We start from the raw sequence: 288,358 nt of genomic DNA, 5'->3' as shown, positions 1-288,358 counted from the left end.
AAAGGCCAAATAAAAATCCATAAGAACCGACGCAATTAAAAAAAAAAAAAAAAAAAAAAAGCACAAAAAAAAAATTATCCATCTTCACCCGCGAGGGCTCCGCGCAGACTGAGCTCTGCAGGGCGGGGGAAGGCTTATAAAGCCTTGCCCCACCCTGCAATTAGGCTCAGAGCACTCTGATTGGTGGGTTTAAGCCATCCAATCAGAGTGCTCTGACAGGTAAATGAAGAGACTGACAGGTAAGTCTTTACATTTACCTGTCACAGCACTCTGATTGGTTGGTTTGAAATCCACCAATCAGAGTGCTCTGTGTCATTTTACACAGCGTGGGAAAGTTCTTTGGAATTTTCCCACACTGTGTAATTTGACTCATAACTTTCTGATTGGTTACTTAATCTATTAGGTTGAGGGTGGTAGGTAGGGGGATATTTTTTTTTAGGGGGGGAGGGGGTGACTAGGGGTTTGGGGACCCCTAGTCACTGGGGGGGGTAATTTTTTTAGGGCCCCCACCCCTTTTAGTATTTAGGGCCCCCACCCACCGCTCAGGGGTCGGCGCTTCCCTGATGGGTAGATTGCTCCAGCTCCCGTCCGGTGTTGTGGTGGCTTGAAGTGGGGGTGAATGTTGGGTAGGGAGCGGGCACTCCGTTGCTGCTTGTGTGGCCGGTCCTGCCGTCGGCACCTCTTAGGGGAGCCGCCGATAGCAACCACTCTGCGTCCGCTCTTAGGGCTGGAGATTTCTTTGGGCATACTTGCAGGAGCAGTCTGCAGAGTTGAAGCTGCATGCAGCTTTCTCTATGTTATCTTCCTCAGCATCGTCTGTGGGTGCTTTGGACGTTGATTAGAGTTCGCCGGGTTGGGTTTGTGGTTCGCCACTGCTGTTGACAGTTGCTGTCGCTTCGGCCTGTAGGCTCCACGTGTCTGCTGGTTGTGGCTCACCTTGTGTGTCACTGGAGCTCGCGGTGGTGCCGGCTCTGTGCGGGTGAGTGTCAGCTGCCTTGCAGGTATGTTTGTGTCAGCCAGTTGCTCCCTGGATGCCAGCATCACCCTGGTGAACAGCTCATCTAGGTTAGCTTCAAACATTTGCTTTCCGCGTGTTGTGGAGTTAGGCGCATACGCCATCTTGGGTGTCGCCGCTCTTTTTCTGCACGAGGGTGCCACCGCTACCTCTGCTTTGTCCAGGGCTGCGGTTGTCCAGCTCGGCAGGGACCGGGATATCCCCCACCGGTCCAGGGAGGGGGAGGCAATGTGAGAGTGCTCCCCCTATTCAGCCAGAGAACCGAGAGAGCGGCCGCCTCTCCTTGGCTCCCACCCGTGTAGGCCGCAGGCTGCGATGTGGTCGATTCAGCCACAGAGGGTCTTATATCGGGTATCCCCCGATGCAGCATCGCCCCCTGGTTGGGACTATCGCTGTCCACAGCTGGTACGCTTAGGTGGTCGGGCGTTAACACCCAAATCTTGGCCTCAGGCTCAGGAGCTCTTAGCAGGCACGTCTGCTTTGCTCGGCAGGCAAGCTCCGCCCCCTCAGGTTCAGCTATTTTAACCTTAAATTGGAAATTCACTTTGAATTTCCAGCAATACTCAGTTTGGTGAATAAGCCTTCAGGCGAACTCATTATTCTCAAGAAACACGAGCGAAAGGTTTTTAAAGTCATGTAAGGACACAAACAAGGACAAAATAGGGTTTATACAGACCCTCAGAAGTTGTTTACAGTAATATACATGTATGAAGATATGTAGCTTTTTTTGTTGTTTTGCAAATAGCTATTGCGTTTGATTGACACGTATTGGCTGGTGTATCAAAGCAAGAGCTATAAAATGATGCGTTTAATATGTGCCCAGCGTGGCATAATCTGAGAGAATTAAATGATGTAGTTCTAGCATGTTATTATAATGATAAATTGTTCTTGTCAGCTTATACTATCAGGGTTATTTAATAAAGTGAGAATTGTGGGGGATTCAAAGTTAATTTCCATTCCAGAATGTTTCTCTAGTGTTCTGTTTCTAGGAACACAAAAGAAAAATTGCAATCTGAGCAGTCTTCAATTTATCACAACTCACTGTTTAGTAAATAAACCCCACATGATAAAATTTTCCACAGAATTAACAACGTAGTCACTGTATTCAAGGAAATGTACAGTATCCTGCGACATAGTCAGCAAGTGTTTATTTTGACTTAATTTCCCTTTACTCGAGGGCTGCAGGTGGATCATAAGAAAAAGTCATTACCTATTAGAATGCCTCGTGACTGTTAGAGTGCATCATAGGTAACAGGAACAGATTTTATTCCTTTTAGGCATCAGTATTCATCGGTTTCAGTGGGACCGATTTCAGGAGGCAGCTCCGGAGGCGGTGCAGACTGGAACCCCGTTCCTATCATATTTATGGAACCTTGTTTTAGATATCTGAAGCGCTTGATCTGGGGGTCCTTGTCAGAGTCTACGTCGAAGTCGTATAGGTTGGTCTGGGGTTGTTGGTGGTCCCTGGGTGGGTCCAAGGATTCGGGTAGGTTGGCGATTACGTCTTCTTTGCTGTAGTCCTTGTGTGAAGCAGGTAAGTCAGCTTCTGTGGCTGAAAGGCACTTCTCTGCCCTCTCCTTTTTATTTAATTTTGTAGGATGGTCTGACGTGACTAAGGCGATCTGCATTTCACGGGTCTTGACAGAATGGAAGAAGGGTCTTGGTCCCAATAGGCATCGGCATATTACAGGCCCAGAGTTGGAGCTTGATGGAGTTCCTACTGCAGGTTTGCTTCTTGGCTTATGAGGTTCTATTGTTTTACTGTTTCGCATGGGCTAGCTCTATGGCTCTATAGCTCTATGGCGGCTCTTTTGCTGTCTGACGTCTCAGTGTCCTCGCAGGGCGTTGTGTTGTTAATTCGTTGATTGAAGACAGATCAGCAAGGCAGTGGTTCTTGGGTATGTATTGGCCTTACTGGGGGTCCTTTCTGTACAGGTCTTTTTTTGCAGGAGTGTTTGTCAGCCCTCGGTGGGTTAGGTGGGTCCCTCTTAGTTCACGGGAATGGTTCGTCCTTGAGCCACTTTCAATTTTCCAGGGTTCTGCGAAAATGTATACTCAATACAGGAGAGAATTCCAGGCAATAGTCCACTCATTCGTTCTGGATAGGGGCGACTACGCAGGCCAGTTTGTTAGGTCTCCCTTCAGAAGCACGGAAGCGTTTGGGAATCAGGTGGTTTTCAGCTGTATGTTCAACTGCATTTGCTGTATTGTCCTGTTTGTATTTGTTCCTAATTTCTATCTTTTGTTCTTGTGTTTCCCAATATGCCTGGATTTTGGGTCATTCATATGTGTACTAGGCAGCAAGGAGGGTGGAATAGAGACCCTGTGGCCTTAATTTGGGCTTCCTGTACAAAGCGGTTAGGGTACGTTGGCTGGGTTTAAGTTGGGATCAGCTTTATCCAGAGTGCGCTCAGCTTATTCACCATGTTTCAGGACCGGTTTATGTTAATTTTACATGTGGTTGGGAATGATACTGGCCGACGACAGTCGATCTCATTCATGCAATGCGCATGATATGGCAAGCTGTTTTGCGCTATTTCATGACCTGGCTCTTATCTGGTCGGAAATAGTGTCCTACCCCATCTGGAGACTAGGGGAAAATGGTACGGCCCTAGAGCAATGTAGGCATAAGCAGGGCCGGTGCAAGGAATTTTGTCTACACAGGCGAAGGAGTATTTTGCCGCCCCCCCATACATACAACCACTATCATATCCTCACGCAACAAACATGTCCGCGCAAACACACAGACACCAAACGCCTACACCAGGCTCTGCACAGACACGCCGCGGCAGACTTCTTGACCACTCAATCTTATACACGCGCAGGGGCTCCTGCTACTGAAGGCTTGGGGTGACCGACTTAAGCCACTGACCCACTCTACCTGAAAGCAATAAGTTTATACAAAGATGTTTAATCGACTAACACCCATGACATAAAAATATGCATAGTATAGCGTTCAACCAAGCCTGATACACAAATATAAAAATGTGCGACTTTTCATGCCACTGACTAACTATTGCAAATCTGGAAACACGCTGTTGTGGCGGATGTCGATACCCTGTAACCACCTGCACATCAAAAATAAAGAATTCAACACACAAGTTACCAGAGAGCATTATCACTGTGCTTTACCGTTAACGTCACATGAGTTACCAGAGAGCATTATCACTATAACAAAGCAAATATAGATATAAATGCTGTGAAAGTACTCACTATACCATGTTATGTTTGTAATACCTGTCAAAGAAATGCTTGCAACAGCTGTTGGAGCTGTGCAAGCCCAATGTTATTTTATGCACAACCAAAATAAAAATAAAGCATTTAAAAAAAAAATAATAATAAAGAATTAAAAAAAATTAAATATAAAAAAAAAAATTTCAATCTTACCCCCTTCAAGTGCTGGCATACAGTTCTAAAGTGATGGGGATCTGAGGAGACTGCAGGCACTCTGGGGAGCAGTCTTGCAGAAGAGGCAGCTCTTCCAAAGTAAGTCTGCTGCCGCCTGGCTGCAGGACTTTGACAATATGGAGTCAGGGGAAGGGGGGAGGGGGCGGAAGTCAGGCCACCTACTCGGCTCACCATATTAAACTAAACACCGCCTGGGCCTATCTGCCTGTCTCTCCTCCCCTTTCCTTCCCCTACCTTCCTGTTACAGTTTTCTCTGGCTGGCTTGGCTCCAAACGCGGGCGGGCTCCACTCTGTCATGGGCGCCGCCATATTGGAGCCAGCAGAGGGAGCCGGCCCTGATGCATCCGACGGTGGACCGCAGGGGACTCTGGGGGAGGTGTAAGTCGCGCCCTCCTCCTGACATCATCAGGAGTGGGCGGCGCGGCAGAAACTTCACCTCCGGTCCGGAAGTAAGGGAAGCAGGCAGCCTCAGCAGGGCAAGGTAGGCTGCGGTATTATACAAATCCGAATCCCTAGCCGATGGCTGGGGATTCGGATTTTTGCGCCCCCCCTGCTCGGGGGGTCCTTATGGACGCGCCGGCCCTGGGCATAAGGTCAATATGACCATTTTGTGCTTTGTCAGGAGGCCAGGCAGAATCGGGGTTAGACATTTTGAGCTGGAGGGGAGAACTCGAATGTTATGCGACGGGATGGGTTTTCATTTAGCGCCTATTGGACTGGATATCTTTAATGTTGGATTGCAGTCTGGCATTGACGCTCCGCTGTCTGCAGGGGGCAGGGGTGCATGCCGGCGATGCATAGCGCATGATAGGGCAACATCGGTCATTGGTATTCCTGGATAGCGCAGCCGAAAAAAGGAGTAAGACACAGAGTCACCTCGGGGAGAATAAAGTCTGCACAGGGCTGATGACTAGTGACGGCTGTGTTGGGCTCTTGGAGAGAAGGTCGGAGAACTGTCTGTTGGGCTCTCACCCAACAGCTGACAGGGTTTACGAACATTGTGTTATGGTTTAATAAAGCTGTGGCGGTTGCCCTTATCCACTTAAAAGGTGTCCTGCGTGTTATTGGGGGGCAACGGTGGGTTGGAGGTATGGGTCAGCAGTCAAGAATTTGCTGTTTAGTAAATAAACTCCACAGAGTAAAAATTTCCACAGAAGACTTAACAGCGTAGTCAGTGCATTCAAGGAAATGTACAGTATCCTGCGACAGAGTCAGCAAGTGTTTATTTTGACTTAATTTCCTTTAACTCGAGGACTGCAGGTGGATCATAAGAAAAAGTAATTACCTTTTAGAATTCCTTGTGACTGTTAGAGTGCAACATAGGTAACAGGAACAGATTTTATACCCTTTAACCATCAGTATTAGGTGATGCATGCTTTATTACAGTTTCGGAGGAGGGGGTTACTCATTTTAAACTACAATCCAATATTTAGTTTTAAAAAAATGTGTTTTGCAGGCATTCAAAGCAAATTCACAGTGAATTTTAAATATTAGGCTACAGTAGCCAAACATGGAAAAGTGTAAACTGTAGAGATTCAGGTGAATATGATAGGCCTTGGGAAAGAAATGTGTTTATGGGGTCCTGTCCTGCTTTCCCGATTTGTTTCCCTGGTGTCCCGCATCCAGAGACATCAGGAAACTGTTCTTCGGCAGCACAATGCTGTGCAGTGGGCAACAGGACCATGTGGAGAGCACTTCAGCAGTGCACTCTGCAAGGTCCTGCTGGTTGGGGTCCAGGCACACAGGCCCCCTCAGTCTTTCAGCGGGCAGGGCGGCCTGACTCTTTTTCCAATCTCCCAATATTAGGAAATATGCTAACTCAAAGGGGGCTTTTATGGGGTGTAGTTTTCATTTATATCGCAACGTAATAAAAAATACATTTTTAATACATTAATTCTAAAAAAAAAATTAAGTGTATGTACACTCCAGTCAGAGATGGTGTGTTAGTTAATAAAGACTAGAAAAGAGCAGAAATGTTAAATAACTATTTTTCCTTAGTAAATCATGAAGGAGGCACCTATGGAAAATGATTGCTGCAAAAAAACTTGAAGAAAAAAAATTGATTGGTTAATTCTAGACAAGGTGCTACAGCAACTAAAGCAAATTAAAGGGACACTAAACAACGTTAACTTGCTAGAAAGCTTTGTGTGAAGAGTGTATGCTCTTTTTCCATTTTGTAACAAGTGCAGATTTCTACAGAAATTTACACTTTTTTTTTTTTTAAATTAACCTGGTTACACCCCCTTGGATTTCAAGCAGACAACAGGTAATGTTACTTCCTGGTTCAAGAGGCAGCAATTGCTTAGAGCACCTGACTTAAAAAGACTTCTCATTGAGCTGCATTGGGAAGGCTGTGATTGGACAGCTACAGAAAGTCTGGGTGGGGTTAGGAGAGGAGGGCTTGCAAAGGCTACAGACAAGAGGACTGCAGGTTTTGCAAGCTGTTTTTAGGTATACACCAAATGAAAAAAATACATGCATGCAAGTTTTCATTTGGGGTACATTTACTAAACAGTAATTTCAATTAATTTTGTATTATTTTGTAGTGTCCCTTTAATGTAAACAAAACTCTGGGGCCTGTTCTTCACCCACCAGTACTTAAGGGCCTATATTGGGAAATAAGTGAAGTTCTTTTATGAATCTTTCAAGATTAATTTCTTTCAGGAATTGTACTGGAGGAATGGAGGAAGGTAGATATGATTCCTATATTCAAAAGGATTCAGAAATATTGCCTGGAAATTTAAGGCCTGCAAGCTTAACTACTGTGGCTAGGAAAGTATTTGAAGGGTTATTAAAGGATGATTTTCAAGATTCCATTGGGAAGAACATTGTAATTAGTAAAAAAAAAAAAAAAAATGTAAAAAATCAGCATGGTTTTATGAAACATAGGTCGTGTCAAACTAACTTAATTGCATTCTACGAAAAGGTACGTAGAAGTATAGATCAGGGTGTTGTGGTGGATGTGATCTAGTTGGATTTTGACAAGGCATTCAATACGGTCCATACAATAGGTTTTTGTTCAGATAGCAATAACAATAAAAATAGTGATAGGCTTGGGCCTCCCAAAGATCAGCACGTATTATGAAGCAGCCATTCTCGAATCAGCAATACGTTTACACGTGACTCCATACATTTTCCAATGGGTAGATATGGAGAGAGATCGAGTCTCCGCATCTTCACTGAAAACTACCTTGTGGACACCGAAGGTATATCGGAAAAAAGGGATATCGTGGTACCCCACCACTTTACTAACAATGAAAATCTGGGATAAGTTCCTAACCATCAAAACTGACAAGGGAAAATACAGTGTACATGCCCCTTTGGAAGCAATAGAGGAACTTTCACCATGGCTCTCACTAAAACCCTGGATGGCACACGGTATCCGTTGTGTTGGAGATGTGTGCTCACGTTCCGGGATCCTAGCTTTCCCGGATCTACAGGAGAAATACAAATTGCCGAACTCCCTTATCTTTCCATATTTCCAATTAAAAAGTATTGTACATGAAAAGATAACCCTACAAAAGCAGTCGTCAAAGCCACAAGAAAATATTGCTGAGTCCCTTATCAAGAGATGTCATTCGGCCCCCACTAAACCTAAATCACTATCCCTCTGTTATAAAACCCTCTTACGCACTCCACCTCCAAGGTCCTTTACCTATGTAACTCAATGGGAAAAAGACGGCTTGTCTGGACTCTCAAACGAAGATTGGCTGCGAGCGCTCAATGCGCTCAAAGGCAACACATCATGCTTCTCCCATGTGGAAGCGCACAGAAAAATGGTCTACAGATGGTACCTTACTCCTCAAAGGCTGCAACAGATATTTCCTACTGCAAACCCCGCATGTTGGAGATGTGGATCGCATATAGGAACAATGATGCACTTGTGGTGGGACTGCAAAAAGATTAGACCTATATGGGATCGAGTCCAAGCGATTATCAAAACCAGGATACCCAAAACGCCACATCTCACCCCTCGGGAAGGCCTTTTGTTACTCTTTCCAGCAACATGGAATAAAGCAGCGAGGACAGTGATAACAATTATTATCCTAGCAACAAGGAATCTTCTAGCTAGACACTGGAAGACTACATATTGCCCATCATATAAAGACTTGTCTGACAAAACCTTCCAGTTCAATAGATATGAACTACTCTCCGCAGACTCGCATGAGTTAGCAAAACGAACAGAACAACTATGGTCACCTTGGCTTACACTTCTCAAGAAAATAGTACCCGACTGAAAGTCAAAGGAACAGCTTAGACCCCCATGTAAGAATGATACAACACAAGATGCTTATACTCAAACTCATTCAGGCACACTTAGGCCAGCCCAGAAGACAATAACTGCAAATAACATAACCTCTACTACTAGAGATAAAATATGAAATTAATTTGGGTACACCATCCAGAATACACACAGGGGTAACGCACCACTCCGCTAAGCTAGGCCCCACGAGCCCCAACACACCAATAACTATGAGAATCAGTATTGCACATCTTAGACTCAATATGCTATATCATGCCCTAACTGCTAAAACCTGTCTTAAATTGTATACTATAACTTACGGATTACACTATCTTATGTATTAAGCAATTTGTTTGCAAGGTCCTGTGAATGATGCAGAGGACTCATACCTAAGGTTACCTGTTTGACCCGGATATATCTCCTGATTCTGTACTGTACACATGTATAGTGAAATAGTCATATGATTCTAGACCAATGTAATGCATCACCTTGTTATGTTGTTAACTTGTCGTATCACAATGTGGATAAAAAGGACGGAGGGTCCTAAGACTTTGTTGTCCCCCATCCTCCCCCCCCCACCCTTCTTCCTTTCTGTATCCTCATCCCCCCTATTTTCTTTGTTTTTTCTAAAAACAATAAAAAATCTCAAATTAAAAAAAAAAATAGTGATAAAAGAAATTGGTCAGCATGAAAATTCTTCAGTAGAACATTGGCTTAACATACAGAGAGTTGTCATTAATGGTAAATTTTCAAGCTGGACAGAGGTGGTAAGTGGTGTTCCTCAGGGTTCTGTCCTGCACTTAGTCTATTCAATATATTTATACATTATCTTGAAATAAGCAGTATTAAAGGCATGTTTCAGTGTTTGCAGATGACACAAACCTCTGTAAAGTAATACAATGTGAGCAGAATATTACTTCGGTACAGAGAGATTTAGATAGACTAAGTGACTGGGCACTCAAAGGGCAGATGAATTTAAATGTAGAAAAATGCAAAGTTAAGCACTTTGGGGTAAATAAAGCACACCCGTACACCCTAAATGGTAGTGCATTATGGGAAACAATACATGAGAAGGATTTGGGAATTGTTATAGACATCAAGCTAGGCAACAATGTAGAATGTCAATCAGCAGTTGCTAAGGCCAGTAAGGTATTGACATGTATAAAAGGGAAATTAATTCTCAGGATGAAAATACAACTTTGCCTCTTTATAAATCACTGGTGAGACCACATCTTGAATATGCTGTGCAGTGTGCAATATTGGGCACCTGTTCTAAAGAAGGGTATTATGGCACTAGGAAAAGTACAGATGTGGGCTACAAAATTAATAAAAGGAAGGGAACCTGATATTTATGAAGGCAGATTAACAAATTTAAATCTGTTTAGTTTAGAAAAACTGTGTCTCAGAGAGGATGTAGTAGCATTATACAAATTTGTTCAGAGCAAACACAAACCATTGTTTGGAAATCTATTTATAAACAGGACTATACATAGGACACAAAGTCACACATTTAGACTGGAAGAAATGAGATTTAGTGTAAGGCAAAGGAAACTGTAAGAAAAGGAATTCTCTGCCTTAAGATGTGGTTTTATCAGAGTCTATACAGATGTTTAAACAGCAGCTGGATGAATAGTTGCAAGAACATAATATTCAGGGATATCATTTTTAATTTGTGGGGTAAGAGCTTCTTGATCCAAGGAGAGATCTGACTGGCATTGTCGGGTGAAGAACACATTTTTTTGTAGTTTGTTGCAAAACTGGAAAGTGCTTCAAATTGTTTTTCTGTCTTCTTGAACCAACAGCAGAAACAGATGTGAGTAAGGCTGAACTTGATGGATTCAGGTCTCTTGACTGGCAAAACATGCTTTACAACAACCAAATAACCCTCTCGCCACCTTGAAATAAAAACATCACCCCAAATATAAGGGGAAAAGGCTCGGCCACAGCTTTATTTACCATTAGAAGAACCACCATAAATGTCCACTCATGGCTGTAAGGGCATTGGCCCCCAGGCAGGTGTTATTTACCAGAGTTCATTTGCTGCTTGATTCCCACAGCAGGAACCCCCTCTCCCAATGTTCTGGCTTGATCTATCTGTTTTAGCCAGGCACTGGCAAGGGTACCTTCCGCTGCTGTTACAAACCCTGCAAAAGGATACACAAACACCACAACCAAAAAAAAGAAGGCGAGAAGAGAAAAAAGGAGAAGGAAGAGAGGGGAAAGAAAAAGAGCAGGAGAAGAAAAGGAAATAAAGGAAGGATGGGGGTGGGGAATTTGAAAAGAAGGAAGCGTGATAAGTTGCAACAAGTTACACTTTCTTTAAAACACAATTAACCAATCCGTAACTGCCTTCTAGACCTGTCCTTGGACCAGCATGCAATGCAGTCATGGCCCGTGTCAGAAAAACGGTGCCCTGCGCTGTCTTTTCAGCATATGTAGCTATGCAGGTATGGAAAGAAAAGGGTTAATTTGATCCACACCTAATATGCAGCCAGATGTCACTAATGTTATTATCTATATAGTTTAGCAATGATGACCATTCTGACTAATAAACTGTAATATGCCCCCTCTTTTCTCATTATTCACTCCCTATCATAATAGTCATATTATGTCACATTGTTTTTATTGAATACTGGTAAATGATGACACAGCCTGTGAACCTTCTAAATTAACTAACCATGAAAAACCCTTAAAAGTATTAACAATTTAATGTACCTTTTAACAATTTTATTGGACAAAGAAATACACTGTAATTTTAAGGACGTGAGTGGGGGTGTGGCCAGGACCCGGACTGTTCTGACATTTTTTTTGCTACTTACTAATAACCATTTCTGTAACTAAATAAGTCATTTAGAACCAGAACAATGCATCTTATTTACACAGCTAGCTTGCTTTCGAAACACATTTATTGTAGTTTAAAGACACATTACGGGAGTATTACTGCCGTACAGTTCTGTTATACACTCAGCCACACCAACAATATGGAGCTCCTAGAATAGAGGGACATTAGGATTAAGAGAGGAATTTTGGTCACTTTGGGGTGGTATGTTTTGACATTGCGTATAGGAAGCAGAGGGTTGGAGAATAGATCCCTTCAGATAATCTTGTGTGGGGAATGAGAGGAGTTAGATAGAACTGACTCACCAATAATTGTAATGTTGCTTTCATATCATAATGCTTTACGGTTTATTCAAGATGTGAAAGTTAAAACATATTTTAAAGGAGCCGGTTATCTCCTCCTAATTGTTTTAAAATAGTTACATTTAATCAAGAATGTTCAAAAACATCAAATGAAAAACTGAAATATATAACATACTTAATGTGAATTCCCATACTTTTCTTAATAATTCATAACTGATTTCTTCTGAGAAATTGCTTGTTTGTATACTGTTAAAGGTGAAGCCAGGTGACTAGGCCTTCCCAGTGATTTTGACTGCAAAATGTTGTATTATTTGAAGGGACAAAGTAGACACTCAGGCCACTTCATTTCGATGAACAAATGTATTTTTAGAGGTATTTATTAAATACAAAATGTGGGGACCAAGTGACAAATGCCCAATAAGGCACTATAAATGGAAAAACACCGTAATAAAAAAGGGTTGGAGTAACCCTATTATAAATGTTGAGAAATAACACATTGATTAGGGAAGCTTATTAAGCCACTCTCCTCCAGCACTAAGAAAGGCAAAGTGGAGGCTGGCTAAAATAGAACTTTTAGTGTTAAAAATTCAAATATGTATTCCTAGCATTACATATTCCTTCTGCGCTTATTCGCAGTCCCCATCTTTCGACATCATGACATCATCCGATGGGGAGACCTAATGCGCATGCGTGGCAAGCACTAGGCCTTAACCATAGAAAAGCATTGCCTCAATGCTTCCATGTGGGATTTTCTCTGACACTGGATGTCCTCATGCAAAGCGTAATGACGTACAGTGTTGTTTTACAGATTCAAACTCCGTGAAACTCCAGGAAGCGCCTCTAGAGGCAGTCTTAGTACTGTAAACCTGCAATGTCTAATATTGCAGGACTAAGGGGAACAGGAGCAGGACACCCAGACCACTTCAATGAGATGAAGTGGTCTGGGTACCCATAGTGTCCTTTTAATTTATGTGTGTGCACCCAGGGCCGGATTAACATAGGGGCTGGTGGAGCTGCAGCTCCAGGCCCAGGCCCATGGAATAGGCCCATTGATTTTTACACACTACTCTTAGGGATTCCACCTGGCTTTTATTTTATTGGCACAGCCAGTATTTGAGGCTGCCTGGCTGGTTCCAATATTACAGTGATACTGGCAATACAAATGCTGGTATTTTTCTCAGTATAAACAAGAGATTACTATGCAAAACCAGCACTGGCCAGTAGGGGTCGCTGTTTATGGAGAGAGGCAGGGATAGGAAGTTCCAGCATATCCCTCCCTGCCTATCTCTAATCACTGATCCGCAGGGGAGCAGCTACAGAGAGTCCAGACAGCAGCTCCCACCCTGCAGAGACAGCCTACAGCTCAGGGAAGTAAGGGATGGGGGGAAAGGCTGCAAGGAGACATACACTGAGACACTAAGGGACATTGGGAGACATTATGACACAGAGACACATGGGGACACAGAGTCCCCATGTCTCTCAGTGTCCCCATGTCTCCCAGCCAGTGTCCCTGGCGTCTCAGTGACCCCTAGTCTCCCAGTGCCCCCAGTCTGCCAGTGTCTCACTGTCCCCATGTCTCCTAGTGCCTCCATGTCTCCCAGTGCCTCAAGTGTCTCAATGTCCCCATGTCTCCAAGCTAGTGTCCCTAGTGTCTGTGGCCCTGGTGTCTCAGTGTCCCCATGTCTCCCAGTGCCCCCATGTCTCAATGTCCCCATGTCCCCCAGCCAGTGTCTCTAGTGTCTGTGTCCCTGGTGTCTGTGTCCCCATGTCTTCAAGTATTCCCTATTTTCCCAGTGTCCCCATGTGTCCCAGCCAGAGTCCCCTAGTCTCCCAGTGTCACTGGTGTCTCCGTGTCCCTTGGTCCCCCGTGTCCCCAGGTCTCCCCGTCTTCCTAGTGTCCTAGTGACATGGGGACCCTGGGATACATGGGGACACAGGGAGACATGGGGCATTGAGACACTGTGATACATAGGATCACTGGGAGACCTGGGGACACGACACTAGGGACACTGGGAGACATGAGACACTGATACATAGGAACACTGAGACCTGGAGTAATCGACACATGGGGGCACTGGGAGACATAGGGGCACTGGGAGGTATCCATCTAAACAGCAGAATCAAACTAAGTAGTTTTTTTGGTGATTTTACAGCATTTTCTCTTATGTCACTCCTTGTGATTTACATCATGTGATGTCACCCATACATATTTAATTATGCAAATTAGCAAGGCCGGTATGTTTTTCCAAGAAAGGTGGCAACCCTAACTACTTTTCACATACTCTTACTTAAGTATGGAAACTTAAGAGGGATGCATGGGAACAAAACTTGTGTGGACTGGCTGACAATGAATATAGTTAAAGGGACACTATAGTCACCAGAACAACTATAATTTATTGAATTTGTTCTGTTGAGTAGAATCATTACCGTCAGGCTTTTTGCTGTAAACACTGTCTTTTTAGAGAAAATGCAGTGTTTACATTACAGCCTAGTGATAACTTCACTGGCCACTCCTTAGATGGCTGTTAGAGATCCTTCCTGGGTCATGGCTGCCTAAAATGTATCCAAACATTCAGTATCTCCTCCCTCTGCATGCAGACACTGAACTTTCCTCATAGAGATTCATTGATTCAATTAATCTCTATGAGAAGATACTGATTGGCCAGGGCTGTGTTTGAATCATGCTGGCTCTGCCCCGGATCTGCCTCTTTGTCAGTCTCAGACAATCCTATGGTGAAGCACTGTGATTGGATCAGGCCACCACTTCTAATGATGTCAGCAGACTGCTTGTTTTTCTGAGTCTAACAGCATGCAGAGTTACAGCTTCAGGCTTGAATACAGTAAGATTTTGCTATATTAATGGAGGCATGAGGGGCTCAGGGGGGCTAGATGGTGGTGTTAACACTATAGGGTCATGAATTCATGTTTGTGTTCCTGACCCTATAGTGATCCTTTAAGGTAATGCAGACGTTGGTCTAACACTGTGGCATGTTCCCTTTCACTACATACAGCTTTTCTCTGTCCCAGACTATATACCAGGAGCTTCTACCTGCTAGTAAGAAGGTAAGGAGACAAGTGGACCAGCGAGTGCTAGGGGACAGTCTCTAGAAAGCGTTGAGCGAGCGCATCATTAGATGCATTTATGCCAAGCTCGGGTGCTGTCTGCAGAGTATGCCCTTAGTTGGCCAGCTGCATGATTGTCAGGCAGCCTGACATGCATTCATGCCAGGCTGGCCTAATTCTTTGGGCAGACATGTCCTCTTTTTGTGCATGTTCGCCCCTTTTGGCAGGTTACGTGATTTGTGTCAGTGGCACAACCTTTTACCGTGCCCATTGACTTCCTGCTTGACTGGACACTGCTGTTAGGGGTTATGGATTTCCTTGAAAGATGAAAACATAAATTAGTGAGAGATTAGCCTAGGGTATGTGTTTTCTTATAGCTGCTGTTTTCTTTCTCTCCAGCACCATCTCCATCAGATACATGACGCTTGGGAGTGTTTTACTGTTTTTGGTCGATATGATCCTGTAATTAGGCCCATCATAATTGTCAGCACCAGGCCCACTGGGCTCTTAATCTGGCCCTGTGTGCACCAGACATTATATGTTTATATCAGTGTGTATCAGTATGTATGTTGCATTGTGTATCTTTGTGTGTCAGTGTGCATATGCTTTTGCATTTGTCTGTATTTTTGTCTGGATGTGTGAATTTGTATATTATGTGTGTGTGGCAGTATGCAAGTGTGGCAGTGTGTATATGTTTATGCATTTGTGTGCATGTGTGTATAACTGTATGTATGTGTGCTATGTGTCTGTGTGTAGGTGTGTTATGTGTCTGTGTGTAGGTGTGTTATACATTTGTGTCTGCTAGTGTGTTTTGATGAGGACTGGCCACGGCCAATAGTTTTGCAAAGGCCCAGAGAGTGCACATGGCAGTCAGTTACTGAACATATCTGCTATTTCATAATGCTGCAGTAAAATCAATTAAATCATGCCTGTTTAATTGGTTCTGTTTGGCATGCTTAACCCCTTAAGGACGGAGGCAATTGTACAAGTTCTGATTAAAAAGAAACTTAAACAAAACCTTTAATTTGCGCTATATGTCTGTTAAACCGTAATTCACCTCTTTCATATTAAGTGCACCCACACTTATTATATATCATTTTGTTCAGGAGAAACAGGGCTTTCAAATATTTCAAATATTTGTATATGAATCATATTGTTTCAAATATTTATATTTGAAATATAATTTAATATGAATAAAATCTAAAAAAAGTTTGAAAAAAATAACTATTTTTTTTAGTTCTGCATGGCATTTTAACTGTGAATGTCATAATACTGTTAACCTTTACTGCAATAAAATACACACATTTGTGTTCAGTGATGTCTCACGAGGTACAATAGTACTACCTATGTACTGGTTTTATAGGGCTGGACCATTTTAGGTTTTACACATTAACATTTTTCAGACTGATTATGTTGCCTCTAAGACCGTATCGTAGCCCAGGAATGAAAATTACCATTTGGAATAGTAAACAACCCAGGGTATTCAAAATGGGGTATGTCCATTCTTTTTTAGTAGTCACTTAGTCACAAACACTGGCCAAATTTAGTAAAAGATTACGTAAATATGTCTATTTATATTCCCTGTGTATATTTATCTAATGCTATGTATATATGTGTTTTTCTTTTTATTATTTTTCGTTATTTATAGAGTTATATATATATATATAGAATTTCATTCATCAAGTGTATTTTGATACGAATATATATATATATATGTTAAGATCAAAATACAGTTAGAATGAAATTACTCACATATATCATTTTAAAAAAGGTATTTTTCAAAAATTTTTAAAAATAATTTGTATTTATTTATTTTTTATAAATATATAAAATTCCATTCTAAGCATATAGCGATATTAAAATATGTATTAATATCAAAAACATTACAGTGTCAGAAAACCACTAGAGGCGCCCCGTATAAAAACAGAGAACCCCAAAAAATAGACACCAGCAAATCGTGGACCATTTCTTCCTTAAAATGCAGCTGCCCTTACGTACCCTTTTGGTCCATAGCATCTATGTAGCTCTGCTGACCTTGCACAGAGCTCTGTACTTTTCCACTGTAGGCCTGTGCCTTATATTAGACATCATCACATTCTAAGTAATTGCATTCATTACTGAACATAGGTGAGTCTAATAGCCAGGCCTAGGGAAACAGCAATCGCTTATCTGCATCCAAAACCTTAATTAGATTCTCCAAATAATAAGTGACTTTTCCTAAACCAAAGGAAAAGTACAAAATCAAATGTATCGTTTACATATTCTCTAAGGCAATTGTTTCATGCATGGTAAACACATGTTGTAGTACTTGACCTGCCCCGTTAATATATTAGGTGCCCAGAAATGTGATTTCTTGTCATGGGTTTTAATTCTGCATCTGTATTACTGTATTTTATATCCTCGGTTTGTCCTTGTGTACTAAATGTGACCTTACGTTTTTTCCTATTATTTATGCGTAACATAAGAAAACTGCTTTAGATATACTAATCAGATAGACATAATTGACAGAAAAAGATATACAGACAAGAGACATATACAGAAGGATGGACAGACATACATATAGAGACAGGACAATGTCTCTTAAATTGAAGAGAATCGGAATGTTATGGCAAATCCATGGTTAAAGGAACACTATAAGGGCAGGAACGCAAACATGTTTTCCTGCCCCTATAGTGTAAATCCACTATTTAGACGCCCCCTAAATAGAGTGAAAACTCATCTTATTTCCAGCGCCAAACGGGTCAATGCATTTGTATGAGAAAAAAAGATTAGTGTCTCCATGCACACGGTGCAGCACTGACCCAGGAAGCACCTCTAGTGGTCGTCTGAGGAGGAGTGTTCACTAGAGGTGTCCATGGGCTATAATGTAAAGTGTTTACATTAAAGAGCCTGTAGTGACACTATACTCACCAGAACAACTGCATTAAGCTGTAGTTGTTCTGGTGATTATAGTGTCCCTTTAATTAAGTAAAGCTCCTCCCATTTCTCTGCCTTACAATTACAGGTGGGGTTTTTTTTCAATATCTTGATAGGCTGATATTGCTGTCATATATATGTAGCAGTCATTTTGTCTCGCTGTGAATTATTTTTTTAATATTCCTACTTATTTTGAAACTTTCAACTTACCGTATATACTCGAGTATAAGCCGACCCGAATATAAGCCGAGGCCCCTAATTTTACCCCAGAAAACTGGGAAAACTTATTGACTCGAGTATAAGACTAGGGTGGGAAATGCAGCAGCTACTGGTAAATTTCTAAATAAAATTAGATCCTAAAAAAATTATATTAATTGAATATTTATTTACAGTGTGTGTATGAGTGCAGCGTGCAGCGTGTGTATGAGTGCAGTGTGTGTATGAGTGCAGCGTGTGTGTATGAGTGCAGCGTGTGTGTATGAATGCAACGTGTGTGTGTATGCAGTGTGTGTATGAATGCAGTGTGTGTATGAATGCAGCGTGTGTGTATGAATGCAGTGTGTGTATGAATGCAGTGTGTGTATGAATGCAGCATGTGTGTATGAGTGCAGTGTGTGTATGAGTGCAGTGTGTGTGTGTATGTATGAGTGCAGTGTGTGTGTGTATGTATGAGTGCAGTGTGTGTATGTGTGCAGTGTGTGTGTGTGCGCGTGTGTGTAAGTAATAAGTAAGTAATAAGTTTGCTGAGAGCCAGATCGATTTTATCATAGATAGTATCCATTTAATCCTTACCAACAACTTTTTTTGGTTCGATGGTTCCTTTTTTTTACAGTTAGTCGGTACTGCGATGTGGACCAGATTCGCTCCCAGTTATGCTAATCTTTTTATGTCCCACTGGGGGGGTTCCTTCCTCCCAGCTCGGGACATCATGGGAGCGGGTCTGGTCCTCTATCGCAGATATATCGACGACATCTTTTTTATATGGAAGGGGTCCAGAATGTCCTTGGATCTCTTCCTGGAGGGTCTTAATGACAATCATAACAACATTGTTCTGACTAGTCAAATCAGTCAAACATCGGTCCAGTTCTTAGATTTGGATATTTATGTCTCACATAATCATATTTCCACCAGAACCTATTTCAAACCAGTGGATGTCAATGGGTACATTGACACCACGAGTTGTCATCACGATCCGTGGTTGCGCAATGTGCCCAAGAGCCAATTTAACCGGATTTTTAAAAATTGCAGTGACATTAAAGAATATGAGGAACAGGCGGGACGTTTGAAAAATTTCTTCATTGAAAAGAAATATGATCCAAGTATTTTGGATCATCAAATTCAGGAAACCAGACAACTAAATAGAGAGTCCCTATTAGAATATAAGGATAAACAAGTAACTAAACAAACAGAGGAACCTCTTTTAATTTTAGATTATAGTGGTGACGCTAAACATATAAAATCTATTGTTCAGAAGTACTGGCACATCCTGAGAACCGATGAGGGTCTTAATAACATCATTGGTGAAAAACCAAAAATTGTATATAGGGGTACTAAAAATTTACAAACGCTACTGGTCAAAAACCACATAAAAACACATACCGCTAATACCAATGTTTTTAACCAAAACATGGCTTCTATCCATGCAAAATGTGCACAGCCTGTAAAAGAACAAAATTTAAGAAAGATACACAAACTAAATTCATCTCCAATATATCTAAAAAGGAGTATAAGATTAATTCTATTCTTACTTGCCATTCTAGTAATGTGATATACCTCCTCTGGTGCCCTTGTGGACTCCAGTATGTGGGAATGACTACGAGGACTTTAAAAACCCGCATACTGGAACACTTGGGCAACATACAGAGGGGGTATGCCAAACACAGTGTCTCTGCACATTTTTCACAATGCCACAATAGTGACCCTTCATATGTCAATTTCACTGCCATTGCCCAAAAGAAAAAAGATTGGAGGGGTGAAGATAATTTTAAAGAACTTTGTAAAATTGAAAGTAGGTGGATTTTTGAATTAAATACCCTATCCCCCTACGGTTTAAATTTAGATTTTGAGTTGGCTCATTTTTTATAACTTCAATTTTTTATAGTTTTTTATAGAGACTCTTTTTTTAGTTCTTTTCCACCCACCAATCTTATTCTATATGGGCCACATTTATACCACTTAGATGGGATCATTTTGTATTATGCACCTACATGCTGTTTAATATATACATATATATTTTTTCTTTTTTTGTATATATTATTATATTGCTGCTGCTTTAATATTGTTCATTTTTATCCTATTTTATTTTATTCTATTTTATTTTATTGCATTTTAGTAATTACTGTTTATATGTATGCATTCTTTAAGATATGACAGATGTCCATCCTCAATATGGAACTCCTCTGCCCTAGTTGGACAAATGTACTAATTAATTCCATACTGATATTGTACATTATGTATTTATAATGTCCTTTCCTTTATGCATACCATTGCATTATTTCCGCTATTTTGTATATATAATTATGTCACTTTCAATAATGTAAGTCCCTTTTTATGCGAGCATGCTAAGAACTATACCAGATGCCCATCTACAAGATGGAGTTTCCAGCCTCGAATGGGCAAATGCATTAAACACAATCAAGCTGGAAAATGAGCGCCGAAATACCGGAAGTGATGTCAGACGCCGGCCACCCGAACTTCCGCCCATGTGACCGGCAATCAGAATAGCGGAGAATTTAAAACGGAACAGCAACTGGATGATTTTATGCACTGATGAAAACTCGGACTGAGTTGAAACGCGTCTGCATGACTGTGATTCTGTGAGTCACCATATGGGACCTGCACAGTTACTATTTTAATTTCCATTTACAATAAATCTATACTTTTTTATCATCACTCTGCTGCTGTTCCTTCTACCTCTGGGGGATATCATCCAGGATTCTCCAGCAAAGCCTTTTGAGGCACCCTTGGGCACTAAATACAGAGCCTGGTACGGCTCTGAAATCCGTGAGTGTATCCAATTACCTCCATATTTCTCTCTTTGTATGTACAGTCTATACTATGTACCTTTTTTATTATTGTAGGTACTGACTACATGGGACATCTCCCACATATATCTGTACATGTATAAGTATTATTTTATATTTTTATACACAGGGAGTGTTGTGTGTATTTTGGCACTTGTTGCTTCTAATACCTTTCTTACATTCATTTGTATTATTTTATTTTATTTAATTACTATTATTTTTTTTTAATATTTATTTTTTTTATTATTTTATTTGTAATATTTTTTTATTTTTTTTCGTCCCCCCTCCCTGCTTTATACATAGCAGGGAGGGGGGCTCCTTCCCTGGTGGTCTAGTGGCATTGGTAGTTCAGTGGGGGGGAGGAGGGGGCTGTCAGAGAGTTTACTTACCTCTCCTGCAGCTCCTGTCAGCTACCTCCTCCTCTGCGCCGGTCCGGTCAGCTCCTCTATCAGCTCACACTGTAAGTCTCACGAGAGCCGCGGCTCTCGCGAGACTTACAGTGGGAGCTGACCGAGGTGCTGAACGGACGGCGCGGAGGAGGAGGAAGCTGACAGGAGCTGCAGGAGAGGTAAGTAAACTCTCTGACAGCCCCCACAGCCCCAGTCTGTATTATGGCAATGCAAATTGCCATAATACAGACTATTGACTCGAGTATAAGCCGAGTTGGGGTTTTTCAGCACAAAAAATGTGCTGAAAAACTCGGCTTATACTCGAGTATATACACGGTATATCACAGATAGTTTAAGCTGAAAAGACTATGTTTGTCTGTAACATGCTAAAATAAAAGGAAGTTTTTTGAGAGCTCTGTCTTTTAGATAGGTGATTTATATTGAAAGAGGGAGTGGGTATTCTCTCTAGTCATAAGGCATATCATATAGTGGCAACTAGTGATGTCCCGAACAGTTCGCCAGGAACCGTTCGCTGGCGAACATAGCGAACATAGCGATGTTCGGTCCGCCCCCTATTCGTCACCACTGAGTAAACTTTGACCCTGTACCTCACAGTCAGCAGACACACTCCAGCCAATCAGCAGCAGACCCTCCCTCCCAGACCCTCCCACCTCCATGACGAATAGGGGGCGGACCGAACATCGCGCGTGTTCGCGACTGCGAACACGCTATGTTCGCCAGCGAACGGTTCCTGGCGAACTGTTCGGGACATCACTAGTGGCAACCTGTTTTTTTTGTTTGTTTGTTTTTTACATATTACTGCCACTGGGGCAGATTATGATCACATTACATTATACCATTAGATTGCAAGCTCTTCTGAGCAAAGCCCTTACATCTTTTTGTTCTTATATATCAAACTTGATATAATTAATCTGATATGACTAATCTTAATTTAATATGATTAATCTTGTTACTACTGTTTGTTGGTAATTGTATTGTACAGCACTGTGGCATTTGTTGGCACGTTATAAATATTTAATATTACTAAAGGGCATTCTCTAATATATACTAAGGTTAGATCTATACGATATGTAGAGTTTGACTGTACATTTATCCTGAGTAACGGCTAAAGCAGTTTAAAACCTTAATTTAATTATGGGGAAACTAAATTAAAATATGAAATCTACAAATGGGTGTGAATGTGTATGAGCATGAATGCTTGCATGGCAAATCTGTGTGGAAGTATTACCGTAAGCATAACTCATATGTGTTTATGTTTCTGTGCAGTGTGTATGAATGTGTGTGTGAATTCATATAGGTGTGTGTATATTCCCAAAGAGGAATGTCAGGGGGGGATGGGAAAAGGGGATGGGGCCAGTAATGTGATTACGTCGCTGGCTCTGCCCAAAAGTGGCAGCCCTGCCCAGAAAGGGGAAGAGTGTGCCTGAATTACTGGCAGGCCAGTCTGGCACGAAAAACACACCAGGTTGCAAGTCAACGAAGCAGGCGGTTCACTGAGAGCAGGAAGCAGTATGTTTGTATTCTCTGCAGTGTCTTAGCGCTCTAAATGTAACATCATCATGATGTGCTCGCTGTACACTTTTTTGGGGACAGTTTCCTAGTGTCCCCAAAAGCAAGACATCAGGATACAAATTTGGGATAGTGGGACAGGCCTGAGAATTTGGACTGCCCTGCTGAAATGAGGATGGTTTTGAGGCATGGTGTATGTGCAGATGTATTTGTATACATATGTATTTGTGTGTAGTTTCTGTGTACATAGTGTGTGCAAATCCACATGTATGTGTGTATATATATTTATATAAGCACAGGTACGTGGGTAAGCATGCATGGAATTAAGTTGTGTGCACACTGTATCAATCATTGTATGTATGTATCTGTATCTAGTGTGTCAATCGATGCATACGTGAACATGCTTTAGCGTGTAATGTGAAGGATTCGTGCTGGAATGCTTGTGAGCTTGTAGGTGTATGAATGGCTTTGTTTGGGTGTGTATCGAGTTCTGACAATGATGCACTGTGTCAATGATGCACTGCATAGAAAGCAGGACATTTTTTAGACTTTGAGACAACTTGAACAGTTTTGAAGTCACCATGAGTTCATGGTCCCATTACTGGTTTTATTTGTCTAACATATGGCCATTGCTTAGTTTCTGAGTGCCGCAAGGGTATGTGTAACCCTCATAGTTCTTCCTGCACCCCACATATTGAAATCGGCAATGCAAATGGGGTGATTACAAATATATAATAAGCATTGTCCAATTATGCATATCTTTAACCTAGTGGTTCCTAGTGATTTAGACAGGTACCAGTTCTCTGCCAGTTGGAATACCTTAATTCCTAATGGACTGTTTGTGCATTGAGAATTAACACTGAACCGACTGCTATAAACTTTTAACTACCATATTATTAAAGGATATATTTTTTAAAAAAAACAGTTTTCTTTCTCTCCCTTTCATATCCTAAAACTATAATGTGTGTTTTTTTATTATTATTATTATTGCCATTTATATAGCGCCAACAGATTCCGTAGTGCTTTACAATATTATAAGAGGGGGATTTAGCTATAAATAGGACAATTGCAAGAAAACTTACAGGAACGATATGTTGAAGAGGACCCTGCTTAAACGAGCTTACAGTCTATAGGAGGTGGGGTATAAACAATAGGACAGGAAATAGCAATTAAATAAGGTGGGAGTGAAGCAGAGGTGGAAAAGAGAGTAGAGTGCTGCCCTTTAGGAGAGAGCAAGAGACAGGTATGTGAGGTTTAGGTTACTTTGGGTGGCCATAAGCTTTCCTAAAGAGATGGGTTTTAAGGCACTTCTTTAATGATTGAAGACTAGGGGAGAGTCTGATGGCGGTAGGCAGGGTATTCCATGGGAAGGGAGCCACCCGGCGAGAAGTCCTGCAAGCATGAGTTGGCCGTACGGGTGCAAGCAGCGGACAGGAGGATGTCACGGGCAGAGCGTAGAGACGGAGTAGGGGCATACCTATGGATCTGTGAAGAGATATAAGAGGGGCTAGAATTGGTCAATGCTTTATAGGTATGGGTTAGCACTTTGAATTGACTCCTATAGGACACAGGAAGCCAATATAAGGACTGACAGAAGGGTGAGGTGTGTGAGAGGACCGACTAGAGAGGAAAATCAGACTGGCGGCAGCATTCATTAAAGACTGTAGCGGGGCAATATAATTTTTTGGAAGACCAATTAGGAGAGGGTTACAATAACCCATGCAGGAAATTACTAGAGCATGGACAAACTCTTTAGTAGCATCTTGCATAAGAAAGGGGCAGTTGCGGGCTATGTTTTTAAGATGGAATCTACAGGATTTGGTAACATACTGGGTGTGAGGTTCAAAGTTGAGACTAGAATCAAATATGACACCAAGACAGCGCGCTTGCAATGATGGACTAATGTGGATACCACTGACTTGAAGGGAGAGCGAAAGAAGAGGATTAGTGTTAGGAAGAGGAAAGACAAGGAGTTCAGTTTTCGAGAGATTTCGTTTTAGAAAGCGGGAGGACATCCAGTCAGAGATAGAGGAAAGGCAAGCAGTGACACGTTGCAGGACGGCAGGGGAGAAGTCCGGTGAGGAGAGATATAACTGGATGTCATCAGCGTACAGGTGGTAGTGGAATCCAAATAAGGCAATAAGTTTACCAAGAGAGGCAGTATAAAGAGAAAATAGAAGGGGACCAACGTCAGAGTCGTGGGGGACTCCAACTGAGACAGGACGAAAAGGAGACACTGAATGAGCGTTGGGAGAGATAAGAGGAAAACCACAAGAGGACAAAGTCACAGAGACTGAGTGATTGAAGATTTTGATGAAGGAGAGCATGATCAACGGTGTCAAAGGCAGAAGAGAGGTCAAGAAGAATTAGTATGAGTAGTGACCTTTAGATTTAGCTACGATTAGGTCATTAGTAACTTTAATAAGAGCAGTCTCGGTAGAGTGGAGGTGGCAGAAGCTTTGAGGAAAAAGGGAGAAAGGATATGGAACGATAGTTAGAGGGGGTGGACGGGTCGAGAGATGTTTATTTTCAGGATAGGTATTACAGTAGCATGTTTAAGGTCAGCAGGGACAATGCCAGAAGAGAGAGAGTAGTTGAAGATGTGTGTTAAGGAAGGCACAAGATAAGGAGATAGAGATCTGATAGGGTGAGACAGGGCAGGATCAAGCGCGCAAGTGGTGGGGCGAGAGGAAAGGAGAAGAGCAGCCACCTCTTGTTCAGTAGCAGGGGAGAAAGTCTGGAGGGTAGGAAAGGCATGATCTACGTGTGGTTGAGAAAGAGAAAGGAAGGATGGGGAGAATTCTTTCCTTAGCTGTTCAATCTTGTTGGTAAAGTAGCATGCAAAGCTCTCAGCTGTAAGGTTAGTTTGAGGGCTGGCCACAGCAGGGCGAAGAAGAGATTTAAAGTTGTCAAAGAGATGCCTGGGATTGCGGGAGCATGAACTAATGAGAGAGGGAAAGTATGACTGTTTGGCGAAGGCAAGGTTTGCGTTGTATGAACATAATATGAATCTATAATGGAGAAATTCTGACTGGGTGCGAGACTTCCTCCAGGAGCATTCAGCACAACGGGAGCATCTTTGCAGGTAGCATGTTAATTTAGTATGCCACGACTGGGGGCATGTCCTCCTTGAGGTGCATGTTTGGAGCGGGGCTGTAGTGTTCAAGGCTGTAACGAAAATATACCCCAACTCGCAGGATTCAACTCGACAAAAGACAACACAGAGGAGAGATACATCTACCGGACCTTAGAAAGGCCGGACTCGACGTATATGAGAGGAGACAGAGTCAGGAACGATCCAAGGTCAAGGGCACAGAGAGACAGCGTAAACTAGGACTAGCCGGGGTCTGGTACACAGTAAACAGCAAGCCGGCAAACAGAACAGATAAGGATAAAGAGATAACGTAGTCAGAAACAAAGCCAAGGTAAATACGAAGGAACACAACTGAACACAACAAGCGCTAAAGGGAACTGAAACAGAAACCACGATAGGGCAGGGAGTAAAGGGAGAGGTAAGTTTAAATACTATCAACTTATTCTTGATTGGCCCCTGTCATACCCACGCCCCCAATATGTGAGAGTATGGGGAGTGTGGGATGACAGGGGCCAATGGGAGACCGTTTTGATTTTCGTCTCCCACTTCCCCTTTAAGAGCGTGCTCGTGACGCGCGGCGCACTCTCAAAGCTAGACGGGACACGTGACCGCATTCCGCGGTCAGCGCCCGCCGTCATCGGCGCTCTGAGCGCGCCAAGAACAGGGGACCTCGGCCGGCCCCCGGACAAGGTAAGTAACGCTACAGTACCCCCCCCCCCGAGGACACACCCTCTGGGCGGGTAGGGCCAAGTCTGGCAGGAAAACGAGAATGGAAAGAACGCACAAGGTGGGGAGCATGAACAGCATCAGTTGAAATTCAACTACGCTCCTCAGGCCCATAACCCTTCCAATGTACCAAGTACTGAAGTCGACCCCTAAGGAAACGAGAGTCAAGAACAGCAGAAACTTCGAATTCCTCATGACCCTCCACAGAGACAGGAGGGGGTGGTGGAGCATGCCTGGTACAGCGGTTGCGTACGTAAGGCTTCAACCATGAGGTGTGAAAGACATTAGGTATACGCAGATTCATAGGCATACCCAAGGCATACGAAACAAGATTAACCTTATGTAGAATACGATAAGGACCAATGAAGCGGGAGCCAATTTCATAGAAGGCACCCGTAGGCGAATATTCCGCGTGGAAAGCAAAACCCTGTCCCCCACGACATAAGAAGGAGCCGCTATGCGATGCTTGTCAGCCTGTGCCTTCTGGCGAGCAGCGGAATCCACCAAAGAATGCTGAACCTGCTCCCAAGTATTACGCAAAAAATGCTCATCCAGAACTGGCATGCCCTGTGAGGAGAATGCAACCGGAAGAACAACGGGATGCTGGCCATAGACAACGTAAAAAGGGCTTTTGCCGGAAGAATCATGAGTGGCGTTATTCCGAGCAAACTCAGCCCAAGGAAGAAGGTCAGACCAATTGTTCTGATGGTGGGAAACAAAACAACAAAGGTACTGCTCCAGAGACTGGTTGGCACGTTCTGCAGCTCCATTAGACTGGGGATGGTAAGCGGATGAAAATGAGAGAGAAATACCCATTTCTGAACAAAAGGCTTTCCAGAACCTGGAAATCAATTGGCTACCCCTATCGGACACAATAGATACGGGAATACCATGCAACCGGAATACCTCTCTAGCGAAGATACTAGCTAGTTCCCTGGATGTGGGCAACTTGCGAAGAGGCACAAAGTGAGCCATTTTGGAAAACCTATCTACTATCATCAGGATAACTGTGTAACCATTCGAAGGGGGTAATTCAACAATAAAATCCATGGATAGGTTAGACCAAGGTCTCTCAGGAACGGGTAATGGATGCAAAAGCCCACAAGGAACTCTACGAGAAGATTTCATACAGGCACAAGTAGTACAAGCACCTATATAATCAGTGACATCCTTGCGTAAGGAATCCCACCAAAAATACAGAGAAACAGCTGACATTGTTTTGGAAATACCAGGATGTCCAGCAGTCTTCGTATCATGATATAACGACAGAATATTCCGTCTCTCGGGAACATCAACGAACAATTTATCAATAGGCCTCTCGCTAGGTGCCATGCTTTGTTTCGCCTGTATGGCCTGCAAGAGGGATGAAGAAATAGACAAAATAGTAGTAGCTATTATTCTGTCTGGGGGAATGACAGGAGTAACATCAATCTCCTGTTTGTCAGCAGTTTCGAACTGTCTGGACAGAGCGTCTGCTTTAATGTTACGATCACCTGGTCTATAGGTGATAATATAATTGAAGCGGGACAAAAACAATGACCACCTAGCCTGTCTGGAAGATAATCTTTTAGCTTCACCAAGGTAGGATAGGTTCTTGTGATCCGTAAAAATGAGGATAGGATCCTTAGTTCCTTCTAACAAGTGTCTCCATTCTTTAAGAGCTAAGATAATAGCAAGGAGTTCACGATTACCCACATCATAATTCTTTTCAGCTTTGGACATTTGTCTAGAAAAGAAGCCAAGAACCAAGAAAACCAAGAAAACCCTGAATGGCTTTTAAACCTTGTGGTAGAGGCCACTCTATGACAGCAGAAAGCTTCTGGGGATCCATACGAAAACCTTTGGCGGAAATCAAATACCCCAAAAACTGGACTTCGGATTGGTCAAATAAACATTTTTCTAGTTTACAATAAAGACCATTAGCAAGAAGGGTCTTCAGGACCGTTGTAACATGTCTGTGATGAGTGTGTAAATCTGTAGAATATATTAGTATGTCCAGGGGTCAAGTCCTGGGGAATAAAGTGTGGGAACTCACTCGAGTTCCATCCCCACCCCACCACCAAAAAAACCCAATACTTGTATGCATATATAAACGCGTACACACACACTCAGGTGCACACATACACTTACAGACACACACGTACACTCACAGACACACAAAGACACACACAAACACAGACACACACACACAAATTCACAGATAGACACACATACTCTCACAGACACACACACACTCACAGACACACACATACACTCACAGACACACATACACACACACTCCCAGACACATACACACACACACACACACACACACACACACACATACATACACTCACAGACACACACACACACACCCAGACACACACACTCACTCCCAGACACATACACACACACACTCACAGACACACACACAGACACCAACACACACAAACTCACAGACACAAATACACATACATACACTCACGGACACACACACTCACTCCCAGACACACACACACATACACATACACACACACACACTCCCAGACACATACACGGACACACACACTCCCAGACACACACACACACTCCCAGACACATACACACACATACATACACTCACAGACACACACACTCCCAGACACAAACACTCCCAGACACATACACACACACACACACACACACTCCCAGACACATACACATACATACACTCACAGACACATACACTCACAGACACATACACTCCCAGACACACAACACACACACATATACACAAGAATTATTTGTATATTTTTTTTCAATTTAAAAATGTCCACCCAGCCTCCCTACCTGGAGAGCTGGCGTGGACCTGTCCCTGGGGTCCAGTGGGGCTTCAGTGCGGCCGGCTCTTGTCTCGCTGTCAGACGCGGCGAGGGAGCTGTGTTCTCTCTGCTCCCTCTCGCCGCGCGGGCTGTTTACTGATGCCAGGAGCCGGAAATGACATCATATTCCGGCTCCCAGCATCAGCAAACGGTGCGCGGCGAGAGGGAGCAGAGAGAACACAGCTCCCTCGCCGCGTGTGACAGCGAGACAAGAGCCGGCCGGGGGGGATCCTTCAGGTGGCCATTAGGCCACCTCTTGGGCCCCCCATGACAGGCGGAACACAGGGGCATTTGGGGGCGGCATTTTTTGCCGCCCCCTGAGTGCATGCAGGACCACAAACGGGAACGGCGTTCCTGCTCTAAAAAAAGTGCAGGAACGCTGTTCCCACGCGTTCCTGCAGGACTCGAGCCCTGAGTATGTCGTCCAAGTATACAATTACAAATGTGTGAATAAAGTCTCTTAAGATGTCATTAATGAATTCTTGAAATATTGCTGGGGCATTGCAAAGACCAAATGGCATAACAGTATACTCGTAATGACCGGATCTAGTGTTGAATGCAGTCTTGCATTCGTGGCCTTTCTTAATACGTATCAAATTGTATGCACCTCTAAGGTCCAGTTTAGTGAATACAGTAGCATGTTTCAGCCTGTCAAACAATTCTGTGATTAAAGGTATAGGGTATGCATTTTTGATAGTGATTTTGTTTAGACCTCTATAATCGATACACGGTCTTAAATCACCTTCTTTCTTAGATACGAAGAAGAACCCCGCTCCAGCTGGAGAAGAGGATCTCCTAATGAACCCCTTTTCTAGTGATTCCTTAACATATTCCTCCATGATACGGTTTTCTTGAATAGATAAAGGGTACACCCTGCCCTTTGGAGGTATAGTGCCAGGCAATATATTGATAGGGTACAATCAATATAATACATAGGGTATATAATCAATCAATATAATACATAGGGTCTGTGAGGCGGTAATTTATCAGCCTCCCTTTTATCGAATACATTCTTGAGAAACAAGTACTGAGGAGGTAGAACCGTAGACAAAGGAGGAGTTGTATGAACAATTATAGAAAGTAGAGGGGTGACTTTAATCATACAAGATTCGTGGCAGGCTTTGCTCCATGATTTTAACTGCCAGTCGAACCCCCAGTCGAAAATAGGATTGTGAGAACATAGTAATGGGTACCCTAACGATATGAGAAGAGGGAGAGGTGATAACCTGGAACTGAACAGTCTCAAAATGTAAAACCCCTGCATACATGAATAATGGTACAGTTTCATGGGTAACAACTGAAGTACTTAAAGGTCTACCATCTATGGCCTCAATCAGTGGCGGCTCTAGACTTTGTGAGGCCTTAGGCGAAACTCAAACATGAGGCCCCCACTAACACCTAAAGTTAAAAATAGGGTTTGCATTGTGTGTATAAGGTGCTGTTGTTTTATTTAAGGACAAGCTTGCAGCGCTGGATACAGAGAGCTAGTCTCTGTATTAATTGTTCAGAGGCTTGCTGTGTTGCGGCTCCCTGTGCCGCTGCATTATGATCTCTCTTTGTGACTGTAGTTATGGCATAATATGCAAACTAACTGAATTTGCAATAAACTAATTTAATTAGCAATTATGCCAATCATTTATACATGACTGAGGGGTATGGTTACATAGCCTTGCAGTCGTGTATACATAAGTGCCGGTGTATGTATATATGACAGTATCTGACATTGTCTACCTATGGTTGACAGGGTTTGGGGTGAGTGTTGCACAGTTGGAGTACAAGATTGTAAGGGTTTATGTAATAAGGTGAGTGTGGCAGGGTGAAGGGGGTTAGTGGGACAGACTGATAGAGGATGAGTGACAGAGTTGGGAGGTAAGTGTGACTGTGCAAGAGAAGGTGAGTCTGACAGGGTTGATGGGGGGTTAATGCGATAGGGTAGGTGTGGCAAAGCAAGGATTTTGGTATGGTTGTAGTGGGTGATAGTCATAGGATTAGGAGGGGTTATGTGAGTTTGGCTGGGTTTAGGGGCGACAGTGTGTGGGGACTGAAAGTGTTTGGGAATGGTGATAGTGACAGGGTAGTGGGGTGGTAGGGTGGCTGTGACAGGGTACGGGGTGGTAGGGTGGTTGTGACAGGGGGTGGCAGGAGGGCAGTGACAGAGTACAGGGTGGTAGGGAGCAGAAGGTGGTAGGGTGGCTGTGACAGGCCAGGGGATGGTAGGGGGCATAGGATGGCAGAGGGTCGCTGAGCAGAGGGTGGTAGGGTGGCTGGGGCAGAGGTTGGTAGCGTGGCTGTGGCAGAGGGTGGCTGTGGCAGGGGTGGTATGGTGGCTGTGGCAGAGGGTGGTGGGGTGGCTGGGGCAGTAGGGTGGTAGTAGCAGAGGCTGACTGGGGCAGAGGGTGGTAGGGTGGCTGGGGCAGAGGGTGGTAGGGTGGCTGGGGCAGTAGGGTGGCTGGGGTGGCTGTGGCAGAGGGTTGTGGGGCTGGGGTGGTAGGGTGGCTGTGGCAGAGGGTGGTGGGGTGGCTGGGACACTAGGGTGGCTGGGGCATGGGTGGTAGGGTGGCTGGGGCAGAGGGTGGCTGTGGCAGAGGGTGGTGGGGTGGCTGGGGCAGTAGGGTGGCTGGGGCAGGGGTGGTAGGGTGGCTGGAGCAGAGGGTGGCGGGGGCAGAGGGTGGTAGGGTGGCTGGGGCAGAGGGTAGCTGTGTCAGAGGGTGTTGGGGTGGCTGTGGCAGTAGGGTGGTGGGGTGGCTGGGGCAGGAGGGTGGTGGGGTGGCTGGGGCAGTAGGGTGGCTGGGGCAAAGGGTGGTGGTGTGGCTGAGGCAGGGGTTGTACAGTGGCTGGGGCAGTAGGGTGGTGGGTGGCTGGGGCAGTAGGGTGGTAGTAGCAGAGGGTGACTGGGGCAGAGGGTGGTAGGGTGGCTGGGGCAGTAGGGTGGCTGGAGCAGAGGGTGGGGGGGCAGAGGGTGGTAGGGTGGCTGGGGCAGAGGGTAGCTGTGACAGAGGGTGGTGGGGTGGCTGTGGCAGTAGGGTGGTGGGGTGGCTGGGGCAGGAGGGTGGTGGGGTGGCTGGGGCAGTAGGGTGGCTGGGGCAAAGGGCGGGGGTGTGGCTGAGGCAGGAGGGTGGTGGTGTGGCTGAGGCAGGGGTTGTACAGTGGCTGGGGCAGTAGGGTGGTGGGTGGCTGGGGCAGTAGGGTGGTGGGGTTGCTGGGGCAGGAGGGTGGTGGGATGGCTGGGGAAGGAGGGTGGCTGGGGCAAAGGGTGGTAGGAAGGCAGGGTAGGGAGGTGAAGCAAAAATACCTTTTGATGAACTGTTTCCCTGGTGGTCCAGTGGGCGGTAAAGGCTTTATCCCTGGTGGTCCGGTGGGCTCCCTTTACGGTCTGCAGCTCCGCCGGGTGCAGAGCTGCAGACCACGTGGTAAATTTAGTCTTGCGATCTCAGCCAGTCAGAGCGTTGCTGTGGTAACCCGCGGCAACGCTCTGATTGGCTGAGATCGCGAGACCCACTCAGTCTGCAGCTCTGCACTCGGCAGAGCTGCAGACAGGCTGTCTCTCTCCCGGGCAGGCATAGGAGGGGCCTCGCACCCGGCGGCATTAAGAGCAAGCCGCCGGGCCCCCTCCTGTGTCGGGTCCTCGGTCTCTGACTGAGGATCCGATCTGTCACACTGCCCTAAGGCGATTTAGGCAGCCGCGAGGCCCCCATCAGCGCGAGGCCTTAGGCGGCCGCCTAAATCGCCTAATTAGAGAGCCGCCTCTGGCCTCAATGGCCAAGGGTATCTCCCTCTCTCTGATGGGAATGTTGTTTTTCGTAACAAAACCAGAGTCTATGAAGTTCTCAGCAGCCCCGGAATCAACCAAGGCTAGTATGTTTTCAGCTATACAACTCTCTCCCATATGAAGAGAAACAGGGAGAAGCAAAACGGTTAGGAGGAAATTTAGGAGACTTAGATATCACACCCAGTCAGGCCAGTCCCCTATAAGGTCTTAGGTGCGAGAGTTTTCCGGAAGCAAAGGACATTCCTTTACCATATGGTCTCTCCTACCACAGTATAGGCAGAGTCCGTCCCTTCTCCTAAGTAATTTTTCAGTATCAGAGAGTTTGGCAACCCCTAATTGCATGGGTTCCTCCTCCGATACTTTAACACTCTCAGGTTTATCAATTCTGGGGTTAATAGGTGTAACAAAACGTATATTCCTGTTCTTAGTATAGAGCCTGTCACAAATCCTATTATCTATATCAATGAGGTAATCAATAAGGTCCTCTAATGCAATAGGAAGCTCCCTTGCTGCTACCTCATCCAATATAGTGTCAGATAAACCTTCCATGAACGCAGTAGTTAACCCATTATTGGTCCAATCTACCTGTGAAGCAAGGCTACGAAACTGAATAGCATAGTCAGCCACAGACCTAAAACCCTGTTTAATTCTCGTTAATGCTCTTGCGGCATTCTTTGACTTTTTCATTGTGTCAAAAGTTCTACGAAAATCCGTAAGAAAACTATTGAAATTATGCACCATAGGTCCATTGGCCTCCCAAATAGGATTTGCCCACTCAAGTGCTTTGTCAGTAAGTTGATGCATCAAAAACCCCACTTTAGACCTATCAGTGGGAAAAGAACGTGGATACATCTCGAAGTAAAATTCTATTTGATTAATGAAACCTCTGCATGTCTTAGCTTCCCCTCCATATCTGGGAGGGGGTGTTAAATGGGGTGTTAGGAGGGTTAGGTGCGGTTGCAGGAATCGTTCTAGACAAGAGCGTCTGGAGAGCCTGAGCTATCTGATCCATACGGTGATCCTGCTCTACAAACCTTGCCTCATGAGAAGCCATTTGCTGAGCCAAATCTGCGGGGTCCATGGCCCTATCGTAATGTAACGAAAATATACCCCAATTCGCAGGATTCAACTCGACAAAAGACAACACAGAGGAGAGATACGTCTACCGGACCTTAGAATGGCCGGACTCGACGTATATGAGAGGAGACAGAGTCAGGAACGATCCAAGGTCAAGGGCACAGAGAGACAGCGTAAACTAGGACTAGCCGGGGTCTGGTACACAGTAAACAGCAAGCCGGCAAACAGAACAGATAAGGATAAAGAGATAACGTAGTCAGAAACAAAGCCAAGGTAAATACGAAGGAACACAACTGAACACAACAAGCGCTAAAGGGAACTGAAACAGAAACCAGAATAGGGCAGGGAGTAAAGGGAGAGGTAAGTTTAAATACTATCAACTTATTCTTGATTGGCCCCTGTCATACCCACGCCCCCAATATGTGAGAGTATGGGGAGTGTGGGATGACAGGGGCCAATGGGAGACCGTTTTGATTTTCGTCTCCCACTTCCCCTTTAAGAGCGTGCTCGTGACGCGCGGCGCGCTCTCAAAGCTAGGCGGGACACGTGACCGCATTCCGTGGTCAGTGCCAGCCGTCATCTGTGCTCTGAGCGCGCCGAGAACAGAGGACCTCGGCCGGCCCCCGGACAAGGTAAGTAACGCTACAAAGGCAGAGGTGAGGGTAGTGTTATATGTGGAGATGGCCAGTGAGGGACAGGAGAGGAATATCAGCTGACAACTTCTGGAGGTCAATAGAATAAGGGTTTCTCCAGAGTTGAGGGGGGTTAGGCTTAGGTTGTTGGGTGAGGGGGTACTCTAGAGCAAATGGTAAGAGGAAATAGAGTGTTGAAGATGTTGAAAAATGAGGTCAAGGGAATTGCCAGCTACAAGGGTGGGAGAATTAGCCCACTGTGATAGCCCGAGGGAGAAAGTAATTGAAAGTAGTTTAGAGGCTGCTGAGGTCAGGGGTGGGTTAATAGGAATATTGAAGTCCCTAAGAATTAGGAATGGTATGTTAGAGGAGAGGAAGTAGGGTAGCCAGGCAGCAAAGTGGTCAAGACGCCATTAAATAAGGATTTGTACTGTGTGGCCGTTGCATTCAAAATGAGTGAGCAAGTAGAGTGACGACTCTGCACCAAATTTTGCGTAAAGCTTGAACATTCCTCCGTGGAAACTACTCGGCTGATTCACAAGATGAGTGCAGCACAAATAAAAGTTTAGCACAAAAATCTTTTCCCAAAACTAAAATCACCTTTGAAAGATTTTGCAGAGTGTTTTGAACAGTGGAAGAACCTCTGCGAGAACTGTGTGAGGTCCCAAGGTGCCTACTTTGAAGGGGACTGAGGCGTCATTGTCTTATGTACAATATTTCTTGTATCTTGTTCAAAAAATGTCTCTGTTTTTCTTAGTACATGGCTGGCTACTTTCCAGCTTTATCTTGGGTCAAATGTATTTAGCTGATATGCAAATATCGCACAGCTATGAGAAATAACGCTTGTGATCTAACTTTGATGAAGGGGGTAAAACTGCACCTCACCGCTTCACACTACACAATAGGTGGAAAATCTTTTATGCCCGTACAAAACTGCTACTACAGACATACATCGAGGTCTTGCACAGAGATGTGATATTGTTCAGTCTTTATTTAGATGCTTCAACATTTCAAGTCACTAAACAGGTTTGGACAACTCAGTCACGTTCCTTTGTCTGTGGTTCTAAGTTTCCATTACACGTCGGAAAATAAAAGTCAACTTTTGAGATTGTGTATTGTTTCTTTCATATCACCGTATTTAAGAAGAACCGTGGATTTAGTGGGTACCAGGAAACCATGAGCTGGATTAATGAGGCGGTATTTTATAATTTGACACAATACATTGTTTAAAACAACAACTTGTGAATTGTGTATTTACTAAGCTGCTCCCGTGTGATATTATTCAAATAACTTTTGTTTCCAGTTTTCGCTCGGAAGAATTATACTTAAGGAAGTTGAAAGATGTCAACAATGTCTAAAATTTGTAAAAAAAAAAAAAAAAAAAATTGTTTAAAAAAAATGCATTCTATTTTTGTCAATTAATTGTGCGTATTTGTATTGGGATTTAGAACCAATTGGATTGGGTGGTTGTATATCACTTTTTTTATGTTTATATATAGCAACTACCTTGTGTTTTACCTGTATTGGGATTTAGACTTGTTGCAGTCTTATACCTGCTGCTTGCAAACACCTGCAACATACGCTGTTTAAATTCCATAACGTGGGTTCTTCCATGTGTGTGTTATGACTGGTTTTCTTGTGTCTATCCGGTACTTTATCAAACATGTCTAACAAGCAGTCAGTGATGAACTGCAGTGGAACAATTCATCTTTCCTTCTCTTGTTTCCAAGCAATCCCCTACGTGGTAAAAAGTCAGGAAAAAATGTTGTAAATTATCGGGGGGGTGGGGGGGAGTGGAAGGAGGTCAGATTATTTTGTCAAATTACAGAAATTGCTGGAAAAAGCCCCCATTGTATAAAGGATGTTTTACATTTAAGAAAATGGAGCATTCTCACAAACTTGGAACAAAAGTGAAACTTTTTATACATTATCTCCAACGGACTTTATTTTCTTTATTCCTATCAGAGTTAAAGAATCATACAGATATTTCCCACCAAATAAGTGTTTGAGAACTAGCTGTATAAATACGTTGTGGTACCTTTGATAATATCGGGGTCTGTGCGGTTTATGTTATCCTGCTCATTTGGAAGGCAGGAATTAAAGGAACACTATATGGTCATGAAGACAACATGAATTCCTGACGCTATAGTGTTGAAACCACCATTTAGTTGGCTTGCTCCCCCTCAACCCACTAAAAGGTAATAAAACTTGCCCTATTACCAGCGATGTCCCGGTCTCCCGGCGCTGGCACCGCCCCTCTATCCGTCTCCATGCTGACATCAGAATTTATGATTTTTTTTCGCCAATCCAATGCTTGCCCATAGGGAAAGCATTGGATTGGCTGAAATTGGCAAGGAGGTGAGAGGGGGAGGGCCAAACATGTATTGGCCAATCAGCACCTCCTCATAGAGATGCATTGAGTCAATGCATCTCTATGGGTAAAATTCAGCGTCTCCGTGCAGAGCACGGAGATGCTGAAAGGCAGGACTGCACACGGTGCAGAACTGCTTCAGGAAGCACCGCCCAGTGGCCATCTGAGGAGTGGCCACCGGAGGTGTTCCTAGGGGGCAATGTAAACACTGCCTTTTCTCTGAAAAGGCAATGCTTAACCCTTTAAGACTGGAGGGCGCACTATTACGCCCTATTTTAAGCGGCTCTAAATGCCGCCGGGCGTAATAGTACGCCCTCCGTTTTTTTTTTACTTACCTGGTCGCCGGCGATCCCACGCCGGTGATCGCGGTTGGGGAGACTCCCAGGGAGCCCCCCACGGCACGTCTGTCCTCCTGGGGGCCCCCCGGCCATGTGAGAGTGAGGTCCTTGCGAGGACCTCACAATCACATGGCCGGGTTAGCTGGCTGCTGCATTGCCAGCAGGGGGACTGCCTGTAATGACAGTTAGTCCCCCTGCTGGCTGGAAATAAAATAAATTAAAAGTTAATAAGTGTAAAAAAAAAAATATATACTTAGATCATATATATTATATATATTATATATATAATATATATATATGATCTAAGTATATATATACACATATACTCTTGCGACTTATTTTTGCTCTCCACAATTTTAAAGGGTAATCCAGACGTTGACCCCTTGCTCACGGTGCCTAGAGAGATATCAGCTATGCCTCACTGATGATGCCTAACAAGGTTGAAACGATCGTCTGGGGTTGCTGTATCTCTCGTGCAGAGGGAACTTGCTGGCATTTCGGATCTGGACTGCCCGTATGGGTGGGACCAGTCTGATATGCTTCAGAGATGTTCTCTCTGTAATGGCACAAGATGAGCTAAAACCAGCTTGAGTTCTGAGCGGGGATCCACCGAAGGGCAGGCTATTTCAGCTGCTGTCCGTCCTCAGTGCACTCTTGCGACTTATTTTTGCTCTCCACATATATATACACATATACATACACACACATACACTGTTTAGGTGTATTTTACTATTAATATCTATATAATTCTATATATATATATATATATATATATTAATATCAAATTACACGTAGACTGATACTGATTAACTATATACCGTATATATAATTATTGTTATATATATATTTATATATGATATAAAAAAATAGATATGTAAATACGCTAAAAAATAAAATTACAAAAATAATAAAAAATACATACCGTATATACTCGAGTATAAGCCGACCCGAATATAAGCCGAGGCCCCTAATTTTACCCCAAAAAACTGGGAAAACGTATTGACTCGAGTATAAGACTAGGGTGGGAAATGCAGCAGCTACTGGTAAATTTCTAAAGAAAATTAGATCCTAAAAAAATTATATTAATTGAATATTTATTTACAGTGTGTGTATATAATGAATGCAGTGTGTGCGTATGAATGCAGTGTGTGCGTATGAGTGCAGTGTGTGCGTATGAGTGCAGTGTGAGTGCAGTGCGTGTGTATGAGTGCAGTGCGTGTGTATGAGTGCAGTGTGAGTGCAGTGTGAGTGCAGTGTGTGTGTGTATGAGTGCAGTGTGAGTGCAGTGTGTGTATGAGTGCAGTGTGTGTGTATGAGTACAGTGTGTGTGCGTATGAGTGCAGTGTGTGTGCGTATGAGTGCAGTGTGTGTGCGTATGAGTGCAGTGTGTGTGCGTATGAGTGCAGTGTGTGTGCGTATATATTAATTGAATATTTATTTCCAGTGTGTGTATATAATGAATGCAGTGTGTGTGTGTATGAGTGCAGTGCGTGTATGAGTGCAGTGCGTGTATGTATGAGTGCAGTGTGTGTATGAGTGCAGTGTGTGTATGAGTGCAGTGTGTGTGTGCAGTGTGTGTATGAGTGCAGTGTATGAATGCAGTGTGTGTATGAATGCAGTGTGTGTATAAGTGCAGTGTGTGCATGAGTGCAGTGTGTGTGAGTGCAGTGTGTGTGTGTGAGTGCAGTGTGTGTGTGTGAGTGCAGTGTGTGTGTATATGAATGAAGTGTGAGTGTGTGTGATGCAGTGTGTGTTTGTGTATGTGTTGGTGGGGGTGGGCATTTTGATATATTATTAATTATTTTATTAATTATTATTTTTTATTTTTTAATATTATTATATTTTTTTATTATTATTATTTATTATTTAATTGAATTATTATTATTATTATTTTTTTAATTATATATTTTTTTCGTCCCCCCTCCCTGCTTGATACATAGCAGGGAGGGGGGCTACTTCCCTGGTGGTCCAGTGGGATTGGTAGTTCAGTGGGGGGGAGAGGGGGGCTGGCAGAGCTGTACTTACCTCTCCTGCAGCTCCTGTCAGCTCTCTCCTCCTCCGCGCGGTCTGTGCAGCTCCCTCTGTCAGCTCCCAGTGTAAGTCTCGCGAGAGCGGCGGCTCTCGCGAGACTTACACTGGGAGCTGACCGAGGTGCTGAACGGACGTCGCGGAGGAGGAGAGAGCCGACAGGAGCTGCAGGACAGGTAAGTACAGCTCTGCCAGCCCCCACAGCCCCCAGTCTGTATTATGGTAATGCAAATTGCCACAATACAGACTCTGACTCGAGTATAAGCCGAGTTGGGTTTTTTCAGCACAAAAAATGTGCTGAAAAACTCGGCTTATACTCGAGTATATACGGTGCTTATACTCGAGTATATACGATAATTAAAAAATATATAGATGTGTGTTATTTTGTTCTTACTGTATTGTGATATTAATATATATATATATATATATATATTTATACCAAAATACACGTAGAACGAAATAATATATATATCTATATTCATAAATATATACGTATATATCGCTATATATATACCTATATATAAATAAAAATCTTTAAAAAAAATTATATATATATATATATATATATATATATACATATATTAATTCTACACATATATTTATGTAATATTTTTACATAATTAGGTATCTTAATTAATTACAATTAGCGGGACCTGCCTGACAACCCATGCCGAAAGTAAAGGGAATTTAATTTGCTAGCACTATATTTAACCTTATAACTTTCCAATACACCATAAAACCTGTACATGGGGGGTACTGTTCTACTCGGGAGACTTCGCTGAACACAAATATTAGTGTTTCAAAACAGTAAAATGTATTACAACGATGATATCACCAGTAAAAGTGAAGTTTTTTTTACATTTTTCACGCACAAACAGCACTTACACGGACTATATTATTGCTGCAATACTTTTTACTGTTTTGAAACACAAATATTTGTGTTCAGCGAAGTCTCCCGAGTACAACAGTACCCCTCATGTACAGGTTTTATGGTGTTTTCAAAAGTTACAGTGTCAAATATAAGGCTTGTGTTTCATTTTTTTCACATTAAAATTCGCCAGATTGGTTACGTTGCCTTTGAGACCCTATGGTAGCCCAAGAATGAAAATTACCCCTATGATGGCATACCATTTGCAATAGTAGACAACCCAAGGTATTGCAAACGGGGTATGTCCAGTCTTTTTTAGTAGCCACTTAGTCACAAACACTGGCCAAAATTTGCGTTTTTTGCATTTTTCACACACAAACAAATACTAACGCTAACTTTGGCCAGTGTTTGTGACCAAATGGCTACTAAAAAAGACTGGATATACCCCATTTGCAATACCTTGGGTTGTCTACTATTGCAAATGGTATGTATTTATGGGTGTAAATTTTATTCCTGGGCTACTATACAGTCCCAAAGGTAACGTAACCAATCTGGCGAATTTCAATTTCAAATGTAACGTGCTATATTTCACCCTGTAACTTCCCAAAACACCATAAAACCTGTACATAGGGGGTACTGTTTTACACGTGAGACTTTGCTGAATACAAATATGTGTATTTTATTGCAGTAAAAGCAAACAGTATTATGACATTGACAGTTAAAATGTCATGTAGAACTAAAAAAATAACAAAATGTCTTATTTTCTACCATTTTTTTCATATGAAATTATGTTTCACAGCTAAATATAATATATATATATATATTGGTAACAAAATACACTTAGAATGACATTCTATATATATCTATCTATATATAAAATACAAATAACCGCAAATATATATATAGAGATAAATACATATAATTACATAAAATATTACATTAGTATACACGTAGAATTTAAATACCTATTAATACATATGTATTAAAATTCTACGTATATATTTAAGTAATTTTTTAACATAATTATGTGATTTGATTAATTAAAATTTGATTGACATGCCTGACAACACAGGGAGAAAGTGCAGAGAATTTAATTTGCAAGCACTATATTTGACCCTGTAAGTCTCCAAGACACCATAAAACCTGTACATAGGGGGTACTGTTTTACTCGGGAGACTTCGCTGAACTCAAATATTAGTGTTTAAAACTGGTAAATTGTATTACAATGATGATATTTTAAGTATAAGTGAAGTTTTTTGCATTTTTTACAAACAAACGGCACTTTTATGGACTATATTATTGTTGTAATATGTTTTACTGTTTTAAAACACTAATATTTGTGTTTAGTGAAGTCTCCCGAGAATAACAGTACCCCCCAGGTTTTATGGTGTTTTGGAAAGGTTACAGAGTCACATATAAGGCTTGCATTTCATTTTTTTGACATTGAAATTTGCCAGATTAGTTATGTTGCCTTTGAGACCGTATGGTAGCCCAGGAATAAGAATTACCCCCATTATGGCATACCATTTGCAAAAGTAGGTGCTTTTTTTGCAGTAAAACCTAACAGTATTATGACATTTACAGCTAAAATGTGAGGCGGAACTACAAATTTTAAATTATTTTAAAAATTTCTCACACTTTTTTTAAATTTTATTCATAATAAATTATGTTTCATATATAAATATTTGATATGAAATGAAAGCCCTGTTTCTCCTGAACAAAATGATATATAATAAGTGTCAGTGCAATTAATATGAAAGAGGTGAATTACGGTTGAACAGACATATAGAGCAAATTCCAGTTTTTGTTTACGTTTTGTTTTGATCAGAACGTGTACTATTGACTCCGTCCTGAAGGGGTTAAACAAATTAGCGAGTAAACGGTAAATTTGTGTAGCATGGCAGCTCACATGATCTCTGCACAATACATTCTAGATATATCTTAGCAACAGCACAGGACAGATAATACTACTAGATATTCCAGCAGTTCCTGTTTATCAATACCCTAACAAGCATGCTGAACTATTTTTGGCGTGGCACAGGTCCCTGCGACATGCCTGGATATGTTGCAACAGGGATTAATTTACTGTGAGTGCATTGCAAGGGCTAAATTGTGTTCAGAGTCTTTTGCGTTAGCCAAACGTCCTCTTATTGTAAGTAATGAGATTTCAGAGTATGTCCGTAAATAGTAATATCTGAATATGTAAAGAAATTTCTTACATGAGACTTTTTTTTTATCATTAAATTTGCCATAAGAGTGGACACGTGAATATTCTAGCATACTTCCCAACATAGGAAGATATGGATATAGGACAGGGACGTGGAACATGAAAAATTAAGTTTGTACTCGGGCTGAGCTTATTGGTGCCCCAATGCAGAGGGCTGGAAATCAGGATTGCTCTGGTGAATCTAGGACTATTGGAAGGTAAAAAGTGAGCATGCATGAGCTAATAAAGTATATCTCTGCAGGCGCCTGAGCTCATGTGAGTGCTCCTGGAACTTCATATGGCAATACTTCCAATGCACAACTTACCCCAGACACCACTCCACTAGTGTTTACTTAATTGAGGGAGTTAAGAATTGTCACTTCTAGCGAAGTCCTTAAAAATATAAATGTATTGGATATTTATTTAGCATTCACCAAAAGAATATGCCAACGTTTCGCCAACGTTTCTTCCATGTGATGGGTTATTATCAAGCCTAGTTGCCCATTGTGAAGAACAGTACATATGGTTACTAGCAGCGAGCGGTGGCTGAGGGTATCAGCTGACTCTGCCAGCCTATGAGCGGCACACAAGGCAAAATGTTCCTGATTAGTGCAGCAACTGGAGAAGGAGACATGAGGCAGTGAAAACAGGTGCTCGGGGGACAAATTTGGTGTTAAACCATTCAAAAATTGTTCACCCCTCGTAAGATAAGACAAGGACCAGGGAATTAATAAGTCATGACTTAATTGAGAAGTAGATGTTATCCTTTGTGGTGATTGGAACACTCATTACATTTTACATTTTAAAATTCTGTTTGGGTGCGCCAACAGACAAAATCTACCGGTGTCAAAAACTCTAGGTATGTTTCTGGCCAATCATCTCTCTATGAACCTTACCAATGCATTGATCCTTCCCAACATGAGGAGGTGCTCATCAGTAGCAATTCTTTACAATTGCAATGGATTGTTAATATCTAAGAATAGTAAACCCACAGAGATATTGTATCTGCTATTTACTGCCTCCTGCCTCCTGATCAGAATGCAGGTTTGTTCTACGAGAGTAGAACGTAGGCTACGAGATGTATTTGTTTACTTTCAACATATTCTGATTACATAATTAGTTTTGTTATAATGTTATAATTTTGTTATAATGTTTATGCCAATTGTGTACTTTAAATTATGTAATTGGTAAGAGTGAATAGTATAATTATACAATTATTTAAACACTCAAAAAGGCAAATTCACCGGCCTGGGGCGGGAGGGACGCTCGACGGAACCACCCGAATGCTCCCTAGCACCTGTAATGCAGGACTTTCGTTTTCCTACCTCGGGCATTGGTTGAATGCAGGCAAGCTTCTTGCAGCCGCACCGCGCTTGGAGTCCTGACCATAAGCGGCAGCTGACACAATGGGACTCACACACACTAATGCCAGCTTCACTGTAACTCTCCACATGACTGCGATCAATAGCAACCAAATATTGCTGTTAATGGTCTATTATAGACTTGTCTGTGTTCCTATTGTTAAGTACTAGCGCTGGGCCTCAGATCTACCTACACATTAGCCTACCACCTGACATGAGACACATAACACATATAATGTATAATTCTTTAGCTCAGCATGTTTAGCAAGGCTACTACTGAAGAGCCGAATAGGCACAAGCAGATGAGACAGCCAGGCATAGCAACTAGCCGAATCTTTGTTAAAATCAACACCTATTTCACCTGTATTTCCACAACTTTACTGAACCATCTTGTTTAAAATATATAAAAATGTGCTATATAATCTCATACCCCGCATGTTAAGCGAGGAGAAAAGCTTGAGGACTGCTCTTGGGGCACCCCGAGCCTGCATGTAACTTTTATTTGCACTGCAAAAAAAAAAAATAAAAAAAAATAAAAAGGCAAATTCACACCTTTTCTTCCTTAATTCACGTCACATATAGATTTAGAAGCCTTGAGGTAGAAACTTTTTATTTAAACTTTAATTTCAAAAGGGGACGGAGCCTGACTGTGGAGCTGATCAGACGCACTCTGTGTGAGCTCCCGAGCCCGATAATCGACTTTAATCACAGGCCACTTGCTTCATTACGGACTCAGGGGATACATCACATGTACATATCACCCACTGGATTGTCTGATCCAAGACTTGTGGCCTACATCATGCAGAGCAGGCTCTCCAAGCTCTTAAACACATGAAGCATCCAGGGTACACAGCTACAACCCTCCCCCCCCCCCCCCCCCCCCCCACTCTGAAATGGCGGGGGTATTCTGGTCCCCGCCGCCCCACTCCATCTACCTCTGCTGACTCCAAACACCGGCACCAGCTGCAACCAACCCTGCCCGCTGACCACTCCAAAATGGCGGACGCACAGTCCCATGGCTTTCATGTGCCTCTGGAGATCCACTACAGTGCAACAGAGCATATACCTACATGTCTGAACAAGTTATTTGACAGTTTCTGGGCACGGAATGAGGCTAGAAATGCTGCAGCACAGATTCAGTCGCAGGAGAGCTGGAGTACAGGGGGACGCCTGAGAGGCGGCAGCCCGAGAGGGAATGGGACACCTTCAGGCACAACCTCGACGAATCAGCACATAAATCCCTGTGCTTGCCTATCTGGGCCAAAGGACATTAGGGGCACAACCCCGGCGCATCTTCCATGCAGGAGGAGGCCCAATCGCCGCAGATGTTGCAGCACCATCAAAGTCTCCAGACCTGTCCCAGCAGGGAGTGACTCGGACTCCAGAAGCATCCGGGTCCGTGGCTATGTAATGCCAGCCTTTACTCAGGCCCAGAGCAGGAGGGATGAACCGGCTTACCCTCAGCAACCACCCAGCACCGTCACCACGATTTCCCACAAGAGTAATCGGATAACCAAGATCTGTGGATGACCCACCAGCCCTCAGGCAGACCCTCCCCATTTATAAAGGGACGCAACCCAGTCACACATAGCAGCTCCAGGCTAAGTCCTGCTGAATCACACGGATGCAGCATTCCTAAAGTAAGACGCATATGTCTTATTTTACCATGTTTTCCTTTTATATAATGTGTTCTTCTGGGGCAGGGTACAGAAAGGGTGTGCAGACTGCGATGGCTATAATAACGCTGTATCTTCCTGGTTCACACCTAAACCCATAGAGCAGTTCTAGCATGCCATATTCTACCGTGTTTAAGTAACTCTTGCAACCACATCTTGAAAGTTTAAACTTAACATTTGTTCATAGGCTTGACGCAACAGTTTAGTGTGTTTATATTTTACTTAATTAACAGAAAATGAGGCAGTCATATCAAGTATCTAGAAGATGTTAAATCTTGATGTATTAACCCTATCTTGTGTACACCTCGTTCTTCTCCCTTTCTGTATTCTGGACCACCCAACTCAAATGCCTTAATAAAAGAAAGATTGACAAAAAAATAATAATTCAAAAGTCTTTGCTACAAATTAAAGGATCACTCTAGTGCCAGGAAAGCATACTCGTTTTCCTGGCACTAGAGTGCCCTGAGGGTGCCCCCACCCTCAGGGACCCACCCCCGCCCGGCTCTGGAAAGGGGAAAGGGGTAAAAACTTACCTTTTTCCAGCGCTGGGCGGGGAGCTCTCCTCCTCCTCTCCGCCTCCGTTCCTCCCCGTCGGCTGAATGCGCACGCGCGGCAAGAGCTGCGCGCGCATTCAGCCGGTCACATAGGAAAGCATTCATAATGCTTTCCTATGGACGCTTGCGTGCTCTCACTGTGATTTTCACAGTGAGAATCATGCAAGCGCCTCTAGCGGCTGTCAGTGAGACAGCCACTAGAGAATTAGGGGGAAGGCTTAACTAATTGATAAACATAGCAGTTTCTCTGAAACTGCTATGTTTATAAAACAATTAGTTAACCCTAGCTGGACCTGGCACCCAGACCACTTCATTAAGCTGAAGTGGTCTGGGTGCCTAGAGTGGTCCTTTAACTAAACAGTAATGCCACGTGAGACAACATAAGTGTAAAAGTCAATAAAACAGTGTTTTTAAACATTTTAGAATTACTATTTTGGCAAAAAAAAAATGCAATTTTTCTGGCATACATTATATAAAGCAATTTGGCAGATAAGCCTCTGCCTTCCCTGTGGGAAAGCATTGGATTGGCTGAGATAATCAATTCTGATTATGTCAGCCAAGGAGGAGGATCCGGGACGGGGCCAGCACCTGCAGACCCATGTAGAGCTGGAAATAAGGAACGTTTTAACCATTTCTAAGGCAGCAATGGCAAACCTATGGCACGTGTAAACGAACACCATTATCACAATCCAGGTCATTTTCACCACAGATAGATAGACAGACAGACAGACAGACAAAGTATTGCAACAAAAACTAAAGGTCCATAGTTTGTCTATAGCTAATATATTGTATAATCTACACAGTGCATTATAGAATTTCCTGGTGTTTTCAACAATGCAATCTGCTTTGATTCTTCGTAAGTACATCGCCAGCAGAAATTAAAAGGTCATTTCCTTGTTATTTACTTCTAAGGGCAATCAATAAGGACATGTACACCTAATCCCGGGCTTATTATAACATGCACTTTAGCAATCATCCAATGGCACTAATTAATAATTAGGAGTTTCCTGCAGTGGCTCCTGTTGAAAAGATAAAGAATGATTTACCAGGAACATAAGGGAGGGAGAGGTGGGGAAAAGTTCACAATGAGATATGTACTATTGTAATTATGTATTTTACTATCAGCTTAAAATGATTAGCGATTGTGAAGAAAAACAGTAATAACATTAAACGCAGCGAGGGGATGCATTTTGCTATTACAAAAAATAAATGTATGTTACAAAATCTCATACACACAGAAAGTAAATAAAACAAGGACAACAAATAAATGCATGTTACAAAAACACATACACACACAAAGTAAAAAAAACCAAGGACAAACAATAAATGCATGTTACAAAAAACACATACATACACAAAGTAATAAAACCAAGGACAAAAAATAAATGCATGTTACAAAAACACATACACACACACAAAGTAAAAAAAAACATGGACAAAAAATAAATGCATGATACAAAAACACATACACACACAAAGTAAAAAAACCAAGGACAAACAATAAATGCATGTTACAAAAAACACATACATACACAAAGTAATAAAACCAAGGACAAAAAATAAATGCATGTTACAAAAACACATACACACACAAAGTAAAAAAACCAAGGACAAACAATAAATGCATGTTACAAAAACACATACACACACAAAGTAAAAAAAAACAAGGACAAACAATAAATGCATGTTACAAAAAACACATACATACACAAAGTAATAAAACCAAGGACAAAAAATAAATGCATGTTACAAAAACACACAGAAAGTAAAAAAAAAATGAACGCACAAGATGGGAGATATTAGACATAACAAGTTCTCTATAATACTTAATTTATACAAAATATGAGGATAAATATGTAAAACTTTAATGCATATTTATCACTTATATACACACACAATACAACTTAGTCATCATGCTTTGAATCAAGCCTGAATATTACAGGAAAAATACTTTCTTTAGTGCCATAATCTCCAAATGTAACACTTAAATCTGCTATTCCAAAAGTATGATAATAAACAGCCCATGACTTTAAATTTTTTTGAGAAAACACCTTCATTTTTCAAGAATAATTCCATATGATGGTGTATAGTATTGCTCTATTTTTACCCCCTTTTATTGCTATATAATCTTGGGAATATGATTTAAACTTGATGTTTGAATCCTACTATCTGCTTTATTGTCTTGTCCTGTGCTGAAATGATCGCCAGGGACATTGCTAGGAGGGGACTGACCAGTGGGGTAACTATAGCTTTTGCTGCCAAGGGCCGCCCCTGAGTTTGCTGCTCCTCACAGACTGGCCTCATCGCTAAGGTTCCGCAGCGCCAGCTGCACTGTGAGGAAATCAGCTAAACACGTCTAAAGTGCTGGGAGAACCTGTGGACATTATTTATTCCTTCTGGTACTTGGCCTGTTTTTATTTTCATATTTTAGTATTTTTATTTTGTTTTAATAAAATATATTTGGCCTTATCACCTAGTCCTTTGTACTCCTGCATATCTGCTTTCATCGGAAAAAAAATTGTTGTGTCCCCTTTTATTGGCACATTTGCTACAAAACTGAGAGCCAAGAATATCTGGCTCTCCAGAAGGTGAGCAGTTATTTGCACTTCTGTACTCATGTTTAAGGGTTTACACTAGGAGCTTTGTCTCTTTCTGCTTCATTCCATTTTTAAGTTTCCGTTACATTGAAGATAGCAGAGGTCCTGGTATCACCATAGTATACCCCTGATGTTGGGATCTGAGCCTATCCTTCTGTGGCTCCACTCTATGTGAGTGCATCCAATATTAATTAATCACACTCCTGTATGGAATGTATTACTCTCTATATACACATTATCATTTCTAGTATACACCATCAGATCTATACCTTCCCTTTTTAAAGAGTATGTGTTTACTTAGGTAGTGCTCGACTGGGTCTATGTGAGTTTATCACCATCACTTAATTAACTCTGTTTTTGCATATACAGTGGTACCTTGGTTTACAAACGCCTCGGTTAACATAATTTTCGGTTTACAAATGAAAATACATCGAAAATAATGCCTCGGTTTACAAATTTTTTTCTCAATACAAAGCAAGTTTCCCCAGGATGCATTGCACCTAGGAGATTTATAGTGCCGCCCCGTGCATGCTAGAGTCTGTAGGTAGCACGTGGCGTAGAGTGTGGCGGTGTTGGAGCTGTGGAAAGGTAGTGAGCTGAGCCCCGTCGTTTGCATGCCTTTTACTGTGTGTTCTGCATTGTGGGTTGGTTTCCATGCCAGCTAATTTTGACTTTTTTCTAACCTCCAGAACGAATTAATTGGTTTTCAATGCATTCATATCGGAAACCGTGTTTCAGTTTACAAATTTTTCGCAATACAAAACGTCCCGGAGGGACAATGCTGGACTCATGGACAACAGTTAGTAACACTATAACTACTTCTAAATCAAAGAAATTACTATTATAAATTATTTCTTTACTGCCTTAGGAGATGCTATATGTTAAAGAGAACATGTCATGAAAGGTAAACTTTACAAATGGGTGACTGTGATTTGCTGACCACTTTCAGTCTATCACAGAGCCCAATGCAGCTATGAATTGGCATGGCTAAAAGGGAGTTTTGGGAAGCCAGGAACCTTTATTCATTGTTAAACTCCTCGAAAATGGTTTAATACTGAATGGATGGACAGCGGCAGAAGACTCCAGGAACTATAATCAATTTATGAAATGAAAAAGTTATATTGCATACTGTGTCCCTTTAACGTTCTCATTTAATTAGACGTTTTCATAAGAATAAAATGTGTTAGTAGTCATCATTAATACTGCTAGCAGGTTATGGAATCATAAAATGCATAATAAACTGTAGTTTAGACTTTAGGTATATATCTGATTTAAAAGACCTCTACCTGTATATTAAACCCTCACCAAGGGATTTTCCGAACATGAGTGGTGGATTGTTGAAATCGGAGCAATTTAATGGACAAGTACTAAAACAAGTGTATCTTAATCCTAGGCTTGGTATCACTCTCAAATTACTGGCTGTCAGAAGGCACTTCAATGTGACAAATATAGATGCCAAAGACGAAATGATAGGATCACAAGAAACTTAAGCCAACATTTAATAAAAAATTGGCCTTGCTCCTGGACTGGAAAAACAGATGTTTGACTTGTCAGAAAAGAAACATATTATTCCTATAGTTTCACTTTGAAGAAAATGACAATTACACGTGACACATTCATTTAAACGTTTATAGAATGCAATACGTGAACTTCAAAACTGGATTGCATAGATCAGTAAGTATTTGACTAAAAAGTGTGTTGTGGAGGTGAGTTGAAAACAGACTAAAAAAAAAATGTTGTCAATCTCTTTTTTCATTGAGGCACATGCATGACAAGATAAGACAATATATGAATTAACATAAAGCAATTGAGAATAACATATAGTGAATACTGATAAGCCATATCTTGTGTTAATATAGGGTGAGTCGCAATTGATAAATATGGAGAACAGTACAAGAACAATGATAATTGCTGATAATGGTTTACGAGTTTGCCCCAGTCGATTGTGTAAAAGTCATTAAGATTACTTCTTTAAAGTAATGAAAATAGATAAATTAATATAAAGTACTATTAAACATCGGACCTGAGAGAACAAAGGATCTAGTAAGGCTTAGGCTGTCTGGTTTAAGTTTGACAACCACGCATGTTGTGTTACGGTAACAGGCACAGTATAAGCCATTGTGTAGGATTAGAAAATAAAATAAACTTAAGAGTAAATATTTATTTGTTAACTGCTGGGAGGCTGCCAAGGTTTGGTCATAGTGACTAACATTAACCTCACTATAGAAGTGGGAGTCCTAGTAAGACACATGTGAATATTATAACAACTGAAAATAAAACGTTGGTTGGAGTTTTAACTGGAGAATGTCCCCATAGTTTGCAATCACTCTAATCCCACACAGGAAAAGACTTGGTGTGTTTCGCATATGTTGTCGAAGGAGACAATGCGATGATGCTGGTATCCTGATGCCTCGCCACGCCAGCCCCAGTCCTGATATGGAGCCTGCACCAATGCACCACTGACCTGGTTACATATAATAGCCACGTTTATTCCACTGGAGAGTAAATTTATATGCTACATTCTGTCACTTGTACGTCGTCTTCTCCGAGAGCTCTCCATAGGTGTTGACATTGTGATGGGCATATTCCTATACTGGCTTTTAGCCAGGAGATCCTGAATTCTGAGAGGCGATGGGAGAGGTGGCGGGGTTGCCTGATGTAGACTTCCATGGACTCCCAACTCAACGCTGTCGATTTCTAGGTTGATGGTAGATAATGGAATGGCATAGCTTCTGGGAAGCTCGATTGTACAGCATTGCCAAGAACTTTTCACAGAATTTTTTGAATCTGGACAGGGTATTCCCTTGATGAAGATTAGGTGTAGCTCCACACAGCTGTGCACCCATTTAGAAGACATCTAGTATGCGTCTTATAGGCAGAACAAACAGTCCATCAATGAGGTTATTGAGGTTATTAGCAGCCTCCGTAGTGATGACCCAAATATCCTCCAGCGGTCCAGAGTGGGGGGGGGGGTGAGCAGATCGACTTCAGTCCAAGGATCAGTTGCCTCTTCCATCGGTGTGGGAGACTAGGCACATGCTGAGGCATTAAAAATTGGTTGAGTAAATGAATCTCAACAAGCTTTGAAGTATCACAGTAATTCCATAAGCCAGGTATCTCAAACAGACAGAAAATGAGCTATCTGTGAGCATAAAAATGGTGTATTTAAGTCAGGCATAGAGGAGCTCTAAAGAAACGTGTCTGCTCAGGTTGGCAGTCAGGCCCCTCCCCCAGACTGGAAAATTTAAAGGAAAGCACCATAACCAGTACAGCAAAGTGTACGGCTACAGTATCATATAGTACCAGAAGGACTCTAAGTAGTGAAATCATTGACTTGTCAAGAAGATTTGACAACTTACCTAGATCCCTCTGAGTACCTGCAGCCGAGGCCCTGAGTTCCACTACGCTAAGCATGGCTGTGAAGGACCACACTCATTGACTGAGAGTGTCATGCTGTGCTTGGCCCATAGGAGACATCTGGCTTGACCAGGAAATACAGTGCATGGGCTAGGGTGTCCCAGGTATGTTGTCAACCCCTTCTTGAGATGTGATACTTACTCTAAGACTACTTACTCTAAGACGTGCCAGTGTACTCCTGGCACCATAACTACTACAACAGCTGTTGTAGTTTTGGTGTTTTAATTTAGAGGAATGCTCTAAGCATGCATTGCAGCTACTTGGTTACAGCAGATTTGTACTTTAAGCATAATCCATGCCAAACCATCCAACGTTGGATAGCAATATTTGGTGCAAGGAATATTTAGGGTGTTATCCCCCTTTAAGGCTAATATAGCATAATAGGTATAACATCTCCAGGTGTACTGGGAAGAGTTTTTTTTTTATTCAGTTATTTAAACCTAAACTGTGTAAGTAATCCGCTCATGTCAACCCACACCTTAGTAAATTGACCGCTCAATACTTAATAGCAGTATGAGCGTGATTAATGAGACCGTTAACATTGTTTTCTGAATCATTACAAACACATAAAACCGCACACCCTGTTAATGTGGAGATGTTATAGCGATATAGATGAAACTCATGGAGTGAATCAGAGGTAAGTTGAAAGTATTTCGGCTACTGGTTAAAGGGACACTATGGTCACCAAAACAACTTTTTACTGAATAACCCTCAAAGTTTCAGTTCACACCTCACGACTGATCGCTGCATAGTGAATAAATTATTTATCGCCTTTGACTTTATCTCACTATCCAGTGCTATTTACAAAGAACTTCTGTGGCAGAGAACAATTAACTTGCAAATGATGTTGTTGCAATGGCAACAGAGGGAATTAGCATTAAAATCCTTTCCTTTAAGTCTACAAATCATTTGTACAGACTCAGAGTGATGTTTGTGCTCTGTTTTCGCACTGTAAACACTGTATGATTGGAAGAGTCTCTTTAATGATAACGCCGTGCTGGGTTCATTCTCTCCGATGTTTGCATTATATGATTAAAAAGGGGGTAGATAATGAGAATTTAAGCAGATTTTTCTTTAATAAGTAACATCGATTTATATTGTCGTTTTCTTTAGGGGAATTTATATTTTAAAAAAGGGCATATGATACTGTTTTTTCAGTCTTTAATCTTCAAACAGAGGTTCATAACTCAGTTCTCATTACACGCCAGCAGTCCAGGTTTTGTCAATATCCCCTTTTGAACAAAACGGGGATATGTCTAAATTCTGGACTGTTATATAGAGATCTGAGCACTGGGTTGGGAAACACTTTCTTAAAAGAGAAATTGGCAAAGAAATACAAAATTTTCTGTGTTATTAAAACATGTCAGCGATGTATCAATGGCTGTTCCAGAGGTTATCAACATCTTCATTTATTCTGGTACCGATTACATATGGTTGTTTTTTATAAGATGCCAAAGATAACAAAATTAATGTGATGTTATAGCAATATGCTCAAGAATTAAAGGACCACTATAGACACCCAGACCATTTCAGCTCAATTAAGTGGTCTGGGTGCCAGGTCCCTCTAGGATTAACCCTGCCTGGTGTAAATAAGTAAGAGAACATTAGGGTTAATCCAGCCTCTAGTGGCTGTCTCATTGTGATTTTCACAGTGAGAAGACTCCAGCGTCCATAGAAAAGCATTGCGAATGCTTTCCTATGGACTGGCTAATTGCGTGCGCGACTCTTGCCGCGCATGTGCATTCAGCCGATGACAACCGAAGGAGGAGGAGAGTCCCCAGCGCCGAGGGAGCCCGGCGCTGGAGAAAGGTGAGTGTTTAACCCAGTTCCTCCCCCTTCAGCACGGCGGGAGTGGGACCCTGAGGGTGGGGGCACTCGCAGGGCACTATAGTGCCAGGAAAACGAGTTTGTTTTCCTGGCACTATGGTGGTCCTTTATCTGTCGTCTAGGATTAAAGTGCTATTCAACCCCTTTTTTATGCTTATAATTTTTTAATGAATAGAAACAATGCACATCAAGACTCCTCCAATCTGAACACTTTTAAAAGCAGAAGTGGTTGGAAAAACCCTTTAAGGTAACCAAGCAGTAGAAGTTGGTTAAATTTGAGTTGTTTTGACTTTGATGGAGCCATATAATTCCCTCTGGACATAAGTAAATATAAGCAAAAATACTGGTGAAGGCAATACTCTGTTAACTCATCCTACCTCTTACCTCTATGTTAGTATAAATAATGGTCCAGTTCTGGGTCCACCTCTGCTACTGGAAGTCAAAGGTAAGGTGGATAAAAAGGAAGACACAACCGAATGGCACTGGTCAGATATACCTTTTCTTCTGCTCATTATCGTTCTTCGTTTCCTTTCTTGGAGTGTGTTGTTTGTCTTCTAGAGACTGAAAAATATGTGTGAAACAAACAAACAATAGCAGGAACACCAATAGAAAGGGTTTGAAAAGGTGATGGTCCACAGCGTCAACAATGCCCGAAGGTTAAAAAAACATTAGTCACCTTTTGGCAATATTTAGCACTTTAGTTATTAAAGTAGAATAATAGGCAGTGGTCAGATAAAGATATTTTCTTAAACTTGGAATGAAAATTATGTAAGTGAATAAAGAAGGAGAAGGCTAATGATTTTTAGTTTAGAGAAAAGAGACAAAAGTAGATATTAGACGATGGTGACAATCAGTGGGGTAAAATGACAGACGCATAGAAACCTTTCCAGCAACTGGGGAGAAACTCAGGATAGGACGAAAAAGGAGACTTTCTAGTTTTTGTGAAGATGAGGCTGGTTAGATGTTCGCAACTTGTTAAAGGGTATAGTTAAATTGCAGTTTAACAGACAGTGGTACAGGAAGAACAACGACTAAACAAGCTAAGGTGGAGGGTATGCAGAAAGCAATTTTTTTGTGATTGTGGGCAGTACATAAAATATATATATCACCACTATTTAGAACTTGAGTATAGTCTGGAAAACACAAACAAAACAGACCATAGTGTAGTATATTACATATTCATGAATAAAACCATGTAGTTATATAGTTATTCAACTCACATGTTGCTGAGCCAAATATAGTTAGCTGAGACTTTTAGAGTTCCAGTTAAATATCTTTGGTAGTTTTCTGGATCATACCCCAGCAGGTATACACATAATATCTCATTGGCACTTTTGATAAATGAATTGGCTATAAGGAAAATAATGCCAGCTTTTTTGGGGTACAAAAATAAATAAAATCCATGCCAAATAGTGCAGAATAAAAAGCAGAATAAAAGCACTAACAAGTTTCAACAGGTCTATTTCAAAGTGTGTAATATGTTAGTCCACAGTATTTCCATTTCTATAGGGACATTGACGCGCTTTTTCCTTCCTTTCACGCGCTTCTTTGCACATTTGTTTCAGTATTTGTCATTTCCGGTATCTTGTAAACGCAGAAGTTTCTACAGATATCTTTCATATGTCCGCATTTGACGTTATACATATCAGTCACACCATATTTACACAATCGTTAAAGCAAAGAATAAATTCTAGATAATAGAAAAAGAATGAAAAGTTGACTTTTTGTGCTGTATAGTATTTCATTATTTTTTTATGCAATAGATGTTTTCATAATTTTGGTGTGCTTACCATTCACAGCCCATTATCTATATATCAGTATCCAATAATACCCGCATTGTAACAATTAAAATATATATAATTGCTAATATACATTTTTAGCAGTTATGTAATCATGTCTTCTGTGTTGTCATAGTTGACATAAACGACAATCATCGTCTAATGGAAAAATATTGTTTCCCTGTTACCGTTGAAGATACAGATAGCTCTTTGCCAAAAAAAGGAAACAAATCAAACGGACTGATAACTTACATAATTTCGGGTTTGGATAGACAAATTAGTTCCTTAACTAAGTGTGAAAATTACAGTTAGCCCAATTCTTCTAAAATTAATTTAAAAAATTATATAATTGCCTTCTGATTTAATGGAAAACTATAATGTTATGGAATACTATGGACACCAAAACAACTTTTGGTTAATGAAGCAGTTTTGTTGTATAGATCAGCGGTTCCTAAACACACAGGGGCACTGCAAAATGTTTGCTATGAATATTGCGCCGGGAAACATGATTAACAGGAGCTATGATCATAGCACCGGGAAACATTTTTACTGCACAGGGACCTGGTCAAGCACCACATCCCTTTAAGACCGCAACTGGGCCCCTGTAGTGTCGACAGGCTGGAAGGAAGGAGCCGGACCAAGGCAGACTTGGACGGAAGGGAATTAGCGGAGGTAACCGGTAGGGTTACCCGTGGTCTGATACATACCGTATTAAAACACTAAAACTATATACAATCACCCCTTCAAACACCAACACAATACAGTACACTATAGCGGCAGTATATGCTGCAGCACTGCACAGATATACAACCTAAAATTTTGACTTGGGGCACCTTGAAAAAAAAAATTGAAATATTAAGGGCGCCTTCAATCTAAAACGTTTGGGAACCACTGGTATGGATCATGCCACTATTAAATTCTCTGATAATCAAGAGCTAAATTATTCTGTTTATACAACCCTAGTTACACCTCCCTGCATGTGACTTGCACAGACTTCTTAAACACTTCCTGAAATGGAACCTAGATATTCTAGCTTGCTTTATCACACAGTCTGTTTAATATAGAATTTCTTATTTCCTGCACTTTTAGTAGGCCTCTGTTTACAGGAGATAAAATAAACTTCTAAACAAGTTAACATCTGATGGAAAAATTAAACCCGGTTTCTCATGCACAATGTGTGAGTCACAGCCAGGGGAGGTGTGGCTAGGGCTGTTCAAACAGAAACAAAAGTGACACTGCTGCATTAGCTAAAGTTGTTTTGATGACTATAGTGTTCCTTTAGGGATACAAATATGTATTCCTAACGTTATAGCATTTTCCTAACTATTTAGACTTATACACCACCCCTTTAAATAATTAAATAAAGAGATTTACTTTGTTTAATCCCCCCCAGTCTTGCCATTGCCACTACTCCATCCCTGGCTGAGATCACCATCATTACAAATAATTTCAGCGAATCCAGTGCTTCCACATAGAGGAATGCCATTGGGGTCATTAGACATCAAAGAAATCATTTGGATTTTCTTCAAATTCCCTATTCTGAATCATTTTATTCAATGGTTAAGTTCGCCTAGATCTGAGTGATAGGGTAGAGCAGTAGAACCTGATGCTGATCATGACACCCTTCAAAAACTCTACGGTTTTAAAGATTGAGCACCTCTAATAGCTGTCAGCGTGGCAGACATTGGAGGCATGATTTTGGTCCAATGAAAACATTGCTGATTTTCAGAAATGGCAATGTTACAAATTGTCCAAGTAAATTGACAGCCCCAAAACCATTTAATTCTTAGAGTGTCCCTTTAAGACTAGAATAAATTGAAGACAATAATAAATTATTCAATGTCATTGGCATTCTCAGTTTCCATAAATAACCTTACCGACTTGATTACTTTACACGGATCTTTGTCAGAGGGAGATTTCATAGAAGAAAACATCCCTTCTGCATCTTCATCAGATATCTCTGTAGCTAGCCGGAGCTTTTTCAATTTCCTGGAGAGCTCTTTAAAAGCTGAAATCATATAAAGTTTCTTCCACACTAGATTGTAGATAGGAAACAACAGTTAATTGAGGGTTTTCTTAAGCAGCTGATCAACGAGAAACATACTTTGTGCAATTTGCATGCCATACATTATTTCATCTTGATTTAGCAACATTCTGGAGTCTTCTAGCTTCCTTTAACTTAAAGGACCACTATAGTGTCAGGAAAACAAACTCGTTTTCCTGACACTATATAATACTTAGGTACCCCACCCTCAGGATCCCCCTCCCACTGGGCTGAAGGGGTTAGAACCCCTTCAGCCACTTACCTTTATCCAGCGCCGGGCTCCCTCGTCGCTGGTGACCTCTCCTCCCGCTTCGACGTCGACGTGGAGTCGAATGCGCATGAGTGGCCAGAGCCGCACGCGCAATAAAAACGCACATAGGAAAGCATTTCTCAATGCTTTCCTATGGACGTTCTGCGTGCTCAATGCGATTTTTTCATTGAGGGTCGGGGAAGCGCCTCTAGTGGCTGTCAGGAAGACAGCCACTAGAGGTTAGATTAACCCTGCAATGTAAACTCTAAAACTTGCTATGTTTACAGCTGCAGGGTTAAAACCTGGGGGACCTGGCACCCAAACCACTTCATTGAGCTGAAGTGGTCTGGGTGACTATAGTGGTCCTTTAACTTTCTTATAGACAGAGGTTTAAAACCTAGACAGACAGACAGATAGATCGATAGATAGATAGATAGATAGATAGATAGATAGACAGACATACTAATGTGGCACAATCAAAGCTAAATTTGCAGTAAAGACCCCACAAGTTGATATGGCTGCTAGTGCGGAGGTGGCCAAGAGAGGAAAAGATGAGGGGAAATACTAACCTTAATTTGTCGATCCTCTCTCTCACCATATTCTTGTTGTCATTCTTCTTCTGCCAATATCATCGTCTTCTAGCTATTATCACCATTGCACTCCCGTGCGTTTGCAAGAGTATAAAAGGGGTTCTGATGGATCTTTCATAGATAATATTGTGCAATAAAGTTCCATGGACAGCTTTTGTACCTTTCACAATGTGATACCTGTTTCCACCAGCTATGGTGACAAAGAGCTGATGGGAAATGAAGGCAGAACTTTTGCCTTTTGCCAAACATTAGAATGAATCTCTAGTGTTAGGAAAACAAAGTTGTATTCCTAACACTATTGTGTGCTCTAGTACCCCTGCTACCTTGTGCACCCCCCTCCCCCCCACCCTCAACAAATAAAGGGTTAAAAAACTTGTATTTATTCAACCGATTCCAGCGCTGATAGGCGACCTATTGCGCATGCACGCAAAGTGTATTAGACCCTCCCCATGGGAAAGCATTGAATCAATGCTTTTCTATGGGGATTTCACGGACGCTGGATGTCCTCATGCAGAGCGTGAAGACTTTCAGCGTCATTTAAGGGACCCAGACTCCCGTAAACACCTGGAAGTGACTGTCTGGTAGATGTTTTGCATTGCAGGACTTAGGGAACAGGAACATCGTACCAGACCACTTCAATGAGGTGAAATGGTCTGGGTACATATAGTGTCCCTTTAACAAAGGAAACAAAGTAACTCCTTCCTTATTTCATGTATATGTTTTGATTGGGTTGGAATTCCAGCACCAGGGCAGATACTTACAATGATCCATTGGGAGCAGAACTGTAGGATGTAGGATTATTGGGCAGAATAAACGGTGCTGAATGGTTCTTATCTGCCGTCACATTTTATGTTTCTATGTTCCTTAGTTTTAACTTATTTTCAATATTTTCAATGTATAAATGTTTCTGATTTGATAAATATAACAGAGGAATAATCTTATTTTGTTTTAAAAAGTTTAATTTCATACATTGCAATAAAAGTCAGGGTAAATCAGTTATTTACTCATAGTTCACCCCTGACTGAGGTTCTGTTATATAATAGCATATTCCAATATTTATCGCAGTACCTAATTTCTGTGAATAAGTGGGATCTACAGGTACATCTAAGTTCCCTCTATGTATGACAGACCTGGAATGATGAAAGGAGGCCCTAACAGGACCGGGATTCTAGAGTAACCATTTGTCTTCAGATAAAAATATTTATACTTTAAAAAAAGAGAGTGTGACCGGGCCCCCTGTGATGATGTCAGGATGCTGGGAGGAAGTGAGAGCTCTCGGTCACTTCCTCCCAGCATTCACTGAGCGCCGCGCGGAAGAAGAAAAAGAGGGAGTCAGAGTGGGAGCTCTGACTCCCATCAGCCTGAGCCAGCCTCCTGCACTCCAAAGTTAGGAAACACATACAAAATGTACATGTATGTATGTGTATGTATGTATGTGTATGTAAGTGTCTGTATGTATGCTTGTGTGTATATGTTTGCATGTATGTGTCTGTTTATATGTGTATCTGTTGTGTGTGTGTGTGTGTGTTTCTGCATCTGCATGTGTCTCTGTGACCCTGTGTATTAGTATGTGTTTCTATGTGTCTTTGTATATATGTGTATATGTGTGTCTCTGTGTCTGTTTGTATATGTGTATGTCTATATGTGTATATGTTTGTATGTGTGTCTGCATGTCTTTGTATCTGCATGTGTGTCAGTGTGTATCTGTATGTGTGTCTGTGTTTGTATCTGTGTGAGTGTCATTCTGTGTATTTGAATGTGTATCATTCTGTGTGTATGTGTAGCTGCATGTGTGTCTGTGTATCTGTATCTGTGTCAGTGTATCTGCATGTGGGTCCGTGTATGCATCTGTATGTTATTGTGTGTTAGTGTTTCTGTTTATCTGCATGTTTGTCAGTGAGTGTATTTGTGCATCAGTGTATGTAGGTGCGTTAGTGTGTATCTGCATGTGTGTCTGTGTATGCACTTCTGTGTCTGTGTATCTCTCTATGTATGTTTGTACCTGTGTATGTGTGCATCTCTATGTATGTCAGTGTTTGCATCTGTATGTGTGTTTGTGTGTATATTTTGTCTCTGTAAGAAATGAGAGGGCTAAGTGAGTGTTTTTTTTATTTTTGTGTAGGCATTGATAGCGTGTAGTGATTGTATAGGGGATTAAATTAATAATGATTTGAAAACAAATATTCATTCCTCCTTTCCTGTTGTTACCTAGTTGGGAGAGGGGCATGCTGATCTGAATCTGGTCTGCCTCTCCACTGGGTACGGACCATGCGTAACTGTCTCGCAAGCTCAGGGACTTGCAGTGTCCTCTGGTAATCTGCGGCAGCGCTCTGATTATCCCGAGCTAGGAAGACAGCTACTTATGGTCTGCAGCCAACAAAAGTGCAGGCCAGACGTGCCATACTGCCTCCCCTACATTACAGAGGAACAGACTAAGTATGTCACATAATACTGTGAGTGGTTTTGCTTTGGAGCTCTGGATTATACTTATTTATCTTGACCTCTTTGGAAATAAATTTTGTAGTAATTCGCTACTTCTCCATTTATCACAGAGCTCCACAACAATAGAACTCCCAGTAATGTGGAGACAAGATCATACACTATACCAGAATACAACTCTAAGTAATGTGTCTATTAGTGTGTCACCGAGCTATCTAACTATAAAACAGAGTAATGTGCATTTTATATACCAGAGCTCCACTGTAATACATCTCACTATAATATGATGTAATGTTTGTGTTGTCTGTGTACGTGATAGGTATGATGACTGTGTGTGATATGTATGCTATGTGTTGGCTATGTATGATATTTGTAATGGGTGTATTAACTGTGTATGATATGCGTGTATTGGTCGTAGGTGATATTTTTGCTGGGTTTATTGGCTTTGTGTGATGGGTATTTAATTCATATAAAAATATGCATTTAGGCCAATGTGTGAATGCAGTTGTATATTTTTGCAGAGTTATGTGCACACAGTCCCACACTCAGATGCACACAGTTATACATGTACAATGTAAAATCCACATGCACACAGTCGCAGGCAGTCACATACACAGGATCAGGCACAAACACACAGGTACAGGCAGTCACACACATACATAGTTACAGGCAGATAAACACACACACACACACACAATTACAGGCAGACAGTCACACAGGTACAGACAGACAGTAACATACATACAGCCACACATTCAGTCTTACACACACATGCAGACAGCCACACACACACAGGCAGGCAGCCACACACATACACATAGGCAGACAGCCACACACATACATACAGGCAGACAGCCACACACACACAGGCAGACAGCCACACACAGGCAGGCAGTCACACACAGACAGCCACACACAGGCAGTCACACACACACAAACACACACACCGACAGACAGTCACGCACACACACACACACACAGACAGCCAGTCACACACACACAGGCAGCCAGTCACACACACAGACAGCCACACACACAGGCATAGTTATCTCTGTTCATTATGGAGGAGTGGAGGCAGTGCAGCTCCTGGGGTCTGGTTATTGGGGAAGCAGGGCCTCCTTCCTGCTTCCCCTGCAGCAGTTATCTGGCACTTTTAGCTCCGCCCTGTCGTAAGTTTAGCTCCGCCTCTGCCACAGGGAAGCTCCGCCCTGCTGCACGGTAAGCTCCGCCCCACCACAATATTGGGGGGTTTAAGAATCCCGGCCAGCCATGTGTGAGCTGTGTCGGCCCCATGGAGCCCCCTGCTCCCATGGCGCCCTGTGCGGCCGCACAGCTCGCACACCCCTAAGGCCGGCCCTGCCTGCAATATAAAACACTGCAGTTTTAGAGAAATGTTTACATTGCAGGACTAAGACTACCTCTAGTGGCTGTCTGCCAGGCAGTCATTAGAGGCACTTCCTAGGGTTTCATGGAGTTTGTCTCAGTGAAACGACACTGGATGTCTTCATGCTCTGCATGATGACGTCCAGTGTCAAAGAAAAAAGGAGGCGGACCTCGAAGGACATCGGTGTTGGCGGGTTATTAAACAAAGGGTTATTTAACCCTTTACAGCGCGGGGAGGGAGGCTGCAGAACCCGAGGAACAGCTTTGTGTTCCTAACACTAAAGTGTTCCTTTAATAAAAGGGCTGGTAATGGATTTGCTTGCCAATAAATAAGTCTACGTGCTTCATAAATCACTGTAATGTATAGAACTATGATATCGAATTAAGTCAGCAGTTTGGCATCATTCCATTTCTCTACAGAATGAGAGTTAAGAATTCCAGAACACATTGCTCATCAGAGACATGCAAAGCACAGTGTGTTTCAGACTATTTCAGACTATTCATGCAAGATAGTTTTGAAAACTAACAAATATTAGCGAAATCTACACGTGCTGTTAGTAAATATCTGTAATTTTTCTCTTCCTTATATTTTATTAATCGCTCATTTGCAAAAGTGTGGTAAACTATTATTTTTTATAAGTCTACCGCACAGGTAGAATAATGATAGAGGTATGTACTAAACTGGCAATTGTCAGGGGGATTGGGATTTTGGGCCAAAATATTCAAGCCAGAAAAAGAGCGTAGTTGGAGAAATCTTCAAATTCTGCCTTTTGGCCTACAATTTGTATTTCCTAGTCAGTTCTCCACAATTCCTTCTTTAAAGGGTACTTGTCGAGACCTCGTTGACTTATGAACTTTTAAAAGAGCATACAATTTTACCTATACATTGTGTAACTAGTTTTGCTAGCAAATATATAGGTTGGGAGAAAAACCTATTTGCCTATTGAGAAAGCCTTAACAGGCGAAACGCGTCTCGGAGAGAGGAACTTGCAGACTTAAAGGGACTCTCCAGTGCCAGGAAAACAAACTGTTTTCCTGGCACTGCAGGTCCCCTCTCCCTCCCACCCCCCATCCCAAGTTGCTGAAGGGGTTTAAAACCCCTTCAGTGACTTACCTGTATCCAGCGTCGATGTCCCTCCGCGCTGGTTCAGGGTTCGCCCACGCTCCTTCCCCACCGACGTCATCCGGCGGGAGAGACCGATTGCGCATGCGCGGCGGGGAGAGATCTAATGCGCATGCGCGGCCATGCCGTGCACGCGCATTAGACCTCCCCATAGGAAAGCATTGAAAAATGCTTTCCTATTGGGATTTCAGCTACGCTGGAGGTCCTCACATAGCGTGAGGACGTCCAGCAATGCTATAGCACACAAAATGTGTGCTATAAACCCGGAAGTGCTCTCTAGAGGAGGAGTTAACCCTGCAAGGTAAATATTGCAGTTTATGAAAACTGCAATATTTACAGTTGCAGGGTTAAGGGTAGTGGAAGTGGGCAGATGTGGTCTGGGTGCCTGGAGTGTCCCTTTAATAATATATTGAGTATAATCTCTGTTTTTTATTTGTTTTATTTATGCCAATTCATTTTATTTGTTAATAAAAAAGTTTGGTGGTTTCCATTGTTCTGCAACCTGGGCTGGAGTTACTTGCAAAGAAGGAAGGTGTCACCCTGTTCGACACCATATTAATGAAATACAGAGATTAAATATAGTTTCAAAATAAAGTAAACACGTTTTTTTGTGTGCAAGTAAGGTGTATACCAGGGTATTTAATACTGTACGAGTGTGCAAAATGACAAATACTAAGTTTAGGTCCAGTAGGGCCAACGCCTCCCAAGCCCGGAGCCATACAGCTTGCTCTCCTACAGGTGTTTCCCACACAGATTCCCCACGACATCATCCTTACGATTAAAGCTGTCGTGTTTCCTAAGATACTATGTGTTGCAATGTATAATATTAGCATATAACTACCAAAAATGTTGGTCTAAATTTGTTTGTTACATTCTGTACTTACGCTGTACTTCCACATCTTCTCCTGCTCGTATAATGAAAAATCCAAAATAAAGAATGTCTAAAAAAATAAATAACAAAATATTGTACCAATGTGGTTTTACTTTGTCTTCTACTTCGTTTGGACAAATAAAGTGAAAAGCTGCATGCCGCCTTAAAGGCACAGATGCCTATATATATATTTTTTTTTTAAAGGCTCCATCAAATGTGAATGTAAATAAGTCACAAGCACAAGTGCACAATATTATTATCTGAGTTTCTTTTAAACAGTATCGCGCTACATTCCATGTGTTTATGGTTTACATTTATCATAGGTATACCATGTGAAAAACAGAAGTAAGTGATGTATCACATTTGAGCACTTCACTCACATTATTGTTTTGTGTGGTTACTCACCGTCTTTTAAAAGAGCATAACATTCTACATATTCATTGTGCTAGCAAATGCATAGATTGGGAGAAAAAAACGGTTTCAAAATAGTTATTTATGCTAAAGGGAGATCAGAAAGGACCATTTATAGCCAGTTTTTTTTAAGGCTTCATGGGCCTGGATCTGAAAATTAAATCTACAATTTTCTCATCACAGTTAGAATTTGAAGTGAAGTCACAGTGAATTTAAATTTGAAGGCCAAAGTAGCCGTACTAGAAGTATACCTGGCTTAGAGAGTTTATCCAGTTTGGCTATTTTGGCCCTAAATTTAAAATTGAATTCCCACTTACTGAATAAACATGCCAGAGTTAAAACAATATTTTGCTAATCACTGCATTTTTTTTTAGTCTAATTTGGGCAGGGGGACCAGGACCAGAGGGCTCTAAGCAGCATAACAACACCATAACAGCAAGCATAAAATCTAGTTAGCCTTAAGAGCTGAGAACAATTATTATGACGCTTTAACCTCTGAGCACATCAAGGTCATTCATAGCATACAGATATTGCCATGGCACCTGCACGGTATGGAAGTGCTTTACCTTAACTAATCAAACTACATTTTATGGAATATGAGATGCTGCTTTTTAAAAGGTGAACTGTCACTTTAATATTATGTTTACTTGTCGGACTGCAAAATCCAGACATTGATCACACTGTTCAACAATGTCCAGATTTTGTAAATTCAGACTCCAAAAGGGCCTGATGATGTCTCGATTTGAGCGAGACCAAACAACGCTGAATGTGTGAATGCTTCAAATCTGGGCCTGGATTAACAAAAAATCCAAAATATTTACCCATTGGCAGCACTATCAGTGATCAAACAGTTAAAAACAGTTTAAAAACCTTTGGAGGCGCGAGGGTTATTTGTGTTTATGTGGAGGTTGGCCAGCGCTTGCTAGCCAGCTGCCACATTAAATAGAAAAAAATATATTACAAAAATAGCTATACTACTATACACTCATACTACTATAACAGAGGTTTAAAACCTTCCTATGTCACCATCTGCCATGCTTCAGTTTCACACTAGCGACTGGGCAGCCATATTTTTTTAATAATTTCTTTTTTTTTGCCCCATAATTAATCACAGAGGGTTTTTAACTATACTTGAAATTGTCATTCACTTGCAAAAAGGCAAGTGAATGATAATGTATGAATATGCAAATTAGGTTCCAATTTAAAAAAAAAAATTTTTTTACTAGTGCTTTGTAAATCTTGTGAATGTGAAAGTATCAATTTTAATCCGGACACGGAATGCATCTGGGGAATTTGCTGCATATTTACTAGGGCTCATATTCAGAAAATATGAGAGTTGACATTGCGGTCGGAATTTGGTAATTTTTATCTGATTTTATTAATCGGGACAAATCCGGTATTTAGTTAATAACCCCATTAATGTAGACTCCATGATTCTATATCTTGTAGCTCCGCCTTAGCTCCCTGCCAATCATTAATAGAAACTCTGTCCTTTTAGACCTGTTAGTCGACATAGATAAAACATACAGAAGCAGAAGAGAAATTAAACAATGTTTCTAGTTCTCCTCCTCATTTATAAAGTGTGCCTGGCTGGCTGTGCCTCAACTGAACTGAATTGTGATGTAATTTTTTAAAACTTTAATATAAATGTTAAGGCCATAGGCCTTAACATTTATATTAAACAGGCCTTAAAAATTGATGTGAGGGGTTAAACAGGCCTTCGGAGGGGTTAAACAGGTTTTGAAAACTGCTCAGTCTTCTGTACCTCAGGGCCTGGACAAAAACCCACCCTCCACACCCTTAAACTCTATTATCTTATTCCCTAGCTAGGCCCTCTTGATAGACAGGCCTAACCTAACCATCAGTTCCTAGCACACTTCAACCGACTTTGCATCAGGTAGTCGGGAAAAACACGGCCTTGGTTCTTGACCACAAATTAAAAAAACAAAAAACAGATCAGCACAAAAGAGAATAATATCTGGAGCTGGAAGATATAATAATAACTTTAATTAGACAAAAAAAGGTGTTTAGGGAAAATAGGTGCACTGTTTGGGACTTTCCAAACTGGTTTTATATTTTCCAGTCTGACAGAATGGATTATTCAATCTGCAAACAAGGTGTTAATTTAACTCTTGATAAACAACCCCTGCACATACTTTTCACCATGTATCATTTCCTGACGTTGTAATGTTAACAATCCAAAGGAATATCAACCTAGTGCTCACAAGGTAAAAAGATAGGTGAAAAGAATTATGGGATTTATTTAAAATAAAAAATGTTTTCCTGGAGACCATTTAGAGTCTGGATTAGAATATGTGAAATCGAGTAGGTAATGCTGGTTCAACAATGTAAATCAGTATTGATTTATCCAACTCAATTCTAGAGGAAAACACAGAAAGCAAAACAGAATAAATGCACAAAATTATGCAAGCCAACAATGTTAGTCAACTGAATAAAACAAATCTATTTAGTAGGCCAAATAGTGTGTAGTGAATCAGGGATTTTGTAATCAGGTGGCGAACCAAGGTGGAAAAATGGTCAAGGAGATTGACGAGCATTAAATAGCTAGGTGTGTATGAGAGGATGACCGATTGATATTGGAACAAACTATTTATATGCTAGGTGTATATTTCGCCAAACGTCTTAGCATTGATATGGTAACCTCTCTGTTTGTGGTTGGTTGTAGATAACACTTAGGTGATAAATGCTGGATTTTCCCAGTCGCCGTTGATTGGTTAGAGTTTGTCACACACCACCACCTTCAGACTGAGCTCCATGGCAGAGTTCCAAGGAATGTGCCTAACACATAGACGCACACTGCCTAATACATACATACACAAACACACACACACATAGCAAGCAGTTCTCCCTTACATACTCAGGCGGGGGCACATCAAGCAGTCTATAATAAACAGCATGGTGACCTCTTCCGGGCACAGGGCAACGGGCAGCACCTTTTGGATGCTGTGCCCTTACTCTATCCTGCTCGTCAGAAGCCATGCCGGGCTGTCCATATCGTGTCTGGATGCTGGAAGGGTGGTAGGTGGGCAGCAGTGTAATTACTGCTTTCGCTTCAGCCTGGCAGCTCGCCTCTTAAACCAACCTCTCTGGCATGTGCTCACATGGTGCCCTCCAGACATGCAGTGAAGCTGCAGAGAGTGCCACCTCTTCCGAACTGAAGCACTGGCTGCAGATTAATATTGGTGGGGTGCATCTGGGTGGTAAGGAATAACCCAGGGGGGCACTTGCCTGCCTTAAGTGACGCCTGTGGGAGGAGTGTGACAGATACACAGCATGGGGACAAAATGGCTCCATCAGGACCTATGCACGAGCCAGCTCTGAAAATAACCAACCTGGAAGCACAGCTCACTAGAAAAATTCTTCCAATACAGCTATTTTGCCCTTAAAGGAACTCTCCAGACACCAAAACAACTTAATCTAAATTAAGTTGTTATAGTGCCAAAAGGTCCCTGAGCATACTATTACCTCAAGGGGTTAAACTGTTCTTGAATGGACGATCTCCACTCCCCCCCCCAGGCTGCATCCGGCTACTGAAATTTCAGTATTAGGAAGCACGGAGTGCCGCAAAGCAGGGGTTCTGCTGATTGGCTGAGACTGGTCGTCTGATGCTCTAAGCCAATCAGTAACACCCCATTCACAAAACTGGCTTAGAAAAGGTACATTTCTTTCCAAGCCAGTCTTATGAATGAGGTGTCACTGATTGGCTTAGAGCATCAGGCAACCAGTCTCAGCCAATCAGCAGAACCCCTGCCTGTCAGCACTCCACGCTTCCTGAAACTGAAGTCAGAAGCAAGATGACGTCTGGAGAGAGTGGAGATCGCCACTGGAGCCATCTTTGAATTTAAACCGTTTGAGAATGGTTGAACCCCTTGAAGTAAGAGTGTGCCGTGGGCCTCAAAGTTGTTTTGGTGCCTGTAATTCCCAACAGTTTTCACTTTAATACCCTGGTAGCATACTTGTGTTTCTGGAGTCGAAAAACTAAATTTAACTACAAACTAAAATAGCCATCCTGGGTTTGTTGTTTATCTGGCAATTTTATTCCAAATCATCACTTTTTACATACATTTTGCGATTAGGTATTCAGTTTACTACAGTTTGGTATTTAGTGACAACCTCTAAAGTGATAAATGTAGGGGACTCAAAGTGAGTATTCAAACGGAACAAATAACTGGCTTAGAATCTGAAATTTATTATAATTTATATATATTTCTGAATATTCCCACTTTGAAAGGGAACTCCACTGCCCAAATACAAAATAAATAAATATCATACTGGTAGAAATACCCCAAATAAAAAACATGCACCCATTTAATTATATATTTTTTTCATTGGGATAATAAACATGCATTTAATTAAATTATGCATTTTTTTTATTAGGAGTATAACGAAAAATAGCTTGCAAAAGTCACAGTTCTCTTATTAGAAGCTGTTGCAAACCCTCCCCTTCTAACCCTGCCCAGACCTTCTATGGCTGTCCAATCACAGAGTTGAATCTTGAGTTTAGCGCCAATAAGCTCACGATACCAGGAAGTAACAGGATTGGCTGTCTGATTGACAACCTAAGGGGTGGAACCAAGTTAATTTCTAAACGTGCCAATTTCTATTGAAAAAGAGTTCACACTTTTTACACATAAAGCATTTCAGCAAGCTAAAGTGACATATGGGTCTGGAGAGCCCCTTTAATAAATAATCATGTTTGTGTTCCACCAGCAGGGTTTGATGGGGGTTTTCTTTTAAATCTAGCAGTGCTCCTGTCTGTACTCTGATAACCTGAGTCACGTCACCACTGTGAATGTAGCTGTGACATAATATTCTGTGATTAACCAGCACAAGACCTCCCAGCCCCTCTCCCCTCCCTTCCTCTCCCTGCCATGTAGTATAGAGGAGAGGGAGGGGATGGGGAGAGGCATGCAGACAGGGCGGAGCAGGCAGCCTGGCTCCCTGGATGGGCGTGCAGAGCAGCTATAAACCCTTGTGATGTCAGCAGGCTCTGCATATTTGTAATTTGTGGGGCTCCTTTGTGTGTGGTTGGCTGTGCTGCAGCGTTGCTCTCTCTCGAGGATTGTGTGCTGCTGGGTCTATCTGGAGACAAGGGCTGCTTGGAGAGGAAACAAGGAGCCATGATGGCAGATCACTCCTGTGGAAGGCTCCTGCTCCTGGGCTGCCTGCAGCTCCTGGTAAGATCCTGCTGTCTGATCCTTTTGTTCTCTGCCTGGAATGTGGCCACGTGAAGCCCCTCCAAATCCCACGTAGGCTGAGCCTGTTACAATGTTACCGATCTCCGCGTTCCAAGATTCCACGTGTTCTATCAGAACCTCGAACAGCTGTTACCTGCTGCCGGCTGTCCAATGGGGGGGAGGACATCTGCTGATAGTGATTGATCAGGAGCTTGGCTGTCACATTGCTTTGGGGTCATTATACCTTGTATAGTCAATGCAGCAAGCTGTGTGTACCTGGCTGTTTAATGTCTATGGAGTTTTAGTTTAATAGAAGCTTCTTTTTTGACAAAATCCATTTATTGGGGTTTATGGAAGTCCTTACCATAACTGGGTTGAAGAGGTTCTGCAGCATCAGATGGGTGTAGTGCATTAAGTAAATCGGTGTTTGATTGCTGTTGTGCTGCCTTACCCCAGGGTCAAAGGTCCCCAAATTCTGTTCCCCATCCTATTTTTAGTAGTCCCCATGTGGTGGAACAGGCATCCCCCCCCTATTCTTTAGGCCACAGGCAGCTTCCTATTGCAGCTCTTGCTTCTCCCACTGCAATGGAGACCCCTGCACTGGGAAGTGACTAATGAAGGTGTTTTGCAGATTTTTTCCCTCTTGTTCTATTTCAGTTGAAGATTGGGGTCATTGAGCTAATTCTACAAATGGAATGTAGGTCGCAGAGCGGCTGCTTTGTAGATCATTTGGGCCCCTGCTAGAAAAGGTTAAGAAACCATAAATTAATTGTATCCTGTTGGTTAATGCAACCCACGCCCCATACATCCTTTGAGCAGGCCATCCTCATTCTGCACATTCATGGCCTCTGTTAATTCCCCTGTTTCTTTGTTCCTCCCCTGTGTCAAGATCATGTTCGTTGTGTTGTACAAGCGTACACATCATTAGAGCTAATGGTGTATAATGACGTGTATTGGTGTTCTGTTTTAGGTCATTAAACCGTGTTGATAGCTGTTGAAACCAACGTTATTTACCTGATACTTGTAATGCTAATACAGGAGTGCTGGCTCAAACCGTAAATTCTCCAATATCGTAGATCTAAAACTCCCTTCCCTCACCCCACCCCCCCATATTATATTTTGTATTTGCTCAGTCTATCTATTTAATATCTCATGTGCAAAAATGTAATTGTCAATCATTCTAGAAATCCAGGTTTTAAATTCCTATATGGATTACCATAAAATTGCCACATGGCAACATCTTCTCAACAGTTGTAGATGCATAATTCTATATCTCCTTTACTGGCATGTTGTTCTCACAGCTAGTAAGCCATCAACGCTCCTTGTTCTTGGAAGAATAACTTTGGGATAAGCGGAACACAGGTGCCCTTAGACAAGAAGAAAACTTGGGGCATTTAAAACCACCTTAAACTTAACGTGTTGAGCCGTACCACTTCTAAGGGATTTTAAGTCACTGTTTCAGCTAAAAAGTTTTGGTTATACAATTCTTTAACCATACAGACTTTTCTATGTTTAGAAAACCTTGAAGTTGCTAAAGTAGGCATGCCAAGGCGTGTGCCCAGCCACAATCTAGCACAGGACCAAGTTGCCCTTTTAGGTAAAGGTTAGATGGTAATGTTATCTTGATGCACATCCTAATGCATGGATAGACCTTCTTTGGACCTGATGTTGTGTACTAAACCTCTCAAAATGCTCTTACAGACATAATGCTGGCAAAGAATTAGGGGTGACGTAGTCCATACCATCTGAAATGTCGGAGGTTGTCTACCCCTGCCCTAATGTAAAGTGTTGCACAAGCCACGACTGAGATGTAATACCCAAAAGCTTCCTTTTTGGAGTTAACCTAATCGGTGCCCTGTGAACTTCCCTGGTGCCCAGCAGTAATGACCCGTACAGTAGTTATTCACATGTCCGGCAGTCCAAAAATGCTGATATGGACTTCAGCAATGCTGCTCTCTAAATCTCAAACTAGACACTTTAGGGCGCCAATTTCTGCATTTGTGGACGATCAGATGACCATATTTGCTGCGGTTACCCAGAGTTCTAGACTAAAATAGAAATGGCTATACATTTGCTTGCAGTTTGGCTAGTACAATTTTATAATCTAACACTCCTTATTAAACTGAAAGGGGAGTGAACTGAGGGAGCCCTATACAGGGTTATGCACTAAAGTGAGAATTTAGAAGACTACTATAGTCACCCAGACCACTTCAGCTCAATGAAGTGGTCTGGGTGCCAGGTCCCCCAGGTTTTAACCCTGCAGCTGTAAACATAGCAGTTTCAGGGTTAATCCAGCCTCTAGTGGCGCTTCCGTGATGCTGGATGCACAATTCGCATTGAGCACGCAGAATGTCCATAGGAAAGCATTGAGTAATGCTTTCCTATGGGCGGTTTGAATGTGCGCGCAGCTCTGGCCGCGCATTCGGCTCCACTGAGCGGACGTCAGAGGGGGAGGAGAGGTCACCAGCGCCGAGGGAGCCCGGTGCTGGATTAAGGCAAGTGGCTGAAGGGGTTTTAACCCCTTCAGCCCAGCGGGAGGGGGGGGGACCTAAGGACTATATAGTGCCAGAAAAACGAGTTTGTTTTCCTGGCACTATAGTGGTCCTTTAAAATTTCAGGTCAAAATATCTGAATTGGACAAATTCTCTAAATCAGGTATGTGTCTGGATTGGCTACTTTAGCCTAAAATTTGACATATGCTTTGAATTTTTTACTTTAGTGAATAACCCTGAAATAATGATTTATTTTTGGGCTCTATAGGTTCCCTTTACATAAAGGTGATTAACAGGGGGAGGGTTCTTTGGTTTCCTTACAAAAAGGTTCTTGCATACAGTACTTGCAACATTTCAAAGCTCCGTGGTTATTGAATTGGAGGGAGCTATGTAGCCCTTCAAACTGCATCAACTTACCCAGCTGCTCAGTTTATATTTAGTGACGAGGTCAGGTTGGCTTTCAAGAGTTGAACTTATGGTTTGAAACCAAATTAATACAGATCCAGCCAAATAATTTTCCTCTGTTTCTTTATCGATAAGCCATAGACCCCACACCTACAGTGGTGTGTGTATTCATAACAATTTATAAAGGTTTTTTTTTTTTTTTTTTAGATTTCTGTAACCCTGGCTGATCACGATGACTGTAAAGACTCTCAGTACGTATTTTTGTTATAATTTTATTATTTTCTTCCACTTCACATTTCATTGTAGAGTGTAACGGAATGCTGACTTTAATGGTTTTTTATCTATTTCAGAAATTGCCCCCCATCAACTAATTGGGTCAACTTGTGGTATGTTTGGTAAGTCCCATTCTGTGCCTGTAATATTGTGCTATAGAGCATTACTATTTTATTTTAATTTTATTTATTTTGTCACAATGCCCAGCAATATTTGTAATGTAATGGGCTGTCTGAGCCAAGATCGCCTACTCTGTGTTTGAGTATTTATAAAACATATTTTATTTGAAATCTGTTCTGATATGGGCAGGTCTACCTCTGTTGTATAGCACTGTAGAATATATATTTGCACTTTCAAAGTACGGTATGTACTTTTTATATTTATAAAAAAAAATTTCACCAATTTTTTTTTTTAGTAAATAAAATCTTAAATATATTGGCTTCCTATTCAACAGTGAGGTAGCATAGGTGCCGATCTCTTCACTTGCAAACTGAAAGCATTTGAGAAGTTGAGTTTATTTTGTTAAAAGCATGAGTGTTTGCTCAGCCTCTTTGGCCTCTGTTCATTGCTTTTTGCCTTTATTTTGCCATCTGCTTGCTGGCTATCCCCCCCATGTACTATTAAAAGCTGAGCCAAAAATAAACTCCTGTCATTTATCAGAACTGACACCACCAGTGTATCACATGAACACAATCTGCCACATGTTTGGACTACTCCGGCATTCAGGCTCCCTCCATGACAGGGTGCGTTTTTAAATACTAGACCTAATCTGACTGCCTACAATTCAAATGCGTCTCTGCCTCTTTTTTTTTTTTTCTGCAAGTATTCATGTTGTAGTCTTGCGAATAATTTAATATTCCCTGCTGTACTTTAGCATAGAATTGGAGGTGTTCTCCAAAAGGAGACAAACTACTACATTCACCATCACTTTACAGGAAGGTTTCTTTCACTTGGGCTTTAAAAACTAATAGTAGGAAAAGACACCAGATGTGAACTGGTTTACTTATTAGTTAGGATAACTAATAACTAACTTTTGCATTTTTTTTTTTTTTTTTTCAAATAGTGCCAAAATGGGGGTCGGGATTAGGGGGGGGGGGGGGGGGGTTAAATTGTTATATAAGCAGCAATCCAGTAGCTAAATGGATAAACTGCTTGCCATGCACATTAAAGGAACAGTCGTGGTACCATAACCACTATAGCACGCTGTAGTGGAAGTGTTTGACATACATGTATCTCTATCCTTGTATATTATGTACTGTTTCTAAGGCTTACAGTAAGGCATTCCTCCTGAAAAGCAACATCTTAGTCCTTACATTTAACCTTCATGTGCTTTGGAGATTTGCACATCTGTTGGTAGTGATCTATATACATTAATCCATGTGTGTAAAAGTTAATGTTTCTGATATGAATGAGGAAGTAATTTATGTCGGCATATGTTCTGTACTGGTAACAAATACCTAGACTTTGTCACTTACCTATATCCTCTTTAGGAGGCCATTTCTGCTTATCGTTTACCTAATTATGAATTTCCTGTTAAATGTCAGGATTTGATTGTTGTGCATTTCCTCACCACCCACTCCCCATATAGGCTAATTGTAGGTAATCTGTAAGTTGCAATTGGTGCAAAGTTCTTATGTGTAACCGTTTACAGGAAGATTACGTTGATCTGAAGATTGGCCATAATTTCAATGTATGGTATTGCTCAAAACTGATGCCTATTGAAGAGAGGGGGGGGGGAGAGAGTTACGTAATACTATTTTTATTCCAGAAGTTTGGTCCTTAAGGGGTTAAAGCAGGCAGAATATGAAGTGATCGGTAGAACTTCTTCTTTCTCTTCTACTTTCCAACTTCTGTGATTGTTAGGAGAGAAGAAACAAAACATAGTGCAACACTGTATAACACCAAAAAGAACACTTTATTTTATGCACTCACACGATAATTAAAAAGTAAAAGCCCATCAGTTTCTTAACTCTCAGAAGAGAATTCTGGATACAACCTCCAGGACCCAGAAATCTGTTGTGAAGGCAATCAGTAAAACACAGAAAAAACTGTTCTTTCACCCTACGTGTTTCGTCTATAAGCGGGGGTATTCAGGGTGTGTCTGACAATTCTACAAAGTCCTGGGTTTAAAAACCCTGTTCTGCGCCTCCCAAATTGCCTCACAGCCAATCTGGACGGAGCTGGTCCACCTGATGTCAATCCTCATTTGCGGGTCATGCCTCATTGTGAATCCTTCTGGTTTCAAAACGTCCAAGGTGGCAGACGTCTTTCTATTCTGCAGTGGAAAGCATATGCGTTCAATCTTCATTTAAGTTTAAATCCACTCGAAAGTCAATTCTCAAAGTCCATAAATAAGAAAATGTAACATACATGAAACAGGTTTTAAAAAGGGGGTCCTAGACCTAAAACTTTCTTAAAATAAAAATAAAATCATATCAACATTAAGACCATCAGCCTGCATGGTCTTGAGTATAAATCCAGAAACACTCTCTCTGTGTTAACTTTAACACTAAATCACCTCCCCCCCGCCCCCTTTCATCTAACGTAATTTAATCTATACCTATACAAAAAAAATTCCCTGGATTAAAACCAGAGCAACGATTGGTGTACAGGCACTGAATGAGTAGTTAAAGATTTCCTTATATTATTCTATTCTAGAAATCTAATTTTTTGGTCCTTTCTGGATTTTTTTATTTTTTTATTTATTTATTTATTTTTATTTCTTTTGTAGGTTGTATATTTAGAAGATTCCCCGGATCTTCTGAATAAGCATCTACTATTTTATAGGGCCACCTTTTTTCAGAATTGCCCCCTTTTAACCACTGGTGTTTTTTTTTTATATATTGCATAAGGTGTTTTTACGCTTTTTACTTTAACACTTGTAGTTGAAATAATTTTTTTGATTTAGCATACCCATGTGGGCATTTGTACTTAAGTTGCCACCCCCCTTAGAAACCTGTAAAAAGGGGGGGGGGGAAATAAATATTTACCTGGAATCCAGCGCTGGTCAAAGCACCACAAATATTGTCTCCTGTCACCAGAGTTTAATGTGCACTTATTGTACCTATTTAGCCATGCAACATTTGATTGGTTCCTTTATTTTAAGATGCCGCTTGTTAATCCAAACTGTAGAGGTGGTAGATGGTTTTTGGTATGTCTGTGTCCCACACCCCATAATGGTATAAATTCTGGCACAGGAGGTAGGCAAAGTTCAGATTCCCCCAACTCCTATAAAACTAACTCCTATGGTTTGGTTTTGGAAGCATCATTGGAGTTGTAGGCCTACAACATCAAGTTATCGAACATTTGAGTGTGAAATTTGTTTAATGTGGAGTAGACAGAACTTAACTTGCAAGAAGAGAAATCAGACACTCCGACTTGGACGAGAAATTGCAAAGTGTTGCCAAACTCTGTACACTAGCACGAGGCCAGCGCATGCATAATGTAAGGAGATCAAATTAAAGGACAAGCTATACCAAAGCGGAAATAACAAGTGATCCTTGTTTCTCAGCACCGTTAAGAGTCATTGGCATGTCATATATAAAAATAACCGTAAATTTGTGATGGAGCTGCGGACAGCTTCAGTCTTGCATTTTACTGGTGTATTCTGTAAGGTGAGAATTCAAAGTGAATTTCACATTTAAGGCAAAATTAGTCAAATGTAAAGTAGTTGGGATGTTTCTAAAAGAATGAACAGAAACCCATTCACTTCACTCCTGGCTTCTGGATGTACAAGGGAGATCTATCGAAGTCTAAAAAGGAGCTATTTTCCCTCTAACTGGCATTTATTTAATAATGTATTTACATGTATTTGTTTGCACCCAAAATAGCACCTGTACTACCTTGATAAATCATCCCCCCTTCTAAAGTCTAATTCAAAATCCAAACTTGCAGACACATTTCTTAATTACTTCAAGTAGACCTTGTCTGTAAGGAGATAGATCTAGATCTGTACTTAAAGACCAGATGTTTTTTGCTTTTAGATTCAGTAATGTGGTGAATGTAGTATATAAAATTTTCACAGATTTGTGTTTTTAAATATCCCTTAAGTGCATGTGTCACCGCTCATTTTATTTATTTTATAATTACACAGACATGCTGTACATTAGATTTTACCTTGGAAACTTTTTTTTTTTACTGATCCGACTTCTACAGATCAGCTATTTTTATATAATTTAAGGTCAGTCTTTTATTTTTCTCCTGAAACTGACATTCAAAAGGTGTTGTGTTTTTTGTTTTGTGTTTTGTTTGTTTGTTTGTTTTTTTAACCTACACCTTGCTCTGCTCTTTTAAGTGTACAGTAAAACTCGTAATACTTGGAAATTGGTTGAAGTCATGTCTTGTCGACATGCAAAATTTTTACTCCTACATTTAACTGCACCCCAATAGCAATTCTATTAGTACATATTACACAAACCATGTTTAAAATAGATTTGACATGGATCTGCTCAATAGTTTAACGTCTGTGTTTTGTTTTTTTGTAACTGTATAACTTCCTTGTACAAATTTTGTTATAGCTGTATGTAAATTGGGCCCTCTGTAATCCGAATACCAACACGGCTAATCCTTTAGTTTGGGGGTTGTTGCTGACTTTTTTTGGACGGTAGTAACGACACTGTAACCTTCTGTCCTTCTCTGCCAGATGTTATCTAGTGTCATGCAGCCAAACAGAAGTTAGAATGGTCCAGTGCATTTGTTCTGTTATTTCAAATGACGCTTACATGAAAAGGCATTGCATACAGAGCCTGTCTGTGACCGGCTAGTCTCTCACTGGGAACCATTTTTTTCTGTCTGTTTATATAAACTCACAAACCACTGACGTCCTCCTTTCTTCCTCTCTGCAGGCTGATTCTGGTTACAATCTTTCTTGTTCTCCTGTGTGGGACCACTGCCAGTTGCATAAAGTTCTGTTGCTTGAAGAAAAAGCCTCCTGTCCAGGCAATTCCTACTCACCCTTATGAAGTAACTGTTATCGCCATGGATAATGAGAGCACAATCCACAGCACTGTTACCTGTAAGTAATCCGGTGACTTGTAATTGCTCTAAATATACCCATCAGAGCAACGCCGTAGGCACCACAACCACAAACCGTTTTGGAATGGTTTGACTTCTTAGCTAGGGTTTTTTGGGTGCTGGTCCCTGCTCCATTACCCCAGTTAGAAACTCTGCCTGAACTAAGCCCAGCAGTGCAGAGAGTGATTAGCCAATGATATACTGCTACATTGCAATCAGGAGCTTCCGCTGAGTTAGTGGGGGTGGGAAACTGCATCTCAGACATTTGGTAAGTCAGATTGTTCTAAAACCATTTCGCTACTTAAAATGGGATAAAGCAGGGTGCTCCTGGCACCATAATCACTGCAGTGAGCTCTAGGGGCAATAGTGCTTGAAAAGTTTATAATACAAATAAATATTGTATTAGTGATGGCTAACTGTCTCTTGAAATGCTTTAGGACTACCTCATCGGAAGGCATTGGATCAATGCTTTCCTATGGGGGTTTTAGCCGACACTGTATGTTCTCATGAAAAGTGTGACGTCCGGTGCCAGCCTAATGACACGGAAGCACCTCTAGTGTCTGTCTGGTAGGCAGCCACTAGAGGTGGAGTAAACCCTGCAAGGTAGTTATGCAGTTTCTCAAGAACTGCAATAATTACAATTGCAGGATTAAACTGGCGTACACTGCATCCAGACCACTTCAATGACCCACAGTGATTTGGGTGCCTATAGTGTCCCTTTAACCACATCCAGCTTCTGCAGAAGCCATATGCCAACCCTGCCACTCGGTTGGCTGAGAGTATCAGCTAATCGCTTTCAGCAAATTAATGAAACTGATAATAAATATGCACAGAATTGCCATTGGCAAGCCCATAACTCTTGTTCTTTCTAATCATGCCCCAGTGACGTGGAGTCAAAGTGAAATGCAGCACATACAGACTCCAGGCTCTTAAACTGGTAGTATTGCCAGCTTATGTACCTGTGATAAAGGTTAAACTAGAATGACTGACTGTAAGCTCGTTTGAGCAGGGTCCTCATCTACCTATTGTTCCTGTAACATTTCGTTATTGTCTCATTTGGTAAATTCCCCTTTTAATGTAAAGCGCTGCGGAATAAGCTGGCGCTATATAAATGCCAATAATTATGTTTTTAACCCCTTAAGTCCGGAGGGCGTACTATTACGTCCTTTTAAAAGCGGCTCTAAACGCCGCCGGACGTAATAGTACGCCCTCCGGTTTTTAGTAACTTACCCGGTCGCCGGCGGTCCCACGCCGGCGATCGCGGTTGGGGGGGACTCCCAGGGAGCCCCCCTGCGGCACATCTTCCTCCTCCGGTGCCTCCCGGTCATGTGAGAGTGAGGTCCTTGCGAGGACCTCACAATCACATGGCCGGGATAGCTGGCTCAGGCATTGCCAGCAGGGGGACCAACTGTAATGACAGTTGGTCCCCCTGCTGGCTGAAAATAAAATAAAAATAATGTTAAAAGTGTAAAAAAAAAAAATTTATACTTAGATTATATATATATATATATATATATATATATATATATATATATATATATATATATATATATATATATATATATATATATACATACATACACCGTCTAGGTGTATTTTAATATTAATATATATATATTAATATCAAATTACACGTAGACTGATACTGATTAAATATATATATAATTATTGTTATATATATATATATATATATATATATATATATATATATTTATAAATAATATAAAAAAAAAAAAAATGTAAATACGTAATAAAATAAAATAAATAATTACAAATAAAATATTAAAAAATATATAGATGTGTTTTATTTCGTTCTAACTGTATTGTGATATTAATATATATATATTTATATTAAAATACACGTAGAACGAAATAATATATATATCTATATACGTATATATCACTATATATATACCTATATAAAAAAAAATATATATATATACGTATATATACACATATGTGTATATATATATATATATATATATATATATATATATATATATACATATATTAATTCTACACATATATTTATGTAATAATTTTACATAATTAGGTATCCTAATTAATTACAATTAGCGGGACCTGCCTGACCACCCATGCCGAAAGTATAGGGAATTTAATTTGCTAGCACTATATTTAACCCTATAACTTTCCAAGACACCATAAAACCTGTACATGGGGGGTACTGTTTTACTCGGGAGACTTCGCTGAACACAAATATTAGTGTTTCAAAACAGTAAAATGTATTACAACCATGATATCGCCAGTAAAAGTGAAGTGTTTTGCATTTTTCACGCACAAACAGCACTTACAAGGACGATATTATTGCTGCAATACTTTTTACTGTTTTGAAACACATATTTGTGTTCAGCGAAGTCTCCTGAGTACAACAGTACCCCTCATGTACAGGTTTTATGGTGTTTTAAAAAATTACAGCGTCAAATATAAGGCTTGTGTTTAATTTTTTTCACATTAAAATTCGCCAGATTGCTTACGTTGCCTTTATGACCCTATGGTAGCCCAAGAATGAAAATTACCCCTATGATGGCATACCATTTGCAATAGTAGACAACCAAAGGTATTGCAAATGGGGTATGTCCAGTCTTTTTTAGTAGCCACTTAGTCACAAACACTGGCCAAAATTGGCGTTTTTTGCATTTTTCACACACAAATACGAACGCTAACTTTGGCCAGTGTTTGTGACCAAATGGCTACTAAAAAAGACTGGACATCGCTTATTTGCAATACCTTGGGTCGTCTACTATTGCAAATGGTATGCCATTATGGGTGTAAATTTATTTCCTGGGCTACTATACAGTCTCAAAGGCAACGTAACCAATCTGGCGAACTTCAATTTCAAATGTAACACGCTATATTTGACCCTGTAACTTCCCAAAACACCATAAAACCTGTACATAGGGGGTACTGTTTTACACGTGAGACTTTGCTGAATACAAATATGTGTATTTTATTGCAGTAAAAGCAAACAGTATTATGACATTGACAGTTAAAATGTCATGTAGAACGAAAAAAATCTAAAATAATCGTATTTTGTCCCATTTTTTTCATATTAAATTATGTTCCATAGCTAAATATTTGATATTAAATGAATGCCCTGTTTCCCCTGAATAAAATGATATATAATAAGGGGGGTGCATTTAATATGAAAGAGGTGAATTACGGTTGGACAGACATATAGCGCAAATGCCAGGTTTTGTTTTGTTTCGTTCACAACTTGTACATTTGGCTGCGGTGTTAAGGGGTTAATGTTCACTATTGATGTTTATAAAGTATAACAACTTACACAGGTGTTCAATTAAACTCCCAGTTAACCTGGCGTGTTCCATTAGCAATGGATTTGTCCAAGCTTTAGAGAAAAACTGATAACTGAAACTTTCTCGGGTTGAGCGTCACAATCACATGGGGGGGATAATACAAGTTATAGGTTTGTGTTTTTCTTTAAATGTTTTGTTCAATTATATAATTTCTAGAAAAGTGCTAGTTTCCCCCTAAGCATGCTTCCTGTGATTTCAGCACCGCAACAGTATCCTCTCTAATCTTGTATAATGTGCTGCTGTTAAACCTTCCTCTTAACTTTTTTTTTTTAATTTTTATCATTATTTATTTGTAAGACACGTTAATGCATTTTTTAATTGTATATTTCTTTTCCTCTCCCCTCAGCATACAGCTCTGTGCAGTATCCACATATGTTTGCATTTGGTGACCCCGATCGAAGCGCAATGTCCCCTCCTGCTTACAGTCTTTATGCCATGGAATTACCTCCAGCGTACGAAGAAGCTGTAAAAATGGCCAAACCCACTGGTGAAGTTGGAACATCCGTGGCTGTCCCAAAACTTGAAGACATTACTGAGCAAGAAGGTACTGAGGAAGAGCTCGATCATCGTTTGGGGGAGCAAACCATATCAAATGACACTGAATCACCACCCAACTATGAGGAGTCTGCAGTTACCCTGAGCTAGTTACAGTTCTAGCTAAGTATAGATTCAAGACCTGTTTGTACCAAGCATTGCATGCTATCAACAAGGATCATGTTCTGCTACAGTTGCTACAGGTTAAGATCCAAACAATGCCTTTGCTAAATGATACATACAAAGCGTGACCTTCCTAGTGGATATACTAGTTGGGTGGTTTTGTTGTTGGTTTTTTTTTTTTTGTTTGTTTTTTTTGTCATGCAGCAGAACCTATTAATGCTTTTGTATACTCCATGCAGACATGGTGTCTCTATGGAAATTCTGGGCTGACCAACAGCTCTGTCTCAATCAAAGAAAATGGGAGGAATTCTTCATTAGGTAAATGAAGAATCCCTCATATTTCCTTTATTTCCCCCAAAGTTACTGGAACGCCCCTATGTCTTGCTTTTGTGTCGTTTTATAGAATCCTGACAGATGGGACACTGGAATAGATCAGTTGGCTAGGTCTGTCACCTATGTAGGGGAAGCAGCCTAAACCAATGCTGACAGTGACCTCCCACAACTCCCGTATTATGTGGCTATCCTCTCTGTTGTGGTTCTTGTGGGAAGTCAGATTAATCTGTTTCTGAGACAATCTTGGATGATATCAGGCTTAAATAGACACTGTAGGCACCCAGATCACTTCAGCTCATTGAAGTGGTCTGGGTGATGTCCCTCTTGCATTTAGTGCTGCAATGTAAAACATTGCAGTTCCAGAGAACTGCAATGTTAACATTGCAGCTCTAAATCTGCCCTCAGTGGCTGTCTACCAGACAGCCACTAGAGGGCTTCCTGAATTGAAACAGACCTTTGGTCTGGTATCTGACGCTGGACGTCCTCGCGCTCTGCATGAGGACCTCCACTGTCAAATTTTTTTTTTTCCTCCAGGGAAATCCTAATGCGAGCGCCGCATATGTGCATTGGGTCTCCCCGGTGGCTAACCCAGCACCAAGGGACATCTGCGCTGGATTCAGGTAACGCAGGAAGGGGTCACTGTAGACACCTATAGTGCCAGAAAAGCGGCCTTGTGTTCCTGGCACTATAGAATTCCTTTAACATACTATCGGTCACCTGAATATTTGCTGATATTCTGCTAGAACAGTGTCTGGAAAAGCCAAGCATGTTCCAAAATGTGGCCTCTAAAATAAATGTATCTTTAATATCAATGATAAACTTGTTTTAGAAAAATATATCTTACTATTGTCCTTTAGCACTTTTGCAAAGCATTTTTAAATTTGATCATGGATTTTTTTTTTTAGTTTTACACTGATGTAAAAAAGATCTGCAATTTAAATACCACTCCTCTCCCCCCCCCCCCCCCCCCCCCCCCCTCCCTGCTAAGTACAACTCCACTGGTTGACATCTGACAACATGGGCACGTCAATTCACTTGTAATTCACAAATTGCACCAGCTCTGAAACCATGTTTTTGTCTTTATTCTGTTTAGTAATTTTGTTAATCGGATAGGCTGGTTTGTTTGGAATTTTACCATAACTGGTCTTTCAGAGGTTAAGGCATTTCATCTAACCTAATGGAAGCCTTGGTAAAACGTATTTTTACGATTTTTTTTAATAAGATCCCAGCTAGCATAATACATTGAGGGCAGGTAAGGGGAGTCCATAGATTTCACTATACATTCCATCTACTTAATGTTCCTCCCTATTTATATCCTTCTTGGAGAAGGATTCATCTTCTAGCAAATTGCTGGTGTGAGGAGCTCGTTGCTATGTAACGGAAATACTTCTATTAAAATAATTCTGTTATTGAGAACTCACTGTATATATATATTTTGGAAATGTATAGGAAGGTAGAGTAAAGGCTTAATGTATTAATGTTATAGCTCTGTAATTGCAATATGTATTGTGTAAAATATATATTTTTAATTAACACAGGTGGTCAGGAAAGCCAAATACAAATAATAAAAAAAGTTAATACTCCAAACTGTTCGGTCTCGTGTTTGTTTTGTGTTTTGTTTTGTTTTCTGGCTTTACCAAATGTAGAGGTTTAAAATGTCTAAACTGATATTTGTATTTGGGCATTGTGCTGTCACACTTGAGCCTGAATTCTGTTGAAAGATGTGATTTGACAATGAAGATGTTTTCTTAGACCTACATACAATACCCCATTCTCTTTTTAATCTGACATGTGTATAGATGTGCATCTTAAATATTTCTGGAATGTGTAAAATGATCTCAAAACAAAGACTCTAGTGTCTCAGACTGTCAGATTGTAACTGGTATTTTGAGCTTGCAATTCATTTAGCACTTTCACTTTTTCTCCCAAAATATATATCAAAGATCTCCTCCTAGCAACAGGTGCGAAGTCCATTATTCATTTGGTATTTACTAAACACATCTGGTTATTAACTAGTGTGAACTGTTAATGATGCATTTAAGGCCAAAAAGCTGAACTTGAACCTATATACTACACTTCAAACTTTTGCAAATTTTGATTAATTTTTATTTTTTTCTTCCAATTTCTGCTCAATTGTCCTTACTTCTGTTAAAATCCCTTTGTTTACTGCATTCACTATCCACTGAATGGTATCCCAACTTGGTAAAATGGATCTTTGAAAAATTAGATTTGTTTGAAGAAAATAATGCTGCTAAAGGAGCACTCGCCCACTGTAGGGATAAGGGTGGCAGGAGGAACACTGTAGTCCAGCATCTTAGTACAGTTTGACCACTTACCTGCTTCTAGGGCGGCAGCATCTGGTGTTCTTGGCCAGCGGGAGGATACAGTTAGCCCAAGAGTAAAGTATGGAAATGGAGACTCTTGGCCAATGGGGGTGAGGGTGGAGTACTTGGCATCCAGGGAGCTCGTATCATCTTGTGAGTTTGGATGGAATATGGAAAATCGAAGGATAAAACTGAAAATGAAAGTCCCCCACTTAAAGGGATACTATATTCACCAGAACAACTACAGCTTATTGGATTTGTTTTGGTAAGTAGAATCATTACCTTCAGGCTTTTTGCTGTCAACACTCTTTTCAGAGAAAATGCAGTGTTTACATTACAGCCTAGTGATATCTTCACTGGCCACTCCTTAGATAGCTGTTCGAGATCCTTCCTGGGTCATGGCATCCTAAAATGCATCCAAACATTCAGTGTCTCCTCCCTCTGCATGCAGACACTGAACTTTCCTCATAGATATTCATTGATTCAATTCATCTCTGAGGAGATGCTGATTGGCCAGGGATGTGTTTGAATCATGCCGGCTCTGCCCCTGATCTGCCTCTTTGTCAGTCTCAGCCAATCCTTTGGGGAAGCACTGTGATTGGATCAGGCTACCACTTCTGATGATGGCAGTGGGCAGGTCTAAAGGAAATGGTGACAAAGCCAGAAGCTTCAGGCTTAACTACAAGTAAGATTTTACTATTTAGGGAGGCATAAGGGGCCCAGGGGGGCTAGATGGTGGTTTTAACCCTATAGTCACGAATACATGTTTGTGTTCCTGACCCTATTGTGCTCCTTTAACCCTCTGGGACTCGGGATGTCAGGCAAGGAAGGAAGTCTTCTGAAGAGAAAAAGACCATAATAAATGCCAAAAAAAAAAAAAGTGCTCTGGAAAAAGGAAAGATTTATTCCCTTAGTATTTATATAAACAGGGGAAAATAAAAGTACATTTAAGCGCCTAACCAATGAGCATTGAACATTGTTCTACTGACATCTGGCCATCTCCTGCAGGAGACCAGAAATGACACTGGCACCTGGTGGACTGAGACAGGTTGTGAACCTGTGCTAATTCTACTTACCATGTGACGGTACCGTAATCACTACAAACATCTGTATAAGTTATGGTGCTTGGCGTGTTTTGGTTAATGTGAGGGTAATATAGGGTTAAGTAGGTTGAGGATGGATTTAGATTTATAGGTACAATTCCTCTGGACTATGTCAGTGGAATCTGCTCAATTTAATGAAGGACATTGTGGTTGGTTGTGAATGGACTTGACACCAGGATGATTAATCAGGCCTTTTATTAACCCCTTAAGGACACGTGACATGTCATGATTCCCTTTTATTCCAGAAGTTTGGTGCTTAAGGGGTTAAATAAAAAATAAAATAAAAAAATAAACTTTTATAATCAAAATGTCCCTTTAACTTGGTGCCTGGTCAAGTCCTTTACAATCTGTTAGGTGTGCTAGTGGTGTAGTTAGACCCTGGCAGAAAATTAAAGATATCTCATTCGTGGGGTTACTTGAAGACAGGTGCTGAGGAAAAAATACGCAGGTGTTCTGTGAATTCTCATTAAAGGAGTGGTATTGTACACATGAGCACACACCTTCCTTGTCAAACATGCATGGCTTTCTAGAATGTCACACGGCTGGTAGGAAATAAATGCCTAGTCAGGTTACAAATGCTTTCTGTGGAGATGGATTTCTTGGCATTTTCACATAATGTAACCAAAAAAGTACTTTTTCTGCAGATTTTCTTTTCTCTGTTCAGAGAATTACCGGTACTTACATTCTATTCACTAACCAGAGAGAGAACTGACTTGAAATATGTCGGGCAAAATTGACAGATTGGTGGCAGTCATTTTAAAATGCATAATGTCTTTCACAAACTGAGCCGCGCATTCCTTGAAAGAAATTTGTCCTCTAGGTGAAAACCGACAAAACAAAGACCCACCTATGAATCATTTAATGACTCTTGGTGAGTTGCTTGGCTCGGGGGTCCATCTGTTTCAGAGGTTGTAGGCTGAAGGACGCATTTCTCTTTGCAATCCAAACCCCTACAGTGTTTAGCTTTTCTTTTAAAATTTATTTATTTTGAACCACTAAAGAGAAAATAAAAAAAACCTTTTTCATGGTATTTTTATATAGTTCTACAATGGGTTTAATGCCACATCTGTGCCATTTATGGAAAGACATGGTGTCCTAAGGTGGAGTCTGGTATTAAGGTTATCATAAGGTGGCATTCATGAAATTAAGATAATTGCTACATTGTGAATTCTTAATTGCCTTTCAACTAATAAAAACCCTGAAATAAGTGAGATGCAAGATGTTATGGGAGCTGAGAAAAACATGTTTTTTTTTTGTTTTGTTTTGTTTGTTTTTCTTTGCTTAATGCATTTCAGTAATTAAAAACCCATCTAAAGCACCACAACCACTATAGCTTATAGTAGAGGTAATATAGGAGAAAACAAGGGTTTGGCTGCACTCACCTGAACATGCTTAAATGGGGTGCTGCTGGGGGCCATATTATACAATACACAAGATCCATCACACACTCCCTTATCTACTAAACAGCTATTTGAGTGCTGACCAATTTTGTTAGTTTTATTAAAAATGCCTAATCTAGGCAAAAAATAATGGGGGTTTAGTTACATTATATGATCATACATTGCATAAGCCTGCCACAACGCATATATATATATATATATATATATATATATATGGAACATGGGGGGGTGGCTGCACTCACCTGAACATATATATATATTCTCCTATATGTATATATTTAGGAGTCTAGCCAGCTTCTTGTTTTTGCACCCATCCCTGTCACAGGTGCCTCATCTTAGGACCCTATTTAGCCTTGTACTGCAGAGAACTCGAGATGGAAGGTTTTCCCCAAGTGAGTAGCTCATTTAGCAGACCGAGTAGGACCTGCCAAAGATGGGGTACATTGACGTTGTGGCAGGCTTATGCAATGTATGATCATATAATGTAACTAAACTCCCATTATTTTTTGCCTAGATGAGGTGTTTTTAATAAAACTAACAAAATTGGTCAGCACCAAAATAGCTGTTTAGTAGATAAGGGAGTGCGCTGGATTTTCATTTTTACTATAGTAGAGTAATGGCGCAAGGGGGCTTTGGGTGCAGTCCCTCTGTTTTGACAAACTGTTTTCAGGCAGTTAGAGAAGAACCAGACTTCTCCTGACTCCCAAAGCATGGCAGCAAACTGTCCCTATTTTAAGGTCCTGGCATCCTGATTCTGTTTCTCCCTGGTATACCGCATGTTGTAAAACCAAGACAGCGCAGGAGGCGGGTACCAGGATCATGCAGAGAATGCCTCGGCAGTGCTGTCCACATGGTCTTGTGTGAGGAGGCAAGCTCCTTCCAGTGGGTGGAATGTTTCAATATGGCCCTCACCTGTGATGCACTTTGCATTAGTTGTGACACCCCCTGGGCCCACCTCATCCAGATCCCATATTTCACTAGTATGCCAAAGCCCAGTTCCATTGCTTTTGCTGCCAAGTTTCACTTCCACATGACCTGTACAGAGCTGAACAACATTAGATGACAATATCCGGTTGTGAGCTCTTTTGACAGCTTTCACAGTCAATCATTTTTGTCCAACTTTCATTAATTTATTTTTCATTTATTTGTTTTGCAAGAAATTCTATACAGCATTCCCTATTTTGGTGTAAAGAGGATAAATATCTATTCAAGTCATTAGTTTTTATAAAAAAAAAAAAAAGAAACATTTTCCTCAATAACCTGTCAACCAAATATGCATTGTTAAAATGGAAAAACATGTAATTATATCCTTACTATGAAAGTATAGTTGTCCTCTTCTATTGCTGGCTTCTTGACTTCCAACAGTTTAGTTTAGGCGGTGCTGTCAGGGAGCCCTTTTTTATTTTTTGTAAGAATGGGTAGGCATGGCAAACGAGACGCTGGATTATGTGCAGAAAGCTGCATTTATTGAGTGTGCAAAAAAATGCGACCAAATACATTTAGTTGTGTTAGTGCTCTGGATTTTTTTATTTATATTAGGCAGAGTACCACCTAGAGATCATTCAGTTTAGTTCATGTTAAAGGAACACTATATGGTCAGGAACACATTCCTGACCCTATAGTGTTAAAAACACTCTCTTGCCCCCCTAAATATAGTAAAATCTTACCTTTATTCCAGTCTGCTGGTGCTGGCTCTGCCACGGATCTGTCTCGTTGGCAGACATCATCAGAACTGGTAAGCATTGGATTGGCTGAGCTCGCTGTGGGGGTGGAGCCAAATGCCACTCTGGCCAATCAGCATCTCCTGAAGTTCAGTGTCTCCATGCAGCGGGTGGAGACAGTGAATGTCCGTGCTGCACAGTGTACAGCACTGACCCAGGAAGCACATTTGGTGGCCGTTTGAGGAGTGGCCACTGGAGGTGTCCCTAGGCTGTAACGTAAACACAGTATTTTATCTGAAAAGGCCGTGTTTACTACAAAAAGCCTCAAGGGAATGATAATACTCACCAGAACAAATACAAGGAGTTGTAAGCGAGCAAAGGGTTAAATACATGTATAACCAGTAGTGTGTCTCTGTCACAGCATTCTTTTCATAGGCTGGTATGCTGGTCTCCCCCCCATTATTGATGCAGAAAAAACAAAAATCTGATCTATTGACAAATGGTAAAAGTATGTCATAAATAAACATACTATTATATGCCATTTCTATCCTCCCATCTTTATTAATGGTTGGAAATGCTACTGAGAGGCTTACCAACAAATCATAATGAGATTTTGGAACTTTTTTTTTTTTTTTTTGGAAGTACTATTTTCTTAGTGGAAACCTCTCAGGCTTGCTTAGTCTGATCTAAAGGGAATTCTGAGTCAGCTATTGGCTTTGCATTTGGCTGTCAGATCCTGGCCTACAAAGGTAGGGAGGCTGGGTGGATTTAAATTAAAATTTAAAAAAATAATGTGTGTGTGTCTGTCAGTGAATGAGTGTGTGTCTGTCTGTCAGTGAGTCATTGATCACCCATTCCCACACTTTTTCCCCCAGGACTTGACCCCTGTTGTCATGTCCTTTAGGGCTGTCATTGGCTAACATTTTCAAGAGGTTGAGTCAGACCTTTTTAAAGTGGTTATTTTCCAAATATGTGTGTCTGTAGTTTTTTGGCTTTGAACAGGATATAGCATCTCATTGAATCAGGGAGTTTATACATGGGGCTTAGTGGGCCAAGACCAACAAGTCAGGAGGACAGCCCCCACAATCTTTAAACTGTACCACTGAGGAGGTCTAGACTCTATTAAACAGGGCGAGATCTGCACCTCCCTACACCTCCTTCACCACACGCAGAGTTGACTTTTAGTCAAAGGGGGACACCACTGCCCAAATACAAAATACATTTTAAAATCACTGTTTAGTATAGACACCCCAAATGAAAACTTGCATGCATTTAATTATTCATTTTTTCATTGGAGTTATATCTAAAAACAGCTTGCAAAAACTGTAGTTCTCTTGTCTGCTGCCTCTGCAAGCCCTCCCCTTTTAACCCCGCCCAGACTGTCTGTAGCTGCCCAATCACAGCCTTCCCAATGCAGCTCAATGAGAAGTATTTGCAAGGCAAGTGCTCTGGGCAGTTGCTGCCTCTTGAGTTTATTTCCACTGAGCTAACCAAACCAGGAAGTAACAGGACCGACTGTCTGCTTGAAAGCTAAGGGGGGGGGGGGGGGGGGGGGGGTGTAACCAGGTTAATTTATGAGAGTGTCAATTTCTATTGAAATCTGCACTTTTTTCAAAATGAGAAAAAGAGGATACATTCTTCACACATAAAGCAAGTGCTTTAGGGGTCTGGAGTGAACCTTTAATCTTCCCATATTGCAATCCCCTCATATTCAACCTTCTCTTTCATCCTATACTATGTCAATGTAATTAGGATGGGGCTTCAGGGTCTCCTATAAACCTGATTGCTGTTATGGGGGAGCCCTGCGGCATTGTTTTTTTTTTTTTTTCACTTATTATTTTTAAGCTTTGCCTGCGGGCAACTTGTTAAGGCAGTCAATTCTATTTAAAAAGGTTTAAATAAGAATTAATGCCTAAACTATTCCAAAACGAATAGCTAATTCCAGTCATTCGCCCCCAACACATTTTTATTCTGATAGCGACAAATTCAGACTGGTTCAAAGTTTGTTTCCTTTTCCAGTCAGATGATATTCCCTTCGGGGCCCAAGTTTCGGCTAATACGATGACATCAAGGTAGTTTTGGCAAGTCATCTGTCATGAAGTACATTTTTTTATTTTAGTTCTAATTGGATGATCAGAATTGTCACTAATTGTCTAAATTGTTCTTTATTAACTTACCTGCTGTTTTTGACAGTTGAAAATATGTACAAATATGTAAAAAATGTACTTTGACACTGTGTGTTTGACGCCATCTACTGACATCAGTTCATACTGCAATCAATAAGTCAGGAATTATTTTAATCTTTCTTAACACCAGTTTCAAATAATATCAAAATCTGACATGACCGATCAGATTGTGCCTGAAGAAGAGTTCGGCTTGGTATATTGTTTATTTCGTTTTCTAAAACTAAGATTTAAAAATGTATGATTTATATCAGGGGATTTTATATTTAATGTGATTTTCTTGTTTCATACATGTACCATACGTGGATCACTAATACCGTCACCGGGTAGAGCTGTCTCACCACCTGCTGATTGCTTGCACTTGCTAAGGTGATATGCAGAATTCTAGGCAGGAGAGGTAAAAAGTGCTGTTTGCACTCATTGGCATATTTTTTATGGTATTCTTAGTATAAATACACACATTCACAGCATATATTTTATTATCCATGATATTCTGTATATTTCCAAGTGGAATACTCATCTACAAATTGTGCAGATACCAGTAGTTTGCTATTACAATTAGCAGCAATATGCAGGTAGTAATCAATCTCTCTCTTCCGTCTATCTTCTGTCCGTACTCCCACCTCTGATGCTCGCTTCAAACTTCTCGAGGGCTGCACCGTTCCTGTGGAACTCGCTTCCCTCCTCCGTTAGATGCTCACCCAGTCTCCACTCCTTCAAAAAATCTTTAAAAACCCACTTCTTCATAAAAGCTTATCAATTGAACTGTTAATAGCTTCCAACTGATTCCTTTTCTGCAACGGTCACTAGTCTAATACTATCCTTACCTTTTTGTGTCATTTTACCCCACTCCCTCTAGCATGTAAGCTCATTGAGCAGGGTCCTCAACCCCTCTGTTCCTGTGTGTCCAACTTGTCTGGCTACAACTACATGTCTGTTCGTCCACCCATTATAAAGCGCTGTGGAATTTGATGGCGCTATATAAATAACATAATAATAATAATATGCATATTGTTTGAAAAATATACTCCCCTGAAATGCAACGTTCCGCAATTCCTCAGCATGGGGATACAAACAGAGAATATCCACAGGTCCCCAGGCAGGTTTCCAGTTTGAGCTACATGTGGGGCCAGGTAAATACATGGTTCTAAGACCCCTGTCTAATCCTACGACCCTAGGCAGCCACCAAAGGTCATCCTATGGTTAAGTGGATACACAATAGAAATGCAACACTGACATTTTTAGCATAGTGATCCAACGCTAAAGCCAAGTTCTTCCAGTATCTCGGTTCTCTGTGGCAGAAATCACTCCAGCCGGAGCTGATAGGAGAACACAGGCAGCATTGAGCGTAGAGGACAAGGCTGACTTTGGTGGCTGCGCCAGACTCCCAAGTTTTCAATGGATTCACATTAGCCACCAGGATTTCATAGCAAAACCCTGCACGTACAGGTTTCAGGCACAATGACAACTTCAGATCAATGAAGTGATCATGGTACTTAGAGTAACCCTTTAAGTAAAAGCACAAAGTGATCTGAAGGACGAAATAAGCAGTACATTACCCACAGCAGAAAATGCATACCTTTTCAAAAATGTTTACTTTAAATGGCATAGAAGTAGCACCGTCATTATAGTCCCATTTATGACTGCATTACCGAATCTTGTATGGCCTAAGGATACAGCAGTTTACCCAGGGCAATGTAATATGCAGCTAAACCCACCAGCTTTTCTAGTATTTTCAGTGTTCTGTCTCCCTCCCCCTGCATGAAGTTTGGAAGCTGGACACAGCAATAAACAGAAAATGTTGCCACAAATAATGGAATATTTCCCCAGAAAACAGATGTACCAGGCACCAATAGTCATGAGAAAGACTAACAGTAAAGTCACAAGTGAGAAAAACAGAACTCTCCCCCTATATTTTTATTTTTAACAGTTCTTGTATAGCGCTCTTATCCAGGGCAATTTCAAATTGATGAAAACAGAACACTGGTTATTATACAGAATATAGACAGACAATATAGATTAATTGATGCAAAAGGGACAGACGACCATGCCTGTGAACAATTACAGTACTTTTATACAAAGTGCTTAGCGAGAGGACTCATGAGCTTACAATCTAAAGGTAATAGTGGGAAGTTAAGGCACGAGGTTGCAGAGGGTGTTTTCAGTTGATGGTCAGAGATCAGGGGACATGTAAATTCTGAATAGCTTGGTTAAATAGTGAAAGGGACACTCCACTGCCCACACACAAAATATTTGAAATCACGGTTTAGTAGATATATCCCCAATTAAAACATGCATGTATTTAAATATTTTTTTGTCACTGGGGGTATATCTAAATTCAGCTTGCAAAAGCTGCAGATCTCTTGTCTGCTGCCTTTGCAAACCCTCCCTTTCTATCCCCGCCCAGGCTTTCTGTGATTGTCCAATCACAGACTTCCAATATAGCTCAGAAAGAAATCTTTGCAAGGTCTGAGCTAAACAAACCAGGAAACAACAGGACCGGTGGTGTGATTGACAGCCTTGGGGGTGTAAAAAGGATCATTTATAAAAGTGCACATTTCTTTTGAAATCTGCACTTTTCTAAAATAAAATAAGAGGACACGCTACTCGCAAATAAAGTGATTCAGAAAGCTAAACTGCTTCAGGTGTTTATTAGAGGCAGATGACAGAACATGCTATAAAGTCAAAAAGAGCACGGAGGGTTGGAAGGTTGTTAGTGAGAGCAACATTTTGGAACTGTTTTTGTTGAGGGAAATTGGGCTGCATGTATAAATCTGCAAAGGAAGTTGAGAATCCACCAACATACTTTTTTGTGCAAATTTAGGGAGGAGCCAGATGAAAGAGAGGGGGATTGGATGATTGAAACATGTTAACACATTTTTTTTTCCTTAAAAATAAATAATGCCTGTACATACACAATATGATAGTAAGTTGTTAGTTATAGCATTGGTATTGTGATAGTGATAACTCTGCAGCGCCCTCTGCTGACTGAATGGAAATGTGTACATGTTGCAAATCAGTGCAACCAAACAAGCAGTTAAAGGGACACTAAAGTCACCAAAACAACTTTAGCTTAATGAAGCTGTTTTGGTGTATAGATCATGCCCCTGTAGTCTCACTGCCAATTTCTCTGCCATTTCGGAGTTAAATTGCTTTGTTTATCATTACAGTGTTAAGACTGCCTCTAGTGGTTGTCTACCAGACAGCCACTGGAGGTGTTTCCTCAGTTTTATGCTTTGAATGAGGACATCCAACATGTTGAAAAGGACTATAGGAAAGCACTAAGTCAATGCTTTCCTATGGGGAAAGCCTAATGCTCCTTAGGTTTCCGCATTGGAAGAATCAGATATCCCTCGACACAGGAATCAGGTAAGTGTTTAAAGCGTCATAACCTTTTATATGGCATGGGGGCGGCAGGGGTGGCAGGGGCTGAGGGACACTGTATAATACAGCTTTGGATTCTTAAAACTTTTGGATTATTAACACTATACTTTAATTCTAATTGCTTGTCCTTCAATGCCCTGTATATTTGTATTATTCAAATTTTTTCCACATGTTTAAGTCACAAAGGGCTAGTCCCTTATCTAAATAAAGTATTGCTCCATTGGGATCTGTGTGTCCTGTCTGGCTTGTTCGGGGGTTCCAGTAGCAGAGTTTTCAGACCTGCTTACCGACTCCATTAGTACCTGGTCCCAGGCAGGGTCAGCTTTAATTTTGATTGGACCCTGGGCAAGCATTTACTTGGGCCCCCTGACTACGTATAGATACACACAAATACACTACCTGACACACATGCAGATACACACTGACCGCATATAGATACACACAAAAACATACAGATACACACAGACTACATATAGATACACTGACACACACATAGACACACACACAGATACAAACACTGACATACATGCAGATACAAATGTACACACACTGACTACATATAGATACACCGACACACACACTGACACACATACAGACACACAGATACACAACCTGACACACATGTAGATATACAGATACAAACACTGACACGCACAAATACAAATGGACAACATACAGATACAGAGACACATTCTGACAGACGTACTGACACAGACTCACACACAGACAGCCATACTGAAACACACATACACAAAGACATACTGAACCACACAGACACTGACGGACTCACACACACACAGACATACAGATACACTGACAGACATACTGGCACATATACACGCAGACAGACGGACATACTGAAACACACATACACACAGACACTGACAGACATATTGACAAACACAGACATACAGAACCACATGGACACTGACAGACTCACACATAAACATACTGACACACTGACAGACATACATACATTCTGGCACACAAACACACAGACAGACTGAAACACACATACACACAGACACTGACAGACATACACACATACAGACATTTTGACACTCACAGACAGCCATACTGAAACACACATACATATTGAACCACACAGGCAGACTCACACACACAGACATACTGACACACTGACAGACATACTGGCACACAGACACACAGACAGACTGAAACACACGTGCACACAGACACTGACAGACATACACAACTACAGACATTTTGACACTCACAGACAGCCATTCTGAAACACACATACACACATACATACTGAACAACACAGACACTGACAGACTCTCACACACACACACAGACATACAGATACACTGACAGACATACTGGCACACTAACAGACATACACTGACAGACAGACAGACAGACATACACACATACATATACATTGACACACACACACTCATGCAAAATTTGATAACCACCCTCCAGTTTCTTACCTTTTCCTGGAGGGTGGCTTCCCTGGGGTCCAGTGGGCTGGCTGGAGTGGCTGGGAGTTAAGCTCTCGCTCTCTCCCGGCATGGCCTCCTCTGGAACAGCTCCTTCCTCCTGCGCGGCTCCTGTTTCTGTGGGAGGAAGTGACGCGCGGCTGTCACTTCCTCCCAGTGCTGCCAAAACGCAAGGGCCTGGTCGCGCTGTTAGAGCGCCACAGCGCCCAACCGGACCCCTGCTTACACAGGCCCACCCGATGGGCCCCCATAGTTTGCGGGCAGAGGGCAAATGGGGCAGTTGCCTTGGGCCCCCCCAGCAGGGACAGGGCCCGGGGCAGCTGCCCCGTTTGCCCCGCGTTAATGACGGCCCTGGTCCCCGGGACATATTAAGAAAGAGCTAGGCCTGTGAGCCGGAAGTAGCTTTGTAAATGCAGTAAGTGGAAGCAGCATGGACAGAGGGGTCGCTACCTGCCCGGAAAGAGAGGTCGCTACCTGCCCGGACAGAGGGGTCGCTACCTGCCCGGACAGAGGGGTCGCTACCTGCCCGGACAGAGGGGTCACTACCTGCCCGGACAGAGGGGTCGCTACCTGCCCGGTCAGAGAGGTCGCTACCTGCCCGGTCAGAGAGGTCGCTACCTGCCCGGACACAGGGGTCGCTACCTGCCCGGACAGAGAGGTCGCTACCTGCCCGGACAGAGGGGTCGCTACCTGCCCGGACAGAGGGGTCGCTACCTGCCCGGTCAGAGAGGTCGCTACCTGCCCGGACACAGGGGTTGCTACCTGCCTGGACAGAGAGGTCGCTACCTGCCCGGACAGAGGGGTCGCTACCTGCCCGGACAGAGAGGTCCCTACCTGCCTGGAAAAAGGGGCCGCTACCTACCTGGACAGAGAGGTCGCTACCTGCCTGGATGGAGGAGGTGTTGACCTCTCTGAAGTGGCAGACCCACATCCTCAGTGGCATTTGGTCACATGGGGAATATCCATTAAACAGTGTTTTTTATTGACTTTGTATTTGGGAAGTGGAGTATCCCTTTAATAATCCCAGACTAAGAGGTATATTCACTACCATGAGTACCAAATGACCTCTAAAACTGCAATGTGAAAAATGTCATATTTGTACTAAAACTGGCGCCATTCAGTTAGCTGTTTAAATCAGCCAAATCTCTATATACTTTTGCAAACATGGCTATTCACAAACAGCAAAATTGCAACCAAATGTCCTTCATTCGTTTCATTTAATTCCGCTAATAATTTTCCCCCCGCTATTTGCTATAGCAAATTCACCATTTATTGAATTGACCCCTCTATTTTAACAAGCTGTTGACACCTAAAAGTACTCCTGAGGACGCCATCTGCTGGTTACATATGAAAGCTACACCATATGCCGTGCTGTGCTACAACAGATCAAGAACATTATATGTTCCTGCTCTTAGGCAGATCATGAATTGTGCTGCTTGGCAAATTGTAAAATTCATCCTGCTGGCGAAAAAAATATTTAATTAGTCCTATAAAGGATCCCAGAGAAACCACTGCGTTTAATTGATTAGTTGCACTTGCAGATATTATTTTAACCATTAATAATACAATCTAAGCATAATATGATTTTAACCCTAACAGCGATCATACAGCACTTTAAATTAGATTTGTGCAAACATACATTTCAGGTGGTTCAAACAAATCAAAACCTTTTACTCTATGCCCGAATGAATCGGTCCGCCCGAATGAATCGGTTCTTATTCGATAAATAGGGTTGAAAGTAATTTGATTCACTCGAACCAGCTGAAATGCATTTTTGCACAGATCTGCTTTAAAAAGTGACATGACAGAAGCACTGTGTTAACGGTGACGTTATTGCCCCATGATGGCGGGGTGGACTCCTGCAAACTCAACGCAAGCGCTGGTCAGGAAGGCAGAAGAAATGCAAAACTGCTCTGGCAAGCAAAAGGTTAAGCCACTATGTCACATTATTTCCTTGTGACTTCCTGAATTAGAGTGGCACTAAAAAAGATGTTCTTTTTTTTAACTTAGTTTGTAAACTAAACAAGTTAGAATGCGAGAGATTTCTGATTTCCTCTGGTGACTAAATCTCACAGTATAACCTCACTCAATAGCACTCTGTAAATAAATATGTTTAGGCATAAATATTGGGAAACAAAAAAAAAAAAAAAAAGATTAATTAAAAGTTCCCTCAAACCAGGAACTTGCTTAGAAAAGAATGTGACCTTTAACACGGTATGTATATTCACCTTCTATTGAAAGAAGCAGCGACGCATTAAAAATCCGGAAACACAAAGTTGGAAAAATGCAAAATATTATGTAACGGGGTTTTGGGGATGCCCCCTAGTGTCTTTGGGGTCCTTAAACCTAGTTAATTCACTATGCCTGACAGGCGGATCCTGAGCCTCCGCTATCTGGGAGCTGGGGTACATGTCTGCGGCAGCGCCTCCACCCAGTGGAACATCCGGGGTAGGGATGTGGGGTCCCACTGGGAACATACTTGGTGCAATAAGACTGACACAGCCTAACTGGAACTAACTTTATATGGTAAATAGCAATTGAACCGACACACATAGGAAAATACAATGGCGTAACAGATAACAATGCAAATGTGGATTTTCCCCACTCACCCACCAGCACACCTGTGTCCCACCCCCTGATCTTCGCCCTAGCGGCCGTTGGTGCACATAGGAGAGTTGGGGCCCTAATAAGTCCTGCTCCACAGAGTCACTGACACAGCCTCAGATGTGTAATGTCTGTACGGGACCTCAGAGTCTTTACTGTGAGTGAGAAGACAGGTGCCCTGTGGTGATACAGGGAGAGGTTTGGCTTACCCTCACAACACAATTAACCAGGTAGTCAGTAGCAGTCTCCTCTCACTGGATTCACCAAACGTCTGGGCTCAATGCTTGTCTTTGCCAGCAGGTCCCTCTCTCATCTGGTGTGATCTTGGGTGAAACAAGTTCTCTCTGCCAGGTTGCATCTCTTTTTACAGTCTCTCACATGTCCTCCATTTCAGCTCAGCATGTCATCCTTCTAGAATCCTTTTTGGCCCTCCTTCCCCAGAGCTGTGCAGGAAAACCTCCCAGGAACTGATGATGCCACACTCCTCCCACTGATTTCAGCAAGTCATGTGATCAATGCTCAATGTTTTATTAACAACATACTGGGGCCATGTGCCATCTACTGGGCATTTCAGATAATGCAGTCTGTGTAACTTCACAGGGTTACAATTAAAAAAAAATAAAAATAACAACAATGAGAACTACTACAGTCTATGCATGGAAGTTTGATAGGTTTTTAAATATATATAGAAACATAGAACGTGATGGCAGAACGATTCCGCCCTGATGTTCCCTTACTGAAATTTAGTACGTAATTATTCTAATAGACATTTAAAGAAGTTAACTAACTTATTTGGTCTATTTACCAAATATTTGAGCTTTGAATTCAGTGAAGACATCTAATAATATTGATGTTTGATTCTAATTTACTTGATGTATTTATATGGCTTTAAAAAAAACAATAAAATGGAGAAATAAAAAAAATTAAAAATAACCATTTGGTCTATCTAGTCTGCTCAATTTTCTAAATACTTATGTTCCTTGTTGAAAACAGACACATTCTTCTTCAATAATTTTCCCACAGCTCTTTCAACAAATGCTAAAAAAAACTGAATAATTCTCTTTCTGTAGTATTGGATGTCCTTTAAATATATTTCCATAAAGCAAGCAGATCACCAGACACATTAAAGGGGAAGTGCCAGGAAAACAATCCATTTTCCTGGCACTGCAGATCCCCTCTCCCTCCCACCCCCCAACCCCCGGTTGCTGAAGGGGTGAAAACGCATTAAAAACCTCCCCATAGGAAAGCATTGAAAATGCTTTTCAATGCTTCCCTATGGGGAATTGAGAGACGCTGGAGGTCCTCACACAGCGTGAGGACGTCCAGCGACGCTCTAGCACAGGTTTCCTGTGCTAGGAACCAGGAAGTGCCCTCTAGTGGCTGTCTAGTAGACAGCCACTAGAGGTGGAGTTAACCCTGCAAGGTAATTATTGCATTTCTTTTTAAAAAAAACTGCAATAATTACACTTGCAGGGTTAAGGGTAGTGGGAGTTGGCACCCAGACCACTCCAATGGGCAGAAGTGGTCTGGGTGCCTGGAGTGTCCCTTTAAGAGAGACTGTAATAAATTGGAGAACAAACAGATCTACGGGACTTAAAGGAACACTAACGCGTTAGATACAAACCTCTATTCCCAATGTTTTAGTGTCCCTGCCCTTAAGTATATTCAGGTCCCCCAGCCGTTTGCAGTCCAAATTCAGAAAATTAAAGTTTTACTTAGTGAGGCGCTAATTACCTCTCCGCCTCCCATAACGTCATAGAGCAGGTATGGCCTCCTCCAGCGCGGTCCAATCCTCATACAACGCAGAGTGCGCATCCAAGCTTTATTATAGGAAAGCATTGCATCTGAATCAATGCTTTCCTATGGGAGTTTTCTGCGTCATGTGTCAAGCGCTTTTAGTGGCTGCCAGTATGAGAAGCCACAGGAGTTGGATTGAACCCTAAAAACCTCAAAAAATGTTTTGCTCTAAAGACTTATATAAGATAGAGAGTGCTGGGTGACTTTAGTGGTCTGTTAAGGACCGTATAAAATATATTGCATTCTATTTCATGCCATCCTCACTATCTGGTCCCTGAATCCCCTGAACAAACATGAACTCTTCGGTGTATTTAGCAAAGACATCCCAATACAGCCCGGTCACCAAGGTTTGTATAAAGGAATTATTTATCTTCACCGGGGGTGGTCTTAGGGGTGTGCGAGCTGTGCGGCCACACAGGGCGCCACGGCGGCCGACACAGTTCACAACAGCAATGGCCATCTTGGGGCACTGCAGCAGGGGGCACAGCATCTGGGGATACTGCCGCCCCCAATGAAAAGTGCAATTAAATGTATATTTAATATTTTATATTGCTATATAACACCCACATTGTCATAACACCCTAGCTAAAATATACCCCACCTTATCATAATACCCTTCCTGCCATATAACAACCCCCATGGCATTTAACACACATCCCCATCATACTCGCCACCTCGTCTGCAGTCATATGCACAGTTTATTTCTGCAGTCTTAAGGTGACCAGCTGGAGGGGAGCAGTGGACTGTGATAGAGAAGCTTCTGTAACGTCAACCCGGTCTGACAGGAAGTGCTCACTGAGATCACAGCACTGCTTCCTGTCAGACAAGGGAGAGGAAACAGAAGCTCCTCTACCGCTGTCCGCTGCTCAGCCACGCTACGAGGAGAGAGGCAGGCTGGCACGGAGGGAAGAGACCACAAGACCACAAGGGGCGGAGGAGAAGGCTGGGGGGAGCACACGGAGGGCTCAGAGAGGGAGAAGAGGCACACAGAGGGCTGAGGGGGGAATAAAAGTCTTTATAGTCCTTAACATTAGCCTTCAGGGAACAATATTAAAAATGTTTCCCAGATGTCTTCCAATATGTAAAACAAAGGTTGTTCTTGTCTTCCGATTAATATTCAGGATGAGAATAGTTGGAGTCTGAGCGTCCAGACACATTTTGCCTGCACATAGGCTTTATAAATAATGCTCGTATGCTTCCAAAATGTAATGAATATTTAAAGTTGCAGTACTAATTATGTAGATTGTCTCTAATCTTTAAACACAATACAATTTATGGTATGAGAGGATCTTAATAGTACAATTAGTTCAAACACAAAATTGGAACCTCAATTTATTTCTATTTCTTTACAAATAATTAATTTTAAAAAAAGTATGTTTTGGGTTGCCATGGAAACCCGTGCTTAAAATATCTAAACAGATCTCCTCCATCCTGCTAAAAAATGTATTAAGCTATGTGAGTTCCGATCAGTATAGCAAAAACTAAAAGAAAAAGGAGCTATTTAAAAAAACATAAAATTGTGATCGAAATGGATCAAAATAGAAACGGGAGGATTTCCATGGTAACCAGCACGGTATTAGAATTAAGGATTCCAAAACTATTCCAATACTCATAGTATTGAAACCAGTGTGTTTCACAAAGTATCTGTTACTTTTTATAATAGAGAAATGCTGGTTCTAAAATGAAAGTAAAAATGTTTTCTTCTTAAAAAGGATACTAATATATAACTTGTTTTACATAGTGTCAAGAAAATTGTGATAACGTTCGCTTTTTTCAAGAGACCATTGGTCGGATGCTATGTTAGTCTCGGGTTCCCACAGCAACAAAAGGAGATGCACTAGTAATTTTTTTTATTGATTCCAAAGAAAACAGCTAAAAAAGAAACTGTAATTAATAAATGTTAAACTTACTGAAAATTTTAAAAACATTTTAAAAAAATAAAACAATCATTAGGCTAAGTCACATCCCAATGAAAAATGTAAAATTAATCTTAAAAATAATATATCGGGGGCGTAGTCTGACCGCCAAGCAGCACAGACGTGTGGGGAAAGAGCTCCCGCCGGGCGGCCAGAAATAAAGCCGTTACCGGCGGCCACACGGCTCCAAAACCCATCAGGGTGTGCCACCCGAGACGGGGGTGCACCACAGAATCGGAGGAACCCTTCCTGGAGCCTGTCGGTGCCTGAGGCCCGACACACGACTTGCGGCCTGCGGGAGTAAGTGCCGGGGAGAGGCGGCCACTCTCCTCGACGCCTGAACCCCCAAAATCAACCAAGATCTCCTACCCCTCCCACCCCCCTGGACCAGTGGGGGTCATCCCGGTCCCTGCCAGATAAGCGGACAAAGTTTGAGGCAGAGAAACGCAGCTGAACAGCCGACTGAGACACGAGTGTGTCAGAGCATTCCTAAAATGGCCGCCCAGCATGGGCCAAGGAAAGAGCACGCAGACAGCTACCCACACTCGCAACACCTGGAAGCCCTGGACCGACTTTGCTCAAGTCTCTACGCGATACTATGTGACAGGGGAGTGTTTTACCTGCGAGCAGCTCAGATGGTGTCCTCATGGATCCGTCTGGAGACCCGCCGACGCCACTACGGAGTTCCACTGCGGGCCTTCGGGGTGGACAAGCGGCCCAAAAAGCACCGGCAACAACGGCGGCGGGCGAAGGTCCGGAGCAAACTGGGTGCATGCAACCACGCACATACAAATGAGAACGGGACAGGCAGGCAGCCACAAAGCCCCAGCAAAACAGCTGGATACAGCACCTTAGACCAGCAAGCCTATACTCTGCAATCATGGTCTACAGCAACCTACCAAGCCACGGCACAGCTTAATGCCGAAAACGATCAAGCCAGAGAGGGACCCTTGCCCTCCCCAGTTGCAGAGACTGTCTATCCCAAGTGGCCCATGTGTGGGGTCGGCTGATCCAGGACTGGAACTGGTATTACCGTAAGGGGCATTGGCGGACACTCCAGTATAATTTGTTTATTTAGACGTGCTACCACCTTACACCTTATACCTAGCAGCCTAATGCCTGAGGCCACATCTATACACTAGGCGACAGCCGACACTAACGAGAGGCATACCGCATACCGCCTTTAACACCCACTACACTTGTTCACAGCTCGGCAATAGCTTGCAACCCAACATTATAATTATATGTGCATATCTACCCTGATAACACATTATTCACTGCATAGACAAGCCTGATCAAAATGATAAACATGTATTTTAGCAGTTGCAGCATTGTTATGCTTAATGTACTTGTCTTACTTAAGATTCAATACTACCTATGTTTTAACTTGTTTTCACTTTAAATATAAAAACGTGCAAAAGCCTCTAAATACTCCATTGTCACAAATGTTACTGGTATAAGTGAGTGGACTGCCTTTGGGGTACCACAAGCATGTATGTTCAACCTAAATGCACAGAAAAATAAAGAATTTAAAAAAAAAAAAATATATCAAATATATATGGACCCATCAAAATTAAAAAATGCAACACGTTATTATTCTTCTGGTAAATACTAAAACATATTGTATGAAGTATGGCAATAGAAAAATATATGAAACAATAAATAAATGTATTTTAAAAATAAAAAAATATAAATAAAATTGAAAAACATGACATAACTCAAAATCCGCATTTAAAGCTTTCAGCAGTAAAGTGTCCAGTAGGAAAGTCCACTTCATGTTCATTTTTCCTAATCTCTTTGTAAAGCTTCCTCCTCGCCAATGTTTGGGAACTTCAAAAATAGCAGCAAATCTTAATAAGCTAGCATTGGCATTATTAGCTTCTTGGAAAGTGCTGTTTGTAACCTTTAGTTATGTTGCTCATATGTTCTTTGATTCTTATATACCAGCGGTTCCCAAAATGTGTGCCGTGGCACCCCAGAGCGCCCCGACAGGCACACGGGGTGCCGCGTAATGTTTCTCGGTGCTATGATTATAGTATCGGGGAAACATTACTGCTGAACAGGGTCCCTTTAAGACTACGACCGGGCACCATGTCAGCCGGCTGGGAGGAATTGACAGCCTGTAACTTCCTCCCAGTGTTATGCATGTGTGTATGTATAAGACTGTGCGTGTATGTATGTGGGTGTGTGTGCGTGTATGTATGAGAGTGTGTGTATGTATGTATGAGTGTGTGTGTGTGTCAGTGTGTGCATCTTTGTGTGTGTGCCAGGTTGTGCATCTGTGTGTGTGTGTCAGGGTGTGCATGTATGTGTGTGTGTATATATGTCAGTGTGCTTCTGTGTCAGTGTGTGTCTGTGTGTGTGCACACATCTATGTGTCAGGATATGCGTTTGTGTATGTGCATCTGTGTGTGTTTTTATGTCAGTGTGTGTATATGTATCATGGTGTGTGCATGTATCAATGTTTGTGTGTGTCAGGGTGCGTGTGTGCATATATATCGGTGTGTGCGTGAGTTAAGGTGTTTGTATGTGTCAGTGTGTATCTATGTGTGTGTACCTGTCGGTGTCTATATGAATTTGTGTGTCTGTATATCTGTGTATGTATGTATGTATGTGATAGTGTATGTGCATACATTTAAAGCAGTCATACACCAGCACAATATACAAACACACTCCTGCAATCTAACACAAATATTACATACGTGCACACCCGTGCATTCAAACTCCAAAAGGATATACAAACAGACCCCTTCATTCAAACACAAATACTACACACAAATGTACACCTACATTTAAAAGTGAACATATCATTCAAACACACCCCTGCAATCAAACGCAAACATTACATACAAACACTAGACATGTGCAATTTGTTTCGTTCCGAATGTCAATTCGGAAGAATTTCGGGCAATTCGGACATTCGGATATTTCAGAATGTCTGAATAGCTGAATTGAATCGCTGAAGTACCAATATGCCCAGTGGAAGAATGAAGAATGTTACACTGTATACTTGTTTAAATAAAAAGTATACAAACATAGCCAGAATTCAGCTGTAAGCATTTGCAACACTTACAACAATCAAGTAACACATTCATTTAAAATGTAAGTTACTTAGCCATTCAATGGATAGGAATGAATACGTAGCTAACTCCCTAATTCCCACGGTATTAGAGAGCTATCTACGAAAAGGCTGAAAGACCTAAATTGGTCTTTCAGACAAATTTACTAATACTAAGTAAGGATTTACTTTCAATCAACCAATCAGAGTGTTGTTATGAGTCAAATTACACAGCGTGGGAAAAAAAGAACTTTCCCACGCTGTGTAAAATGACACAGAGCACTCTGATTGGTGGATTTCAAGCTAACCAATCAGAGTACTGTGACAGGTAAATGTAGAGACTTAACTGTCAGTCTCTTCATTTACCTGTCAGAGCACTCTGATTGGATGGCTTACACCAACCAACCAGAGTGCTCTAAGCCTAATTGCAGGGCGGGGCAAGGCTTTTTAAGCCTTCCCCCGTCCTGCGGAGCACAGTCTGCGTGGTGCCCTCCATAGGTAAATATGGTTTCTTTTTTCAGCATTGGGGTTTTTTTTCCGTCTGTTTTTTTGCGCTCTGTTTTTTTTTGTTTTTTTTTTCAAAGCGCAAGGTTATTATGGTTTTTTATTTGGCCTTTTTTTGAGGCTGAAAAAATAAGATTTTAGAAAAAAGAAGACATCAAATGGCTGCTCACTGTTTACTAGACTTGCCCCTACTCGCGGGGCAGAATTGACTAATACTAAGTAATCTTTACTTAGTATTAGTAAATTTGACTGATACCGTGGGAATTAGGGAGTTATCTACTAAGTGGCTGCAAGAGAACATCCAAAGTGCCGAAGTTCCGAATTTCGGAATGCCGAACCGAACCGAATATTTTCCCCATGCACATCCCTAACAAACACACCTCCCTATTAAAAAAACTATATACAAGCACCTCTTCAAACACCAACACTGTAAATTACACTATAGCGCCAGTAAATGCCGCAGCGCTGTACAGATATACAACCTAGAAATTTTGACTTGAGGTGCCTTGGAAAAATTTTGAAATATAAAGGGTGCCATGAACCTAGAAAGTTTGGGAACCACTGTTATATACAGTTTCCTTTTTGTTTGTCCCACATACTGTAAGCTGCATGGGCATTGTAAGGCATATATTACTCCCGATCTCTGACATGTTAGAAAATCTTTAATTGAAAAATATTTTTGGGAATAGTTAGAAATTATTTTTTGGATTCCTTTCACTGATTGTTTTGTGCAAGCTATACATTTAATACATGGGAAGAAACCTTTTATTTCCCTTTGCTTCTTCTTTGTCAGAATGTTATGACTTCTTAAGAGTGTCTGTTTATATTTGGAGCTCCCCTAAAAATGATTCTGGGTTTTTCTGGTAAAAAAAAAAAAAAGGTCCTTAAGAACCTTAAAAAAGGTCCTTTAAAATGTATCGGTTTTTAAAAAGTGTCAATGCTTTCTAATCACTTTCTTCAGGCACAAGTTTTTTTTGTTGTAGTCATGTATTATAGGTGTAAGAATTTTCTTCTTGTCCTTCAATGGCTTGTTTATTTTTTTAACATCATATGCCTCTTAATCTTATCCACCTTCTGCTTAGTTCAGAGGGATCTTCTTATTCCTTTTCCTCTATGAATTTTTGCTGAATTATCTCTGCTTGCTGGTGGTACATATCATAATCTGTACAGTTACACCTTATCCTCCGAAGGTCATTAAAAGGAACATTTTTTAACCAAGCAGGATGATAAAAGCTATTTTTTAAAATGAAACTGTTGACACCTACAACATTACAAAAATAGTTTGTATTTGTCCATTTTTAATATAAATTCTCAGATTAAGGAATCCAATTGACCACTTGCTGTATGTTGTATTCAAACATTCAAACGCACGCACCAGAAGTTTTTGTTCCAGGATTGTAGACACTGTTTCAAAATATCTTGTTTTTCTTCCCAGATTAAAAAAAAAAAAAAAGATGTTGTCAATATATCTCCTATAATGGATGATGATGTTACTCCATGTTTGGTCTTTCTAAATGTGTTGTTCCTCCCAGTCTCCCAAGAATAAATTAGCAAAACTGGGGGCATATTTGGTCCCCATCATTGTCCCTGTCTTCTGTAGGTAATGATTACCGTCAAATCAGAAGTAATTATTCTTGAACAAGATAACCTTAATGATGAATTAAATTTGATCGTCTTTCGACTCTCATTTTTCTTAAGGCATTTCTTACGTCTTCTTCTTTCTTTTTATGAATCCCCAGTTCTTAAGTATATTTATACTAGTTTTTTTTATTTTATTTATACCAGTTTTTGAAAGCGCAGATACATTTTTACTCTTTTTGTTTATGTGAGGTGTATTAAAGGGCTGTTTATGTACAGTATAAATTAATTGACAAACTAAAAACTCAGAATATTAGATGAAACAGCAAGACACAATATAAACCCCCTTTGATTCTGGGCATATTCCCAGCCCGTTTCATTTCATTTCTGTCGGAAATTAACCTGTCATTGGGTGCTCAGCAAAACACACATTTTCAGTACTTTATGTGTGTTTTTTATATCCCCACAATTCATGTATTCCTTTTCTACAAACATTGTCATATCCAGGGCACATTTGCAGCCCAATCTCGGGAATGGTTGTGTAAGAATCTTTCAATGCATGGCAGATATAAAAAACAAAAAGATCAATAATGCACATTACGGTTTGTCTTATTGCTATCGGCCTCTGTAATGTAATATGCATTGTGTGAGTGGAAAAAAAGTGCACTGCAGCAATAAAACCCAAAACTGCACCCACATGGGTGCCAAGCCATACATAAGGCATTTGGCGCCTGTCACTCACTCAGACACAGAACATACATACAATTACACTATCAGAAACATACACTATTGTAAGTGTTAATTACTGTTGTCATTGCTTCACGCTTGATGAATTACTTTTATAAGAATAAGTAAAAAAAAATAACATGAATTTGTATTGTCTGAGAATAAATATCTAATCTAAAAGTTAATGTGAAATATTCTTCCAGGTGATCATATCGAGGTTGACCTGCCTGCTGATCCCATGCTGCCCATGAGTGACCAGCAGACACCCAAGGAGATTTTCCTGATACTTGGGCAACTGGCAAAACCCGATTAGCCAGAAAATTTTATAGCTGTGACTATTGTATTGAAACTATCAGCCCAGCCTGTAATACAGACACCAAGGGATGTCTGCTCCTTTTTCAAATTAACGACACCTTAAAGCAGCATGGTGTCTGCTACGTTTCAAATGAACTACATATTTAAGTAGCAGTAGGCCTAGACTATTTTTACTACAATGTATTTAAAGACACTTTCTTTTGTATCCTGGTGGCAAAGGAATGCTAATTGAATTTTGCCTTTGAATGAAAACATACAGAACAGACACAGAAGCCTCGAGTTACCTGTCGCAGGCTGCCTCAGGGATACACAGAGACTGGATCTATTTTTGTTGGACAGTTGAGCAAGGACTTAGCACTATACACTCACACAATTTCCACTGTGCTGGTCCAGTATATCGATGATTTATTGATTAATAGCCTTATCGGACAATAATATGTTGAATAATGTGTTTCACTGCTGCAGTGTGGATATAAAGTTATTAAGGAAAAGGGTCTTGCAATGCCCAGCCACAAATGGAATTTGTGAGATATGTTAATTTCAATGACTGTCTCCAGAAAGGATGGATGCTATCCATAAAATTTGCTGCCAAAAAAACAAAAGAATTGCCAGCTGTTTCAGATGTGGCCACTTCTCACAAAAAATAGACTTTATGAATATCTGACATGATATATTGGGGAAAGTAAAGCTAGAAAGACTTTGTGGAGTAAAAAGTTGCCCTACAGAAATCACCTGTTGACGTGAATTACAACAAGGCCCTTACACTGTATGTAAACGAGAAACAAGGAACGTACTCAGTTCTGTGCCACAACAGCAGCCTACCACTCGGACCAGCTTCAGTAGTTAAAGAGTGGCCAGCATGTGTAAGGGCATTGGCAGCCACAGTTAGTAATATGTGAGATGCTACCCGTGGACCGTTTTTATAAGTATTTGCTAAACATGCAGTATGTCAACTGGTGAATGGAGGAGCAGACAGATTTTGACCTCTGATAGATTAGCATAGTAAGAAGCTGTGTTCCTGGAAAACCCTAATTTCACTTTTGATTTCTGTACTTCTCTGAAATCCTTCGGCCAGAAGCAGCATAAGTACAGCAGGACTGCGAAGGAATTATGGAAATTATCAGTTCTTGAGTGAATTATATGTGGACTAATCAAGTCATCTGATGGATGGGAAGAGGAGATCAGAATATGCTGTAACGTCTTCATAAGAAATCCCAAGCACACCCCTATCTCCTAATTTGGAAGCCATTCGGTTTCTCTATCTCCTGCGGTGATAGTGTTGTTTTTCCTATATACGAACATATCTCCCTACACGAACAGCGAGTGACTGCTACTGACCCCAGACCTCCTGTCTTAATATAGACTGAACTAATATTTCAACCTAGAATGATATGAGCCATCTAGCATTGCAATAAATATTTCTTATAAAATGAAAAAAATATATATGGTTAGTTGCAATTTTGGTTTTAATTTATAAAAGTGGCAATTACCATTGAATTCTGCAGTCTTTGCAAAATATAAAAAGAGGGCACACTCATCACACATAAAGCTTTTCAGCAAGCTAAAATGCTCTAGAGCAGTGTTCCCCAACCCAGTCCTCGTGGACCACCAACAGTCCAGGATTTATATATTTCCCTGTTTTATTCCAAAGGAAATATTGACAAAACCTGAACTGTTGGTGGTCCATGCGAACTGGGTTGAGGAACACTGCTCTAAAAGGTCTGGTGTGTCCCTTTAACCCTCCCTTTTGCAATTCATATTTTATTTGTCACAATTTATGTTCAGTGAATAACTTTGGTAATGGGGGCGGGTCCTGGCCACCGAGCTGGAAGGACATGGAGCACATCAGCTCCTCCACGAACCCCTGCAAAACTGGCTAAATATGCCTGGTTCTCCCTGGTAATCATACCAAACAGATGCCAACTGGAAGGGGGACCTAGGCGACATCTCCATGTTCAAAGTCAGCTCCTGTCCGACTGCCGACGACACTGTATGGGCCGCTGGGTTTGGGCCTGCTGTGAGGCTCCCGTGCTTGGTCCGGCGGGGCCTCTCTCGGGCTCAAAGGCCCGTTCCCCCCCCCTGTGGGCCGGTGGGGGTTATCCCGGCCCCCCCACCGGGGAGGCAGAGCACTATCCAGGGAGCTGGACGATGGCGAGACCAGTCTGGGCCCGTATGGCACAAACTAAGATGGCCGCCGCCTAAATTGCACGACGGAGCAGAGCGACCGCAGTACCTGAGAGGAGGCTGGATGCCCCCCAGGAGGTCAGTGTGGACGACAGCAATAGCAGCTATTACCACCTCCAGGCTGACACTGGGGGGAGCAGCTGGAGAGTGACCATGCAACACATGGGTGAACCGCAGCAGCCCCCGCACAAGACCCCTACCCACGAGATAGGAGACTTCTGCCTCCGGTCACTGTTCACATGAGCGGCTCGGCGGGGACCATTGCAGGACCATGACCCAGCATTTTCTACAAGACCGCACGGACTTGGGATGCAAGACCCACTCACAACTTGGGGCTGGAGCAGGGGGACACCCTCGAGAGAGCACAATGCTAGCTGAGGACGACCAAAACGGAGACTTTGGCTAACCTGAGCACGAGAACTGAGTAACACCTGCATTAATTCAACTTTACTAGCGTGTTCCCTTTATTCTGTTCTCATACAGACTTCAGTCTAATTCACCTGGAAAGCCTCCCGGGGGGGGTACTTTAAGCAGATACAGTGCTCACACTAATCACCTCTTGTATCGCAATAATTTAAGCCTAACCAGCAATGTACATGCCACGTTTGTAACTAGCTTTAAAGTCATGCTACCTATGAATTTTTATGCCTCATAGTTAAGAAAGCATACATTCACATATTTGAATGAGCACATGTCTAATGATGCAAGCCTGTAATCCTATCGTGTCTCACTGCTTTAGACATACTAATTCAGAATGTTTCACATTTAATATTGCCTGTGTACCACGATATGTAATCCTATGAAACTGCTCACATCTTGTTATTTTCATGTTTTAAAACAAAAATATTGTGCTGTTTAAACTGCCACATGTTGAAATGCTGACAACCGCTTGCAGAAGCTGTCGTGGCGCTGCACGCTGTCCTGTTACTTCATGCACAAGTAAAAATAAAGAATATAAAAAAAATAAAAATAAAAAAAAAAAAACTTTGGTAATAATGCACTGAGGGGGGATTTTTTTTAATTATTTTTTTTCTGCCCCTTTGTAGAATTTTTTCTGCCCCTTTGTAGAATAGGTGCAAGAGACATTTAAACTTGTTATTGTAATATCTTGAATGTCAGCGTTCCGTTCTTTGTAGATTTCTTAAATGCAAAGAACGTTGAGATAAGAACCAACTGGCCTAAAAAAATCTTCCCATTCATCATCTCAGATGCACATCCTCTGTAATTAATTCTATTTCCTGCTCAGGAAATCCGTGTGTCAGCCCTCTGCATTTTTGAATTCCCCGAATGCGTCCTTTTTACATCACAATGTAGAGTTCAGAGGCAGCATGCACAGGGTAGCTTAATACAGTCTAAATATATTAGGTAACCGGAGACATTTAGTTATTATTTAAATCAAAATGTATACTAGGTTTTACTTTTCGGAAGAACATTCAATCATTATTACAGTATGTTAGCAAAGAAATAATCTGGGAGGCGTATACGGCAAAAGGCACATGATTTATGACACACAATTTTTCTTTTTTTTTCTTTTTTTTTTTCTCAGACACACAATTGGATAATTTTTTCCAATCCATGAATTGGGGTGAACTGAAAGCTGTATTGAAGAATTTTTACAACTCTTTTATTTTTTACTTAGAATTGGAAATTCTGTTTTCAATTGCTAATAGTGTTAGTGTTTAATAAGAAACACCGCTGTGTCCTATTTGACTGGCCACCTAGTAGCAACATGCGCGAACCTTGTGCGTAGCATTTTATTTAGCTTTCAAACAATCCAAGTTATTGTAATATCTTGAATAATAGTGGTGGGAATATTAGTATAATAGTATTTTAATAATAATAATAAAATTCAGTTTCTGCACCAGAAATCTTCAGTGCAGCCCCTGACAAAATAGAAATAATTCCAAAGTGACAGGTTTTCCTTGTGTGTGTTCTATTTGTATTTTCAACTAAAATAAATATCGGGTATTGGGAATAATATCTCATGCCTCCCAACACTTCAGATGGACACAGAAGGATATTTTAATTTTAGGGGTGTGAGTGGAAAGCCAGGGGCAGGGTTGCTCTGAGAAATATTTGGTGACTTACTAACAACAATTTATGCAACTAAAATATAATTTAGAATAAGAGCTATTTATCATATTTACAGAGACTGTAAATTGCTGTGCCACTATTGCTATGGAGGTCTTGTATAAATTCACACACCAAGAATAATGTGCTACTACCAAAGATGGGCATTAAGATGGACAGAGGGATTTGGGTCCAGCATTCTTCTTAAATAGGCCCACCTGGGACGTATGAAATCTGAGTGATAAAACTGAGACTAAGTTAGCTAATTTGGAAAAAATCTCCATCTCAATTATAGCTACAGTTTAGCTATTATAGCCTAATTTTTGCCATTCAGATTTAATTCACTAATATTTTTACTGTAGTAACTAACTGTGCGTGATGTCTCTTAAAAGATCAATTTCCTTTGGCACTAGAAAGTAACAGCAAGATCCAAATTATTCAGTAATAGAACACATTTGGGTGGGGTTTGTAAAGCACAATTATAGATCAAATCATGAAATTAATTAGCCACACTTGGAAAAAAACCCGAGGACAAAGGACTTTTCTACCACTGGAGGGCAGCACTGCTTCAAAATTATAGGTCATTTATCATCCATTATGTGCCAAAGACTTAGAACCATTAGTGATTTTTTTTAGAATCAATAATAAATATTGTAATTTTATACATTTTTCACATAAGTGGGAAAAAATGCAAACGTAAGATTTTCTGTGAGGAGTAATCAGATGATTTTGCTTTTTTAATATTCCACTTTAGAATAATAAAATTGGGTACACTCCTTGAAAGAAACATGCCAACATTATAAATAAATACATGTATTTATTTAGTAAATATATTTAGATTATTAAATCCTCAGTAGAGCATGCAGGCGCCAAGTGCAGCGCAATGTATTAGTCACAGTCAAACCGTTTTTTTTTAAAACAGTGAAGTCCTGTTCAAGATTATTAACAAAACCGCAAACATTAATGTATCAGCGGATTGTGGTAAGTATATCCACAGGTGGGAATCGACAAATATATAATGACTTCACCCCCAAGAGATGTGCACCCTTTATGGTCACGGTGTTGAAAAATAAAAAGTACATCCAAAAGTAGGGTAGAAAAAGGAAACCAAAGAAATGAAGGAAGAAAGAAAGTCCTCTTTTGGTCCACCTCATCTTGTATAGCTTTACAAACTTTTTTCCCCAATTGTCAAGTAGCCCTCAAAGTCCCCGAATAAGTGCCTGAAAGTCAGCAGTCACCGTTGTGTTGATTCAATGGTCCAAATTGTCACGCCCATTTGTGTGCGGTCGGTCGCTACCTAGCAGTGGTGAAGGGACTTGTACTTTAAATGAAGCTATGAGCTATACCATGAAAGGGCACCCAAGATGGGCTGGTCATAGCAGAGAAGTCAGACAAATCGCGGTCCACTGGAGAAGGAACTAGCAACCCACTCCAGTAACTTTGCTAAGATAACTATATGGACAAGCACAACCAGAGACATAACGCTATGGCAATGGAAGATGAGCCCCTCAGGTCAGAAGGTGCCTACCACATTACTGAGGAAGAGCAGAGGGCGAGTACAAGTAGCACCAGATCTAATGAAGTGGTTGGGCCAACTGCGGATGTGTTTGGAAGGGAAAGGAAAGTCCACTGCTGCAAAGAACAATTTAACATAGGAACCTGGAATTTAAAAATATGAACCAAGGCAAATTCGATGTGATCAAACATGAGATGACAAGGCTAAACATCGATATCCTGGGAATTAGTGAACTCAAATGGACTGGAATGGGACATTTCACATCAGACAACCATCACATCTTCTACGGTGGTCAAGAATCCCGCAGAAAAAATGGAGTTGCCATCATAGTAAATCATCGGGTGGGCAAAGCAGTGCTCGGCTACAACCCAATAAATTATAGAATGATTTCAATTCAAATTCAAGGCAAGCCATTTAACATCACAGTGATCCAAGTTCATGCTCCAACCATGGATGCTAAAGAGGCTGAAATTGTCCCGTTCTGTGAAGATATTCAACAATATCTTCATAGAACTAGACAATTTCAACAATAGTATAATCTATTAGTTATGCTAAAAAATAATCATTACCTGCAGATCGTATACGTTTCATTTAAGATATAACAATAATGGGTGCACATAACTTCACGTGTGGTCACCTACTCCTAACTGACAAAGGCAACACTCATCGGCAGGAGCCAACCATTCCCACCCATTTCAAACAACTATACACGTCATTTTTCCTGTGATAAGTAATTAATTAACTTTAGTTCCATACATTTGCTAAATCCCCAGCTAGCATTATATACAGATGACCTTAGTACTGAAATAGCAGACTTTCACGTTTATTAAACACGGATCTTTCACATTCAAAAACGTATAAAACCAAACATTCTCCGAAGGTCAATATAATGTAATCTAGAACCATTAGCAAATGCATAGGTTAAATTCTATTCTGTCATCCTTGTAAGTGTCTGCGGTCACACGGGGACACGTGTATATTGCACGTATCCCAGGGGTACTCCAAAGTGTATATCACAGAACTAAAGGTAGAAGAAAAAATATGATAATGCATAATCTTGAAAAAATACAGATTTTTTTTTTTTTAATAACACCAGATGTCCACCATTGTCCACCAATGTCGTGTCTCTATATCTTTAATAATCCACGACCAACCACATTTTGACAGTTTTATCTGGCTACTTTGTAACAGTACTAAACGATTGTGCAGGAGATAAGAGTTTCAAACATACAATAAAAATAAAAAATATATATTTCAAACGTCAACTTATATTAGAAGTGGATTTCAATAAAAAAAATAATGAAATTCACTTTAGATTCTAACGATTTACACTTCATAGTGAATAACCACGAGTTCGCATTAACAAACAGGAAATACAATTGTTAGTTCGAATGAAACACTCCAGGCGCCATAAGAGGTAAAGCACACTTTTTAAATTATTATTATTACTTCTGTGTGAACCCTGTATCTAACAAAATGGTATGACACTCGAGTGTTAGGAATACATGTTCCTTTTCAGTTATGTATATGGCGCCAGCATATTCCGTAGTGCTGTGCAGTACGTAAACAACACAAACACTTCATTCTAACAAAACATGGGTGACATACTGGAACGGTAGGTGAAGAGGGGCCGGCCCTAACAAGCTTACACTTTTAAAGTGTTCCTTTAACATCCACAGAAAGGATACATGCTCCATCATTTTTATTATAGACGTACCGCAAAAACCTATTCTGTTTTTTGAAGTAGTCGTGGTGGTAGGAGTCTGGATGGGCAGTGTATCAGCTTGAAACTCTGCACATCCAGAGTTATTTTTAATTGTGTGCCGGTGCTAGTTATAGCTCTGACACACGTGACTTAGGCAGCCCAGAACTCTGCCTAATGTTAATTCTGTGCATATTTTATGTCTACCGTCGGCACGCACTGTAGACATGATCTGATTCTCCCTTGCAGGCAGGAAGTTCATGTCTCCCCTCTATCCCACACTGAATGCAGCCTTCTCCCTTCCAAATACTTTATGCTAATATTTGTTTTCTCCCTCCTGCCCTCCTCTCTCCCTTTCACCTCCCATTGCTGGGTCACGGTGCACGCATGCACTCTGAGCTGCTTAAATGGTCTAACTCAGGGGTTCTCAACCTTGTCCTCAAGGACCCCCTACCAGTCCAGGGTTTAGGGATTACCTGGGTGTGTCTAAGGTGTTTAGAAAAAGAAAAAAAAAACACTTTAGCGTCTAAGGTGTTTTTTTCCCTTTTTCTAAACACCTTAGACACACCCAGGTAATCCCCAAATCCTGGACTGGTAGGGGGTCCTGAGGACTGGGTTGAGAACCGCTGGTCTAACTAAAGGCTTTTCTATGAGGCTCCCGTGGCGTCAGACTGGTCATGCGTACAGAGCCGGGAGCTTTGCTCAGCACTGAATTAATGTAAGTAAAAACGTATTTTAAAAATAGTTTTAAGCATTTTGGGAGAAGAGGGGGTGGGGAGACCTACAGAATAATTCCAATAGGGCATTATTCAAATGTTACAACATACTAGGACATTCTTTTTTAAATATTTTTTAATAAAGGTTTTATATTTTTACATCAATATATGCAGTGCTTTTATATTGCATCCATACAATACAAATTGTATATGGACGGGGGGCAGAGCCAAGCAGCAGAGCAGAGAAGTCGCATGGCGCTGAAGCTCCGGCGATTAAAGCCTAAAATCACCTTACTAACCTTGTTAAACCCGTCCAAATTAGCTGCAAAACGGGAGACAGGAGAGCCACTATGGGACGTAAGTCCAAAAAACAGAAACAAGATCCGCCGAATCGAAACCTCGACATCGGAGCTATGTGGAAGCAGGCCCACGGAGCTACTAGGCCCAAGATGGCCGACCACGTGAAGACATGCTCCGAAATGTCGGATGACTACTCCCTGGGGGACGACACACCCAACACACGCGTGTCCACAACGCCCGCATCCAGGCCTGTGAACCCCGATACCGCACCGGTAACGACAGGGGTACTTAAAGCCCTACTAGCGGACTTACAGTCCTCAATTCAAACGGATGTTGCGGCCCTCCGTGCAGACCTTCAAGGCATAACGGGAAGACTGGATGCCATGGAAGGCACCTCTACAGCACACGCTACCCACCTTGCCTCCATACAGCAGGAGATCGGTGGTCTGCAAAATAAAAATGAGGAATTCGAACGGAGGTTCGCCGCCATGGAGGACACACGACGGGCAGCCAATTTAAAAGTCCGGGGAGTGCCGGACGAAATCCCGGCGGACGAATTACCGCACCTTGTACGCAGGCTCCTGACGAAGCTGCTACCTCCGAGACAGGCCAAAGCCATATGCCTGGAAAGCATCTTTAGAGCCACAAAATCGGCCAGAGTCCCAGCAACAGCCTCCCGCGATTTGATAATCCGTTTCCAACAGAGGAAAGATAAAGCGATGACCATGGCAGCAGTTAAAAACTGTATCCCGGGGGCGTGGCCGAGCTGCGGAACGGAATGGTCGCATAATCGCATCGCTCCTCCGAGCACACCCGTGAAGCCCGAGAAAGCTGACCCTAATCCCCGAAATGGGGAAAGACCGGGAGCACCCCCAAACCCTCGGGTACCCGCCAAGCGCTGGTAAATTCCTCGATGCGGCAATACTTAGCCGCGACGCCGGACCTAACCTCCCAGGCGGCGTCTGAGGCCTACACACAGTCGGGAGCCTCCACCCCTAACTCCCACTCCCCGGACAGGGGTGAACACATGGCGACCCCACCAGCAGACTGGCTTAACCTGCTGAAGGCTCTTCCCACCCGAGATGATCTGACTAACGCCACCACGGCCCTCCAGACATCTATTAGGGCGGACATTCAAATGATGAGAGCGGACATACAGGGCATGGCCGACCGCATGGCCCAAATTGAGGCTGACCACGACAACTTAACCGCGGCACAGGCGGCCCACTCAGCGGCCCAGTCACAACAACTGACTCAAATGCAGGCTATGGCACGCCACGTCGAGGACCTAGATAACAGAGGCCGCAGGAACAACCTGCGGATACGCGGCCTAAAAGAAGGAGAAGAAACACCTGCACAGCTGGTAACCATTATCTCTACCATATTCAATGGCCTCCTGGGACGGCCGGGTGAGTCTCCCATCGCATTCGTCCGGGCTCACAGAGCACTGAGACCGAGAGGTCCGCCAGATGCCCCTCCACGAGACGTGATCTGCTGCCTAGAGAATTATGCTCTGAAAGAAGAGATCTTACACGAGGCCCGCAACAGAGGTGAGCTCGACCACGACGGTCACCAGCTTCAACTATACCCAGACCTCTGCCCAGCCACTCTGGGGTACCGCAGGGCCCTAAAACCGCTCACTAGAACATTGACCGCCCAGAAAATTCGATACAGGTGGACCTTCCCGACGGGCCTGATCGCCCACACGGCGGGTGGCCCTAGACCTATACGCACGGCGCAAGACCTACAGGATCTTACAACTGAACTCCACCTGCCACCACTTAACCTGAGATGGCCTGACCCACTGGACTTCTATAATGGCCCACCACCACCGTTACAAGATCAACCACAGCCGCAACGACGATCCAGGACCCGGATGGAAACCGTGAGACCAGCCTGGGCAACCCGCTAGCTATGTCAGGCGATTCCGAAGATGCGAAAGGACACAAAAGACACGTAAATATAACCACCCACACCGGGGCAGACAACCCCACACACACACGAGCCACGCACATAGTTCTTCGAATCCATGGCCCACTGAGACTCCTGGGGTGGGAAACGGGTAATGGGGGGAAAGGGGACAGACCTACAAGGCCACAAGAGAACTGCTGACTCTTTCCGAACCTCCTGCTATGGGGTGTTTGATGGCCGTGAAATGGCGGGTGACTGCACTGACATTTTGGGGAGGGGGGTGAGGCAGGAGGCACCGGCCAAATGGCTGACTAGGGTATGGAAGTGGGACATCATCACTGTACTTGATTGGTTTAGTTGAATCGAAAATGTTGGGACAATAAATCACCACCGCACTGGCCCCCGCTGACCCACTGCAGTTGACTTACACCCCCCCCCCCCGCAACTAAGACGGCTCACATGGCCTAGAGAAAGGGACACCACGCCAACACCAATGAGTAGACTGGACCACGCTGATCCCACAAGATAGGCCACATCCCCAGAGTACGTTGAGGTACTTGAGAATAGGGTCTCCCGACTGCTGACATTACAGGGGTCAATTATATTCATTATCATACGGGTAGCGACGGAGGACGCAGGTGACCCCCGTAGAGTAAAGTTCTCCCACTAGCCGCCCGCAGAAGGGGCGCTCTTTAGTGGCACACCACCCACTAAGCCACGGTAGTAGAGCAGGGATTAACCCCAAAGAGAGACAGAGTGACAGGCCACGCTCCCACAGGACAGGGGTGTACAGTTTGTGGCAGGGGGACTCGGCTGGACCGACAGGTGCGGTCGAACCGACTCCTACCTCGCCCATACCTTTACCTTTTTCATTGCATATTTGGTTACTGAGTTGGTATTATTGTTTACTGTTATTGTTGTACCCCTCCTGACCGGCTCCCACAGCCTTCTCCCCCCCCCTTACCCATTATACTCCTACCACACCCGCCCACACAGGCCACTGATGCAGCGGTGCCCTCACTATGCCGCCCCAGACCACACACAAGCGAGCGGAGATCAACCTCCTGTCCATAAACGCTAAAGGGCTAAACATCCCTGAGAAACGCTCGAACGCGCTGCGTCACTTCCACAGCCAAAGGGCACATGTGGTGCTGATCCAAGAGACCCACTTTAAAGAGGGTCAAGCCCCTAAACTTGCAGACGGACGGTACACCCAAGGCTTTTTTAGCAACAACCCAGAGGGGAAAACCAAAGGCACCGCGATACTGGTCCACAAATCGCTGCATTTCACCCCCACAGACACCCTCAGTGACAACCTAGGCAGATACATTTGTGTCAAGGGACTAATAGCGGACAAACCCTACACATTCGCATGCCTTTATACCCCTAACCGACGCCAACACTTTTTTCTGCGTTCCACAATCAAGACGATAGAGAGGTTTGCCGAAGGCTGCCTGATCATAGGGGGAGACCTGAATGTAGCCCTACATCCTCACAGCCATAGACAGGACCTTACACGACGCCCGCCTGGTAGACTGTTGGAGGGCGACACACCCAACGGATCATGACTATACCTTTTACTCGACCCCCAATAACACCTACTCGAGAATTGACTATTTCCTGATGCCACACTACTATCTGACGGATATCAGACGGACGGCCATCGGCACGGCGACCTGGTCGGACCATGCCCCAGTCCTAATGACGGTGACGTCCCCACTTTATAGATCCACTTGCAACAGCTGGAGGCTCAACGACTCCCTCCTGAACGACCAGGTGGTGCTGACAGGAGCCAAATCGCAACTTACGCAATATTTTTTAGATAATGACACACCGGACGTCACGCCCTTCTGCCTCTGGGAAGCTCACAAATGTGTGATGAGGGGACACTTCATAGCGAAAAGTGCAGCCCTTAAACGGGCGAAAGCCGTCAGACTACAGGCCCTATTAACAGAAATCCGCACAGTAGAGGACAGACACAAACAGACCCACCTCCCGACTGATGGGGCACAACTAACGACGCTCCGGAGGGAACTCTCTACCATCCTCAATGCCAACTATCATAGAGCATGCTGTCAGGATCGGGACAGGGATCCAACACGCAGAGTACAAACAGTAGCCAGATACGTATACCGGACCTTAGAATGGCCGGACTAACGTAAGTAGTACAGTATAGAATGGTCAAAGACAAGCCGAGGTCGAGGGTAACAGAAGACAGGTAAGCGAGAGACAAGCCGAATCAAGGGTAACAGAGATAAGCAGAGTAAGGTAAACAAGCCGGGTCAAAACCAAAAGGGATAATAGAATACACAAGCACTGAGTGACTAGAACAAGCTAGAACCACGACAGGGCAATGAGCTAATGAAAGAAGCTCTGTTAAATACCCTGTTCAGAGCAGTAACCACGCCTCCGAGGCGTCCTGATTGGTCCTGCAGCAATTGAGTGACAGGTAGTTCCGGAGGAGTGTCCTGATGACCACTTCCTGCCTAGATGCTGTAAAAGGCAGTCACTCCCTCGCGGCCGGCCTTGCATGCCCGGATAGACCGTGGGAAAGGGAGCCATCAGGCCGTCTGGATGGAGGAACAGCTAAGTCTCTACCTCTTTCGGAGGTAGAGACCGCAGGTACCCTGACAGTACCCCCCCTCTCAGATACGCCCACCGGGCGGAATACACCAGGGCGAGAAGGGAATCGAGAGTGAAACGCCCTGCGGAGACGGGGGGCATGCACCTCCTCCTGAGGTACCCAACTTCTCTCCTCAGGACCATAACCCTTCCAGTCGACCAGATATTGCAGTTTCCCCCGGGAGATTCGAGAATCAACGATGGAATTGACCTCATACTCTTCCTGACCCTCCACCTGAACTGAGCGGGGAGGGGCGATCGTGGAGGAGAACCTGTTACATATTAATGGTTTTAGCAAGGAAACATGAAATTAATTAGGAATGCGTAAGGCATTAGGCAACGCTAAACGATACGCAACTGGGTTAATTTGAGACAGTACCCTGTAAGGTCCAATATATCGAGGAGCAAACTTCATGGACGGCACTTTTAACCGAATGTTTCTAGTACTTAACCATACTCTATCGCCTGGAACAAACACCGGTGCTGCCCTTCTACGTTTGTCAGCGTGTTTTTTAACCAGCGTAGAATTGTGCAAAAGGATTTGTCGAGTTTGATCCCACAACTCTCTTAAATTGGCAACATGAACATCCACCGACGGTATCCCTTGAGAAGAAGACTCCGAAGGAAGGATGGAAGGATGAAAGCCATAATTCAAGAAAAAAGGGCTAGAATGCGTAGAATCACAAATGAGATTGTTATGTGCAAACTCCGCCCAAGGAATCAAACCGACCCAATCGTCCTGGTGTTCTGAAACGAAACAACGTAAATATTGTTCAACTTTTTGGTTAGTGCGTTCAGCAGCTCCATTGGACTGAGGATGATAGGCAGAGGAGAAATTCAATTTGATGCCTAGTTGGGAGCAGAATGATCTCCAAAAACGGGAAACAAATTGGGAGCCTCTGTCAGAGACAATTTGGGAAGGTATCCCATGCAAACGGAAAATCTCCCTGGCGAATATCTCCGCTAATTCGGGCGAAGATGGGAGTTTAGGTAAGGGAATGAAGTGAGCCATTTTAGTAAATCTGTCTACCACAGTGAGGATGACAGTCTGCTTTTTAGAGATAGGCAAATCAACAATGAAGTCCATTGCCAGGCAGGACCAAGGCTTTTCAGGAACCTCTAAAGGGTGCAGAAATCCGCATGGAAGCGAATGGGGTAGCTTGGTCTTGGTACAAACTTCACATGCCCCGATGAATTCTTTAATATCCTTGCGTAAGTCAGGCCACCAAAAATCTTTAGAGACCAGCGCATAAGTCTTGCGGATGCCAGGATGCCCAGCCACCTTGCTGTTATGGAGACAGCGTAGCACCTCCAGTTGGAGAGCGGCAGGAACGAAGTGTTGATCCCCAGGAGTCTGTTTGGGTGCCAAATGCTGAAACTTCATGATCTCAGAAAGCAATGGAGAGTGAATCCTGAGATTCGTGTTCGCGATGATATTCCCCTTAGGAACTATGGAGGACAGAAGTGGTTCAGTTATAGTGGATGGTTCATATTGACGAGACAAAGCATCGGCTTTAGAGTTCTTAGAACCAGGTCTATACGTAAGTACATAATTAAAGTGAGTGAGGAACAAAGCCCAGCGAGCCTGCCTGGCGGACAAGCGCTTAGCCTCCCCAATATAAGACAAGTTCTTATGATCCGTTAGGATAGTAACAGGGTGTAGTGTCCCTTCCAGTAAATGTCTCCACTCCTTTAAAGCCTTAATGACCGCTAACAGTTCCCTCTCCCCGATGTCATATCTGCTCTCAGGCCCAGAAAATTTTTTAGAGAAGAAACCACAAGGGTGTAACGGTTTATCCACCCCTAACCTTTGAGACAGAACAGCCCCAACTCCTGTCTCAGAAGCATCGACCTCGAGCAAGAAAGGCAGAGTCGTATCAGGATGAACTAGAATGGGAGCTGAGGCAAAAAGTTCCTTGAGAGTCTTAAAAGCACCAAGAGCTTCCTCAGACCAGAACTTAGTATCAGCCCCTTGTTTGGTCATATTGGTAATAGGCGCAATGATAGAGGAGTAACCCTTAATGAAGCGCCTATAGTAGTTGGAAAAACCAATAAACCTTTGGATAGCCTTGAGTCCTTTGGGCAAAGGCCAGTCTAAAATAGATTGGAGTTTACCAGGATCCATTTTAAAACCTTCCCCAGAAATCACGTACCCAAGAAAGTCTACCTGAGACTGATCAAAACTGCACTTTTCCAATTTGCAGTATAGACCATGTTGCAGAAGTTTGTGTAACACCTTTCTGACCTGTTTATGGTGAGTCTCAATCTCCTTAGAGTGTATTAGTATGTCGTCCAGGTAAACAATAACACAGTCATGCTGAAACTCCCTAAGTACCTCATTAATCAACTCTTGAAATACTGCAGGAGCATTGCATAGTCCAAATGGCATAACAGTGTATTCGTAATGGCCATACCGGGTATTGAATGCCGTCATCCACTCGTGACCTTGCTGGATTCTCACCAAATTGTAAGCCCCTCTGAGATCTAACTTGGTGAAGATTTTGGAGCCCTTAAGACGATCAAATAACTCGGTAATCAGTGGGATAGGATAGGCATTTCTGACAGTTATTTTATTCAAGCCTCGGTAATCGATACAAGGTCTCAGCGTGCCATCCTTCTTCTTAATGAAAAAGAACCCCGCCCCGGCCGGAGAAGAAGACCTCGTGATGAATCCCTTTTCTAAATTCTCCTGAATATACTCCTCTAGAACCGAGTTTTCCTGAACAGACAAAGGATATACATGGCCCCTCGGAGGCATAGTCCCAGGTAGAAGCTTAATTTTACAGTCAAATGACCTGTGTGGCGGCAAAGAATCTGCATTCTTCTTGTCAAACACTGCCCTTAAGTCTAGGTAAAGGTCTGGTATTTGTCTTTCTGTGGACTGAGTAGGATTCTCCTGTATGTTAATATTAGCTAATGGAGAAACCTTGCCCAAACACCGATCCTGGCAGCCCTGACCCCACGAGAGTATCTCCCCTAACTCCCAATCAATAATAGGGTTATGTTCTTTCAACCATGGGTACCCCAGAACTATGGGAACGGAAGGAGACGAAATGAGCAGAAGAGATAAATTCTCCACGTGTAGGATACCAACATTTAACTCAATGGGTATGGTCTCACGAAAGATAACAGGGTCTAGTAGTGGTCTACCATCTATGGCCTCAACGGCCAAGGGTGTCTCCCTTAGCTGGGATGGGAAATTGTTTTTACTAGCAAAGGCTTGGTCGATAAAATTCTCAGCAGCACCGGAATCTATCAAAGCCATAGCCCTTACTACTTCCCTCCCGCAAGTTAAGGAAACTGGTAGCAGAAGCCTGTGATCTTTATAATTAGGAGTAGAGGACAAAATAGAAACACCCAAGGCCTGTCCTCTAGAGAGACTTAGGTGCGAGCGTTTCCCGGGCGGTTAGAACAGTTCGAGAGTAAATGACCCCTAGCTCCACAATACATACACAAACCCTCTCTTCTCCTGTACTGTCTTTCCTCCTCAGAGAGGCGGGTATACCCTATCTGCATAGGTTTAGGAAGCAAAGATACCGTGGAGTCAGGACTTGGAAAAGCGGGGGCTAACCTAAAAGAAGGTCTCCGGTTCCTCTCTCGAGTGTTCTGTCTCTCTCTTAAACGTTCATCTATACGAGAGATGAACGAAATTAAATCCTCTAAATTCTCAGGGAGTTCTCTGGTAGCAACCTCATCAAGGATTACTTCAGATAAGCCATTCAAAAATACATCCATATACGCCTGCTCATTCCACTTGACCTCTGACGCCAGATACCTGAACTCTAGTGCATAATCCACCAGTGTTTGGTTCTCCTGTCTCAGACGCAACAGTAATCTGGCTGCATTAACCTTTCTACCTGGAGGGTCAAATGTTCTTCTAAAAGCAGCTACAAAGGCGTTATAGTTATAAACTAATGGGTTATCGTTCTCCCATAATGGGTTGGCCCATCTCAGAGCTTTCTCAATAAGTAGGGTGATAATAAATCCTACCTTTGTCCTATCTGTAGGATAAGAGCGAGGTTGCAATTCAAAATGGATACTAATTTGGTTTAAGAAACCACGACACTTCTCAGGAGCCCCACCATAGCGTACTGGGGGGGTAATGCGAGAAGAAGCACCCACTGTGGCTACCTCTAGACCTGAACCGACAGGAGAAACAGGGGTATTACGTATCTCCTCTGGTGGGTTATTGGCACGAGATAATAGAGCCTGTAGCGCAAGCGCCATCTGATCCATTCTGTGATCCATGGCTTCAAACCTAGGATCAGGAGAGGCAAGCTGACTGTTTGTACTCGCAGGATCCATTGGCCCTGTCGTAATGTCAGGATCGGGACAGGGATCCAACACGCAGAGTACAAACAGTAGCCAGATACGTTTACCGGACCTTAGAATGGCCGGACTAACGTAAGTAGTACAGTATAGAATGGTCAAAGACAAGCCGAGGTCGAGGGTAACAGAAGACAGGTAAGCGAGAGATAAGCCGAATCAAGGGTAACAGAGATAAGCAGAGTAAGGTAAACAAGCCGGGTCAAAACCAAAAGGGATAATAGAATACACAAGCACTGAGTGACTAGAACAAGCTAGAACCACGACAGGGCAATGAGCTAATGAAAGAAGCTCTGTTAAATACCCTGTTCAGAGCAGTAACCACGCCTCCGAGGCGTCCTGATTGGTCCTGCAGCAATTGAGTGACAGGTAGTTCCGGAGGAGTGTCCTGATGACCACTTCCTGCCTAGATGCTGTAAAAGGCAGTCACTCCCTCGCGGCCGGCCTTGCATGCCCGGATAGACCGTGGGAAAGGGAGCCATCAGGCCGTCTGGATGGAGGAACAGCTAAGTCTCTACCTCTTTCGGAGGTAGAGACCGCAGGTACCCTGACACATGCATACACACCAAGACATTCTTCTATAACAACGCTAATAAATGCGGCACCCTCCTTGCACGCATGATAGCTAAAAAGAGGGCTACAGCCTATATCCCCAAGATCAGGGATAAACAAGGGAAGATCCAAGGCATGCCGCGGGACTTGGCAGACGTTATATGAACATACTATTCAGACCTATACAATCTAGAACCACACACAATAGACAACGCACTGACAGACAAAGAAACACGAATTGCCAGGTACCTAGAGCCCCGTATAGGCAAACGTCTCACCCTAGAAGCAAGCGCAGAATTAGACGAGCCAATCACTGCCCAGGAACTAGCGTGGGCCCTCAAAATGGCCAAACCCGGCAAAAGCCCGGGACCTGACGGTCTACCCATCAGGTACTACAAAGCGTACGCGGAGCTCCTCCTTCCTCGCCTCCTGGTAGCGCTTAACGCGCTTAGAGACGGAACACAGATCCCCCCTCAGACCCTGGAAGCAAACATCGTCCTGATCCCCAAAGAGGGGAAAGATCTGGAACTATGTGCCAACTACCGGCCGATATCCCTGCTCAACTGCGATCTCAAACTTTTCACGAAAATCCTCTCGCAGAGGATGCAAACCTTCCTCCCGGACCTAATACACATGGAACAAGTGGGGTTCACCCCACAACGGGAAGCTAGGGATAACACGATCAGGACGCTAGCCCTGATCCATTCTGCAAACACCAGCAAAGAGGGCCTTCTCCTGCTCTCCACAGACGCGGAGAAGGCCTTCGACAGAATATCTTGGGACTTTATGTTCCAGATACTGGAAGGGCTAGGGCTGGGCCCGTTCATGGTGACATGGATCAAATCAATATACACGAGACCGACCGCCCGCGTCTGCGTGAACGGGGCCTTTACAGACCCCTTCCCGATCAGGAATGGAACCAGACAGGGCTGCCCACTCTCCCCCCTCCTGTTCATACTTGCACTGGAACCCTTCCTGAACTCGATCCAGAACAACCCACTCATCCCGGGTCTGAGGCTGGGGAGCAAGAGGCACTCCGTTGCAGCGTATGCGGATGATCTCTTGTTCTTTGTCACCAAACCTGAATCGGCAATGCCGGCTCTCATGAAGGAATTCGAGACATATGGAGAACTATCGAATTTCAAAATAAACTTCTCCAAATCCACGATACTAAACATCTCCATTCCGAAACACACAGAAAAGGCGCTGAGAAAGGACTTCCCCTTTGGGTGGTCAGACACCTCTCTGAGATACTTAGGGGCAAGGATCACCAAGGACCTCACCCAGCTATATGAGGCGAACTTTCAACCGCTGCTGCGCACCATCCAGAACGGCCTTACTGACTGGGGACGGGTGCGGCTCTCGTGGTTCGGTAGGGTGGGGGTTCTCAAAATAAACATCCTGCCGCGGGTGCTGTACCTGTTTCAGGCCATACCCTGCTCCATTCCAGAGGCTTTCTTCGCCTCGCTCAGATCCATGACTCTCAGATTCACCTGGCAGAAGTTGAAAGCCAGAATAAAACATGATGTGCTCACACTGCCCAAAGAAAAGGGAGGGCTGGCCCTCCCTGACTTCAGGGAGTACTATAGAGCCACGCATATTCAACTGATCATGGAATGGACTAAGTTAGAGGTAGTTAAGCTATGGAAAGACGTGGAGACCACACAGGTAGGCAGACCTATCGCAGTCCTCCCATGGTTGGACGTCCAACAAGGTAGGCAGTTAGCAGCCCCACACCCCCTCATCAAGGCGACCATACAGGTGTGGCATAGACTAGCCACACGACTGTCACTTACCACCACTCCCTCCCCATTACTCCCGCTGACCCACAACGAGACCTTCCCCCAGGAACGGAACCGAAAACGCTAGTCCGCCTCCTGAACCGGGAAGTCCCGAGGCTGTGCCACGCAACCACCGGTGGCCGCCTCAAGTCACTAGAAGCCATGACCGGGAACTCGAACCACCCATTCATGTTACAATTCAGGTACAGACAACTGCAATTATTCACTCAACCATTACTTCAGATCCACAACACCACTAGAACACTGACACAATTCGAAGAACTCTGTATGGACCCAATCCCCCTATCCAAAGGCCTCTCCACCCTCTATGGCATACTTATGCGACAGAGAAGACAACCACCCCCAAGCTTCATGGGGAAATGGGAACAAGCTTTAGGCACAACCTTCACACCACCTCAATGGGACAAAATTTGCACCCTCTCGCTCCACTGTGCGCTGTCAAGCGGAACGCAGGAAACGGCCTATAAAATTCTAGCCCTCTGGTACCGCACCCCACTCCAGACCCACACATACGACCCCACTACAGACGACACCTGCTGGAGATGCACTAGACACACAGGCACATACCTCCACATCTGGTGGGAATGCCCACTCATCCAACCCTACTGGGAATCCATATATCTAATCATTAAGAGATTTACCGACTGCCCCCCACCGAAGGACCCTGCAACATTCCTCATACACCATACCAAGACAAAGTCATCTGTTTACAAAAAATCCCTCACAATCCGAATACTTAATGTGGCTAAAAGTCTCATTCCCATCTACTGGAAAAAACAAATTGCACCGCCCATAGACACCTGGTACCGACGCATGGAGGAACTCAGAACACTAGAGGAGCTATCCCTGATGGCAGAAGGGAAATCCCAAACTTACCTGACGATTTGGACATACTGGCTGCTAACCACTGCACGCCCGGACTTCCAAGCCTTGCTCCACTGACTTAGACGAACAGACTCAGCCTATGCAAAGACCCGACAGGACGTGAACCCCACCCCTATCCCCCCCCCCCCATCCGCCCCCCCCTCTCCCCCCCCTCCCGTGGGACTGAAGGCGAGGACGCACGACTGCTGGGAGGATAACCCACGGTAATATGGCTAGGCAAGCCTGGCACGACACGTAAAAAGGTAGCACACGCAAGGTTGGAGAAAGGAGACCTGGAACAGGGACAACCCACACAGGCCCCCGAGCCTGACTCAGATACACCTTGATGGTTGCGAGGCATTTAACACTGCCGCAGGCACACAAGCAGTAGCCCACGAGACAGGGGGACCAAAGAAGGGTATAAGGAGCGGAGACCCCCAATAACGATAGGGCAGGCACACCCACTAGGGGTAAGCAGACACACACCCAGGGCACAGGGCTCGGAACCCCCCCTACGGGGAGGAACACATTACAACCCTAGCATCCACCCTCGTGGACCCCCTAGATTCTGGGTGCCACTACCACCAATATGGCAGCACTCCTCCTAGTAGAAACACAAGAAACACACTAGCCCGTTATGGCTCAGGTGTCAGGGAGACCCCAACAATAGCCTTGGGCCACCACCTAAGGCATACATACTGCGGGCCCTGCGAATCCCGCCAATATATATACCACACATGTCATAGAGGGACCTGCGAGTCACCAAGGTTTGCATTCGAGACAAATGTTCCAGGGGTTAAATTCCCTTAGAAGACCTTACCAACCTGCGGGACCTGCGAGTCCACGGCGATAAAGTGCCATATTGTCATGACGTTGAAAAATACCTAATATATAGGATAACCATGAAAACAAAAAAAAAACAACAAAAAAAACAAGGGTGAGACCTGCGAGTCTCAAAATTATTGATGCTCACATAATTGATGAAACCTGCGAGTTTCGAAATGTTCATTTAACATGTTGACACAAACGGCTACATTTTGGAGACCTGCGAGTCTCAATGTTTCTTAAATTTATTTGAAAACGAATAAACAGATATTTACAAAAAAAAAAACTGTATCCCATACAAATTCGAAGAAATGTCCCTCACTGGCGGCACCTTGGCCTGGAGGAAATCTTTGACACCATTTACCACCCTTCTCAGGCAAAAGAGTATACCGTATAGGTGGCGCTTCAACCGCTCCCTGCTCATCCTGCAAGGGGAGGCTAAGCACGAAATCTACGACCTACACAGCGCACAAGATTTACTACCCACGCTGGGGTTGCCTCAAGACGCTCTACGCTGCACAGCACCTGCAGAATCTTCAGTACTGCGACACAACTGGGACCCTGAAAGAGTCACCGCTTTTGTACCACGACAGCCCAGACAAGGTGCCTCCGACACAGCCGCCACATGAAGGCCTTCCGAAGAGAGGCAGTGGTGACCAACTATTACCAGGACTGTTTTACCGTACAGATATGATAATATACCACCTCAGTTGATGTTTAATGTTTTACTGTTCCTTTGTATGTACCTATTATTTTGTTCTTATATATACTGAAAGTTCTCTGCTCGACCTAAAATAAAGAATTTAAAAAAATATTGTATATGGACATACATACATCAAATGTACAAAAAGAGTACAAACAAAACAAAAAAAAGTTTAGTTTATGGTAACAACAGTACAATTACTTTACTATATCGTTTTTTTCCTTGTGTAGTTAACAGTTAACTTTTTGGATTGAAAAGAAAAAATGTAAGAAATTAGACATTCTATCGGTAAATAGCTTTGCCTACTTACAGTTTCACATTACATTCATAATATAATGTTGATAATAAAATGATCTACTGTCTTCAAGTTCTATCTATTAACCCCTTCCATGCACAATAATTGTAATTTCCAGGAACTGCCGCTGTCCTAGGAGAGAGGGTAAAAGTGTGGAGGAAGTAATGCAGCGGACACTTCACACAGTGATGGGTTAACTTTAATCTCAGTCTGTACAGGAGGAGGAGAGATATTTTTGCACAAGGAAAAAAAACAAAACAGGATGAGATGTTATCTGTCCATGGCCTATATAAACAGATGTCATAAGGGGTTATCTGCACATGTCTGGATTATGTTAGATTTAGATTGTGGCCTTGCTCAGTTTAGAAATAAGGTCCCAACACCTTTACGCCTAACGCTCATCATTTCACCTGGGTCAGAAGCGAAACAGAAGTGTCAAATTATTCTTATTTAATATTCTTATTTAATATTCTTGGCAGAATTTATGGCTAAGGTAAATATTAAACTGGATATTTTATGGTTTATTCACACGTGTAAATTGTCAGTATTCAAAGTGAACTTTAAATATTAGTCACAATACTCAACATGGAAAATCTCTCCAAGTAGTGGTTATGGTGCCGGAAGTGCCCTGCTCCCCCGGCCCCCTTCCTATGTAGGTAGGTTACATAGATTTGAATTCTTACATGGGGTTATTGCCAGCCTCCTCTCTTCCACTCTGGAGAGCAAGAAGCTCTTAGAATCTACAGATAGATTTCCTGAGTTATGGCCTGCAATAAAGATAAGCTGATCACTCACAGCCAATTATTTAAGCCCTCCACTGCCAGGCTAAGCTCCGACAGAAAGTTTCTGGCTCTCTGAGAGGCAGTGAGCTGCTCCCAGCAGACACCATTCTAAAAAAGTTTGATTACTTACAATGGATAGCTCCAGGACGCTGCAGTAGTTTTGGTGATTGAAGTCTTCTTTAATAGATAACTTACATATCCTGGATATAGCTTCAAAGACTAACGTTGCAGAGTTAGGCTACCTATGCAGAGTAAGGCCCCCCAGAAGTCATAAAATAATATGTTTGTATCTACCTTGGTCCCCATTTTCTCGCCACAGCCACCACTCATCCCTAGCTGATGTTATCAATGATGAGGAAAGTTTTAGAGGAGCTATTGTGCAACTCCTCCTGGCATCTCCATGCAGAGTAATGAAGGACCTCGATTGCAGGACCGCGATCAGGAAACTGCTTGTCAATGTGACAGCCAGTAGATGTGGCGTTAGGCAACAGTGAAAACACTTCTGATAAGAAAAAAAGACAGTGTGCGAAACTAGCGCTTCTTCAAAAATGTAAAAAATCCAAGTATCAATGTGTGTTCTCAGTTGCTCACTACACTGCTAATGTATCCATCCTTTCTACCTACACCTAAAAAGCAACCCAAAAAAATCATATAATCAGTGGATCGGTTCACAAATCTTAATTTATAGATCTAAACCATGAAAAACAGCTAATCATATAAAACTGCAAAACTCTTATAACACAGTGCGAAGTGTTGTGTTCCCGATTCCCCAATCAATTAAATAAATAGTCCAGACTGAATCACATAAAACCTTATGGATCTTACAAAGTGTTCTAGCATATCCAGTCATGAATTACTTCAGCCACATCCTGAAGAGTCATCCAGCCTGATGATGGATGAGGCTGAAGTAATTTATGGCTGGATGAACTAGAAATGAGGCTTGAAACACAAAGGCTAATTATGGGTTGGTGAAAACGAGGCGTGGAACTCAAATCAAGATGGCGTGAAGGGGATTTAAATAGAGGATTTCAGAGACACAAACTACTGACCGAGGAAGCTTGTAACAGGTGAAACGTGTTTAAGTTACAGAGATCTCGGTTTTATTTGTTTTAATAAGTTGGGGTTTTTATTGGGGTTTTTTTATGTTTGCTATTTCAAATAAAGGAAGTGTGAACATTGCATTTTCTCACAGCAGGGACACTCTTTTTGCCCAAGAACCACTTTTACAATAAAATATTTTCTTAATACTAACAAATATACTATATTTTTACTATATGAGAACAGTTGTGCAAAGCAAATTGCATGTCACCTAACTAAACTAAAAATAACAATATTTTATTATTGCCAACCATTTTGGAATATTAAAGGGTTACTCAAACCAAAAAAAGCAGTGCTTTAAGAGCATTGTGCTATGGGAAGACAATGGACTAGCTTAATTAGTGGCTGAGATTTTCCTTTGGCAGCAGGTAAGTGTTAAGACAAAGTAGCAAATTCCTTGTAGTAAAATAATCAAACAACAGCTTTGAAGATAGTAGAATAGTCAGAGTCCATTCCGTGTGCAGGGAGTATAGAGTTCAGAAAAGTCGGTTTGGAAGATCAAAGGTTCGGTACACAGGTAAATATCACAGGGAGCTCGGACGGCACTTAGAAACAATTTGCTACAAATTGACTGAGCAATTTCAGAGTAGCCGCGGCTTCCCTTTAACGCGGCAGCGTCTGACGTCAGACTCATGGGTGGGGTCCGATTGGCGAAACCCATAAGTGACTCCAAAGGAGTTCGCCGATTGGTAATTATGACAAGCGCTGATCCGAGCGCCGATTTTGGCAAAATAGTGTCCAAATCCATAAAGAATTGACTAGTCACCACATGAGTAAAGTTTTGACCGGCCGCACACAAAGTTCATGCACCAAAAGAGTTCTAGGAGAATTAGGGCTTTGGCCGGTCAAATGTCGCCCCAAAATAAGGGGCACTCCCCCAGGGAGCGATTGTTTCACTTATTCAGAGGCACCTTCCCTCCAATAAGTGCTCTTATAGCTGATAGGGAAGTAGGAGAAAATCAGGGTGAAAGTTGGCCGGGAGTTGAGGTTAGCCGTGGCCGGACCGGAGTTCCAGAAGAGTTGTGAGTAACTCCCACTGAAGTCTTTGCGGCTTTCTGGACTCCAGTTACAGTCAAGGAAAAGAGTGCTCATAGTTAATTGGCCTGGAGGGGAAGTCTGTTGGTGAAATAAGTCTGTTGGTGAAAATATGGGGTATAAAACAAGGGATAAACATGATGGTGAGGGCTGCTCCTGGTATGGGCACAGATGACTGAGTGTTCCGTCATACACACATACTTACATTCATGAAAATACATACATTGGTATATACATACCCATTGGGACATATACACAGAAACACACTGTGATATATATACACACAGACTACGCAAATCACTGGGTTGAGCATCTAAAGGGAGACTTCCCTCTTATTGTTTATTTGTTTCATTTATTTTGATTAAATAAATGTTTATTTTGGCATCAATATTGAATGGAGTAAGGAGTGCTTACCTGTAAAACCCTAGCGGAGAGCAGCAAACTTCATCCATTTGGGACTACACCTGTTTCATTTGATGTGCCTACTACTTTTATTGATCTTGTAAGTAAGTGATACTTGTATTAAAGCGCAATATTTTAATATAGCAATTTTGCTCTTTTATCGCTGAAGACACATTGATTTTATGATGTGCCTACAATCAAATTAGTGTGAGCATATAATTAACCATTTATTATATGGTGTATTTACAATACTATTTTATGAATTTTATTTTATTCCACTCTAGTTACTTTGTTCTTTTTCTAATTGTTACACCACCCTGGTGAGAAAGGACCACTGTTCGTTTTTTTTCATAAGATCATGAACAACACGCTGAGCTAACAAGTGTGAAAGGGTAGTCTGTGAAAGTATCCTCATGTTAGTGGTATTAACAAGGCATAAGGAGTAGGATAAGGCTCAGTGGAGCAGGCTGGGCATGCCCACCACGTACAAACAGAAAAAAAGCCTAAAATCAATAATAGCACTTCCAGACATGTTCAAGGTAGAATAGCTACGGAGAAAGTAGTGGCATAACACACATCAATGGAGACAAAAATGCCGCTGATTGAGAGCTATAGAACAGAAAACGTAAAATAAGCATTTAACACCAATCAATGTAGTGCTAGGGGATGGATACTTGCGTAAACTTGCTGCTTCGTCTGCTCAACCTATGCCACAGGACGACCATAAGAGTCCGTCTCAGTGTCGAGAACAGATTCACCCAATGTCCCCTGCAAGTAGTGGGGATAAGCATCACATCCATTCCCACAGTTCAGTGTGTCACCCCAGATTTTCTCATTACCTCTGGCCCGGGCCAGAAAAGGAGCCAGTGTCTCCTGTCCAAGGGTCCTCTTGAACCATGCTGAAGGACCACAGGTCTGCGGGGCCTTCGGGACTTGGCGCACCCCACGGGTGTATGAAAAGCTGGGTGGATACGGCTTTACCTGGGATGCCAGCCCTGAAGAGGGACAGCGAGCTGGAGCGGTCATATGAGTCTGCTGTGGGACAGATGAAGTAGAGGTGTGCAAGCAACAGGCAACACGAGTCCAGAAATCCTGGCATATCTTGTCAAATCAGGCCTCAAAGCGTTGCACCCAATCCAGGCTCTCAGGGCTTGCTTACCTCATTGAAGGCTGTGATGTGGTGGCCAACTTAAATCATCACAAGGTCTCAGGAGCGGCAGAGGTTGAGTTTGCCACCAGAGTGTTTCCCCCACTGGTCCAAGGGCGGTGGTAACGGGGCTTCAGTATATGCTCTTTGTAATGCGCTGTGCCACGCGGGAGATTGGGTACTTCTCCCAGCCGATGGGCCGGCAATTCTGGTAGGCCACAGGACCAGACGGTAGATTATGCTTGCAGAAATGTTTTTTCGGTGTCCCCTTTAATAGAGGCGTCTTTTGCGCTTGACTCTGAGCTGTTTTAAACGGTTTATAGATAATATTATCTGATTTAAGACTTATGAAAAAAAGGTTAACACAAGTTATACAAGATTTTCAACGTATTATTTAAAAATTTCTAGAAAAGTGACAGTTGCCCTTTAAGCCAGCTAAAGGGGTTAGCAAATGATAACATTTTGTCAAATAAGTAGATAGCTGCAGACAAATGGCTGGATACGTTTTTAGCACAGGAAACTAATTAATTATTAAATTAATCTTAATGAGTTCAGTGTGGACATGTTGTATAAGGGCTGGATATGAATAAAAAGGAACAGGTTTGTAAAATAGATGTTTAACACTGCAGGAATTATTAACAAATTGGGGAGTAATTGTGAATTACAATATTGAAGCTAAAAATCACAGCATGATATTGATAGGGGTGGGTCTATTTAATAATGGCCTTAAAGGAAAATTGCAAGAACATTAACCACTACAGCTCACTGTAGTGGTTATGGTGCCAGAAGTGTCCTGGCAACCCCATCCCTAATGTAACTCACCAAACCATTTTAGAATGTTTAGACTTCTTACTGGGGGACTGCCTCCACTGCTAATGACAGAGAAAGGTAAGATTGAGGTGACAGAGCCACTTTAAGTACAAGTCTGTTTGGTATATTAATACTAGGTATTCACGTTTTTTTTCTCCTTTTGTAAATCTCCACCAAAGTCTAATTGACCATCTGCTTAAAGGGAAAGACAGCATTACCAGCCCCGTTCCACTTAACCGTCTCTTTTTCTCCCTGCTGATGAAGAGAAGCTTTTAGCTCTCTCACATTGTTCTATCATGATTTATGATTCCAAATGCACCATTATTTCTTATTGCTCCCTTAAGAAACACAGCAGTTCATCTTCTGAGACCATGAAACAGGAATGTTCAAAGGGTTAATGCACCGATGAATGGTGGAGAAGACCTTGTAAAAGCTTTCCGTAAGACAACAGAAAACTGAGAATGTTTGTTTAACCCTTTTGTCTCTATGAAAAAGGCTATTTTTAAGGTCGATCTGGAAGACTAGTATTAAATGGCTTGGCATCATCAAGCCTCTTACCTAAAGAGGAATACTCACAGTGCTTAATTTAATCGACAACTAATAGATAGTCAGAAAAACAACAGACAGTCAGAAATATCCTTTATATACATCTGCCTAGGTGTCATTGTCCACCGGGTGCAGGCCAGAGGCACCTTAGCTCACTACAGATCAAAGGACTGCACCCCAGGGGTGCAATAGGGCTTCTACAGTTCCGCTAGTCTATCATTTTTAAATAAAGCTCAAGGTTCCATTCTGTCCTGTAAAGGGCAAAACCCACAGAACTTGATCTAAATATACAGAAAATGATTGTGGCATATAACCAGTCCTTAGAGTGGCCTGGGTTTAACACAGAGCCTGTAGTAAGGCCAATGTCAGGGAATCCAGAAATACACAGAAACGGAATGACAGGCCAGGTCAAGGAGTACAGAGATCAGGGAAGTGAAAGTAGCATATACCAGAAATTTCACACTGAACAAAAGACGTGCTATTGGGAATCATAATGAGACCCCAACAGGAGAATGAGACCAAGCTTTTATAGGTCTGGTATCTTTGGCCAGTCCTACACCATTCCTGCGTGCCCAGATGGTACGTGTGTGTAGATGCTGGAATGATGCATGCTGGACTGGTTGCACCCAAATTTCAACGCTGTATTGTTTCACAGTAAAAAGACGCAGAGGAACAGCGTACTACGCTCTAATTTATACCAGAAGAAGCAAGGATCTGAAGCATTGCTCCTTAGTAATTTGCTCAGCAGCAAGATTAACGCGAAAATAATAAATGTAATGTCACTCGGCGTCAAACATGACACAGACAGGATGCGGAGAGCTGTAAGAGGAACAAAGACGCACAGGTAACTTTGCAAATCTCATCCCAGAGGTGAGTCTGTGTAGATGCATCGGTTGCAAAGCACCCAGGGGACTTACCTCACCCAAATATTAACCCTATTACGTAACCAGCGACATACCTAAAGGCTCCTTTCTTAACTACCTTTTTCCACTAGCACATTAAACATAACAGTTCCCCACCCAGTAATCCACCAAGTACCTTACTAACCCATTGCCAGGGTAACTGCCATGCTTACCTGAGTTGGGGACTGCTTTCAAGAGGAGAGGGATCCTCTCCTCAGTCCTAGGCTTCCATCCAGCGGTTCCAACACCGGGCGTCATGGTTTCGCCCCTTTTAATGACGCAGCACACGAGCACCGATGTCATGACGCAAATGACGTCACGGCCCACCAGGGTTAAGGGTAGGGTCAGGGAATTGCCGAACTCTCGAATTCCTGAAGTGCCGAAGTCACGAATTCCCAAATTGCCAAAGTCACGAATTTCGGAAGTGCCGAATTGCCAAAGTCCTGAATTGCCGAAGTCACAAGTTTCTGAAGTGCCGAACCGAACCAATTTTTTTGCCAATGCATATCCCTAAAAAATGCCTTTTTGACAAGTCCCAAATAAGTTTTCTAGGCTACGTAATAACAGGAGAAGGGTTTGAAAGGGATCTCAAGAAATTGGATTCCATAATCAAATGGCCATTACCTGATAGACTAAAAGCTACACAGAGATTTATAGGCTTCTCAAATTATTATAGAAGCTTTATTAAAGGTTTTTCGTCTATTGTTGCTCCTATAACAATGTGTAAATCCCAAAAAGGGGTCTAATGATGCCTTGAAGGCTTCCAAAGCCTTAAAATTGTCTTTTGCGTCTCCTCCTATACTTGTCCACCCTGATCCCAACCTTCCTTTCTTACTCGAGGTTGATGCTTCAGAGACTGGTTTCTATTCTAAAAAGCTCTCTGTCACAGAAAGAAGATATGAAATAGGATATAGGGAACTTCTTGCTATCATTTTGGCCTTAAAGGAGTGGCGTCACCTTTTAGAAGGTACCATACACCCTGTAACTATTTTAACGGATCATAAAAAATCACTCCTATATTGGAGAAGCCAAACCGTCAGTTAGGCATGGTTGTTTGTCCCTTTTTTTTGGCTAGGTTCAATTTCATTCTCTCTTATTGACCAGGATCTAAAAACTCGAAAGCAGATGCATTATACCGACAGTTCGAACCTCTTGTGGGTCCTGAACTGAAGGTTTCCTCTATTGTTCCCATACAAGGCATCATAGACAAAACCAGAACCAGTATCCAGTCTCCTCTTGTTTCAGATACTATAGCTAAGCAAACCTTGGCTCCAGGAAATAGGTCTTTACCATCATGACAGCAAGATAGTGGGACATCCTGGTATACGCAAAACCTACAAATTGATTGCTAAAGGGTTTTGGTGGCCGTCCTTACGAAAGGATATTGAGGACTATGTGTTGGCCTGCTGTGTCTGTGCTAAAACCAAACTTTCCCATATCCTTCCTTGTGGTCTACTTCAACCGCTTGACAAACGCAACAAACCATGGGTTAGTATTGGAATTGACTTCATTTTCAATCTACCCATATCTGAGAAGAAAACAGTGATCTTGACTGTAGTGGACAGGTTTACCAAAATGGCACATTTTATCTCTTTGCCCAAATTTCCCTCTTCTCCTGAATTGGCCACTATCTTTGACAAACAGATTTTTCGTATTCATGGTTTATCTAAGGAAAAAATCTCTGACAGAGGCTCCCAATTTATATCCCGATTCTGGAGGGCCTTTTGTTCCCAGATGGGGATTGCTCTTAATTTCTCATCAGCTTATTATCCACAATGCCAATGGGCATCAAAGAGGACTTATCAAAAAATTGAGCAGTACCTAAGATGTTTTGTATCCGCTCATCAGGATGATTGGGTTGGCTTGCTTGCATGGGCTGAGTTTGGGCTGAACAGAATGGTTGCTAATGCCGATCAACATAGCCTTTTCTTCATGAATTAAGGTTTTCATCCTGTTGTTCTCCCATCGGAATTAAAGGACCACTCTAGGCACCCAGACCACTTCAGCTTAATGAAGTGGTCTGGGTGCCAGGTCCTTCTAGGGTTAACCCATTTTTTCATAAACATAGCAGTTTCAGAGAAACTGCTATGTTTGTGAATGGGTTAAGCCTTCCCCTATTTCCTCTAGTGGCTGTCTCATTGACAGCAAGCGTCCATAGGAAAGCATTCTGAATGCTTTCCTATGTGACCGGCTGAATGCGCGCGCAGCTCTTGCCGCGCGTGCGCATTCAGCCGACGGGGAGGAGAAGAGGAGGATTGGAGGAGGAGAGCTCTCCGCCCACCGCTGGAAAAAGGTAAGTTTTATACACTTTCCCCTTTCCAGAGCCCGGCGGGAGGGGGTCCCTGAGGGTGGGGGCACCCTCAGGGCACTCTAGTGCCAGGAAAATTAGTATGTTTTCCTGGCACTAGAGTGATCCTTTAACTTCACAAGGAATGCCGATGGTTGACGAACATACGGAGAACCTAAGGAAAATCTGGGAACATGCTCAACAACTCCTGATTCATAAAACCTCTCTAGATAAGAAATATGCCGATAAACGTAGGCTTGCTGCTCCTTTCTTTTCTCCGGGTGATAAGGTCTGGCTCAGTACTAAACATATTCGCCTGAAAGTTTTTTCTATGAAGTTTGCTCCTAGGTTTATAGGTCCTTACAAGATACTCATGCGTGTTAACCTGAAGGCTCATCTTGAATTGCCTCTTGCTTTATGCACCCCCAAATGGTTCCATGTGCCCTTGTTGAAACCCTTGACTTGTAATAGATACACCCGTCAGGTTATTCCTCCTTCCTCTGTTCAAGTGGAAGGGCAAGAAGAGGATGATGCCTCTGATGTCATGGCCCGCCGAAATGTCAGAATTTGAACGTTTTAGGGGCATGGCTTCCAAATTAAAGAACCAGAATACAGAAGGCTAGTTCACCCATAGCACTTCGCCCTGTTGTGGTTGTTACAGTCCCAATAGCGCACAATATTCTTGTATTGTATTCTTGGTTTTGACTTTGGCATGTTTTATTACTCTTCCTTCTGTTACCCTTTGACTTGGCTTTTGTAGCCTCGCTGTTGTTGATTTCTGGCTCCCCTGACCTCGGGTTGTCCCTGTTTACGCTCTGTCCTTGTGACGTCAACCCAGCCATTGTAAGGTCCAGTACACGTGACTATTCTATAGACGTGCAAATTCGGCTGAATTTCAGAAATTCTGAAATTCAGATGCTTCCGAATATCCCAAGTGCCGAATTTCCGAAGTGCCGAATTTTGGAATGCCGAACCGAATTGCTGAATTTCCGAAGTGCCAAATTTGAAAAGTGGCAAAACAGGAAAGGGTTGGGGTTAGGGGTTGGGGTAGGGTTAGTGGTTGGGGTAGGGTTATGGTTAGGGGTAGGGTTAGTGGTTGGAGTAGGGTTAGGGTAGGGTAACCCTAACCCTATTCCTAACCCTACCACTCGCCCTACCCTAACCCTACCTCTAACCCTATTCTAACCCTACCCTAACCCTACTCCTAAACCAACCCTAACCCTACCCTTAACCTAACCCATCCCTACCCCTACCACTAGCCCTACACCTAACCCTACCTCTAACCCTACCCTAATCCTACCCCTAAGCTAACACTACCCCTAACTTTACCCTAACCCTACCCCTAACCCTACTCCTAAACCAACTCTAAACCTACCCTAACCCCACCCCTAACCTAACACTGCCCTAACCCTACCCTAACCTGACCCTACACTTACCGCAAGTCCCGAAGTTCCGAAGTCCTGAATTTCGGAATGCCGAACCGAATATTTTTCCCATGCACATCCTTATTCTATTACACTCTGCGTACAGGGAGGTACAGCTCATACTCCTGTAAGAGGCCTAGGCCCAATTAACAAGTTGTTAATGCACTAAGGTTGACTGTCTACTCAGGCACTTTGGACATGGAATGAAGGACCAGAGGTAGTCAGGGGCCCATCCGTGATTCAGTAGTAATCGGCCAGTTGGACAAATCAGCAGACCTCCCTAACTGGCTTGGCACCATTTTATTTATTGAATGTAATCTCTTTTACAGGGAACTCTCAGCTAGCTCAGTATGGTGGGTAGAGGGGTGGTGGATAGAAGCATTACATACAATCCCTAGCCCCTCCACAAACTAAAACTGCATGGGGACGAGAGTGCAGACTTCTCTAAAACATGATTACAGCACTACGAGAGTACAGAAAGTAAACTGGGTGGCAGAGAGACACAAGTGAGGAAAGGTATGTGTCACTTAGAAGGAAAACATTGGGTTGATGGAGAGACATGTAAGGAGTGAAGTGATAGATGCAAGTTGGTGGCATATGAGAAATTAAGTTTAGCAAAGGAAGGGACATTTTTGGAGAGAGATAGGTGAATGGGGAGATACAAATAGTGAGGATGGGTAGATATGAAGCGGAAGAAAAAGCTCACAGTGTTCAATATAAATACTCCACATTCACACACACACACAGAGTGCCACAGCTACAAAGATAACCCTGCATTCACACTGAGATGCATGTCAAGTACACTCATCACACACACTACATGCCCTTTACATATACTCCTGCATTCATATACACATAATCTCATTCCAAACACACCAATAGCTCTGCCTTTTATGTGCATACCTTTCACACGTACAATATGGAGTTTATCTACTGAAGTGAGAATTGTAGAAAAATGACAAAGGAATTGCATGTTCTAGCCCAAACTGGAAACCTCATTTAAATTCCCAGCTCAGTTATTGTGGCCTAAAAGTTTCACTTCCTTGTCAGTCTTTCAAAATTTAGTGTTAAACAAGTATTGTAGTGAACACACAAGCTACAGCCCCAAGTTCTCCCCAAACACACACAATAATAATTACTCTTAAACAGTGAATGCACTGATGAGAATCTTACTTAAAATACACTTTTACTTTCATTATAAGTAGCAGTAAATGAGAAAAAATAAAAATAAGTTGGTGGGATGGGGTGGGCCCAGACTCAGTGACTGAACCCTCGGCCCAGGCATTGAGCTGTGTAAGGAGCCCCAGAATTTCTGATGACAGCCCAACACCTATATAATAGCCAGCACCCAGTCACATGCCCACTCCTGCCTGCCTGCTTTCAAGTTATAAGTAAAATGTTTTGAAATACAAAAAAAAATTTAATCTCCCAACATATCATAGTTTAATGATTAACCCTGTGGTTCCCAAACCATTCCTCAAGGCACCCCGACCAGTCCAGGATTTAGGGATTACCAAGTTGTGTGTAAGGTTTTTTTTTTTCTTTCTTTCTTTCTAAAAACCCCTTAGACACAACTGGGTAATCCCTAAATCCTGGACTGGCCGGGGTGCCTTGAGGCCAAACAGCCTTTGGTGAGAAAAAAAATCTCAAATGCAGCTATTGTAAAAGCCTACCTATTTATGCTTAAAGTTTCAAATCCCCTGTTCTATTCACGCCAATTTCCAGTTTAGAGAATGACCCTGTCTGATAACCTCAAAGAACAGAATGAATGAAACCAGCATAAGAAATAAGAAATGAGCATGGTAGCAAGGAGAGTCTATTTTCAATATCATCCTGGGATTTGCACGGTAATATATGACAATCCATTAATACCTTTAGTCCTGCATTTCTCGGTGAAAAATGCTGACGCCGCTTGGCACCAGGGAGCATTACAGTTAATAGGGTTAATCCTCAGCAGCTGTAGTCTCAAGCAAGTTACCTTCAAGCAGTAAAATGTTCTGAGCATGACTTTATCAAAGGCATGGAATTTCAGACCACCAACAGTCTGATTCCCCCCCCCCCCCCCCAAACCTTTAATCGCTAATTATCTAAAGTATGTATTAGGTGCTTTATTATATGTAAATGATTTTAGCGAACTTCCGGCGCAGTCAAAAGATATAATAAAACAGAGTAGGGACTACATTGTCTTAGGTTAAAGTTTGAGGTTGAGAAAACTTGAGAATAGGTGGATTTCTGTCATCTTCTCCCTGCCGTTGCTAGCGGTGAGAATTAGTATGATAATAACGTAGAACACTGATTATTCTTCTCATAGAAAAGCATTGAATAACATTTTCTATGAAAGATATCCTATTGGCAGAGAATGATGTTTGGCGCGCATGTGCTGTAGGTCTCCAAAGCTCCTCTATGAACATGATTTAATTGCACCAGATATCATTAGAGTGATGATCTGAAAGCAAGCGGGGCTGCGGCTGCAAAAGGACCGGCGTTTTATTACTTTTTTATGTTTCCACGGGAATGGGGGCCTGAATCTAAATGTTAACATTACAGATTAATATATTTAAAATATTTGTTTTCCTTTAAGAAAGTAATTCTTAAAAAGAGATTTCTGTTATAAATCTATTTTCTTCTCATATTTTGTTTCTGTTTGTTTTTCACAGGTAAAACAGAAAGAAAATGATATTGTGTTAAAATGTTATCAGATTGTTATCAAGTCTTTGGATGCATTGGGCTGGGAGGAGAAGCACTTACGTGTTATTTAAATGACTTCTAGCAGACAATGTCTCTGACTGCCACAGCAGTTTCTGAGTAAATTATCGTTTTTTAAACTTTTTGCAACAATTCACATCTCTGAATATACTTGATTCTCTGTATTCTTGTAGAAAATGTGTGGTGAACACCTTCCTTCAACCCCATAATTACATTTAGCCTATGCCATAACTACTGCAGCATATTGTAGGGTAACAGTAGAAGGACTCTATGGGCATAGCCACTCTGGTGTCATTGGGAGCATTTGTAATATCAGAAGGTCAGAAGGACTTCTTGGCCACCTCCGTGCACATATTTTAATTGCATAATGAAGAAGGTGAAACTGATGTCTCAAACTGAGGGAGTGGGCATTGTTTTCCAGTGGAGAAAAGGGGGTAAGGGCTGCGCTAAAAAATAAAATAAAACACAGGGGTTAATACCAATAAAAACCAGACCAAATGGTCACAAAAAAATGGTAACAGCAAAATAAATCTCTAGATAAGGCTATCTTCGTTTCCGGTGGTCAGAGCAATTTTCCCGTGATCCTTAGCTTTCCTCATGTTCCCACGATGCCTCCTGTCAGTATTGCCGAACGTCCTGTCACTTAGACAGAACGCCGGCAAAACTGCCGAATTGCGTCCTAACAGAATGAGAACAGTTTCTCCATTCGTGTTAGAACGAAATTCTGGACTTTGTTCGGATCGCAATTTCATTCAAATGAATGATACTCCGATCATATTCATGCTGTGGCTACATCTTGCAACCGCTGAGTAGATAACTCCCTAATTCCCACGGTATAGGGAGCTATCTCCCAAAAGGCTGAAAGACCTCAATTGGTCTTTCAGCCTAATTTACTAATACTAAGTAAAGATGACTTAGTATTAGTAAATTCTGCCCCTACTCGCTATACCGCTAGTAGGAGAATGCCTAGTAAACAGTGAGCAGCCACTGGCTGGTCACTGTAAAACATTTTTAAAAAACCTATTGGCCCCCACCCCTGAGCGGTGGGTTGGGGCCCTACATAACAATGAAGGGGGGGCCTACTGTCCTCCCCCCCACCCCGGCCCCCACCCGCATTAGAGTCCTTTTTTTTAAGCTCTCACAAGGTTCTTCACTAAAGTGGAAATTTTCAAGATTGATGAGAGAATACTAACTTTTTAGCCAAAATTGGCACTTTCTCCAGCTTTGCCCTAAACTTTACGTTTCCTGATATATTTCTAACAGTTTCCTATTAAGCGAATAAACTTGTCAGCGTTATGGCTGCTTGCCTCCTAAAATAATTATACAACATTAAAATTACTGCAATTTTTGCTTTCATCTTCTGGATCGGGGCCTGAATCTGACTGTGTTAGAATTTCACTGAAATTCCAAACCAGTCAAGAGATATACTGAGAGAAAGTAGGGACTACTTTGTCTCTGTGTATTTCCTACACCTGACACTAGACACTGGGTGGAGATAGCACCGTTAACAAGAGTCAGTCCCCCCAGCCGTCACCAGCGAAAATCAAAAAGAGGGTGGTAATGGGATGGTATTTCTGGAAAAGAGGGAATACAAATGAAGGTTAAAATAGAGATTTGGCAGTGTTTAATTTCAGATAAACATAATTGTGAATAAAAATAAATACTTTTAAAAAAGAGACGCCCCAAATGTGGTTGAATATTTGTATTTGATCATAAAGAACTAGAAGAAGCACTAATGTGTTTAAGTGGCTGGAATGCATTCTGCGATAAGAAGGAATAAGGTGAACGGATTGCCACATGACATCCCATGGAATGATAAACCACTTCTGCTTTTCCATGACTTATTTCTTCATATATAAATAGCTCTCACTGTGTGTCGTTACCCCGTGCAGTCAGTTCTGTTCTACTAAGGGTGTAACGTCTCCTGTGTTCCTTTATCTGGTATCTTGCTGGATGAAGTTATTTTTTTTCCACACAGGGTGTGATTTTCCTGTGTTCCTGTATGGGATATATTCTAACTGACCTGACTTGATCCTCTGAATTGCATGATTTCTTCAGCCTGCTAAACGTATAAATGTCCGTTAATTGTCTATACTCAATCAGCATTGTGCCGTTGACCTAATATTTTGTATGGAGTTACTGTATCCTGTATCTTGGGGTAAGGGAGCTGTTCTAGATCTTGGTTGGGTCACCAGAAATCCCTCCAGCTATACAAACCTGCATTCAAGTTTCAGGAGATGTTTAATAAGTAGAAGAACTGAGATTCAGCAATTAGTGCTACCTAACCCTAAAATATATGTTTTCATAGAGAGGACTATGTTTTTAATTAGAACGATAACAAGCTGGAATAATATATCTCCATCAACTTGTACGATTTATGGGCAGAGCTCTGAAAATTTGATGTATCAGAACTTTTCAAGTTTTTTTTCTGTATTCCTGATTCAGATGCTGTGGAACTTGGCCCAAAAGTAAAATCCTGTGGAATTCCACAGGACATGAGGAACTTTATGCATTCCAAACGTATGTTATATTTTCATAGATGCACTGTCAACCTTTTTATCACAAGCATTAAATGGCCAACGGTATCCATTTTTGTTTTCGGAAGGATTCCAAATTAGGGAGTTATTCCAATCAGCTGTAAGATCAATAATAAGAAAAGGATATGGAATAACTGGTGAGTATAAGTGCTCAATATCTATAATTAGCAGCAAATCACCAACAAGGGGTTCTCTCCACCCTTGTAAAGTGGATAGTAAAGATAACAAACAGGAGGTGACCAGCGCTTAAGATTATATATACATACAATACAGATGGTGTTCTTAGTATATGAATCTATAAGATTATGGTGGAGTACAGTTGATGTTTGTGAAGGGAGTGAAAATGGGCAAAAGTGCACACTCACTTTTTTAGAGCTGTCTTAGCTTTAATATGAAGGCCTGGACGGAAAAATCCCCGTCTATGGATATAAGTGGAGGGTCTTTGGAGATTGTTTTCAGGATTATTATTATTATTACTATTTTATTATTAATATAGCGCCAACAAATTCCGTAGCGCTGTACAATGGGTGGACTAACAGACACGTAATTGTAACCAGACAAATGGACACACAGCAACAAAGGGGTTGAGGGCCCTGCTCAATGAGCTTACATGCTAAAGGGAATGGGGTATAGTGACACAAAAGGTGTAAGTAGGGGTAATGAAATAGGTTGCTAGAAAAGTATTCACTGAGAACTTTTGGGAGGAAAGACCAGAAGTTCTGTTTTGGACAGGTTGAGTTTAAGGAAGTGAGCAGCCACCCAGTTGGAAATCGCGGAGAGGCCGTCAGAGACACGAGTCAAGATGGGTGGAGAGAGATCAGGAGAGGACAGGTAGATTTGCATATTATCTGCATATAAATGATAATGGAAGCCAAAGGAGCTGATGAGTTCCTTCCAAGGGAGGCAGTATAGATGGAGAACAGTGGGGGACCAAGGACAGAACCTTGGAGAACGCCAACAGAGAGGGGTTGGTGAGAAGAAGCGGAGCCAAGAAACACTGAAAAAGCGCTGGGAGAGGTAGGAGGAGCACCAGTAGAGAGCAGTATCCCGTAGACTGAGATTACGGAGAATGAGAAGAAGCTGTTGATGATCAACAGTGTCAAAGGCAGCAGAAAGATCAAGGAGAATTAGAATAGAGTAATGGCCGCGAGAATTAACAGCGATTAAATCGTTGGATACTTTGGTCACAGCTGTTTCAACAGAGTGACGAGCGTGGAATCCAGACTGAAATAGGTCAAGCAGAGAGTTGGATTCAAGAAAGTCTGTCAATCTCGCATACACAACTTTCTCAAGGATCTTGGAGGCAAACGGCAGTAGCGATGTAGGGCGGTAGTTGGATGGGGAGTCAGGGCCGTCTATAATATGAATAGGACCGTGGGCAAAGCATTTTCATGGGATCCCTGGGCCCTGCTCCTCCCACTCCCCCTACCCCCCCAATTACACCCAACCCGCAACCACACTGACAGACATACTGACACATACACACACAGACAGACATATTAAAACATTCGCAGATACATACTGACACACACATACTGTGACACACAAATATATACTGACAGACATATTGACACACATTCAGATATACTGACACACACACAGACACATACACTGACAGATATACTGACACACACACAGACACATACACTGACAGATGTATTGACACACACACACAGACATGCTGACACACACATACACAGACACACTGACACACACACACACACAGGCATACTGACATACACACAGACATACTGACATACACACAGACAGACATACTGACCAACACATAGACATATACACACAGACATACTGACATACACACACACACACAGACATATACATACACACACACAGACATACTGACATACACACACAGACACACACACACATACTGACATACATTTAGCCACCCTCCAGGTTCTTACCTTTTTCTGGAGGTTGGTTTCCCTGGGGTCTAGTGGCAGACTGAGGCAGTTGGGAGTTATCATCTGGAACTCCCCTTCTCCCTGCCTTCCTCCTCCCGCGTGGCTCTGATCTCTGGTGGGAGGAAGTGATGCGCGGCACTCACTTCCTCACAGCCGGCTACCGAACAGAAAGGGGCCTGGTCGTGCTGTTTAAGCATCACAGCGCCCGACTGGGCCCCTGCTGAAACATGCCCACGGGGTGGCCCTTAGTGTGCGGGCCGGTGCGGCTCTGTGCAGCCGCACCGCCCGGTCCATGGGGGCTGCGCAAATCGCGGGGCCCACGGGGCAGCTGCCTTGGGGCTGTGATAGAATTTATCTTGATTCCAAGGCTCAAGCTTATAGGTGTCATATAATGATATCCGATATTAAAATTGGCTAACTTGGAATCAGGATTGATTGCTTGATGCTTGAACAACACTTAAGACCATATATGTCTAAGTCCCGGGAGCAGAGAGCCCCCACCCAAGATGTCTCTACTCTAATCTTGTTGTTCTCTCTTACCCAGAAACTTATTTGTTATGTATACATGGCGCTCATTCCTATGTCTTATCCTATGTCCTATTCCTATGTCTTATCTGTATTCCCTTGCTATTTTTGTTCTAAGAGTATTTGCACGTAAGCACTTACTTTTTAAATGTATAAAACCCAGCTGATGAATAAAAAACGTCGGAGGCTTATTTTGAATACCAACAGGTGTCTGGTGTCTAATTCTTGCTTCTCCGAGTGCACTTGTAACAACAATTTGGGTTTCCTCTGAATATAACAAAGATCAACATTCTGATCCACAACAGGGCCCCCCCGGAAAACTGGGCCCGGGGCAGCTGCCCCGTTTGCCCCGCGTTAAAGACGGCCCTGGCTGTACTGCACCATAATCTGTTTCTTGCTTTGCACCTATAGATTTATATACTAGGAACAACATCTGTATCGTATGTATACATAATCTTAAGCACTGATTACCCCCTGTCTGTTATCAATAATAAGAAAGGGGCTCTTAACCCCTTAACCCCTTAAGGACACATGACACATGTGACATGTCATGATTCCCTTTTATTCCAGAAGTTTGGTCCTTAAGGGGTTAAAGGGACACTCCAGGCACCCAGACCACTTCTGCTCATTGGAGTGATCTGGGTGCCAACTCCCACTACTCCTAACCCTGCAAGTGTAATTATTGCAGTTTTTTATAAACTGCAATAATTACCTTGCAGGGCTAACTCCACCTCTAGTGGCTGTCTACTAGACAGCCACTAGATGTCACTTCCTGATTTCTAGCAAGGATTTTCCTTGCTAGAGCGTCGCTGGACGTCCTCACGCTGTGTGAGGACCCCCAGCGTCGCTCATTTCCCCATAGGAAAGCATTAAAAATATTTTTCAATGCTTTCCTATGGGGAGTGCTAATGCGCATGCGCGGCATTGCCGCGCATGCGCATTAGGTCTCCACGGCCGGTGGGCAGGATCAGTCTTGCCCGCCGGCCAACGGAATCAGAGGGAGAAGCGGCGCGAAGGAGGAGACAGCGACGAGGGACATCGTTGCTGCCTCAGGTAAGTGACTGAAGGGGTTTTCACCCCTTCAGTAACCAGGGATTGGGTGGGAGGGAGAGGGTACCTCCAGTGCCAGGAAAACGGATTGTTTTCTTGGCACTGGAGTTTCCCTTTAAGGACTGAGCCAAATGTACACGTTGTGATCAAAACAAAACGTAAACAAAAACTTGAATTTGCGCTATATGTCCGTTCAGGCATAATTCAGATCTGATCTGGCGAGTTTAGTCAGCCCCTTCAGGCGTTATGCAGTAAACACTGTCTTTTCAGAGTAAATTAGGTGTTTACATTACAGCCTAGAGATATCTCCACTGGCCACTCTTCAGATGGCTGCTAGGGGTGCTTCCTGGAGCTGTCCTGCACAGTGTGCAGCACTGACATTCAGTGTCTCCACCCACTGCATGGAGACACTGAACTTTCCCCATAGAGGTGCATTAATTCAATGCATCTCTATGAGGAGATGCTGACTGGCCAGAGTGGTGTTTGGCTGGGATTATTAGAATGAACAATCTCAGCCAATCCAATGCTTACTTATGGGAAAGCATTGCAATTGCCCGAGATAATCAATTCTGATTATGTCAGCCGAAGAGGAGCCAGTGCCTGCGCAGCTCTGAAAATAAGTTAATGCTTTTACTGAAAAGAGACATAAGTCCATCAAGTTTAGCCTTTCTCTAATTTGTTTTTCCTTTTCACCCAAAAGAAGGCAAAAAAAAAAAAAGAGTTTAAAAAGCTTCTGATTTTGCAACAAACTAGGAAAATATTTCTCCTTGACCCCACAATGGCAGTCAGATATCTCCTTGGATAAATAAACTATTACACCACTAATAAAAAACTATATCCCTGAATATTATGTTTTTGGAAGTATTTATCCAATTGCTGTTTAAACATCTGTACTGAAGCCCATGGAATAAGCAAAGCTAGGTGGAATGGGCCTTGACAGAGCTAGGAGGCAGGCCTATGGAGGAGTGTTACTTGATTGGTCAATTGTAATAAGGGGAGTGGCTTAGCCATATAAATATTCGCCATTTTAAAATTGGGTTCCATTTTAATTCGAAATCTTTACCTGTTGTCTTTCAGATGGATTCCGTGGCTGAGAGTGATATGGCAGCATTCCTCGAGGGCGTGAAGGCGGCGATCCGGCAGCATGGCGCGGCTTGGATGGAGCAGCAGCTGGGGGCAGCACTGAGCATGGCGGGTCCGTCGTCGGCGCCGGCGCGGAGGACTTCGCGCCGGACCAGGCCTCCACAGCGATTGAGCCCTGAGGCCGGTGCTGGCGTGGTTAGGAGTCGCAGCCCGTCAGCAGGCGGGACTAGGACCGGCAATAGGAGATGTGGCGGCCGGGCTAGGATCCGCGGAGGTAGCGGCCCGGAGGCGACCGCGCAGCAAGGTCGGCAAGCAGCATCTGAGGTGTGCGGTCAGGACAAGATGGCGCCTAGGACCTCGGAGGCAGCGGGCTCGTTATCGGCAGCGGGTCCCGTTGGGAGCAGGGAGCAGCCTGCAGGACGGAGTAGACGCGGTGAGTCGCCCCCTGGGTCAGTTAGGGCAAAAAGGGGGAAGAAACAGGGGTTGTCAAATGAGGCCCTCTTAACCCGTTCAGGTTCAGCGAATGATGGGGCAGCCAGTAAGGGCTTGGACAGCGGGGGACAGTCAGCACCTGCCACACATTCCCGGGCGGGTGGGGCGGCACCCAGAGCACGCAGCGGGTTGCAGCAAGCGAGGGCTAGGCCGCAAGCGCCCCTTACATCCGCGCAGCGGCCGCAGGTGACAGGCGATAGGACTGCTCACAGGGCAGGCAGTGGCATGGCCCCCTCCAGAACTGGCACTGATATGGGGCGCTGTAGGCCGGCAGATCAGCGGGCGGGCAGGGAAGGCCGCGCTCAGGATAGGTTGGACAGCCCCGTTAGTTGGCGCAGGGACCGGGGGGGTGATAGGGGATCCCGTCATCGCTCCAGGTGTAACCGGCGGAGCAGACAGCGCAGCAGCAGCGGGGAGTCGTCGGTTGGGCAGTACCGCGGCTCTCCCGTTCGGGGTCCAGTCTCGCGGGGGGGTGCATCTAGGTCGGCGAGCAGGGGCTCTCCTGACAGGCGAGACAGAAGTTCGTCCGGGGACAGGTGTGGCAGAAAGGGCCGGCAGGCCAGGAGTAGCAGTACACAAAGGAGCGCGAGGGTTGAGGTTAGGGAGGATTTGGATTCTGAAGACGGCCTCCCCAGTTGTGCTTCTTTCGTCCACAGGTCACGGGATGTCGGGTCAGCGGGCCGTAGGAGGCCTAAGGACGGCGGAGAATTCGCAGCAGCATCGCCAGGCCCATCGCATGGCGGAGTTCGGGATGCAGCCCCAGGATCAGCAACACCTCGGGGTTTGGTCGGTGAGTTGCACAGTACACCACACTCTGGAGATTTATTAGAGGGTTTAAAATCTTTCCTTACATCTTGGAGTTCAGGGTTGGATAAGGGGGCTTCTTTTAGCAGGGCTTGGTTGCCAGGATCGTCGGGTTTGGGGTCGGGGGCGCTTCCGGTCCCCGAGCGGGCAGGGAGCGGGGCAGGTGAGTTGGCAGCAGCGTTAGGGGGGTCAGTAGCCTCGGAAGTGGCTGTGGAGAGGGACACGCTAGTGGGGGAGATTCCAGATGCAGCACGGCAGAACGTACACGTGTCGTTTGCGGGTCCGCTAGGGTGTCACCTTAAGATGGAGGTTAAAGAAAGGTTGTGGAAGGGTGAATTTGTGGAGATCTTCTCCCTTCTCCCTTTAGATGAGTATCTGGATTTAAAGGAGGAGGATAAAAAGGACGCTAAAAAAGAGGAGGAGGAGAAGCGGCGTCGGTATAGGAAAATCCCGAAAACTTTCGGGAATTGGTTGCGAGCATTTTGCATACTGGCGAGTGTGCTGGGGGAAAAGGCCCCTGAAAAATGTTCCCAGCTGTTTTGTTACTTAGACGGGGTGTGGGAATCTTACCGCACGTATGGGGGGCTGGCCTGGTGGCGGTACGATGAACAATTTCGCCAGAGGCTATCAGCGAATCCAGGGATGAGATGGGACCAGATGGACCTACCATTATGGATGAAGCTGATGATGTCCCAAAATGTGGCCCCCTTTCAAGGGGGGGCTGGCGCCGGTGCCTCTTCCACCGCGTCGGCCGCGCAAAAGAAGGGGTTTTGCTGGCTCTATAACGAGGGCCAATGTAAGTGGGGTGCCTCATGCCGCTTTAAGCATGAATGCTCCGGTTGTGGAGGGGGGCACAGTTACAACAAGTGTTTCAAGCGGGGTAAGTCTGCAGCACCTAGCTCGGCTGGAGGGGCTTCGGCACCATCCGCTGCCGCTGGGTCGGTCTCCAGTGAAGGTAGACGCGATGCTCCCGTGGCTAAACAGCTACGGTAAACGAGATGATGCCAATTTGTTGTTTGAGGGTTTTACGAAGGGTTTTATCATTCCCTTCCGGGAGCGGGTGGTGGCACCTCGTTTCCGTAATCTGCGCTCCGTTGGCGAACATCATGATGTAGTGTGTGAGAAATTGCTTCATGAGGTTCGCCTGGGCCGGATGGCGGGGCCGTATAAAGTGCCTCCGCTGCCTGATCTCAGGGTTTCCCCTCTAGGCCTAGTGCCAAAGAAGGAGGCGGGAAAATTTCGCCTCATCCACCACTTGTCATACCCGAAAGGGTCATCGGTCAATGATGACATTGACGGGGCGCTCTGTTCTGTTTCCTACGCATCATTCGACCAGGCGGTCGAGCTGGTAAGGGAGGCAGGACGCGGAGCGTTGTTGGCTAAGGCGGACATAGAAGCGGCTTTTCGCCTTTTGCCCATCCACCCAATGTGTCACCACTTATTGGGTTGTTTTATCGATGACAGCTATTTTGTGGATCTGTGTCTACCCATGGGTTGCTCCATTTCATGTGCGTACTTTGAGAAATTTAGTACGTTCGTGGAATGGGTAGTGAGGAAGGAGGCGGGCACCAAGTTTGTGGTCCATTATTTGGATGACTTCCTGTGTGTGGGGCCGGCCGGCTCCGACGCTTGCCGTTTCCGGTTGCGGTGTTTGGAATGGGTTAGCCAGGTTTTTGGGATACCTCTGGCTCGCGACAAGACTGTGGGGCCTGTTACTTGCCTTAGTTTCCTAGGACTTGAGATTGACACGGTCGCCGGTGAATGCAGGTTGCCAGCGGATAAGTTGGAGTCTCTGCGCGACGCTATTTCAGAGTTGCGGGGGGCAAGAAAGGCGACCCTGCGGGATATTCAATCACTGTTGGGACGGTTGAATTTCGCTTGTCGCATTATTCCGGTGGGTAGGGTGTTTAACCGGTTCCTAGCCAAAGCCACGGCGGGAGTGCGGTCACCCCACCATTTTATTAGAGTCACCGCTCCGATCAAGGAGGACTTGGGGGTTTGGGAGACCTTCCTGAAGGATTTAATGGGAAGGTCTTTTTCAGGGAAAAGAGTATTGAATCGCCCGAGTTGGAATTCTTTACCGATGCATCTGGGAGTGTAGGTTTCGGGGCCTACTTTGCGGGTCAGTGGTGTGCGGAAAGATGGCCTGAAAAATGGGCAGTCAGCCCGCTGATTCGGAACTTGGCTTTCCTCGAGCTGTTCCCATTGGTGGTGGCACTCTCGTTGTGGGGCCAGGTTTTACGCAATAGGAGAGTGGTTTTCTTTACTGACAACATGGCTGTTGTGGAGGCGGTGAACAACCTGTCAGCGTCCTCGGTCCCAGTGGTCCGCTTGCTTCGCCGGTTTGTGTTGTACTGTATGCAGTTGAACATTGTATTTCGTGCACGTCATGTCCCAGGTTTCTTCAACGTAATTGCGGATGCTCTTTCTCGCTTTCAGTGGGAAAAGTTTCGGGCGGAGGCCCCGACCGCACAGGAGGAGGGTCTGCCATGTCCGGATCAGATGTGGCGGCTCGGGACATCTTGCTTGGAAGACTGATCAGGGATTCGTTGGCCCCGGGCACGTGGGCAGCGTACAGTAAAGTATGGGAAAGGTGGGACGAAGCAGTAGGCTGTACAGGGGGCATGGTATCGGCAAAGGTACGTTTAGAGACTTTATTATGGTTACTTTGCCGGCTGTTCGCAGGGGGTGCTTCCCCGGCAGTGGTTGGTCGAAGCTTGGCAGCTCTAGCGTTTCTCTTCAAGCTCCGCGGGTGGGAGGATTTGACTAAGTCGTTTATTGTACGGCAGGCAGTTAAAGGTTATCGCAAGGGGAGGTCTGTCCCTGACAGTAGAAGGCCGGTGTCTTTCACGGTGCTTCTGCAGCTGCTGGGGGCCTTGCCAAGTTTGTGTTTTTCGCTGTTTGAGGTCTTGCTATTTAAGGTGGCTTTTGTATGGGCCTTTTTCGGGGCATTTCGGGTGAGCGAGATTGTGAGTGGGAGTAAGCTTAAGCAAGGGGGTCTTCAGTTCGAGGACGTGGACTTGAGGGTAGCAGAAGTAGCTATTCGGCTACGGCGCTCGAAGACTGATGTCTTTGGGAGAGGTCGGACGATTAAGCTGTCTGCTATACCTCAAGTGGAGGCTTGCCCGGTGGGCTGTGCTCAGCGATATGTGGAAGTCCGCCCTGAAGGGAGGGGTTCCTTTTTTCGCCATGCTGACGGCTCGGCGTTGTCAAGGTTCCAATTCACCAGGGTGTTTAAGTTGGGTTTGGAGCGCTTGGGCATGGATCCCTCGCAATTTGGCACCCACTCGTTCAGGATCGGGGCTGCCACTGAGGCGGCGAGATTAGGCTTGGGGGACGAGCTGGTTAAGAAAATTGGGAGATGGGAATCGGTTAGATTCCGTTCATATGTACGACCTGACCTGTTATTATAACTCATGTTGATGTTTTGGCGGTACAATTCAGGTTGGCCGTGGTTATAAGTTATTTCCTTTCTTTTCAGGTGGAGTCGCATGGATAGTAGGCCATTCATATGTCTACTGGGCTGAACGGAGGGCTGCAGTTCGGAGACAAGGCACGCAGCTCGGCTTTCCGTTGGAGGTGTTACGTGTGTTGTGGTTTGGCTTTCGGGGTTATGGTTGGAGAGATACGTGTTTGGATTTATTTCGGAGGATAGGGCAGGGGGAAGTCCCCGATTTGATATTGTTCCACACGGGGGGGAATGATTTTGGGTTGGTCCCGCAAAGGGAATTAGTTCGTGGAATTAAAAGGGATTTGGATAAGTTGAGGTCTTTGATCCCCGGGGTGGTTATGGTTTGGTCGGAAACGGTGCCGCGTTTCCATTGGCGTCATGCGAGGGATTTCGCAGCGATGGCAAGATATAGACGTAAGTTCAATAAGTTGTTGGCGATTTTTATTAAAAGATCTGGGGGGGTAGTTGTGCGGCACAGGGAGCTGGAGGATATGTTACCGGGATACTTCCGGCGTGATGGGGTGCACTTGTCTGATGTGGGTTTGGATTTTCTTAATTTGGGTTTTCAGGATGGTTTGCGACAGGCTTTGTTTGTTCGGGGTGGGGGCGCCCAGGAGGCTTGAGGGGTCAAGCTCTGTGCTGTGGCGGGGGATGGTTTAGTTTAATTGGGGGTAGGTCGGTTTTTGGTAAGTGGGATAGGTCAAGAGGAATACTTACCTTTAGATTTGGTGGTAGGTTCGAGCTCGGCGGTAGCTACGAACCTGGGGGTGTAGGGGTGTCTCGGTATGCCCCTACACTGGAAATGGATGCCCTTGGTGGCTGGGTCAATGGTGTAGGGGTGTCTTGGTATGCCCCTACAGTGGAAAGGGATGCCCTTGGTGGCTATGTGATGGTGTAGGGGTGTCTTGGTATGCCCCTACTGTGAAATGTGAAATGGGATGCCCTTGGTGGCTATGATAATAGTGTAGGGGTGTCTCGGTATGCCCCTACAAGTGGAAATGGTTGCCCTGGGTGGCTGTGTTAATTGTTATGTTATTTATGATATGTTACATTGTTATATGGTATTATGTAAATATGTTTGAGGTCATTGTCTGGGTAATTAGTTATGTTAATTGGGGGAACGTCTGTTCAAATGTTGGTGACAATGACCTCTTAAATTTTATATTTTAATTTATATATTTATGTAATTAATAAAGCCGTGGAATATTTTTGCCAAACAATCCTGGTGTCTGTGTTTATTGGAGGTAATTGGTTATAACTGGAATAGGCCAAAGAGACGACAATGCGCATGTCAAGACTCTGATAAAACTACCTCTTCAGGCAGAGAATTCCATATCCTTATTGTTCTTACTGTGAAAAACCCTTTCCTTTGCCTTAGATTAAATCTTCTTTCTTCATGGCTACTTATATTCTATGGGACATACTGGGGTGACCTATCTCTCTATTCACATTAAGATATGTATTTTTACAGTAATCTGAAGTGGTCCTGGTGTCTGTAGTCTTGCTTTTGAAACACTGTACACAGACCTGCAAGGACTCACAGAACACGGGGTGTAAACTTACACACCATAACCACTACAAGCACGCTGCTTGGAGTAACCTTTTAAGCATTTATCCAGACAGCTATCAAGGCCAAAACAGGTTCTAATCTAAACTAAGTGCTAAATAAAGAACAAGCAACATGCAAACCAATAGAATGCCTTTTAATATGTAGCACTTTGCATCCAGATTAGCACCTATTTTGTGTTGATACATCTCCCTTACATGTTGAGAAACATTTACTGGTTTCCATGGTAATTCCACTTTTCCCCATTCTAGCACATGATTTAGCCTCAACAGGGCCGCCATCCGGGGCCCCACATTCCCTCTCTGCACACATAGATAGCGAATATCGCTATCTATATGTGCAGCTGCGGGCCCCCGGCTCCCTGTTACTGCAGAGGGGGGCCCAGCACACGGCTTCTGCACATTCAGTTAATTTCTTCCGATAACTCTCGCGAGAACCGCGGCCTTCTGAGCGTTGCCACGGGTTACCATGGCAAATCTCCGCGCAGCACACAGGCTGCAGGTCTCGCGAGAGTTATTGGAAGAAATGAACTGAATGTGCAGAAGCAGTATGCTGGCCCCCCCCTCTCTGCAGTAACAGGGAGCCGGGGGGCCCCCCATGCCACCGGACCACCAGGGAATGGAACTTCCCCCCTCCCTGGACACAGGTAAGAAGCAGGGAGGGGGGAATAACATTTAATTCAATTAAATATAAAATTACTGTGAAAATGCCCCTCGCCCCTCCCCCCCTCCAGATTGCACATTTACACACACACACTGCATACACTAACACAACACACACACTGTATTCACTAATACAACATGCACTGCATACACTGCATACACTAATACAACACACACACTGCATACACTAATACAACACACACTGCATACACAGTACACTAATACAACACACACACTGCATACACTAATACAACACGCACTGCATACACTGTACACTAATACAACACACACACACTGCATACACTAATACAACACACGCTGCATACACTGTACACTAATACAACACACACACTGCATTCACTAACACAACACACACTCTGCATACACTAACACAACACACACTCTGCATACACTAATACAACACACACTGCATACACTGTACACTAAATACAACACACACTGCATACACTGTACACTAATACAACACACACACTGCATACACTAAATACAACACACACTGCATACACTGTACACTAATACAACACACACACTGCATACACTAACACAACACACACTCTGCATACACTAATACGACACACACTGCATACACTGTACACTAACACAACACACACACTATACACGGTACACTAATACAACACACACACTGCATACACTGTACACTAATACAACACACACACTGCATACACTAATACAACACACACACTGCATACACTGTACACTAATACAACACACACACTGCATACACTAATACAACACACACACTGCATACACTGTACACTAATACAACACACACACACTGCATACACTAATACAACACACGCTGCATACACTGTACACTAATACAACACACACACTGCATACACTAATACAACACACACTGCACACACTGTACACTAATACAACACACACACTGCATACACTAACACAACACACACACTGCATACACTAACACAACACACACACTGCATACACTAATACAACACGCACTGCATACACTGTACACTAATACAACACACACACTGCATACACTAATACAACACACGCTGCATACACTAAATACAACACACACTGCATACACTGTACACTAATACAACACACACACACTGCATACACTAATACAGCACACACACTGCATACACTAACACAACACACACTGCATACACTAATACAACACACGCTGCATACACTGTACACTAATACAACACACACACTGCATACACTAATACAACACACACTGCACACACTGTACACTAAGACAACACACACTGCATACACTAACACAACACACACACTGCATACACTAACACAACACACACACTGCGTACACTAATACAACACGCACTGCATACACTATACACTAACACAACACACACACACTGCGTACACTAATACAACACGCACTGCATACACTGTACACTAATACAACACACACACTGCATACACTAATACAACACACGCTGCATACACTGTACACTAATACAACACACACACTGCATACACTAATACAACACACACTGCACACACTGTACACTAATACAACACACACACACACTGCATACACTAATACAACACACACTGCATACACTAACACAACACACACTGCATACACTAACACAACACACACTGCATACACTAATACAACACACACTGCATACACTAATACATCACACGCTGCATACACTGTACACTAATACAACACACACACTGCATACACATTTCAGACCAGGGTGAGGAATAATAAACAAGACGTTCTGATTGGATCCCTAACTCCCGAGAGCTCATCCAACATCTATCAATTTTCAGGTTTCAATTTATATACAAATGTTTTCTGAATAGTAAATAAATACTTTCTAGTTGTATTCACAAATTACAATACAATATAATAAATTCATCCACGATCGGCCCCTAAACTATCCCTGGAAGACAGGAATATTTGTTCACCCTCCGTTGGAGGTTTAATTGCCTGTACAGTGATTTTTTATGTTTTCCTTGATAGAGCCAGTAGCAGTTGTTCTGTTTTTAGCTCTATATTTAGCAGTGGGTTTATTAAGCAGTCTAAAAATAGAACAACTCTTATACAACATTAGCGAGTAAAAACTGTGTTTGCACCACAGCGTTCTCTCGCTGTGCATTATAACTTTTTCAGATGTAGACAACCTGCGGCGGGTTATTATTGGACTACCACTCATATCATTATTATTATTTTATTATTTATATAGCGCCAACAAATTCCGTAGCGCTGTACAATGGGATATCATGCTCAGTTACCCCAAAAACTGGCAAAGGATAATGTCCAACATATTGTAGTGTCAGAGGGTCACCGACCGTTCCCAACAAGGCACTGACAGCACTGATATAAGGGATGTTGTGTGACACAAGACGGGATTTGTAATATTGAACATCTTTATAGATTTACTTGATTAATGGTAGATCTAAGTCAGGAAACACCACGTCTAACATATGTACGTGCAAGATGTGTGCCAGGTGTGCCCAGCCAAACCCTAAAAAGTGGAAATACAGAAAAAAGGGTGCGCTGTGTCTTTAAGACATTTTTTGTCTTAGCACGCACCCTTTTTTCTGTATTTCCATATTTTGAGTGTTGTATGAGCTATTGCACTTTATAAGGGAGCTGCTTCTAAGGTTTTAAGGTCATTCACAATTTTAGACGTGAATTGAGCGCCATCTGTTACTTGTTCCTTTCTTTTGGTGTAAACCCTAAAAAGTGCCATTAGTCCTAATTATGCCCTGATTAAGTCTTTCTGGGCACCTTTGCATGATTTTTGGTTAGCTAGTTATGTTATTATAGAAAAAAAAAATTACGACTATCTCTGTGTGCACGTTTGTCACCAAAGAAACAAATTGTGCACTTATATAAATTTGTATTTATTTTTTAAATGAAGTTTATATGGTTATTTTCTCCAGGTGCACACCATAACGTAACATGCTGCGCACACTTCTGATACTTATTCGATCCGAGCATAGTGAGCATAGCCGGCGTGCTACCACTGTAGGAGTTAGAAAGTGACAATCGTCCGGCTCTGAGTCCAACTGCTAATCCTTTACCCCAATCCTGCAGCTGTTTAACAGAATACAATAAGATACAAATCTGTCTTATTTGGTGACAGGGAGGTGGAGAAGGAGGAGGAAACAGCTGCTAATAATGTCAGTGATAGAAACGTGAATAAACCGTGCTGACATTCTTTTCTCTTTTAGCACAATTTTTTTTTTTTTAAATGCTCTTAAATGTCTGGTTCCGGCTACATGTTATCAAAATGAATAATGACAGATTCAAAGCCATGTCTGTATATCTATGTCTGTGTGTACAAGTGATACATGTGTACTATGTACATAACCACGTATCACAGATTCCAAAATTAGAATTTAGTCATTATGAGGTTTATTCACTAAAGTGAAATTTAAAGAAAATACAAAGTGAATGTCACATTTAAAGGTCATGCGTGCTTCACCCTGTGATTGGCCTTAGCAGGAGATAGTGACAGTGTATGCAATGCATTACTGTGATTTTGTGCTATGCCAGATGCATGCTGTATCTATGTAACTATGGAGGTTTATTTCTGCAATGGGAATTATTTCATTTACATGGAACATGCACTTTGTTATGTATAAAGCATAATTGTATTGTTTAAATTTTGTGTCTGGTGTATTCATTTATTTAATATGCTTTGCTATGTGTTTTAGGGTTTTAATGTAATTCCATGTAGTTTACATATAGAATATATTCCTATAGGATCTATAAGGACTTCGCCGTTCACTTTTTTCCTACAGGCCTGAATGGCCATTGGGTAAACATGGAAAATGTCTGGTTGGCCGCCGCGATGGCAATGGGCCACTGATCAAAGAATCTTCCAAACCAGCCGATGCACGGAAGTGTCAACCAGGGTCGGACTGAGGCTCTCTAAGGCCCAGGCAAGGGAGAGGGCTTGCGAGAGGTCTGGTGATATAGCTAGAGGTTAGGGCCCCTCTGGTCAGACCAGCCGTTGAATTTTGAATGATGGCCTCCGTGCTTTAAACCTGGAGAGAATTCTTGGCCTTGGTGGCACCCAGGCCCAGACCAGAAATTCCTCCAGTCAGCTCTGGTGTTTAGAGTGTTGCTGTGGGTTACCATCGAAACACACCGAACACCGGTGCTCGCGAGAGTGGATACACTGGACCACCAGAGAAGCTATGAAGAGTAACTGCCATCGGACCACCAGGGATCACTAGACCACCAGGGATTACAATCTCCCTGCTCAAGGTGCGCCATAGGGAGGGTGGAATAACTTTATTTAGTATTGTTGTTTTTTAATTTCCCTTCAGCCCCTATCCTCCATTAAAGCCCCTATACCTCCATTACAGTACTACTCTACCACTAAAGTCCCTATTCCCCCACTACACCCCCTATTCTTCCACTACACCCCCTATTCTTCCACTACAGCCCCTATTCTTCCACTACAGCCCCTATTCTTTCACTACAGCCCCTATTCTTTCACTACACCCCCTATTCTTCCACTACACCCCCTATTCTTCCACTACAGCCCCTATTCTTCCACTACAGCCCCTATTCTTTCACTACAGCCCCTATTTTTTCACCACAGCCCCTATTCTTTCACTACAGCCCCTATTTTTTCACTACAGTCCCTATCTTTTAAAAATAATTTCCCCGCAGCCCTTGTCTTCCCATTACAGCCCCAATTCCCCCATCACAGCTCTTTTTCTTTTATGAGAGGGATCCAAAATTGTGTGCACACCATTAAAATGACACTCCGGACACATAAAGCACCCTGGCTTGCATGGTGTAATCTCTTGTGTGAAGGGTGTATCATATCTTTTTAAGTTTATTACTTTTTTTTTTTTTTTTTTATTCTTTATTTTTGAGTGCAGGGTGAATGTTACATACATGCCAGTATTGTCACTTCAGTAGTAATCGGCCACTAATGGTTAACAGATCTACGACATTGATTAAGACTGCGCAATTTTTTGTTGTTAGTATTCAAGCTTGACACATTATTAAGATAAAACAGTATTAAGAAAAAATGCAAACATAAACTCATGAGCCTCTGCCCAATAGAACTGCCTTAAAGGTAAAGAGCAAGGTAATGAAAGTTACATGCTTGTATATCTAGAGCCATTGCGTCTGCCGTAGAGCCTGTCGCTAAAGTATAAGAAATACTAATAAAATTAACAGAATATTAATAAAATTGCGTACTTTAAATGGTGTATGTCAAATGTTGAGAGGGTTATTGATCGCATTTCAAGATTACAGTGTGATATGCGCCTTGTTAGGCGACATGATGTTCAGCGCTTAAATGTGAAGTTAAGTTACAGCTTCCCATGGTCGGAACGGGGGGCTTAATGTCTACCTCCTTGCACATCATGTGGTTGCGCATAGGAGAGTTCTGAATACTGATAGTGGTTTTAAGAGTAATATTTTACGCAGATGCGCACACATCACACCTGATATAACTGCTGAACTTCATTGGTAGCTACATGCTGTGTTATCATCTCTAAAACTATATAGATCCTAAGTTTGTCCCAGTGAAGCGTTTTAACATGAACATAAAGCTTGGTGAAAACATTCAATACGTAATACAATACTAATGCGATGGACCAGTGTGCTCAGGTAGGTCACTAAGGTTGTGGTCTCTGGGTCTCTAATGTCGTGGTCTCTGGTTCGTCAGAGCAGTTGTGTAGTTAGTGATGTCCCTGTCACCCTGGGACGGGGGGGGGGGAGAGACGTGACATGGAGTCATCCTTCTCTCGGTAGGTATGGTGACCTGTGTTAGTGCGGGGGGTCTTCTATTAATGGTGTCTGGGCGTCCACTCAGGGGAACTGTACCTATCCATAAGGGATGGAGTGAGAAATCAGTGTCCCAAAAGGTTGCAACATTAGTCCCAAATTCAGTTCATGTTGAGCCCGTGGCTGAAGGCGTTCCAATTGGGCGTCGGGGTATAAATGCTGGAGCTTCTGCGTTGCCCCAGTGTGGGGGGTATGTGGGATTCGTTAAGGGCTTTGGTGCGGTAAGTGAGTCCTGGGGGAGTTCCAGCAGGCTCAGGGTTCTCTAGGCCTCCTGCATGTTGCGTATGTTGTGTATGGTGTCGCCCTTAGTGACTTGTAGGGTATGGTTCGGGCCCCAGCGGTACCTGACGTGCCTCGATCTCAGGAGGGAGGTAAACTGTTGTAATGTTTTCCTCCAGGCCATGGTAGCTCCCGAGAGGTCTGGATAGAATGTAAGGTGCATTCCTTCGAAGGTGTAAGTCGGATGGTCTCTGACTGCTGTGAGAACTGCAGCTCTATCCTTCAGGGTCTGGAACTGCGTGATGACATCTCTCGTGGCTGAAGACGGGGCCTTAGGGGGCTTGGGGATGCGGAATATGCCGTCAAGAGCCACCGCTTTAGCTAGTTTCGGGGTGAGTAACGATGTTAATAACCTTCTAATTAGGTGAGGCAGCTCGGCGTCTGGTGTGTTTTCCGCTATACCCCTGATCTTTAGGTGTTTCATGCGGCGTTTGTCTTCCAGTGAGGCGAGTTTCAGCTCATGGATCTGGTGCTGCTTCTTGAGCTCTTGTACTTCTTGTTGCAGCTCCATGATTTGGCCTTTCTGGGTGTCTGTGGTAACTTCCACCGCTCCCAATCGGCCATTCAGGCCCTGCAGGGTTTCTCTGAGTGAGGCCACAGCGGCCGCTATTTTCTGGTGGTGATCTGCCATTAATTCCCGTATAGCTTCCATGCTTACCGGTGTAGGGGAGGCAGCAGGAAGCTTTTGCTGCGTCCGGGCTGGCAGTGATTGGGGCTGGGCCTGAGTGGTGTCCCCCTCCGCTTCATCCGACGAGTCTTCATAGAAGTCGGAGCAGCCGCCATGGAGGGACTCCATTCTGGAGTTGGAGGCCTCCGCGGCCTGCCGCCAAAGTTCGCCGATATGCATGCTTTGCCTCGGTTTTTCAGGCTTTAGCTTTTTAGTTTTCCGCCCCATGAGGTATTGGCGAGTATTTGGCTCCGTGTGTAGCTTCCACAGAGAAAGGCCTCCAGGCCCCGGAGCGTTGACGCGTAGTAGGCCGCAGTCCGGCGCCGTGGCTTATTGTGTTTCGCCGGGTATAAAAGCGGTATCAGTTGGTAGGGTGCCACTCAGGTAGGTCCCTTGGGGTGTTTTTATGTTTGGATGGGGCTTTGTTGGGGGGATATTTGGCGGATTCAGTCTGTATTTGGAGGAGCTCTCATGGATGGCGTCCGTTCTAGTCGGTTGGCAAGCCCCGCCCCCCCAGTTTATTACTTTTTTATTGAAGTTTGGTAATAGATTACATACAGACAATACAAATTAGCCATTAATGTGGTCAATATCACATCAATTTCCAAAGTCCGTAATCTTAATGGCAACAATACAGCAGAACAAATGACACAACTAGTTCAGGGATCCTAAAAGGGCAGCCGGTTCTGGAGACCACCTGCATGGATTAATAGTAGGCTATACATTCTATCAGGCGGTGTTTCTAATAAATGTAGGAGAAAAAGCAAAAGAGAGGTACAAACTCGTAAAAAAAAAAGGGGGGGACAATCTCAAGGTGTAGCATCTAAATTCTCAATCCACTTACTCCACATTGTGTATCACTTTCACTGATGAAATCATTGTTGTGATATGTTGTACTGTTTCCAAACACTAATATTTGTGTTCAGCGGATTCTCCGGAGTATAACAGTACACCCCATGTACAGGTTTTATAGTGTTTTTGAAAGTTACGGGGTCAAATATAACGCTTGATATTCCGTTTTCTTTCACATAAACATTTGCCAGATTGGTTATGTTGCCTTTGAGAGCGTATGGTAGCCCAGGAATGAGAATTACATAGAAACATAGAAACATAAATTGTGACGGCAGATATTCGGCCCATCTAGTCTGCCCAATTTTCTAAATACTTTCATTAGTCTCTGGCCTTTTACCTCATGATAGCATACCATTTGCAAAAGAAGACAACCCAAATACAAAGAAATATAAATGCAAACTTTGGCCAGTGTTTGTGACTAAGTGGCTACTAAAAAAGACAAGACATACCCCATATTGGTTGTGTACATGTGAGGTTTGATTTAGAGATTTATGACAGATAACAGTGTTAAAATGTCACTATTGATACATTTTCAATATACAGTATATACATATATTTTTTTTAATTCTTTATTTTTTGTCTGACGATCAAGATGATACACAACAAGGCAGATATATTCATGCATGTGACAACGCAGTGTCAGAGATTGTGTTACAGAATGCAAATTGCATGGATTAATACGGTTATTATGCATATATTATGTACTCCGTGTGTGTTTTTGTCAGGTATTTTCTGTTTTGTAGGCAAGCACAAGTAACTATGTACAATGGTAGTAGTGTGGAGGGGTAGGTTTGGTAGGGATAGGGTCTCTCTGCGTCCCTGTGGGGCCCAGGAGTAGTACCCCATTCCCTCTTGCTGTTTGCGTCTTATCCGTGAGTGGTAGTTTGTTACTCCTCGTGCCAGATCGTTTGTCTGGGGTGCTTGCATTCAATGATCATGTAGAGAGGAAAGATAAAGAACTAGAGACAAGTAGAGTTTGGAAAGGATAGCGTAAGATGATCTCCTGAGGGTCCAGAGACAGGGTCGCCATTCTCTTCTGGCTGCGCCCTATGTCCTGGTTTTGACCAGGAACCCGTCCTGAAGTGGTGCCGCTACCACCCGTTCGGGTTCCGGTGTGTCCGTTGCTGATGGGGGAATCCCAATCACTGTTACAGCTATTTAGCATGTGGATGCCGCCCCACATCCTGGGTTGTGGTTTAGGTGTCAAACTGCTCCCACAGATCCCACACCTTGTAGAACTTTGTTACAGTGTTTCGCACCTGGGCGGTTAATTTATCCATTAAGTAGTTGTCTCGCAACTTTGTCTTAACCAAAGAGATCTGCGGAGGGTCCGGGCATGACCATTGTTGTGCTAAGGCCCTTCGGGCCGCTAGGTATATCATATTTAGGAGTTTTTGTTCGTGTCTGAGGAGGCCCTCTGTGGGTCTGGATAGCAGGCACGCCCACGGATCCAGCGTCAGTCGTTTTTGCATAATTTGTGAGCTAAGCCCTACGATGCTGCGCCAGTATGCTGTGACCCTCGGGCACTCCCACCACATGTGTATGTAGGTGCCTCTTTCTCCACACAGATGCCAGCAGTCGTCTGTGGGGCTTAGTCCCATGTGTTTTTGTTTCACTGGTGTCATGTACCATCGAAACATTGTTTTATAAGGCTGTTCCTGAAGTGTTACGCATATAGTGGTTTTGGTGCATGCCTCCCATATATCTTGCCACTCCGTTCCCTCCAGTACCTCCCCCAGGTCGGCTTCCCATTGGTCAGTGTATCGTAGCGTGCCCCCCCTGTCTAGAGCCCCATTGAGATGGTCATATAGTAGTGTGATAAGTTTAGTTTGGGTGGTCTCAGTGTAGCAAAGTTTTTCAAAAAAGGTCAGTGGTGTCAGGGCAGCCTTCCGTACTTCGGGTGTTAGTGCGAAGTCTCGGATTTGCATATATCTGAAATAGTCTCTTGTTCGTAAAGTGGCTTTGGTGCTTAGGTGCTCGTATGTAACTATGTTATGGTTCACATATAAGTGGGTGTAGCGTTGTAGCCCTGTGGCCTCTATCCCTTTATAGTCTTGGGCCCTCATCCCTGGGGGGAATGCCCTATTTCTGAGAACTGGTGTCATTGGGGACGGGTGTGAGCCTAGGGTGAATTTCTTGTTGGTTTGGTCCCATATTTGTATGGAGTTGAGTATGGCCGGGTTCATGGTACGCAGTATGGTTCTTTGTGATTTTGGCGTCCATATGAAGAATTGTGGGAGATCTTGATCCGTCATTAGGGACTCCATGTCCACCCATCGTCTCCTGTCAGGGGGTGAGTGCCATTGTATGATTTGGGTAAGTTGTGCTGCTAAATAGTATGTGTGGATATTAGGTAGTCCTAATCCCCCCCTGGGTTTTGGTCTATACACGAGGGCGCGTGCTATTCTCGGGCGTTTATTCTGCCAGATGAAGGCGTCGATCGCCCGTTGCATGCTTGTCAGGTTCCCCCGAGTTACCTGTATCGGGAGTGCCTGAAAGAGGAACAGTAGCCTCGGCAGCACATTCATTTTTATGGAGTTTATGCGCCCTAGCCAGGAGATGGGTCTGTCCGCCCACTGTTCCAGTTCTGTGATGAGGGTTCGAATGAGGGGTGTGTAGTTGCGGGCGTATAGGTCGGTTGTATTAGCAGTGAGGCGGACGCCTAAGTACATGAACTCATCGGTCGCGATCTTTAAGTGATATGTGTTGTGTATTTGTGTTACGTCTGAGGGTCCTAAATGGAAGGGCATGGCGACCGATTTGGAATAGTTGATTTTGTACCCAGCGATATTGCCAAATCGCTCCAGTAAGAGCGTTAAGTGGTGGAGGGAGGTCATGGGTTCCTGAAGCGTTAGCAGGACGTCATCGGCGTACGCCGAGACCGTGAATGGTGTTCCCTTGATTTCAATGCCTTTGATGTGTGGGTGTTGTCGAATAGCCTGCAGGAGGGGTTCCAAGGATAGGGCGAACAGTAAAGGGGATAGAGGACAGCCCTGTCTGGTTCCGTTCCCTAGTGAGAAAGGTGTTTTTCGTGCCCCTGTTATGACTACACTGCGTGCAGAATTATTAGGCAAATTAGTATTTTGACCACATCATCCTCTTTATGCATGTTGTCTTACTCCAAGCTGTATAGGCTCGAAAGCCTACTACCAATTAAGCATATTAGGTGATGTGCATCTCTGTAATGAGAAGGGGTGTGGTCTAATGACATCAACACCCTATATCAGGTGTGCATAATTATTAGGCAACCTCCTTTCCTTTGGCAAAATGGGTCAAAAGAAGGACTTGACAGGCTCAGAAAAGTTAAAAATAGTGAGATATCTTGCAGAGGGATGCAGCACTCTTAAAATTGCAAAGCTTCTGAAGCGTGATCATCGAACAATCAAGCGTTTCATTCAAAATAGTCAACAGGGTTGCAAGAAGCGTGTGGAGAAACCAAGCGCAAAATAACTGCCCATGAACTGAGAAAAGTCAAGCGTGCAGCTGCCAAGATGCCACTTGCCACCAGTTTGGCCATATTTCAGAGCTGCAACATCACTGGAGTGCCCGAAAGCACAAGGTGTGCAATACTCAGAGACATGGCCAAGGTAAGAAAGGCTGAAAGACGACCACCACTGAACAAGACACACAAGCTGAAACGTCAAGACTGGGCCAAGAAATATCTCAAGACTGATTTTTCTAAGGTTTTATAGACTGATGAAATGAGAGTGAGTCTTGATGGGCCAGATGGATGGATTGGTAAAGGGCAGAGAGCTCAAGTCCGACTCAGGCGCCAGCAAGGTGGAGTTGGAGTACTGGTTTGGGCTGGTATCATCAAAGATGAGCTTGTGGGGCCTTTTCGGGTTGAGGATGGAGTCAAGCTCAACTCCCAGTTTCTGGAAGACACCTTCTTCAAGCAGTGGTACAGGAAGAAGTCTGCATCCTTCAAGAAAAACATGATTTTCATGCAGGACAATGCTCCATCACACGCGTCCAAGTACTCCACAGCGTGGCTGGCAAGAAAGGGTATAAAAGAAGAAAATCTAATGACATGGCCTCCTTGTTCACCTGATCTGAACCCCATTGAGAACCTGTGGTCCATCATCAAATGTGAGATTTACAAGGAGGGAAAACAGTACACCTCTCTGAACAGTGTCTGGGAGGCTGTGGTTGCTGCTGCACGCAATGTTGATGGTGAACAGATCAAAACACTGACAGAATCCATGGATGGCAGGCTTTTGAGTGTCCTTGCAAAGAAAGGTGGCTATATTGGTCACTGATTTGTTTTTGTTATGTTTTTGAATGTCAGAAATGTATATTTGTGAATGTTGAGATGTTATATTGGTTTCACTGGTAAAAATAAATAATTGAAATGGGTATATATTTGTTTTTTGTTAAGTTGCCTAATAATTATGCACAGTAATAGTCACCTGCACACACAGATATCCCCCTAAAATAGCTATAACTAAAACAAACTAAAAACTACTTCCAAAAATATTCAGCTTTGATATTAATGAGTTTTTTGGGTTTTATTGAGAAATGGTTGTTGTTCAATAATAAAATTAATCCTCAAAAATACAACTCGCCTAATAATTCTGCACTCCCTGTATTTGTGCCCTCAGGTCAGTATAAAGTGCTTGTATCGCTGTTACGAATGATTCTGTGAACCCCTGAAACCGAAGAAGCCCAAACAGGCATGGCCACAGTACTCTATCGAAGGCCTTCTCCGCGTCCAGTGATAGCGCCAGAGAAGGTGCCCCGGATTCCCCCATATGCCATAGCGTGCTTACTCCCCTGTGTGTGTTTTCATATAGTTGGCGGCCTGGTATAAAGCCCACCTGGTCTGGATGAATTAGGCGTGGGAGTAGGGGAGTGAGTCTGGATGCTAATATTTTTGCGAATATCTTGAGGTCGGTGTTTATAAGTGAAATTGGCCTGTAACTAGGGGCTAGTGTGTCGTCCTTTCCGGGTTTTGGCAGGAGTACCACGTTTGCCGTTGCCATGTCTCTGTCGGGAGTCCCACCCTGCATAAAGTGGTTGCTGAGGGCTGTGAGAGGGGGGGCTAGTGCCTCTTTGAATTGCTTATAATAACTAATGTCATATCCGTCCGGCCCTGGTGCCTTATTACCTTTCAGGGATGCTATAGCTGCCTCCACTTCGGTCAGTGTAATCGGTTCTCTCAGAGAGGCTGCCTCCGCTCCATTCACTTTGTGAATGTTGAGTTCGGAGAGAAATTGATGTATGCTCGCCATATAGGACGTGTTGGTGGCCCGGAGGTGGGTGGCGTGGTTGTAGAGGCCGGAGAAGTATGACGTGAATACTTCATTAATAGTATCAGGCGTCTGAGCTAGTTCATTGGTTGGCGTGCGTAATTTCGTTATGGCCTTACCGCGGAGCCACGGGCGAAGCAACCTGGCCAGGAGTGTATCTGTTTTATTTGCCTTCTCGTAAAATAATTGTTTTGACCACAGTATTGAGTGCGATACCGCCTCCAGTGTGATGTCTCTGATCGAGTGTCTGAGTGCGTTTAGTTCCCTAAGTTTCGAGTCTGTCGGGTTGGCTTTGTGTTGTTGCTCCGTTTTGCGTAGAGCTGACTGTAGTTCGAGCAGGTGTTTTGTGTTAGCTCGCTTTTTTGGGGTGGCTATTTTTATAAAGTGTCCTCGTAGGACTGCTTTATGTGCTGCCCAAACTGTGGTGGGGTCTGCTTCGGGGGTTGTATTAAGTTCAAAATATTCTGTGATAGCCTGTCGGGTTGTGATTTGTGTGGTGGTGTCCCTTAGGAGGCTAGTATTTAGTTTCCAGGCCCAGTTGGAGTTATATCTAAGGTTGCCGAGGGTTAGTGTTATGTCAGCGTGGTCTGACCATGTGATGCTGTTTATGTCCGTGTGAAGGGCTTTAGCCATCCCTCCCCCATTGAGGAATATGTTATCTATTCTGGAATAAGTGTTGTGTGGTGTGGAGTAAAACGTGTAGTCGGAAGTAGTCGGGTGTTGCATCCGCCATGCGTCCAGGAGGCCTGTGTGAGTTAAAAATGTGTGTAATAGCTTGTCTTGGCTCCCTCTGCCCTGCGATCTCACGGTGCCCGGTTTCGAGCTTCTGTCTATTGCCGGGCATGGCACCGCGTTGAAGTCACCGCCCACAACATCTCCAGGCTCGTCCAAAATATCTGGTCCGGTTCATTGGGTGCATAGACATTTATGATGTGTACCTTGGTGGTGTATAGTGTGCCCCCTATGTATATAAATCTGCCCTCTGGATCTGCTTGGGTGGTGGTGATGTGTAATGGACAATTTTTATGGAGGAGGATCGCCACCCCTGCTCTTTTGCGTTGTGTACGAGCCTCGTGTACTGTCGTGTAGGTTCTGTCAGTCAGTTTGGTGGGCGCCGACCTGGGGAGGTGCGTCTCCTGAATCAGTGCTATGTCTACTTTCTTGGATTTTAGGTCCCTTGCTAACATCCTTCGTTTGTTAGGAGAGTTGAGGCCTTTAACATTAAACGATAGTACCTTAAGAGCCATGTGGTGGCATAAGTAGTGCAGTTGAAATTGCGGGACCTCTGGTTCTCCGAGTATCGTGGAGTGCCCAGTGAGTTGGGTTAATCATGGGAGCCCCCTCCCCGTGGGACGCGGGCGGCATCCAGGTAGAGCGTGTAAGTTGGAGATCGGTACTTGTCATAAGAGATTGTAAAAGAGAAAGGAATAAAAGGTGAGAAACCTCATCTTCAAAAAACATACAAATAAACATATATATAAACAAGTGAAATAAACATACAGTAATAATCTGGTCTTAACCTGTGCCAGATTAAGGTGGGGGTGCTCACCCCCTCCGAGTGGCGTATAAAAGTTCACCCCTCGGATTAGGTGATCTCCCTGCGCTTTCCACTGTGGTGTGGTAGGCAACTAACGTAGAGTCAAATCCCCTAGTCTGAGGTGATTTAATGGGTTGGTAGTGGTTATGCTGTATTAGGAGCTCTGTGTATAGTGGCTGTGTTTTTCCTGCCGTATAGCAGAGGTCTCCCCTTGTTGTTTGTGTTTCGTATTTTGCCTAGTATAGGATCCCTAAGGTCTGCTGGGGTGCAGGGTCCTCTGGGCGTCATGTGGAGGAGTAGGCCTCGGTCTTGTCTTGGGTCCCCTGGTATTTTTTTTGTTTTGTTTGTTTGTTTGTTTTTTTTTGTTTGGGGGTTTTCCCTCGCGGCCCCCTCCTCCCCTTCTCGGCAGTGCCTGTCTCACTATGTCTTCCCTCCTTCGTGTGTTAGTTGTGTTCCATGACTCCCCTGTCCCCGCCAGGTATCGAGGGCCTGTCTTGGGCCTCATGCGCACTAGCTGCATGTCCGCGTGCTGCCGCGGAGGCGGTTGGTGTCTGTGTGTTTAACCCCCCGGGCCTAGAAGACATCAATGCATGTACTCCAGTATTTCATCAGGACATCAGATATAGCATTATACATCACATTGTTCCCTCTGAGTCACTCTTCCCCCCCCCCAAACCCCCCGCCTCATTTCCAGTTAGTGACCTGTTGTCCCCCCAAATGATAAGGCTTGGTATGTCATTTCTATTGGGAAAACTTAGCTGTCCATCTTACAGATACTGCAGTCTTAAGTCCTGTGGGAGCCCCCACAGGGCTAGAGATGTTAGCCGCAGCTGTTAGTTCTCCTGATCAGCTCGTAGTGAAACCGTGTACCAGTCTCGTGGGAGAGGTGTGAGGGCCTGCCTAACCGGTCCCGGTAAGGCAAAGTCTCGCGGGGGAGCGATGTCCAGGTCTTGCAGGAATTTGCGCGGGTCTCCTCCCGGTGATAGCGTGAGCGTTTCTCCGGCTTTGAATGCTACGATTTTAAATGGATGGCCCCAGGTAAAGCGGATCTCATGCTGTCGTAAGATGTCTGTTAATGGCCTCCACTCCCGCCGTCGCTGTAGTGTGCTGGGGGCCAGATCTTGATAAAGGGAGATGGGTTTGCCCTTGTAAGTGAATTCATGGTGTCTGTTGTGTCGCAGGAGGGCCTCTTTAGTGGCGTAGTAATGGAAACATATTATAATGTCTCTTGGCACGTCAGCGTTTAGGCGCCGGGCCCGCAGAGCCCTGTGCGCCCGGTCCATCGCCCACTGGGCCTTTGGTATATCCGGCAGCATTTCACTAAAGTATGCCTCTAGGAGGGGTGCAATAGGGCCTTCTTGTGGTGCTTCTGGCCAGCCCCTGATGCGGAGATGGTTCCGTCTGGAGCGGTTGGAGAGATCCTCCACTTGCATTTCCAATTCCAGCAGGTGATGGTTTAGGGAGGTGGAGTGCTGTATGACAGAGTTATGGCCTTGTACGAGCCCTTCCATGCACTGCTCCAGTTCCGCTGTGCGGGCGCCCAGGGCCTGGATCTCGGCTTTAATGTCCAGTGTGCTGCGGGTTATTTCGCCCGCCAAGTATGTCTTAACTTCCTTTATCTGTTGCAGGATTTGCGCGGTGTCTCCGCTGCCGCGGTCCGGGTGTCTCCCGTCTGCATCAGCGGAGGGAGAGTGGGTTTGGGAGCTTCGTGCACCCGTCCGACGGCCATCTTGGGCGGCCTGGGTGGACCGCGAGGCCGCAAACATGTCGGCCACTGTGGGCGATGATTCGTGCGGGTCCCCTCGTTTCTTCCTGCGTGGGGTGACTCCGGTGCCTGTGTTGGGCATGTAGGTAGCGGTTTGGGGTTGCGATGCTTGTTGCAGATGCGGGATTGTGCGTGGATGCGCGGGAGCTCGCTCGTTAAGCTGCCATCTTAGTGGGCTGCTAGGCCACGCCCCATACAGTATATATTTTGAAACAGAAATGTCCTACTTGAACTTATAGCCCTATAACTGCAAAAAAAAAAGCTAAGAACATGTTAACATTGCTTATTTCTAAACTCAGGACAAAATTTAGAAACTATTTAGCATATGTGTTTTTTGGCGGTTGTAGATGCGTAACAGATTTTCAGGCTCAAATTTAGAAAAAGTGTGTTTTTTTAAAATTGTTTCATCATATTTTATAATTCTTTTTATAGTAAATTATATGATATGATAAAAATAATGGTATCTTTAGAAAGACCATTTAATGGCGAGAAAAACTGTAAATAATATGTGTGGGTACAGTAAATGAGTAAAAGGAAAATTACAGCTAAACACAAACACCGCAGAAATTTTAAAACATTACTGGTCCTTAAGGTAAGAAAATTGAAAAACAGTCTGGTCACTAAGGGGTTAATAACTTCTTTTATAGATTGCCAAGATTCTGCACGTGGCGATTTCCAGTTTCTGGCTATAGACAATTTAAAAGCTAGGAGTATGTGAATAAGGAAACATTTTTTATTGAAAGGCAAGGATGGTAGATTGAGATGTAACAACACCATTTCAGGTACCCACACTTGCCTAATTCCTAAAGGCCTATTAATGATTGAGAGGATTGATCCCCAACCCGATTATATCAAGGGACAGTCTAAACAGAAGAGACAGCAATTGCTTAGAGCACCTGCCTTGCAAAGTCTTTGATTGGACAGCCACAGAAAGTCTGGGTGGAGTAAGAAGGGGAGGGCTTGCAGAAGCTTCAGATATGAGATCTGCAGCTTTTGCAAGCTGTTTTTAGGCATACCCCCAATGAAAAAATGCATCATTAAATGCGTGCCTGTTTTCATTGGGGGTATATCTGCAAAACAGTGATTTATTTTTGGTATTTGGCCAGTAGAGTGTCCCTTTAACTTGATAATAGTTTTCACTTGTAACGTAGGCTCGTTTCTTCAAATGAAATGTAACATATAAATTGTCCAAAAATACCTTCACTAGACTGCAGTGTGAGAGGGGTTTCCATTGCACTGGTGAATGCAGAGCCGCTACAGCGAACAATTTATTGTGGGAGGTTGCCAGAGGGCTGACAAATATAAAGTGCTTGTTTCCGTCCAGGGGCACTCAGTAAAATAGCACATATCCTGACCTAGGGGTTAACAACCACTGAACTGGAAGATAAGTAAAAATGCTGTGTAGAGCTGTGTGGGTAAGATTTGAAAGCAACACTCTGCAATTAACCATATCCGAATGGCCAAGCTACCCTATGCATCTTTAGAAATAAAGTATTCTGCCAAGCATCAGTGGGATTCATGCTGCCTTCCAGCAATTCGTAAGTGTTAAGGGAGTCAGATGGTGACCCTTGCTTCACATTGCAGGCAGACTGAGCTAAATACAAACCTACCTTGCAACATGTCTATTTGTGTGTTTTGATGGAGTAATCTAGGAATAATCTGTGTTATATTTCAGTTTGGGGAGTCAGGTCATTAAAACACAGATTCCCCTCACCCTGATCAGACCCAATACAACCAATAAAAAAGAAAAGAGTTACTTGCACACTTCCCTATGCACATTTAAATAACGTTTTTTTTTACTATAACTTCAATGGCCATTTAAGCGTAAACCCACCTGCCACGTCAAGGCACAACCTCATAGGTGAGTCCTACACGAACAATTCACCCTGCTTCTTTTAGCTAAAATGCAAAATCTCTAAGGAGACAGAAAGAGGTATTTTTGTGAACCCCTACACACTTATTAGCTCAAAATAATATACACATGGGGTGGGTAGCAGCACTGTAACCTTTACATTTGACTTTGATATTTGGAAAGGTCTGTTTGAGGAGATGTTTCGTATATATGAGAATAGGGATGTGGGATAGTGACTCTTCTCCTTGGTTATTTAAGACTTGTATATTTATATTGACATATTGTATGTTCTGGTGGATTGTAGTAAACCGACAGGAGCTCACCAGCTATAGACAATATGACTAGTTTCAATATCAATTGTATAAAAGTAGATGTAAAAATTAATACAAACCTGGCTTGTGGACTAGCAGATAGACCACTACTGATTATATAAAGGGACACTATAGTCACCTGAACAACTTTATCTTAATGAAGCAGTTTTGGTGTATTGAACATGCCCCTGCAGCCTCACTGCTCAATCCTCTGCCATTTAGGAGTTAAATCCCTTTGTTTATGAACCCTAGTCACACCTCCCTGCATGTGACTTGCACAGCCTTCCATAAACACTTCCTGTAAAGAGAGCCCTATTTAGGCTTTCTTTATTGCAAGTTCTGTTTAATTAAGATTTTCTTATCCCCTGCTATGTTAATAGCTTGCTAGACCTGCAAGAGCCTCCTGTGTGTGATTAAAGTTTAATTGAGAGATTGAGATACAATTATTTAAGGTAAATTACATCTGTTTGAAAGTGAAACCAGTTTTTTTTTCATGCAGACTCTGTCAATTATAGCCAGGGGAGGTGTGGCCAGGGCTGCATAAACAGAAAATTTTACTCCTAAATGACAGTGAATTGAGAAGTGAAATTGCAGGGGAATGATCTATACACTAAAACTACTTTATTTAGCTAAAGTAATTTAGGTGACTATAGTGTTCCTATAATATAATAAATTATCTAGACAGCTGGTGACAATGTACTTAGTTACAATCTATCCCTAGCAGATATTACCGAAGTTCCGAAGTGCAACTAAGCATCAATGTATTTTTATTTTTTTAGAAATATTTGATGCCTGCAATGCTAGATGGCTCATATCATTCTAGTTTGAAATATTAGTTCAGTCTAAATTAAGACAGGACGTCTGGGGTCAGTAGCAGTCACTCGATGTTCCTGTAGGGAGATATGTTAGTAAATAGGAAAAACAACACTATCACCGCAGGAGATAGAGAAACTGAATGGCTCATGTTACACACTAATTATATGGCAGCACAAACTGAGTGACCATTGCAGTGTCGTATACAATACAGTACAGGTTTGGATTATCTCAAGGTTTGCAAGAGTTAAAGGACATTGCTGTTTGTCTTCAAATTAGAGTGGTTGTAGAAGAAAGCATGGTGTGTGTATTTAACAGATAGCAATCTTGATTCCCTATCCTGTGTTATGATGCCAACTGCCTGTTTAAAGAAATTAACCAATCTCCAATTTGGACTGTTTGAACCCATCTAACATACATGGAGAGATACTTCAAAAAGAACGTTTGGCCAATCGTGACAGTCTAGGAATGGAAAACAGAGATCTCCTTTCAAGTTCGTTTGGGCAGGGCAGGGCCGGTCTGGGAAAAAAAATAGGCCCGGGCATTTTTTAATCACAGCGGCCCCCTCAGAAGGGGGCGGGGCAAGAGAGGGTGTGTTTTGTCATCACTAATGGCAAGCATGCCCCCTCTCAAAGTGGGCATGTTGGTTCAATGCGCAGAGCCCCGCTGAAGAGCTCTAGCATGAGAAAAAGGCCCTGTATTTGTTCTGTGCAGCGCAAGCAAATTTAATAACATGCTTGCGTTGTGTTTGCTTTAAACTTGTCTCTGGTGTCTACATATATGGGATACCAGAAGACAAAAGGGACCAGGGCTCGAGTCCTGCAGGAACGCGTGGGAACGGCGTTCCTGCACTTTTTCCACAGCAGGAACGCCGTTCCCATTACTAGTCCTGCAGGACCCAGGGCTGGCACAAGCGGCTGCCAGAGCAGGGGGACCACAAATCCGAATCCCCTGCCTCTGACTGGGGACTCGGATTTTTAAACTCACCTCTCCCCCTGCAGTCAGTGGAGTCGTCCGGCCTCTCCTGATAATGTCAGTAGGAGGGGGCGTGACTTTCTCTGCTCTTCTCACAGGACCGCTGGGGAGCAGAGGAAGTCACGCCCCCTCCTCCTGACATCATCAGGAGAGGCCGGCTTACTCCACTGACTGCAGGCTGCAGGTTCCAGATCCTGTCCCACCCCTCCTGGCCCAATGTAAGCCTCAGGGAGGGGGGAAGGCACTTTAGGGTTTTTTTTGTTTGTTTTTTATCCCTTTCCTGAGTCCCTGTGCCCCTCCTCAGGCCCTGTCCCCCTATTTAAGGCCCTGTCCCCCCTCCTCAGTTCCTGCCCCCCTGCTTAGTCCCTTTCCCCAGTCCCTGTCCCCCTCCTCAAGCCCTATCTCCTTACTCAGTCCCTGTCCCCCTCCTCAAGCCCTATCCCTCCTCAGTCCCTGTCCCCCTCCTCAGGCCTGTCCCTTTCCTGAGTCCCTGTCCCCCTATTTAAGGCCCTGTCCCCCTTCCTCAGGCCTGTCCCTGTCCCCCTCCTCAGTCCCTGTCTCCCTATTTAAGGCCCTGTCCCCCCTCCTCAGTTTCTGCCCCCCTCCTCAGTCCCTGTCCCCCTATTTAAGGCCCTGTCCCCCCTCCTCAGTCCCTGTCTCCCTCCTTAGTCCCTTTCCCCAGTCCCTGCCCCCATCCTCAAGCCCTATCCCCTTACTCAGTCCCTGTCCCCCTCCTCAGTCCCTGCCCCCATCCTCAGGCCTGTCCCTTTCCTGAGTCCCTGTCCCCCTATTTAAGGCCCTGTTCCCCTTCCTCAGTTCCTGCCCCCCTCCTCAGGCCCTGCCTCCCTCCCTCCTCAGGCCCTGTCCCCCTTCCTCAGTCCCTGTCCCTTTCCTGAGTCCCTGTCCCCCTCCTCAGTCCCTGTCCCCCTCCTCAGTCCCTGTCTCCCTCCTCAGTCCCTGTCTCCCTCCTCAGTCCCTGTCTCCCTCCTCAGTTCCTGTCTCCCTCCTAAGTCCCTGTCCCTTTACCGAGTCCCTGTCCCCCTAGTTAAGGCCCTGTCCCCCTCCTCAAGCCCTGTCCCATTACTCAGTCCCTGTCTCCCTCCTCAGTCCCTGTCTCCCTCCTCAGTCCCTGTCCTCCTCCTCAGTCCCTGTCCTCCTCCTCAGTCCCTGTCCTCCTCCTCAGTCCCTGTCTCCCTCCTCAGTCCCTGTCCTCCTCCTCAGTCCCTGTCCTCCTCCTCAGTCCCTGTCCCTTTCCTCAGTCCCTGCCCCCTCCTCAAGCCCTGTCCCCTTACTCAGTCCCTGCCCCCCTCCTCAGTCCCTGCCCCCCTCCTCAGTCCCTGCCCCCCTCCTCAAGCCCTTGCCCCCCTCCTCAGTACCTGTCCCCCTCCTCAAGCCCTGTCCCCTTACTCAGTCCCTGTCTCCCTCCTCAGTCCCTGTTTTCTTACTCAGGCCCTGTCCCCCTCCTCAGCCCCTGCTCCCTTCATCAGCCCCTGACCCCCTCCTCAGCCTCTGTCCCCCTCCTCAGCCCTTGTCCCTTTCCTCAACCCATGGCCCCTTCCTCAGCCCATGCCCCCCCTCCTCCTAAGCTCCTGTCCCTCTTCCTCAGTCCTGCCACCTTACTCAGCCCATGGCCCCTTCCTCAACCCATGCCCCCCCTCCTCCTAAGCTCCTGTCTCTTTTCCACAGCACTGTCACCTTACTTAGCCCCTGTCCCCCTCCTCAGCCCCTGTCCCCCTCCTCAGCCCCTGTCCACCTTACTCAGCCCCTGTCCACCTTACTCAGCCCAGTGCTCTTACTCAGCCCCTGCATACGAGCATCAGCCCCTGTCCCCCTCCTCAGTCCCTGCCCCTCTTCCTCAGCCCCTGCCCCTCTTCCTCAGCCCCTGTCCCTCTTCCTCAGCCCCTGTCCCTTTCCTCAGTCCCTGTCCCTTTCCTCAGTCCCTGTCCCTTTCCGCAGTCCCTGTCCCCCTTTCTCAGCCCCTGTCCCCCTCCTCAGTCCCTGCCCCTCTTCCTCAGCCCCTGCCCCTCTTCCTCAGCCCCTGTCCCTCTTCCTCAGCCCCTGTCCCTTTCCTCAGTCCCTGTCCCTTTCCTCAGTCCCTGTCCCTTTCCGCAGTCCCTGTCCCCCTTTCTCAGCCCCTATCCCTTACCTCAGCCCATGTCCCCTTCCTCAGCCCATGCCCCCCCCCTAAGCTCCTGTCCCTCTTCCTCAGCTCCTGTCCCCCTCCTCAGCCCCGTGCCCTTACTCAGCCCCTGCATACAAGCATATCATTATTTTGGGGTGGGGGGAAGGGGGCGGGGAGTGGATCTTGGGTGAGTTCCTGCACTTTTTTACCCAGGACTTGACCCCTGAAAGGGACAAAAGGAAAGCGCATGGTGCATGTGTATATTTGGCCGTATTATATGTGTGAGGGGCGCAGTGTATTGAGTGTGCTGTGTGCATGTGTGAGGGGTGCAGTGTGTGTGTGTGTGAGGGGTGCAGTTTGTGTGTAAGAGGGGTGATGTGTGTGAGTGTTCTTATCTGCCGTCACATTCTATGTTTTTAATTTTCTTTGTCTGTTAACTTACTGAGGGTTATTATATATATGTGTGTGTGTGTGAGGGTGCTGTGTGTGTGTGAGGGTGCTATGTGTGTCTGAGAGTGCTGTTTGCGTGAGGGTGCGGTCTGCGCCTGAGGCTGCTGTCTGGGTCTGAGGGTGCTCTGTGTGTCTGAGGATTCTCTGTATGTGCCTGATGGTGCTGTGTGAGTAAGGGTGCTGTGTGAGGGTGATGTGCGTCTGAGAGTGACGTCTGTGTCTGAGGGTGCTGTCTGTGTCTGAGGGTGCTGTCTGTGTCTGAGGGTGCTGAGTATGTGTCTGAAGGTGCTCTGTGAGTGAGGGTGCTGTGTGAGTGAGGGTGCTGTGTGAGGGAGCTGTGCATCTGAGGGTAATGTCTGTGTCTGAGGGTGCTGTGTGTGTGTGTGTGTGTATGTGTCTGAGGGTGCTGTGTGTGTGTGTCTGAGGGTGCTGTGTGTGTGTGTCTGAGGGTGCTGTGTGTGTGTGTGTGTGTGTATGTCTGAGGGTACTGTGTTCTGAGGTTGCTGTGTGTGTGTCTGAGGGTGCTGTGTGTGTGTGAATATTTTTTTTATCTAAATTTAAATATATTTATTAATTTAAAAAAGTTATATCCTCCCATGCTGCCATGGAGGGGGGAGCCAGGTTGCCATGGAGGGGGGAGCCGAGCTGCCATCAATCCATCCCTGGTGGTCTCAGTGGTGAGAGTGAACTCTAGCCTGCACTCTTGACTGGAGCAGCTGATGAGGTTCCTGTGTTGTCACCATTTATTTATTTATTACAGGCATTTATAAAGCACCTACATTTCTGCAGCGTTGTACAATTGGGAAAGACAACACAATAAGAACAGACCGATGCAACAGGTAGAGGGTCCTGCCCGTGAGCTTACAATCTAAAGGTTAAACTGGGGAGATGAGACAAGAGGTAGCAGAGGGATTTGTATGTGATGGCAGAGACAGTACGTAGTATGACTGCAGCAGCTGATAGCGGGAAAGCTTGATAAAGACTCCATTGCGAGTCGAAACGTTGCAGTGTTCCACATGTTCCAATAAAGGTGCCTGAAGACATTGGAGTGCCTGGACCTTTTTCTAATACTGGTATTTATTATCTTTTGGACTTGTGCTAGCCCTAGGTTCTTAAGTGAATTGAGTGTGGTTCGTTTTACTATTTTTGCAGATATGGAAGCAAGTCATATCTGGCGGCTATTTCCCTCCTGCGTGCTGCGTGCAGAGTGCAGAGTTCCTTTGCCGGCTGATCCCAACCATTTGGTACTACAAATCAGTCCCTTTTATTAGCAGCAGTTTCATAAAGTTATTTTGAAAGCCCCTCTATCATTACTTATGTGTTAGATTCTTTCTTAAGAAAAAAAAAAGTTACTCTTAAAGAAATGGAGGTTATTTATTTACTCCAATAGCCATTAGAGGGATGCCCATCTGCAACGTCAAGGCAAACCCCTTAGGTGGATCCTACACTGACTTTTCACCTTGCTTCCTTGAGCTTCTGGCAAAGATATCTCTAATGAGACCGAGAGGGGTATTTTTCGAAACCCCTACATGTTTGTTAACCCTTAATAGGGAACACGTGGGTTGGGTGGCTTGTTTTGTGTGCACTTCCTATTTTTATTTTCTCTGTATTCATGGGTCTCTGTTGGGAATTGGGATTTTCACAGCGTTGCAGCTGCACCAGTATTTTTTATTTTTTTTTTCTTAGCAAAAGAATATCTTTGGAGTGACTCTCTACGTGTGTTTTTTTTCTGTATTAATATATTACGTAGTTAATCATATATGCAAATTAAAGGAGCACTATAGTGCTAGGAAAAAAAAACTTGTTTTCCTGTCACTATAGGGATATTAGGTCCCCCCCTCCCTTCGTGGGCCCCCTCCCCACTTACCTTAATCCAGCGCTGGGCTCCCTCACTGCTGTGTGGAGGGCGGCCGGGTTTGAGTGACCGGCAGGAGGGAAGCGCAGAACGATCCCTCCTGCCGGTCACTCTATGTAGCGTGGCTGGGTGGCGCGGAACACGGGACAGGAACTTCTGTTTCCTGTACCCGGCCGCCGGCGGAAGAAACAGAAGTTCCTGTCCTGCGTTCTGCGCCGCCCGGCCACGCTATATAGGCAGGAAGGAAGAGGAGGGTAAGGACCATTAGGGGAGGGGGGATTAAGGACTATGAGGGGGTGGGGGAGCAAGGACCATTAGGGGAGGGGGGAGCAAGGACCATTTGGGGAGGGGGGGAGCAAGGACCATTAGGGGAGGGTGGACTAAGGACCATTAGGGGAGGGTGGACTAAGGACCATTAGGGGAGGGGGGGGAGCAAGGACCATTTGAGGAGGGGGGGAGCAAGGACCATTAGGGGAGGGGGGAGCAAGGACCATTAGGGGAGGGGGAGACTGAGGACCATTAGGGGAGGGGGGAGCAAGGACCATTAGGGGAGGGGGAGACTGAGGACCATTAGGGGAGGGGGGGAGCAAGGACCATTAGGGGAGGGGAGGGACTGAGGACCATTAGGGGAGGGGGGAGCAAGGACCATTAGGGGAGGGGGGGACTGAGGACCATTAGGGGAGGGGAGGGGAGGGGGAGCAAGGACCATTAGGGGAGGGGGGGACTAAGGACCATTAGGGGAGGGGAGGAAGAGCAAGGACCATTAGGGGAGGGGGGGACTGAGGACCATTAGGGGAGGGGGGGAGTAAGGACCATTAGGGGAGGGGGGAGCAAGGACCATTAGGGGAGGGGGGGAGCAAGGACCATTAGGGGAGGGGGGGAGCAAGGACCATTAGGGGAGGGGAGGGACTAAGGACCATTAGGGGAGGGGGGGGAGTAAGGACCATTAGGGGAGGGGGGGAGCCCTTGCAGAACTCGAGTTCTGCTTCTTTGTCTGCGATCATCAATGTTGATGATCTCGGCCAATCCAATTGTTTCCTATAAGAAAGCATTGGGAATCTAGTGTCCATGCGTGGCAAAACGCTGCACTGCACCAATCAGATCTGAGATTGGTAAATTATAAAGAAGCCCAGGCGCACCCAGTACTTTCCTCAAGCAGGCAGTCTTTTATTTAGGAACAGTGTAACAACAACAACAAAGTATTTAACCAGGAACGGTACATTCAGATTACTCTGGTTTTCAAGTACGTCCTGGGGGTTGTTACTTTTACCCGATTTAATGATACTCATTTTATCTACCTCGAAAGGATGAAGGACTGAGTAAAGCCTGCTGGGATTTGAACCTGCGATTCTACATACAGCAACGTTTGGGCTTCTTTATAATAGGGGGAGGGGAGTAAGGACCACTAGGGGGGGGGAAGGACCACTAGTGGGGGGGGGGTAAGGACCACTAGGGGAGGCGGGGAGTAAGGACCACTAGGGGAGGGGGGGGAGTAAGGACCACTAGGGGAGGGGAAGGGGGTAAGGACCACTAGGGGAGGGGGGGGTAAGGACCACTAGGGGAGGGGGGGGTAAGGACCACTAAGGGGTTTGGGAGAGGGAGGACCACTAAGGGGGGGGGAAGGATCACCAAAGGGGGGTAAGGAGGGAGGACCACTAAGGAGAGGGGAGGAGGGTAAGGATAACTAAGGGGGGGAGAGGGTAATGACCACTGGGGGGGGGGAGAGGACCACTAAAGGGTTTGGGAGAGGGAGGACCACTAAGGGGAGGGATGGAGGAAACACACCTTGCACCCCTTACACACACACTCACACACAGAAACATACAATGCATTCCTTACACGCAAACACACACTGCATCCCCTATAAACACACTACATCCCTTACACAAATTGGTATCCCTATACACTACATTCTATAAGAACACACACACATTGCATCCTCTACAATAACACATAAAACATCCCCTACACACATACACTCCACTTCCAGTGAGAGAACTCATGGGTGGGCCATGTAGGTATTTATGGGTGGGCATTGTAGGCATACTCACGGTCAAGCCCTGGGGGCCCAGACCTTGAGCTGTGTAAGGGGCCCTAAAAAATGGAGCTGCTTCCTGTTCGTTAATTGTTGTGAGCACTGTTAAAAACAGTCTCCAGAGAGCCTCTTCTACACCAGACCTGTGGAGCCAGACTGAGCCCATAATCAGCCTCTTGTCCTCATCTGGTGGTAAGTAGGCAATCGAATATATTATTAGTTGCACTAATCTCACATTAAATGGATACTATAGTCACCAGAAGCACTACAGCATAATGTAGTGGTTCTGGTGGCTATAGCCTGTGCCTGTAGTCTTTTTAATGTAAACACACTGTCTTTTCAGATAAAAGACACTTTGTGAAGACTGGCGTTGGCCCATATGGCAGAGCATATGGGCGGGGCATTGTGATGTCACATGGTGGGCAGGACATATGGGGGGGCGGCAATTTTTTTTTGCCTAGGGCGGCAAAAATCCTTGCACCGGCCCTGCTACAGAGTGCTCGGGCGGCTGCAGAACGAGGGGGGCGGCTGCCTAGTCCGCCTAACAGGTAGCGCCAGCCCTGCCCCCGTAGATATAGCAAAATATTACCTTTACTCCACTCTGCAGCTACTGGCTCTGCCCCTGATCTGGCTGCTTGGCTAACATCATCAGAAATGGTATTCTGGTATTCTGAGCCAATCCCAATAATTTCCCATAGGAAAGAATTGGATTGGCTAAGACGGTCAAGGAGGCAGATCAGGGGCACAGCCAGCACAAGCCAAACACAGCCCTGGCCAATCAGTATCTTCTCAAAGAAATGCATTCAATCAATGTATTTCTATGAAGAAAGTTATGTGTCTCCAAGCAGAGGTTGGAGACACTGAATTGCCCTGCTGCACACTGTGCAGCACTGCCCCAGGAAGCACCTCTAGCAGCCATCTGAGGAGTGGTCGGTGGAGTTATCACTAGGCTGTAATGTAAACACTGCATTTTTGCCTTTCATTTGAAATGCCCTTTTAAATCACTGGCCATAGTTCATAATGTTGCTTGGTCCAGCAGTAGACCAAACCAATACGTAGTACATATACCTATAAACAGATATGCATATATATATATAAGAATATAAAGGCAAAAATAATGATAAGAAAATTGCTGTTTACGTCATCCCTCTTGAGTAAATGAATAATTGTTCAGGTAGTGGAAACATATATTCCTGTAAAATTACCCAGGGGACGCAAGCTGACAGCACCTGTGGCTCTGTTATTAGATAATATAGCAAAGGTACAGCAGCTTGTTATGTTAAAAAGTGAACTACCTTTAAAGAATATTCCCCAAATTTCCCTTCATTTCCACAGGATGGAAGTAGAGTTCCTGGCAAACTAGATAAATCAGCAATAAAAAAATTAAATTAAAAAACACACCAAACCTTCAACGTCTGCCATACCGTCTCAATCACATCCCTCTAGCACTAAGAAAATAAAGTGGAACTGCCCCTTCCAGGAGAAGCCGTATGATGTTTACTTACCCCTATATGTAATAAGTATGAAATCCACATCTCTTCTCCATCATTGGTCTAAACTCAGTCTTTTGCTACTGGCACACAGCACAGAGAGAGCATACAGAGAAGAGGAGAAATGAAACAAGGTTTTTGTCTCTCCTCCCCATGTGCATTGTGTGTCTTGGCTTTTCCTGGGCTGAACTGGATTGTGATGTCTTTTGCTTAATCTTTAAAGGAACAGTATAATGTTAAAAATACATATATGTATTCCTAACATTATAGTTCCCTAGTCATGTCACTGTTTAGGTGACCAGGGCAATGCTGCCAGGGTTTAAAAAAAAAAAAAAAAGTGATTTACTTACCATTTAGCCCTTGCAGAACTCGAGTTCTGCTTCTTTGTCTGCGATCATCAATGTTGATGATCTCGGCCAATCCAATTGTTTCCTATAAGAAAGCATTGGGACTCTACTAGTGTCCATGCGTGGCAAAACGCTGCACTGCACCAACAACAACAAAGACAACACAACAACAACAAAGTATTTAACCAGGAAAGGTACATTCAGATTACTCTGGTTTTCAAGTACGTCCTGGGGATGTTACCTTAGCCCAACATCCAAGGGTTGTTACTTTTACCCGATTTAATGATACTCATTTTATCTACCTCGGAAGGATGAAGGGCTGAGTAAAGCCTGCTGGGATTTGAACCTGCGACCCAAAGGTTGAACAGATTCTACATACAGCAACGTTTGGGCTTCTTTATAATTTACCAGTGTGGTTTTGGGGTTTGCCCTCCCTTCATGGAGCACGACGATGGGATTACTCCCTTATTAAGCATGTGCACTATTACATTTTTGTACAAAAGATCTCCTGAGACCATCTGACCAACATAGCAGAGTTTTACCCTGGTATCTTAAGGAAGTGCAGCCACTAGAGAAAGATTAACCCTGCACTGTAAACATTGTCATTCTTGCAGAACAGCAATGTTTTCATGTACAGCGTTAAAAGGGGGGAGGCACATGGCACCCAGATCACTTCATAGAAATTACGAGATCTGGGTGCCGAGAGTGTTCCTTTAATATAAACGTAAAAGAAAATGAGAATCACATGGAAATAAAGTTTAACATAAGCGAAAAGTGTTTTGTAAATGTTCTCCTTTATATATGGGAACACATAAAGCCCAGGAATTCTATCATTCTTTAAAGAACACTCTAGTGTTAGGAATTCAATCTTGTTTTCCTAATGCTACCGTGTCCCTATCTAGAGTACTACCCCACCACCATCTGACATTAAATTAATAAAAATAAAGGGTTTAATCACTTTTTTTCCAGCGCCATGTCTCCCTCGCCTCTCCTTCTCCTGCAACATGACTGAGAAGTCTTCTAATACTTCATAGAGAAACATTCATTGGGAACCTGATGCACATGCACAAGATCCTATACTTTCCTATGAGTTGCAACTCACGTAACCGAGTTTTATTTGGTCAGTGTGGTGGAGGTGCCTCTAGTGGCTGTCAATATGACAGCAAGTAGAGGCGTGTTTGACCCTTCAAGGTAAACATTGCCCTTTACCTTGAAGGGCTAAATACACAGGACAACTGTACACAGACCTCTACAACGAGTAGAAGTGGTCTGGGTGACTTAAGTGGTCCTTTAATATTACATTGTCCAAAAGATTGTTCAACCTCTTCAATGCTTTTGTTGGATTGATTTTCTGTGTAAATGTGAATGCGTCACTTTTCCTCATCTAAAGGAGAATTAATCTAATTAATGTCAGTGACTTTGAAAGACATGACTTTATAAAGAGTAATTATCAAGTAACTGCACATCTAGGGACCAAGAAAGCCTTTGTACGTTGATCCTTTGTCAGCGTTTCTGGGATTCGGGTTGACAGGACTGGATTTAGTTTCTAAAGCAATAAAAAGCATCTACTTACATGAACAGTATATTCATTTAGAGAAATCCAACTAAATAACGAGTTAGCTAATGCGGTAAGAGCGGTGGGAAAGGCATCATTTAAATATCACATTACAATCTCTCTTATATATATGGCTTGCAATAAAAAAAATATAAGCTTGGGAAATGTAATTTAGCCATTGATGGCAGACATTAAGATCTTACTCTGTTATTGTCCATGCTTAACATAGTACCCAGAGAAGTCTATTGGAATGGGAGAGATAATGAAGAAGAAGATTAGTACGAAAAAAGTTCTTTAATGTTTTGTAAAGTAGTTTTGTCTCACCGAGGGAGTCTACGAGAGGCCTGAATGATTATTTGGGGTTCCTAGATCTCTTTTTTTGCTTCTGGACAGGCCTTATAGATGGGATACATCTGATATTCAAATTATAGTTATGCCCTGTTTAAGATGTCAGTCAAAGCTAAATATGTTTTTTGTTAATTCTTCATGTTCTCTTACATTCTTTTCTAGCCGATTAACTTTGGAGTTTCACCTGGAGAAACTGTATTCCATTAATATGATATAAGATGCATATATATTATAGGGTATTGTATTTATTTTGACCATTTCAGCAATCATTTTTATTTTTGCAGTTTATTAATTAGTTTATTAATCTCAAAATATATGTATTCCAGTCATCTCCAGTGCCTCATAAAATAAATAATGTTAAAACAGGAGAGGAGTATTTTAAATGAATCTGCATTCACAAAATTGTGACGGTCACAATGAAAAAAAGAATCAAGCTTTGTTACTGTAATAACTTACTTAACAATTACCTTAATTGTGACACCCTTTCACATTACAAATGCAAACTCTCAATGGTACCAGTGTGGTGTCAGCTTAAGGAGCACAATGGAATTTGTGTTCTAATACATTTGCACGATATACATGTGCAGGCGATTTAGCCACTGCAGACACATACTCAGATGTTGCTCTGAGATTTCTTGTTCATCAAAAATGTATTTCATGTTTAAATCTTATAATATAAATTATTAAAATAAAAAAGATAATTTGCCATATGAATATCATCTAAAGTTTCGTGTAACATAAGTGCGAGATCATGTTTGTAAAACCCAAGGTGGCAGTCATATGACAAAACACCATAAATCTGCCTATAATATATTATATATATTATCACCTTTGCAAATAAAGTTCTAGCATAGGTGTGAACTACAATCCTGTTTGTTTTTTTGGGGGGTAAGAGGAGGGGGGAGGGAGGGAGGGGGAGGGGGCAGGGCCAGTGCAAGGATTTTTGCTGACCTAGGTGAAAATAAATGTTGCCGCCCCATTTGTTCCACCCACTCATGCAGACTTACAAACACTGACCCATACACACACACGCTGACCCATACAGACACACACGCTGACCCACACACATATGCTTATACTGACCCCCCTCCACACACACACTGACCCATGCAGACACACACTGACCCATGTAGACACACGCTGACCCATGTAGACACATGCTGACCTATACACACAGAGACCCATACACACAAAGACCCAAACACACAAACAAACCCATACATACACACACACTGACCCATGAAGACACACGCTGACCCATACACAGACCGATACATACACACACACGCACACACTGACCCATACACAGACACTGACCCATGCAGACAATCCTGTTTGTTTTTTTGGGGGGTAAGAGGAGGGGGGAGGGGGCAGGGGCAGGGCCAGTGCAAGGATTTTTGCTGACCTAGGTGAAAAAAATTTTTGCCACCCCATTTGTTCCACCCACTCATGCAGACTTACAAACACTGACCCATACACACACACACTCTGACCCATAAAGACACACACACTGACCCACACACATATGCTCATACTGACCCCCCTCCACACACACACTGACCCATGCAGAAACACGCTGACCCATGAAGACACACGCTGACCCATACACAGACCGATACATACACACACACACTGACCCATACAGACACACACTGACCTATGCAGACACACAGAGACCCATACACACACCTATACATACATACACACACGCACACACACACACAGCCCCATACATACACACACACACACAGCCCCATACATACACACACCCAACCAGACTGACATACACAAACATACTGACTGAAACATACTGACACACATTCTATGAAACACACTGTGCATTCTCTCTTGTTTTCATTGCACTTTGCTCTTCATTCCTGTCTTCTTTACGGCGCCCGGCAGCCAACACTTTTTTCCCAAGCCCAATTTCCTGTTATTCTCTCGTACCCTTGACCCCACGTACAGGGGAATGACGCGCCCTTGCTCTGCTGTGGTGCTTGACTGGGAGAGTGGTCCTGACTTAGTAAGCTGTGGTGAATGCTGGACCGATGTTCTCCCGGGTGCTAGTCTACAAGTAAGTGCTCCATAGTGCCCGGCAGCCGCCGTGACTCACTATATATAATCAATCCCACTTGATAGAGGGGCGGCCAGAAAAGCAGTAAAGCAACTGCTGGTGCACCCCCTAAGTAGGCGCCCTACTTAGCCTGTAGGATACGCCGGCCCTGGTAGTGGGGGAGTTGTGTCCATATCAGCCAATATTGTGTTTCTTTTATTACACTCCCTATCCAAAAATGTCTTAATGGTTTTCTGCTGGTAATGACACTGATCTGAAAATCATTATTAACTTGTTTAATGTCGTTAATCACATGATCTGGAGATTGCTGCTATGCCTAGATCAAAATATTATAGTTAGTTTGGATAATAGTTATATTAGTGTAAAAGTGTAATTATACTTTAAAAAAGGTTTAATTGATCAAGAATTATTTCTGGACGTTTTTCTCATCAATTCGTAATTTGTTTAAAACTGTTGTCTGAGGTTTATTGTGTCCTTTGTGTGTTGAATTCAATAAGGGGATTTTGAGCCATTAACGTGTTGATAAAATGTATCCAGATTGCTAGACTGTTTTATTTGTAAGGTCTGTGTGTGATAAATTAATAATGCCAAAAACTGTTGTCAAAAAACATGAGAAAACCTACTGGCCACTATTCTGCCTCATGCCACAGCAAACAAACTGGCTACTGATGGGATATATCGCCTACCTGGCTCCACTAAGGCGCAGCCAAAAGTGGCCCGAGACACTATACTCATGCCTAACGGTCTATGATAAAATCCAGATCATGCCGGCACTTAAAGACAAAACACCTCTAGCCTTTGAGGATGCATCCCTAACGTTCTACCAAGACCTAACGAAAGCCACCCTCCTATGGCGCAAATCCTTCGGCCCTATAACAAGCAGCCTATAAACAGCAGGCATCACCTACAGGTGGGGGACGAACAGATCCCTGGTAGCAAACTGAAATGGAACACAACACACACTCACTTCGATGGAGGAAGCACCCTCATTTCTGGAGTCATTGGGACTGATGTCTCCAACTGCCAACCCTTTACCAAGACCCACCACTGACTCCTGGGATCCTGAATACACTGTTACCTTCGTCCTGTAGTCCAGGAGCTCCCAGACTACGGAGTAGCTGCACTAATGACTAACTACACTCAATAAACCTAAGCACATGAGACATTATACCTACGGGATTCAACACCTCTATGCAATCACTGCATCCTCACCTCAAACTACCTATGCATGTATGCCGAGAATTCAGCAACACAACTCCCTAACTATTCCTTCAGCGTATCATGACATCGGCCCCTAGGACCAATGTGGGCGCACTATACACCTGAACACCCACTACAAGTTATGTCTCCTACAGATGTACCTAGGCCTACGTTAACTTGTTATTATACATATATAAAAATGGTGCACTTTACACCAATATTATAGAACCCATACCTTGTCATTTCTCGATCTAATTATTATTGATCAATGTTTGGCTTATGCATTGCACTGAAAAAATAAAGTATTTAAAAAAAAAAAAAGTTCATCAACTTGTTAGAGGGTTACTCTATACACAGTGACCACTTTAATTATATGAAGTTGTCATGGTGTTTGGAGTTTGTATGATACAAAGTTTCAATGGTGCATCATTACACAGCCCAAAACAAGATTCAATTAATTTCTGGGGGCAGGGGAGGGGGTCTGGTCAGTAAGGGTTATTATGACCAAATACGTTTTCTTAAAAAAACTTTTTTTTTTTGGTTGAATAACCCTTTAACAGTTCAATAGCAGCCATTAACATATATTTAATTATACAATGATAGATTGGGATGGAAGCCTTAATTATCTTTGTGTTTTTACTCTTCCATTATATTAACAAATCCCAAAGTATAGCGGAAAAGTTGCTTTTTTTTTTTTTTAAATGTCCAATCCCCTTAGATAATTTGATAAATAACATTCACCACACAGAGGATTTTGAAAATACTTTGCAAGTCAAGCCTATATCTCAAGGCAAACATGGTTATAAATGTATGATTTCGGCATCTTACCATAGGACAGGGCCATGGCTCTCCTGGAACCATAACCACCGCAGTGAGTTACAGTGTTCCTTTAATAACAATGTATGTTCATTGAAAGAGTTAACAGAAACTGTTGCAATGCACTTACTTTAAGTAGTATAGAAAAATTCAATAATAATGATTTATAATGTTTTAATGTTTGGTTTGTAGGACAGTTCTCTGCTCTTTGGCTTTTACCCCCGCCCCCTGCCCCCACCAGTTACTATGTGCATTGTGAAAAGTGCAATGTGTGTGATTACAGCTGCCTTGGTAACACAGATAGCACACTAATTATTGTAGCCTAGCTTGCTGTCCTTACTTATTATGGCTTATTATGAAGCAACCAGGGTCTGACTGAAAACTCATTGGGCCCCAGGCAATAGGAGAACATAGGGCCCCCTTGTGCCCACCAATTTGTAAACTACACCAACATGAGTCCTTTCCCACCTTTATGCACCACTCATAGAAATGGTTATAATGTGGGGTTGAATAGGGGCTTTAGTGGGGTACAGGGTCTGTATAGGGTGAATATGGGCTGTAATTGGATTATTGAGGCTGTAGTGGGAGATGGGGGTTCTAATGTGGGATAGGGGCTGTAGTGGGTGGTTGAGTACTGTAATGAGGGTAAGGGCTGTACTGGTGACATAGTGGCTGTAATGAGGGTAAGGGCTGTACTGGTGAGATAGTGGCTGTAATGGTAGATTAGGCGCTGTAGTGATGGAATAGGGGCAGTAATAGGGGAAATGAGGCTTTGATGGGGGAATAGGGGCAGCGGTGGGGGATATTGGCTGTAGTGGGGAGACTGGGGATAAGCAGTAATATTTTTTTAAATAGGGGCTGTATTTTGGGTATAGGTGAGTTAGTGGGATATAGGGGCTGTTGTGGTCAAAACTGATGTCTGCTTGTATTCCAGGTATCCCGTCCCCCTCCAAAACAAATGAAAACCAGTCAGCGGTAGTAGACTGCTATATTCTTACTGTCTGTGAAGTTATTTAACTGAACTCTGAATTTTCACAAATGAAATCGGAATGGGAAAACTGAGATAAAAATAACCAAGTTGTAAATCACGCTGCATGTGTTATGGGGGTAGCACCCAAGCCACAACTAGAGGTCCTTGCGTTGCCTGTTCCAGTTTCACCAAATCTCTGACAACTTGTGTTGGGGACGTATTCTTTATACATTTTCATCCTGCACTCATCATGTCCTCCACTTAAATTTCTGAAAGACAATTATGCTTTTGACGCAACTGCCTGTTTTTTATGCAAGAATCATATCTGCAGGTGCATTCAAATGTATGCGCCTTTTTGTTTCTACCTCTCAAAAGACACTTAATATGATTGCAAGACGATGTGGGTAGGCAAAGTGATATTGATTTAAAAGTCAACACTGTTTAGTATCAGAGCCGTAACCGAGGTCTAAAAAAGGGAACAAGGCGATAAGACAGCATTTGGAGGCCCATTTAGTAAGTCTCAAATTTGAGCTACAGAGTTAAGCAGGCAGAAAATTGATATTGAGCCCGAGCTGTCAAATGGCCGCACTACATTTAACAACCAAGTCCAGCACAGTTGTGTTCATTTTGTGATCATGTAATTTGAACCCATTCACTGCTAGAAATGTGCATACACATACACATACACATGCATAGTGTCTCTGTAGAGGTGGAGAAAGATGGAACTAAGACGTGGAAGGAAAACTGGTTTCTCTACTGGGTGAAGAACGGTACTGGAGCAAAATGAAATGTAAGTGTGACTTTAGTTAGGAAGACAGCCACTAGAGGTATATTTAACCCTGCAGTGTGAGGCTAGCAGTTTCTACAAAACTGCAATGTTTTATTTACATTGTGGGTAAAAATGACAGGATCACTGCAAAGCACTGAGATGAGGTGGTCTGGGTGACTTTATTGGTCCTCTAAGTCTACTTTAAAGAAAACTCCAAGTGCCATAACCACGACAGCCCGCTGTAGTGGTTATGGCGCCAGGACTGTAAAGGAGTCCTGCCACAGTAAGTAGTCAAACCATTTAAGAATGGTTCGACAACTTTTTTGAGGTCCGCCAGCTGCCCGCTGCCTTTTCTGCAGCCAGAAGGTCCTTCTTTGACCTTAGCCTGGTGGTGCAGTGCCATGCGCAATGGCTGCATTCGCCATCAGCATCAGTGAAACCCTGTGAGACACCTTTGTCACCTGTGCAAATTCTGGGTTCTAATTGACTTCCGCCATCAGATGGTCTGACCAACATTCTTTTTTATCTTGGTTTGCCTTGGGTTGATATTTAGATTTTTTTCTAATCCAGGAAATATGTCTGTTTTAAAAACTACAATTAAAATAACTAGAGATGGTTGCCACCACTCTAGACAGCAGGTTTTATATAGTCATTATTGGCATTCGATATACTATATCTTGGTAAGATTAAAACATACTGATACCTTTGGAATCTTGTTACAACTGGTTTACGGGATTTCGGTTTTAAGCAACAAAGCCTCTTTATGAAAAGTTACTTTAACGTTTGGTTTGGTGCGTTGTGTATTATATCTCTTTGGCATGCGACGGGTTATTAATTCATCCCACGAAGGTCTCTCGTTTTTTTTCATACTTCTTAATTTCTTTAATGCCTTATTATGTTGCAGTAAATTCTGCTACAACCAGGGGATTTGGTTCACGTCTTCCATATAGCAAGTGCTGGGTTATTCAATATCACTGTCAAATATATTATGATTTCCATAATGCTCACATAAGGGAAGTGCATATTGATTGTTACAGTAACACGCTTTTAAGATCTGATAATCAAACTTCAGTAGATGAAGCGCAAACTGATAACGTTGTCCAGGATCTGTCAGTGGACAGCAGGAAGAGATAAAATGTAAACCAATCATATGATGATTCATTATGTTTTGCTCAAATCACCAAGCAATACTGTCTAAGCTCACAAAGTGCACAGAACATTTTCCATAGGTAGAATGTTTGGCTTTCAGCTTCCAAATCATTCAAGAGACAGCCTATTTACCACCTCTGCCGGAGAGCCTTAAAGGGAAAGTTTGTTTTAAAAGTGCCTATTATTTTTTTTTTTTTTAATGCTTATATAGATATTGCATTAAAAATATATTTAAACCAGGTCTCCTGTCCTACTGGCTGTGACAATACACGGCTTCTCGTCAGCCGATCGCTCTCAGCCGACGAATGACTCTTTGAGCATTGAAATATGCATAAAATTTAAAATTTTCTAGCTACGAACTCTTGTTCTGCCGTGGATTAAACTCTGAAACATTTCAGAGTGAAACGCTGCACATACAGCCTCCAAGCACCATAACCACTTAAAATCACTGAAGCGGTCATGATGGTTGGAGAAACCCTTTAAAAACATTGGTCGCAGCTGCGGGCAATACACTCTCTCACCAGTAAGAGGCTTCACCAATCAGAAGTCTTCTGGTCTGTGGGGTGTGATCTTAACTTATAAAGTCCTATACAGCAGGGATTTGTGGTATAATTTTAATATTTTTATTAGTGATATTGCAGAAGGTCTTGATGGTAAGGTATGTCTTTTTGCGGATGATACTAAGATATGTAACAGGGTTGATGTTCCAGGAGGGATAAGCCAAATGGAAAATGATTTAGGTAAACTAGAAAAATGGTCAGAGTTGTGGCAACTGACATTTAATGTGGATAAGTGCAAGATAATGCATCTTGGACGTAAAAACCCAAAGGGTAGAGTACAAAATATTTGATAGAGTCCTAACCTCAACATCTGAGGAAAGGGATTTAGGGGTGATTATTTCTGATGACTTAAAGGTAGGCAGACAATGTAATAGAGCAGCAGGAAATGCTAGCAGAATGCTTGGTTGTATAGGGAGAGGTATTAGCAGTAGAAAGAGGGAAGTGCTCATGCCATTGTACAGAACACTGGTGAGACCTCACTTGGAGTACTGTACACAGTACTGGAGACCGTTTCTCTAGAAGGATATTGGTACTTTAGAGAGAGTACAGAGAAGGACTACTAAACTGGTTCATGGATTGCAGGATAAAACTTACCAGGAAAGGTTAAAGGATCTTAACATGTATAGCTTGGAGGAAAGACTAGACAGGGGGGATATGATAGAAACATTTAAATACATAAAGGGAATCAACACCATAAAGGAGGAGACTATATTTAAAAGAAGAAAAACTACCACAACAAGAGGACATAGTCTTAAATTAGAGGGACAAAGGTTTAAAAATAATATCAGGAAGTATTACTTTACTGAGAGGGTAGTGGATGCATGGAATAGCCTTCCAGCTGAAGTGGTAGAGGTTAACACAGTAAAGGAGTTTAAGCATGCGTGGGATAGACATAAGGCTATCCTAACTATAAGATAAGGCCAGGGACTAATGAAAGTATTTAGAAAACTGGGCAGATTAGATGGGCCGAATGGTTCTTATCTGCGTCACATTCTATGTTTCTATGTTTCTATGTTTCTATAATTCATTTATTCCCAAATCACTGTTGCATTAAATCAAATAGGATGTCCAGGACTGCGCTTGCTGGCTGAATCTGACGCACACAGCAGAATTAGCTCCTGAAAGGAGAATTCAGAAGAAAGGCAGTGGCAGCGAATGAGCCCGAATAACTCATCAAACAGTTCTAAATCGGTTTGACAAATTGCCACCACAGTGTGCTTGGCGCGTTCCTTTAATGCCATTGTTTTATTTAGGACCAAACCAGACAAACCAGTGGAGGTCTGGCAGTAATGGGAGTTATAGTCCTGATAACAGAATATACAGTCATTTCCTGTCATAAGGCAGACTGTACTTTAAAACGAGGATCGCAATTGGCGAAAAACAGGCAAAAACAGCTGACCTGTAATTAATTTATATTATATATTATGCTTCGTCAAAAACATTTTTGCTTCGATAAAACAAATTATAAATGGAGAAAATCTAGTTATGTTTTAGTTTTATCTGCTTGCATTTACTATCTATACAGTGTCTGTGTCTGTTTAATTATCGAGTGCATGTTGCGTATTCACAATATTTCCATGGTACCTGGAATGTTTGTCATTTGTTTTTTTACTTTGTATGTTGAGACAGTAGGTCCTTTGAGGACTGCCTAATGGCAACCAGTGCGCGTTATTTTGTTACACAATGCATATGAAATGAATCCTAGGTATTCTTCAACTAACCCATAATGCTTAGGGTGGGCAATTTATTAGAAATGATGCAACCACAATGACTCAACTAAATTCCATAGTGACCTGATATATATCAGAACGGCAAATAGTTAAATGACACTCGGCAGTGCGAGTGATAATTATGTGGCACCTGGCCAGTGTTTGCTAGCCAGCTGCCATATTAAATAGTTAATAAAATAAAATAAATTAAATAACTAAAAACCCTATGTGGGTCAAAAATAGCCTCATATTACTATAAGGGAGTTTTAAAACTTCGCTATGCCACTGTCTGCCATGTAGCTGTTGGAGGCATATCTACTGAATGTTTAAAATTAGCATGGGATGGGGCCTGCACAATAGCAGGGGGTACTTAGTTCCCAACACAGAATTAACCTTTTTTTAAACTATTTGCTGGTTCACCCTGTGGGGGTGGGGGAGGGGGGGGGGGCAAATTGTTCTTCAAATTATAAATTCACTTTCAAAAAGCAAGTGAACGATAATTTACAAATGTGTATACTGCCAGGTACATTTGGTTTCAATTTCAGTGAAAACCCACTGCTTTGTGACTCTTCAGAATTCAATACTTTGTGTAGGAATAGGATGCGAAAGCACCGGTTTTGATCCGGACACCAAATGCATCCGGGGCGATTGATACAAATTCTCTCAGCCCGACCGAATTCTGACTGGAATTAGCTTTGGTAAAAATAAGAATTTCTATTTCAGTCAGAATTAAGAAATTTTCACCAAATGTTGTCCATCAGGGACAAGTAACACTGTGAGAGTTTCACATTCATTTCAAAATGCTGTGAGATGCTATTGACTTGCGTGAGTGTTCCTCATTCAGTTTTCCCTAAAGTCAATGAGAAGTTTCAACCTCATTTAGTAGAATGAGAAATTAGTGATGAATCTGATTGTACACACACATGCTTAGTGAGGACTAGTGATGTCCCGGACGGTTCGCCGGCGAATAGTTCCCGGTGAACATAGCGTGTTCGCGTTCGCGGCGGCGAGCGAAAATATGCGATGTTCGGTCCGCCCCCTATTCGTCCTTATTGAGTAACCCTGCGCGGTGGGTGGGGGCCATAAAAATAATGAGGGGGGACCTACTGTCCTCCCCCCCGGCCCCCACCCCTACGCGGTGGGTGGGGGCCATAAATCACAATGGGGGGGGACCTACTGTCCTCCCCCCGCCCCCACCCCTGCGCGGTGGGTGGGGGCCATGAAAATAATGAGGGTGGGGACCTACTGTCCTCCCCCCGGCCCCCACCCCTGCGCGGTGGGTGTAGGCCATAAAAATAATGAGGGGGGGCCTACTGTCCTCCCCCCTGGCCCCCACCCCTGCGCGGTGGGTGGGGGCCATAAAAATAATGAGGGGGGGACCAACTGTCCTCCCCCCTGGCCCCCACCCCTGAGCGGTGGGTGGGGGCCCTAAAAAAAACAATAAGGGGGGACCTACTGTCCCCCCCAAGCCCCCACCCCTGAGTGGTGGGTGGGGGCCCTAAATAAACCCCCCCAATCAAAGGTGACTAGGGGTCCCCAAGCCCCTAGTCACCCACCCCCCCACCCCAAAATAAGTTATCCCCTACCTACCCCCCTCACCCTAAAAAATAGTGAGGGGGAATAAAATAACTAACCTGTAAAGAAAAATTAAACTTATCATTTGACGTCTTCTTTTTTCTAAAAAAAAAATTTTTAGCCCCCAAAAAAGGCCAAATAAAAATCCATAAGAACCAACGCAATGAAAAAAAAAAAAAAAACGAGCGCAAAAAAATAATAATCCATCTTCACCCATGGAGGGCTCCGCGCAGACTTATAAAGCCTTGCCACGCCCTGCAATTAGGCGAAGAACACTCTGATTGGCTGGTTTAAGCCAATCAGAGTGCTCTTTGTCATTTTACACAGCGTGGGAAAATTCCAAAGAACTTTCTCACGCTGTGTAAAATGACACAGAGCACTCTGATTGGTTAGATTCCAAGCCCACCAATCACAGTGCTCTGTGTCATTTTACACAGCGTGGGAAAATTCCAAAGAACTTTCCCACGCTGTGTAAAATGACACACAGCACTCTGATTGTTTAGATTCCAAGCCCACCAATCAGAGTGCTCTTTGTCATTTTACACAGCGTGGGAAAATTCCAAAGAACTTTCCCACGCTGTGTAAAATGACACAGAGCACTCTGATTGGTTAGATTCCAAGCCCACCAATCAGAGTGCTCTTTGTCATTTTACACAGCGTGGGAAAATTCCAAAGAACTTTCCCACGCTGTGTAAAATGACACAGAGCACTGTGATTGGTGGGCTTGGAATCTAACCAATCACAGTGCTCTGTGTCATTTTACACAGCGTGGGAAAGTTCTTTGGAATTTCCCACGCTGTGTAAAATGACACAGAGCACTCTGATTGGTGGGCTTGGAATCTAACCAATCAGAGTGCTCTGTGTCATTCTACACAGCGTGGGAAAGTTCTTTGGATTTTTCCCACGCTGTGTAAAATGAAAAAGAGCACTCTGATTGGTGGGCTTGGAATCTAACCAATCAGAGTGCTCTGTGTAATTTTACACAGCGTGGGAAAGTTCTTTAGAATTTTCCCACGCTGTGTAAAATGACAAAGAGCACTTTGATTGGCTTAAACCAGCCAATCAGAGTGTTCTTCGCCTAATTGCAGGGTGTGGCAAGGCTGCGCGGAGCCCTCCATGGGTGAAGATGGATTATTATTTTTTGCGCTAGTTTTTTTTTTTTTTTAATTGCGTTGGTTCTTATGGCTTTTTATTTGCCCTTTTTTGGGGCTGAAAAAAGAAGATTTTAGAAAAAAAGAAGACGTCAAATGGTAAGTTGAATTTTTCTTTACAGGTTAGTTATTTTATTCCCCCCTCACTATTTTTTACGGTGAGCGGGGTAGGTAGGGGGTAACTTCTTTTGGGGTGGGTGGGTGGGTGACTAGGGGCTTGGGGACCCCTAGTCACCTTTGATTGGGGGGGGGGATTTGTATTTAGGGCCCCCACCCACCACTCAGGGGTGGGGGCTGGGGGGGGACAGTAGGTCCCCCCCATATTGTTTTTTTTAGGGCCCCCACCCACCGCTCAGGGGTGGGGGCCAGGGGGGGAGGACAGTAGGTCCCCCCTCATTATTTTTATGGCCCCCACCCACCCACCGCGCAGGGGTGGGGGCCAGGGGGGGAGGACAGTAGGTCCCCCCCTCATTATTTTCATGGCCCCCACCCACCGCGCAGTAGGTCCCCCCGTCATTATTTTTCTGGCCCCCACCCACCGCGCAGGGGTGGGGGCGGGGGGAGGACAGTAGGTCCCCCCCATTGTGATTTATGGCCCCCACCCACCGCGTAGGGGTGGGGGCGGAGGGGAGCACAGTAGGTCCCTCCTTCATTATTTTTATGGCATCAACTGTGTAATTTTCCATGGGAGTTTTGCCATGGATCCCCCTCCGGCATGCCACAGTTCAGGTGTTAGTCCCCTTGAAACAACTTTTCCATCACTATTGTGGCCAGAAAGAGTCCCTGTGGGTTTTAAAATTCGCCTGCCCATTGAAGTCTATGGCGGTTTGCCCAGTTCACCGGTTCGCGAACGTTTGCGGAAGTTCGCGTTCGCGAAGCGAACATTTTATGTTCGCGACATCACTAGTGAGGACCAGATTTGGCTGTGTGGTGTCAGTCATGACCTCATCAATGAGGGATTCACAGTCGACAGTGAAGGATCAGAGTTTAGAGGTGCTTCCTGCGGAAGTATTGCACAACCTAGGCTGTATTTGGCTTCTGGTGGCTACCCCCCTGATCTGCTTCCTTGACAGTCTCAACCAATCCTATGGCTCAAGAATCACTTCTGATGATGTCAGCCAAGCAGGCAGATCAGGGGCAGAGGCAGCAGCTGCAAACTTGAATACAAGTAATATTTTACTACATTTATGGAGGAATGGTGGGGGCCAGCACCCCATTGAGTGAAACAGCAGAGTCGCAGAGGGTGAGAGAGAATAGCAGATAAATAATGGGAGCACAGCAACGGAGAAAAAGGGGGAAAAAAACAACTATGTAACTGCTGGTGGTTAACTTTTAGGCAAGTTTGCAAGCTTTTTACACCAGAGCTCAAAAGATAAGCATCTGGCCGGGTCCGTTGCTAGCTCCGCCCCCCATAAATTATTATTTTACTTGTGTAAATGTTGAAACTTTTATTTGACGTTGTGAGCAGATATACATATGCCTTTAGATTATTAAAATACAAATTACAAGAGGTCACAGGAATAAAATTCCATGAATGCTTGATGATACAGGACATGCGACATACATTGAGAGAAACACCCACCACGATTTCCATTTGTCATTTAATTTATATACACTGTATCGTATGATTACATGCAGCAATCAGTACATCATTCATCTAAATCAGAGGTAAGTAATCTTTGACTCGCCAAATGTTGTTGCACTCCACATCTCCCCTGATGCTTTGCCTGCATTATGGCTGCATTATGGGAGAGGTAGTCAACAAAAAACAGAGTGCTGAAAGTTGCTGAAATCCATCACACCTAAGTTTTGTCTATTTGCACCAAACATCCTTAGAGGGTTACCTTGGTATCACACCTAAATGTTTTCAGAGAGGAAGCAATTACATAATCTGAGAAGGTCTTATGAGTTCTTGTAATTTTACCCCATAATATCATAAGCAGTATAATTTTATATTCCATCCCTTGAACCCATAATGCATACTGCAATGATATTTCACCTCAGAGACTGTGCGGGTGGCTTATTTAATAGCTTACATTTTCTCCTGTGCCTGAAATTGCTGCTCGCATGGGCCAACCATCCATAATTTCCCACCCCTCCATTAAGGCAAACTTGCTAGTGGGGCAAGCAATTACATTAAGAAGTAGACTAAGATATGGTAAGTTCTAAGACACCCTTTAAAATTCCTGTGAATCAGAAGCCCACCAGCACCTGACCTCTCATTGAGCCCTATTCTCATTCGGTGGCCTTATTCCTATACACATTCTTCCCCGTCAATAAGATCACTGGCCTCCAGTAACCTACTGGTTCCATGTCCTGCTGACCAATCATTCATTCTACTACAATGGGATGTACTGACATCCACAGCTTCTTACCAAGTTCAAGTTCCAGCAGACAACTCTTTTCCTACACAGGACACAAACTACTGTAATACATTTAAAAACTCATCTTCAAATGTGCATTAGAAATGTATTGCCTCTATTAAGCACAGCATCCTCACAAATGCCACTAAGTCCAAGGTTAGTGGAGACGCTGTAGTGTTAATATGATTCAGAGGAACAAGTGTTTGGGGATAGGAGGAATTTGGGTTGGGAAGGTTCTGTCACATTGTACCTACCTTCAAGATGCTGTGGACTGTAATTTCCAATATATTGTTGCCATTGATAAAGTTATTCCTGACCTAATTGATAAAGCACTGGTCTTCTAATCTGTACTGAGAATCAATAGGCCCTATCTCTAGTCATAGTATCCAACAGGTCCACAGGGGAAAGCAGGATTGCCTGTACAAATGTGTATCTACATGTTTAAATGGGAAATGTATGTGCCTTTTCATGACACACAAGGCTACTGGAGCAAAATGGGCCATTTAGGGAGGTCAGAGAATCTCTAGAACCAGCCCAAAGCCCCGCAGCAATCAGAGTTTCTATGAGATTTAGAGCATTGCTGCAGGCTGTCTCATCAAAAAAGCACCATAATGGATACAGAGGCACAAGAGTTCTGCACCCATGGAGGGTATAGACCACAAGATCTACACACTGGACCACCATAAAAAAGCACGCCCCCTCTTTTAACATCAGACAACACACACATATTCATAGCATTGGCAGTCTACACATCAACAGGAAGCCCACATACACACAATACCACAAACAGTCCCCATACATGCCACCACAGACAGCCCTACATACATAAATACCACAAACAACAGGGAGCCCATAATAACATGCAGTGCAAAAAACAGCCAACACACATTTCTGCAAGCCCCTTTACACACACACACAAACAATACCACCATATACGCTTGCATAACGCCACAGACATCCCACACATACATAAAACACACAATACATACTGTCCATATATATACACAACACCATGCATGACCCACACATACACACATAAAAGCTCACAAATCTGCCACCGCTATCATATATAATACATCCAGAATTCTCCAATTCTGCTCATTTAAAAAATTACAGCCGCCAGCCTAATGTGTTTAAGTGGGTTTAACTCCTTAAGGACACATGACATGTGTGACATGTCATGATTCCCTTTTATTCCAGAAGTTTGGTCCTTAAGGGGTTAAAGGTTGCCTACCCTTGACCTAAAATATAATAATAAAACTGAAGTGCATCCTTCTTGCCTCCTTAAATTTTTTTTAATTCCTGTAAAATTTAATACATTTTAACAATAATGTGGATTTCATTGGTTACATTAGAAAGTTAGGAAATGCACGAAAGGATCCATGAAAGATAGATGCCAGCTTCCCAACATTATGGCTGATATACTTAGCCAGAAGTATATCAAAATAATAAAATATTGGGGGGCGGAGCCTGACGACCATCCTGAATAGACGCCATCTTACCCAGCTCCCAGGTTGCCGAATATAATCCTGGAGAAATCACCCTACATAGGGGCCATCCACTAAAACAAAGTGCATACCCAGCACCAAAACATCGAGGCGAACAGATTGATGCCCTTTTTCCAAGCCGCCAAGCAACCCAGGCAGCGGCGCAAAACCGCGGCCTACCGTGCCTCACCAATCCTCAGCCTCGAGGCACTCCTCGGCGGACAGAGAGCGGGTCCCGACTACCTGGTCTACCACCCGCAGGACACACCTACCATGGGCCGACGTACCCCCAAACCTATGGCTGGAGACCATAACCAAGGTAGGAACATTGGGGAAATGCTGCTCTGACCAGCGCACACCGCGCCAGCACATGCGAACCACCCGCCAAACATGGCCCCCGTCCAGGAGATGGAGGGAGGGGAGGCTTCACACACAGAGAACCCCCAGGGGGGACCCACAAAACCCCCGGCCTCGCCAGAGGACTCAGCCCCCACTACTAAAGGGGACCTGAAAGCCCTCCTGGTAGTCATCCAGAAGCTGCTGGCTGCAGATGTAGCCCTAATTAAAAGGGACATGCAACAGGTCACAGAACGTATCACAAACGCAGAAAAGGACATAGCTGGAGTACACAATACTATAACTACCCTGAAAGATTAAGTCCAACAGCTGCACATAGAACAACATGTCTTAGCAACCCAAATAATGTCCCTTGAAGACAAGCAATGCCGAACACACATAAAGATCCGCGGCATACCCAACACCATCACCACTGAAGAACTGCCGCACTACACGCGACGACTCTTGAATACCATCCTACCACAACCAGTAGCTAAGAAAATCACACTGGACGGTATATACCGTGTAACAAGCTCAGTACGCATCGCACCTGACACCTCCAGAGATGTCATCCTACGTTGTGTAGCCATACATGACAAGATTCAAATAATGACTGCCCTGAAAGGCAAAACGCCACTAAAATTTGAGGACACAAAGTTATTATTTTTTCAAGACCTCACTAGAGCCACATTACTTAGACACAAATCCTTCAGCCCAGTGACTTCCACCCTATGCAAGGCAAACATACAATACAGATGTGGTAACTCCGGCTCCTTACTAGTCTATCACGCTGGGACAACTCACAACCTTACCTCCCCGGAGGGAGCCCCAACCTTCCTGTCTGCATTGGGACTGCAACCTAGTCAACCTCCTAATACAGAAGATAATCAAAATGTAACCCAGGACCCAGCAGCCAGCACCTCAGCCGGACAAATGGCGAACTGCCTGCAGCGCCCGCACACCCGACCCTAATCTGGGACTGAACCAGCCTTGCCTCCGAGCAACCATCTGGCTATCTAAACTACACTGGCCAACTACACACTTGGACTTAGATCCAAACCAATTAAGAGTCTATAATGTTATGCTACCATGCTTATTTTTTACTCATTTACTTAAAAAAAAAAAAAAATTGTTTTTTTTATTAATTCTTCCTATCCTACCTTTCTCTTTTCTTTTCTAGTACGCTCACTCAGACAACACACCCAAACCCCTGGGAAAGGTACCACAACCCCCAAACAAAACAGGGTCTACACACCTCTCTCACTCAGCAAGCCGCCTTCAAGACCCAGGCAATCTGGCGATAAGAGGCGCCTTAAATACCGCCCCCCCCCCGCCACTCCTCTAGGGCAGGGGCAAAACTAAGCGTGCCAGGCAACCACCAGGACACCAAACGGTCCAACATCCACACAAACATCGCATAGTACCCAAAAGGTACGCACACCCTGGCACTATCTACGCATATGGATACCAACCTGAGACCACACAAACTTAGGCTCCAACGCAACACTGCGGCCTCATGCAACACAAAGGAGCATACTTCACACCTCAAGCCTGTAGTACCCCGGGAGTGCAACACACACCAATCACTAGCCTGCCGAACTCTAACTAACCCCAAACACGGTTAAAAATAAAAAGTGCTTGACAAACGCATTTCACTGTATATCCTGAAACTAACCTCAAAATGTTATGGGAACACTTGTTACCACTAAATACTTGCAAACTAACGATCTCATGAAATGCTGAATGTAATTCCATGTACAACTGAGCACAGAAAATTAAAGAATTGGAAAAAAATAATATTTTAAAAATTATTAAGTCATAGCAACAACGGGAAGATTGGTGGGAAAAAAAATATGAATGCCGTTATTGGTCCTGAAAACATGGAAGCAAATATATTTCAAATTATTAACCACTTAACGACTTTTTTGGTATAAAAAGTTTTGCCCAGCTCTCATAAACCCGTAAGGAGTTGCGTGATCTGTCTGATTTAATTACTGCACATTTGTAAAACTGATTAGAAGCCAATCAGTCATGCATAAAACTCTCTTCTCTCTGATTCTCTCTGAAAGTATCTAATGTTGTATATGTAAAATTAAAAATATATGGTTTGATGATTAGGACAAAAAAACTAAATTGATGCAGGTGAAAATGTTTAAATATGAATTATCTAAGTCACATGCACAAGTCAAATATACATGCTACATGTACTCAATTATTTTGTGCCTTTCTTTTGAATACGTTTACCAGATTAGATACCTATACACAAATGTATTCATTTGTTAGTTACCTCAATAGATTTTAGTATAGATTGCCTTATTTGTTATTTATTAAAGGGGTTTGTGATATGACACAGATCCCTTAATGTGTTCATTGCATTTATTAGTGTAGGTGTACAGATAACTTTTTTTTTTTTAAACTAATGCAAAAAAATTGAAATAAAAATTGAAATGTGACTAAGGTGTACTGATGTCTCGAATCCACCGATGGAGAATAAAATGGGACTTACTACAAGTAACTATATCTTGTTGAATCAGTAATGTCCATCGCTTGCATTTAATGTTATACTTGGTTTTATCACCCACACCCCCTCGACCTTTAAAAGGATGAGAGGGGCACGGAGTCTAGCAACTTGCCTGATTGGACGCAGATTCACTGAGTTCCATGTCTATTCAAGCTTAAAAAGTGATTTTCTGCAAATTCAGAACCTAAAAAAAAGGTGACAAGATCTCCTCAGGCAGACGAGCGGGGCATATGGGCCCAAGATGGCCGCCGACCTCACAGACTTTTCCAACTCCTCAGAGGATCCATCCATTGACAGGGGGATTCAATACCTTACCGCCTCCTTCACTACTGGCATCAGCCCCACTGAGTGCAGACACCATGCCTGTGACAGCAGAGATGTTAAAGGCAATGCTGGGCGATCTCCTAAATACTATCCAGGTGGATGTGGAGCTGCTCCGCACTAACCTCACAGGCCTTGTAAGCCAACTGATGGCAGTGGTAGCCTCATTAATAGGGCACACTTTTACAATAGCAAAGCTGGAACTCGAAGTTCAAACCCACAAAATGCAGCAGGCACTATATTAGCAAAGCTTTGAAGATATGAGACACTGTAATAATATCAAGATCCGAGGGATAGTGGAAGAGATCCCCTCAGCGGAACTCCCGCACCTCATGCAAAAGCTGATGAAGGCACTACTGGCACCTAAACTAGCCAAGAACATAATTCTGGATGATGTATTCTGGGTCTCAAAACCTCTGAGATATCGTGGTGAGATTCCATAATGGTAAAAACAAGACAACCCTACTAGCGGCTCTCAAGTGGACTTCTCCATACACATTTGAATCCAAAGCACTTACCTTTTATGTGCTGTCTCTCAGGAAATACTTAATAGTGGAGTCGAACCATGCAGCCATTTACAGCTCTACTCCGAGACCGTGGAATTAGATCAAGTTGGCGCTCGCCACAGACACTTCAAGTCCTACAGGGAGAGTCCATTCACTCCGTGTATGATCTACAGGGAGTGGCAGCCCTGATGGAGACCCTGGTGTAATGGAACCGCTGGCACCCCGACCGGGTACCCTCCGCTGACGGATGCTCCTAGTGCTTTCCAAGGTCTCCAAGCACTCCACCAGACACCATAACCACTGTAGACTCCCACGAACCGCCGCAGCTTGGTTGGGGTCTCGCCACGCTACCCACTCTGGACCCAAGACCAGGGTCTAGCTTCCAGTAGATGGACCTCTCCGAATTCCAGAGAGCAGGAACAGGAACAAGCTCTTAGCAGAGCTCAGCAATAATACCCTGGGGAGTATAGTGATTATAGCAATCCCCAGAGTGTAGTTCTCCAATCCCCCAAACATAAGCCGAAACTTCATGAAGGTACAAGATGATCTGAGGTGCTAGCACACCCAGTCTGGCTTTTATTACAGTTGTTGCAAATACAGGACCGCCCACAGGGAGGGATAAAACAACCAATCATATCACAGTTACATCCCACATATCCCCTCCCCTTATCCTGAGAGGAAATTCAATTATACATACAGTTAAAACATACTTTTTACCCAACTTTCATAACTCTAAAACCATACATCCAATCTCTATAATACATACATATTCACAATCAATCCATTCAGGGGAACAACATATTAAAAAATGGTGCGAATCAGACCAGTGGTTCAAAAGTTAAGGGCAAGTCCTTTGTTACCAAATGAAGCATGGCTTTTCTTCCCAAAACAGTTCCACAGAGTCTCTATCCTGGAGATAATTGGGAAGTAATCCAATTATCTCCAAGGACAGAGGTAGAACTCCATTAGCCACATGGCAGACAAAGGACAATAAAAGACATAAAAATACATACTGTTACATTTATCACATAGAACCTACACATTTACAATTTACCTAACACATAATAGCATACATAATATTGAAGACAGCCTGAATGCAATCTGCTACACAGTCTTAAAGGGACATTGTTCCTAAAAGTCATAATATGTCCACGGATGGTTTTTAAAGGGCCAGCAGCAGCACCATACAAATCCAATATGCCCAAATGTTGCACCTGAAAGGCCAAATCTCCCAGGGACCATAGTCAACAGGTAAGAGGCTGGCAATCAGGCTCCTCCAACAGCCAGGGGTAAAGGGCAGCTTGTCACCAATAAACCCAGTGACAAAAGGCATTTCGTCACACCTGGGTCTAACACAGGACTCACGGTCACGGTCAAAGACGCAAGGGTCTACAACAGCGATGCACAACCCTGCGACGGCCATCCTGTTTACACCATGGAGTCCCTCCGCAAATGCCTATGCTGCGGCATACTGATCCCCTGTACCGCACTTTAAGCCTATGAATCTTACTTAGAAACTATGTTTCCGTTGCTTTTCTTTTTGGCTGATTTTATGTTTCTTATTGAAATTATGTTGGCATGTCCCGCTACAGGCAGCTTTGGCTACCTGGTAGCTTGTCCTCCTCCCCCTGCCTCTACTCCCAAGTTAGATAAGCGAGGAGTCTAAGCGAGACCTAGAGGTGTTAAGATTCTTGAGGATTGCGGCCCTATAAGCCCATACTGACCACCACACGGTGTTTACGCAAGATGATATGTAACCAGCTCATTAGAAGGCATTACTGCTAAAATCGGTTTGACCACTTATTTTTCTTTCTTTTTTTTTTAATCCTAGTTTTGTTATTTCAATTTCTATATTGATGGCCTGAATGTCTTAGTGAGAACCCTCGAAACACGCTCACCATTTAATACTCAGATAAAGCTTGCCTACAGTTGACCTTTCCTGAGGCCATAACATCGCATTACAGTCTAGTGGCAGTGAACTTGATCCTCTATCTACAAACAAAAATTCCTCAGTTCACAGGTTTAGTTTCTGCAAGACACTGTGCCGGTTTGTTTGTCTGATATTTGTCTGATATTCATGCCTGTGTGCTGAATATAAATAAAGATTTTTTTTTTTTTTTTTAAAGGATAAGGGTAGTATGTTGAACAGGGGTCTTGGTGTCCTTATGATCCTTACTAGTGGATATACTGTAACCAGGGCCGGATTTTCCTATAGGCTAACTAGGCTTCAGCCTAGGGTCTCAAGATCAAGAGGGGCCTACATTCAAATTGTTAGCAAAATTAAAATGACACTATTCTAAAAACAGTGAACACTAAAATACTGAACCGAAAATAAGGAGAAATTCTACGCATATGATATGACCAGTGGCGTACTAAGGGGGGGGGGGGGGGCGGTCCGCCCCGGGTGCCACTTACTAGAGGGGTGCCCGGGGCAGACTGCAATGCCCCTCCTGCCGCGATAGCCGAGACCGGCAGTCTGCAGCTCCGCAATGTGCAGAGCTGCAGACCATGGATCTCGCGTGCACTGCCCAATCAGAGCGTTGCTGCGGGTTACCACGGCAACGCTCTGATTGGGTCTCGCGAGATCCATGGTCTGCAGCTCTGCGGAGCTGCAGACCGGAAATGAGGGCCACCGGACCACCAGGGACCCCACCGGACCACCAGGCAGCCCCCACTGGACCACCAGGGATTTAAGGTAATTTTTTTTAGTCACCCCCCCTCCTCATCACCCCTCTCACAATCACCCCCCCTCCTCATCACCCCTCTCCCTCTCACAATCACCCCCCTCTCCTCATCACCCCCCTCCCTCTTACAATCACCCCCCTCTCCTCATCTCGACTTTTTTATTTTATTTATTATCCGTGCCACATTTTTTATAAAGGTTAGTACCAATCACAACATGTTTAATTTAACATATTGATATATATCACAGTAATGATGTATTTTATTGTCTCTCATGTAATTTACAAACTTAAAAATGGGAGGTGAAAGGGCCTCATAAGTGGAATAGCCTAGGGCCTCTTTTCATCTAAATCCGGCCCTGACTGTAATTTAGGACTAGGTAATTGCCTAGGTCTATTTTCTAATATTATATCCAATGAAGATTTGGATCTTCCAACACTCAGCAATTAAAAAAAAACTATTTGCATGCTAGATCAATTAATATTTGCTGTTATTAAAGGGACACTAAGGGCCCATAAAGCACTTTAGCTTGCAGAAATGTTTTGTGAATAGTGTGTCCTCTTTTTTTTATTTTATAAAAAGTGCAGATTTCAATAGAAATTGTCACTTTTGGGGCGTGGCCTGGACACCGAAGGGAGAAGAGGCATGGCGGATGAGCTCCTGCTGTATATCCCGCTGACATAAACCGCAAGGCGTTTGCCAACCCGATTTCGGTAGATAACAAGCGCAACATCGCTACCCGACATGGGAAAGAAAACAAAAACACTAAAAACCCTGACCGGAGAAGGCACCCACAACATTGGCGACCTCCTGCAACAGAAGCCTAAACCTAAAATGGCGGTGCCTCCTGACTCTCCCTACACCTCCTCCTCCGAGGAAGTCATGGATGCCCCTGAAGAAATCCCCTAGACAGTGGGTTACATACCCGTACCTCTGACAGAGGACCTATCAGCCTCAGCCACAAAAGGGGACATAAAGGCCCCCATGAATAACATTTGTGCATTCTTTAATGCTGACCTTGATATTATCCAGGAAAACATTGCTGTGGGCACGACCCGAGTAAAGGCGAATGAAGAACACCTCTCCACAGTGGTCCATCAACAGTAAAGCAGTAAGGAGCAAATTCAAAGCCTCCAGGCAGCCCACAGAGCATTGCAAATCAAAATGGACACTCTGGAAGATACCTGAAGACACAATAACCTCAAAATAAGATGTATATCCGAAACGATCAATGGCCATGAGATGCCACACTTTCTCAGGCGCCTCTTCGCTTCACTACTGCCACAACGCTCCGCGAAAAGCATACAACTGGGTGGCTGTTTTTGACTAGCAAAATCTAACAGGGCTCCGGCTGGAGCTACCCGCGACGTGCTTGTGCTCTTTGTATTGAACCGCGACAGAGCAGCGGCAGTGAAGAATAAAGCATCTTATGGCTTTGAAGAAATGCAACTCCTATTCTTACAGGAGTTATGTAGATCAACACTACAGTGGAGAAGGTCCTTACGAACAGTCGCCCAAACCCTATGCTCAGAGGGTATCGCTTAAAAATGGGGCCCCTCACGTACTCTCCAAGTCATCAAAGAGGGTCGCACCTACCCACTCACCTCAGCAGACGACCCTGAGGCATTCCTCCAAAGGTTGAGCCTTGCCCCATCCACAGGCACAGGAAGCGGACCACACAGCTCATGGGACGTTGGCAAGGTGGTGCCATTCACCCCCAGAGCCGCTGCTGATACCGGCTGAGGCCGGGACGGACACCCGGATGAGGGCTCTACTCGGGACTCACTTTCCAATACACATACCAGTTTAGGTTTATAATTGTATATTTTTTCTCTTCTGTTGATTTAACCGTATATAATCATAGCATTACGTGGGCCACACCGGCCGCGATGGCAGTATCTCTGTGTCTACTCCCCACCCCACCGCTCGGGGGTAACTGAGCGGCACCCCCCCCCCTTCAAAGTTCACTAGAGAATCCAACCCACTACGACACTCTCGTCTCAGGGGACATGGGGTCCCCTCCACACAACCCACGCGGCAGATAAGTGGCGATACACTCACATGCCCCACAAGCACTTCCTACCCACCATACTAACAGGTGACGGAATAAATAGCATCGGTACCAGTTAACCTGACCTACCGACAAGCCCAGCCTGTTATAGAAGTAACACTCAGCTAAATGAGACGCAAGCCACAAGCAGACACGCCATGAGACTGGCAAGCTCACTGACAAAATTCGCCCAGCCTTAGGCGCCCCTCGTGGTGGACGATATTTCAGGAGCACTCTGCTCCCTCCTAGGGGGAGAAGGTGCCCTAACCTATATAACCCAATCCCTACCTGCTGTTCCCACGGGATCCACCAGACCACAATAGTGAACCTACGCCTCCCTAGATGATACTTTTATTATTTTTTGTTTTTTTTTACTTTTATCTATCCTTTTATCAGCCCAAAAGTTTAGCTCAATGCACCACAATGACATGCCGCCACGCTAGACAAGTCTCTCTAACCTGTTATATGCAAAGTTTACTATGCAGGTATTCACCATTTTATACAAGATTGCCTAGCTTAGACCTCATATATATCTTAACTATTACAAATGTGCCGTTCATGCGAATGTACAACATTCAGTCCATATGTATCTCATGATGTGATTGCGAAAAACTGTTGTTGTGACATGATCAATTTCCTTGTAATCATAAGCAGAACTAAAATAAAGAATAAAAAAAAGAAAAAAAAAAGAAATTGTCACTTTTATAGATTAACCTTGTTTACATGCCCGGGCTGTCAATCAGAAGTCCGTGCTGTTAGTTCCCAGTTTGTTTAGCTCAGTTGAGATAAACTCAAGAGGCAGGAAGTTGCTTAAAGCACCTGCCTTGCAAATACCTCTCACTGAGCTGCATTAGAAAGTCTGTGATTGGACAGCCACATTAAGAAGGAGGGCTTGAAAAGCATGCAAACAGCAGATTATTAGATATATCCTAATGAAAAATGCAACAATAAATGCATGCATTTTCTTATTTGGGGGTTATATGATAAATTGTTTGTTTTTATAAATCCTTTAAGTGTGTAGTCTTTATGATATGTGTAGGATATGCCTGGTTCGAAAAGGTCAAAATAATGTATAGCTGAATAGCCTTTATCTAGAAAACGTTTAGCAAATTAATGTGACAATGTTAAGATAACATTTTAATATATTTTAAAGTGACACAAAGCCATGCTGGGGCAGACACCTATATCAATACCTTTTCTGGATGTAAATGTATTAAATGCATAGCACAAGTGTTTTCAGTCTATACAAAAATAACTAACAGTTGTGTTTTGCAAAACCTTTGCTATGACTACCTACATGGTAATTGTGTTGTTTTTAAAGGCAAGAGGACAGGGAACCACTAGGGAGTTTCTCAACCTGCATACAGCTTTATCTTATTTATAGTTAATTAGAGGCATGGGAGAGTAATAGGTCTATGAGAGTCATACAATTCCATTTTTAAACATTACATCTTCATTTTGATAAAATTTATCAAATCCGCCATAATCCTTTTTAGAGTTTTTTTGTTTTTTTAATTCTTTATTTTTGTCGTGCATGTGTAACAATCGAATGACCGTAATGCCACAGCTGCATATTTAGACAATGTGAACATACAAGTGTATAGACTGTTATGAAGCATTTAGAAGACACGCACATTTTTATATAGTCATAATAACAAAATCAAGCTGGGTACATGCTGGTCAGCAATAGTGAATTCTTCTGTTTGGTAACAGTAGCGTAGGGTTAGTGAGTGTATGGAATGTCGTCGCTTTAGCCTCGGGCCCTAGGTATAGTCTCGCTTAACTCGCTTAACTGTGCTCTAGTGTGGTATACATATTCCAAGCAATAACAGGCTGTCTAACCAGTCATGTCTTATAGTAAGTAGACAGGTAGGTCATGTGTCAATTATTGTGTCCGTCTCTAGTTAAGTCGCATTAACAATATAAATTAAGTGTGCTTGTTCAAATCCTGCGTTTGTCATTTGTCAAGTTTTGGAGTTTTTGCATTCTCAAGTGAGTAATAATTAATTGCCTGTACTCAATTGGCATCCACTGACCCTGAATATTTACCTTGTTCATGTTATGTACTTACACCCTAGTTACTCTATGCATATTTAAGTTAATTAGTTGTCATGAATTTAACTGTATATCTCCCAGACTTGGCATTTGAAGTTAGTAAGTGTTACCAATTCTTAGAGGTGACGGGGCTTAATGTAACCTCTCCTCCCCAGATCTCTCCCCCGCCGTTCTGCAACATGTCACTGCTTGTCTTTCTTCCATCCCTGATTGGAGGTCCTCCATGTCTTTCCTCCTACCATTAAAGGACCACTATAATGCCAGGAAAACAAACTCATTTTCCTGGCACTATATGGTCTTTAGGTCCCCCCCCCCCCCCCCACCCTCAGGGTCCCACTCCCGCCGGGCTCTAGGGGGAGGAAGGGGTTAATCCCTTACCTTTCTCCAGCGCCTGGGGACTCTCCTCCCTCTTTGACCGAATGCGCCTGCACGGCAAGAGCCGCGCGCACATTCAGTGGGTCCATAGTAAAGCATTCTCAATGCTTTCCTATGGACGCTGGCGTCTTCTCACTGTGAAAATCACAGTGAGAAGCGCGGAAGCGCCTCTAGCGGCTATCAATGAGACAGCCACTAGAGGCTGGATTAACCCTAATGTAAACATAACAGTTTCTCTGAAACTGCTATGTTTACAGCAGGCAGGGTTAACCCTAGATGGACCTGGCACCCAGACCACTTAATTGAGCCGAAGTTGACTGGGTGCCTATAGGGGTCCTTTAATGATAATCCTCTCTCGCTCTCCCTTCAAGTTGGTAGAACCCACATCAGCCCATCCGTGCAATCTTTCTGTCTTGGCGTTATGTTTGATTCTAGCCTCACATTTGTCTGTTACCAAATCCTGTAGATTCCACCTTAAAAACATAGCCCACATCCACCCCTTTCTTACGCAGGATGCTACTAAGGAGCTTGTCCATGCTCTGCTCTAGTAATCTCTCGCATGGATTATTGTAACTCTCTCCTAATAGGTCTTCCCACAAGTCGTATTGCCCAGCTACAGTCTGTAATGAATGCTGCAGCTAAACTGATTTTCCTCTCCTGTCGCTCCTCTCACACCTCTCCCTTCTGTCAGTCCTTACATTGTCTACCAGTATCCTATAGGAGTCAATTCAAGGTACTAATCTACACCTATAAAGCACTTACCAATTCTAGCCCCTCCTATATTTCTTCACTGATCCGCAGGTATTCTCTTTCTTGGTCTCTCCGCTCTGCCCATGACCTTCTCCTGTCCGCTGCTCGCACCCAAACGGCCAACTCACGCTTGCAAGACTTCTCGCGGATGGCTAATTTCCTATGGAATAGTCTGCCTACCGCCATCAGACTCTCCCCTTCAATCATTTAAAAAGTCCCTCAAAACCCATCTCCTTAGGAAAGCTTATGGCCTCCCAGAGTAACCTCTACCTCACGTACCTGTCCCTTGTTCTCCCCTAAAGGGCAGCACTCTATTCTCTCCTTCAGCTCTGCTTCACTCCACCTTGTTTGATTGCTACCTCCTGTCCTGTTGTGTTTTACACCCTACCTCCTATAGACTGCAAGATCGTTTGAGCAGGGCTCAACCTATTGTTCCTGTAAGTCTTTGTAATTGTCTCATTTAGTGTTAAATCTCCCTCCATTGATAATATTGCAAAGCGCTTAGGAATATACTGGCACTATATAAATACCAGTAATAATAATAATAATAATAATAATATATGGAAACAGCATGGTTAAGGAACAGGCTCGGTCAAAGCAGTGCAGAATAGTGAGAAGATGGGTAAACAAGTCAAGGATTGAAGAGGTCAGAAAAGTCAAAATCAAGCCAAAGTCAATAACCGGGTAATCAGAGAACTATAAGGAACTCATTCTCGGGGTACCAAAGACCATGACAGGACACAGGTCTCCTGGTGGACTGGTGTTATAGAAGTTTAGAGTTGGACATCATCAGAACAACGTCAGAGCGATAGGAGCGCAACACTGAAATTATGACATGCCTTCATCATTCTCGCTATAATAGGAAGTATGGATACAGCGTTCTGCATCATTCTTAAAACTAAAACTATGCACAGTATGTATCGTTAATGCAATGTTTGATGCTTTAAGGAGAGCTCGTGTAAAATTCAACACAGAATGTATAATTTTTTGGGACAACAGATAAAGCGTCCTGCATCAAAATCAACACTAGAGTGGAACACAGTGATGATGGCTAGAGATGGCTACCCTGACAGTAGGATCGCCAGGACAGGGTCTGCACAAGTAAAACATGGTAGCAAAACTTGTGAATTTATCTGAAAAATTTATGAATTTATCTGAAAAGACCTCAGCTGTGCCTTTGTGAAATGGACTTAGGTGACACTGTTAGGCTAGTCGATGTTCTTGAGTACTTGCGTCCAGATTGTCCCATACTTTAACGGTTTGGGGTAAATGGGGTTGGTATTCAGAGAATGAGCAAAGTCACTTTAACAGAAAGTCTCTGAAAAATAAGTCACAATAGGCGGGACAATCCAGAGGCAAGGCCATGCAGCAAGCATCCAGGACCAGGAAGCAAGAGGAAGGTCCTTAGCAGGATAATCCAAGGCAGGGTCAGGTATGCAAGAGTCAAAGCCAGGCAACAACGTTCAGGATCAAGAAACAGGTTCAGAGTATGATAATCCAAGGCAGGGTCAGGCAAACAAGGATTAGAGTCAGGTAACAGGATTCAGGATCAAGGAACAAGTTTTAAAGTCCTTAGAAATTATGAACAGAGAAGGCTTGTAACTCTACAGAGCTCACAAGACATCTGAGCAAAGAACCTAGAGTGGTGTCAGTTTAAATAGGGGAGAAGAAGTGGAAACCTACCCATGAGAAGTGATCTAGAGGTCTATTTAAGTAGATGGCCCCCCTCAGAGAGTAGGCATCCACCTTCACTTTGTGGGTGGGTCACTATGCAAAATTTCCAGCTCAGTTGGATCCCCCAGGGTTCTGACACCCAGAGGGGATCTTGGAACACCATGGGGGAACAGCAAAGATAGCCCCATGCTGAATGCCCGATGGAGGGGAGGTGGACCAGAGAGCAGACATGCTCCGTCTCCCATCCCTTGCACATCGTGACCCATGTGGATTGGCTGCAGGGGTCGGGGGAGGGGAGCAAGTACGGCTCACCTTACACTTACAGCAAAATATTAGCACACCTTGCTGGCGGCCTACAAACAGGCACACCGAACCTGCAAGTAGACCTCAAGTCAGTCCACTTAGTTCAGTATAAGTGGGGTGGAGACGAGGGAGAGGCAAGCTCAGAACAGAGAAGGTATGTAATGTTGATAATTCACAAAAAGTACAAGTGACTCATGATATTAAATGTATGCTTACTAATGCAAGGAGCCTAAATAACAAAATGGGGGAACTAGAGGCAATAGCATACACTAAACAATATGACATAACAGGCATAACTGAAACATGGTGGGATGTGACACATGACTGGGCAGTTAACCTAAATGGGTATACACTATTTAGGAAGGACAGAAAAAACAGGAAAGGTGGTGGAGTATGTTTGTATGTCAACCATGAGTTAAAGCCAAATCTCAAGCAAGTGGAATGTGATGAGGAAAATGTGAAAGCGTTATGGGTAAATATCTGCTTGGGGCAAAAGAAGGAAAATCAACTATTGGTTTGTATATGTTATAAACCACCTAATGTTAATATTGATGAGGAACAACAGCTGTTTGAGCAAATTGAGAAAGCTGCAAATCTGGGTAACACTTTAATTATTGGAGATTTTATCTACCTGGACATAAATTGGGACAGAGGGACTAGTAGCTCAGCAAAGGGAATTAGGTTTTTGAACTTGTTAAATGACACCTTCATGTCACAACTTGTACAAGCACCAACTAGAAAGGATGCTTGTCTGGACCTGGTTCTAACAAACAACGTTGATCTTTTGACCAACATTCAAGTAGGTGAGCACTTGGGAAATAGTGATCACAATACAGTGTCCTTTGAAATAAACTCAAAAAAACAAAAGCACATGGGGTATACTAAAACATATAATTCTTAAAAGGCCAATTTCAATAAGTTAAGGGCAGCTTTACAATATATTGACTGGCATAAACTCTTTAGTGAAAAGAACACTGAGGATAAATGGAACATATTCCAACAAATATTAGAAAGGTACATTTCTCAGTATGTACCACTGGGTAATAAATATAAAATAAAAAAATTTAAACCAATGTGGTTTAGTAGAGAATTAAAACAAGAGATTAAAAATAAGAAAAGGGCATTTAAAGCATTTAAATCGGACAAATCAGATGCATCCTATAAAAGATATAAGGAAGCGAATATAGCGTGCAAAAAGGCGATTAGATTTGCTAAACTTCAAAATGAAAAAATGATATCCAAAGGGAGCAAAACCAAAAAAAAATAAAGTGTAGATACACTAAAAACTGGAATAGGGGTGTTAGTTAATGAAGACCAGGAAAAGGCAGAAATTTGAAATAACTATTTCTCCTCCGTATATATTAAAGGGACACTATAGTCACCTGAACAACTTTAGCTTAATGAAGCTGTTTTGGTGTATAGAACATGCCCCTGCAGCCTCACTGCTCAATCCTCTGCCATTTAGGAGTTAAATCCCTTTGTTTATGAACCCTAGTCACACCTCCCTGCATGTGACTTGCACAGCCTTCCATAAACACTTCCTGTAAAGAGAGCCCTATTTAGGCTTTCTTTATTGCAAGTTCTGTTTAATTAAGATTTTCTTATCCCCTGCTATGTTAATAGCTTGCTAGACCCTGCAAGAGCCTTCTGTATGAGATTAAAGATTTATGTGATTAAAGTTCAATTTAGAGATACAATTATTTAAGGTAAATTACATCTGTTTGAAAGTGAAACCAGTTGTTTTTTTTTCATGCAGGCTCTGTCAATCATAGCCAGGGGAGGTGTAGCTAGGGCAGGATAAACAGAAACAAAGTGATTTAACTCCTAAATGACAGTGAATTGAGAAGTGAAATTGCAGGGGGATGATCTATACACTAAAACTGCTTTATTTAGCTAAAGTAATTTAGGTGACTACAGTGTTCCTTTAAGGAAGAACCCATGGCAATAGATGTGCAAATGATTGCTGCTAAAAACTTGCAGAAAAATTGTAATTGGTTAACTCAAGACAAGGTGCAGCAACTAAAGAAAGTTACTATGAACAAAGCGCCAGGGCCTGACGGTATTCATCCACGAGTACTTAAGGAACTGTGTAGTGTAGAAATAAGTGAACCTCTGTTTTTAATCTTTCAAGATTATTTTCTTTCACGAAGTGTTGCGGAGGATTGGAGGAAGGCAGATGTGGTTCCTTTTACAAAAAGGGTTCAAAATCCTTGCCTGAAAATAATAGACCTGTGAGATTAATTCCTGTGACTGGAAAAGTATTTGAAAGGTTATTAAGGGATAATATTCAAGAATTCCTTGAGAAGAACATGGTTATCAGCAAAAATCAGCATGGTTTTATGAACACAGGTCATGTCAAACTAACTTGATTGCATTCTATGAAGAAGTAAGTAGAAGTATAGATCAGGGTGTTGCAGTGGATTGGATCTATTTGGCATTTGATACAGTTCCACACAATAGATTAGTGTTCAAACTCAAAGAAATTGGTCTAGATGAAAATTCTTGTTCTTGGGTAGAACATTGGCTTAAAAATAGAGTACAGAGAGTTGTCATTAATGGTAAATTTTCAAGCTGGACAGAGGTGGCAAGTGGTGTCCCTCAGGGTTCTGTTCTGGGACCCCTTCTATTTAACATGTTTATAAATGATCTTGAAAAAAAGCATTGAAAGTCATGTTTCAGTGTTTGCAGATGACACAAAACTCTTTAAAGTAATACAATGTGAGCAAGAAGTGAATTAGTGATAACAACACATGAAAAGGACTTGGGAATTGTTATAGACAACAAACTATGTAACAATGTGCAATGTCAATCAGCAGTGGCTAAGGCCAGTAAGGTATTTTCATGCATTAAAAAGGGCATTCATTCTTGGGATGAGTATCAATTTGCCTCTTTATAAATCACTGGTAAGACCACATATTGAATATGCTGTGCAATTTTGGGCACCTGTTCTATAGAAGGATATTATGGCACTAGAAAAAGTGCAGAGGTGGGCTACAAAATGAATAAAAGGAATGGAACATATCAGCTATGAAGAAGGGTTAACAAAGGTACACCTCTTTAGTTTATAAAAACGTCGCCTGAGAGGGGATATGATAACATTATACAAATATATTCAGGGCCAATACAAACCATTGTGTGGAAATCTATTCACAATCCGGACTTTACATATGACACAAGGTCATGCGTTTAGACTGGGAAAAAAGAAGATTTCGTCTAAGGCAAAGAAAAGATTTTTTTACTGTAAGAACAATAAGGATGTGGAATTCTTTGCCTGAAGAAGTGGTTTTATCAGAGTCCATAAAGATGTTCAAACAGCAACTAGATGCATGCTTGCAAAAATAGAATATTCGGGGGGGGCGGAGCCTGGCTGTGGAGCTAACAGGACGCACGCTGTAAGAGCTCCTGGGCCTAAACAAGCAGATTGGACTATAAACTCGGGCCAACCTGGTGATTTGGACCCGAACCGGCAGAACCAGGCTCAGTAAGCATCTGGGTACCGGGGGATACCCCTCACGAGTGTTTAAGCCACTGGAATCCCCGGACCGAGGCTTACGGCCTACACCGCGTGGCGCTGCAGAGAGGCGGCCGCTCTCTCAGCCCACGAAACCGCTGAGCAAATACCGCAACACAGCTGCCCTCCTCCCCCCCCCCCGGACCGGAGGGGGTTATCCCGGTCCAGCTTCAGACCCAAAGGAGCACAAGCCGACAACACAAAGTCACAGCACCTATTTAAAATGGCGGCTGCACACGAGGGAATGACACACGCTGGCCCACGACTACTAAGCGACGACCTGCCAGCCCGCATCGACCTATCGTTCGCAAACTTCTGGAAGAGGCTGCAGGAGAAACTGGTAATCGGAGCCGGACAAAGCACGGCACCACAACGACCTACCTCCCTCCCTCAACGTAACGCCTCTATGGCGCCGAAATCGGGACAGTATGGGCCCTGTCGGACCCCGCAGAGAAGGAGAGTAAGGGGAAGCCGTAAAGCTTCAGACAGCCCCGCCTGTCCGGTAAATGATATACAGACACAAACCGACCCACAATGCATGACCGCCCCTCCACGACCGGGTAAGCGCTTACCCCGAGGGCGCCAGTCACAGCACTTACAAGGCACCGGTGGCGGACACTCCGTGCGGGCAGCGAACCAGGCACCACCTCACAAGATCAAAACTGCGCAGAAACATAAGCTTGGGGTGAAGACCTCACCAGAGAAACCGCAGCAGCAACTAACGTCCTTCACAGTAGCTCGGTGCAAGCTTCAGCCTGACAAGCAGGGACCGGACGAGCCACGGCAGACTAGCACCTGCAAGTACATGACTCACCCCCAGATGCTAATGCCTCTGATTATGCTGAAGGACTTTAACATTTTTCCTGACCACACAGAGTTCCTGTTCAGTACCCTCATGCTGGACAGGTCGGTCCGTCAGGTGGGTATAGGCTGAAGGGACTAACTTAACCCCTTAAGGACCAAACTTCTGGGGGGGCGTGGCCTGACCACGAAGCCGAGCGGACGCATGTAAGCTAAGCTCCCGCCGACATTGGGCCCCAAAGCACACAAAAGCTACCAAACGAGCAAAAAACACCGAAAAACTCACACTGGGCACCGGCATGGATAGAAGGCTCCAGCGGAAACTGAACAAGAAGCTGACAGAAACGGGTACGTCCGTGGCAGACATGTTCGCGGCTTCCCGTGCGGCCCAGCCGGAGCAGCAAGATGGCGGCCGACACAGCCCTAAGACCCCGTCGGCACCGGTGCGACCGGAGTCCCCACGGAGCCCCAGCTCACCGAAAGGGGACACCTCCCAGATCATCGCGCAACTGCTGGAGGTAAAATCTTTCCTGGCGGGCGAGATCAACAGGACCACGGCGGAAGTGAAGGCCGAGATCGCGGCACTGGGACACCGCACGGCCATCCTGGAACAGAGGCAGGAGACCACCGTCAGAGCACATAACGAGGTCACCTGCCAGGTAAACTCCCTCACCACGAGGCTGCGGGCTGCAGAAGCCGCGCTGGAGGACCTAGCAAACCGCTCACGCCGAAATAACATTAGGCTGAGAGGCCTACCTGAAGGTGAGGGGGAGGGAAGCCTACAGGACATAGTGCTAGCAATCTTAAAACCCCTTGCACCTAACATCCCCGACCAACTATGGCATCTTGATCGGGTACATAGAGCCCTAGGCGCCAGGAAAACTGACACTAGACAGCCGAGAGATGTCATAATGCGGTTCCAAAACTTTCAAACAAAAGAAGCCATAATGAAGTGCAGCAGGGAAGGCCCAGTCTCTTATAAGGGGACTAAAATTCTCCTATTCCAAGACCTGGCCCCAGAGACCCTCCAGAGACGCAAGGAATGGCGACCGATCACGGACTTACTCAGAAATCACAACATAAAATATGCCTGGGGACACCCGTTTAAGCTCATGGCCTTCAAAAATGGAAGGCCGAAGACGTTGGCGCCTGATGGGGACGCAACAGCCTTCCTCCACGCACTAGACATACAGGCCCCGCCAAATCTACAATGGCAGACCGCAAACCCGACGGACATACAGCAGCTACCCAGGGAGTGGTATACAGCCGGGTAATAAAGAAGGCGACCCTCGGTACTGACCACTTATGATCTTGCTCCCTGTCATTGAGAACTACCCCGCATGGACATGCATCCTCGGAAGGGTGAGGTAAACAGAGACTCAATAGACGATCATGCCCCCCCCCTAGATCACTCCCTTCTCTTCCCCCTAAAGCACCCCGAAATTATACAGAAAAATTATATAAAAAAAAAAAAAGGACATTACTCTCAAAAATGTAATTAAATAGACAATCCAAAGAAATTGGACAGTGGGAAAAGGGAACCTTTCTCCCCAGGGACACCTACCCTGAGACGGCAAGACATGACCCGTTGTACCCCCAGAAAAAACAAAAAACAATAATAAAACACAAAAAACAAAAAAAAACAAAAAAAACAAAAAGAAAACAGAAAATATCTTGAAAATATGTATAAAAAAGAAAAATAGCGAATATTAACAGTAATATAAAATTACGATCTAATTCAAAATATTAAGATAGCCAACAAGTCTTTAACGGATACCGAATGATAACCTCCTCAATATTTAATAATCTTAAAAATAAACAAAAAAAGAAAAAAAATAACAAAAATAAAAATAACACAAATAAACCAGTAAACAAGCGAAAATAAATTAAAAGTTGGTCATGAAGGAAGATGAGACTATTCAAGGTTCTGCCCACATCCAAGAACTTACTTTTTGCAATAAAAACTATCGAACTGAGATAGAATACCCAGACAAATGGCAGAGGCGATCCACAGCTTTATTATAAAGACAGAAGGCCAACTGGACACTTGATCCCAGCCTAATTGGGGTGGGGAATGGGGGGTATGGAGGGGACAAAGGGAACTGTGTCGGGGGACAGGGATTGCATACACTTCAGGGCTGAGAGGCTCACCACCCCTCTTCCAGACACAAGGAGACTCTTGAGTGTTGAGATGCCCCGAAAGAACATTGCCCAGCCATCTCAGAGACGAAAAGCGGAAAGTCCACAAGATCAACTCACTGACCGGCGGGCAGGTCTGCCAGAGCGATGAGACAGCCCAGCAGCCGCGCTCATGCATTCACCACAGGGTCTAATGGACAAATTGGTACCAGTTCGGGACCTTGCTTCGGTGCTCTGGACCCATTTTCTTTTTTTGGGCCAGCAGCTCCGATGCAGACGCCCCACACGAGTCTGGCAAACGATAAGACCAGACGGTTTATCTCTCTACTATGTTTCTTTTACGTTATTTGTATTTGTATTTGTATTTGTTTCTGTAAATATGTGTGCGGTAATTTGAATAACTTCTCTCTCTCCCTCCCCCCCCTCTCCCCCCTCATGGTGACCGGAGCGTCTCAGGCTAGGAGGTCAAGGCAACAAGGAGTTGGGACACCCCAAAGACAACGCCCTAGAATCAGCTGGAAGGCAACACCCGTAAGTCAGCTCACATGCACGCAACCCACTCACCAACATGACCACACGAATTAACTCCCTAAACGTTAAAGGGTTGAACGCCCCTAAAAAACGCAGACTCCTATACAGGGAACTTAAACGACTAGGCCCGGACATAGCCTTCTTACAGGAAACTCACCTCCCAAAATCTCTAGGGTTTTCCCTCAAAGACCACATATACAACACGGGTTATGAGGCTAGAGCACACTCCAAACGCAACGGTGTTGCGATACTGATACACAAACGCTGCCCACTACGGGTCACAGGGGTCAATCTGGATTCAGACGGGAGATACATAATACTATCCGGGACATTGTATGCACACACCATACACCTGATAAATATATACGCACCTAACGAACCAACCAAAGAATTCTGGGACCAAATGTCTGACAAGTTACGGGCCCTACAACACGGCATGATCATCATGGGAGGAGACTTTAATGCTGCTCCGTGCCCAGCTACAGATAGGGGGACCATAAGGGGCCTACCACGCTCGCACGGTAGAGGGAGACAAGATAGACTGGTACACGACTTCATAAACTCATCAGGTCTGATAGACGCGTGGAGAGCCCAACACCCAGGGGAGGTTGACTATACTTTCTACTCAGCACCCCACGACTCTTACTCCCGCATAGACTTTTTTCTAGTTAATGGCCAAACCATCCAAAGAACCACTAAGACATCAATAGGATCTATAACCTGGTCTGACCATGCAGACATTTCCATAGAACTGGGCAGTCTGTGCGCGGGAACCCAATGGAATTGGAAACTAAACACCTCCCTTCTACAGGACCCAGATATCAAAGAGACTATTCGCAAAGAAATAGTAGAATATTTCCAGTTAAACACCACTCAGGACCTGACTCCGGCCACCATATGGGCCGCTCATAAATCGGTCATCAGAGGTGTCATAATTAGAGAGGCGACCAGAAAAAAGTTAAGAAAAACGACGCACTTAAAATCCCTTTTACGCGACCTCCACACCCAAGAACAGAGACACAAAACTAACCCCTCCCCCGAAGGACTCACAGCCCTACAAATTACCAGGCGCCACATCAGGGAAACCCTACTAGATGACGTAGCTAAGGCAATGACCTGGTCCAAGAGAAATTTCTATGAACAAGCCAACAAGATGCACACGCTCTTAGCGCGCACTCTCCGCCCGCGGCCAAAACAAAATCATATCAGGGCAATTAGAGACCGCGAAGGTCGGACAAAGACAGCACCCACCGACATAGCTCAAATATTCACAGAATTCTATAAAACTTTATACAACCACACACCCACAGACGCAGACAAGACCCCACACATGCAGGACGAGATTAGGCAATTTCTACATAAACTCAACCTCCCGAAACTGACCCCTGCACTCACAGAAACCCTAGGGGAAGAATTTACAGCAGACGAAATAGATAGAGCCATCACTAGACTTAAAGGACATAAAGCCCCGGGCCCAGACGGCTATGAGGGCAGCTATTACAAGACGTATAGGGAGGAACTAATACCCCACCTGCTAGGATGGTTTAACCACCTGATGCAGGGCGGACGCCCCGACCCAGATATGTCAACAGCCCACATTGTATTAATACCTAAACCGGGGAAGGACACGTCATACCCGGAACATTACAGGCCCATATCATTGATCAACCACGACGTAAAACTATTAGTTAAGATACTAGCAGACAGACTGGCCCCACACATACATGGACTAGTACATCCCGACCAAGTAGGATTCATCCCCGACCGCCAACTGTTCGAAAATACCAGACGTAACATCAACCTTATTTGGACACAGACGACTTCACAAACCCCTACGCTCGTTCTCTCTCTTGACGCCGAAAAGGCGTTCGATAGAGTTAATTGGTTATACCTGTTTGAACTTTTACGACATCTCCAATTCCCAGATACATATATACAAACTATCCAAGCCATGTACACCGACGTCAAGGCACTCATACGGATCCCTGGCGCCAAGACATCCCCTATCACCCTGCATAACGGCACACGCCAAGGCTGCCCACTATCGCCCCTCCTATTCGTACTCACGTTAGAACCCTTGCTGCAAGCAATCAGAACGAACAAGGCCATAGAGGGAATAACAGTGGGCGACCAAACATATAAAGTTTCGGGATATGCAGACGATGTCCTTCTCACCCTTACAAACCCAAGAACTTCGATGACGGCTCTAGACAGGGACCTAACAGAATACGGAGCCCTCTCAGGATATAAAGTCAACTTATCGAAATCCACTGCCCTCCCAATAGCCATGACGGCAAACGATACGATGCACATTAGGAATCACCACCACATACCCATAACACATACCGCGATTAAGTATCTAGGGATACATTTGACGGCTGATCCCCGAAAGCTGTACGGAGCTAACTACACCCCCCTTATCAGGACCCTGGACGCGGACCTTGACAAATGGACAGATAAGCCCATATCCTGGATAGGGAGAGTGCACACAATCAAAATGAATATACTCCCCAGGCTCCTCTTCCAAGCCCTCCCCATCCCCGTCACTAAAAAAGACCTGGCCCCCTTACAGAGGGCTATCGGAGACTTTATATGGCAGCGCAAACGACACAGAGTGGCCCGCAACATTCTATACAGACCCAAAGATGGAGGGGGATTAGGGTTACCCCATCTGTACAACTACTACCTAGCGGCTCAATTGACACAAGTGGCCTTGTGGCATTCAACACCGGGAACCCGCAGATGGGCAGACCTTGAAGCTGGCTTCACGGGAGCCGACTTGCCCCAATTCTACATATGGGTACCCAGAGAACACAGGGCGATCCTACGCACAGGCTGCCCAGCCATACTGAACTCCCTACGGGTATGGGACTCCACGGCCCTAAAATTCAAACTAACCACGGCCCCCTCCCCAATGATGCCCCTGTTTCGAAATAGAGCTTTCTTACCGGGTATGAGGGCCCAAGATTTTAAAAACATAGAGGAGGCGGGGATACAGAGGGCGCTACACTTATATGAAGGGAACCAATTGGTGACGTTCGACAAGCTGACAGAAAGGACCAGGCTGGGCCCCTCAGACTTCTTTAGATACATGCAAATACGAGATTTCGCACAACATAAATTAGCAAAAACGGCAGCAACCACCGCACTCACAGGCTTCGAGCGAATGTGCCTCAAAGAAAACCCCCCAAAGGGGTTGATATCTAACCTCTACGCACACCTATGCACAAACAGCTCAGATTGGGATAGCCTCCCCTACACCACACAGTGGGAAACTGACCTAAATGAGACACTAGAGGGCACAGATTGGAGGGAAATCTGGGAAGCGAACAAAACTATCTCGATATGCGTCACCCAACAAGAGTAGGCCTACAAGACCATGCTGAGATGGTATACGACCCCGGCAAAACTATATCGCATGGGAAAAACCCCAGACGACCTGTGCTGGAGAGGGTGCGGGCATAAGGGGACTTACATCCATATGTGGTGGGAATGCCCTAAAGCACAGGCTTTCTGGCGAGATGTAGGGAACCTATTACAACAAGTATTCCACAGGCACATAACTATAGACCCATGGGTATTTTTGCTTTCGAGAACTCTAGACGATTGGCCTAGGAAGCAACAAAAACTGCTTCATAAAATCACGTTAGCGGCCAGACTTACCATGGCACAGGCATGGCTTAAACCAGAAATCCCCCAGGTGACCGCAGTAATTCCTAAAATAAAGGACATACGGGTTATGGACGACCTCACAGCACGAGTGAGAGGTAATATAAAATCATACGAAAAAATCTGGGAAATGTGGATGGCTGGTGACTGGGGTTCATAAGTAGACCACACTAGGACCACCCCACTGACACACTGCCTTCCACCGCTACCACACTTGACTGGTAAAAAGTGAAACACCTCCTGCACGGCGCTCCGATGCTCACCATGGGAATCCGCTCCCTCCCCCCCCCCCAGACTATCCACCCCCCCCCCCCCCTCGGTTAATTCCTACTAGAGATGATGAGGGACAACAGACTAAGTCCACTCATCAGCAGCATCGGGAGGACTTACTCATTGAGCATCCAGCCAACGAGCAGTGTTTGATGTTACAGGGGTGGATACCCCACGCTCAGAGCACAAGTCTGGGCTACGTGGCTCGTCCCTCCGGGCTGGATACTACATGGTTTAACCGATTATACTTAGACACCTCTATAGCGTGCACCTTTAATATGTTCTTTCTTTTTGTCGTTCTCCTTTTATGATTATTGTCGTTTCTCATTGTACTATTTCTATGTACAATGTATATAATGTATAACTGTGACACCAATTAGCTAACACTAACGAATCTGAGAAACTATACCTAAACCGCGGACGCGGTATGTTCCAGTGCCAATTGTACCCATACCATTGTCAACAAAGGAACTTGTAATGTAACTGATGATGTGTTATACGCAGAAATACCAATGTCACTCCAAAAATAAAGAATTTGAAAAAAAAAAAAAAGGACCAAACTTCTGGAATAAAAGGGAATCATGACGTGTCACACACGTCATGTGTCCTTAAGGGGTTAAAGGAACACTAATACCACTGGCAGCAACCCACGGCCCGGACACCTACCTAGCAATAAATGTACCTATTGAACTGCAAACACTTTACTATTATTATTATGTCTCCATACTTCAGCAACATTGAACAATTAATTCCACATAAGTTTTAAACTGTGTAGTCTCAGTGCAAAGTTGACCTAATGTCATGTTAAGTTGTTGTTTAACAGTTCGCCCCACCTAGGGAAAGCATAAACTTAATTAACCTTAACACATAATGCTCTGTACTAAGGTTTGTCCTAACTTTAATTGCCTTACCGAGAGATATTTGAACTGTTTAAGCCTAACCTCATGCCATATCCTTTATAGTGCATAACACTTACTTAATCATTTTACCATCTACATGCCAGGTCTCTCCCGGTGTGATGCTCCTGCCTGATTGTTCCCACTGATAAATATGCTCAAGCATCCACCATACGGTAGTAATTCACTGCAACTTCTCATTCCTGTTCAACGTGTTAGTATTTAGTTACATGGCCACTCGGGCATAACCCTGGACTGTCAGGGATTTTTTTCTTATACAGATGAGCTAGGGACTCTTATGTTGAAAACTGGTTATAATATGTTTTTATTCTTTTAAACCCTGGTTCCTGTATTGTAACATTACATTACTTTTTCAGCTAAGATGGCTATCAGAAATTAAGACGTTAAATGTACTCCTCAATCATCTTTAAAGTTACCTATACTCATATAAAGCGATAACTTACTTGTATGCTGATAACTAAAGATATGCCAGTTTACCTGTCATGTATCGGCCTCCTTAACACGTGCCTAATTTGCTAATGTACACACTATGATTGTGCCTCCTACAAGGAAATAAGCAACTTTGTTTTAGCATGTTACTTATACTTATGTAAAGCGATAACTTACTTATATATGTTTGTTAAGCCTGATAACAAAAAAAAAAATGTGCCAGTTAAGAATACACCCCGCATGCTCGCGTGGAAAACGCCTGAGGATTGCCTTTGGGGTACCTCGAGCCTGTCTGTACTATATGCGTGCACTACAAAAATAAAGAATTTAAAAAAAAAAAAAAAAAAATAGAATATTCAAGGATATAATTTTTCAATGCAGGGTAATAGCTTCTTGATCCAAGGATAAATCTGGAATTTTTTCCTAGTTTGTTGCAAAATTGAAAGTGCTTCAAACTGGGGTTTTTTTGCCAAAAAAAACCCCACAAATGGGAGGAAGGCAGAACTTGATGGACGCAAGTCTCTTTTCAGCTATGTAACTAACTTTGTAACTATGATATCAAATTCCTAATAGACTCCCAAAACCAAGTTAATTATGAGGAAGATCACATGAGTTTAATTACCACTAATCTCACAATTGCTCCAGCATAAATCGGTTGTCATTTCACCATTTCTGTACAACTGAACTGGTGTGGGGTAAAATTTAATTAAGACGGTGTCACTAATGTGCATGCTGATTAGACCAAAAATATAGCATATTAAAGGAACACTCCATCCACAATAAAAGCTACAGCTCGCTTTGGCCAAATAATATACAAGTAGAACTTTTTTCATTATCTGAGCAATTGCGGAGGTAGCAGGCTTTCGGTGAGGGCTGTTTTTGACAAACTGATGGAAAACTAATTGATATTAAAAGGGGGGGGGGGGGGGGCGACAAACTCACAGCACCCTAAGCTGCATTGGTTTTGGTACCTGGAGTGTCCCTTTAAGAGATTTCTACTCCATAATATTTAAATACTGCTCCTACTTCCTCTTTTGTTGCTTGGCATTTCATTGAGTTTTTTTATTTGTATCCACATGACTCACAATAGGAATTATCTGAATTTTGCATAGTTTAACTTTTAACCTTCACTCGTGGTAAAAAGTGAATTTGCTGATGGAATATGCACAAATTGCATATTCTACAATTACTAAATAAGATACATTTTTCTACAGTATGACGGAATGCAATTTCCATTGAACAGATACATAATGTCACTCATATATGCACAGCAGGTGACTTGAGGAAGCGGTACATGAACCAAGTTTCATTTTGAAGGAGTAGGACCAGAAGCAGAATCCAGAGACAGAGGTTCTCATGCCTGGGAAGGGAGGTTTGTTTTGGGGAACCCCAATCAGCTAATTAAGCAGCCAGTCTATAGTAGCAGTGCCACTAGTTAGATTCAATTCATTTCGTTACTTTTTTCTAAGTGACTAAAAGAACTCAATCAACTCTCAATAATATGCTTATCTGTGCCCAGGGCCGAAATGGAAAAAAAATTTGGCCCAGGCATTTTTTATCACAGCGACCAAGTGCTAAGGGGGCAGGGTCAGAGAAGGAATGTTCTGCGATAACCAATGATAAGCACACTGCCTCACAGTGAGGATATCGGTACAATGCACTTCCAAAGCCAGAGAGGGCCCAAATTAAGTCTGACTTTGGATGGGCCGACAGGGGAGATGAAAGGGGGGGAGGTTAGGGTCTATTCCTATCCCATGAACCCCTCTCCAGTAGATGTTTATGGGAGAAGAAGAATATCCACAAACAACAGTTTTAATCATCACATAGGATAAGTGGAACTGTCTGAAATATGCATTCTCTCAGACACACTGCAGGCAGAGACACCCGCAAATACATACTATCAAACACATATTTACACAGATTCAAACTGCAAAACCTGCATTCATCCGCACTTTACAGTTTTGTTTTTTATTCACCCTCCTGTTTGTATAGGTTTTGCAGTAGGAGGGTGGTTTTCCTGGGGTCTAGTGGGAATAAGGTTGTACTCATCACTCCTGCACAGCTTCCTTCATGCACAGTGACAGGGAGTGATAAGACATTGCATCATCCCTTTATATCGCCTTAATATGAATAGCATCACAGGGCCCCGATGCTCAGCTTTTATGTCTCCTTATTTAATGTGCCTCGGCTGTGCCACAACAGGTCTGGATTATGGCATATATTACTAAATCTTTGATATACATTTAAATTAAAATTATCACATAAAAGAAAAAGTAAATCAAATGGTGATTTTCAATATTTTATTAGACTATGTATTTTCCTAAGAAATGTCTGTTTCTCTTTAAATACAATTCAATCTATTCCAATCGTGCCTTTTGCTCACCTTGACAAGGTGAAACAGCACTTTTTGCACTGCTGCTAGGAACGTTTTGCTAAAAACAGAATCACACAAGCCAACATTACAAACACAAACATACTTATTTATTCACTAAATGTGCGTGTTAAAATGAGTTGTTGCAAGAGAAAAGATTATTCCCGTGTGCACTGCCACCTTGGGACTTCTCTCTAATAAACTCGCAGAAAACTACGGTAAGCTCAAGGGTGGTGTTAAAGACCTAAGCGGCCTTTGATACATTAAACCCTGACAAACTCTACGTAAACTGCACTGTGAGATGTTCTAAACTCCAGTTCTTCATGGAGTTGCCAATTCAGGTGCAACAAGTTTGCGTTTGTTAAACACTTACATGGAGCTCCGGCTAAAGTAAAAAATAACCCAACATAATTCAGATGAACGCCTTACTGCCATCCATTGAATGTAGCCTCAGTGCACCTCGAAAATGAGTAACCAAAAAGAGATTTTAAGACAACAAACCCCTCTGCTCCTTTGGAAAGCCCCCCAGAAAGTTGAAACTAACTATAGTCACTTTTGATTTGCCATGGTTTATTCCACTAATAATGTTTGAGATTATGCACAAAAACATTAAGCTAACACTGACAAAATTGTAAATGGTAGTTAAATCCATTCTTATTTCGTGAGTGGATTTCCTCTAATCTTTTATTTTTGCTTATAATATATTGCACATTTTGCACTAAGTATCTTTATGATTTGCATTTTTTAGGAGTGAATATTAATATTAAGAGTTATCTTCAAAGAAGTATAAGTATATTTTAAAGAATTCTTCTGCACCATATTTGTGCTTTTGTTTATAAATTATAAAGGTCTATTTCTAAACCTTTTGACATTTCTCCCGCAGAGACATTTGACATTCCATTGCTGAAAAAAAAATCTGATTATTCAAAATTCCCTGATATATTATCTATTGAAGAATGGCCCAACAAACTCCTTTTTATTATCTCCCCAAAAGGTGTAAAGACCACTATTTAAGACTTGTATATATTGACTGTTTGTTTGTCCTGGTGGATTGTAGTAAATCGACAGGAGCATCACCAGCTCTAGGATAATATGACCAGTTTCAATATCCATTGCATAATGGAAAATATAAAAAACTAATACAAACTTGGCTTGGGGCCCAATGTGGACTACAGATCCACCACTATGGATTATATAATATAATAAATGATCTATACAGCTGGTGACAATGTACTTAGTTACAATCTATCCCTGGCAGATATTACCGAAGCTTATTGCAACTAAGCATCAATGTATTTTTATTTTATTAGAAATATTTGATGCATGCAATGCTAGATGGCTCTAATCATTCTAGGTTGAAATATTAGTTCAGTCTATATTAAGACACGAGGTCTGAGGTCAGTAGCAGTCACTCGCTGTTCCTGTAGGGAGATATGTTAGTAAATAGGAAAAACAACACTATCACCGCAGGAGATAGAGAAACCGAATGGCTCATGTTACACACTAATCATATGGCAGCACAAACTGAGTGACCATCGCAGTGTCGTATACAGTACAGGTTTGGATTATCTCAAGGTTTGCAAGGGTTGAAGGACATTGCTGTTTGTCTTCAAATTAGAGTCGTTGTGAAACAAAGTATATTGTGTGTATTTAACAAATCGCAATCTTGATTCCCTATCCTGGGTTATAATGCCAACTGCCTGTTTAAAGAAATTAACCAACCCCCCATTTGGACTGTTTAGACCCATCTAACATACATGGAGAGATATTCCAAAAAGTACGTCTGGCCAATCGTGACAGTCCAGGGATGGAAAATAGAGATCTTCTCTCAAGTTCGTTTGGGCACGGCCTTTTTCACCTACTGTTCCTCTATTTAAAACATGTTTTATTTTTATTGTGTCGCACTTTTCCTTCCCTTCCCCTCTGTTTCTTTTACTCTCCTGGTGACCCCCTCCTGACTTTGGCTCCAACTCTGCATTCACGGCATACCACCTGCATTGAAAGTTGACAACACACCTGGATTTGACGTGAGTTGGGACCTCACGACTCAACACGACATACAGATCTAGGGGGGAAAAGGGAGAAGACACTCTAACGTACCCTTACTATCACAACAGTGACCCCTTATCTCGCCTGAGTTTGCACCTCCTGGTCCTCTGGTCCTGCTGCGTCGCCAGACGCCAACGCTTGGGGGCGGGAGCTACGGGGTGGGAGCGGGGGGACTCCTTCAGTGGAACGAGTTGGAGGTCTCCGCGTGCCTGGAGACACCTGCCGAGATGGCAATGTCTTATCAAGCTACCCCTCTGCAAGTCTTAACTGCCAGGGTCTGAACGTCCCGGAGCGTCGCACACAACTGCTACGCGACCTACGGAAAGCACATGTATCGGTAGCCATGCTCCAGGAAACTCATTTCCTGGAAGGCTCCGCGCCGAGGTTGCGGAACCAATATTACCCGCGCAACTCCTTCAACAATCACCCCACGTCACGCAAGGCGGGAGTAGCCATCATTTTAGCTGCCGAATTGGACTTTAAGGTACTGGACATGATGTCGGACACGCAGGGGAGATTCCTTTTCCTGAAAGGCACCATTGCCGACAAACTGGTGTCAATTTATGTACCGAACACGAACCAAGCACGATTCCTACGGGGAACACTGAACAAACTACGGGGATTCTTGGAGGGGGAGCTCATAGTGGGGGGCGACTTTAATGCCCCACTGGACCCTCGGCTAAATGCGTCAACAGGGCATAGCTGCTTACCACACTCGAGTATCCAGTCAATACGTAAATCAATGAATGAACTGGGGCTTGTCAACTGCTCGAGAGCACTACACCCGGAAGTCAAAGACTATACCCACTTCTCAGCTCTCCACGGTCGCTACTCGCGTATCGATTACATACTGCTCCAACAAGAAGGCCTGTCATGCCTCCGTTCGGGCTACCATAGGACCCGCAACCTGGTGGGATCATGGCCCGGTGATGGTGGAACTAGAATCCCCACTGTTTAAGCCAGCACGCTGGACATGGCGAATGAACGAATCCCTGCTCCGAGACCCTGAGGTGGTTGCGGAAATCACACGGGCATTAGACAACTATTTTAAGGAGAACGACGTGGGAGATACATCACCAATCACGATCTGGGAAGCGCACAAGAGTGTCCTCCGAGGCGCGCTCATCAGAATAGCTTCCCGCAAAAGGATGACGGAATTATACGGGACCACCTCGACTTTGGAACTCCTACACAAACGGACGCAACAGGCAGCCATCCACAAGGATTTGACGGACGCGAGACGCAAGCTGAGGGACCTTATCACGCGCAGTTACCATCGCTCCCTACAGTATTCCAAGAATTTCTTCTACCTTCACGCTAATAAAGGAGGTAAATACCTGGCTCGTCTCCTGAAAGGGGAAACTCCGCGAACAAGAGTGCACAAAATACGCCTACCTGGAGGGACAACGTCGTCGTTCCCGGAAGAAATTGCACACGAATTCCAACGTTATTATCATCGGCTATACAACCTCGCTGCACCGACGGAGACGACATCGGGACTAGACATCACCGAGCTTACTGGGACTTTCCTACAGGATAACATACGCAAGCGGATCAACCCGGACACGACGACCCTGCTGGATGAACCAATCAGCGTTGAAGAAGTAGCGGCGGCCCTGAAAAACACTAAGAGAGGGAAGGCGCCAGGCCCGGACAGGTTCCCAGCGGGATATTACAAAGACTTTTCCGCAACCCTCATACCTCGGCTGACGAAAGCCGTTAATGCCATCACGGAGGGGAAACGCTTCGGTGCGGAGTCGCTGCCAGCCACAATCACGGTTTTACTCAAACCGGGGAAGGACCCCGAGAACTGCTGCAGTTTTCGGCCTATCTCCCTATTGAATGTGGACACAAAACTTTTAACTAAAGTGTTGGCCACCAGAATACAACGAGTGCTACCGAGTATCATTCACGCAGATCAGACGGGGTTTATCCCTTACGCCTGTTCTCAATACAAGACCGAGCACGGAAAACAAAAGATCGCCTTCTCATCCTCTCCACAGATGCCGAGAAGGCTTTTGATCGGGTCAACTGGTCATATATGATGACTACGCTAAACACCATGGGACTGGGACAGAAGATGATGTCGTGGATATCCGCTGTGTATGACAAGCCTCGTGCATCGGTCCGGGTTAATGGTGCGCTGACCGACAGCTTTGAGATTAATAATGGGACGAGGCAGGGTTGCCCTCTGTCCCCTCTTCTATTTGCAATGACCTTGGAGCCTTTGCTACAGGCGGTGAGACAAAATCCTGACATTCACGGCTACACATGAAAGAGCTCGGAACATAAGGTGGCCGCTTATGCAGACGACCTCCTCTTCTTCATCACTAGCCCCCGAATTACGATACCCTGCCTACTCGCGGAACTGGAACACTATGGTAAGATATCAGGATTCAAACTCAACCTGTCAAAGTGTGAGGTGCTGAATGTGACCTTCCCATCGAATGAATACACTGAACTGAGCACTATTTTCCCATTTCAATGGTGTGAAGAACGTATGAAATACTTGGGTATATGGATAACCACCAACCCCCGGATGTCTACCGACACAACTTCGCTTACTTGCTACGAACAATTACATCAGATTTAGAAAGATGGGCATACCCGCACGTCACATGGCATGGGCGTATAGCAGTTCTTAAAATGAATGTGCTGCCAAGAATTCTATACTTGTTTCAAACCATTCCACTGGCACTAACAAGAGCCTTCTTCTCGACTCTGAAACCGGCGATTATACGCTATGTCTGGAGAGGGGAGATATCCCGACTGTGACATGAGACGCTATGTTTGCCCAGGTTCAGGGGAGGCCTAGCACTCCCCGACTTCAAAAAATATCACCAAGCTGCCACAATGCAACGCATTCTGGAGTGGCACGCAGCCGAAAATCCGAAGCAATGGGTGACCCTGGACAGAGGTGACTCAGGGGCCAAACTCAGGGCCGAAGTGTGGCAGGAGAAATTGAGATGCCGTAGGAGAGATGACAACGGCAACCCGGTGGCTCAGACGCTGAAGGTATGGGAACCAATTCGGGGACTGGCATTTGTCTCTCCGAGTCCTAGCCCCTTAATCCCGATTACACACAACCCTAATATTGGAGGGGGCCTCCCGGCTGGGGCATGGACATTCCTAGGTGAGAGTGAATATATTCTGATCCGCACGGCGCTAGAGAGGGGACGGATGCAACCCCTGGATTCCCTGCTGGGTGATAGAACGCGGACGCCCATGACAACTATGCGATACCTGCAACTGGTAAATTTTTATGACTCCGTCCCCCATAAGGAGCTCCTCCACAGGGAGCTAACGTGGTTTGAGGGCCTCTGTCACAGGGGAGCCCGATTGGGCAACGCAGTGTCCACACTTTACCAACATTTGCTGGTGGGAAACAACGCGGACAATAACACCTTCAGGAGACGGTGGGAAAATCTAGCTCATACTACCAAGAGGTCAATTATAAATTGATCTCTATGTGGTACAGAACACCGGTGGCTCTACAACGGATATTCACGCAGTGTCCCCGACACGCTGCAGATGCCATGAGGATAGAGGCACCATACTGCACCTGTGGTGGGAGTGTCGAGCCATTACACCGTACTGGGACCAAATTCACACGGAAACTAGAGCTATGCTAGGTGATGACGTGGAATGGTCGATGGAACTGGTTCTACTACATATCACCTCACAATCCATCTCCAGGTACAAAAAGTCGGTCCTACGCCATCTACTGATCGCAGCAAAATCCCTCATTCCTGCGTACTGGAAAAAAACTAAATTCCAACGCATACGGAATGGCTCCATAAGGTAGGGGATATACAGTCAGCAGAGGCGCTACAGGCATTCATCGTGGGGCGCTCGACCAGGCACGCGGAAACTTGGGGACCATGGTTCTTGTATCAATCGACCGGGCAGTAAGCGGATGGCACCGCTGCCTCCGGGAGAAGGAGGGACGGGAGACGGATCCACAACCGATCACAGCCTGACTCCGTACTAGCGTTCATCCTCAGGCGAGATGTACCTCGGCTATACACTGATTACATAAGGGCATCTACTGCCTGATAACATACTATACACTGGATTTTACAAACTTTCACGCATACACAAATTGGGGCGACACGACAGGTGGCCACTCTGACCGACACTGCCATGCGCACATTGACACATGACACACGGTCGCTGAAATCGAATGCGAGAAACTACACATGGTCGGGCGTTGGGTGGGCTGGTCCCACTGCAACACCGACAGATTCCCGGATAGCTACACTTAGGGACGGAGACCGTACCAACACCCCCCAGCTACACCTAGCACAGACCAGCCGGCACATCTCCGCGGAATATCACACGACCTTCTACATACGCACCATACGAAACTTCACTAGCAATGGACTGCTCACGACAGGCAATGACGACACACATAGTACTCGCCCGCAGGGGGCGCCAAGATGGAAGGGGGAAACCTCCTCATACCTATCTCCTTTACCTTACCCTTTCTCTATATAACCAACTCTCTGAACGACACCTTACCCATTCTTGACAATAGGAAAGCAACAGCTATTCATGGTATCACGGCCACCTCACAAATGATGGTGACTTACTCGGAAATACATCCCCAAGATACTTAGACATATTATGAACCCCATGGTCGCATCTGTATCCGTATCTTTAACACATCATACATTGTAACTTCTCTTGTTATGTTGCAACTTGTAACCAACATGCCAAATGCCAATTGCTATACTTATTAGTTATGTTATATCTGGGGGCCTGTGAGCCCCATATTTTTTATGCTCCATATCAATAAAACAGATTTACAAAAAAAAACAAAAAAACATGTTTATTAGAATTCATTATTTGTCTTGGTTTAGCGATTGTACTTCTCTGTGTAATATGTCGGCACTTTATAAATCATTGTAATTGACATGTGACTGGGAGAAGAGAGGATCCCACAGAGACCGCCTTATTGATTCTCGTACGTTAGAGTTTTTAAGTTTAGTTTGTTTGAAACCGTGCTAGAGTGTCTTATTTTCTTTTATATTTTTTTTTCTATAAACACTTCGTTATTCTCCCTTAATTAAAGTGTTCATTAAGACCATAAATGAGTCTAAATTACCTCTGAAGGTAATTGTATTTATCCCATTACCAAATTATTAACTCTGTAGTGGCACACTACAATTTAAGTTTGGGATGGTACAAATGGAGTAAACTAAGACACCCAAAGTACATTTTTGCTGGTGTCAGAGAATAGTAATTTGGTTTGTGTAGGTGTGATTTGTGGGTTCATTTGGTGTACATTAATGACCCAGTAGTGGAACTGAGTTAGTAAATGCAGAGGCATAGTGCCCTAAACTCTTTCATAAACACGCTCTTCCTGCTAGCATGACTTGGTAAGCTATCCTGTCCATAACTAACAGTGTACATGAGAAACCAGGGGGGTCTAGTTACATTATATGATCATCCCAGCGCCCTATTTAGCCTTGTACTGCAGAGAACTCCAGATGGAAATTTTTTCCCCAAGTAAGTAGCTCATGAAGCAGACATTAGGCTGTTAGAGTAGGACCTGCCAAAGATGGGGTACATTGACGTTGTGGCAGGCTTATGCAATGTATGATCATATAATGTAACCAAACCCCCAATATTTTTTGCCTAGATTAGGCGTTTTAAAAAAAAAAAAAACGAACAATCTGTCAGCACCGAAGTTGCTGTCTAGTGGATAAGGGAGTGTGCTGGATTTTCTTTTTTTATCATACTAACAGTGTGTCAGAATAATGTCACATGTATGTATGTGTCACTTCCCACCATTCTCAATGTACTGTAAAAATAACTTTCTATAAAAAGAAGCCAAAGTTCTTTTTTTAGTTAAGTATTCAACTTTGTTTTATCGTGAACATCTCCAATCCATTCTTTTAACGTTTTGTATTTTTTTTTACCATTTGTTACTTTGCTTTATGTCATATTTTTACTTAGGTGTACATGTGTATACATACCCAGGTCCACAGAAACAGAAACATGCCTCAAACACATGAAGGAAAAAAAGCAAACAAAAAATAAGGGCCTTATTTACCAAAAGTTAAAATGTATCTCTCACTTTCAGGGTTTTTTGCATATTTAACAAAGATCTCAGAAAGTGACAGATCCGGTGTGAGTCCAGAGGCAATGGGGTGCAGGAGAGGCAAGTTTTACTAACCTTAAGCTGTTTCTCGCAGTCACTGTCATCTTAATCCTGCTGTCCTCTTTAGCTCCTGGTGCCTCGTTTGCCAGGAGTTGTGTCACTGGTGTACTCGCACGCAGTAGTAGAGAACTGAGGTCTATGGAGGATACCATGAGACTGCGGCAGCCTCTACAGAGTGATGTCTGAATACCACAACAACAACTTCTGGGAATGGACAAAAGTTGACCGTTGACAGCCTTTTGTCAACCTCAGATTTATCACAAAACAAAGTAATCCCTACTTTGTCTTATGATATCTTTGAATTGCGTTGGAATTTCAGTAGAATTCCAACATAGTCTTGATCAGTATTTTATAAAGATTATATAGTTATACTGAAAAGTGACAGAACCTTACACAAGGAGCTCAGATAATTTGGAACCATTTCTCCAGACTCTCCAGTCTTAAAAGCCTGAACACGTGCACCATACAGACATCATCAAGAGTTGCCTGTCTGTCACATCTCCTCTAACACCATTCGAGGCTGATTGCATCCGAGCACCGACCCGGAAAAATGAAATCTCAGACATATACGTATCCATTGCCACACACACCACAAACCTCACACTTCCATACATAAAGGCCCGGGAAACAGATCTGGGACCTCCCTATGACCCCTCTTACTGGTAAGATCAATAGGAATTCCTAACCATATGCATGACCCAGCAAGCATACAAAATGCTTTTCCGGTGGTATCTGACCCCTCAACGTTTAGCAGCCATGAATTTATTACCAAACAACCTCTGCTGGAAGCAGTGCGGAGAAACAAACTTACTATCCAGATTATTCAACAGACCCTTCAGTCTCAAACTCTAAGCACTCCTACTGTTGAAACTGTGGGGATATTTATGGGATGATAATAGTAAACAGTTGAGGATTGCACACTATTTCAATTCTCAGATCCCAAAGATCGTTATCGTGTAAGTGAAATGTATTCCATATAAATAAAATCACAATTTGTTATAAAAATAGATACAATTTATTGTGACAAATTAAATAATAATAATATGTAACATGCGTGATAATAATCAATTAATATTTAGTATAACATAGTATGCAATACAATGGCAATGGCAATGGCAATATATTCCAATGGCTAATACAGCTTAGAATCTACAACATTAGCTGTCAAGAGAAGATTTATGACGGTACTTCACAGAGAAACGAAAGTGAAACTTACACACACAGAGCTTGCAGCTTAAAGGACCACTCTAGGCACCCAGACCACTTCAGCTTAATGAAGTGGTCTGGGTTCCAGGTCCTTCTAGGGTTAACCCATTTTTTCATAAACATAGCAGTTTCAGAGAAACTGCTATGTTTGTGAATGGGTTAAGCCTTCCCCTATTTCCTCTAGTGGCTGTCTCACTGACAGCCGCTAGAGGCGCTTGCGTGATTCTCACAGTGAGAGCACGCAAGCGTCCATAGGAAAGCATTATGAATGCTTTCCTATGTGACCGGGTGAATGCGCGCGCAGCTCGTGCCGCGCGTGCGCATTCAGCCGACGGGGAGGAGAAGAGGAGGATCGGAGGAGGAGAGCTCTCCGCCCACCGCTGGAAAAACACTTTCCCCTTTCCAGAGCCCGGCGGGAGTGGGTCCCTGAGGGTGGGGGCACCCTCAGGGCACTCTAGTGCCAGGAAAACGAGTATGTTTTCCTGGCACTAGAGTGGTCCTTTAAGGCCATAAAACTTTAGCTGACAGTTAGAATAACCCTTTCAATGCTGGCTAGACCTCCTAGGTAATTAAGACCTATTCTCATGTGATTTTAAATAAAATAACATTTATACCAGCTCATAAGTCATTTCCTGGAACCATCCAATAAGAGTAATCTACCATGTTCTATAAGCAGAATTTTAACTTGCCTAAACAGATATGTTATCTTATTTTAGACCTGGATAAATATCACGATATGCTAACATGTGATATGTCACATTAATACATAATTATTATTTTCCCATCTGCAGATTGGGATGTTATAACTATATATTCTTTAGTAACCAAGATTTCTAAATATCGAAATCTGATCGTGATTTATCCAGTCATATATCATGCTATTAGAAAATGTTAATTAATTTAGATTAATTAAATGAAACCAGTATAATTACCAGTTAGGTAGATTTTCTCATCATATGAGTAGGTAGTCTCAGGGACTGAATGGATGTGTGATTGGTGTGTAAGAAATTCTGAGTGCCCTGGAGTGGATATCTGTCATGGATTTCTCTGCATTGCTCCCGACTGCTCACCTCCTTGCTTCTTTGCTTCCTTTTGCATACCTCTCTCTTCCCTTTGTCTTAACTTTTTAAAGGGAAAATTCACTAGGCGATAGACCAATAGAAAATTGGAGGTGTTGTTACCTTCCAGATAGCAATTTAAGTATTTGGTCTATAGAGGGCAGTCTTGTCCCACTAAACATTCCTATCCAGGAAAGAGTTAACTTTTCCTGGTGGCTATTTTGACGTCATTTAGCTTATCTTTATGGTTATTTATAATTTAAGTTTTCTGTCAGTTCAAAGAGTTTCTTTGGGCTTTCTTCAGACTATGTGTCTGGAAAATTCTGCTATAATTTCTAATATGACAGTTATAACTAAGTATGACCCCTAAACTTACAATGGGACGTTATACAATATCGAAAGTAAAATTAAATTATTTAATCTTCTCTGTCATAAATGTCTGGTTTTAGAATTAATTATATTCCATTAGCAGTTAGACAGTCTGTCCATCCCCCGTTCTCATTTCTTATCAATTTGGTTTGTATATACTAAGCATTCCTTAGCTTCTGGCAAAGTGGTTAGTTTTACAGAAGGGATAGAAATCTTGTGTCTTTTGTTATCTTGAAGATAACAAAATGGAGTCTGCTCTGTTCAGAATGATTTAGGCAATATACACTTTAATTTCTATCATAGCACAAAATGTCTGCCGATATAAATACCCTGACAAAACCGTTTGACCCCAACCGATTGACCCCTTATACAAAAAGAAAATCAACTTGCAGCCAGGATCACCTTGGCAACTCGCAGGGCCAAAGGAGAACTCTGGGCATCCCAGAAAATCCCTTCCAGCCAGACGATATACAACAAAATTCAAGACAGCCTTGACTTAGACAAACCAACAGCGCAGGTCAGAGACATACCGAACACCTTTCACAAATTGTGGAACCCATGGATTGAAGGTAGCACATCCCTACCATGGTAACCATCCCACGCAACTTGATCCTGCTCATGTCCTAGCCAGTTGGACTCTGCAACACCCTGCACATATACCACACACCCCTCTCCCTTCCCCCCTTCTCCTCATTTTACAATCCACCCGCGTGAGGGGATTGGAGGCTGGTGCCCAAACTACCCTTTCACAAATCCTGCCTTTTCCCACTTTGTCCTTTGCCAATCCAATAAGATGTAAAAAGACTACCAGGAACACACGCACAAGACACCTACGAACCTACACGGGAACAGCACGAACCTCCACTAACATAGCTCTCCCTGACATTAACGCCACTAGATCTCCAATGAAGCACAGGTTAGGGGAACCATTCCTCACAGGTTAGGGGAACCATTAACCTACACAAGACAGAGACCTAATCACTACTTTTGACAAATGCATTGCCCCTTGGGGCTATTAGCAACTCCCTTACACACAAGTCAGAGCTTTGGTTTTCAGAACTACCCTTGGTCTCATCTCCACGCCAATCTGTCATGGCGGAACTCCCAGCGCCGTGAATGAACCATGGCTGATCCTTCATGTTTGACAAGGATATACAACATATGGTAATTTTGGATTGTGTATGGTCTCACCTCCCCACACTTAGTTCTTATTTCTGTATTTCCTTGAAAAAACTGATTCCTTTAAAATCAAATTAAAGAATTTTGAAAAATAATTGTCTGCCTAAATAGAATGTTTATTGCCAACTAATGAGGTGGTAGGCACAGGGCCAGATATACATCATAAGCACTTTTAGGCAGGCACCCCCAAATCCCCTCAAAACCAATAAAAATTTGTAAAAAACTTGACAGTTTAAATATGATAAAAATTGCTATATATACACACACATATAGAGTGAATGCACGTATGTATGTGTATGTGCGCATGTGTAGCAGTTTGTGTGAATGTCTCAGTGCTTGTCTATGTGTGTTTGCAGGGGCGGACTGAGAGCCTTTGGGGCCCCCGGGCAAAATTAGATCCCAGGCCCTTTGAAGACCAAATATATGTGCATTAAATAAATGTTAAATATAACTCTCATATAATACGGCATTCCTTTGGATGTGTATATTGTGAAGACCTGTGTATCAATGCATGTTTGTATTTGAGTCTGTGTGAATGCACTTGTGCATGTCTGGATGACTACATGTGTTTTTTTTGTATATAGTGTCAGTGTGAATGCATATGTGTATTGAGTGTTAGTGTGTGTCTTCATGTGCAGGGGTGTGGAATATTTTTTTAAAAATCTACTTGTCTCATGATAAGGATTTTTTTTTTCAATCATTCAGTGGTATCCAGAGGGATTACAGTCCAGTATGCATCCACTTCCATTCAGAAGTTGTCTTGTTGGTTTAGTGACTCATAAATGTTTAGAATGGTGTCTTGATTTTTGCAACGGAAAGCCCCTGGATTGTCCCAGATTATTTTTGCTTTCTATGCCAGATTAGATGCAAGCCATACTAAATAAACGTGTTTGTGTATAGACAGCTGTCCAGGATTTACAGGTAAGGAACCCAAAGGCTTGTTAAGAATGCACCTTCTTTAATATTCCTTAAAATGTCTTTCCATCATTGCAGGAAAACACATCAGGGCTTAACAGGGCTCTGATCAGTTAGGAGCAGATTAGCAAAATAAAGGCATAAGCAGCAGAACTGGTAAAATAAGTGAACTAAACGGAAAAGGATCAGCTCTCTAAAAATCAAACAGAAAATTTTAAATATATGTAAATGAGGCCCCACAACTAAGTAAAAACTAAACAAAAGAGGAGATAAGGTTGTGCCAAAACAGAAAAGATTAAGTATAGTTACAAATATATAAAAAAAAATCCAATATCTAAAACTATCCAATATAAAAAATAATAAGAAGTCGAATAAAAGTCCCAATAAAACTTGCCAGAAGATATAGCCTCAAATATGTCCGGAATAATTCTACTAAAACAGTGTCAGATCAGGGTATTCATCCGTATGTAAAAACAAAAGGAAAAACTTATAGTGCAATATATCCCAGAGATAGATAATACCAGTATCAAAAGTCTAATATAGTCCTACTCACATTTTTAAGAGCTTATAACCATCTCTAGCATGGATAGTGTGCAGTGGTACAATCCCCACTTAGGGATACAACCTTTTCTTTTCGTCCGATACATCCGATACATGAATGTCAGCATCATCAAAAAAACTGGTTTCACTTTCAAACAGATGTAATTTACCTTAAATAATTGTATCTCAATCTCTAAATTGAACTTTAATCACATACAGGAGACTCTTGCAGGGTCTAGCAAGCTATTAACATAGCAGGGGATAAGAAAATCTTAATTAAACAGAACTTGCAATAAAGAAAGCCTAAATAGGGCTCTCTTTACAGGAAGTGTTTATGGAAGGCTGTGCAAGTCACATGCAGGGAGGTGTGACTAGGGTTCATAAACAAAGGGATTTAACTCCTAAATGGCAGAGGATTGAGCAGTGAGGCTGCAGGGGCATGTTCTATACACCAAAACTGCTTCATTAAGCTAAAGTTGTTCAGGTGACTATAGTGTCCCTTTAAACCCTTTGATTCTTGACGTATTTTCAGCTTGTTTTATTTCATTTCTTTTAAGAATTAGCACATCATCAGGTGCTCAGCAAAACACACATTTATGTGCCTTATTTATTTATTTGTTAAGATCCCCACAATTCATGTATTTCTTTTTCCACAGACATTGCTATATTGAGGACGGATTTACAGCCCAATCTCGGCAATGGTTGTGTAAGATTATTTAATTGCAGTGCAAAAAAAAAAGATCAATAATGCATGTTACTGTTTGTCTTATTGCTATGGGCCTCTGTAATGTAATATGCATTGTGTGAGTGGAAAAAACGAGCTCCACAGCAATAAAACCCACAACTGCACCCACATAAGATATTTGGCGTCTGTCACTTACTCAGACACAGAAACGTACATACAATTACACTCTCAAATACATACTTTCGTGCATTTTGGGATGCAGCAAAAATAGGTCCTGTGGACTTGTCTCGCATTTTGTCATCAGCCGTCAGATTTCAAAATGCAGTAGGGGACAGGGGACAGGGGACAGGGGAGAGGGCGTGATGGGGTAGTCTGTCAGTCGGCCTGGCCACCCTCTTTAAAGGTAAGGCCCGCTCCTTTGACTGGTGTGTGCACATGTGCAGCAGTGTCTGTAGATGTCTTAGTGCATGTCTATTTGTATGTATGTCTGTTTATGTGTGTGTCAGTAGTTAAGTGTGGATAGCGGTTTGTAGTTGTAGTGTGGGTAGTAATATGTGTATGTTTGCATTTGTAGCAGTGTGAATAGCAGAATGTGTAGAAGTTTGTGTAGAAATGTATGTGTAACAATGTTGGTAGTATTAGTATGTGTAGTTGCGTGTGTGTACAGTGTGAGTATGAGTATGTGTGTGTAGCAATGTGGGCATCAATATATGTAGGAGTATGTGTGTGTAACATTGTGAGGAGCAGTACGTATGGCAGTGTGTCTGTAATATCTGGATAGCAGTATGTTTAGCTCTGTGTGTGTACCTGTCATTTCTCCTGGCCAATCAAACGATCCCCTTACAGAGCCTGTGCCTCCTTATCACACATTGTGGTCTTTATGAATAGCAGGTACACACCACTTTAAGAGCTCCCTCGCCGTCCCCCAGTGCTCTCAGTCATTGACTAAGTGCTGGAATCATGTAGGTACTCTTAAAGCAGTATCGACTTGATACTGGTACAGATGATGGGTCTACTCACCAGACCACCAGGGTTCCATCTCATCCACCACCAGGAATTTTGCTCACCCTCCACTGGACCCCCATGGAAGATAAGCAGGAAGGGGGGTATATACACACACTCACACAAAACATTTGATCACTTAGTAATTCAGTATATGGCAATTTTCTATTCTTTTTCTGACAAAATGACCAAAAAACGAACCTTCAGTCATTTTGCAGTTCTTTCGAAGTCACATGCACGTCTACTATTTTGTTCAAAATTTTGCTACCATGTTATTAACACTTTCTTTTAATAATGCTTCTACTGCCATCTTAGCAATTTCATAGCCAATGGGGTTATATAATATGCAACACATTTTATATTCTTACTGAAATTCAATGTCAAAGTTGCTGTGACTTTATTTTACAGTGGACCTTCATCAGTGGTCGAAAGTCAAAGAATATACAGTATCAGGCAGCCGGTTATGCCCTGCAAGGAAGATCAATAACAGAAAATGACACACAGATTATTAGCCGTTTGTACAAATTAGAAAAAGCTGGCAGAGACCGCAAAGCCAAAAAGCAATCCAATCTGCATCTAATTAGATTTTCATCAGATTGTCATATTTAGGCACAAAGGCTTTGATCCTGAACCACTATAATCCACTATTTTGGCACAGATGACTTGGAGATAATCTGTGTCCCTTTTTCCAGTGAAACTGCAACAGTTACTTAACATAACGCTGAATGTAATCAAACATATCTATCTATTCATACATATATAAAGCATCACACCACATATACACAAACGTTGTATTTCATATATATATTAGCTTGAGTAAAAGTGCAAGTTACAAATATACCATACAAAACAGGGCTATACGTAGAGATATTTTAAATAATTAATATTTTTTTGTGATTTTATTTTAAAGTGCTTTACAAGAAAGCACATAGAGATTCTTTCATTAATTGAATAAACGCTTATGATAAGCAAATTTAGTGATCTGTTCTCAAAAGTGAATGACAGGGTAAATTGTGATTAGTTCTGAATAACAGTGTTTTCAAGGTGAATTTAAAATTTTAGGCAAAAACAACTGAACAGAGGACATAGCGGACTTGGAGAATTTGTTTTCAATGTTGGCGTCAAGTTTTAAATTTCCTTCAAACCCATTTTAAAATTCCCCCAAATTTAATGTATAACACATTGTAATAACATAGTCCAAGAGAACAATTTGTAGATTTTTCAACCTAAAATATTATGAATTAATTATTAAAGGACCACTATAGTGTCAGGAAAACAAACTCGTTTTCCTGGCACTATATAATCCTTAGGTCCCACCCACCCTCAGGGTCCCCTCCAGCTGGGGTGAAGGGGTTAAAACCCCTTTAGCCACTTATGTTTATCCAGCACCAGGCTCCCTCGGCGCTGGTGACCTCTCCTCCCTCGCCGACGTCAGCTCCCGAGTGGAGCAGAATGAGCATGCGCGGCCAGAGCCGCAAATGCATTAAAAACGCCCATAGGAAAGTATTTCTCAATGCTTTCCTATGGATGTTCTGCATGCTCGATGCGATTTCCGCATTGAGCATCAGGGAAGCGCCTCTAGTGGCTGTCCGGAAGACAGCCACTAGAGACTAGATTAACCCTGCAATGTAAACATAGCAGTTTCTCTAAAACTCGTCTCTTCCGTGGGAAGGAATATACATCAGACACTCTGTACAGCATCTCAAAGCTGGCTGTCAGCCTTCAAGAGAGTCGCCATTATTGAATATTGCATTAAAAAAATGCACATCCATTTAATAAACATGAAGAAAATTGCAAAATGTGTTATTATCCATTATTGAAATTAAATGTAAAAGGGCACACAGGTTGGAATTCATACAAAAGAAACACAATATGATAATACACTGCAACCATTACAAACCTGCAAACGTTACTACTTAAAGTTGGCTACAAGTTTATATTATTATAGTGAGAAAACTAGATTTGCAGGAAAATATTCATTAAAGCTATACTGCCGAAAAGGAAACTCCATTAAAGGAACACTGTAGGCACCAAACCAACTGTATTCCTCATTTTTATATTTCAAGTTGGTGGTTATTGTCCACCTTTTTATAATAAAATTGCTGATACTTTTTTCAATTTATACCTGCTGGAGTCTTGTTTAGCATCTATTCCATTGGAGTTGAAGTGGAAGATTAAGCCACCCATCTACATCGGGGGAGGCACCCTTGAGCGCACTAAACGTCTCCATCTTGTGAGTGTATACAATTGTGGCGCATTAATATTTGCATATATCTGTGTTAAACTATATATTTTTTTTGTGTTCCTTGTTTTAGAGTCTGTACAGCCGTATCCCATACGTTTTCTGCAACAAGGTCGTTTCTGGGTTACGATCTTGGGAGGCTGTCTGCTTAATATTTAGAGAGAAGTATATTTTATACTTAAGCTACTACACTATTTACACTGTGGTGTTGTACTTGTTATTTGTCTTCAGCTTAATGAAGCAGTGTTCATTTATAGATCGTACACCTACAGTCTCTCTGCTCAATATTCTGCCATTTTGGTACATTTCCTCCACCCTGGAAACGCCAGTGTACTGAGGGGCGATCAGGCATATTCTGAAATAAAAGTTCAAACCAACCAATGAGGAAAAAAAAAAAAGAGAAAAATCACATATTTTTTAGTAAATGCAATATATTCATTTTAATTTATAATTTAGATTGGATTAACATGCCGACAATACATATATATATTTATAGTATATACATATAGATACATGCACACATGTGCATTTTTTTATTTATTTTTTACAAAATACAAATATAATTAGGCTGCTATTTACTGTGAACTAAATGAAATATAATACCCTCTTGGGTAATTCCCTTAAACAATACCTGAACAGCAGGATTTGCCTGAATGTCAATATTCGTTTTTTGTGTGTATCTTTTGGCTTTGGCACGCTTAGCGCCTGGGTGAAGGGTAATCTGTTCAGTCATCACTTTCTCCCACTAAAGACGCCAGAAACAAAGAAGACGAAAAAAAAAAGAGAGAGAGAAATAACTGAAAGAGGAAGTGTGGTTATTATAAATTCACATGTAATAATTGGCAAACTTCTCCTGTGAAATAGAGACACACTGATTTTCTTTTGAGATATTATGTTACAGTGTGATTCTCCAACTGTCTGTTGTGGTTTACTAGGACGGGGTCATGACTTGGGGGGCCCACATTTCTTTCTTTCCTGTAATAACCATTTCAACCTATAAATGTTCAAACTTGGGAAATATGGGATAAGGTATGAGTTTATCTACTTTTAATTTGCTCTGGCAAGAAAATCACACAGAGGAGTGAAGTTTCTCCAACCTATCATATCTCTACAATAGATTTATATATTGTTGGAAAAACAAAGTATAAAGTAAAGGTTGATTATTCCTTTCTGTGACAAAATTACCATCAATGCGGTGTTTAGTGTATGGTTTGTCAATTAAAGGACCACTATAGTGCCAGGAAAACATACTCGTTTTCCAGGCACTATAGTGCCCTGAGAGGAAGGGCCCTGGAGAGAAAGGGGGTTAAACTTACCTCTTTTTCCAGCGCCGGGCGGGGAGCTCTCCTCCTGCTCTCCTCCTCCTCGGCTGAATGCGCATGCGCGTCAGGAGCCGCGCGCGCATTCAGCCAGTCTCATAGGAAAGCATTTAAAATGCTTTCCTATGGACGCTGGCGTCTTCTCACTGTGATTCTCACAGTGAGAAGCACGCAAGCGCCTTTAGCGGCTGTTAATGAGACAGCCACTAGAGCAGGGGTAGGCAACCTATGGCACATGTGCCATGCACGGCACTCGAGGTGTCTTTGCATGGCACTCAAGGCTTGCTCTGGCCTATCAGGAGTCCCAGTGAAACTTCAGGTATCTGCTAATATGAAAAGGTGGTGAAGGACAATCCTCAATTTATGCATAGAGTAAGTGATCTCAGATCACTTCATTCCAGCACTTGTGAATGGGAATCCACACTGGAGTACAACAGCCCACAGCTGCTGTTGCAGCTCCTGTCCTTGTCCTTCCCCAGGGAAGCCATCCACACAGCTAGATATACACAGAAATGCAGAATAAGCCTCCCCTCATACAAATAATACGAGCAGCCCACACACAAACGCACAATCCGCACAGAAGTAACACCACTAACAATCCATATACATGCACACAAACCCACATGCAGTCTCTCACATGCAATACCCCAAACAGCCCCCCACATATACACACCACCAAACACACAATATGATATATCCATCCACACACACAATTCCAAAAGCAGCCCCCATACACAGCCCACATTCATAGGTGTCATACACAATACCACGATCTCTGAAACTGCTATGTTTATATAAAAAAGGGTTAAACCTAGCTGGACCAGGCACCCAGACCACTTCATTAAGCTGAAGTTGTCTGGGTACCAATGGTGGTCCTTTAAGTGACATTTAAATAAAAGAAAGAGAGGGGGGACTTAATGTAAACAATGTCATGTATTGAATGGAGTACCCTCTCTTCCCCTCCCACCCCCAGATTACTTATTAGCAAGATAATGAGAGTGGCAGATATTAACTAAACCCAGCATTTTCATGAACTAAATATGAATGAAAACACTGAGGCTAAAACAGACAAGTTTTCCAGATCAGCTATTGTAAACCCAGTTTTTCCATTCTGATTTAAATGAACACTCCAGGCACCATAACCACTACAGTATGTTAGTGTTTATGGTGCCAGATATTCCCCGGCACCATCCAATGTAAGTAGTAACAATTTGCTAACAATTTGACTTCTTACCTGGGGACCACCAGACGATGCTTCCTGCTTTTGGACACATGGAAGTGACAGCCCACCTGAGCTAACCCTTGCCATGCAGGGCTAGCTCCAGTGGCGGAACTACTACGGTCGCAGGGGTCGCAGCTGCAACCAGTTCCGTCACTTCAGGGGGGCCGTACGTTAAGGGGCCCATGCTGTTAGGGCCATCCGATGGCTATGGTTTTCCAGGGGGCCTGGTCAGCGCGACCGGGCCCCCTTTGATGAGATCAGAGGAAGGGAGGAAGTGACAGCCCCGGTCACCTTCTCCCAGCAACCACCAGGAGCCACGTGGGAGGAAGGAGAGGAGGGAGTCAGAGTGGGAACTCTGACTCCCATCAGGCTGAGCCACCACTGGACTCCAGGGAAGTCCCCTACATCTAAAAGGTAGGAAACAGGAGGGTGACTAAAATATTTTGTATATGTGTGTGTTTGTATGTATGTGTGTGTGTGTCTGTATGAATGTTTCTCTGTATGTGTGTCTATATGTATGTGTGTATTTGTGTTTGTATATATGTGTCTGTGTGTCTGTATGTATGTGTGTCTGTATGTATGTGTCTGTATGTCTGTCTATGTGTGTGTGTGTGTTTGTATGTATGTGTGTGTCTGCATGTATGTGTCTGTGTGTGTCTGTGTGTTTGTATGTATGTGTGTGTCTGTATATATGTGTCTGTGTGTGTGTGTGTGTATATATATGTATGTGTGTGTCTCTGTATATGTGTGTGTGTGTCTATGTGTGTGTATGCATGTGTGGGAGGACAACATATGGGAGGGTAGACTATGGGGGAGTGGCGAGGGGTAGATGTATGGGGGGGGGGCCCAGGGAAATATTCGCACCGGGGCCCCATGGTTTCTAGTTACGCCTCTGGCTACCTCAATGGCTGAGAGCATTAGTGAAGAGATCTTTGGTTGTGAGAAGGCAGGGAGTGGCACTGGCGAATCTGAGCTAAAATGTTACAACTTAGCAAGAGTTTTGACTTGTTAAATTTGGACGGCACTAGGGCACTCCTGGCAACACAACCCCTTCTAGGTGCTGTAGTTGTTATGGTGCTCAGAGTGTTCTTTTAATTAATAAAAACATATCCAGGTTATTCACTAAACTCATGATTAGCAATGATACCGGAGAAACTGACGGAAGCCAAGCACAGAGAGATGGACACAGGTTTCTTCAGGAAGGAAGAGATTCTTTATTGGATCACCGATCGGGACTCAGAGGGACTAATGTCACCAAAATACAGCAAGTTCTGAGCCCCGGACAATAGTGCAGGCTCCTTATATAGGCACATAACTCCTCCCATATTAAGCTCCACCCGCACATTCTCTTAACCAATCAACACAAATAAGAATTAACTTCCTGTTTGACCGCATGGCTTGTCCAGCACAATGGAGGAGGGGGAATACTACATCCTGTATTCTTGCACATGCTCCGTACACTACTGATCGTATCTTGCCTCGTGCAACCAACTGATCGATACGTCAGCATATGCACGTACACATGCCACGTGGTAATCTCGGCCTACTAAATTTATTTTTACCGAGATTCCACCACATTCCCCCCTTTGATGCCTCTTGATATTTTACAATTACTTGAGGCATCACTTTAACCTTGGTTTGCATACACCGCAAGTTACCTTGAACCAGACCAGACTTATCTTATGATGTGAATCTTTTAACACTCATCTTCCTGCATTGGTTCTCCCTGATCTAAAGCCTTATACTTATAAATCGCCATTATCTGTGCAGCAGCCTTCCTCTCTGCTATATTTTCTATCAGGCTTTGCACAGACCTAACTACTAAGGGTATAAGACACGGCAGGAGTAGACACAACATTAAAATCAGTAGGACTCCACCTACCACTGCCTTAAGCCCTCCAAACCACTCATACCAGCTACCAAACCAACTACTTGGATTATACCCTTTCCATACCTGAGTAGGCACATGCGCTAGTTTAACCATATGGCTAGTAAGCTCAGCTATTGCCTGCCCTTCGTCATCTATTTGAAGACAGCAATTGCTCAGGTTAAACTTCCCACATACACCTCCCTCTACTGCCAAAAGGTAATCCAAGGCTAATCTATTTTGGTAGACTGCCGTCCTCATCCTGGTGTTATGCTTCGCTAGAAGATTGAGCGCTTGTGATGTCTCGTTGGTGATAATCTCAACCACCGCCTGTAATCTTATAATACGGTTGAGCATATAAATTGGGGTTCTGTAACCAAAGGTACCATCCTCAGCCCACGTGGCTGGCCCATAATAATCTATGATACGCTGGGGAGGCCATTCATTATCTTCCCAGGTGCCTATCTCTATGGGTCCCCTTTTCTTCCTATGATTCACATCATACACTTTAACACCTAAAGTCTCACCTGTTTCAATCGGTAACAAGAAGAAGGATGGTTTGAGCATACCCAACACACATGCCCCTTCCCAGTCCTGTGGCAACTCCGAATAGGCTTTCTTACCACAGATCCAGTACAAATTTGCTGGGGCTCTCCAGGTAGATGTGATGGATAAATCAAACCACACATCCTTTAAATTGGCGTATCTAGCAAACGGGTTAGATGGTTCTGAGACATTTGAAGCCGACCACCAAGTTGTATTTTTAGTATCATCATCATAAGCTTTTTGCCCTAGACAAGTTAATTCTCCTACAGAAGTGTTATACATTATTCCTTTCCTTGCTATGCAAACATAACCTATGATGGAGGTCTTTAATCTCCACTCAGATTTACCTCTAACACTCATATGATAATCGGCTTGTGTAGATATTAGTTGGTCAACTGCCTCAGAACCGGACATTACCTCCTTTGCTTCCCAAGGCCATTGGTCTCCCATGTTAGTACCTCCACACACATAGCAGTTGGTAACATTAAGACTACCGGCAATACTTTCGGCTAAATCGATGAACAGGTTTTTAGCATTATGGGGGATCTTATTATCTATACTCATCTCTTCATAAAAGGAATGGTATACTTGATGAGTTTGGGAGGATACCGTATCAGTCTCTATCCCTATAAACAATAATGTCCCAGGATCTAAACCCGTCCCGTATATCTGAAACCCAAATAAATTGCCATATTTGTCTAAGAACTTATCGGGGTTATTTATAAGTATATGGATGGGATTACATTCCATAGACTTACAATATGGGCTAGTCGGCAACTTAGTCACTATCATGTCTTTGTCTACTGTCTGTCCCCAAGTCGCCCACCCCACACAAGACCAATATGGGCAAAAGTTATAGTCTTTATTTGGGCATCTAGGACTTACATATTTATTTTTACTACTGGGACAAATATATTTATCATTAGACCCATACGTCCTCTCCCATCTAAGATCCCCACATACATTCCACGGCTTTCTACCACTCGATATCGCTTTACACGCATCAAATAGCAGAACACCCGAAGAATGTACGGATTCTAACACCGTCTTATTAATTAGGGTCCCCTGAGGATCTCCATTCCTGAGAGTCAACCAAATTGTACGAGGTTGATACTCCGGACTGAAGCACTTAGGTTCTCCTACTCCTAAATGGCACACACTATAGTCTATATTTAAGTATCTACATCTCGATACATCTCCTTTACACTCGTATTGTGAATGCCAAATTAGGGTTTGGGAAATATGGTTACCTGTTCTCGTAGTCTTAATGCATACCTCACAGCTAGGAGTGTCGGTACCTCTACCTTCCTGAATATAAAAACACATATAAATAAACACTATCAAGAGCACATCTTTCGCCGTCATCCTCAGTCTTCGTCCGTGCGAAGGCGCCTCAGCTTCCAGGATGTGAGGGCTGCAGGGAATGGAGTTCTGCTCGTCTTCACAGGTGTCCCTTCGAGACTTTCCTGGCTTATATACTATGTGTTGGTAAGCGGACAGGCTTTATTATGGCCTTCTCACTCACGCACCAAATCCCTGTAACAATAAAATTTGTAATCCACACGATTCCTCGTTACTCCGACTGAGTAGTGCGTTTTAACCGGATCTTGCAGGGATTCTCTGGATCTGCTGTAACTTGCCAAGAATCGACTGCTGCTGGTTTAACCCTGGAGTGATGTATCCACGGAGTCACTTCGGCTACTTTTATCGCTGTAGGGGTAGACAAAAGAACAACATAAGGACCTCTCCACTTGGGCCCTAACGGTACATTATTCCACTCTTTAATCCACACTTGATCTCCTGGATGATAACTATGAACAGGGGGATAAATATTCACAGGTAATCTATCTTGTACCCATTTCTGTACCTCCTCCATAGTCTTACCCAACTCTACAACCTGCTGCCGGGTAATTCCTTCTCCCAACTGACTCAAATCCCCCCTTAAGTTACCAAGTATGGGAGGTGGTCGCCCATACATAAATTCAAAAGGAGAGAGGCCCATCCTTCTGGTAGGGGTACTGCGGATTCGCAATAGAGCTATGGGTAAGAGAACGTTCCACTTAAGTTGGGTTTCCTGACACATTTTAGCCAACTGGTTCTTTATAGTTCTATTCATTCTCTCTACCTTACCAGAACTCTGGGGCCTATATGCAGTATGAAGCCTCCACTTTATACCAAGCATATGAGTCAGTTGTTGTAGGCACTGATGAACAAAAGCTGGACCATTGTCCGATCCTATAGAACAGAGTAGTCCATATCGGGGTATTATTTCTCGTAGCAGGAATCTTACAACTTCTCCTGCTTTCTCTGTACGAGTAGGACATGCTTCTACCCAGCCTGAATAGGTACACACAATTACCAGCAGGTAACGATGTCCACCCGATTTAGGCATCACTGTAAAGTCTATTTGTAGATCGGACATGGGGAGTCCCCCCATAAACTGGACTCCTGGTGGCTTTACTGGTCCTTGTCTTGCATTATTTTTAGCACACGTTACACATCTTCGTACAATGGCCTGAGTCAAGTTGGACAATCTTGGTATGTAGAAATGTTTTCTGAGAGATTCTTCAGTACTGTCTCTCCCAGAATGTGTCCCGTTATGATAATTTTGGACAATTTCTACCGCTAGTGATGCTGGTATGACTATTCTTCCATCTTCTAGCTGATACCACTTGTTCTCCAAATACTTTCCTGGTTCAGTCTTTAACCACTCCTCTTCTTGAGCTGTATAAACTGGAGTCCATTGGGACAGTGGAGTTGGTATAAGAGCAGCTATATGCCCCACATACTCCTGTCTTCCTGATTCAGCAGCACGCTTAGCTGCACTATCTGCCATCCGATTTCCCTTGGTTACATCACCATCTCCTCTCAGATGCGCTCGACAATGTATGATACCGACTTCTTTCGGCTCCCACACTGCTTCCAATAGTTGTAGGATTTCAGCTGCGTATTTGATTTCTTTTCCTTCTGAATTCAGTAGTCCTCTTTCTTTATACAAAGCTCCGTGGGCATGAGTGGTTAAAAACGCATACTTAGAGTCCGTATAGATATTCACTCTTAAACCTTCAGCCAATTGTAACGCTCGTGTTAGTGCTATTAATTCTGCCTTTTGTGCTGATGTTCCTTTCGCCAGTGGCCGAGCTTCTATCACCTTGTCTATTGTTGTTACTGCATATCCTGCATAGCGGATCCCTTCTTTCACATAACTACTGCCATCGGTGTAATATTGAACATCGGGGTTCTGGATGGGAAAATCACGAAGATCTGGTCTACTTGAGAATACTTCATCCATTACTTCCAAACAATCATGTTGACTTTCAGTAGGTTGTGGCAAAAGGGTAGCTGGATTTAAGGTGTTTACAGTCTCTAAATGCACTCTTGGGTTTTCACACAACATTGCTTGATACTTGGTCATACGGCTGTTACTAAACCAATGATTTCCTTTGTAATCCAACAACGTCTGTACTGCATGTGGGACTCGTACATAAAGTTCTTGACCCAGAGTGAGTTTATCGGCTTCAGCTACTAGCAGGGCGGCTGCAGCTACGGCTCTTAGACAAGGTGGAAGTCCGCTGGCCACTGCATCCAATTGCTTAGACATGTAGGCAACAGGTCTTTGCCATGATCCCAAGTACTGTGTCAATACTCCCACAGCCATTCTTCTTTGCTCGTGTACATATAAGTAGAATGGTCGTGTGTGATCAGGTAGACCTAATGCTGGGGCACTCATCAAAGCCTTCTTCACTTCTTCAAATGCCGTTTGCTGTTCTTGGGTCCATAAGAAGGGGTCGTGCTCTGTACCTTTGATAGCTGCGTACAGAGGTTTTGCCAGTATCGCATAGCTGGGAATCCATATCCTACAGAAGCCTGCTGCCCCCAAGAATTCTCGCACTTGTCTTCTATTCTTGGGTATTGGTATTTGGCAGACAGCTTCTTTTCTCTCTGGCCCCATAATTCTTTGACCTTCAGAGATATGGAATCCCAGATATTTGACAGTTGGCAAACACAACTGAGCCTTCTTTCTAGACACCTTGTATCCTGCCTTCCAGAGAATGTGTAGTAGATCGTGCGTTGCTTGCTGACAGATTTCTTTTGTAACTGCTGCTATCAACAAGTCATCTACATATTGTAACAATACACACTCTCCTGGGATGGACTCGAAATCCAGTAGATCTTGGCTTAGGGCTGAACCAAATAGGGTAGGTGAATTTTTAAACCCTTGGGGCAGTCTTGTCCAAGTCATTTGGCGTTTTGAGCCCGTTACAGCATTCTCCCATTGGAAAGCGAAAATACATTGACTTTCTGCGGCAATTCGGAGGCAAAAGAAGGCATCTTTGAGATCTAAGACTGTGAAGTAAGTAGCCCCGCCCGGAATTAAAGCAAGCAGGTTATATGGATTGGGTACAACTGGATGTATACTAACAACCGCATCATTGACTGCTCTCAAGTCCTGCACAGGTCGATACTCATCTGTACCGGGCTTTTGAACAGGCAGCAATGGGGTGTTCCAGGGGGAAGTACAGAATTTTAGGATACCATACCGTATGAACTTATCCAGATAGGATTGGATGTTCTTCTTAGCCTTCTGCGGGATGTGGTATTGTCTTAGGCTCACTGGATAAACCCCATGTTTTAGTTCAATTTTTATAGGTGGAATATTGCGGGCCAGTCCTGGTGGGTTGTTCTCTGCCCAAACTCCTGGTATATTAAATAATGTCTCATCACTCCTAGGGTTTTGGCTAGTCAACGCTGTATAAAGTCGCCACTCTTCTTCCTTTGGTACGGATAATGTCATGATACCTGAAGGTCCATTAAACTTTAAAGATGTTGTTCCATTTGGTAGGAACGCAATCTGCGCTTGTAATTTTGATAGCATATCACGCCCCAGCAATTGGACTGGACATTCAGGCATATAAAGGAATTGATGTCTTACTACGTGGCCTCCCAATGTACAGAGTCGACTTTTAAGAACCGGTTTTTCAGCACTTCTTCCAGTTGCTCCTATCACAGTAATAGTCCTTCCAGATGGAGGAGCAACTAGATTAGTCACCACTGAATGTTCAGCACCAGTGTCGATCATGAACGCACTCCTTTTCCCCCCTATTGATACATCGACCATAGGCTCCGCTCGACCAAGGGGGATGGAGCCCGGTCGGTATCAATAGTCCTCCATGACCGTGTCAGCCAATCCCACGAAGTCCCTGCCTTCTCTATCGCGGGACCTTTGCGCTGCTGGAATATACCTGTCTTCCCTAACACTTCCTCTGTTCCCATTACTCCCTCTATAACCATTACTCCCTCCGGGGCCTCCTCTACCTCTCGCTCTGCCTCTAAAGTTTCCATAACCTATCCTAGGTCTGTCTTTCTCACACTGTTCTCTTCGAGGACACTCATTTCTCCAATGCCCTTCTTCCCTACAGTATGCGCACTGATTTCTACTTAGAGGTTCCTCATTCCATCTACTATCGCCTCTATCTGGGCCCCGTCTATCTACGCCTGCGATCGCTACCGCTAGCATATCAGCCTTTTTACGCATCTTGCGCTCTTCCTCTTTCTTACTTTCTGTTTCCCTATTCATATAAACCTTATTCGCTACCTCCATTAGTTGGGTGATTGACATACCTGCAAACCCTTCTAACTTTTGTAGCTTGCGCTTAATATCTCCGTAAGCTTGGCTGACAAAGGCAGAGTTCACCATTCGGGAATTATCTGCGTCTTCCGGATTAAAGGGGGTATACAAGCGGTATGCCTCCAATAATCGGTCATAAAAGACACTGGGCGCTTCATCGCTTTTCTGAATCACCTCAACTGTCTTCGACATGTTAATAGCTTTCTTTCCTCCGGCTTTCATGCCAGCAATTATAGCGTCTCTATAGGCTCTGAGTTGAACCATATCAGCACCATTTACGTTCCAATCGGGATCGGTGTTGGGATAGTGTGTTGCGGCCCATGCTGATGGATTGGCTTGGTTTAAAGTACGGGCTTTATCCTCTAGTGCTTTAATGGCTGCTTGATTTATTCTTGTCCTTTCCTCATTGTTAAATAAAGTCATTAATAACTGCTGGCAATCAGCCCATGTCGGGTTATGTGTCTGTACTATTGAGGTGAACATATCAGTCATAGCTTGTGGTTTCTCAGTATACGAGGAATTGTGGGTCTTCCAATTTAAAAGATCGGTTGTCGTGAATGGGACGTATACAAAGACTGGGTCAGCATGTGCCATTTGGCCTGCGGCATCGATATAGGCTGGCCCAGGATTCAGACGAAGAGGCATCTGATAGTGTCTTAATTGTTGGGCACCGGTCAACTGTCGGGTCTGTATGGGGCTACGTGGAGGGGCGTCAGTCATAGGTTCCAGTCGGGGAGAAATAGGGTATGGGGATGTGGGAGCTTGGTTTTGGGAAAAGGTGGTAAATAAAACACTTCGAGTCGAGCTAGATGAAGCTTGACCGGAAGTCTGAAGTGGCGCCAAATCAGGATATTCGTTTTTAATGGGGGTTGGTTCTGATTCCGGAAGGGGAGATTTAGTACGAGGGGGGGTGGATCCTGTACTGGAGGAGGAAGCGGAAGTGGATGGGGGTAATGAGGGGAGGGTTGCAGGACTTCCTGCGTTTGCGTCACTTCCTCTTAACGGAAAGTAAGGGGGCGGCAAAGGGATCTCGGACTCAGGGGGCGTGTCCAAAATGGGCCTAACACCAGTCCTAGTGGACGAACAAGTTCTAGCTACCATGAGGCGACATTGCTCCTCGTGGCATGTCCGGAGCCATTTTGGCGAGTCATTTACGGCCTGTCTCCAACAATCAATATAAGGAAACTGGCCGTAAAGTTCAGGCCTACCTGATACAGCCACGTGTAAGCGCTGTACCAGAGTTGGATCCAAACTGCCACGTGGCGGCCATGCCGCAACCAAAGTAGGCCACTCCCTAGTACACAAAGTGACCAAACGTACAGGAGACATTTTAACCCCAAAATCACAAGTTTTGAATCCCTTTTTAAAATTCTTCACCATACAACCTAAGGGATCCGGAATCGTTGACTGCGACGCACCCATACTTAGCAATGGAACGTCGTCGACAACGAATACTATACACGCGTACTATTCAACAGTCACACCCGTTTCCTCTGGCAACAGCACCACGTGGTACGGTTACCAAGTGAAACGTACACAATAACAATAAACACTCAGGGAATTCCCGTACACACACAGCTGTTACACCAGTCACTAGATAATCAATATTATGCCCTTTGGCGTAACTATACAGTCACCCACGCTATAATTCTCTATATACGAATTACCCGTCTATAACACACCCCAGTAACATCGTCTTTTACAAATAGCGGTTACAGTACGATTAGCATAGGTCAAAGCACAAGTTAAGGTCACAATACAATTATTAGTGGTTATGGTGTTAAACATGCAATAGACGACAATGATTAGTACTTATATACAGTGTCAGTAAATATACAGGGTTATGGTACCGTGCACTATAATACAGCAACACACTATTAACACTCTCGCTAGACGGCTGAGCTCGCGCTATCTAACAAGATATACACTTTACTAAACAATCGTTAACACATTTACAATTCCCAACTAAACTATTGGCCAGTACCTTGAATGGACTACCTAAAAACAATCTACATACGTTTTGGTTAGCCACACTGCCCAATCACCACATATATAGCGAGCTAGAGGACCGAATTTACACAGACGCCTCTTAGTCGCACTATCAAAAGTCTAGTGGGTTCCAAATTTACACGCCTTCCCACTTAGCCCAGATAGGATGAGATCTAGCGAACCGAATTTACACAGACGCCGCTTAGTCTCCCGGTCCCTCCGACCTAGCGAACAAAATATACACCCTAGAACGCTAGTCTAGACAAGACACCGGTGTCCGGCTAGGGCTATTTACACCAGAGCCCCGCCTGACTAACAAAATCAAACGGTCTGACTAAAGAGCGTTCGATCGAGCGGTGCGCCTTCGCTCCTTCCCTCCGACAGAGGGGGCAGATACACAGATTCAAAACCCCTTTGGGCCTACCGCACAATCGGTATACCCCTAGTGGGTCCTGCCGTCTAAAACAGCAGTTGTCTTACCTCCTCGTTCCTGAACCTGAGTTCACACTCATCGACGGGGACACCCCAGCACTTCTCACGTAGAGGCCGATGATCTCCTGGACAACAGACCAGTGGCGCCGAGACGAAGGGAGGTCCACGCAGAAGTTCAGGGGTGCAGCCGTAGAGAACGTGGGCAAAGATAGACCGTCTCACGCCTCTGCCTCTCAGCTACCGTTGAACGATGAGCTTCCCGGCCAATGCACCAAATGATACCGGAGAAACTGACGGAAGCCAAGCACAGAGAGATGGACACAGGTTTCTTCAGGAAGGAAGAGATTCTTTATTGGATCACCGATCGGGACTCAGAGGGACTAATGTCACCAAAATACAGCAAGTTCTGAGCCCCGGACAATAGTGCAGGCTCCTTATATAGGCACATAACTCCTCCCATATTAAGCTCCACCCGCACATTCTCTTAACCAATCAACACAAATAAGAATTAACTTCCTGTTTGACCGCATGGCTTGTCCAGCACAATGGAGGAGGGGGAATACTACATCCTGTATTCTTGCACATGCTCCGTACACTACTGATCGTATCTTGCCTCGTGCAACCAACTGATCGATACGTCAGCATATGCACGTACACATGCCACGTGGTAATCTCGGCCTACTAAATTTATTTTTACCGAGATTCCACCACAGCAATATAATGTTCTGTCTGTGGATAGATTCTATTTTTGGAGAAATAATTAAACAGACAGTATAGCCCCCCAAAAAACTTCAGCTTGTGTCCAAATTGTGTCCTCTTTTTTTCTCATTTTACAAAAAGTGCAAATTTGAATAGAATTTAGCAGTTTTATAAATTAAGCTTGTTACACCCCTTGACTGTTAATTAGACAATCAGTCCTGCTACTTCCTGGTTGGTTAGCTCAATGGAGCTAAACTCAAAAGGGAAGCAATTGCCCAGAGCACTTGCCTTCTCATTGAGCTGCATTGGGAAGTCTGCGATTGGACAGCCACAGAAAGTCTGGGCGGGGTTAGAAGGGGAGGGCTTACAAAGGCTGCAGACATGAGATCGGCAGCTTTTGCTAGTTGTCTTTCCCTATACCCCCAATGAAAAAAAAAAGTATAATTAATAGCATTATTTGTTTATGTGAAGGGTATATCTACTAAATAACAATTTTTATTATTTTTTTCATATTTTGGTGTTGAGTTGAGTGTCCCTCTAAGATTAGGAGGTTCTGGAACAGTCAGAAGCCCACCAGTCTTCTCCATATACTCATACTAAAAGATCATGCAATGTGAAGTTTCACTGTTTAATTCACTGCCATTTAGGAGTTAAATCACTATTGTTTCTGTTTATGCAGCCCTAGCCACACCTCCCCTGGCTATGTCTGACACAGCCTGCATGAAAACAAAATGGTTTCACTTTCAAATCAGCTGTAGCTTACTTTAAACATTTTTATCTCCTGCTCTGTAAATTTAACTTTAATCACATACAAGAGCCTCCAGCAGGGTCTAGCAAGCTATTAACAGAGCAGGAGTTAAGAAATTCAAATTTAAATATAATTTCCAATAAAGGTATAAACATTAGAGAACTCTTTACATTAAGTGTTTAGGAAGGCTGTTTAAATCAAATGCAGGGAGGTGTGACGAGGGCTGCATAAACAAAGTGATTTATTAAGCTAATAGTTGCTAAAGTTGTTTTGGTGACTATAGGGTTCCTTTAAAGAAGAAAAAAAAAGTTTATATTTTTCAGAAATTAATTGAAATTTGCAACGGAATTATCATGAATGAAGATGGCTGAATATACCATCTGTATTTTCAAAGATCCAAAACATACAACAGCATTGAATCTATATTCTTATGCCATTCTCTATTAGGGTAGAGAGATCCACGTTTGAATTTATTGACTAATCTAAAAATTGGAGTGAACTAAAATCCTAATTGCTAAATCTAGGCAAAGATAGTTTATCTGTAAAAAAAATAATCGATTCCGCTATAGTCATAGCTTGGCTTTATTAGCTTACATTTTCAATTTAGGTTTTAATTCCCTACAATTTAAAGTTTAGTGATTTTATGGACACACCTGTCTTATTCATTCTGATGAACAGGACATGAAAAGTGCTGTCTTCAAAGACATTCACATGCTCCTGGGTATCAATACATCGCGAAGAGATATAAGATCCTGCCTTGATTAATTCATTGATTTAGCTCTGACAGCTTATAATTCTGTCTGCTGCAGAGCAGTATTTTTCATGTCTGGCCCATCAGCAAAAATAATGGGTATCTGTGATAGGGAACTAGCCAATCTTGTCTCTGATGTCTTAAAAACGGTTATCAGCACACACGGCGCCTGTTTTACAAACTAATATTGCAAACACAAGTGGGAACTAAGAGAGAGAGAGAGAGAGTGAGTATCTCTCATTTCCATACGGATATTTACAACCACCATAATGTAGCAGACGTTGGACGCTGTATTTGCATTCTGTAGAGGATGCAAATACTAAGATATACAAACTAATCCCTTGTTGACAAGAGTAACTGTAACAGTTTCTAGTGGATATCACACAACGCTTCAAACTCGTTCAGTGCCAGATATATACTATAGGTGTAAACGCTAATGTTATATAGATGTAACCGATCTGTTTCGAAGATTCAAAGATCACTTTTCTCAGTGGTAAAGAACGACCAGTGAATAAAATAAAATGCTGACACCTTTTAAAGCTCGATTCTCTGAGACTTTCCATACAACTACTTAGGTAGCTTCAGCTTGCTGTAGCTACACAAGATGCAGATGTACAAAAAAAAGAATACATTAAATTAAATAATCCATCGAGGCTGGATCCTAAAATGTGCAGGAAAATATAGTGAACTTGATGAAAAATGGTATGGCTTTGATTGTTCACCACTAATAATGGTCACACATTTAAAACTTTCTCATGCACATTAACATTATGAAACGTATTTTCTAAATCTCTCCTGCAGGGAATAAACAGGAGGAAAAACTAATATATATTTAATTTCCATACAAACAGACGTTACCTTAGAAAGTCTTTGCAGGCAGAATGCAAAACACCCACAAGGGACATTGCCACTTTAAGGGAACAATCACCTTCAGAGACAGAGACAGAGTGACAGTATTTGATGTCAACTCCAATAACTCAACTCCAATAACATAGTGCAGGAGTCTGAAAGGCTCAATATTCAAGTGCCAGCGTAATAGCGCTTTATGTGATTAGAATGGGCTTTGAAGCAGGTATCGGGCAAAATGTGTGTTAAATATATTCAACTTTATTTACTGTATGTAATATGATAGCCAAATACAGATATATCTTAGACCTTGTGCTGGACGTTTGAGAATCTGCATTATCATGTATAGATTCAGATTACATGTAAATATCTGAAAAAAAAAAAAAGCATTTAAAAATGTCTACGCTGCCCTCATTATTTTAGTTCTGTAAAAATTTAATCAGTATTTCTTAAGGATTGTTGGACAAAAATACTAGACAATTACTAATACATCCGATATTAAATCCTCAAAATCTCTGCCCAAAATGAATGAATAAAAATATTGTAATAGTAAATTATATATGTGTTCCTGCATTTAAAAACATTTTGGTCTATGGCGAATTTGGTGTTTTATCCTTATTTTATACACTAGCTATACATTCCATTGTATATCACATAAACAGTTTATGTTTCTCTCACCGACAATGTGAAACCAAAGTGCTGATGGTTTTAAAATGGAGGGGGATGCTAGGTTGTGGAGTGGGCTAAAGATCTAAAGTTGTAAATCGTCACCATCGAGGAGTACCCTGCTGACTATTGAGGTTTAGTTTGTGCCATTATTGTGCTTTATTCACTACAGATTGATCCGTAGTAAACAGAGTTTCAAAATGTAGGCCAAAGCAAAAACAAACAAAAAAATCATTGATTTTTTTTTTTTTTGTTTGTTGCATTTTAGCTGTTCTGACCTATATTTTATTAGTCAAAGTATGTTGTATTTTTTGGTGACTACAACCAGCTAGCATCTGCATTCCACCCTCCCTCTCCCAACCCCACTCCCACCCCTTCAATTGAGCATTTCATAAAGATAAAATTTTTGTTAAATGCTCATGAAAACTGTGTTGGAATTTCATTGAAATTCAAATGCAGTCAAAACATGCCATACAACTTCTATTTCCTATGGTAAATCTCTCTAACTTGACAAGACCTGGAGATACCCCAGTCAAGTTTTGTCACTTATAAGGCAATAAGGCATTGTCTCACTCATTGCAAAACAATATCTATGGAGAGTACAGCAATGGGTGACGAAGCACCCAGCTGAAAAACAAAGATGGCGGCGCCAGTGGGGGAACCACATCACACATATAACTCACCTTCAAATCACCACTGGGCTGCCATTCCCCAAGTTGCGATGTCACCATTAGTGCAAATATGCAAAGACCCCTGAAGGTGACAGAGTCACTTTAAACAACAGAACATTTACCCATACCGCTTTGAACCTGGATACGATATAATACTTTGTTAATTTAGAGGTACACTAAGAGCACCTAGACCATTTCATCAGAATGAAGTAGTCTGGGTGCAGTGCCCCTGTCGTTTTAACCCTGCAGTGTAAAGCCTTGCAGGTTTGCATGAATAACCATGTTTTCACTGCAGGGTAAATACACGTCTAGTGACTCTTTCCTGAAAGCAACTATAGGTGATTCACCTGTGAGAATTGAGACAGACTCGGTTTTCAAACAAATGCAGCTCATAGACTGCGTTTCATAAGCCCAGGTGTACCAGCCTCCTAATGCTTCAGTATGGAGAAGCATTGGGTCTCGATGATCTCAGCTAGGGAGACAGGGTGGCAGTCCAGAGATTGGCACGGGGAGTGCTAAAGACAAGCAAAATGCTTTTTTTTTTGTAATTTTTTTTTACTTCTCATAGTGGGACCCGGATATCTCCATAGTAAGTAGGACACTATAGCATTAGGAATACATGTTTTTGTTCCTAAAACTGTAATGTTCCTTTAACCCCTTAAGGACCAAACTTCTGGAATAAAAGGGAATCATGACATGTCACACATGTCATGTGTCCTTAAGGGGTTAAGAACAGAAGTAAAGCAGAAATGTGCATTGTTTTTCCCCAACAGGATTATTTACTAAATTGCATATAAGAGAAACTGAGAAACTGCAATAATCAGCTCTCAGGGTTAACTCCGCCTCTAGTGGCTACCTACCAGACAGCCACTAGAGGGACTTCTGGGTGCTTAGACAACTTTTGGTCGTCTAAATGACACTGGATGTCCTCACGCTATGCATGAGGACTTCCAGCGCCACTGGTATCCCCATAGGAAATCATTAATCAATGCCTCTGTGGGGCAATCATATTGCAAGCACAGCCATTGCCACGCATGCGCATTAGGTCTCCCACGCTGGCTGACGCCTGTGGGGGAGGAGCGTTGGCAGAGCCTGACTCAGTGCCGAGGGACATCAGAGCTGGATTCAGATAAGTGACTGAAGGGGTTTTAACTCCTTGAGCACTGCAGGAGGAGGGTTGCGAAGGAGGGGGGGCACTGTAGAAACCGGCTTTGTTCTCCTGGCACTATAAACCGATCATGACAGGTTCAAATTAACTGAAGATCCGCCTGGAGGAGGTTTTTAAGCTCCACCAGTCAGTTAATTTGCTAAATAATTGATTTGTCGGTAGGAAATGTTCTATTTTAAAATATATATTTTTCTCTGAATTTACAGATTTGTTAGCAATATGTAGAGATAGAATTTAAGTTGCTATAAAAATGTAAAGCAAATTGTGTATACCATGACAGCTAAAATAACTAAGCTGGGGGGGCGGAGCCTGACCGCCAAGCAGTAAAGACGTGGGCAACACGAGCTCTCGCCTGACGGGCTAAATTGAGGATAAAATCAGCGGCTACATAGCCCGAAGACTCACCGGGCTACACTACCCGTGCTGGGAGTGAGCCACGGAACCGAACGATACCCCTTTGAGACCCGTCGGGGCCGGGAGGACGAAACGCCGAGTGCGGCCTACTAAAGTTGGAGCCGGGGAGAGACGGCCGCTCACCCCGACACCAGACGAACCAAGCGACTCCATTGATCTCCTACCCCCCCCCCTTTGGACCGGCGGGGGTTATCCCGGTCCCCACTGGGAGGACGGACGGCGGAAGCAACCGTTACACCCACCGACTGAACGCAGCAGACGCATCAAGGCACTCCAACCTCACGAAATGGCGGAGGCCCAACCACAAGCCCCACAAACTCCCACACAGGCAGGAGGGCCGTTCCAAGACACTATCGAATCCAGACTGGATGCTCTGTTTCAGGCATTTTGGGACAAAATACAGGCCCGAGCCACTGCTGACCAACCCAACCAGGGTACAAACCGGGTGGCGGGAGACACCCCTCCGGGCACAAAACTTACCACAACACCACACAGCTTCAACGGCTGCCCGCCTGGGCTGATAGCCAACAGAGGCATGACCTCGAGACACCGACCACACAGGTGGGGGAACGCACGCCGCAGGCGGCGGATGCCACCGCGCTCCTCCAACTGCCCCTGGGGGGGCCAGGACTGGGCCACACGTAGGAACCGAGTCCGTGGACAGAGGGTGTCGGCTACCACAACGGCCCGGGGTTGGAGGACAAACTCCCGCACCTGCTGCCCCTCGCCTGAACCCGGCAATCACCACAAACAGCCAACCACCCTACTTGCTGCTCACCCTTCCAGGCTGTACACACCTCGATGCACTGCCTCCCTGCAACTGCCATCTATGCGAGAAATCGCCTGCCATGACCGCAGTTGCCTAAGACCCTCCACAAACCTACAGCAGAAGATGGACTTGATCCACAGGACCACTGGGAGCACTGGACTAGCGATTCCTGCCTCACTGCAGACCCTGTGCTGGAAGAGCGCCATGAGGCGACACACTGCGGCAGACAGTCACTGGGACTCCCCCACACTGATATCACCCTTTCCGCTACTAGGGATAGGATGACCGGGCACCTGAAATCACACCCAGAGCTCCTGGTAACTCGCAGAAGACACCGAGTGACGGACCAAGCCTGATAAGAGACTCTCCATTTATTGTGGAGGAAGTACTAACTGCGCTTTATCTAGTTAACTGCTTATAAATATGCTTATAATTTTGATCTAACAGTTTGCATAGTTTGCTGCTCCCAGTCCCAGTACCCAGTGGTATACTGTCCTCAACGAATACATGACTAAATGTTTAACTAGCCTGCCCACTCTCAGACACATCCGCCTAGCATGATCTCAGTCTGAAGTATCTAGCCTGTACAGTCACACGATAAATCATACGACAGTAGTCAGTGGAGCAGACACATGACTATAGCACGTCTTAGACAGCAGTCCAGATACACCTTTTAAATTAAGCCACCACATAATCTAACTACGCTTGCATGTTTGAATGTAGATTCAACCTTTGTCCCTGAGATTGCTGGTGAGGCGACAAATGTTTAGGCGACTAATGTTTAAGCGACAATTATTTCAGTGACAAATGTTTAAGCGACAAATGTTTGAGTGACAAAGGTTTAAGCGACGACTGATTAAGCGACGGCTGTTTTAGCGACAACTGTTTCAGCGACAACTGTTTTAGCGACAAATGTTTAGGCGACAAATGTTTAGGCGACAAATGTTTAGGCGACAACTGTCTAAGCGACAACTGTCTAAGCGACAACTGTCTAAGCGACAACTGTCTAAGCGACAACTGTCTAAGCGACAACTGTCTAAGCGACAACTGTCTAAGCGACAACTGTCTAAGCGACAACTGTCTAAGCGACAACTGTCTAAGCGACAACTGTCTAAGCGACAACTGTCTAAGCGACAACTGTTTTAGCGACAACTGTTTAAGCGACAATTGTTTCAGCGACAAATGTCTATTATTCTAATTCCTATTTTATTAACCACGCTTGTATAAACCTGTTTATATGACGTTCTAAAAAAACAAAAAATATGGCAGTCTTTATCAGAGGTGTATTGTTACCTTGTTACCACCACCTTGTGTTACCCCACAATACCTCCTCTTTCTCTTCTGTACCCCATAACGTATATGCCATAATAAAAGAAAGATTTACATAAAATAACTAAGCTGAGAGGAAAAATAAAACTCCATTTAGTCTGACCTTAGAGATTTTATTTCTGCATTTTGGTTGTATAGGACCAAATATTGCAAGTTCTTGGTCAAGCCACCACAAGGTAATATTTAGTGAATCTACTTACTGGTTTTAGATCTGTGTTGGTTAGGCTTCTGGCTAAATAGATACTGTGGCTTTAAATGTGGTTCTGAGTATTAAGTACACGAGCAGGAAGTAGACAGCAGCAGTTCCGTACACATTCTCCTATTTAATGTAAATATAAATATCTACCTAAATATCAGGTGCATAATACCTATAGTATTCTAATTTGTTCCGGAGCCAGTTCATTGAACAGACTTTTGTTGGGCCAGTGACTGTCTCATAACAAGACATTAAAATATTTACTTTATTCAACAACACACCGGGAGATTTTTTGACCTTAGAGTTGCTTATGCAATTAGCTAATGTTTTACTATTGTAGATAACCTTTCAGAGGTTTGTTCACTAGACCAAGGAAATTGCAAATTTTAGGACAAAGCATATATATATACCAAAAGATAAGTAGCCAGCACTCAAGGTCTTGTGAAAAAAAAAATTAGTTATTTTAATGGTACGAGGATCCCACAATCGGTCAACGTTTCAGTTCTTCGTATAGAACTTTCATCAGGACATAGTACAGTACTGGATACCATGTTCTGATAAAAGCTCTATATGAAGAACTGAAACGTTGACCGATTGTCGGATCTTCATACCATTAAAATAACTGCAGTTTTGTGGGGCAGCACTTTTCATGTGAGACACAGGGCTGGTGCTACCTCCCAAAGCCTAGGGAGAGAAGGGGCTTAAGACCCCTGTATTTCTCACAGAGAAGCTTATATATCCATATAAGCAGTTTGTGAGGTCAACAAATTTGATCTAAAGATATGCTATGCTCTCTTTTGTCAGTTCCCTACAACATTAATTTTTAGTGTGTCAGGACAGTCCTGGAACATGGCATGCTGACTTGGACTCAGGAGTGAGCACTTGCAAGTGTAAAACCTGTCCTTATCACTATGGTGATTAATGCTGCATGGTCCTCATACAGACCAAAACACTAAACAGCAGTGAACTGATTCAATGCTTCTCAATGAGATGCATTTGTTCGGTAGCATGCGTGGTATCTGCACATATGCTCACATCAACATGGGTAAATAGGGATTAGAAGACCAGCTGTTTTGGTGCAGGATAAAGGTAAGCTGTACAAAGCTGTATTCCTAGCACTTTAGCTCCCTCGAGCCCTCCTCTCCCCACAGTGTAAGAGTTAGCATACCCTTACTGTACTTACCCGATTCCAGCGCAGATGTCCCTCGGTGCTAGTTTGGTGCAGAGCGGGAGGACATTCAGCATCAGTTAGGTGACCAAAAGTTGCCTGACCACAAGGAAATGCCTGACTGACAGCCACTAGAGGCAGTCTTAACCCTGCAAAGTAATTATTGCAGTTTCTCAGAAACTGCAATAATTACAATTGCAGGGTTAAATGACCACTATAGTGCCAGGAAAACATGGTGAGGAAGGGGTTAAAACTTACCTTTATTCCAGCATCGGGCGGGGAGCTCTCCTCCTCCTCTCCGCCCCGATCCTCCCTTTCGGCAGAATGCGCATGCGCGGCAAGAGCTGCGCGCACATTCAGCCGGTCTCCTAGGAAAGCATTTACAATGCTTTCCTACGGACGCTTGCGTGCTCTCACTGTGATTTTCACAGTGAGAAGCACGCAAGCGCCTCTAGCGGCTGTCAGTGAGACAGCCACTAGAGGATTTGGAGGCTGGATTAACCCATTTATAAACATAGCAGTTTCTCTGAAACTGCTATGTTTATAAAAAAAAAAGGGTTAATCCTAGAGGGACCTGGCACCCAGACCACTTCATTAAGCTGAAGTGGTCTGGGTGCCTAGAGTGGTCCTTTAAGGGGACAGGGTCAATGCAAATGAGCTGAAGTGATCTGGGTGCCTATAGTGTCCCATTAAGTGTTATACAAAGATTTTGAAGTACATTTTTTAAGGATAGCATCACACATATAAACAGTGGCCGTAATATACTTGTTGGCTCAGCATGTAAAAAACACAAATACCACATTTAGAAATGAGAAAATTAAGTTAAAAAAATAGATGGGTACCACTGGAAGGTAGATTGCAAACCTCACGTAGCTAGTGCAAAATAGAAATAATACATGTAAATTAAATATTATTCAACCCCAAGGTCTGAAACTGCTATGTTTACAGCAGGCAGGGTTAACCTGGCACCCAGATCACTTCATTAAGCTGAAGTGGTCTGGGTACCTATAGTGGTCCTTTAAGATCACCCGATTCCCAAGCTAGCGAGAATATTCCCAAATAGAGACAAGGTCCCAATTATCCAGAGCAATCCACTCAGCCTGATTTGGGCTTCAGCAAGAGCCCATATTATTATGATTATGATATTTATAGAGCGCCGTCAAATTCCGCAGCGCTTTACAATGGGTGGACGAACAGACATGTAGTTGTAACCAGACAAGTTGGACACACAGGAACAGAGGGGTTGAGGGCCCTGCTCAATGAGCTTACATGCTAGAGGGAGTGCGGTAAAATGAAACAAAAGGTAAGGATAGTATTAGACTATTGACAGTTGCAGAAGAGGAACCAGTTGGGAGCTATTAACAGTTTAATTGATAGGCTTTTATGAAGAAGTGGGTTTTTAACGATTTTTTGAACTGTTGGCCTCTTATCTGGTCGCTGGCTCCGAAACCCACGTCTCCATGGATCTGTACACTAGATGGTGTGGTCTGTATACCCTTCGAGGGTGTGAGCTGTGCACAAGAGGTAGTCCATTCAAGACCCTCATCCCAGAGATTCCATATTCAGTAGGTGGCCTGGGCTTCTTCCATGATCTTCTGGGGATTTTAAGTACAGAAGCTTTCATCTGTTCAGATCCAGTAGTTTGTCGCAGGAAAACATGAGGTGAGTTCCAGGTAAGACACTTAAGTCTGTCTGAGGCTTAGCGAAACACTTGTCCAGCCAAGGATGTATATGGCAGGCCTCGGTAGTGGAGGCCTGCAAGATGTTCCAGGCCACATACTTACTAGTGATAGGTAGAGAAAGTCGAGGGGTTAGTGCCAGGATAACCCTCACCGACAGGAGGGAAATGGTTCCCGTATTGTGTCCTCTGACTCTAGAAGGAATACTGGTGGGGAGACTCCTGTACTTTGAAGTAGGCCTCGTGATCACCTCTGAGTCAAGCTGCTCAGCATAAGCAGAAATGCCTTTAAAGAGTTAGCTCGCTAGTATGCAGGTTGTCCCCAGCTTATAGAGTGGCAGTTTTCTCAAGAAAATAGTCGCAATAACTGCAAAATATTGAGATTTCTCAATGAGCTCACTCAAAATGTGAAGGATCAGTAAGGCAGTCACACCCTGCCCCCATAAACAATACATTATTTGAGCGGTGTTGCTAGGTGGTCCAGGGGTCATTTTATGGCTTTTCCCACAAATTGACTTGCATGTTCAACATCCAGCCCTTAACACTGACAGGGTTATTCACTATAGTGAGAATTCTAAGTCAATTTCAAATCAAAGGCCAGAGTAGCTGAGCTCAAAACATAGCTGACTTGGAGAATGTTTCCTGTTCGACTATTTTGACCTAAAATTTGAAATTCCCTTTGAACTTTAGCAATTAATCCTGTAACATTCTCTGAAAACACATTATGATTCACATTTCTAGAATGAATTCAGGTATTAACCACACACCATGCTATATAAACCTGCAGCATTCACCCTAAATTTGCCATTTTTAGCCTGCAGCCACAGCAATATACTAATTGGGGGTCATTTATCAAAGCATCCTGTTCTAAAAAGCATTCTAGAATACTAAAAAGTGTGGGGCAGTCACCTTGGAAACCAGCAGTTATGTTTCATTGTTGACTCATCACCTTTAAAGGGACACTGTAGGCACCCAGACCACTTCAGCTAATTGAAGTAGTCTGGGTGATGTGACCCTTTTGCTCCTGGTGCTGCAATGTAAAACATTGCAGTTCTACATTGAGGTACTAAGTCTGCCCTTTGTGGCTGTCTAACGGACTTTTAAACCGTTATCTGACACTGCGTTAGATCTTCCCCATAGGAGAGCATTGCGCAATAGGTCTCCCCCAATGGTTGATGTCGGTGAGGGAGGAGCGTGGGCGGAGAGCCAGACCCAGCGCTGAGCGACATCAGAGCTGGATTCAGATAAGTAGCTTAAGGGGTTTTAACCCCTTCAGCCCCGCAGGAGGGGGGGCCTGAGAGAGGCGGACTATAGGATCACTTTGCGTTTTTGCACCACTTTGATGAATATCTTCCATTGTGGTGTATAATTAGCTGTAGACATGGTACATTAAAGTGGAACTTTCAGAAATTATGTGATTGGTGACTGAACTCTTACTTACCTTAGTGTAATATTGTTGAGTTTATTCGCAATCACTGGTTTTGTGGACACAGTAAGAGTTTCTGGGAACTATGGCTTTATTATTATATTTTTTAATGTAGATCTCCAACATCTGAACTACAATTCCGAGGACCCTAAGTCAGGACATACCATACAGCAATACTGTTGAAGCAAAAGGGAAACAAGACAGGTTGAGAGGCAGAGATAGAACTAATTATTTGGGTGTCTGAAATGATCTTCTAACATATCTTAGATACCAACAGCTGAAGGCATTCTTTAATTAGCTATTTAGATTTAATTAGACATTGCTGCATAAGCAGCAGCATGTATTTTTTTTTTTAAATACTACAAACGAAGTCCTAAGGTCAGTACAAGTAGAAATCAAAAGAGTGGGTTAGGTAGACCTGTGTTTTGTTTATAGTCAATGTATGCCCCAAATTATTAGAAATAGTTAGGAACTTATGTGTTTTGTTTTGTCGTTAGTAAAACAAATAAAAAAATAATAATAATGCTGGTGACAATCTAAGCAAGCGAACGTATGATGTAAGAGAAATTGGTGATGTGCTTATGGTTGAGGGTGGAGCAAAATCGGGAAGTGTTTGAATTTTATTTTACTTCACCACTAAGAGTTATTCGCTAAATTGTGAATTGCTGGGGATTCAAAGTAAATTTAAAACTGTAGGCTAAAATAGTCAAACTGGTAAATAATTATTAAAGTTGGCTATGCTTCCAGTTGTTTAGGGCCTAAAATTCTAAATTCATTTTGAATTCATGACAACTCCTACTTAAGTGAATGTTGTGAGATTAATCCATTAAACATTGAATTTTAATGAACTGGAAATTAAACTTTACAATTTACTGTCCCTTATTCACGAATGTGTGAATTGTTGTGAATCCAATTTTAAGATAAAAATGGCTGATCTGAAAACACACCTATACTGTCAGGATTATTTACTAAAGTGAGAATTGTTTGCAATTCAGATTTATGGGGAAAATAGCCCAACGAGAACATGTCTCCAAGTCAGCTATGTTTTGAATTTTTTTGCCTTGGACTCAAACTTTAAACTTTCTTTGAATTCTGGACAACTTTCACTTTCGTAAATAACGCTGTGGAAGAATTTTTCCAGTGTGGCTATTTTGACTTTAATTTGAAATTTGATTTAAATTCATTATACATTAACGTAAAATTATACTTTTTATTGAATGTAAACTGAATTGTAGTGAAATAAAGTGGCAATGTCACCATTTGGGGACTTTACCAAATTCACAAAATTCCCCGACTGTAACATCACTGCTGAGGGTCCGGTGGCTGGGAGGCAGGTAAAGGTGAGTTTACTTACTTGACCCTGTCCCTTGCAGGGACCGCCATCTTGATCTGGTGAGTCCTTTTTCGGAGCCAACATCACTGCTCTAGCGAGAGTACAGCATTGAGGTCTATGGGGATCCTGCGAGACCACAGGATCCCCCATAGACAGAGACAATTTCCTACAGCTGTCACTGGTGACTGCTGTCAGGATTAACTCTTATGCCTCGTTTCCACTAAGCGGATCGGTTCGGTACAGTTTGGAAGGTTTAGAATGGACCAGCCCATTCTGGTGAGCATTTCCACTGCAAGTCAGACCTTTCAGGGCCATGCAGGGTTTAGAAAAAATGCTCTTCCTGTCCACCAATCAATGGATTGTATAGTAGCTCTGCCCTAACCGAACCGTTCCATTTTCTATGGCCCTACATCTGAAGCAGGACCCTGAATGGATCGGTACGGTTCGCTTGTATGGACCACTTTCATAATGGAAACACCCAAAATAGCGAACCGTACCGAACCAAACCGATCCGCTCAGTGGAAACGAGGCATATGACTCCGCCCTGAGAGACTTTGTATCTCTATGTCTCTGGACTGGGTTGGAATTTAAGTGAAATTCAAACACAGTCAAAATTAGTATTTCATAAAGATTCTATTTATAGTGCCATTAAGAGTGTGATTAAAGTTCAATTTACAGAGCAGGAGATTAAAAACTTACAAAGTAAGTTAACATCTGATTGGAAATAAAACCATGTTTTTTTTTCAGTGTGTCACAGCCAGGGGAGGTGTGACTAGAGCTGTTTAAATAGAAAACAAACGTGATTTAACTCCTAAATAGCAGAGAATTGAGAAGTAAGACTGTAGGGGCATATTCTATACACGGTCTATTTTGACGCTGGAGATCTGTGAGGACGTCCAGCATCAAATAAGTGCCATTTCCTCAGTGTAAATCGCGGAAGCGCCTCTAGTGGCTGTCAGGGAGACAGCCTCTAGAGGCTGGATTAACCCTGCAGTGTAAACATAGCAATTTCTCTGTAACTGCTATGTTTTCAGCTGCAGGGTTAAAACCAGGGGCACCTGGCACCCAGACCACTTAATTGAGCTGGTCCTTTAAGCTACAGTTGTTTTTGTGACTATAGTGTTTAAATGTTAAATTAGTTTTGACATTTTCCATATTTAATTTGCAAGCATTTTATACAGGTTTTTTTTATTTATTTTTTTAACACATGCATTCATCACTTAAAAAATGATATCTAGGGGAATCTGGTGCATTTGGCAACCAAGACCTCTTCCAGATTATTGCAAAAGGGCAAGTGCTGAGATATAAACTAAACATAGTAGATATTATGGGATTTTGCCCAAGGATGTTTCCTAACTATTGTGTTTTGTTTAATTAAAAATATTTACTAAGGCTTACACCAAATTAAAAACCAGAGTTGCAAAATTGAGGCTAATATCACCAAGCTGTGATTGTTGGAGAATTTTTCCAGAGCATCAATCTTCGTGGAAAGTTCAGCTATTGATTGGATACAAATTGAACGAACGGAAAAACATTGCGCCTAAAATTAATTGATGTTATCACACTAGTATACACGTTTTGCTTTTTGTAGTACGTGTACGTATATACTAGTGTGATAACATCGATTTCATTTTAGTCGCAATGTTTTTCCATTAGTTCAATTTGCCTGTTCTCACAAGGTTGGGGATTTCTTGTATAAGATCTGCTGCCTGTTTACTAGATTTAAAGAGCACCAAACTTCTGAACGTTTTTTTTCTATTAATTGGATACAATTTGGAGTTTAGTGAAGAATCGTGCAACATGATATATTATAGAATATGCAAGAGTTGCAGGACACCAAATCAAAATGTCTGTGTGCACCGTATGACACGTTAAGTCCTATAGTATGTAGAGTTCCAATGCCGCTGGAGGGAATCAGTAAGCCAATAAAACTTATTATTATTTGTATTGGAATTTATATAGCCCTAACTTATTCCACAGCGCTTTACAATATTATAAAAGGGAGAAATTTTATGAGCCCATTAGGCTGATGAAAAGTAACCCCATATTAATGGATTACCATTCTGCAGCATTTGAATGCTACATACTGAAGCATGTGAATGCTACATACTGCAGGGCCCCTCCTGTATATCAGCATGTTGCTGTGCTACGTGTCCAGGAACCCACTGTGGCCGGGTCTGGCAAGCTGCACTCAGAGGCCATGCTGTGCCCTCTCTAGGCTGCCATTTAATGCACTCCTGCGTGCCCTGCGCAATGACGTTACCCATCTGGCCCCCTTACTCAATGTGTCTTGGCCCCGCCCTGCGCGGTGACGTTACCTGTCTGTCCCCCACCTCGCAATGTGTCTTGGCCCCGCCCCGCTCGCTGACGTTGCTTGCCAGTCCCCGCCCCTCCCTGTGTCTTGGCTCCGCCCCGCACTGTGTCCTGGCCCCGCCCCGCCGTGCGTGGGGTTTCCCGGCGTTGTCCGCAGGGTTACCGCGCCCATCTCCGCTCGATGGCTGGAAGGAGCTGTTAGGCACGGCGGCTTGCGCGCGCTCAGCTCTCCATCTTGGCTGCAGGATCAGGGACCCCGGGGCCCCCGCAATAACCAGAGGAGGGTGAGACACCCCGCACGGAGCCCGACACCCACCTACCCGCTCACCTACCTACCGAGAGAGGAGGGAACCGACTGAGCAACGAGAGGCCGCAAAGAGCCGTCACCGCCCCGCACGGCCCCCCTCCCTGCCGCCCTTCACCTCCCCGCCGCGCTCTCCCGACTCTGTCCTCGGCCTCTGGGGGAGGGGGAATCCGGACACCCGCCCGGCACAGCCACAACCCGCGGCAGCTGCAGCCCCCGGGGCCAGGAGGCCGAAACACTGACCGGGGCGTGAACCGGACACAGCTCGGGGGGGGCAGCCCTTAATGGTCACACGTTGGGAGGACAGCAGGTACAGACACTGCATTCCCCGCACCCCTCAATCCCTGTACCCCTCAATCTAACACCCCTCAATCCCTGTACCCTTCAATCCCCCCAACTTCCCTGGCAAACCACCCCCCCCCTCCATCGTCCCCTAAATACCTCAATCCTGAATCCCCAACTTCCCCTTCACCCTTCAATCCCCCAATTTCCATTGCACACCTGAAACCCCCCCTAAATACCACCTCAATCCCCCCAACTTCCCTGGCAAACCTGCAAAACCCCCTCCATTGTCCCCTAAATACCTCAATCCCCAACTTCCCCTGTACCCCTTAATCCTAGCACCCCTCAATCCCTACACCCCTTAATCCTGCAACCCCCTCATTCCCCTAAATACCACCTTAATCCTGCAACCCCCCTAAGTACCACCTCAATCCCCTACATCCTGCAACCCCCCTACATCCCCTAAATACCACCTCAATCCCCAACTTCCCCCTACACCCCGTAATCATGCAACCCCTCCACGTCCCCTAAATACCACCTCAATCCTGAATCCCCAGCTTCACCTACACACCTTAATCCTGCATCCGTCCCCTCAATCTTGCACCCCCACCTTCCCCTCAATCCTGCCCCTCTTTCTTTAACCCTGCACCCCTCAATCCCGAATCTTCACACTCCCTTCCCCACCTTTCCTTTACCCTAATCTACCCCTCCTCACCTTCCCTCTATCCTCATCTGCCCCCTCCTCACCTTGCCATTATCCACTCCACCTGCCCCCACCTTTCTTTCTGCCCCTGCTTCCCCCCTCTCCTATTCCCTTCTACCCCTGCATGAAATTGGTGATTTCAGTTTACCCCCTCCCCCATTCCTCTAAGTGCCTCTCAGTTTTGGTGGGTAACCATTGTTATGTCAGGCATTTTAGCGCCACCACCACCTGCCCCCTTTTAAGATATATATATATATATACCCCTTGTCGTGATTCTCCACCCCATTTTTTTTATTATAAGAATTAAGATTTCACCCCCTCCCCCCTGCCAGACCGCACTTAGAGGAAACCAGCTGTTTAGGGGTGGGGAACATGGTACAGTTTTTATGCTTATTTCTAATCCCTCCTCCCTTACTGAAGGGCAATTGCTAGTGGGAATATTGCACCTATCTCTCTCCCCCCCCCCCCCAATCTGATGGGGGTCGTACTATGCAGTAAATAGCAATCCGGAGGGAGGGTAATGGGTAATCTGTGAATATGCTCTGTATGTTTAAAGATGAGGATCTATATGTATATCTGTGTGTGGTGTCAGAACATTACATTGTAATTTGCAGTCCTAGCTGTCTGCATTATCTGTAATCTGTGCATGTATTCGCACAGAACACGCATGAGCTCCTTGCTACATGTCTGTGTTGTGCTGCATCATTTCTACGATCTGGGAGTCAGTGGGTGCAAAATAATGGTGGATTTTGCCCTCAGAGGCAGTGGAAAAAGGGAGGGACCTGCAAGGCAGGAATGTCAATGTATATATGTATCATGGAGGGAGAGACCTGCTTTGTGTGACAGTCTGCTCTGTGTTGCCTTACCTGTGAATTGTCTTTTTTGCTTCACTGCATTGCCTAGCAGGCTATTGATTTTTATGCTGAGATTGTGTTTTCAACCAAAGGCAGTTTCTCAAAGTTTTAATTTTATTTTTTTAAATAATCTGTTTACTCTGAGGTAGGAGATTGGGCACTACTAGTTTCTACTAGAGGGGCCTGTACTACCTTTGATCAGTTTCTGTTTTTGTGTGTGAATATATAAAATTCTATAGCTTAATGGAAACTGTATTCTGTACAGATCCATTTTACTTCTCTCCCTTTTGTTCTGTGTATGTTTGCAACAGGAAATGGTAAAATGGGGAAGCTGGCTGTCTGTGCAAGCCATTAAATCCTGCTCGGTGTAATCAGAATTCTTTTTATGTAGCCTTGAAATAGCTGATTATAGAGATGGTTTTTAACTCCTCGGGTATCTGGAAAACCTAGTGTCACGAACAGACTGACACATCTGTCATTTATGTTACCCACACATGCTCTCACCCTGTACATGTTACGTTTCAGAATAAAGCCTACGTTTTTGCAAAACAAAGGTTACATTTGCTGTAAATTACTAGCTTGAAAGCAGGTGGCTGAATCTTCTCTTCAGCTGTGAATGAATGGGAAGTGTCAGATCCTAGGCCCAGCTACTGCAACAAGATGGCGTTTTCAGCATTTCATTTTTACATGCTGAAATCACCTTTTTCCTTGTGTGACAGGGCAGCCTCTTTTCCAATCTCGGCCTTGCATTTCCTTCTTGGTTGTGTCACCCTTTTCACAATAGTTAAAATACAGATACTTGTGTTTATTTCTTAATCTGCTGCCCCCCTCTTTTTTATGTAGTCCCCCTACACTCACACACAATGGTGGGAGGGGTTTTACTATTTAGACAAATCTAATGTTATCCTGTATTTGGCAACAATGTACACGTTTCTGCATACAGATATATATGTGAAATTTTTTTGGGGGGGTGTTATTTTAATTTTGCTCAATTTTTTACCCTTTCTGTAAATGTGCTTGTTTAAATGACTGCTAACACTTATCCTGCATGGAATTTGTTGTCGCTATATTAATGGCAATAACAATAAACAGGTCACTTCTTGGCACTCTACAGTTTAGGAGCTTTGAGCCAGTGATTATATTTTGGACCAAGGCCTTTAAAAATGGTGTGCATAGCATATAATCAATGTCCCCTTGTTGTAACCTGAAATTGACTCAAAGCATGCTCAGTGTCAAGTAGGGAAGTGCTGTGTGGTGAGTTGTTTCCCTCTCGTCCACATTCATTGAAATGTGTTGATAAAGCAATTTTTATTTTTAACAGTTTGTTTTACATTTTTTTTTTATTGCAATGTTGCACTTTTAAATGGCTGTTGAGGTAAAACATACACACCATACTTGGATATTGTTACTTTATTTGTTGAACCTTCATTAGACTCTAAAGGGATCGTTATGTTTGCAAATGTGAGCTGGGAGTGGTGTTTTTCGCTGGTTTGGTGGTTTTCCTGAGTCTCATGCTAGGTACCTATATGATGGAAAAACTAATGTGGCAAAGTTCAGTACTCATGATGACAAGGAGATTAGTAAATCATTTCAGTGTAAATCTTGGCAAGGAGGACTAGGTGTTTTTATATACAAATCATAACTACATTATTTTACCTATATTTTGAGTCCATGGCTTTTCTATATCTGCAACTGTGGATGTAGTATGGGTTATTTAATATTTTATTTCAACAGAAACAACCTTGATGGGTGTCATGAAATTTTTTATTTTCCTATGTTTTGTATATATTTTGCAAGCCAGTTGATTAGTATATGTATAAAGTTAGTTTTGATTTGCTTGCCTTACCCCAGTGGTATCTATCTCCCCCCTCCACTGCATGCATTTTTTTATTTTATTTTTTGCCAACTTTTAGTCCCTGTAAGCATGATTGACATTGTTTGTGTTGGCTTGTTTGCCTAATATGATGATGTAGACTCTTTCACTTCTTTCTAAAACTGATGTAGTCGTATACATGCAATGCTCTTTATACATTTTTACTCTACACTGCATTGTTTGGCTAAAAATAGGATAAATGCATCACCTTGGGCTTTCTACATATTCTGACCACTCTGGTTTTGCTTCAGTCTTTGTAAAAGTGCATATTTTTATATTGTGAATAGGATTTGCCTTCAGGCGCTTATTTTTTTTTTTTTTTTGGTAGAATGAATAAAAAATAAAAATAATAAAAAATATAAATATATCTATATCTCAAAGCTGAAATTACAAAGGACAGTGAACTTTGGATTTTTATTTAAAATTTTCCATTTTATAATAAATCCAACACGCGGTTTGATGTGGAATATTTGAAATATTTCATCACAATTCATGTTTATGTGACTCACTAAGCTTAACACCAAGGATCCTCCCCCCCCCCCCCCCCCCCCCCCCCCCCCCGAAAGTATCTTCCTAAGCTTTTGTACCTGCTAATGGACCAAAGTGATTTCACAACAGAACTAAAACTGTTTTGTATGATTATTTGTATTTTCTTTCACTCTATTTGCTGACCTGCATTGGTGTCAATTCTGTAATCACGTGTGCTACATCAGGACCTTCAAGCAGTATGGTGTTTATTGCTTTTTGGCAAAACTGTAAGTCTCAAACCTAATGCTTTTATGTTGCAGTTCATATAATGGTTCCTTGCCAATAACACACAGTTCCACTTTAGATATTTAAATTTGTGTTGCTGTGAAGTCAGTTTATATGAACTACTGAATCAATTCTATGATTTATTTTTTGCCCATGAGGAGTTTTGGGTTGATTCAAACAAAACGCGTAGACCTGGTCTTTGCAAAGAAGTTTTACATTTTTATTTTTTTTAATTTTATGTATATTGTTTGGCTATATCATCTTGCCTTCAAGTACAAGAGGTCATCTGAGACTTCACTCGCCTGGTACTCTTGTCTCACCTTTGATGTGCTTAATATTTTTATTCATCCTGTAAGTGGATCCTTTTTCAATGTTTGACATTTTTATATAGAATCTCTGCACTATTTTAATTTTATCCATCTCCTTCCATTTTGCTGAAGATATCCTGATTTAATGGTGTGCCTACAATCAAACTTATGTTTTTTTTAGTGTTAGACACGTTTCAATTTTATAGTGTATGTACAATACTGAGTTTTGTTTCTATTATCAACATACTGTAGAGATTTTGGTTTTCTGTCTCATTGCTATGATTGTCCGTGGTTCTTAATCTTTTTGTGATTTTAATGGACTCTTCAGTCCCATTAAATTGGTGTGTAACCCTTGGGCACCACCCATCATCCTCTTTATGTATACCAGTTATCACTTTTACTTATTTGAAGGTCATGGTGAGAATGTACTGTATATGATTTGATACCTGCTTTCATTGGATCAGTAGAAGATTAGGAACCATGGACAATCACAGAAAACAATTGTTACAGTAAATTGATCATTTGAGGCTGGACACTTAGATAAGTTCAGATATTTAAGAACATGTTCTGTTCTGATTTGCCTGTTGTGAACTGCTAGAAGTCAAATCATGGTCAGCGACAAGGAAATTCATCCAAATGAGGACACCATCATGGCAGCCTTAATCTGCAGCATTCTGTGCCAGACATCCACCCATTCCATTGGACATCTAATTCAAAATGAGATGTAGATAATGGATTTGATGGTATGAAAAAGCATTAAAAGTTCAAGGGCTCCATGCAGCTTAATTTTATGATGTGGTGTCTTTGCCTTATGGTAATCTATGTAGTTGGCACATATGGATGGGCCTATGACTTTAGTCCTTAACTCTGCTTCTAAGGGCTTTCTTTAATAATGTACAAGGAACTAGTGACATGGAGGGAGCAGTGTGTGATGAGCACACATGCAGTGTTTCTATGTGAAACACCCAGATCTCAAATCTCCTGGCTGTTAATCAAATCATGACTAGCTTTGCTTCTTTACTGTTTTAATTATGAATACTGCAGTGTTGCAAACTTGTATTACTGTATCTTTAAAATACTATTTGACGTCTATTGAAGAAGCATGCTTTGAGGCAATTGGGCTTGTATATAAGATGTAGTTGACTACAACCAGAATTGCAGTAGTTCTGTCTACTGACTGGGTCTTGCACAAGCTGACAGCACTGTTTGCATTTCACGATGATCTGGAGGTTGTCTAGATGACACTCCCTATATATGTTTAAGGCAAATTATAGAGCAAACTAGGGATAAGTAACTGAGGTACAACAATGCAAGCTCTAATCTTGTAGGTGTGAGTTTATCCATGACTTGTAATCAGACCCTTTCTATGTAAATCCTAAATCGCTCACATTCATTTGTTTTGCAGTAGCTTATTTTGCCACGCTTTGCTCAAAATAACAAAGGTCATGCTGGAATATGGATCCTGGCTGCCGATTTAGTCTGAATTGGATTAAATTCTTACTGGCTTTGCATTTCGGCTCACTGCATTAGTGTCCTGATAATTAATATTCTCAGCTTTAATATTCTGTTAATGCCATATGTCTTGCCTTATTGTTCAGACACCATCTAAGGCTGTACTTGCAGATGCAGCCTGTGTAGTGTGGTTTGGCCTGTTTGCCATATACCTTTCTCAAGCTTTGGAATACAAACTTTATTTCACTTTAAGTTTTTTTTTGTTTAAAAAAATAAAATAAAAATTAACATTCACTAAAATCAAAGCAACCTTACAGGGAGCCTGCCACTCGTCCCCAAGCAGTGCAATTCCTTCAACACTCTGAAGCGCCTGCTTTGCCAGCATGCTGGTGTCTGAACGGAGTGATGTCAGACCAGTAACTCTGTTCCTATACTCCCTAGCCAGTGGTAGCAGCTCCAGCTAGAGTTACCATAGCAACCACAGAATATGCAATCCATTTACTTTCCAAAATGCCCTTTTGATTTGTGAGGAAATCTGGTTTGTCTGGAATGTGTAGCAGTTTATATAAAAAAAAAATTGACTGTACCTAATGTTTTGTTACCTTTTCTATTCCCTATTAACGGTATATGCTTCATATACTGAAATTTCATATAAAGGATAAGTCTGTACAATGTTTTCCTGCTACAGAAGATTGTGGGCCTGATTCGTATATGCTTGATGAGATTACTTAGCGGTGTGCAAGTACTGTGTAGCTAGGGCTTGTCATGCTAGGTTGTTCTCAATGAACATTGAGTGCAGTAGGTGTTTTTTGGTTTATGTAGTAAACATCAACCTCATGTGGTTATTTTCTAGGTGTTGCCACACGTTAAAAATCTTTGCGGTGTAGAACAAAAAAAACAGCAATTTTATGTACAAGTTTTGTTTGTTTTTCTGTGCTAAGATATTTAGCTGTGATCATATATGTTAGTATTTTTTTTCCTCCCAGACCTTTTTGTAGTGATAATTGTGGCCACACACATCATTTACACATACAAATAGTATAATTCCCGTGTGCTATTTTTATTTGACAAACTAGCCCAAAGGACTGGTTTGTGCTGTGCACTCCCTCTGATTATGGAAGCCTGCTCAAACAGACAACTAACATTCACAGTGAAAATGCTTCCAACTGAAGATCCATCCTTATTCTTGTTTTTTTTTTTTAAAGACTTTATCTGACATTCTAATGCCCGTAAGGAGTTATGGGTATTTCAATACAACAGTTAGAGGTGCCATAGTTCTCCTGGAATGCTTAGCTATAGGTCTTGCTGAGCAGAATTATCCATATTGTAAGCGAATGACATGCTATGTATATATGAATAGAGCTTGCATGTGGCTAACGCAAAGGGATGCTGCAGGCCCTGTATCTGATTTCTTATTGAAGTGGTTATAGGGTCTATTGTCCCATGGCACTGTCCTTCCATACAGCATTACACAACTTTTTAATGCTGTCAGCTGGATGCACATAAAGCTTATCAGCAAGCTAAAGTCCTTTAGGGGTCTGCAGTGTCTCTTTAACCCCTTAAGGACCAAACTTCTGGAATAAAAGTGAATCATGACATGTCACACATGTCATGTGTCCTTAAAGGGACACTATAGTCACCTGAACAACTTTAGCTTAATGAAGCAGTTTTACTGTATAGAACATGCCCCTGCAGCCTCACTGCTCAATCCTCTGCCATTTAGGAGTTAAATCCCTTTGTTTATGAACCCTAGTCACACCTCCCTGCATGTGACTTGCACAGCCTTCCATAAACACTTCCTGTAAAGAGAGCCCTATTTAGGCTTTCTTTATTGCAAGTTATGTTTGAGATTATCTTATCCCCTGCTATGTTAATAGCTTGCTAGACCCTGCAAGAGCCTCCTGTATGTGATTAAAGTTCCATTTAGAGATTGAGATACAATTATGTAAGGTAAATTACATCTGTTTGAAAGTGAAACCAGTTTTTTTTTCATGCAGGCTCTGTCAAACATAGCCAGGGGAGGTGTGGCTATGGCTGCATAAACAGAAACAAAGTGATTTAACTCCTAAATGATAGTGAATTGAGCAGTGAAATTGCAGGGGAATGATCTATACACTAAAACTGCTTTATTTAGCCAAAGTAATTTAGGTGACTATAGTGTTCCTTTAAGGGGTTAATGTTATGTGGTATAACTGCCTAAACAGTTTATTCCTTGGTCATATACCTACAATCGAAAAGTATAATTATTGTTCACTAGCTGAGGCTAATATTGAAGTCTATAGTCCAACTTGGAAAAGATTAGATTACATTTTTAGTGCAATTGTTTCGGCACTCTTGTGTCAATGTAAGCTGGATGAATCTAGATATTGGAGGTAGTTTGTTAGGCTAAACTTGTAGAGCCGGTGTACTAGTTTACATTTTTGCACTTTTTATTTTTATTTCTAGAGTGTTGTACTTATCCCTCTGACAATCTTTCTTTGAGACTGGTTTACCAGAATTACTTGTTCCATAGAGATCATACTTTTAGAATATATGCTTT

The 288,358-nt window shown here is 43.2% G+C and overlaps 2 protein-coding genes across 3 annotated transcripts in view; both read left to right on the top strand.

Annotated features, from left to right (window-relative positions):
* Positions 1 to 69,987: 69,987 nt before the first annotated feature.
* On the top strand, positions 69,988 to 275,296 carry TMEM52 (transmembrane protein 52). Of its 2 annotated transcripts, XR_010086057.1 has the most exons (6): positions 69,988 to 70,196; positions 73,301 to 73,344; positions 73,444 to 73,488; positions 78,211 to 78,380; positions 82,061 to 83,060; positions 275,282 to 275,296. XR_010086057.1 is itself a non-coding variant. In XM_063436689.1 (5 exons), the coding sequence occupies exons 1-5, from the start codon at positions 70,140 to 70,142 to the stop codon at positions 82,357 to 82,359; spliced, it is 615 nt and encodes a 204-aa protein (XP_063292759.1). In that variant the 5' UTR covers positions 69,988 to 70,139; the 3' UTR covers positions 82,360 to 83,663. The 2 variants fall into 2 exon arrangements, 1 of the variants encoding a protein (XP_063292759.1); XM_063436689.1 differs by lacking the exon at positions 275,282 to 275,296 and having other exon boundaries at positions 82,061 to 83,663.
* A 4,569-nt stretch (positions 275,297 to 279,865) lies between these two features.
* Positions 279,866 to 288,358, top strand: part of GNB1 (G protein subunit beta 1) — a 66,615-nt gene continuing 58,122 nt past the window's right edge. Inside the window, exon 1 of the mRNA XM_063436686.1 lies at positions 279,866 to 279,904. The gene's annotated coding sequence lies outside the window, so the exon portion shown is untranslated. The remainder of the gene's footprint in view (positions 279,905 to 288,358) is intronic.

Source organism: Pelobates fuscus, chromosome 11, assembly GCF_036172605.1.
Source record: "Pelobates fuscus isolate aPelFus1 chromosome 11, aPelFus1.pri, whole genome shotgun sequence".
Classification (NCBI taxonomy): domain Eukaryota; kingdom Metazoa; phylum Chordata; class Amphibia; order Anura; family Pelobatidae; genus Pelobates; species Pelobates fuscus.
This window is presented reverse-complemented; position numbering and strand designations above follow the sequence as displayed.

Coding starts and splice junctions, on each gene's coding strand:
- TMEM52 (XM_063436689.1), top strand. CDS start 70,140: ATGATGGCAGATCACTCCTGTGGAAGGCTCCTGCTCCTGGGCTGCCTG. Junction 70,197..73,300: donor TGGGCTGCCTGCAGCTCCTG/GTAAGATCCTGC, acceptor TTTTTTTTTTAG/ATTTCTGTAACCCTGGCTGA. Junction 78,381..82,060: donor AATCCACAGCACTGTTACCT/GTAAGTAATCCG, acceptor CTCTCCCCTCAG/CATACAGCTCTGTGCAGTAT.